Raw genomic sequence first — 288358 nt, 5'->3', positions numbered from 1 at the left:
CTTTGGATGAAAAGAGGCATAGGAGTGCCAGGAGAAAGTGTAACTCCTCCGGTGTGACTGGTGGATGGATACATGAACTAGGAGGGGGTCAAGAAGAAGGGAGCTGGTGGAGCAGGAGAATCTTCGTGCACCACAGGTCAAGATGGTGGAGGACAAAGGCTTGTTCTGCCCGCCCAGTGGTCAACGGAGCAGCTGGTGGACTTCTTAAATGAGAAGTTCAGCCAGCAGAGAAGAGAGGACCTGGAGGACCTGGCTAAGGTGGTAGAGCCGCTCAAACCAGGGATTGACTGAGTAGAGCAGAGGCTTGAGTCCCAGGGCCAGGCGATCCAGAACGTGGAGGAGGCAGCATGGGTGCACGAGGAACGGCTCCCCTCATAGGTGACTGAGGTGGGGGCGATGCGGGAGACCTAAAAGAGGCTCAAGGGGAAGGTGGAGGATCTGGAGAACCGCTCCAGAAGGCAAAACCTACGGATTGTAGGAATGCCAAAAGTCATCGAAGGAGCAGAGGCCGGCAGATATGTGGCCAAAATGCTGGAAAGGCTGATGGGGAGGGAGCCTTTGATCGGCCTCTGGAGGTCCACCGAGTGCACAGGGTGCTGATGGGGAGGCCACAGGCAGGCGAGCTGCCAAGGCCGATGGTGGTGCAGCTGCACCACTTCTTGGACAAAGAGAAGATTCTTCGGTGGGTGAGGCAGACGAGGACGTGCACCTGGAAAGGGAATGATATGCTGGTGTACTAGGACCTGGGTGCAAAACTGGGGAAGAGGAGGGCCGGGTTTAATCAGGATGTGGGCCTGTTGGTGGATCAGGAGGCTTGCGAGTGGGTGAGGACTGTCATACGGGGATACGTGGAGCTGAACGACACATGGGAGATCATGGCCGGGATTCTCCGAAATCCCGGCCAAGTGTTGAAGCTGGTGTCAAAACCAGCACATGCGACGCCGGCGTCAAGGGGCCTTAAGGCCCAGTCATTCTCCCGGTCCTCGGGGGCTAGAATGGTGCCGGAGTGCTGTGCGCTGCTCCGGCGCCGAAAGCCGCCCCGCCACAGCCAACGCGGGTCCACGCCTGCGCACCACGGCCATCTCCGCGCCGGCCCGCGGGCAACATGGCGGAGCCCTACAGGGGCCCGGCGCGGCGGAACATAGGCTCCCCCCGGAATTAGCGCGCAACTGCCGATCAGTTGCCCCCGATCGCTGGCCTGGCCACCGTGGGGGCCTCCCCTCGGAGTCGGCTCACCCTGCCCGCCCCCACCAGGACAGCCAGAATGCCGAGGTCCCACCGGGTAGGACCATAAGCAAACGACGCCGGCAGGACGTGGCGGAACTCGGCGGGCGCACGGCCAGTCAAGAGCGCAGAATCGCCACGGGGGCCGCTTTCAGTAGCCCCCGACCGGCGACCCGGTGCCGGAGCGGCCTGGTGGGATTCGTGCGCCCCCCCCCCCGGCAATTCTCCGACCCAGTGAGGGCTCAGAGAACCCCGGCCCATGGCTGTGGGAGGCGCTCACGGAGGTGGTTCGGGTGGGGAGTTTATTTGTATTCGGGCACACAGGGAAAAGGCAGAACGGCAGAGATGACAAGGCTGGTGGAAGGGATTCTGAGGGTGGACAGGGGGTATTTGGAGGCCTGGAGGCAGGGTTGTTGAGGGAGAGGCTCCAGTTGGAGTTCGGGCTGGTGCTACGGGGAAGACAGTTACAGAGGATCAAGGGGCCAATATACGAGTATTGGGAGATGGCAAGTCGGATGCTGGCCCACCAACTTAGGAAACAGGAGGCGGTGAAGGAGATTGGTAGAGTGATGGACGGGACGAGAATGGTGGTGCTGGACCCGGTTGGGGTGAATGGGGTGTTTGAGTAATTTTATAGGCGGTTATATGAGTTGGAGCATTTGGTTGGGGGAGGGAGAGGGAATGCAACAGTTCCTGGATGGGTTGGAGTTTCCCAGGGTGAATGAGGAGTTGGTGCAAGGTTTGGGGGCCCCTTTAAGGTGGAAGGCGGTGATAGAGAGCATGGGGGCGATGCAGGCATGGGAGGCCCCGGGCCCGGATAGGTTCCCGGTACAGTTGTTGGTGAGGGCGTATATTGAGGCTAGGGAGAGGGGGGAACTCCCCCCTACACTATCGCAGGCATCCAACTCGCTGATACTGAAGAAAGATAAGGATCCGGGGCAGTGTGGATCGTACCAGAATGTGGGTGCTAAGATGTTGGCGAAGGCATTGGCTTCGCAAATTGAGGACTGTGCCGCGGGGTTGAAAGGCGAGGACCATACGGGGTTTATGAAAGGGAGACAGGTGTCGGCAAATGTGAGGAGGCTGCTTAACCTGATTATGATGCCCCCAGAGGGGCAAGAAGTGGAAGTGGCAGTGGCGATGGACGCAGAGAAGACTTTCAACCGGGTGGAGTGGGAATATCTGTGGGAGGTGTTGGGATGGTTTGGAGTTTGGGCAGGGGGTTGTGGACTTGTCCGGTTGCTGTATAGGTCACCGGTTCAAGTGTGCAGATGAACCAGGTGAGCCATGGATATTCCGAATTGCACCATGAGACAAGGCAGGGGTGCCCGCTCTCCCCGTTGTTTTTTGCCTTGGCTATAGAGCCATTAGCTATGGCACTTAGAGCATTGAGAGATTGGAAAGGGATTGTGCGGGGTTGGGGGGGGAGGGGAGGGGCGGTGGGCGAGCACAGGGTTTCGCTGTACGCGGACGACCTGTGGTTATATATTTGGGACCAACTGGGTGGCATAGGCAGCATTATGTGGATGTTGGAGGACTTTGGTCAGTTCTCCGCGTGCAAGCTGAACATGGGAAAGAGCGAGGCGTTGCCGATTGAGCCAGAGGCCAGGCGAGGAGGTTGGGGAAGTTGCCGTTTAAACCTCCAAGTTACAAAGGAGAGTGCAACTTTTTCAAGGCATCCAGAAACTACCTGGGTGATATCATTGATAAAAATGGCTTGCATAAAGGAGCCAAAAAAAGATGATTGAAATCTTAGAAGCACCACATCCTCAAAATGTGTCACAACTGAGGTCATTTCTGAGATTAATAAATAATTATGGTAAGCAATGCAATTGAAGCCTTTGCACACTTTGTTATGTACCAAACAGGTATGGCACTGGACATTTACCACAGTGTATTTAAAGAGGTAAAAGAAGCCTTAAATAAGTCAAAGCTATTGGTTCACCACAATCCCAAGCTGAGGTTGCAACATGTTGCAATGAGTCCACCTATGGTGTTCGGGCAGCTGTCTCACACACAATGCGTTCTGGAGAAGAATGGATGATAGCATTTGCTTCACAAACTCTTACTGCCGCAGAAATGAATTACATTCAGCTTGGCAAGGAAGCTTTGAGCATCGTATTCGGAGTAAGAAGATTTCACCACTTGTTAAGGGCAGACAGCTCAATGCTAACGTCCGGAGGCTTTTAAATGTAATTATGATGCCCTCAGAAGGAGAGTAAGCGGAGGTGGTGGTAGCGACGGATGCGGAGAAGGCTTTTGATCGGGTGGAGTGGGATTATCTGTGGGAGACGCTGGGAAGATTTGGGTTTGGTGAGGGCTTTATTGACTGGGTGCAATTGCTTTACCAGGCACCTGTAGCGAGCGTGTGCACGAACTAGCTGAGGTCAGGGTATTTTAAGTTACACCGAGGGACGAGGCAGGGGTGCCCCCTCTCCCCGTTGCTGTTCGCCGTGGCTATAGAGCCATTGGCCATGGCGCTGAGAGCATCAAGGAATTGGCATGGGCTGGTTCGGTAGGGGGTGGGGGGGTGGGGGGGGAGCATCGTGTTTTGCTTTACGCGGACGATGTGCTCTTGTACATTTCGGACCCGGTGGAGGGGATGGGGGAGGTTATGCAGATCTTGGGGGAATTTGGCAGGTTTTCGGGGTGTAAATTGAACATGGGAAAAAGCGAATTGTTCGTGATCCAGGCAAGGGGGCAGGAGAGGAGATTGAAGGAGCTGCCGCTCAGGATGGTAGAGAGGAGCTTTCGCTACCTGGGAATACAGGTGGCTCGGAAATGGGAGGCATTACACAGGCTCTACCTAACCCGGCTGGTAGAGCAAATGGAGGGGGACTTTAAAAGATGGGATATGCTCCTGCTATCGTTGGCGGGGAGGGTACAGGCCGTATAAATAACGGTTCTTCCCAGATTTCTGTTTGTCTTTCAGTGCCTCCCCATCTTCATCCCTAAGGCCTTTTTCAAGCAGGTAAACAAGATTATTTTGGGCTTTGTATGGGCGAATAAAACCCCGCGGGTGAAGAAAATGTTGTTGGAGCGCAGTCGGGGGGAGGGTGGGTTGCCACTGCCGAACTTCTGCAGCTACTACTGGGTGGCAAATATAGCGACGATTAGGAGGTGGGTAATGGGGGGAGGGGTCGGCATGGGAGTGGATGGAGGCAGCGTCATGCAAAGGCACCAGTTTGGGAGCACTGGTAATGGCACCACTGCCGTTCTCGCCGGCCCGTTGCTCCACTAGTCCGGTGGTGGTGGCGGCACTGCAGATCTGGGGGCAATGGAGGATGTATAAGAAGGTGGAGGGTGCGTCAGTCTGGACCCAGATTTGCAATAACCACAGGTTTGCGCCGGGCAGGGTAGATGGCGGGTTCCAGAGCTGGCAGAGGGCAGGAATTAGAAGAATGGGAGATCTATTCATAGACGGGAGTTTTCCCAGTCTGAAGGCGCTGGAGGACAAGTTCAAGCTGCCGCCGGGGAATGGTTTCAGATATTTACAAGTCCGGGACTTTTTGAGGAAACAGGTGTTGGCTTTCCCGCTGATCCCGCCATGGGGGATACAGGATAGAGTAGTGTCCGGTACCTGGGTGGGGGAGGGGAAAGTGTTTGATATCTATCAGGAGTTTTTGGAGGTGGAGGAAACCCCTGTGGAGGAACTGAAGGGCAAGTGGGAGGAGGAGCTAGGTGGGGGGTTGGAGGCGGGTCTGTGGGTGGATGCCCTAAGCAGGGTTAATTCCTCCTCATCATGTGCCAGGCTAAGTTTAATACAGTTTAAAGTGGTACACCGGGCACACATGACGACGGCGAGGATGAGCAAGTTTTTCGGGGTAGAAGATAGATGTGCGAGGTGTGCGGGAAGCCCAGCAAACCATGTCCACATGTTTTGGGCATGACCGGAGCTTAGAGGGTTTTGGCAGTGGTTTGCCAAGGCAATGTCCAAGGTGCCAGGTACGCAGGTGGTGCCAAGTCCAGAGATAGCGATCTTTGGCGTGTCAGAAGACCCGGGAGTTCAGGGAGTGAAAGAGGCCGACGTTTTGACCTTTGCCTCCCTGGTAGCCCGGCAATGGATCCTTTTAATGTGGAGGGACTCGAAGCTCCCGAGCGTGGAGACTTGGGTCAGTGACATGGCTGGGTTTCTCAGGCTGGAGAAAATAAAGTTTGCCTTGAGGGGGTCAATGCTGGGATTCTCCCGGAGGTGGCAGCCGTTTGTCGATTTTCTCGGGGAGAATTAAAATGTCAGCAGAAGCAGTATTCCAAAGGGTGGGGGGAGGCGGGTAGGTGCAATATGGTTGAGGGATGTACAGAAGGGGTTGGGTGGGAAATGTCTTTTTCTTACCATGTTGATGTTTATGTTATTATTGTGTTTGTTGTTGTTATCATAGATTATCATAGATTATCATAGATTATCATAGATTACCATAGATTATCATAGATTATCATAGAATTTACAGTGCAGAAGGAGGCCATTCGGCCTATCGAGTCTGCACCGGCTCTTGGAAAGAGCACCCTACCCAAGGTTAACACCGCCACCCTATCCCCATAACCCAGTAACCCCTCCCAACACTAAGGGCAATTTATCATGGCCCATCCACCTAAAAATTTTGCAAATACTTCAATAATAATATTTCTTTTTTTTAAAAAACATTTCACCCTATCTCAATGGACACCATTTTTCTCTCTTGACAGATCATCGACCCTTGACGAGAATCTTTGGGCTATATAAAGTCATCCCATCTTTAGCAACTCGTAGGTTACAGAGATGGTCATTGATTTTATCGGTACACACTTATGATATTCAATATCGTAAATTGGAGCATCACTCGAATGCTGATGTTCTGTCAACATTGCAATTACAAATCAAGAAAGAACCGGAGGAACATTTTGGCAACGTCCTAATTGTTCTCACACGTGAATAATGTGTCTGTGACTTCATATCGAGTACAGAGATGCACAAGAATCAATCCAGTGATGGGGAAGGTTATGGGCATGATACTAAAAAGAATGATGACAGATGTACATCGTAAAAATCCAGACTTCAAGCCCAACACCACAAGAAGAGTTGAGTTGCCAGTCCAGAGTGGAGTTTTACTATGAGCAATCTGAGTGATTATTCCTCCATGCTTGCATAATAAAATTATTTTCCAATGACATGAGGGACATCCTGGTGTGGTGAGGGTGAAAGAACTGGCATACAATTATTTTGGTGGCCAAGATGAGATGCTCAATTCAAAGAGAAAGTGAGGCAATGTCAGTCCTGTGCAAAACTAAGAAACTCTCCACAATTGGAACCCTTACATCCAGGATAATGGGCGACGCAGCTATGGCAGAGAATAAAATAATAGAATTCCAACAGTGCAGAAGGAGGCTATTTAGTAGGATGAAAGGGCATCCTACCTAGGCTCACTCCCTTGTCCTATCCCCGTAACCCTATAACCCCATCTAAACTGTGCATATTTTTACACTAAGGGAAATTTAGCTTGGCCAGTCCTGTACATCTTTGCACTTTGGGAGGAAACCGGAGTACCTGGAGGATACCCACGCAGACATGGGGAGAACATGAAAACTCTACACAGTCGCCCAAGGCCAGAGTTGTACCTGGGCCACTGGCACTATGAGGCAGCAGTGCTAAGCGCTTTAGCGCCATGCTGTCTAATATACACAGATTACACTGGTCCAGTTGAGGGATGCATGTTCCTAGTGATTGTAGATGCACACTCTAAATGGCCAGAAGTAGCAATTATGAAATCCACGATGACAGAACAAACTATTGGAAAGTTGGATAAAAGATTTGGTAGACCAGAGCAGGTTGTGAGTGACAATGGAACTCAATTCACTTCTAAGGAGTTTGGAGAATACTTGAAAGGAAATGGTATACATTGCATAAAGCCAGCTCCATACCATCCATCAACAAAGGGATTGGACAAGTGATTCATAATCACTTACACACTCAATCAAGGCATCAAAGGATTATGGTCCATTGTCAAGACAAATCTATAAATTTCTGATGTCATATTGGAACACTGCACACTAACGACACAGAGTTCACCAGCAATGCTGCTGTTCAGAAAGAAGCTGAGAACAAAGTTTGACCTTTTAATATCACCTGATACTTTAGAGATTGTCAAACGAATACAACAAGCACAGATTTCTAGGAGGGAATAAAACTCTAAAAAGAGATAATTCATTCAAGGAGAATGAGTACTAGCAAGAAGCTACACTATCGGTGAGAAATGGGTATCTGCAGTTATCCTAGCAAAAACAGCTCCAGTATCATACACTGCACAGACAGATGATGAGAGAGTTTGGCAGCATCATACTAACCAATTACTAGCTTCATGAAGCGAAATTGCTGAAACTTCCGAAGAAATGTTTCCATTGGGAAATCTAAGAGTGATACTTCTGAACAGAGGCCAAACACGGAGACACATTAGATTCTGTTTCTGAGGAATTTTCAACATCAAATGAGACAGACACCGAAGTTATTTCACGAGACGTACTACCTACAGAAGAAAAAGACACTTCAAAGGTCTCGAGCAGCTAGATTCCAGAATGTCGAGCACAACCCAAAAGAAATAGACATCCACCTGAGAGACAGTCTTATTAAATTGTACATATGTGAAAAAAGAATGGTGCAAAGTAATGTCTCTAATGTATAATTGGCTCTGCTGTTAAAACGCTAAGAAAAATTAAAGAAGATGGATGGGTGTTATGTATTTAAGTAATACATCCCTGCTGGTGGAATGTCACGTGATCTGCAGTGCTGTCAGCAGTGTATTTGCACAGGCTTAAGTTCTCCATCTTAGTATTGGATGAACAACATCTCTGGAATAAACCATGTATCGTATTTAGAAGAAACCCAAGTGTGTGGCAGCTCCTTATTTTTTCTCTTCCTGGTACATTGAGAATATAACACAATGGGGATAGAACAGGTGAATGGGATTGACTGGCTTGCTTTACAGAGAGCCAGCATGGACTTAATGGGGCAAATGGCCTCCTTCTGTGCTATAAATGATGTTCTGTGATCCCATGTGCATGTGTGTGAGTGCGTGCATGCACTTAAGGAGCAACTATTCCCCTGAAACCAGTATGAGTTTTTCTACTCCCAGCAGGTTTACGCAATGCCTTTTAGGTTGAGAGTCTGTGTAAAATGATGGCATTATCTGGCTGTGGATTTGCATTATTTTCTTATCTTCTAAACTTGCTTTGGTGTGTACACCATTACTGCAGTGACAGATGCCCTGCGTAAACAATATCAATGTCACAGTTTTAGTTAGCGCCAAAAAGGCTTGAATTATCTTTTATTTTGAGGAAATATTTTGTGGCTCCATCTTTGACATTAATAACGAACTAGAACAGTTATTAATAAAATAACTCCAGGTTTTGTTTGCTACATGCTTACTTTGCGATACTGATTTTTCAGTTAACTCTTGGGATGTGGACATGGCTGGCAAAGCTGGCATTTATCGTCCAATGGTCGGAGGGCTTGCTCGGCCGTTTAGACTTAACCACATTGGTGTGGGGCTGGCAGTACCCTCTCCTAAATGAATAAACCGTTGCTTTTTTTCCATCAACAATCCAGTAGTTCTGGCTCCATACCACACCTCCTGTGATATTGTCCTCACTGACCATCTGTAAATGACAAAATGCTGGAGTTTAATTTACTCAACGTCTTTAGAACAAAGTAAAAGTCAGACATGAGGAAATGCCCATCAAATCTCATCACTTCAATGTAATTAGAAACTTACCATCTATACATTAAAACCAGCATGCAGTGTCAACATTGCTTATGAACTTTGAAACATAAACCTCTTATGTTGTGATTGAACGTGATGCTTGGAAACGGTGCTCGAATAGTCTTTTTCCAGTCACTCAGCTCTGTGACACTCTTCACTCACTGTAGCTCTAATTCCATGTTAAAAATTGTTGGAGTTCATCTTCAATTCCACACTTTGAGCACTGGGTGTCTCTGCAGCAAGCTGTTCTAATACATGTCTGATCACTACTGTATTAAGTTGAGCAAAAGGAACAGGTACTTGCCGTTCATGTAACTTCTGGTGTAGTCCTTGCTTGCTCAGTTAGTCAGCCTTTAGGTTATGAAAGAAAGAAGATTCTCCCCCAACCTAAATGGTTGGTTCTACTCCCACTCCAAAACCAACCGGAGTGAGTCTTGGGACACACCTGGAATCTGCTATTTGTCAAATAAATTGGACACTAAGGAATTCCTACAATGCACAGCCAATGTACCCAGTGAATAATCCATGGTCTCCCGGTTGTCTTTGTCCAATTGAACTTTATTCCATACAAAACATCGCTAGGAGAAAACCCAAGATTCAGATGGCAATTTACAGGAGCTTGAAAAATGTGGGAAAATCCAGTCTACAGATATATTTCCTTAATAAGACATGATTAATATTTAATTTGAAAGTTTATATTTTCTGCACATTGCAATGAATTACACATATTTGATAGCGTGGAAAATATTTGATCGCAATAAACTGCTGGCTGGAGTCTAGTCAACTCTGTGATGGCTCTGGGAACCAGCTGGGAACTCAAGGTTCAGACTTATCACAAGCAGATTTCCAGTGGAATACATGCTGGAATTAATTTTAATCACTGAAAATGGTATTGTAAATGTATTTTACATTATTGTTCTTGTTAAATTACAACCTTCCTGCAGTAAATGCCCAGTTTAATTGAGAACCCTCAGGAATGATATGACTTGTTCCCGTGCCCTTTCTTTTAGCAGCAGTAATGGGATTAGTGACTGCGTGTGGCTGAGGCCTCAGGATCTGGTCAACTGACCGAGGGTGGAGGGCTGGGATTTTCCAGACCCCGGGAATACCAGGATTGAGGGACTATCGTGCCTCCTTGCAATTCGCAGCAATAAGGTAGATCCTGGGACTTGCTGGTTGTTCCAGGTTCTGCAAGAGTGAGTGTGTTGCTGCGACTTGGCAACAATGGAAGTGATCCTGGGGTCTGTGAGCATGAAGAAGCAAATTCCAACATTTGAGATTTGTAGGAGGGCCCAAGATCTGGGAGAAGGGAAGGAATATCCTTGGAATGGAAGTATTGGAGATGATACCAGAGTGGGAGAATACCATGAAAAGGGATCCTAAGTTTTCTAGTGACAGGGCAGGAAGGATATTAAGGGAGTCTCATGGTTTGAGAGCACTGGGAGAAGAATCCTGGATTCTGGGTGGACTGGACAGGGAACCTGGCATCTGAGAGTAAACGGTCTGGCAATGATGAAGGCAGCCTGCCACTGGTGGGGAGCCCAGATTTCCCTTAGGAAATAGCAAAATTAATTGATTGGTCATTTATCTCATTAACTGTTTTGGGGATCTGTTTTCTACAAGTTAGCTCCTGCATTAAGGAACAAAGGCCTCTCAGCCCCTCGAGATCATAGTTGATCAATATCGCAACTGCATTTAACTCCATTTTTTAAAAAAATGTATTCTCCTCCTTTTTCACATTTTCTCCCACATTTACATCCATCAACAATAAACAATAATCAGCAAGATATGTCGGCACAACATCGTGGGCCGAAGGGCCTGTTCTGTGCTGTATTTTTCTATCTTCTATGTTCTATGTCAGTCCCCATAATAACACCGATCCCATCCGCCCGCCAACCCCCAAACCTCAACCCGCATGTTTACATAAACAAATGACAAAAAGGAATCAGGGATTACCCGTAGTCACCCTTAATCTTACACAGCTCCCCCCCCCCCCCCCCCCCCCGCCCCCCCCCCCCCCCCCCCCCCCCACCCCCACCACAGGTCTCCAGCTCCTCCGGTCCACTGCCTCTTGTAAAACATCTCCTCCCAACCTCGGTTCCTTCCCCCCAACTTTCCACCCCGGCTAGACCACTCGGACCCTGTTCTGCCAGGCTCCGATGGCCGCAGCCCCTCCCCCCACCTCACTCCTGTTCACTGGCCGGCACAAACCGGCCAGCGTGGAGGCCCCCGCCTGGGTCCCTTTCCCACTTGCCCGGCCCTAGGAAAGCCCAAAGATCCCCTTTTAGCACACAAACCCCGCCTATCCACCTACACCCCAAAGAACTCTCATTTCAAGTGAAAGTCCCGTCCCTTCCCTTGTCCAAATATATACCACATTGGCTCCTTTAATCTCTACACCCGCGCGCAGTGATACAAAAAAGAAGAAAATACAGTCATGAGGTTACATCGGCACATGGCCATTCCTCAATTTGTCAGTTCTGCCACAGTCCTTCTGCTTTCGCCAACTCCTCCGCTGCTTCCGCCGTTCCAAAATAAAAGTCCCTGAGCTTGTAAGTCACCCTCAGCTTCGCTGGATATACAATGCCGCACCACACCTTGCTAATGTACAGTGCCCTCTTCACCCGGTTGAAGGCAGCCCGCCTCCTTGCCAGCTCCACCGTAAAGTCCTGGTATACACGTATACCAGCTCCAGCCCTCTGCACCACCCGCTTCTGCTTGGCCCAGCTCAGGACCTTCTCCTTCACACTGTACCTACGGAAGCACAGAGTCACTGCCCTTGGCGGCTCACTCGCCTTTGGTACAGGCCTCCACGACCGATGAGCCCGATCCAGTTCATATCGGGAGGGATCCTCCCCCTCCCCCAATAGTTTTGCCAGCATCGCGGCAAAATACTCAGTCGGCTTCGGTCCTTCAACTCCTTCGGGCAGCCCCACAATCCTCAAATTCTGTCGCCTGGATCTGTTTTCCAGGTCTTCCATTTTTCCTCACAGATCCTTGTTAGTATCCATCACCTTTCGCATCTCTTTCCCCATCGAGGCAAGTTGATCACCGTGCTGCAATATCGTCTCCTCCACTTCCTTCAGCGCCTCCCCTTGCTCCCGCACCTCCGCCACTGCGCTCGCCACCTCCGTCCTCACCGGGGGAACCGCCTCCTCCACAAGCACACTCAAAACTTCCCTCATCTCCTTCCTCACCGTCTCCATGCATTTCGCAATCTGCGCCAACCGCTTTTCAAATTCCGCAGCCATCACCTTAGTTATTTCTTCAGCCGTAAGCAGTGCAGCCTTCCCTGGTGCTCCAGCCTCCATTTTTCCTGGTGACCCCGCGGTGACCTTTCCACTCCCCGACGGACCTTCAGCAGTTTTTTTTCCGGCCGTTTTCTTGCTCACTCTCGACATTTTTCTTTGTTCTTTTTTTCCCCCTGTGTCTTCACTGTGCCTCCTCCGTGCCTTCTCCCTTCTTCTGCCGCCTCCGTGGACCCTGGGACGGGGCTTAAAGCCCCGAAAATGGCGTTGCCGAACGGGAGCCCTCCATTGTGCGGCCGCCTCCCGCCCGCCGTCACCAGAAGTCCATTTAACTACATTTGGTCGACATCCCTCAATATAGCCTTACTAATGAAAATCTATTGGTCAATTGATCCAGCATCAGCAGAGCAGGTTTTAAGGTGGGTGAGGGAGTGGCAAGGAAAAGGTCTCCTGACCATACTGATCAATCTCATCAATCTTTTCTACATTGCTTTCTGCACTTGAACGGCACTCTCATTTCTTGGCAACTAGGAATACAAATAATGGGAGAGAAAGTTATCTGCATGCCACCCTACACTTGTCTTTGCCCCATTTCCCAAATAGCTTTGTTTATTAAATATCTATCAATCTCAGTTTTTAAAATCTATCAATCTCAGATCCAGCATCAATTGTTATTTGCAGAAGAGTGCTCCAAACTTCAATCGCCCTTTGCCTGACGCATTCCTCTTCTGAGCTCTGGTCCTAACCTTTAGACTATTTCCGAGTTCCAGACTGCCCAGCCTGGGGAAATAACTTCTCTCCATGTGCCCTATGTTTCCCTTAACATCTTAAATTTCCACCAAATCACCTCTTAAACTTCTAAATTGCAGGGAATAAAACCCAGTTTGTGTCATCTCTCCTCCTAATTTAACCCTTGGAGTTCAGTTATCATTCTGGTAAATCAATATTGCATTCCCTCCAAATGCATCATACTTACTGTGTGGTGCTCAGAAATACTCTCAGTGCTCCAGGTGTGGTCGAGGTGTGGAACTTCTACCTTTGTGTATTTGTGCATAGGGTTCCACCATTTCAAAAGTACCCGCTCTATGTTTTTTATGTTTGATGTACCATCAATGACGACAGACGAGAGTCGGAAGAGTAAACTGTGGCTTTAATCAGCTAAAAGATACCTGCTGGCAACCGGTCCCAGAATGAGGGGAGGACTGGAGGTTAGCTACTTATTTACTTGAGCCCGAGGGGCGAAGCCAGCAGGGACAAACCCAGACATGTAACAAACAGTAAGAACAGTAAGTACAATAAGTAAGAACAGTATGTACAATACAATACAGTGGTTCACCACATTCACCCCCTGTTAAAAAAAAGAGTCCGGCAGGGGTGAAGTGGACGGGTTGAATTAGAGATCGAGTCTGTCGGGGGCTCTGACCTTCCACTGTGATCGCCTCAGTCCCGGCTGTGGTGAGGACACTGGTGTCGGATGAAGTGTTGAGGCCTGTATATCCAGGAGCGTATGGTCTTCCGGATAATTGGCAACAGAGGGAGACGGTGTAGAGTCGTGAGTAGCAGCGGAGGGAGACAGTGTAGAGTCGGGGGTAGTGGTGATGGTCGCTGGGGAACCTGCGGGTGCAAAGTCGCGTAGGGAGACTGTGTCCTCCCGCCCATCATGGTGTGCCACGTAGGCATATTGGGGGTTAGCATGGAGGAGAAGGACCCGTTCGACCAGGGGATCCGACTTGTGACTCCTCGCATGCTTCCGGAGGAGGACGGGCCCTGGAACCATCAGCCAGGATGTGAGCGAGACCCCCTGAGGTGGACTTCCTGGGGAAGACAAACATTCTCTCGCGAGGTGTCGCATTGGTGGCGGTACACAGGGGCGGCCGGATGGAGTGGAGCACATCGGGAAGGACCTCCTGCCAGCGGGAGACAGGGAGATTTCTAGACCGTAGGGCAAGAAGGACGGCCTTCCAGACCGTCGCGTTCTCCCTCTCCACCTGTCTGTTTCCCCGGGGGTTGTAGCTGGTTGTCGTGCTTGAGGCGATGCCCTTGCTAAGCAGGAACTGACGCCGCTCATCACTCATGAAGGAGGGACCCCGATCACTATGGATGTAGGTGGGGAAACCGAACAAGGTGAAGAGGCCGTGCAGGGCCTTGATGACTGTGGCAGAGGTCATGTCAGGGCACGGGATGGCGAAAGGGAAACATGAGTACTCATCAATGATGTTGAGAAAGTGCACATTACGGTCAGTGGAGGGGAGGGGCCCTTTGAAATTGATGCTGAGGCACTCAAAGGGGCGGGAGGCCTTTACCAGGTGTGGTCTATCCGGCCGATAGAAGTGCGGTTTGCACTCCGCGCAGACCTGGCAGTCCCTGGTCATGGTCCTGACCTCCTCGATGGAGTAAGGCAGGTTGCGGGCCTTGACAAAATGAAAAAAACGGGTGACCCCCGGGTGACAAAGGTCATTGTGGAGGGCTCGAAGTCGGTCTACTTGTGCGCTGGCATATGTACCGCGGGATAGGGCATCTGGGGGCCCATTGAGCTTCCCAGGTCGATACAAGATATCATAATTATAGGTGGAGAGTTCGACCCTCCACCTTAGGATCTTGTCATTCTTGATCTTGCCCCGCTGCGTATTGTTAAAAATGAAGGCAACCGACCGTTGGTCAGTGAGGAGAGTGAATCGCCTGCCGGCCAGGCAACGCCTCCAATGTTGCACAGCTTCCACAATGGCCTGGGTTTCCTTTTCAATGGAGGAGTGTCGAATTTCAGAGGCATGGAGGGTACGGGAGAAGAAAGCCACGGGCCTGCCCGCCTGGTTGAGGGTAGCGGCCAGAGCAAAGTCAGACGGATCGCTCTCCACCTGGAACGGGATGGACTCGTCTACTGCGTGCATCGTGGCTTTGGCAACATCTGTTTCGATGTGGTTGAAGGCCTGGCAGGCCTCAGCAGTCAGGGGAAAAATGGTGGATTTAATGAGTGGGCGGGCCTTGTCCGCATAATTGAGGACCCACTGGGCATAACAGGAAAAGAACCCCAGGCATCTCTTCAGGGCCTTGGGGCAGTGGGTGAGTGGAAGTTCCAGGAAGCATGTGGTCGGGATCGGGCTCTAGGACTCTGTTTTCCACAACGTAGCCAAGGATGGCTAGGTGGGTTGTGCGGGAAATGCATTTCTCCTTATTGTATGTCAGGTTAAGGAGCTTGGCGGTGTGGAGGAAATGTTGGAGGTTAGCGTCATGGTCCTGCTGGTCATGGCCGCAGATGGTGACATTATCCAGAGACGGGAACGTAGCCCGCAGCCCGTACTGGTCAACCATTCGGTCCATCTCCCGTTGGAAGACCGAGACCCCATTGGTGACGCCAAAGGGGACCCTGAGGAAGTGGTAGAGGCGGCCATCTGCCTCGAAGGCAATGTATTGGCGGTCGTCCGGGCGGATAGGGAGCTGGTGGTACGCGGACTTCAAGTCAATAGTGGAGAAGACTCGGTACTGCGCAATCTGATTGACCATGTCAGATAGGCGGGGGAGAGGGTACGCATCGAGCTGCATATACCGGTTGATGGTCTGACTGTAGTCGATGACCATCCGGTGCTTCTCCCCAGTTTTGACGACCAGCACTTGGATGCTCCAGGGGCTAGTACTGGCCTCTCTGATCCCTTCCCGCAGGAGTCGCTGGACCTCCGACCTGATAAAGGCCTTGTCCCGAGCACTGTATCATCTGCTCCTAGTGGCGACGGGCTTACAGTCCGGGGTGAGGTTAGCAAAGAGCGGGGGTGCGGCGACCTTCAGGGTCGAGAGGCTACAGATGGTGAGAGGGGGCAGTGGTCCATCGAACTCCAAGGAAAGACTTTTGAGATGGCATTGGAAATCTAGACCTCGTAGTAGGGCAGCGTAGAGTTGGGGGAGGATGTAGAGCTTGAAATTTTTGTACTTGACGCCTCGTACTGTAAGGGTTGCTACACAGTACCCACTCCCCCACTGCCCCAGGGAATGTGATCCGGAAGCCAGGGAGATTTTCTGGGTCGTGGGTTAAATTGGGAGGGAGCAGCGCCGTGCCATATCTGGGTGAATGAAACTCTTCGTGCTCCCGGAGTCGAAGAGGCAGGTCGCCTCGTGGCCGTTGATCCCGTTGGACGGCCATCATGGATTTAGTGAGGTGATGAGGTTGAGATTGGTCGAGGGTGATGGAGGCGAGCTTCGGAAGGTGGGTGGGCTGATCGAGGGTAGTGGAGGCCAGTGTATGATCTGGTGAGCAGGGGTTCCGTGAGGCGGAGGGGTGATTCCAAGATGCCGGCCCCCAGGGGTCGCATGTGGCGGGTGGCGTCGAATATGGCGGCCAGGATGGCGGCCCCCACGGGTCGCACGTGGTGGATGACGTGGAAGATGGGGGCGGTCCCCGCAGGCTACACGCAGCACTGCTGGGTTTAGAAACAGGTTGGACCTGGCAGAATTTAGAGAAGTGGCCCTTCATTCCGTACCCATTGCAGATCGCGCTCCTCACAGGGCAGCGTTGTGTGGGGTGCTTGCCCTGGCCACAGAAGTAACATTTCGAGCCTCCGGAGTTGGCGGGTCGCTGCGCGGCACAGGCTTGCGGTGCCCCTGGGTCGGGTGATGGCGGCGCCCGCGACGTCCACGAGGGTGCGGCATGGTCGGTGGTGTAGGCATCCATGTTATGGAAGGCCACTTCCAACGAGACCGAGAGTTGTCCTGTGTCTTGGAGGTCGAGTGTACCCCCTTCTAGTAGGCGCTGGCGGATGTAATTAGATTTTATGCCTGCGACATAGGCATCCCGGATCAGTAATTTGGTGTACTTGACAGCCGATACCGCCTTACAACTGCAGTTCCGGCCGAGTACCCGCAAGGTGGGCAGAAATTCAGCTTGCAATTCTCCGGGGCACAGTCGCCTCGTGCCAAGGAGATGCCTAGCGTACACCTCGTTGACTTCCTTAACATACTGCCCCTTCAACAGCATTATCGCATCCTCGTACGAGGCAGCATCTCTGATTAGAAGGAAAACTTGTTGGGCTTACCCGGGAGTTGAGGACTTGCCGCTTGTGGGTCTCAGCGACGGTGGCGGCGGAGGAATAAATGTAAAATTCGAAGGAGCTTAGCCAGAGTTCAAACATGGCAGTGGCGTCGGCTGCTTGGGGGTCCAGCTCCAGGCGATCAGGCTTGAGCGATGGATCTATCTTAAAATTTTAGCTGATTAAATTGATGTACTATCAATGACGACAGACGAGAGTCGGAAGAGTAAACTGTGGCTTTAATCAGCTAAAAGATACCTGCTGGCGGGACTTCCGGGTGCGACGATGACCAGCTAAGTTGCACGTTTCGGCAGCTCCCGGTGGAACGGACTTTTGGGCTCTTAATAAGAGCCCCAACGGCAATTTTAATGGCTAAAAGCACTGTGCGGTAAACCAGAAGGGAATCCCCCCTGGACACGGATGGAAAAAGGAGAGGAAAGTGGCCGGATTGCGGTGGATCCTTTAGAGCAGCGGCAAGGAAGGCAAGCAGAAACCAAGATGGCGTCGGAAGGTGGCAGTTTAATATGGGGCCCTGAACAACACGAGTTCTTGAAGCACTGCGTGGAAGAACTTAAAAAGGAGATGAAGAAGGAGCTGTTGGCCCCGATATTACAGGCGATTGAAGGGCTAAAGGATGAGCAAAAGACCCAGGAGCAGGAGCTTCGGGTCGTGAAGGCAAAGGCTGCCGAGAACGAGGACGATATACAGGGCCTGGTGGTGAAGACGGAGATGCACGAGGCACACCATAAAAGGTGTGTGGAAAGGCTGGAGGTGCTGGAGAATAATGCGAGGAGGAAGAATTTAAGGATTCTTGGTCTTCCCGAGGGTGCAGAGGGGGCGGACGTCGGGGCATATGTGAGCACGATGCTGCACTCGTTAATGGGATCGGAGGCCCCGACGGGTCCGTTGGAGGTGGAGGGAGCCTATCGAGTTATGGCGCGAAGACCGAGGGCTGGAGAAATTCCCCGAGCCATAGTGGTGAGATTTCTCCGATATAAGGACAGAGAGATGGTCCTCAGATGGGCAAAGAAAACTCGGAGCAGTAGGTGGGAGAACGCGGTGATCCGCGTATATCAGGATGGGAGTGCGGAGGTGAAGGAGGGCGAGCTTTAATCGGGCCAAGGCGGTGCTTCATAAAAGGAAGGTCAAGTTTGGAATGCTGCAGCCGGCAAGACTGTGGGTCACACATCAAGGGAAACACCACTACATTGAAACGGCGGATGAGGCATGGACATTTATTGTCGAAGGGAAATTGGAATAAGTGGGTTATATAAAAAAAGAACGTTTGAGACAAAGTGGTGGGGCGAATATGGGGGGCGAAGGGGGGGGAAAAAGGGGGGAGAGGAGAGATGATTTTTAAGTTGTTAATCCTGCGACCCGGTAACTTTTCTCTCTTCCCCTTGTTGTGGGGGAGGGAGGGAGGGAGGTGGAGGAGCTGGGGGCGTCGGCCATTGGGGGCGGGGCCAAAAGGGAAGCGCGGGCTTTGTTCCCGCGCTATGATAATTATGGCGGGAACAGGGAAGCAGGAAGGAGGGGGCGTCGCACAGTGCGAGCCGAGGTCACGGGGGAAGCCGAGGTCGGCCAGATTTTGCTGACTTCTGGGAGCAACATGGGGGGTGCAATTACGCGAGTGGGGGATCTAGCGGGGGGGGGGGGTGGGGGGGGTTAACTGGGTTGCTGCTGCTGGGGAGAAGGGGGAGCTGGTATGGGGTGGGGTGGGCAGGGCGCCACCTGGGGGGGACACAGCTACGTGGGAACCGGGTGAGGAGCTGGTTAAAAAAAGGGGATGGCTAGTCGACAAGGGGGGGTGGGTAAAGAGCCCCCCAACCCGGCTGATCACGTGGAATGTGAGAGGGCTGAACGGGCCGATAAAGAGGGCACGGGTACTCGCACACCTAAAGAAACTTAAGGCAGATGTGGTTATGCTACAGGAGACGCATTTGAAACTGATAGACCAGGTCAGACTACGCAAAGGATGGGTGGGGCAGGTGTTTCATTCGGGGCTAGATGCGAAAAACAGGGGGGTGGCTATACTAGTGGGGAAGCGGGCAATGTTTGAGGCAAAGACCATAGTGGCGGATAGTGGGGGCAGATACGTGATGGTGAGTGGCAAATTACAGGGGGAGGCGGTGGTCTTAGTGAACGTATATGCCCCGAACTGGGATGATGCCAACTTTATGAGGCGCATGCTAGGACGTATCCCGGACCTGGTAATGGGTGGAGATTTTAACACGGTGCTGGAACCAGGGCTGGACAGATCGAGGTCCAGGACCGGAAGGAGGCCGGCAGCAGCTAGGGTGCTTAAGGACTTTATGGAGCAGATGGTAGATTGGGGCAGCACGGTAGCCTTGTGGATAGCACAATTGCTTCACAGCTCCAGGGTCCCAGGTTCGATTCTGGCTTGGGTCACTGTCTGTGCGGAGTCTGCACATCCTCCCCGTGTCTGCGTGGGTTTTCTCCGGGTGCTCTGGTTTCCTCCCACAGTCCAAAGATGTGCGGGTTAGGTGGATTGGCCATGATAAATTGCCCTTAGTGTCCAAAATTGCCCGTGGGGTTACTGGGTTATGGGGATAGGGTGGCGGTGTTGACCTTGGGTAGGGTGCTCTTTCCAAGAACCGGTGCAGACTCGATGGGCTGAATGGCCTCCTTCTGCTCTGTAAATTCTATGATAAAGGGAGGAGTAGACCCCTGGAGATTTAGTAGACCTAGGAGTAAGGAGTTTTCGTTTTTTTCCTATGTCCACAAAGTTTATTCACGGATAGACTTTTTTGTTTTGGGAAGGGCGCTGATCCCGAAGGTGACGGGGACGGAATATACGGCTATAGCTATTTCGGATCACGCTCCACATTGGGTGGACTTGGAGATAGGGGAGGAAAAAGAACAGCGTCCACCCTGGAGAATGGACATGGGACTATTGGCGGACGAGGGGGTGTGCTTAAGGGTGAGGGGGTGTATTGAAAGGTACTTGGAACTCAATGATAATGGGGAGGTCCAGATGGGAGTGGTCTGGGAGGTGCTGAAGGCAGTGGTTAGAGGGGAGCTGATATCAATCAGGGCACATAAAGGAAAGCAGGAGGGTAGGGAACGGGAGCGGTTGCTGAAAGAACTTCTGAGGGTGGACAGGCACTATGCGGAGGCACCGGAGGAGGGACTATACAGGGGAAGGCAAAGGTTACATGTAGAATTTGATTTGCTGACTACGGGTAATGCAGAGGCACAGTGGAGGAAGGCACAGGGTGTACAGTACGAATATGGGGAGAAGGCGAGCAGGTTGCTGGCCCACCAACTGAGGAAAAGGGGAGCAGCGAGGGAGATAGGGGGAGTGAGAGATGAGGAGGGAGAGATGGAGCGGGGAGCGGAGAGAGTGAATGGAGTGTTCAAGGCATTCTATGAAAGATTATATGAAGCTCAGCCCCCGGATGGGAAGGAGAGAATGATGTGTTTTCTGGACCAGCTGGAATTTCCTAAGGTGGAGGAGCAGGAGAGGGTGGGACTGGGAGCACAGATTGAAACGGAGGAAGTAGTGAAAGGAATTAGGAGCATGCAGGCGGGGAAGGCCCCGGGACCAGACGGATTCCCAGTTGAATTTTATAGGAAATATGTGGACTTGCTGGCCCTGCTACTGATGAGAACCTTTAATGAGGCGAGGGAAAGGGGGCAGCTGCCCCCGACTATGTCAGAGGCAATGATATCGCTCCTCCTAAAGAAGGAAAAAAGACCTGCTGCAATACGGGTCCTATAGGCCTATTTCCCTCCTGAACGTGGACGCTAAGATTCTGGCCAAAGTAATGGCAATGAGGATAGAGGATTGTGTCCCGGGGGTGGTCCATGAGGACCAAACTGGGTTTGTGAAGGGGAGACAGCTGAATACGAATATACGGAGGCTGCTAGAGGTAATGATGATGCCCCCACCAGAGGGGGTAGCGGAGATAGTGGTGGCGATGGATGCCGAGAAAGCATTTGATAGAGTGGAGTGGGATTATTTGTGGGAGGTGCTGAGGAGATTCGGCTTTGGAGATGGGTATATTAGATGGGCACAGCTGCTGTATAGGGCCCCGATGGCGAGCGTAGTCACGAATGGACGGGGGTCTGAATATTTTCGGCTCCATAGAGGGACGAGGCAGGGATGTCCTCTGTCCCCATTATTGTTTGCACTGGCGATTGAGCCCCTAGCAATAGCATTGAGGGGTTCCAGGAAGTGGAGGGGAGTACTCAGGGGAGGAGAAGAACACCGGGTATCTCTGTATGCGGACGATTTGTTGTTATATGTGGCGGATCCGGCGGAGGGGATGCCAGAGATAATGCGGATACTTGGGGAGTTTGGAGTTTTTTCAGGGTATAAATTGAACATGGGGAAAAGTGAGTTGTTTGTGGTGCATCCAGGGGAGCAGAGCAGAGAAATAGAGGACTTACCGTTGAGGAAGGTAACAAGGGACTTTCGGTACTTGGGGATCCAGATAGCCAAGAATTGGGGTACATTGCATAGGTTAAATTTAACGCGGTTGGTGGAGCAGATGGAGGAGGACTTTAAGAGATGGGACATGGTGTCCCTGTCAATGGCAGGGAGGGTGCAGGCGGTTAAAATGGTGGTCCTCCCGAGATTCCTTTTTGTGTTTCAGTGCCTCCCAGTGGTGGTCACGAAGGCTTATTTTAAAAGAATTGAGAAGAGTATTATGAGTTTTGTGTGGGCCGGGAAGACCCCGAGAGTGAGGAGGGGATTTTTGCAGCGTAGTAGGGATAGGGGGGGGGCTGGCACTACCGAGCCTAAGTGAGTACTACTGGGCCGCCAATGTTTCAATGGTGTGTAAGTGGATGGGAGAAGAGGAGGGAGCGGCGTGGAAGAGATTGGAGAGGGCATCCTGCAGGGGGACTAGCCTACAGGCTATGGTGATGGCGCCGTTGCCGTTCTCACCGAGGAAATACACCACAAGCCCGGTGGTGGTGGCTACACTGAAAATTTGGGGGCAGTGGAGACGGCATAGGGGAAAGACGGGAGCCTCGGTGTGGTCCCCGATAAGAAATAACCATAGGTTTGTTCCGGGGAGAATAGATGGGGGATTTGGAGCATGGCAAAGAGTAGGGGTAACACAATTGAGAGATCTGTTTGTAGATGGGACGTTTGCGAGTCTGGGAGCGCTGACGGAAAAATATGGGTTGCCCCAAGGGAATGCATTTCGGTATATGCAACTGAGGGCTTTTGCGAGGCAACAGGTGAGGGAATTCCCGCAGCTCCCGATGCAGGAGGTGCAGGATAGAGTGATCTCAGAGACATGGGTGGGGGACGGTAAGGTGTCCGACATATATAGGGAAATGAGGGACGAGGGGGAGATCATGGTAGATGAGCTGAAAGGGAAATGGGAAGAAGAGCTGGGGGAGGAGGTTGAGGAGGGGCTGTGGGCTGATGCCCTAAGTAGGGTAAACTCATCGTCCTCGTGTGCCAGGCTAAGCCTGATACAATTTAAGGTGTTACACAGGGCGCATATGACTGGAGCACGGCTCAGTAAATTTTTTGGAGTAGAGGATAGGTGTGCGAGATGCTCGAGAAGCCCAGCGAATCATACCCACATGTTCTGGTCATGCCCGGCACTACAGGGGTTTTGGGTGGGGGTGGCAAAGGTGCTTTCGAAGGTGGTGGGGGTCCAGGTCGAACCAAGCTGGGGGCTGGCTATATTTGGGGTTGCAGAAGAGCCGGGAGTGCAGGAGGCGAAAGAGGCTGATGTTTTGGCCTTTGCGTCCCTAGTAGCCCGGCGCAGGATATTGTTAATGTGGAAGGAAGCCAAGCCCCCGGGTGTGGAGACCTGGATAAATTACATGGCAGGGTTCATAAAGTTGGAACGGATTAAGTTCGTTCTAAGGGGGTCGGCCCAAGGGTTCACCAGGCGGTGGCAACCGTTCGTCGAATACCTCACAGAAAGATAGAGGGAATGGAAAAGAAGAAGACAGCAGCAGCAACCCGGGGGGGGGGGGGGGGGGGGGGGGGGGGGGGGGGGGGAGCGGGAGGGAGGGGGGGGGAGGAATCAGAAGGACTCCCAGGGATGTTATTGTATATGCATAGGTATTTGGTATATGTAATTGTATATTGGATTGTTGGATTGTATTTTTGGAGAGTATTTATCGTGGACAAGGCAGTTGCCATTTCGTTTTGTTTTTGATTTTGTTCAAATATATTTAATATTTGTTCAAAACTGGCCATTGTTATTTATATTGTTTTATTGATGTATAAAGGAAACACTATGTACTGTTATGTTTGGCCAAAAAATCTTGAATAAAATATATCTTTAAAAAAAAGATACCTGCTGGCAGCCGGTCCCAGAATGAGGGCAGGGCTGCAGGTTAGCTACCTTTATACTTGAGCCCGAGGGGTGGAGCCAGCAGGGACAAACCCAGACATGTAACAAACAGTAAGAACAGTAAGTACAATAAGTAAGAACAGTATGTACAATGTAATACAGTGGTTCACCACAATGTCCTCACATTCGTGTTCATTGACATCTATTTGCCAAAGTTTTGTCCATTCACTTAACCAATCAATAACTTTTATCATTTGAATTTTGCTTTACAGATGTGTTACCAAAGCTTTTTGCCTTGTAGTCATAAGGACAAATGCAAGAATGGTAAATTTCAAACAATTATGACGATTTATGCTGGAACGACACGGTGGTGCAGTGGTTAGCACTGCTGCTTCACAGCGCCGAGGACCCGGGTTCAATCCTGGCCCCAGGTCACTGTCCGTGTGGGAGTTTGCACATTCTCCCCGTGTCTGCGTGGGTCTCACCCCCACAACCCAAAGATGTGCAGGGTAGGTTGATTGGCCACGTTAAATTGCCCCTTCATAGAAAAATAAAATAAACACAATTTACGCTACAGAAGAAAAGGTTGCTAATTGGCTGGCAAGTCGACTCTCATTGGCTGAGGCATTGTCATGGTGAAAGTAACAGGGAGGGCGAAATTCTCCGGTATCGGCGCGATGTCCGCCGACCGGCGCCAAAAACGGCGCAAATCAGTCCGGCATCGCGCCGCCCCAAAGGTGCGGAATCCTCCGCATCTTGAGGGGCCGAGCCCTCACCTTGAGGGGCTAGGCCCGCGCTGGACTGATTTTCGCCCCACCAGCTGGCGGAAAAGGCCTTTGGTGCCCCGCCAGCTGGCGCGGAAATGACATTGCCGGGCGGCGCATGCACGGGAGCGTTAGCAGCCGCTCATGGCATCCCCGCGCATGCGCTGTGGAAGGAGTCTCTTCCGCTTCCGCCATGGTGGAGACCGTGGCGAAGGCGGAAGGAAAAGAGTGCCCCCACGGCACAGGCCCGTCCGCGGATCGGTGGGCCCCGATCGCGGGCCAGGCCACCGTGGGGGCCCCCCCCGTGGCCACATCGCCCCGCGCCCCCCCCCCCAGGACCCCGGAGCCCGCCCGCGCCACCTTGTCCCGCCGGTAAGAGAGGTGGTTTAATCCACGCCGGCGGGACAGGCATTCTAGCAGCGGGACTTCGGCCCATCCGGGCCGGAGAATCGCAGGGGGGGGGGCCCGCCAACCAGTGCGGCGCGATTCCCGCCCCCGCCGAATCTCCGGTGCCGGAGAATTCAGCAACCGGCGGGGGCGGGATTCACGCCAGCCCCCGGTGATGGGTCGGAGAATCTCACCCCTGAAGTGGGAAATCCAGATTGAAGGCACAAAATTGGCGATGCATTTCTGTAGGAATCTAATAATAAAATCACCCTGAATACTGTGTGTGATCTGGTTAATTTGGAGCCATTCCAATGAAGCAATGTTGGGTATATTACTCACCTAAATCTCTTATCTTCATATTCTTCCAGCTTCAAAAAGGCATCTCTTTGACTAAGCTTTCAGACAACTCTTTTAATCTTTTCCTTCCACCTCTCCTTACATCACTTGTGAAGCATTTTTTCAATACTCAAGAAGCTACATAAATACAAGTTGGTGTCATTTAGCTTTGCTGATTTTCTGAATTGACATACATATTCATGGATATACGAGGGAAACTGACACTGTTGCAAGTGTGCCTCATTAAGTAGTCACCTTCAGGATAAGAGGGAAGAAAATAGTTGGAAAAAAACAACAGTAACTAGACAGAGCAATGTCTCATGTAATCATGAAAGTCTTTAACTTCAAGCCATGTTACAATGCTAAAACTCTTTGTGAAACATATTAAATATTTTGGCAATGCTGCAGTATTTTTAGACAAATTCCTTTCATGTGACTTCCAATTCTACTCTTGCTATTTAGTTTAAATCGAAGGGTGGGGTATTGTTTTTTCATGTCAATTTTTTAAGGAATGCCCTAACTGGTGATGCATGGGATATGCTGTGATACTGACTGTCTGATACCAATCTTAAGTGTAACTAAAATGAAAACATTGAAAGCACATTACTATAGTGTGCAGTGCAGCAAATACAGCATCTGCTCCAGTCCATTCTCAAATTTGGGTTTAAATTAGAATAGCCAGGAACTGTGGCTCAGCATTGGGATTTAGGAGTCTGTGTACAGAAACCATTAAAACCAGTGAAAAGGAAATGATAAGATTAAAACAATTTTGGCCTTTACTTCGAGAGGACAGGAATGCAAAGAGATGCAAGTTATGTTCCGGATAGAACTTTGCTTAGATCCTACCTGGAGCATCGCATTCAATTCTTAGCACTGCCCCTCGGGAAGGAAGTTGGCCTTGGAGAGTGTTAAATGCAAATTCATCAGAATGTTACCAGGATTAGGGGCTAAATTATGAAAACAGGTGGCATGCAGTAGTTTTGTAGCTAGGATATGTAGCCCTTCTGCTCAACCAGTCCATAGGGTATTTATACTCCTTCTGAGCCTCCATGTAAATCTATCAGTGTGATCATCTATTCCCATCTCCCTTGTATGCTTGTCGAACTTCCCCTGAAATGTTGCATGGTCAATATTAATTTGGGTGGTCTCATTGAGACACAGAACATGATCAAATAAACTATTGGAGTAGATAAAGAGTAACCATATCCTCTCCGATGATATCCAAAACATCCAGGTATACCAAAAGCGAGGCTGTCCAAGAGGGATGTCAGAAAACATTTCTTAAACAAAGGCTAGTGGAAATCTGGATCATTCTTCCCCCAAAAACTGGTTGAGGGCATGTCAGTTGAAAATTTGTAAACACAGATTGATAGGTTTTTGTTAGTTTAGGGTATTAAGTAGGGAGTACAGAACCAAGGCAGGTTGAGAGTAAAGATACATATCAGTCACGATCTAACTGAACAGGTTCGACTGGCTGAATGACATATTCCTTTTCCATTTGGCTTTCACAACAGGCTCTTCTGTCAGCTTTAGAGATCGAGTCCAGTCACTATGTTATGTAGATAAATATGGAAGTCATCGTGCAAGGACCCACAATCAGTAATGAAAAGAATGGTCATATAATGATAATGATTCTTGAGCCTCTGTTGGAGGAAGAACATAAGCCAGAAAACCTCTGAATAAGATGAAATATCAAATTCAAATTAATTCAAAAATAGCTTTTTGTCTGAAACAAAAACAGACATGGAAAGAAGCTATACTTTTTATAATATGCTTTTTTCTACCAGCCTCTCCTGAAGCTAGAGACTAATGAAGTACACATCAGAAAGTAGCAGTAACTTTCTAATTTGGTTGTTCGTATGTATGTTAGTGCACAATACATGTAGTAACAGTGCACAGAGTGTGTTAGCTGATTTGGACCATGAAAATCATTGCAATCAGAGGTGGATTGACAATGAAACACACCATGCATAGACACAGGGCCCTGACCAATGGGGAGGAGGTTCCCCTGCTTGCCAGTGCACTGGGCATCCAATCAGAGCCTGATTAATCTGCATTTGCTGATAAGCTCAATGTTTGTATATGTTGAGCCTACCAGCATGCAATGCAGAGCAAAAATCAGACTCTTGGGAGTCTTAAAGAGCAGCAACAGCGAGGCACCAAAAGCCACCACGAGGTGAGGTCCGCCGCCAAGCGAAGCAACAGGTGAAGCAGTAGGTGACATGACCAGAGCTGAGGGCAGTCCAGCAACAGTGGGGTATGAGGGGCCGAAATGCGAGGTCAGATGCAGAGCAGGCAAGGCACGTAGGTTTGCGATTCGTCCCAGGGCAACCAGCAACAACGAGGCGCGATGCCCCAAATGAAGTCTAAGTCTAAGTATGGGTGAAGAATCTGATGAGTTAGATTTGCCGATTTCCGAAGATACCGGGCTGGATTCTCCAGTCACCGACACCGAAATCGCGTTCGGCGATCAGCCGGAGAATCAAAGTTCCCGACCAAATCGAGGGCGGTGCCACCTTCGCAATGCTCTGCCCCCTCCAAAACGGCGCACTCAGAGAGTACGCCATGCGACGTATCGACGGCCTCAGGACGTTGCCTGAGGCCCGCCCCCGATGCTCCGCCCCCGATTGGCCGAGTTCCCGATGGCGTGGGTCGCTCATGATCTCATCCGTCGGGAACTCGGCGTGGCTGCGGACTCAGTTCAGCGCCACCATAGTCAGGGGATGGGAGAGCGATCCATGGGCAGGGGGGACATTGCCAGGGGGTGGGAGCCCAGGGCGCGCGAGCCGGCCAAAGGGGGAGCACTATTTTGCAGGCCGGGTCCGCGAGCAGCCAGTGCCATGTTGCACGGCGCGGCCGCTGCAGGCCACCGCCGTAAGCACGCACAGCCATAGACCCAGGAATTCTCCGGGCTGTATCGGCAGCTAGAGACGGGTGCTCTACGCTGCCTTGATGCTCACCCCCAGCCAAACGGAGGATCGGTGGTCCTTTGTACGCCATTTTTTCTGTCGTAAAACGCCACCGTTCCCACACCGGCGTGGGGACATAGCCTCAAAATCAGAGAATCCAGCCCACCACACCTTCTGAAAAAGTTGAACAAGAAGTGGACTCTGAAATAACAATGGAACTACAAGATATTGCTGATTCTTTTGTTGAAGTGAGGGAAGAAACCTACTCTGAAGACATTGCCCGATGACCAAAATCTGCGTATGATAGAATATTTCCTTCTAAATGAACAGGAAAACAGGTAAAATGGAAGATTTGATAAAAAAGAGTTTTGAGGTTGGAGGCTGAAAGCAGGTTAGATGTCTTCATAAGTCCCATTTTCTGAGGGTAAAGAGAAATGGGATGACAGAGTGATGTCACCGGCTGATTTTTCCAACTCATTGCTCACCCGCAATTTCCATGTGTCTTCACATCAAAACTCACATCACAATATTGGCCTTCTTTACCGTCATTCTGACAAAAGGTAAGCCTGGATTTCAATTCAGTAATTATTCATGCAGGCGTATTTTTACAAACTAAAAAGCAGCGATCAATTTATGTATTTTTGTGGCTTCCGCCTTTGTGTGGTGTGGGCAAGGGTGGGTGTGGCCGGGAGGGGCCCAGAAATGAAGGTGAGAGTGGGGCTCCAAAAACTGTAAGTCTGCCTCCGATTACAACTGGCACCAATCTTATCAGATCTGTGCTCAAGTCAGTTATATAGGGAGCTTACACTGCACAGACTATGATGTTTATTCTGTGTACAAGCCAACCATGCTTTTCCGATATCTAATATGTTCGTACGTCTGCCAAGAGAGAAGCACTCGATATTGCTTGGGAGTAGAAATCTTGCCTCTTGTACCATCTGTCTCGTTCAGGAGGCATCAAGTCAATAGCTTGAGGGATAACGTGGATAACTATTACTCTCACCAATGGTCTGGCTGGCTCAGCTAACTCAGCACAGCCAATGCATCAGACATTCCCAATTCTTTAGCAGATTCTTACATGGTGCAGTCGAAAGAATCTACACTTTTACTAAATCATCCAAATCTTGTTTCTGAGAAATCACCTCAATGTTGGGTATATTATAGATAGGTCAAGTTGAAATGTCCTTGCTGCCCTGTTCTTTAGCCACATCAGGCGTCTCTGCAAACACTGCTGAAGTGGTGTGCATTAAATGTGTTGTAACAATACCAATTTCCCTGGACGATATTAGAAAGTCACAATCCAATGCTGAACATCACACATTTTAAAGTAAATGCTTAACAGTTTCATCTCAAGATAACAGTTCATTTTGAAAAGTTTATTGGTAAAAATTTGTTATATTAGAATTTCTATTTACATCTAATAATCACAATATACAGTCCGATGTATTTAATTATTTTCTATTATTGCATTTCTTTTCCTGTGCCAAATTCTTCGAAACACGTTAAGGTCACAATTGTTTTACACACAATGGCACATTAGTGTACAAATCACATCATTATTCCACCACAGGTTATTTTCATCAGAATTGATGCCTCTCACTGATAAAAGTCACTTTTTGTAATAATTCAACTCCTGACGTCCACTTGATATGGGTGATACATTGTATAAGTTTCTTTCTTAGCTTGGTCTAAAAAAAAACATTTAGCTATAAATTCCATATTTTGACATTACAAATTGGAGATTAGCTTTCCTGTGCTGTTTTTATCATGTAGGTTTCAAATTGCTGTTATTAGTCATTTTATTGTCTAAAATTCATCAACTATTTGTCCTCTGTGGTGATATGCATCACTGTAAATACACAAGGGGTTAATGTAGATACACTGGGACTAAATAAACACTAGAGGGAGCACCAGAGACATCATGACACACAGACATTCAACCAATAGGCCAGTAAGATAGGACATGACCAATGGGCAGTCAAGACACCCAGAGGTGACACTACCACAAGGGGGCAACCCATATAAAAGGACAGGGCACACATACTCTTTCTCTTTCCATAGGCGACACTCAGAGAGACAGGGGCAGATCAGGAAGCATCAGACCCAGTGCATGGATTAGAGCAGACTGGTTAGTTAGATTGAGTTACTATAGCAAGATCAGCAGGAGAGTCGAACTCAAGTAGGAGAATTGCTAACTGTTCAATAAATGTGTTAAACCTATCTCCATGTCTGAACCTTCCCTTGTCAGAGTATACATCAAGGAAGCAGCTTATGCTACATGAAGAAGCATAACGCAACATCCTCTTAACCTGGTAAGAGATTGATCATTTTTCATGAATAGGAATTAAAGTGAGCAAAACACTGGGTTGTGAAAGGACCCAAGGTTCAGTGATGTGGGAAGTGGCTCCTTGTTGACTTGAACTCACATGTTTCCACATTACTCCTGTAGTTACACATTATACGTATCTCTGGATCACCACTATGGCAAAGATCTACTTGATATTTACAATATGTACAAACTAGGAATCATAGATCAATGACTTCCTGCTGCACTATAACAATTCTGTCATTGTGATTTGAGGTATTTACATGAACTGCACTTTTGGCCCAATTCAAAACTGAAGTTGCTTCATTGCCAAAAGTAAAGTTACATTGGTCAGACTCAACAGCAGCCGTTGGACCTAGAGTGATTATTTGGGGGCTATTTTGTACCCCACAGAAGGAGAGCAGGAGCAGTGCATGTACTGTCAGACACCTGGGAATTCAGACACTAAAATTAAATTGTAAAGAGAACACAATCCAATTTAAAATGGAAGAACTCGTCTTTTTAATGCTGTGCTTTGTATCATAAAGCGAGCTTCTCAGCAGCCCACACATTTTTTGCATACCAAGCAACACTGAATAATGGAATTTAAAGCACAGGATTTTGGCCAGTCACTTATATCACGGTATTGTTGTCAGCAGGAAACATTCCTTCTAATCCTATTTCCTTCCCTTTCCCCCTTGACAAAATATCCAATTACCTCCGCTGTTTGCTTTATGCCCACTAGTCTTTCGCAGAACAATGCAGCTAACATTCCTGGTAATGTCATGTGCCTTTTAGCCTGTCAGTAGATTCCTTTTTATACATACCTTGATTAAAAACACAAAGAAAAGTATGACGACAAGTATTTACTTGTCATGATATGCAAACATGCAGCTAATGAACACATAGAATAGGACATGACCAATGAGCAGTCAGGACACTCAGGGGTGGTATCTCACTATAAAAGGGATGAGGCACTCACACCCTGCCTCTTTCCACAGACCAACAACTACAGAGTGAGACAGGGTGTATCCTCAGCACCACACCCCAGCACGTGGCTTAGAACAAGGCTGGTTCAGTTAGACTGAGTTACTACATTTAGATTAGCAGAGAGTCAAACTCATTGAAACACATCAAACTCACTTCAAACTCTGGAGCATCTTTTACTCAAAACTGCATCAAGTGGCAGCTTGTGTTATTCCAAATTACATAACACAACATTACTCTTTTTCAATATTACTCCTGGTCTGTCCTTGAAGTTTGAATTGCGAGGTAAATTGTGTCAACTGTGTGCTGAAATTTTCTTTTGGAAAAAAACAGAGGTACAATAGTGTTTCCAGAAAACACATTAGCTTAGAAGGCATACAAAACATCAAAAGATGAATCTGGTTACTGCATTTTTAAAAATTGTTTTGATTTACCACCCACCTTTGCACATTGGCTTCCACATGATGGACTTTAAGATGTTACATGCACTATAATTCTCGTAATTTTATATTGACTGCAAAGTTGAAGAAGCACAATGTTCAGTTCTTCCTCCTCTGTCCAAAATAAACTTTGTAGTAAATGTGCCTGCATGCTGAATTGCATGAAGTCCACAGGCAAGGTCAAATCATTTTTCAAATACATCACTGTTTTATTCTCAACACTTGTAAAGCTGATCTTCTCCAAATCTTTCCTAAGTAATCAAACATCAGTCAAAACAAATCCCCACAAAATTAAAGCTTTTATACTTGATTCCTACCTGTGTTAATGCAGTGAATGGAAACTGTTGAATTGCCCTTTTAATATCCAAGTTGCTGTAGCCGTGGTAACTCTCATAACCTTAGAAACAAAGTCGTGGCTGTTGTCTGAACAAAGAATATACTTTTTTTTAAAAGGAACTCAGCTTGTGAAAAATTAGAAATTAAGCATCATTGTTTAGTTATTTCATAAATACAGAAATCTCACATTAAAGAAAAATTGAAAATGCATAAGTTTGCTAGAAAACATTCAGATGAGGAAACTTCATTTACAAGAAAATCTCTGTTGCCTGGCATGATACAGGAATGAAAGGTGCCAGTCAATCATAAATGCTGGTTAACTGAAATGTAAGGCGAGTTCCACATTTTCATCCAATGTGAAAGCATCAAGATGATCACACAGGTATTGAGGTTGCACGAGAGGTTGTGAGAGTACATGAATAGAGTGAGCAGTTTTGTGGGGAGATGGAGCTGCAGAGCAATGGAAGGCCGAGACCAGAGTGAAGACAAGCTGCTGATACCTCGTCCCAGCGAATTTGATATCTTCAATCAAAAAAAGTCCCGACCCTGAATTCTGGTTAATAGAACATTGTCGTCGAGGGCCAGAAAACAGAAATTTTACTGTACCGTTATTGAGGAATATAGTTACATTCTCCACCTTCCTTCTAAAGAGAGAGACCATGTTCTTCTGTGTTTTCGCCTTAACCAAATTCACCCAGTAGGAAAGTGCTTTTAATTATCATTCTTCAAAGTAACAAAGCCAATACTCAGAGTGGTCAGGGCAAGCTCTGAATCCATCTCATTACTGGCTCCAAAAACCAATTCAAATTCAAATTGAATCCAACTCACAGTCTCCACAAGAGAGACATACAAGATCCAAACTGATAAGAAAAGGCACTGCACCTCATCTTGGGTTTGATCTGATGCTTGACCTTATAACATTTCATAGATGACTTCTACAAATTGCCAGATATAAACAAATCTTTCCAAACAACAATGATAACTGTCGATAATAGTTTCACATTTAATTTACATTAAATTCAAATATTAAATGCTGCAGAATTGTTTGTGGATAATCTTTTTAAAGTCAATAGATAAATTTCAATCAATCACATTTTCAGTGGCAAAATACTGAATGCTATAAAATTATCAAATTCAATTAAAATAATTTTATAAGGCAATTTATTTTTTTAAAAAGCTTTGTTTCATTTAATATTCAATAATCAAGTCATTTATATTTGCCGGAATCACGTTAAACTTTTTTCCAAATAATAAACTGAGATAAAAGCTGGCCACTGTTTTGGCTGTTTGAAGGAACATTCCTCCAATTAACAAGGAAAATGGCAATGAAAAGTCCACATAATAACTTAAAATAAAAATTCGGACAATTTTCAAAATGTATGAAATTACATTATAGTTGTGTGATATCTAACATTGGTTTTGTGAAGTCATTAGTGCTAATTTGTTATTATTTGTTCTTCTGTGCCATGACAATTCTGTGATTCTGTAACAGCAAGGGAGTTAAATAGCATGCTAATATACTAACTTATGTATATAATTGTTTGGTACAGAACTTGTGTACTGCTGGGAAAGAGACAGCTTTTGTCAAAACCATTTGTCTTTCTCTTATCACGATAGTTCACAAGAATACCAATATCAGAGAATGCAAATATATACTGAACAAGAAGATAAACTTATCTAAATCAATTGTGAATTGCAGGAATTAGTATTACCATAAAATTCTTAATCCCAATTCCCTTGGTTTATCATGGTATCACAATTTAAGTCTTAAGTTTGCACAAGAATCATTTTACAAACATTGCCTTTGTTACCTATTTGCAGTTACATTATGTTTTAGTACCTCTATCATATTACGTGTGTTTATCTGTTCAGTACTGTAGTTATGGTATTATAAAAGTGCACATTAGCTTCCACATGTGGGAGCATAAGATTTTCTGCACTAAAATTTACATCAGTGAATACTGACGACAAAGTTAGGAAAAGACTCGATGTGCAGTTCTGCCTCTTCTGCCCAAAAGAAATTTGATAATAAATGTACCTGTATTCCTAGTTGGGTAGTTGTAAGTTTGTAACAATAGTATTGTATATTTTCTGAACCATAAACTACAACTTAAAGGTATTTGTCGCAATTGTAATCAAACAACTGAAAATAACTTGGAGGAAGCATTGAGGTTGACAAGGGCACAGAACGTACTCTAGGTGAGGGTTGCCAATGCCCATCACCAAGAGTAGCTCGGTAGCACCACTACTGACCGAGATGGCCAAGTCCTAAAGGACATAGCTGCTCGACTGAGTCTACAACAGGTGGTGAGGGAACCAACAAGAGGGAAAAACAAGCTTGACCTTATCCTCACTGATCTGCCTGCCACAGATGCATTGATAGGAGTGACCACCATGCAGTCCTTGTGGAGAAAAAGTCTCGACTTCACATCGAGGATCCCCTCCATTGTGTTGTGTGGCACTACCACCGTACCAAATGGGATAGATTTCAGACAGATCTAGCAACTCAAGACTGGGCAACCATGAGGCGTTGTGTGCCATCAGCAGCAGCAGAATTGTACTCGGACGCAATCTGTAACCTCATGGCCTGGCATATCCCCCACTCTACCATTACCACCAAGCCAGGGATCAACCTTCGTTCAATGAAGAATGCAGAAGAGCATGGCAGGCATAACTAAAAATGAGGAATCAATCTGGTGAAGCTACAAATCAGGGCTACTTGCATGCCAAACAGCACAAGCAGCATGCGAGAGAGATAAGCGATCCCACAACCAATGGATGAGATATAACATCCTGCCACATCCAACCGTGAACAATTAAACAACTCACTGGAGGATGAGGCTCCACAGAAATCCCCATCCTCAATGATGGGGGAATCCAGCACATCAGGGCAAAAGAGAAGACTGAAGCATGTAAAACAATCTTCAGCCAGAAGTGCCAAGTGATCCATCTCAGCCTCCTCCAGAGATCGCCAGCACCACAGACTGCAGTCTTCAGCCAATTTGATTCACTCCACCTGACATCCAGGAATGGTTGAAGGCACTGGATACAGAAAAGGCTACGGGCCCTGACAATATTCCAGCAATTGTACCGAAGATTTGTGCTCCAGAACTTGCCATGCCCCTAGCCAAGCTATACCAGTACAAATGCAACACTGGCATCTATTTGGAAATGTCCAGGTATGTCCTGTACAGAAGGAACAAGATGAATCCAACCCAACCATTTACCATCCCATCGATCTACTCTTAAAGTGATGGAAGGGGTGATCAACAGTGGTATCAAGCGGAACTTTGTTGGTAGTTTCAAAATCACGCGTTTTAGCGTGACGATCATTTTGTAGTTTGAATTAATGTTCTTCAGCATTTTTTGGCTGAAATTGATGGAAGCCATTTTAATAAAAACTAAAGCAGTATTATTGGAAATCACACAGATTAGTTAAGTAGACAGCCTTAATTGAGAGTCAATTAAAGAAAAAGTAATTCATTAATAAATATGTTAGAAAGGTTGAAAATGTAATTTGGAACATGATTATAACTTATAATTATTAACATATTAACATGAGATAACATGAATTTTTTTTTAAATCAAGGAGTAACTTAGCGTGGCCAATCCACATACCCTGCACAGCTTTGGGTTGTGGGGGTGAGACTCATGCAAACACGGGGAGAATGTGCAAACTCCACACGGACAGTGATCCAGAGCCGGGATCGAACCAGGGTCCTCGGTGCTGTGAGGCAGCAGTGCTAACACCACTGCACCAGCGTGCCGCCCAGGGTAACATGAATGTTAACATTGAATAGGAGGACTGAAAAGGTCCTAATCTAAGGGACCTCAACTCAAAATGACAGACAGCTATTATTGGGCAAGACCCAGCCTGCCTCAAGTTAAGAGATATAGTTGAGGAACAGTATAGTTTTAAAGCTGAAGAGAAAGATGTGGTTGCGATGTTTGCTCGAGGCAGAGGCACAAAAGAAGGTGGGGAAAGAGTGATGTTTATGGAGTGGTGTCGAGAGCTGTTTTCGATGTTCTTTGGAGTTGTCATTCACGACCTGTTCGGAGAAGGGTGGTGAGAAGTCTGTTCTACTGTTAAAGTTAAGCTTTCTCCCCCTTACTGTTAATTGCTAGTAATTGCTGTTAATTGATACTTTGTTTTTTTATCTTTGACTTGTTAGCTTTTTGTTAATAAACTTTCTAAATTCATCATTTAGTGTTCTTTCTTGCCTTATGGTTTAGACTCTAGGAGCCTTATATGATTTACGATTAGTGAGGGTTATTGCAAACAAATTAACTCCACAAATTTTAAGTTTGAAAAAAACACTTAGAACTTGCTTAGCAATAACCTGCTTACTGATGTTCAGTTTGGGTTTTGGCAGGACCACTCAGCCTCTGTCTCCTTACAGCCTTTGGCTCTAATATGGACAGGAGTTGAGCTCCAGAGACTGCTCTTGACATCAAGGCAGCATTCGACTGTGTGTGGTATCAAGGAGCCCTAGCTAAACTGGAGTCAATGGGAATCGGGGGAGAACGCTATGCTGGTTGGAGTTATGCATGGCACAAAGGAAGACAGTTACGTTTGTTGGAGGTCCATCATCTCAGTCCCAAGCACATCACTGCAGGGGTCCCTCAGGCTAGTGTCCTAGGTGGACTTCTGGTGGCGGCTATGGAGGAGTAAGTCGCACATTTGGAGCTCCCGCTCTGGTCGGACTTTTGAACCTTTCCCCCGGACTTTTTTCCGGTTTTAAACGGAAAATTTGTAGGTTGAGACAGCTGGGCATGTTTCCACGCATTGGTTTATGGACAAAAGAATCAGAAGTGCACGAAAGGGCAGAAACAAGAAGCCAGTCGCGAACGGTGTTGAAGCTGCAGCGGGACACAGTATGGCCGAGGGATGGACCCCCAGGGTGGCAGCGCAGCGACCAATGGACCCAGTGATGCAGGCCATTCAAGATGGTTTCGCCAGACAGAAGCGCCAGACCAAAGAATCAATTGATCGCCTAGAGAGCAGACTGGACGTCCAGGGCCGGGCGATTCAGGAGGTGGAGAAGGTGTTGCTGAAACAAGAGGACACCAAACAGCAGTGGAGCTGGAGGTGGGGATGTTTCGGGAACAGCAGAAAAGGCTTCTGGAGAAGGATGAGGACCTTGAGAACCGGTCCCGCTGGTAGAACCTAAGAATTGTCAGGCACCCAGAGAGAGCTGAGGGAGCAGATGCTAGAGCATACGTGGTGGGAATGTTCGAAAGGTTGCTGGGGGAGGGGTTATTACCCCGACCGCTTAAGGTGGACAGGGCGTACCGGGCACTTGCCAGGAAGCCGCGGGCGGGGGACTCTCCGAGGGCGATGGTGGTGAGATTCCACAGGTTCCTGGACAAGAAATGTATTCTTCGGTGGGCCAAGCGCACACGGAGTTGCAAGTGGACAACAGCATCCTGCGGGTGTACCAGGACCGCGAGAAAGAGGGCAGGCTCCAACTAAGTCAAGACGATTTTCTTTAAGAAGCAGGTGAAGTTTGGTCTGCTGTACCCGGCGTGTCTGTGGGTTACGCATGAAGGCCAACATCATTATTTTGGTCGACCGATGAGGTACTGGACTTTGCAAAAAGAAAAGGGCTGGTGCGAGTTTGAGAACTTTTGGACTCAGTGACAACATGTTGGCCGATATTGGGCCCTTTTTCCTTTTCTGTTTTTCTCTGGGGGGTTTTGTTTGTTTTTCTTTTCTCCCCCTTGGTTTTTTGGTGGGGTTTCTTTTATTTTTTCTGTTGTTAAATTGACTATGCCTTCTCGTATTATTTTGTGTCAGTCTTTTTGGAGCTCTGTTTAGGGGAAAAGGAAACGGGGGGGGGGGGGGGGAAGTCAATTTTCTGTTTCGTTTCTGGTTCTTTTTCGGAGTAGAGGTTGGCAATGTTTCTTTTGTGTTTTATCTTGTGCGTTTTTACTGATGTGCACTTTGGTGGGATGGAGAAATGCCTGTCTGGGTTTCGGTGGGTGGTGCTGTTGTTTTTTGTGTTTTCTTGCTGCAGGGTGTTTGTTTGGGGAATATTGGATGAGGGAATTTGTTTACAGGAGCGAGGGGAGGGGAGCAAGGGAACAATGGGTAGGAGACTTCTTGGCGTCAGAGGCGGGGGTCACCAAGCTAGCTGGGTGAGCTAGCTTACGGAAGCACAGTGGGGGTGGGGGGGGGGTGCGGGGTGTACATGCTTAGTTTATTTGCTGGGTTGGAATTTAGAGTAGTGTTGTTGGGAGGGGAGGGGGGGTTGGGTTCTGTGGACGTGGGAGGGACTTCGATGGAAGGTCATTGAGGGGGTTGAGGCGGCCCCGGGGCGGGCCGGAGGAGGTGCGGCACATGGGCTGGAGGCGGGCCCAAGAAAGGGGATGACTGACCGACGGGGAGGGTGGGGGGCACTTTGCCCCCCAACTAGGCTGGTCACCTGGAATGTACAGGAGCTAAATGGACCGGTAAAGAGGGCACGTGTGTTTGCGCACCTGAGGAGACTGAAGGCAGACGTGGTGATGCTGCAGGACACACATCTTAAAGTAGTGGATCAGGTCAGGTTGAGGAAAGGTTGGGTTAGTCAGGTTTTCCACTCGGGGCTGGATTCGAAGACAAGTGGGGCTGCGATTCTGATTAACAAGCGGGTGGCATTTGAGGTGGGGAGGATTGTCTCGGAGGTGGGAGGTGGTTAGTGGGAAACTGCAGGGTATGAAGGTAGTGCTGGTCAATGTATACGCACCAAATCCACGATGGGGACTTATAAAAAGGGTGCTATGGAAGATTCTGGACCTGGATTCGCACAAGCTGATTATGGGAGGGGATTTTAATATGGTTATTGATCCAGGCCTGGACCGGTCAGCCAAGGGCCAAGGAATTTTCTTTCTTCTCCCACGTACACAAGGTGTATTCCCGGATAGATTTCTTTGTTGTGGGCAGGGCCCTGTTGGCGGGGGTGGTGGACACAGGGTATTCGGCGATTACGATCTCGGACCAGGCTCCGCACTGGGTGGACCTGCAGGTGAGTATGGATAGTAAGCAGCGCCCGCAATGGAGTTTGGATGTGGGGCTGTTGGCGGACGAAGCAGTGTGCGAGAGGTTGAGGAAGTGCATGCTGAACTACCTGCAGGTAAATGATACGGGGGGAGGTCTCGGCATCGGTGGTCTGGGAAGCGCTGAAGGCAGTGGTGAGAGGAGAGCTGATCTCGATCCGGGCTCACAGGGACAGGACGGATAGGGCAGAAACGGACCGACTGGTAAAAGAGATTCTGCGAGTGGATAGGAGGCATGCGGAGGCTCCAGAGGCAGGGCTTTTAAGGGAACGCCGGAGGCTGCAGGCGGAATTCGGTTTGTTAACCACAGGGAGCGCAGTGGAACAGCTGAAAGGTGAAGGGGGCGATTTACGAGCACGGGGAGAAGGCCAGCAGGATGCTTGCACAGCAGCTTAGAAAGAGGGAGGCAGTTAGGGAAATAGGGAACGTTGCTAATGGGGATGGGAACTTAGTTTGGGACTCGGCGGGGGTGAGCAAGACCTTTCGGGACTTTTATAGTAGGTTGTACAGGTTGGACCCCCCTTCGGGGCCGGAGGGTATGAGGCACTTTTTGGACGGGCTGACTTTCCCGAAGGTGGATGGGGAGCTGGTAGGAGGGCTGGGGGCCCCGATCGGGCTGGAGGAGATAGTGGAGGGTTTGAAGCCATGCGGTCGGGTAAGGCCCCGGGACCGGACGGATACCCAGTCAAGTTCTATAAAAAGTTCTCCGGAATATTGGGGCCGGTGCTGATGAAGGTCTTTAATGAGGCTAAGGAAAGAGGGACTCTGCCCCAGATGATGTCACAGACCATGATCTCGCTCATTCTGAAAAGGGACAAGAACCCGGAGCTGTGTGGTTCTTATAGGCCGATATCCTTGCTGAATGTGGATGCCAAGCTTTCTGGCCAAAATTCTGGCCTCTAGGATTGAGGACTGTGTACTGCACGTTATAGGGGAGGACCAGACAGGGTTTGTTAAGGGTAGGCAGCTGGTGGCCAATGTAAGAAGGTTGCTAAACGTGATCATGATGCCCCCGGAAGGTAGGGAAGTTGAAGTGGTGGTTGCGATGGATGCGGAAAAAGCCTTCGACCGGGTCGAGTGGGATTACTTACGGGAGGTGCTGGAGTAGTTCGGGTTTGGAAGGGGCTTTGTTGACTGGGTTAGGCTGCTGTACCGGTCTCCGGTGCCTAGTGTATGGACAAACAGAACGACTTCGGACTATTTCAGGCTACTCCGGGGGACGAGACAGGGATGTGCCCTCTCCCCACTGCTGTTTCCGCTGGTGATAGAGCCACTGGCAATTGCTCTGAGGGCCTCAAGGGGTTGGAAGTGGTTGGTCGGGGGGGGGGGGGGGGGGGGGGAGAATGAAGCACAGAGTCTTACTGTTGTATGTCTCAGAAATTATGGGACTCTTAGGGGAATTCGGCCGGTTTTCGGGGGACAAGATTAATATGGCGAAGAGCGAGTTGTTCATGGTTCAGGCGAGAGGTCAGGAGAAGCGACTGGAGGAACTGCCATTTAGAGTTTTAGATACTTGGGTATCCAGGTGGCGAGGGATTGGAACAGGCTACACAAATTGAACTTGGCCCGGCTGGTGGACCAGATGAAGGAGGATTTCCAGAGATGGGATGCACTCCCGTTGTCTCTAGCGGGTAGGGTGCAGTCGGTAGAAATGACAGTCCTCCCAAGATTCCTATTTGTTTTCCAGTGCCTCCCCACCTTCATCCCGTGGTCCTTTTTTAAGCGGATCAATAAGATCATCGTGGGCTTTGTGTGGGGGGGCAAGCCCCTGCAGGTGAAGAGGTCAATGCACGAGTGGAATCAGGGGGATGGAAGGCTGGCGTTACCGAATTTCAGCAATTATTAATATAGCGATGGTGAGGTGGCTGGTGGGGTGTGAGCCGGCGTGGGTGCGCATGGAGGCGGCTTCTTGTAAGGGCACAAGTTTAGGGGCATTAGTAACGGCGCCCCTGTCATCCCCGCTGGCGCGGTACTACACCAGTCCAGTGGTGGTGGCGGCCCTGAGAGTCTGGGGGCAGTGGAGGAAACATGTGGGAGCAGAGGGGGCATCGGTGTGGTCCCCAATCTGCGATAACCATCAGTTTGCCCCGGGGAGGATGGACGGGTTGTTCCGAATTGGGCGGAGAGCGGGGATTGAGAGGATGGGGGACTTGTTCTTGGAAGGAAGCTTCCCGAGTGTGAGGGCGCTGGAGGAGAAGTTTGCATTGGTGGGGGGAATGAAGTTCGATATTTACAGGTACGCGACTTTTTGCGGAAGCAGGTACCAACTTTCCCACTCCTGTCGCAAAGGGGGGATTCAGGATAGGGTGGTCTCTAGAGGCTGAGTAGGAGAGGGGAGCGTCTTGGACATATATAGAGAGCTTATGGGTTCGGAGGAGACCCAGACCGAAGAGCTGAAGCGTAAGTGGGAGGAGGAGCTGGGGGTAGAGATAGAGGAGGGCCTCTGGGCGGACGCGCTGGGTAGGGTCAATACTACCGCAACATGTGCCAGGCTCAGCCTGATCCAATTTAAGGTCGTTCACCGGCCTCACATGACAGTGGCCCGGATGAGCAGATTCTTTGGGGTGGAGGACAGGTGTGCGAAGTGCGCGGGGGGGCCAGTGAATCATGTCCCTATGCTCTGGGCATGCCCAAAACTGAGGGGATTTTGGCAGGGGTTTGCTGATGCCATGTCCACGGTATTAAATATGAGGGTGGCAATGAGTCCAGAGGTGGCGACTTTTGGGGTGTCGCAGGATCCAGGAATCCAGGAGGAGAAAGTGGTTGATGTTCTGGCCTTTGCTTCCCTGGTAGCCCAGAGGCATATATTGCTGGTATGGAGGGACTCAAAGCCCCCGAAATCAGAGACCTGGCTTTCAGACATGGCAGGCTTCCTCTGCCTGGAGAAAATTAAGTTCGCCCGGAGGTGGCAACCATTCATCGACTTCCTCGCAGAGAACTAATCATAGCAGAAGGGGGGGGGGGGTTAGGTTAGCGTAGGTTAGGGGGGGTAAGTAATGACAAAACCTGTGGGAGAGGGAGGTGGAATTTGCACTATGTTTATATTTTTCTTGTTATGTATATTGTTGATTTTGTTGCTGTCAAAATGCCAAAGAAATCGCTCAATGAAACGTTTATTAAAAAAAAAGGCTAGTGTCCTAGGCCCAAACATCTTCAGCTGTTTCATCTGCATGGGTTTCCTCCGGGTGCTCCGGTTTCCTCCCACAGTCCAAAGATGTGTGGGTTAGGTGGATTGGCTATGCTAAATTGCTCTTAAGTGTCCAAAAAGATTAAGTCGGGGTTACTGGGAAAATGTAGATATATGCGCTTGAGTAGGGTGCTCTTTTTAAGGGCCAGTGAGGACTCGATGGGCAGAGTGGCCTCCTTCTGCACTGTAAATTCTATGATTCTAAGATCTATGACTTTGCTTCCATCAGATTAAAAGTGGGAATGTTTGCTGATGATTACACAATGTTCAGCATCATTCAGATACTGAAGCAGCCCTAGTCCAAATGCAGCAAGACCTGGACAATATCCAGGCTTGAGCTGGCAAGTCACAAGAAACATTTGTGCCACATAAGTCTCAGACAATGACCATCTCCGACAAGAGAAAATCTAACCATCGTCCCTTGATATTCAATAGCATTACCAATGCTGAATAACATCCTTGGGGTTACCATTGACCAGAATCTGAACTAGTCTAGCCATATACATACGTGGCTACAAGAGGTCAGAGGCTAGGATTCCTGTAATGGGTGACGCACCTCCTGATTCCCCAAAGCCCGTCCATAAATAATGGATAAACTCTCCTTGCTCAAATGTGCGAAGTTCCAACACTCAAAGCGTGACACCATCCAGGTCAAAGCAGCCCGCTTGATTTACATCCTATCCACATTCACTCCCTCCATCACTGTGACACAGTGGCAGCAGCGTGTACCACCTAAAAGATGCACTGCACGATCTCACCAAAGTACCTTAGACAGCAGCTCCCAATCACATGACTGCTATCATCTAGAAGAGCAAGCGCAGCAGACACATGGGAATACCACCACCTGCAAATTCCCCTCCAAGCCATTGCCACTTCTTCAGTGTCATTGGGTCAAACTCCTGGAATTATTTTCCCAATAGCATTGTGGGTGTACCTACACCACATGAATTGCAGCAGTTCCAGGAGGCATCTCCCCACCACCTTCTCAAGGGCAATTAGGAATACGCAATAAATGCTGGCCTAGCCAGCAATGCCCATACCTCATGCGCAATGCATACTCCGGTCCGTGGTGTGGTGTAGGAATTATTGAACGCAGGTCCTGAAAAACCTTTGTTCCTCTGATGATTTACTACAGAAATACACTGCATCTTGTTGCAGCAAACAATTCAAAATTCCTATCTTTCATCCTGCTCTTAGTTATGTCATCACAACTCCTCTTCCTGTTTACACTGGTGTTATTAGCTACTTTACCCTGACAAAATCATAGTCCCGCTGCTTATGAAACTCTATTCTGAACAAGAGACTGCCCACTGGAGACAAGAGGTATTTGGGAAAATTGGCAAAAGGAATGTGTTTTCCTCACTAATGCAACATCCACTTTCCACATCTCCATCAAATCCTCATTCCTGTAAACAAAGGGACCAAGGTAGTTGTAATTTAAATGTTAAGAGCTATGAGGCCACACTTTCCAAATAGTTACAGTACAAGCAAGTGCTTTGTAGAAGTTAATTAAAATTGGGAGAGAAATTGAAATGGCACGAGGATAGTGCAGAGCATACATGAAAACAGATTATTTAGTCTTAGGTGGTAAAAGCTACTGGATCCAGACCACAAAAGGCTAACATAAGCAAAAATGTAAAAGACAAATGCCATTCCTTTTATACCCAAATCTTTCAGAATAAGCATTCATCTCATTTTTGCTTTAACTCACTCATTTTTCTTTACCAGTAAAGTTGCCTGAACTATTTTTCGTCACCATTAAATGTAACAGACCTACTTTTAGATAGTCTCAGGAGACGTGACAGTAAAACCCAATCACGTCCTTATTTGAAAGTCTACGTATAAGCAATTTTACCAGGAGTCACTGGATAATGATCATGATTAGAACTTCTTGGTTGTAAAAGCGTTAGTCAGATTCCAAATAAGATAACTCTGCCATCCTCATCATCAAATGACGAAAACAGAGAACCTGACATGGAGGCAATGTAATAAAGCACAGGCATGCTGAACAAGGTTAATTGTGGGAATCAACAAGGATCAGCTCCTAATAGATTTCAATTTCAAGGATGTAGTGGAGGGTTGGTGAGCACTAATGTCTCCAAGGCAAAATTAAGCAACATCTCACAACATTTTGGCGGAGGATTGGGAATATGCTGCCATATTTCAGTAATCAGGCCTGGAAACCAGGGGTCATAGGTACCAACAGGTAAAAGGCAGGTTCAGGAATTGCCAAGTGCTTCACAGAAGGTGAACAATTTCTGTATTGGTACTTTGAGGAGGGTTAAGAAGAGGGTCAAAATCTAACTAAATCGATCTTGATCATTCTTCACAGCACCAACAGTTGGAAAAGCTCCTTCAAGCTAGTGCATGTTTCAGCAAGTAATAATTACTATGCCTAAACATTTGTAGATGAGGATCAATGCATGTAGAGCTTTGCTGCTGTTATTCACTGTACTTTTGGACTAATAGCTCGAATTATTGTGGCTGGCGTATCTGATATGAATATGCAATTCTACCATAAATACTATCCGTCTTTGCTATAGTGCTGGTGCTTTGCACGGGACCAAGAAGACGGGTCCTATTTCTTCAAAACTAGAGGTGTGGAATTTGGGCAAATCAATTTGTCGGATTGTTTTGGGTTGCCTTTAATTTAACAGTTTGATGGGCCTTTTGCAAAAGTAGGCTACAGGAATGCATAAAAAGGCCAATATGGGCTTTGTCGAACATTTCAATAATGGAATTTCTCAGCAAAGAACTAAAGAGCTCCCAAAGAGCCCCTTACTTCGCAGCATGAAAACAGAAGAGGTAGGTATGCACCCTGAAAACATGAGTTTTTGTTCCTTCATTGGAAAGACAACAGAGGTAGCAAGAGCCTCATGTCAATGCGATCCAAAAATCAACAATGGGTCAGGTTTACTGGAAAATTCGTGCGGCCAGTTTTGTTTCAACTCTACATGTTTTGCACTTCACTGATTCAAATTTGTTCTATAAAAATTGATGTACACTCCTTTACGTTTACATAGGCTCTAGCCATAGAAAGTAACTAACTGAGCAATGCAAGGTTAACAATATAAATATATTTCCTATGCATAAACAAGAAGTGTACAAACACAAGTGAATATCAATTACATTTCATATAAAGTATGAGCAAAAATATTTTACACTAGAAGTCAACTAAACTTCAGTTTCATTAATTTTATTTTAAAAATCATTATTGTACAAGGCAATCAACACTTAGGACATACCAAATATGAAATTATTTTTTTTATTTGGTTGATACATACATTCAGGTTCAAAGTGCCTCGGATTAACATGGGAAGCTAAATTTATATTGTTCTTTACTGGATTCTAAACTTTCTAGATTTTATATAAACTGGCACACACTGATCTAGTCATTGCAAAACTGCTGCCAGTTTTGTGAAAGGAAGATTTGATCTGTGGTTGTGTGGTTAGTTGTAAGATTATCTAAAATATCTTTTAACAAGGTAATCTATCCCAAAGGAACATGATAACCCTTTAGATGGCATTGATTTTCATTTCATTTCTAAAGAATTACACTGTAATTCTTAATGTTAAATGGAAACTCTCGGAAGCAATTGTGCACTCATATGAGGAACTACCATTATAAAGCTGTGCTAAGTGTCTCATTAGTGCATACAGCTTTTCTGGCTGGAACCAGACTAATGGAAAGGTAGCCATCCAGAATATTACCCAGCTCAAATAAGGATACTTTGCCTTGAGGTTATTTCTTAAAACTGTCAGGGAGTGGGAGAAATTTCTGGGTCTCTGGCCATTTTCTTTTATTTCTTTAAATTAAACAATGTAGTATCACTTGACCAATGAGAAGCTGAACAGAACACACAAACCTATTACAATTAATTGTATACGCAGTAAACCCGGGGCGGCACGGTGGGGCAGTGGTTAGCACTGCTGCCTCACGCCGCTGAGGATCTGGGTTCGATCCTGGCCCCGGGTCACTGCCCATGTGGAATTTGCACATGCTCCCAGTGTTTGCGTTGGTCTCACTCCCACAACCCAAAGATGTGCAGGGTGGGTGGATTGGCCAAGCTAAATTGTCCCCTAATTGGGTGAAAAAAAATTGGGTACTCTTTAAAAAAAACTTTTTATAGTAAACTCAAGCATTTGACAGACAATTTATAAGTCCACATTTGCTCATTTCATGGTATCCGAAATTGTTCCCGGCTGATCGATGAATTGGAAAAGATTGTAAACTACAACTGTGCAATTAAACTTAATTTACAAGTTCCGTAATTTCTGTGTAGCACAGAAAATGAGGAAATGCGTTGAAGTTCAGAGAATATAAACCATTGCAGAATCTGGAGCATTGCATTAAAAAAAAGCAACGCTTGAACCAAATGCAATTACTGAAAGTAGAGGTAACCTATACTCAAGAATTGCTGAGGATATACAAATTTAAAGTTTATTTAATTTCATTCAATATTATAGAAAAGTAGAGAATTACATTCACAAGGGAGGAATCTACAAGTTGCAGTTAGTGAACAAGATAGATCAACCAAGTGCAATGATTGAACTACTTCATGGACACAGCGATCCCAGAGAAAAAGCAGATGGGAAAATGAATCAATGCATGGGCGAATGGCCCACATAAAACAGTAGATTTGTATGCAACAGTGCGGTCAGAGTCCTGGGAGTATCTTATAGGCCTTTAATACATAGATGATCTGAGCTGTGTGACGATGCACAAGAAGCCTATATCAGAAGGAATCAATGGTGGAAAGGAAAACCCAAAGTATAACATTCGTTAATAGTTGAAAAAAATAAGGAAAATAACCAGTTCAGCTTTACAGCACAGGAAATTTAAATACTAGAACATAGAAAATACAGCACAGAACAGGCCCTTCGGCCCACGATGTTGTGCCGAACCTTTGTCCTAGATTAACCATAGATTATCATTGAATTTACAGTGCAGAAGGAGGCCATTCGGCCCCCCGAGTCTGCACCGGCTCTTGGAAAGAGCACCCTACCCAAACTCAACACCTCCACCCAACACCAAGGGCAATTTTGGACACGAAGGGCAATTTATCATGGCCAATCCATCTACCCTGCACATCTTTGGACTGTGGGAGGAAACCGGAGCACACGGAGAAAACCCATGCAGACACGGGGAGGACGTGCAGACTCCGCACAGACAGTGACCCAAGCCGGAATTGAACCTGGGACCCTGGAGCTGTGAAGCAATTGTGCTATCCACAATGCTACCGTGCTGCCCTTAAGAACAAATAAATCTACACTATACTATAGGCAAGTTCAAGTTAGAATTGATTAGAGCAGTATGGATCAAGTATCTGCAAGCAGGCATCAAGTCAAATGTAGGTCATTCACCGTAGAGGATGAATATAAAAGTGAGATAGCAAGAAACAAAGTTGCTTTTGGACAGTATATCACAAACTAAGGATGCCCCAAATCCATTCACAAGCAATTATTTACCTTTTAAATAGTAACTATTAATATAATTAGCTCGAAGTATTGACTAAAAGGGGAGATAAACAAGACACCTTAATTGAACCTTGGATAAAGCAGTGCTGATGCCAAAGAGGACACTGTTTATAGTCATGTCTAATAGGACTGAGACATGTGCAGATGGAATCAGAATACATGAATAATTAGCGGATTAATTAAAAAACACCCAAAACGTGTATTTGCTTAAGCCCATTGAATGTAGTAAAATGCCCCAAAGGGGATCACCAAGGCTAATCAAAATTTAGATGGCGAGAAGTGAGTTTTAGGATGGCATTCAAGGAGAAATGAGATGGAGGAGTGGGGATGGAGTTTTTAAGACTCAGTAGCTGAAACAGGGCAACCAATCATTCAAGAGATAGGCCTGGAATTAAAAATTAACCATTGTACAGCACAGTGGTTAGCACAGCTGCCTCACGGCACCGAGGTTCGAGCGCTCTGGGTCACTGTGTGGAGTTTGCACATTCTCCGTGTTTGCATGGGTTTCGCACCCACAATGCAAAGATGTGCAGTGTAGGTGGATTGAACACGCTAAAATGCCCCTTAATTGGAAAAAATTAATTGGGTACTCTAAATTTTTTTTTTAAAATGAACCATTGCGGGACATGAATGTAATGTTAGTCAATGAGGTCAAGGGTAATGGACAAGCAGGTCTAGGATCTGGGAAATGATGAATCAAAAGGTTAGGATGACCCAACATTAACGGAGGATGCAGGTTGAGAGGTCAGCCAGAAAGCCTTGGAATAGTGAAAGGTGGAGACAAGGCATGGATTTGGGTTTCTGATGCAGACGGGCTAAAGCGGAGGCAGGTGGTATTAGATTGCAATCATTAACCCAAAACAATAAATAGTCATGATGTGGAGATGCCGGTGTTGGACTGGGGTGAGCACAGTAAGAAGTCTTACACCAAGTCCAACAGGTTGTTGTGGTCCATGTCGGTACCAACAACATAGGCAAGTCTAGGAAAGAGGACCTGTTTAGAGATTATAAAGAGCTAGGATTTAAATTAAAAAACAGGTCCTCAAGGGTCATAATCTCCGGATTACTGCCTGAGGCAAGAATAAGGGACGTTAACACGTGGCTGAAAGAGTGGTGTGGGAAAGAGGAGTTCCTTTTCATGGGACACTGGCATCAGTTTTGGGACAGGGGGGACCTATACCGTTGGGATGGTCTCCACCTGAACCGAGCTGGGACCAGTGTTCTGGCGAAAAGAGTAAATAGGGTGGTCAATAGGACTTTAAACTAAAGATTGGGGGGGGGGGGGGGGGGGGGGGGGGGTGGTGGTGGTGGTGGAAAGGGAAAGTCAGGGAACCAAGAGGTGAAGTAATCAGTGGGAAGCGTAGCTGCTTAGGAATACAAAAAAACACGAAAAGACAAAACTCAGGAGAGGTTACGATAGTCCCCATCCCACAAAATATGACACAGTGTATGGAAAGGCTCAGTAAACCAAGGTCCACCACACTAAGAAAACAAAAAGGGACGGTCAATAGAGAATTAAAGGTGCTATATTTAAATGCGCGCAGTGTACGGAACAAGGTAGATGAGCTTGTGGCCCAGATTGTGACTGGCAGGTATGATGTGGTAGGCATCACAGAGACATGGTTGCAGGGGGTTCAGGACTGGCATTTAAACATCCAGGGGTTCACAACCTATCAAAAAGACAGAGAGGTGGGCAGAGGGGGCGGGGTTGCCTTGTTAATTAGGAATGAAATTAAATCAATAGCACTAAACGACATAGGGTCAGATGATGTGGAGTCTGTGTGGGTAGAGTTGAGGAACCACAAAGGCAAAAAAACCATAATGGGAGTTATGTACAGGCCTCCTAACAGTGGTCAGGACCGGGGGCACAAAATGCACCATGAAATAGAAAGTGCATGTCAGAAAGGCAAGGTCACAGTGATCATGGGGGACTTCAATATGCAGGTGGACTGGGTAAATAATGCTGCCAGTGGACCCAAGGAAAGGGAATTCATTGAATGTTTACAGGAGGGCTATTTGGAACAGCTTGTGATGGAGCCCACGAGGGAACAGGCCATACTGGACTTAGTGTTATGTAATGAGCCAGGCTTGATTAAAGATCTTAAAGTAAGGGAGCACTTAGGAGGCAGTGATCATAATATGGTAGAATTCAATCTCCAATTTGAAAGAAAGAAGGTAGAATCAGATGTAAAGGTATTACAGTTAAAAAAATGTAACTACAGGGGCATGAGGGAGGAACTGACGAAAATCAACTGGGAGCAGAACCTAGTGGGAAAGACAGTAGAACAGCAATGGCAGGAGTTTCTGGGAGTAATTGAGGACACAGTACAGAGGTTCATCCCAAAGAAAAGAAAGGTTATCAGAGGGGGGATTAGGCAGCCATGGCTGACAAAGGAAGTTAGGGAATGCATCAAAGCAAAAGAGAAAGCCTATAATGTGGCAAAGAGTAGTGGGAAGTCAGAAGATTGGGAAGGCTACAAAAACAAACAGAGGATAACAAAGAGAGAAATAAGGAAAGAGAGGATCAAATATGAAGGTAGGCTAGCCAGTAACATTAGGAATGATAGTAAAAGTTTCTTTAAATACATTAAAAACAAACGGGAGGCAAAAGTTGACATTGGGCCGCTCCAAAATGACGCTGGTAATCTAGTGATGGGAGACAAGGAAATAGCTGAGGAACTAAATAAGTACTTTGCGTCAGTCTTCACAGTAGAAGACATGAGTAATATCCCAACAATTCCGGCGAGTCAGGGGGCAGAGTTGAATATGGTAGCCATCACAAAGGAGAAAGTGCTAGAGAAACTAAGAGGTCTAAAAATTGATAAATCTCCGGGCCCAGATGGGCTACATCCTAGAGTTCTAAAGGAGATAGCTGAAGAAATAGTGGAGGCATTAGTTATGATCTTTCAAAAGTCACTGGAGTCAGGGAAAGTCCCAGAGGATTGGAAAATCGCTGTTGTAACCCCCCCGTTCAAGAAGGGAACAAGGAAAAAGATGGAAAATTATAGGCCAATTAGCCTAACCTCGGTTGTTGGCAAGATTCTAGAATCCATTGTTAAGGATGAGATTTCTAAATTCTTGGAAGTGCAGGGTCGGATTAGGACAAGTCAGCATGGATTTAGTAAGGGGAGGTCGTGCCTGACAAACCTGTTAGAGTTCTTTGAAGAGATAACAAATAGGTTAGACCAAGGAGAGCCAATGGATGTTATCTATCTTGACTTCCAAAAGGCCTTTGATAAGGTGCCTCACGGGAGACTGCTGAGTAAAATAAGGGCCCATGGTATTCGAGGCAAGGTACTAACATGGATTGATGATTGGCTGTCAGGCAGAAGGCAGAGAGTTGGGATAAAACGTTCTTTTTCGAAATGGCAACCGGTGACGAGTGGTGTCCCGCAGGGTTCAGTGTTGGGGCCACAGCTGTTCTCTTTATATATTAACGATCTAGATGACGGGACTGGGGGCATTCTGGCTAAGTTTGCCGATGATACAAAGATAGGTGGAGGGGCAGGTAGTATGGAGGAGGTGGGGAGGCTCCAGAAAGATTTAGACAGTTTAGGAGAGTGGTCCAAGAAATGGCTGATGAAATTCAACGGGGGCAAGTGCGAGGTCTTGCACTTTGGAAAAAAGAATAGAGGCATGGACTATTTTCTAAACGGTGACAAAATTCATAATGCTGAAGTGCAAAGCGACTTGGGAGTCCTAGTCCAGGATTCTCTAAAGGTAAACTTGCAGATTGAGTCCGTAATTAAGAAAGCAAATGCAATGTTGTCATTCATCTCAAGAGGCTTGGAATATAAAAGCAGGGATGTACTTCTGAAGCTTTATAAAGCATTAGTTAGGCCCCGTTTAGAATACTGTGAGCAATTGGGCCCCACACCTCAGGAAGGACATACTGGCACTGGAGCGGGTCCAGCGGAGATTCACACGGATGATCCCAGGAATGGTAGGCCTAACATACGATGAACGTCTGAGGATCCTGGGATTATATTCATTGGAGTTTAGGAGGTTGAGGGGAGATCTAATAGAAACTTACAAGATAATGAATAGCTTAGATAGGTGGATGTAGAGAAGTTGTTTCCATTAGCAGGGGAGACTAGGACCCGGGGGCACAGCCCTAGAATAAAAGGGCGTCACTTTAGAACAGAGATGAGGAGAAATTTCTTCAGCCAGAGTGTGGTGGGTCTGTGGAATTCATTGCCAGAGGGCGGTGGAGGCCGGGACGTTGAGTGTCTTTAAGACAGAAGTTGTTAAATTCTTGATTTCTCGAGGAATTAAGGGCTATGGAGAGAGAGAGAGCGGGTAAATGGAGTTGAAATCAGCCATGATTGAATGGTGGAGTGGACTCGATGGGCCGAATGGCCTTACTTCCGCTCCTATGTCTTATGGTCTTATAGGTTTGTTTCAAATCACTAGCTTTCGGAGCACTGCACCTTCCTCAGGTGAATAAATAGTCAGACTACCTAGTTTGTGGCTATGCCTAAAGAAAATGACCTTTAACTGGAGAAAATTGCAATTCATCAAAGGATTAATATTGAAAAAGGCAGTCCAAAAACACAAGAGGCATAGGTGTATCTGAAGAAACTGAGCTCGGCTTCACCAACATACAGATAAAAGCTTACATATTCTGTTGTCTGTGGTTGGTGTTCACAACATTCACCATGCTATAAGTGGAGCAGGCCAAGGACAGATTTGTGGGACACATACACACGTAACTGTAGTGACAGAAAGAGAAGCCATTGCTGGGCATATTCCGACTACAGATGGGAACATGTAGAACTATCAAAACAGTATCACCGAGATAGACAATGGAAGCTAGTATTACTGGAGATTAGAGTGGCTGATCACATCAAAGTTTGCAGAGTTGATGCGGATGAGGTGGGATAATGACCTGACGAGGGAAGTCATTTGAGACTGATTGAGGACATTGCTGGGTCATGACGGATGGAAATGAGATTAGGGATTAATTAGAAATACGAACATGGATTTAGGAAGATGTGATCAAGGACTCTTGGAGGTGATAAAAGTTGAGGGCAGTCAGAAATTTGCATGGACAGTGGAGTCAAAGATGGCTGGTGGGCAAGGAGGAAATCAGAAACAGCTGAATGGACAGTTCTAATCTTGGCGATGAGGACGGCCAACCATGAGGTCCTTGCACTTTCTGTTGGAAGTTAGCAGGATGATGATTGGGATAGCTCAGTGAGTTAACCATGTTTTGCAAGTGACCGTGGAGTAGTTATCAATTTTAGGAGAGAAGGTAGCCCGATTGTGCGGAAGTTGGGCCAGCCATACCTGGCAATGGGTGGCTAAATCAGATGTCTTCCACACTAGCTCACATCTGCATCCTTTGGGTTTGATGGACCGAAGATGGGCTATAGGCGGAGGATCAAATGCAATGACAAATAAAGGTTTTACTGGGTTAAGGAGTCTCCAAAGGATGGTTATGCAATGGACACCTGCAAAAAAATATAGATTTAAAACTGAAGTCATGGTTTGGGGGAGCAGATTTTTTTTTTTAAGCGTGGACAGATTCAGAAGGACTGAAGTTAAGAGGTTAGAAGGAAGTGGATGCTGTTACAAGTGGTCAAAGTAGGCTTCAACTGAGAATAGGAGAAGCGCAAAGATTAAGGACAACAGCTGTGAATTCAGGAGGGCAAAGGGAGATGAGCTGAAGACTGAAATCCCCACGGTCGAAGAGTTACTCAGTGCAAGTTGAATGAACAAAGATGTCTCAGAAAGAAACCAAAATTAAGAATTTTACACCAATTTTGCTCTATACAGATGATCTGCCCTGTAAGTCTCAAAGCCACAGGAAGGACTGAAAGCAATCATGCGAATCCTAAGAGAATTCAGAACTTTTTCAAGTCACAAACTTAACCTGGGCAAAAGCGAGGCATTCCCAGTGAACCCAAACAGGGGAGGGGCTGAGCTGGAGGGACTCCCATTCAAAATGGGCCAAAACAGATTGCGATACCTGGGGGTCCAAATAGCCAGAGACTGGACACCAATCCATAAGTGGAGCATGACCAGACTGGTGGAGGAAGTCAAAAAGGACCTATGGAGGTAGGACGCACTCCCACTCTCCCTGGCAGGGAGAGTGCAGACGATCAAGATGAATGTACTGCCGAGGTTCCTCTTGCTGTTTAGGTCCATACCGATCTTCATCCCCAATGCCTTTCTCCAGGATCTAGATAGCTTAATGATGGTGTTTGTGTGTCTGTGTGGGGGGAGGGGGGCAAGAATCCAAGAGTCCCCAAATCAGCACTGCAAAGGAGGAAAATTAAGGGAAGCCTGGCACTGCCAAACCTGCAATATTACCACTGGGCAGCAACAGCGGAGAGTGAGGGGATTGGTGCAAGAACCCAACTCGGAGTGGTTGCAGATGGAGGAGGCCTCCTGCAATAGGTCAACCGTCCGGGCCCTGGCAACGGCACCACTCCCACCCTACTCGGCGAAATACACATCGAGCCGAGTGGTAGAAGCCACACTGAAAACGTGGGTCCAACTAAGACAGCACTTCGGGCTGACCAAGATGTCCTCATATGCGGGAACTACAGATTCCCGCTAGCCATACTACACGCAATGTTTTAAAAGTGAAGAAAGGACGGGGGACGCTGACAGTCAGGGACTTCTACGTAGGACTAGAGACGCTGACCAGCTAACGGAGGAATGGAAACGACCGACAGGACAGTAAATGAGACACTTACAAATAAAACACATCCTCCGCAGAGACAGGAGGATACCCCTGGGCCTCGGAGACCACACTATTAGAGGAAATAACCATGATAACCATGGACAGTTAAGGAAAAGTGACTCGGTGGGAAAAATAACTGGACAGAGCCCGAAAACCACTGGACGAGGCCAGATGGAAACGGGGGGACGAACTGGGGACAGAAGTGGGGTGGGGATTCTGGAACGAAGCACTGAGCAGGGACAGCTCTACCTCCTTCTGCACAAGGCTCAGCCTCACGCAGTTCAAAGTGGTGTACAGAGCACACCTGACCAGAACCCGAATGAGCAGGTTCTTCCCGGAGGTGGAGGACAAATGTGAGCAGTGCCTAAGGGGCCCGGCCAACCACACCCACATGTTCTGGGCATGCCCCAAGCTTGCTGGGTTCTGGACAGCCTTCTCCGAGGCAATATCCAAGGTTGTGGGGATGAGGGTGAAGCCATGCCTAAATGCGGCAATCTTCGGGGGTATCCGACCAGCCAGAGCTACACATAGGGAAGAGGGCCGAATCCCTAGCTCTCACTTCCCTAATCGCACGCTGCAGAATCCTGCAGTACCACCCACAGCTGCAGACTGGCTGGCAGACCTTTCGGAATTTCTCCACCTGGAGAAGATAAAATACACCATCCGAGGGTCGGAGAAAGGCTTCCTTACTGCATGGGAGCAATTTGTCGGCCTGTTCCAAAACCCGTTTGAGGCCAACAGCAGCCAGTAGAGGGGGAACTGGAAGGGGTGGAAAGGGTAAAAACAGAAGACAAGGAGGAACGCCAGGGGCGCACAACCCAGTGCGGGGGAAGGGAGAGTCTGAGATGGACAAAGAGAGACAACACACTGGGGGAGGGGGTCTACAAAAAGAACATGGCTGAAGCCGACGAAGGGAGAAAAGTAAGTGTGTGTGTGGGGCAAGGAGAAGGAGAAGGAGACCCCCCCCCCCAATCAACCAGGGAGGACAGCGGGGGGAGGAGGGGACAGGCCAAACTAGACGGCAACAATTTGTAAATAAAGTAACGCAAGACAAAAGCCTTTTTTTCTTTTACACTGTACAATAAATAAAAACGGATGTCAATGTACATAATGTTGAAAATGCCAATAAAAAGATTTTTTTTAAAAGAAAGAATTTTACAGCAATTTAAAAAGCAAAACAAATAGTTTCTTTAATCAAAGCTTTGTCTGTTGTATAGGTAAATTGAAACAGCCACCTTAATGGCACAAGAGTGACTGCAGATTATCAAGTGGCTTTGCAACTAAAGCCAAGGATCACAATTCCTTTCCCTTGGCTATCACCAGAGCAAAACACCATTTATCCAGTGGCATCTTTTCAATTAATTGGCAAGATCAAACTGAGTCAATTGTTCTATTACCAGACTTAAATCCAAATGGCGACTTGTTCAGTGTTACAATACTGAAAGGTTAAAACTTGTCACTTGCATCAACAGCACAAGGAAAGATCCTGAAACCAATGGATGAACTTGGTGCTCTTGCAGACTCAATTACAGGTTCCATCTCAATTGTCAGTTACAAGGAGAAGATATGCCTATTTTTTCTGTTGCTTGCCTTGTACTCTACATACAGTTGGAAAGGTAAAGATTTATCTCACAATGGAAAATATCTTGTTACCATTAGCAAAAGTAGAATTAAACACTACAAGTTTTTACATTGCAATATGTTCTTTATTTTCCAGTTCTGGACGTGAAAAGAGGCATTAATTTTTAATTAAATACTTAATAAAGCAAAAAGTATTTACACATTAATTTTAAACTGTAATCAATGAAGGATTCATTCTTGTTGATAATTACAAGCACCTTATGAACTCAGGAATTCTATAAATACAGGAGACACTGCTGCACTTTATCAAAGACAGCAGAAATAACATGGCATTACATTAGCAATATTGCGGAACATTTATTTACAGAACCGTCCTAAAACTGTTCTACATTAAGTAGAATCATTTAGGAACTGTACTGTTTTACGTTTTGTCTAATTAAACTGTTAAACTCTTACTGATTTTTAAAATCCACTACAGGCTTGTTCAAGGCTTTTTATACAACTCATAGGCATAAGAACAGAGGAGACCAGGGGCTGGGGGCCCCTCCCCTCAAAAGAAAAATCTAGCATAGGGAAGCCAAGTTGATATACCTTGGGATCCCTAAATTTGTTTGCATCGTTGGTGATTTAACACCAAGGTATCCACCATTCATTTTTAAAAATCAAAAATCCCCACACTTTCCTATGCCCATGACAACCACCTAATTTTAAGGACCATCTCAATAGCCCTAATTTTTTTTCTAAATAGTTATATTTGTTAGACATGAACTGTTGATGTTAAAAAATAGGTAAAACCTTGAAGTACCAAGGGTTTATTGAATAGACGTTCTCAGAACCAAGCACTTGATTGTGCAAAAACTCAAAGGACAGTTCTCATCTGCCTAATGCGATTTGCCATGTGACTGACTTCTGCCAATCATGATTTCTAATTGCTTTCTGATTCTTCTTCAGCTTCTCTTAACCAAGTGAAGAAAGCGGTGACAGATTTCAAAGCTACTCCTTTTCCTTGTTGCTCAGCTGGATCTTTACTGGACTCCCATTCGTAAAAGGCTTCTTCTGATATAACATCCTCATCATACAAAACATCGAAAAATGTCCTTAGTAAGTCTGCAAAGAATAGAAAATAAATGTCCATCTTTTAGTTTTAACAGTACACCATTTCTAAATTGTACCAGTAGTAAAGAGCACATACATCCAGTATCCAAAGAAACTGCAGAAAAATTGCTGTATATTCAACTTGCCTGATATTCAGGCAGATCTTCGTGCAGGCCTTTACAGTGTGAAATGCCAATGCATGATGGTACACGTGCACCAAATATACTGCCTACTGAGTTAAAATTAGGAAAAGGAAAGAAAACATACCCGTTTTTTCCTGGAAAAGAAGGGCACGCAGACCCAAAGTCTAACGTTCCATGAAAGACCAAGAATCAAACTGGGATGGAATTTATGACTGCAGAAAAGCATTCTACAAACAGAACCTATAATTCCGTGAATGCTCAATCATATTTGTGAAGTTTGAAAAGGAAATGTTTCAAACATCTGGAACTTTTGGTCCACATTAACATCTTTCACTGAATGTTCTATCCTTCAAAGTGATCCTTCAAACATTTGTTCAAAGAGATTATAGAATCCCTCCAGTGCTGAAGCAGGCCCTTGAGTCTGCACCGACCCTCTGAAAGAGCACCCATAAGACATAGGAACAGAATTGGATCACAAAACTCCAATTGGGGTCTGAACAGAGCTGTATACAGCCCCAGAAGTGCATCCCTGTATTTTATTCTAGCCCTCTCAACATGAATGCTAACATTGCATTTGTTTCCTAATTGCCGACTGAGCCTGCACGTTCACCTTAAGAGAATCTTAAGAGACTCCAAATTCCTTTGTGCTTATTTCCCAAGCCTTTTCCCATTTAGAAAATTGTCTATGCCTCCATTCTTGCTACCAAAATGCATAATCTCACACTTTCACATTGTATTTCATCTGCCACTTTTGTTCACTCTCCTAGCCTGTCCAGATCCTTCTGCAGCCCCCCGCTTCCTCAAAACTACCTGTCCCACTGCATATCCCATTCTCCTGCCCTATCCCTGTATCCCGCCACTGTGGCTAGCACTGCTGCCTCAACTCCAGGGTCCCGGGTTCAATTACAACCTCGGATAACTGTCGGTGTGGAGTTTGCACTTTCTCTCCGTGGGTTTCCTCCGGGTGCTCCGGTTTCCTCCTACAGTCCAAAGATGTACATGTTAGGTGGATTGGCCACGCTAAATTTCCCCTTAGGGTCAAAACGGTTAGGTGGGGTTACTGGGTTAGGTGGAGGTGTGGGCTTAAGTAGGATGCTGCTTGAAAGGGTCAGTGCAGACTCGATGGGCCGGGAATGGCCTCCTTCTGTACTGTAGCGATTCTATGAACCTGCGTATTGATCATGGCCAATCCATCTCCTGCACATCTTCGGACTATGGGAGGAAACTAGAGCAAACTAGAGCACCCGGAGGAAACCCATGCAGACAGAAGGAGAATGTGAAAATGTCACACAGTCACCCGTCACCAAAGGCCAGAATCAAACCAGGGTCCCTGGCGCCGTGAGGCAGCAGTGAAGTACAGCTGCCAATTTTATGCTAGAAAACTTGGTGGAGGGTGGGGGTTGCAGTGCCAGGAAGCAGATCAAAGCTCTATCAACATCTAGCAGCCAGTTAAGACATTTGATCAATCAGAATGGAGTTATGCCAAGTCATAGTAGCAAAAATATCTCATCTTACACTGACCAAACAAAACCCAAGCTTGAAAGCATGTGGATGGCATTACAATGCAAATGTCCATGTAAAAATGCATTATATACCAAGCTAGAAATCTCAAACGTGTTTTCATGAGTTTTCAAAAGTAATCAGGTGTTTACTATGGAGGTGGAAGGAAACCCAAAAGAGTCTAACATCACTACAGAGTAAGACACCCATAAAACTGTATTGTTTGAAGTTCTGTTTTTTAGGTCTATCCTCAGATGGCACAGGGGGGGGGGGGGGGGGGGGGGGGTGGAGAAGAGAGAGAGAGAGAGAGAGAGAGAGAGGGGAGAGATATCAAGTGTCGCAAAGCAAAAAAAACACTTACTTGGTGGCTGCGCTAACTTGGCCATTAAGGCCTGAACGGCATAGAGTGCTTGTAGTTCACGCTGGGGATCAGAATTCAGGTACTTTGTTAGGACTTTTACTCTGTTTTGGACGACTTCTGAATCCACACGCACAGGGTTTTCAACTAAAAGAGGCAAGGAGAGGAAAGCAAGGAAAGAGAAAGAGTTAAAACACTGGCAAGTGGATATTTCTCCCAAAACAGATTTTTAAAAAAAAAAATGTACTTACATACAACAGCAGAATGGCATATAGATTTCATTAATGCTCTAATGAACAGTGGTGAAATCATTTGCTTTTCATCAAGGTTGGCCTGTAGCAGAAAAAATTCAAAGTAAAAAATTTGATTAGGCAATTTCAATTGTAAATTCTACATAGGCCATTATTTTGTATAACTATGCATACTGTATTGATGAAACCCCATACAATTGGTATTTACAATACCACTTTATACATGAAAATTCATCCACCCATCAGTTTTTTTCAATCCAGGTCTCACCACAGTATCAGTCATGGCTCACTTGATAACACACCCATCTGAGTCAGAAGGTTGTTGGTTAAGGTCTCGCTCCAGGGCATGAGCCAGCACTCCAGAGCAGCACTCGGAGTGTTGCAATGTCCACGGTACAATCTTTCAGGTGAGACGTTAAACCAAGGCTCAAGTTGCCCCCTCAGGTGAACGCAAGATATCCCAGGGAACTATTTTGAAGGAGAGATGGGGAGTTTATCCCCAATGTCCGAACTAATATTTACCCCTCAATCAACATCACTAAATACAGATTAACTGATCATTATCACATTTCTGTTTGCACAAACTTGCTATGGACATATTAGTTGCCATGTCTTTCACTTTACTACAGTGGCTTTATTTCAAAAGTACTTAATTGGATTTAAAATGCTTTGGGACGTTCTATGGTCATGAAAGCAGCCATATAAATGCAAGTCTTTTCTTTCCACACAGATCTTTCTTGCTCCTCAATTAATCTTTTAAAAAGCTAACTATAACGATGTAACAAACTTACTTCAATCCAGTCAAATATTCTTTGGTTGTCAGCTTTCTCTTTAATCAGTTTATCAAACTGATCACACAGATCATCAAAAGATATTTCAGTTTTGCTTGACGTTTCTTCTGGACCAGATTCGTTTCCCACAGTAAACTCCACTTTCTAATAAAGCAGTAAATAGTATTAAAAAAAATTTGTTCTAATTTCTCATAGTTACCTACAGATATACCAATTATGGTAAGTGAAGAGTCAGAGAGATCAAAGGGTACATTGTGTCACTGAAGGATTATCATAGAATTTACAGTGCAGGAGGCCATTCGGCCCATCGAGTCTGCATCAGCTCTTGGAAAGAGCACACTGCCCAAGGTCAACACCTCCACCCTATCCCCATAACCCAGTAACCCCACCCAACAATAAGGGCAATTTTGGACACTAAGGGCAATTTATCATGGCCAATCCACCTAACCTGCACATCTTTGGACTGTGGGAGGAAACCGGAGCACCCGAAGGAAACCCACGCAGACACGGGGAGAACGTGCAGACTCCACACAGACAGTGACCCAAGCCGGAATCGAACCTGGGACCCTGGAGCTGTGAAGCAATTGTGCTATCCACAATGCTACCGTGCTGCCCGTGATGTCCAAGGACAGATTGTAAATGACTCACTGGATTGGTCAGAAATATAAATTGGTACTCTGAATCAAGTCTTTACTCCTGAAGATGACGCTCAGCTATTAGAATTTAATAATTTTGATAAAACTTCTATTATAAATTAACATTTTGTTTATGGAAAGAATTGAACTTAAAAATATACTGTAGCTGAGCCAGATGATAACCACCCAGGGTCCTGAGGGAGATGGGACATATGTGCATAAGCTCTACCTTTATTTTAAACGGCTCATTTCGGAATTGGTCCGCATGATTCGGAAGGAGGTAAATGGCATCCAATCCTTTAAAAACAATACCAAGGTGGACCCAGATAGCTGTAGGCCTACAAGTTTGGCTATCAGCAACAAGAACGATGATTGAAGAAATTATTGGGGATATAAAAGGATGACTTAAAAATAGATGGGAATTAACTAGCAAGAATAATAAAAACAAGATATTATGAGCTTCTACACATACATAAAGCAGTTAAATATTGGTCCCGTAAGGTGAATGAGGATGGGGAATTAATAATGTGAAATAATGACATAACAGAGACTTGAATAAATAATTTGTATATTCATGGTAAGGGATGTAGGAATTTTAAGCGAGTGGCCAAAAATTTGGCAGTTACCCACTTTGGGAGGAAGAACAGGAAAGCTAGCTATTATTTAAATGAATAGATGCTACAAAACACTGCAGGTCAGAGGAATTTGGGTATCCTGGCATATGAGACGCAATGTTTGCATGCAGGTAGGTAGGTGCAGCATGTGGGAAGGCAAATGGAATGTTGGTCTGTACTGCATGGGGATGGAGTATAAAAGTAGGGAAGCCTTGCTACAACTGCAGAACCATTGGTGAGATCACACCTGTAGAACTGTACTATATACAGTTTCTGTCTCAAATATATGAGGGAGGATATGCTTGCTTTGGAGGCAGTAAAGAAAGGTCCATTAAGTTGATTCAGGAGATGAAAGGGTCGTCTTCTCGGGAAAGGTTGAGCAGGCCGGGCCTTTTTGTTTAGGAGGAAGGAAGAAGGTTGACAGGGTAGATAGAACGAGGATGTTTCCTCTCTTGGGGGAATCGAAAACCAGTGGAAATTAGTTTTAGCATAAAAGACTGCACATTTAAGACAGGGGAGGGGCAGAACGGTGGCGCAGTGGGTTAGCACTGCTGCCTAGGTCCCAGGTTCGATCACTCTGGGCCATTGTCAGTGTTGAGTTTGCACATTCTCCCAGTGTTTGCGTGGGTTTCGTCCCCACAACCCAAAGATGTGCAAGCTACGTTTATTGGCCACGTAAATTGCCTCTTAATTGAAAAAAATGAATTGGGTACTCTAAATTTAAAAAAAGACAGATGAGGAGCAATTGCTTCTTGGATCCAGAATCTTTTTGAATTCTCTAGCCCAGAGAAACATGGAGGCTGATTTATTGAATATATTGAACATGGACAAATTTTGAACTAAAATGGGCAGTCAAGAGTTACATCGAACAAGCAACAAATTGGAGCCGAGACCAAAGTCAGATCAGCCATGAATGGCATAGCAGGCTTAAAGGGCACCATGGCCTATTCCTGCTCATATTTTTTATGTTCTTTTGATTGCTTAGATGAACAGAGCCATAATAGGGACACTCACAAGGAACTTACTTTGACAAAAGTAAAGTTTACATCCTCGCTCTTCTCCACCTCTGCAGCCTTGTGACACAGTCGACCACACTATTATCCTCCAATGCCATGCAACTGTCCTCTGATTCCATTCTTAGCTGCCTAATCGTAACTAGAGTATCACTTTCAATGGCTTCTCTTCTTGCTATTACACCGTTACCTCCATTTCCTCCGAGGATCTATCACTGGTCTCCTCCTGTTGCCAAACAACATCTGACCTCAGCAACATCATCCAAAATCAGAGCGTTAGTTTTCATATCTATACTGACGACACCCAGCTCTACTCCACCACCACCTCTCTGACCCCTCCACTGTTAATGAATTATCAGACTGTATACCCCGACATCCAGTACTGGATGAGCAGAAATTCCATGAATTAAATACTGGGAAGACTTAAACTATTGTTTCAGTTCCTGCATCAAATTCTACTCCCTGGCTATGGACTCTATCATTCCTCATTGCAACAGTGAGATTAAGCCAGTCTGATTGCAATCTTGGTATCATATTTGACCTGGAGACCAGCTTCCAACTTACTGTTTCTTCACCAAGACCATCTATCCTTACCTTCATAACACTGCCCGACTTTGTCCATCTCCATTCATTTGCTGCTGAAAACCTTGTTCATGCTTTCATTACCTCTAGGTTTGATAATTCCAACCCACTTTTGACTGGTATCACATTTTCAATTGTCCGTACTTGGTCATCCAAAACTTTGTTGCCTGTGTCTTAACTCGTATCAAGTCCCATGCACCCATTGCCCTGGTTGGCTGACCTACAATAGCTCCTGGTGAAGCAACATTTTTCAAATCCCTCCATATCTCTATAATCTCCTTCAGCAAACAATCCTCATGATAACTGCACTCCTCCAATTTGAGTATGCCCGATTTTTAATGATTCCACCATTGTTGAGTGTGCCTTCAGTTACATAGGGCCTAAGCTCCAAAATGTCATCCATATATCTCTCTATCCAACTTTCCTCTCTTGAAGACTCAAATCTTAGACCAAGCTTTTAGTCATCTGACCTAATATCTCAAATGTCTGGATGTCAATGCTCATGAAATGCACCTTGGGACCATGATTACATTAGAAGTGTCATATAAAGAAAGTAATCATTACTAAGGTGTGAGGGTTAGAGATGTCGATGATGTGCACCTGCACGAAGGGAGATGTTGATGTGTTGGAAGATTGGGCTCATGGCTGCAAACAAAGAGCACTTTCAGTAAGTGCAATGTTATGCATGTAGGGAGGGTGATTGCTAAACATCCATCAATTCTTTGTCATACCTCACTTGGAATACTGTACCTAGATTTAGTCCCTTCACAGTGGGTCACACTGAATATTTGGAAAGGGTGCAGAGGAGGACTACTAGACTAATCACGTATAATTCATCAGTTATCAAGACAGGTTAAAAGAGTTGGGATCCTACACTTTAGAGAAGCATAAACTTACTTACGAATCTTATAATTGAGGTTTATAAAATGAAGGGAATAGATTCTGTTTGACCTGATATTTCCTCCCATTAAATAGGTTAGGGAAGATCAGAAGTCACAATTGTAAACTGCATTGTTCAAGGTAAATTGTGTTCAACTTGAGTGTTTTGATGAGGTAACTGAGTGGCTGAATTGGTATGCGTGGGATTCTCGAATTCCAAAGGCATGTGATAAAATGCAACCGAAAAGGCTTATTAACAATGGCGAATCCCATGGAATAACAGAGACAGTGGCAGCATGGATATTAAGCTCGGTGAGTGAAGAGCAATGATGAATGGTTATTTTTCAGACTGAAGGAAAGTAAACTGCGAGGTTCCCTGTGGTTCGGTATTAAGCCCACTGTCGATCCCTCGATGTATGTTAATTACCTAGATTGGTACACAAGGCCCAATTTCAAAATGTTCAGAAGACAAAGTCTTGTGAATCATGAGGATAATGATAGTATTGAGGCAATATGGACAGAAAGGGTGGATATGTGGTAAATGAAATTCAATGCAGAGAAATATGAAGTGATACATTTTGGTGCAAGGAATGAGGCAATATAAAATGTAGGATATCATTATAAATGGGATGCAGAAATATAGAAACGGGGGGGGGGGGGGGTAGATTTGCAAACTTTTATTTTTATAAATTTGAGTACCAAATTATTTTTCGTATTTTTTTTCCAATTAAGGGCAATTTAGCATGGCCAATCTACCTAACCTGCACATTTTTTTGAGTTGCGAGGGTGAAACCCACGCAGACACGGGGAGTATGTGCAAACTCCACACGGACAATGACCCAGGGCAGGGATTCGAACCCGGGTCCTCAGCGCCGCAGTCCCAGCGCTAACCACTGTGCCACGCGCCGCCCTTTAAGATTCGCAAACTTTGAGGGAGAAACACAAAATGAAGAGTTGGATATGGAATTGGAATGGGGACTACAGAGTGAAATTATGCACAGGGTCAATATTACATCTTCATATGCTAGGATAAGCTTAATACAATTCTACGTAGGGCTCATATGACATAGGAAAGAATAAGCAGATTCTTCAGAGCAGTAGAAAATAAATGTGAGAGGTGTAAGCAGCTAACCATGTCCACATGTTCTGGTCATGTCCACGATAAGTGGGGTTTTGTCCTCGGTATTTAAAACATTATCAAAAATTGTAGAGGTGGAAATATTACCACGACCTCGAGCCAACTTTTGGAGTTTGGGAACTATCAGGACTAGGGAAAAGAGCCGATGTGGCCTTTGCTGAGGTGGTTCTCCTTAAAGTAAGGGTTGAGAGAATATTTGACAAAGATGTTCAAAATCTTGAGTGGTACAATAGACGAGAGAAACCACACACATGATAGAAGAGTCAGAAACCAGAAGACATTGATTTAAAGCGATTAGCAAAGGAATAAACAGTGACATGAAGAAAACCCTTTTTAAAAATGCAGCAATGTTAAGGGTCTGGAATTTATTGTCTTGAGTGTGTGGTAAAGGTAGATTCAATCATGCTTTCTAAAGGAAATGAGATAAGCATTTGAAGCAAAACGACTAGCTCAGTTGGTCTTGTGGAGTGCTGGTATGGACACAAAAGACAGAATATCCTCCTTGTATGCTTCAAATGTTCTATGATTTTATAGTGAAACTCTTGACACAGTCTGCTTCCACATCTGGTGAACATGGATGCACTGAATTCTTTCAAGTGCGAACTGGAACCATTTCTGGTTCGGGCAGATATCACCTCATACAACAATTGGATACTTCAGCGAATTCCAAACCACAGTAAGATCCTAAACTCATTTTGATTGCCTAGAATGGCTGGAGGGAAATGCCCAGATTTTTATCCATCCCAAAATAAGCCTGGATATTTATCTAGTTTTTGTCACTCACACAAGAGCATGTTTTTAGGTGGATTGGCAAGTTTATATATTGTAAAACACAAGGTATCATAATTGCATGCAGCATGTTGGTGGATCAGTGCAGCTTTACATTTGTTTATCAGGTTTGTAATAGGGAGACAATATTTGAAATCAGCTTGCACTTAATAAAAATCCAAATTTCAAAACTCCGCAACAAAAGGTTGAGAAATTGAAACGGAAAGAGAAAATAAAATAGAGATGTACAAAAACCTCCAAGTACAGAAATGAGAAGTGATTAGAGAAAGTAAATGTGGGCGCATTAGAGGCACAAATGGATAAAATTATAATGAGGAGTAAGGAAACTGAACAGAATTATTTAATAAAATACTTGAAAGAATAATGGAGAAAATGTGGGTCTAACTGGTAACACCTGAACCTAAAGATCTACACATTTGGGTTTTAAGGAAAGAGTGAATACATTGCTTTCATCTTCCAGAATTTCTTATTCTGAAACAGATCCCAAGGATTATGAAGCAGCAAATATAATCCCATTATTTAAAAAATCATACTACTAAGCTGTGTCAACATGATCTTTCCAAGTAAAATTTTGTTTGGAAAAAAAATATTACTAAGCTAAATCAACATGATCTTCCCAAGTAAAATTGCGTTAGAAAAATCTGTTAAGTGAGAAAGTAGCAAGGAGGCCACAAAAAGAAACGACAAAGGTTTATGGACAGGTTGATGAGGGATGGAATATAATGTTGTAAAGTGTGAAGTTACCCACTGTGAAATAGAAAACGAAAAAGTATTTTTTGAATGGAGAGAGAGATGGGGAAATGTTTGCATTCAGTTGGACTTGGTGCCCTGGTCAATGAATCGGAGTTACCATGCAAGCAATTAGGAAAGAAAATGGTATAACAGCTTTTGCTACATCGGGATTAGAGTGTAAGAAAGAGTAAAGAAGTCGGAGTATAATTTAAAAAAAAAAAAATAATTATGAAGGTCTTCATAAAATATCAATAACAAAATGAAAAAGAACCCAACAGGGTTAAGTACAAAACATAGTCTAGAAAAGCAACCCGCCATACCCCCCTGTACATGAATAACAAATTAACATTAACACCCCGACTTAACACAAGTTATATACACACCCTCAGACCTTCAGTGTAAATAACAAAAACAAAAATAAAGTAACCCCCGCCGCCCCCCCCCCCCCCCCCCCCCCCCGAGTTGCTGCTGCCATTGACCAATGTCTACCGTTCTGCCAGGAAGTCTAAGAATGGTTGCCACCGCCTAAAGAACGCGCAAACTCGCTTAACCGGACCATTCAGTCCCCTTACATTCCAGGTTATCAGCCGGATCAGGGGCTACCCGCCCCCCTCCCCGCCGAATAGCCATGACCCCTCCTCAGCCAGCCACACGCCCGCACCCCACACCCGGCCCGTTCCCCACAGCGGCATACCCTCGTCTCGACCTCCCCCACTCGCTCCAGCTCCCCTTTGACCATAGCAGCAGCAACTCGACGCCGCCCCCCCCCCCCCCCCTCGGGCTGGGACCCATCCTAGCTGATTTACTCCCCCCATTGCACTTCCGCAAGTCAGCTGACTCTTGCTGACAGGCCGGCCACTCCCGCCTCTCCTTCGACTCCTCCCATTGTGTGACACACCCTTCTCTCCTGTTCCCCATCCATAGGCTCTCTCCCTCCCCCTCCCCTTCCCTGTTCCCCATCCACAGGCTCTCCCCCTCCCCCTTCCATTCTAAGCACGGGAAACAACCCTCGCTTCCCCGCCCCGGCCCCGCCCCCTCCTGTCTTCAGCAAGGGAAAAAGCCCGCGCTTTCCACCTACCCGGCCCCGCCACCTCTGACGCAGCTCCTTTTACAGGCCCAGTCCCCTCACCCCAGACTCGGGGCCCCCCCCTCCCCCGCGGGGCCCCATCTCACCGCCGTCCACCACCCCTGTTCCGTTTACCAACCCCCCTCCAAGAGCCCCCCCCCCCGACCAACCCAACCAAAACAGTGCCCAGCCCGCCCCAACCACCCTCACCGACCCGAAAGAGAAAAACACAGAGAAAAAGAAACCAGGAGCAATGCAGAGCAAAAAAAAAAACCCATATCAACCGCAGTCCCCAATTGCCCAGCCCGACCCCCAATATGTGTCCAATGTCTCGGCCTGAACAAAGGCCCACGCTTCCTCCGGAGACTCAAAATAATGGTGCCGGTCCTTGTAGGTGACCCACAGTCGCGCCGGCTGCAACATGCCAAACTTCACCCCCTTCCTGTGCAGTACCGCCTTCGCTCGATTGTACCCGGCCCTCCTCTTCGCCACCTCCGCACTCCAGTCCTGGTATATTCGAACCTCTGCGTTCTCCCACCTGCTGCTCCTCTCCTTCTTGGCCCACCTGAGCACACACTCCCGATCGACAAACCGATGGAACCTCACCAGCACCGCCCGCGGAGGCTCGTTAGCCTTGGACCTCCTCGCCAGCACTCCATGGGCCCCTTCCAGCTCCAGGGGACCCTGGAAGGACCCCGCTCCCATCAGCGAGTTCAACATGGTGACCACATAGGCCCCCACACGTCCGGCCCCTCCAGGAGGCCCAGAATCCGCAGATTCTTCCGCTTCGACCGATTCTCCATCTCCTCGAACCGCTCCTGCCATTTCGTGTGGAGCGCCTCCACCTTTACCGCCAGGCCTAAGATCTCGTCCTCGTTGTCGAGGGAGATAGTTTGTCGAGCCTCGCGGATCGCCACCCCCTGGGCCGTCTGTGTCTCCAGCAGCTTATCAAAAGAAACCTTCATCGGCTCTAGCAGGTCCGCTTTAATCTCTCTGAAGCAGCGCTGGATACCCTCCTGCTGCTCCTCCGCCCACTGCATCCACGCTGCCTGGTCAATGCCCGCTGCCATTTTGTTCTTCTTCCCTTGCACCTTCTTCAGGTCCGCCACCACCTTTTTAGTTGCCCCGCTCCTAGTAGAAGCCATATACTATCTGGGAGCTGTTATAATCTCCTTCCCACACCAGGAAACGTCAAAAAAGTGACGTTGGGGGCTCTGAAAAGAGCCCAAAAGTCTGTTTTTGCGGGAGCCGCCGAATGTGCGACATAGCTCTGCATAGCCGCAACCGGAAGTCCGAAGTCGGAGTATAATTCTACATGACATTAGTGAGGCCAAACATGGAGTAGTGTGTGTAGTTTTGGTGTCCTTACATGAGGAAGGACATTTTTATTCTGAAGGGAGTGCAAAGTTTATTAGATTGGTTCCAGGGACAAAGGAACTATTATAACCTGCCTGGATCCTATGGATGGGGGGGGGGGGGGGGGGGGAAGAGAGAGAGAGAGAGAGAGAGAGAGAGAGAGAGAGAGAAAGACAATTGGCTACCCATGAGGTATTTCGGGAATACGAGCTCCCCCAGTTTGGGAGGAGGGGGTAATCATTAGCAGTGCAGCTGTATCAATAGAGCTGGCTAGTGTAGTACCGGCTAGAGAGGGAACCAGAAGTAGGGGGTGGCACGGTAGCACAGTGGTTATTCACTGTAATTCAGAGAGGTGCAGATGTTCAGTCAATCATCGATTACATTCACAGACATTGATAGATTTTTGGTTAGTGAAGGAATTAAAAGATATGGGGCTAGTGCAGGAAGGTGGACTTGCTGAAAGTGGAATAGGCCCGAACAGCCAAAAGGCCTACTCCTGCACTCCTCTTCCACCTTTGGCAAAAAATAATTGCCTTAGCACCAATAATTGCAGAGGTTTGGTCAATTATGAAGTACAAACCTTAAGCCCTATCAATCTACAAATACCAGATTATATGCTCCAAGATATGCCAGTTAAGTCTGAACTGATGAGCTCTTTGCATGACTGGGTGCACTCAAGTACCACATCAAAAAAAAGTCCCAAAATTGATTAAAAGGTAGAAAATTAGAGTGGGATATCATTGAAGTCAGATTTCCCAAATTGGCAACTAATTCAGAATAGCACTGCATATCTATGTAAAGGGCTGCCATTCAAGGCAGCAATGGACCTACAGTCAACAATATGCCTCTCAAATTGCTTTATATGCCAAGTGTACTTCTAGGCCCTGGTCTTACAAATAACAGATACAAACAGTAAGTAAATACCTTCTCAGTGACAAATTGGTTAATGTCTTTTTCCTCAGGAAGGAATTCCTTCCAGCTCAGACCTCCCTCTCTCCATAAAGAACCTGCCTTCCTACGGCTCTGCAAGATTGATGACAAAAATGATTCAGCGTGCAGCATTTATAAACTTGAAGATAGAAATATCAACTCACATCAAGTAATCACAAACTTACCATTCCTTTGCAAAGTAAACTCAGAAGATCAGAAAGCAGAAGGCCAGCTTTTCCAATGGTGATAAGTGGCTTAGCCACCTCTCTGCCAGAACAATTAAAAAACATTAATTTCACAAAATAAAAACGCAAAGCCCTGTGAGTATTTTACTTCCAGGTCAGCCAAACTTTTCCTAAGTGACCCAATGAAGAATCTGGCAGACGGTGAATGGCACATTGGTCGATTCAGAATCAAAGCATGCTCAAATTAAATCAGGCCAAATTAAAGCACTTATCAGCCAGGTTAAACGGTTTTGTATAATCAAAAAGATCATCTTCAATTTCCCCCCCCCCCAACAGAAGCCATGAATCAGAGCTCCAAGGAGGCTTTGACAGGTATACACTTGTAGTGTCGTCCCTAGCAAAGAACCTCGCATAACCAAAGTCAGCTTTACAATATAGAAAGTCACCTCTTCACATTAAGCCCTGCATTTACATGCTCGATTTTGAATGGATCCAGCAGATAGTAAGTAATACAGCCTTTCATTCTTATGGACAGTTTTCAATCATCTCCAAAAATGTTTTTTTTTTTTTTTAAATTATGCACTAACTACTTTGTGCAGAACAAGATCCCATAGACAACAGTGAGGAGAACAGTCAACTCTGGTGGTTTTTGGCAAATTGTGATCAATGCAGAATTGTTGCTACAGATTGGCTCCCTGAACTCCCAAGAGTCCATGAAGAGCCCCCAGGGGATCTGCGAAGCTGGTGGCCGCTACGTAACCGGTTCGAATGCACAAAATTAAAAAAATTAGAGAAATCAAATGGACCAATCAGAGCAAGGTCTCTTGGAGCACTGGATGCTGATAGGATGACTAGTCAGTTTATCATCATCGTGTTCTGAGACACCATGGGCGAGATTCTCCGACCACCCGCCGGGTCGGAGAATCGCCGGGGGCTGGCGTGAATCCCGCCCCCGCCGGTTGCCGAATTCTCCACCACCGGATATTCGGCAGGGGCGGGAATCGCGGCGCGCCGGTTGGCAGGCCCCCCCGGCGATTCTCCGGCCCAGATGGGCCGAAGTCCCGCCGCTAAAATGCCTGTCCCGCAGGCATAGATTAAAGCACCTTACCGGCGGGACAAGGCGGCGCAGGCGGGCTCCGGGGTCCTGGGGGGGGGGGGCGATCTGACCCCAGGGGGTGCCCCCACGGTGGCCTGGCCCACGATCGGGGCCCACCGATCCGCGGGCGGGCCTGTGCCGTGGGGGCACTCTTTCCCTTCCGCCTTCACCACGGTCTCCACCATGGCGGAGGCCGAAGAGACTCTTTCCACTGCGCATGCGCGGGAATGCAGTCAGCAGCCGCTGACGCTCCCGCGCATGCGCCGCCCGGAGATGTCATTTCCACGCCAGCTGGCGGGGCACCAAAGGCCTTTTCCGCTAGCTGGCGGGGCGGAAATTCGTCCGGCGTCGGCCTAGCCCCTCAAGCTTGGGGCTCGGCCCCCAAAGATTCGGAGCATTCCGCACCTTTGTGGCGGGACGATGCCCGACTGATTTGCGCCGTTTTGGGCGCCAGTCAGCGGACATCACGCTGTTTCCGGAGAATTTCGCCCCTTGCTCTTATTTTCCCATTTGATCGATTCCATCTCACTGTTGCTGGGCCAGGCCTCGGGAAAGTACACGGTTGTATGTGAGAGAATGCAGGGTGAGCACGTGTGAGTGCGAGAGGCATGTGAGAGAGAGAGAGAGAGAGCCTGAATGTGAGACAGATGTGTGCGAATGTGAATCAGGGACTTGCGTGTGGGTGAGTTTGAAAAACTTTCCAGCATAATTTCTCCCATTCAAAATGACTTACATATTTTTAATCAGATAACTTTTTAATTATCAGATTAATATATGCATTGATATTGCTGGAACAGACTCATTTACATTTAATTACTGCGTTTGCACCTATTTTGCAGCAAATAAATAGAGATTGACATTATGAGAATGCTTGGGGTTCCCCTGATCGCGTTGGGAGGTCACTAGGGGTTCCATGGCTCAAATAGTATGGGAAACCCTGGCCTACACAAAATCCTGTTCTAATGAAATGAAATGAAATGAAAATCACTTATTGTCACAAGTAGGCTTCAAATGAAGTTACTGTGAAAAGCCCCTAGTCGCCACAGTCCAACGCCTGTTCAGGGAGGCTGGTACAGGAATTGAACCCGTGCTGCTGACCTGCCTTGGTCTGCTTTCAAAGCCAGCTATTTAGCCCTGGGCTAAACCAGCCCCATAAGGTAGTGGAACAGGATTTTGACATGGATATTCCATCTGAACATGGACCTTGTTTTTAAACTCTCATCTGAAGGGCGACAACTTTAACAACTTCAGCACTGCACTGGATATCAGTTCAGACTCAAGCAAGGGGTTTCAACCCACAACCTTTTAACCCAGGGGCAAGAACTTTCCTCTGTAAAATTGACACAGTTAATGGTTTGTAGAAATTGATCACCCAGCACTCCTAACACATTCATTCCATTTTCAACACGAAACTGAACACAATCTGAACAGATATTCTATAACAGCAGGAGCTGCTCAACTAAACTTGTAACCACAGTCAGAAATTGATCATCTTAATCTAGTGGTAACATTCTCATCAGAATCGGATCATAAGTTAAAGCTCCTATGCCAAGGTACAATCTATCTTGAACATTCCAATTCAATGCTGCTTTACTGCAGGTGCCATTTTCCAGACGTGATGTTAAACTACCCATTTGGAAAGCTGTGTAAGATCCCATGATAGCAATAAGGGAGTTCAGTATCACAACTAATATTTATCTCACAACCACCATCACCTAAACAGATTAATCCCATCATTCAATTCATTGCTGCTGAAAGATCTTGCTGGGTGCACATTTACAGACATGTTTGCCCACACTTCAAAATTCATTGGCTGTAAAATGCACTTGATCATCAGAGGATTTGAAAGAATATTTATGATACAAATGAATTCCATCAATATCTCACAATTTAACTGATATTTACATTTATATTTACAATGTTTGTATTTATGGCATTAGTTTTTATTTTTGACTAATTACTGACATTTCAACAAAAAGTGTCATTGCTACCTGAAAAGGTCTCCCATTGGTATGCCTCCATCGTGTAGCATATGAACAATTAGTTCAGCAAGATATTGCCATATATGTGGGATATCAATTTCCATATCTTCAGCTATTTCAAGGATTTCATGTAGCCTGTGGTACACAATTTTTAAAAATACATAAGTTATTAATGTGGAACAATGAACTTCCACCGTCTTCCCAAAATAATTAGTATTTTAGAAACTATTTATGGTCACTATAAGAAAACCAAAGAACAGAAAAGGCATTTGTAAAAGGCAACAGGAAGAAACAAATATTGCAATATCTGAAGTAAAAGCTTTATATTTCTAAAAAAAAAAAAGAACATTTATACCAGTTAACAGAAAAGCACCAACATTTTAGGTAAACATCTTGTAGCACAAATATATATCATGTAAAGATTGTGATACTGAATTTTGTAGCTCTAATACTTCAGCATTATTAATTTTAAATACCTCAAGTTAATTTAAATTCCATTCCAGATATCAGTCAAATAGTAAAGTCAAAAGATGCAAATGTGGAATAACGCAACTGAAAGATCTGTTTGTGGATGGGAAGTTCGCGAGTCTGGGAGCGCTGACCGAGAAATATGGGTTGCCCCAAGGGAATGCATTCAGGTATATGCAACTGAGGGCTTTTGCAAGGCAACAGGTGAGGGAATTCCTGCAGCTCCCGACACAAGAGGTGCAGGACAGAGTGATCTCAAAGACATGGGTGGGGGATGGTAAGGTGTCAGATATATATAGGGAAATGAGGGACGAAGGGGAGACTATGGTAGATGAACTAAAAGGGAAATGGGAAGAAGAGCTGGGGGAGGAGATCGAGGAGGGGCTGTGGGCAGATGCCCTAAGTAGGGTAAACTCGTCGTCCTCGTGTGCCAGGCTAAGCCTGAATCAGTTTAAGGTATTACACAGGGCGCATATGACTGGAGCACGGCTCAGTAAATTTTTTGGGGTGGAGGATAGGTGTGCGAGGTGCTCGAGAAGCCCAGCGAATCATACCCATATGTTTTGGTCATGCCCGGCACTACAGGGGTTTTAGATGGGGGTGACAAAGGTGCTTTCAAAAGTAGTGGGGGTCCGGGTCGAACCAAGCTGGGGGTTGGCTATATTTGGGGTTGCACAAGAGCCGGGAGTGCAGGAGGCGAGAGAGGCCGATGTTTTGGCCTTTGCATCCCTAGTAGCCCGGCGCAGGATATTGTTAATGTGGAAAGAAGCCAAGCCCCCGGGGGTGGAGACCTGGATAAATGACATGGCAGGGTTTATAAAGCTAGAGCGGATTAAGTTCGTTCTAAGGGGGTCGGCTCAAGGGTTCACCAGGCGGTGGCAACCGTTCGTCGAATACCTCGCAGAAAGATAGATGGAATGGAAAAAAGAAGGCAGCAGCAGCAGCCCAGGATCGGGGGGAGGAGGAACCAGAAGGACTCTCAGGGTTGTTAATATATACTGCATAATATGTATAGGTCGTTGCTACAGATAATTATATATTGGACTGTTAAATTATATTTTGAGAGTGTTACTTGTGATAAGGCAGTTGCCAATTAGGGTTAGTTTTCATTTTTGTTATTTATTATTTATTCATTTTTTTTTTGTTTGTTTATAAAATAGGTCATTGTTATTTGTGTTGTTACAATGTTGTGTAAAGGATGCACAATGTACTGTGTTGGTTGACCAAAAATTTTCAATAAAATATTTATTAAAAAAAAAAGATGCAAATGTAATCTAATGGATATTCATTTAACAGTTATGAAAATGTATCAAGTATATATATATATATATATATATATATATATATATATATATATATATAGTTAGTTGATACACTGTAGACTGGTTAAAAACTGTACATTTTCGTGTTACAAATCTAAATGTTCCATATTTTAATAATTAGTTTCTAGCAAAAACTTTAAAGGGCCCAATACTTACCCTTTGCAATACTGTTCCTTTGATAGAGTACCGGCTTTTACAAGCTGATACAACAACATGCCCATATGTTCTCTTGCTATTGCACTTCTCTCCAAAGTTGACTCGATACCACTTCGAACAAAGATGTGCAGTGTCTTCGGTGATTCAAGCTCCTGCACACACTGCAATGCTTCCTAATGAGGATTAAGCAAGCTATTAAGTTTCTTTCAGAAATTATATAGTTTTTGAAAAATGTCAAAATGCCAAATTTATCTGTACAAACATTCTCCTGTGGTCAGAGAATATTGCGTTTTCATCACACACAATAATTAACATGCTTACTTTGTGCTTACCTTCATATCATTGATATGCAAATATTCCTCAATGATTGCCTTCGATTTCTTTTCAAATTCTTCCTCAGAGGGCAGGTTTATCAGGTGCCACAGGTGCAGAGACGGGTTCAAGCTTAACTGATAAATGAGTTGGATTAAATTTTAAAAACATATTGCAGCTTTCCCTCAGTTCAGATTACAATGCTTATATTTCAGAGTACAATACAGATGCTGATCAACAGCATATCTATCACAGTGTTCTCCCCTTTTGCCCCCTAATCAGTGTTTATTTACTGACTTGAACTAAATAAAACACACAACAGCATTGAAATATAAGCTGTTGCCATTAAACCATAAAAGTCCAACAGGCATGTTGGACTTTGAGGGACTGTGGTGAGGTGCTGCGGAGGGCAAACGCATCACTTTTGTGTGCAAGGTTGGAGCTGATGCAGTTGAAGGTTGTGTATTGGGTGCACCTCACAAAATCAAGGATGAGCCGGCTGTTCGAGGGGGTGAAGGATGTCTGTGAAGGGTATGGGAGGGGCTTCTAGGTCCTCCCGAAGCTAGAAAGGTTTTGGAGGACGGTGTTGAGCACAATCTTGGGGGTCTTGCATGTAGATGTGGAGCCCGGTCCATTAGAAGCCATATTCGGGGTGTCGGCCCAGCCCAAGTTGCAGATAGGAGCAGGGGCAGATGCCTTGGCCTCGCTGAGCGACCAAAGGAGGGTCTTGTTGGGTGAAGGTCAGCCTCTCCACCCTGTGCCTCGACATGGTTGGGGGGACCTGATGGGAGTTTTTGATCCTGGAGATGGTGACTTTTGAACTGAGGGGGGTCGAAGGAGGGGTCCTACAATTATTGGGGTTTGTTCATCATGCACTTTCAGGAATTGGTTACCACTGGTTGTTTGGAGGGTGTATTTCCTGGTTTTGGGCAGGATTGTTTTGTATGATTGTCGTTGTTTTCTTTCTTTTGTATGGTGAAAATTGGTTGAATAAAAATATTTTAAAAGGGATATTTCTTGTCAGGTCGAATTCATATTCTTCCCCAGTGTTGAGTTTCCCCAGAAGTATTTTTCCCCCAAAGCCTTGTTGCCATTGGGGAGACTTCATACTGTATAATGATCCACGGTCGATGAAATGGCTCATTCTTATTAAAAAAAAATCTTTTCAAAATTCTCGAATGATAAAATTCCCCAGTAAGACTGTAATAAAAGGATCTTGGCCCATAAGGGATGACAGCATTAAAGGAAAGCTATAAGGAATCCTATTTTTAGCATTGAGGCAACGTTTGCACATCTTGGTGCTCGAATAAGGGATACTCTGCACAGCTAATTTATAAAGGTATGCAACGCAACCTTAAACAGGCCACTTAATCGAATTCTGGAACATTTTTTCATTGAATGGCATAATGGAAAATATATCAGATTAGCCATTTCAGTGTAACCGCCTAAGGCGGAGGACCTGGGTCACTATCCGTGTGGAGTTTGCACATTCTCCGTGTCTGTGTGGGTTTCACCCCCACAACTCAAAGATGTGCAGGTTAGGTGGACTGGCCACACTAAATTGCCCCTTAATTGGAAAAAAATCACAATTGCACACTCAAAAATTCTTTTAAAAAAAATTTCAGTGTAACCATTTTATCCGATGTACTGAAAATGTTCTTCCCATCTAACAATAAATAACTTCTGAGACTATCTGAAGTCCTGTGAACAGAACCAAGCTTCCAGGAGAATCTGCACTGTTAACCCAACAATCCCCATCCAATGAACAAAGTGGCAGATAATGGAGCACAATCTCCAGATGAAAATGCAAACATTTTTTTAATAGAATAACCTCCGGTCCAAATACTACATTATCTTCATGCCAATATTAAGTTGGATCCACACACGAAGCCAGCAACTCACTATGGCTGAAAAGAAGGCCACAAAAGAAGTTTGAAGAGCATGCCCAAAAGTTAAATGAACATTATGTTCCTAGTATGAACCATAATATATTTGGATACAACTTCCGTATAAATCAGGCGGAACAGCGAACCTACTGGGCCAGATATGATTCATGAAAAACCATGAAAACACAACGGTTTATTTTAATTTCAAAATCAGGGAGCGGTAATCATGTCTGGATAGAATTGACAAGAATTCCATGAGTAGGGCAAAAATGGCTAAGAACTAAGGGATCAGAAAATGTGTGGAATCAACAATGTACACTGATCAAACAAAGGTGTCAGCTTTGATCCCTAGTCATGTGTACTAGTGATGGGTCGCAACAATCTTGCCAGATAAATCTCAAAACAAAATCAGTACAAAATCATGGATAGGTCTACATGACTAAACATCTGTACATGTTGGGGGAAAAAATTATAGACCGGTTTTATAGAATAATATTCCAATGAGTGGTCATAATTCAGCTTTAAATGGTTAGGAATTGCACATTAATTTTTGTTATGAGCTCCAACGATGGTATCAGGCAACTTACCAGACTCTTTACTCCGATCTCGCATATGTCCACGATCTCTTTCTTCTGTCATGCTTGCTACACGCCTGACTGGTTCTTGAGAGCTTCGTCGTTCCCGCTCCCTACTTCGGTCATCTACTTTTTTGCTGTAGCTTCTCTTAGTAATTGGAGGCCTGTTACGATCACTTCTCTCTGGTTTCTCAATAAGATCACTTTTGTCACTCTTTTCACTCCGGTCACTTCTTTCACTCCTCTCATTTCTGTCGGAACGGTCGCTCCTTTCAAATCGGTCTCCTCGATCACGCTCACCCTTTTCACTTCTATCACGACTTGAACTACTCCTGCTGCCACCCACCCAGCCAAAATAAATATCACGATTAGAGAATTGCATTAAGTCAGATTCCATACCTCAGCACTTCCACATGGCTTTTATTTCTGCTAGATTTGCAAGTAAAATTAGATTATGTTTCAAAGGTTATTTACCCAGATATAGCATGGGTTCTACTTAACCAGACATTAACCATAGAACTCAGCAGCAGCTAATATTTTTTACAATAAAACACTGAATTTTACAAGAGCAGAGTTCTAATTTTACAGCAATAGGAATATCAGATATGCAACATCCAGTTGCATTCTTTATATTTGCCATACGATCTACTCAAGTATCACAAAATGCTTACTTCCATTTCTAAAGTACAGTTTTCAGTAATGTAAAGCGCTTAATCCTCAATTTTTAAAGGCACATTTTATGCAGTTTTAAAAAGTGCACATGTATTCCTTACTTGCAGACCACATGCATACAAACTAGTCGCGGGCCACTTGGTACTCAAGCCTGCTCTGCTATTCAATTGTAACCCAACCCCATATTCCTCCCTACCCCATATAACCTTCCACCCTCATGCTTACCACAAATCTATCAAACTCTGCCTTAAAAATATTCAAAGGCTCTGCTTCCATCACCTTTGGAGGAAGAGAGTTCCAAAAACTCCCGATCCTCCAAGAGAAAAACATTCTCCTTATCTCGGTCTTAAATGGGTGGCCCCTTATTTTTAAACAGTAACTCAAAGTTCTCAGTTCTCCCACAAGAAGAAACATCCGCTACACATACACCCTGTCAAGACCAAGACCCCTCAGGATCTTACAGTTTAAATCAAGTCACCTCCTACTCTTCTAAACTGCAGCGGATAAAAGCATGCCCAACCTTTCCTCATAGCAACCGACACTCATCAGATATTAGTCCAGTGAAGTTTCTCCAAACTGCTTCCAATGCATCATCTATATCTTTCCTTCAGTAAGGAGGCCGATACTGTACACAGTATTCTAGATGTGGTCTCGCCAGAGTCCTGTACAACTGAAGCATAACCTCCCTACTCTTACATTCAATTTCTCTCGCATTAAACAAAACATTCTATTAGAACATAGAACAGTACAGCACAGAACAGGCCCTTCGGCCCTCGATGTTGCGAGGAGCATTGTCCGAAACCAAGATCAAGCTACCCCACTCCCTGTCATTCTGGTGTGCTCCATGTGCCTATCCAATAACCGCTTGAAAGTTCCTAAAGTGTCCGACTCCACTATCACAGCAGGCAGTCCATTCCACACCCTAACCTCTCTCTGAGTAAAGAACCTACCTCGGACATCCCTCCTATATCTCCCACCCTGAATCTTATAGTTATGCCCCCTTGTAACAGCTACATCCACCCGAGGAAATAGTCTCTGAACGTCCGCTCTATCTATCCCCCTCATTATTTTATAAACCTCTATTAAGTCGTCTCTCATCCTCCTCCGCTCCAAAGAGAAAAGCCCTAGCTCCCTCAACCTTTCCTCATAAGACCTATCCTGCAAACCAGGCAGGATCCTGGTAAATCTCCTTTGCACCCTTTCCAATGCTTCCACATCCTTCCTGTAATGAGGTGGCCAGAAATGCACACAATGCTCCAAATGTGGTCTCAACAGGGTCATGTATAGTTGCAGCATAACCCCGCAGCTCTTAAACTCAAGCCCCCTGTTAATAAACGCTAACACACTATAAGCCTTCTTCATGGCTCTATCCACTTGAGTGGCAGCCTTCAGAGATCTGTGGACATGAACCCCAAGATCTCTCTGTTCCTCCACATTCCTGGGAACCCTGCCGTTGATCTGTAATCCACATTCAAATGTTTTCGACCAAAATGAATCACCTCGCACTTATCAGGGTTAAACTCCTTCTGCCATTTTTCAGCCCAGCTCTGCATCCTATCAATGTCTCTTGGCAGCCTACAACAGCCCTCCACCTCATCCACTACTACACCAATCTTGGTGTCATCAGCAAATTTACTGACCCATCCTTCAGCCCCCTCCTCCAAGTCATTGATAAAAATCACAAATAGCAGAGGACCCAGTACTGATCCCTGTGGTACACCGCTGGTAACTGGTCTTGTCTGAAACATTTCCATCCACCACCACCCTCTGTCTTCTATGTGATAGCCAGTTACTTATCCAATTGGCCCAATTTCCCTCTATCCCACACCTCCTTACTTGCTTCATGAGCCGACCATGGGGAACCTTATCAAACGCCTTACTAAAATCCATGTATACGACATCAACTGCTCTACCTTCATCGACACACTTCGTTACCTCCTCCAAGAATTCAATCAAATTTGTGAGGCAAGGCCTACCCTTCACAAATCCGTTTTGACTATCCCGGATTAAGCTGCATCTTTCCAAATGGTCATAAATCCCATCCTTCAGGACATTTTCCATTATCTTACCGACCACCGAAGTAAGACTAACTGGCCTATAATTACCAGGGTCATTCCTATTCCCTTTCTTGAATAGAGGAACAACATTCGCCACTCTCCAGTCCTCTGGCACTATCCCCGTGGACAGCGAGGACCCAAAGATCAAAGCCAAAGGCTCTGCAATCTCATCCCTTGCCTCCCAAAGAATCCTTGGATATATCTCATCTGGCCCAGGGGACTTGTCGACCCTCAGGGTTTTCAAAATTGCTAATACATCCTTCTTCAGAACATCAACCTCCTCCAGCCTACCTGCCTGAATCACACTCTCATCCTCAAAAACATGGCCCCTCTCCTTTTGTGAACACTGAAGAAAAGTATTCATTCAACGCCTCTATTTCTTCTGACCCCATGCACAAGTTCACACTACTGTCCTCGACCGGCCCTACCCTCACCCTGGTCATTCTTTTATTGCTCACTTAAGAGTTAAAAGCTGTGGGGTTTTCCTTGATCCGACCCGCCAAGGACTTCTCAAGCCCCCTCCTAGCTCTCCTAAGCCCTTTTTTCAGCTCATTCCTTGCTACCTTGTAACCCTCAAGCGACCCTACTGAACCTTTTTTTCTCATCCTTACATACTCTTCCTTTTTCCTCTTGACAAGACATTAAATCTCTTTTGTGAACCATGGTTCCCTCACACGGCCATTTCCCCCCTGCCTGACAGGGACATGCCTATTAAGGACACGCAGTATTTGTTCCTTGAACAAGCTCCACTTTTCATTTGTGCCTTTCCCTGACAGTTTCTGTTCCCATCTTATGCTCCCTAATTCTTGCCTAATCGCATCATAATTACTCCTCCCCAATTATAAACCTTGCCCTGCCGTATGGCCCTAACCCTCTCTATTGCAATAGTGAAAGACACCAAATTGTGGTCACTATCTCCAAAGTGCCCTCCCACAAACAAATCTAACACTTGGCCCGGTTCATTACCCAGTACCAAATCCAATGTGGCCCCCCCCTCTTGTCGGTTTATCCACATATTGTGTCAGGAAACCCTCTTGCACACTCTGTACAAAAACTGCCCCATCCGAACTGTTCGACCTATAGAGGTTCCAATCAATATTTGGAAAGTTAAAGTCACCCATGACAACGACCCCACGACCTCCACACCTATCCATAATCTGTTTTGCAATTTCTTCCTCCACATCTCTATTACTATTTGGGAGCCTATAGAAAACTCCTAACAATGTGACTGCTCCTTTCCTATTTCTAACTTCGGTCCATATTACCTCAGTAGGCAGATCCCCTTCAAACTGCCTTTCGGCAGCCGTTAAACTATCCTTGATTAACAATGCTACTCCTCCACCTCTTTTACCACCTTCCCTACTCTTACTGAAACATCTATACCCCGGAACTTCCAGCAACCATTCCTGTCCCTGTTCTAACCATGTCTCCGTAATGGCCACAAAATCGTAGTCCCAAGTACCATCCATGCTCCAAGTTCACCTATCTTATTCCGGATGCTCCTTGCATTGAAGTAGACACACTTCAACCCACCTTTCTGTCTGCCGGTACACTCCTGCAACCTTGATACCCTCCTCAGTACCTCACTACTCTCAACACTGGCTTCTGGACTACAGCTCATTTTCCCAGCCCCCTGACAAATTAGTTTAAACCCCCCCAAAGACGGGGAGCAAATTTTCCTCCCAGGATACTGGTGCCCCTCTGGTTCAGGTGCAAACCATCCTGTCTGTACAGGTCCCACCTTCCCCAGAATGTGCTCCAATTATCCACATACCTGAAACCCTCCCTCCAACACCATCCCTGCAGCCCCGTGTTTATCTGCACCCTCTCCCTGTTCCTCACCTCACTAGCACGTGGCACCGGCAACAAACCAGAGATGATAACATGGTTTGCCCTGGCTCTCAGCTTCCACCCTAGCTCCCTAAATTCCTATTTTAAATCCCCGCCCCTTCTCTTACCTATGTCGTTGGTACCGATGTGTACCATGACTTGTGACTGCTCCCCCTCCCCTTTAAGGATTCTGAAAACACGGTCCAAGACGTCACGGACCCTGGCACACGGGAGGCAACATACCATCCGTGAGTCTCTTTCGCTGCCACAGAACCGTCTATCTGTCCCTCTAACTATCGAGTCCCCAATAACTATTGCTCTCCTGCTTTCCCTCCTTCCCTTCTAAGCCACAGGGACGGACTCAGTACTGGAGATCAGTTTATCGTGGCTTACCCCTGGTTAGGTCGTCCCCCTCAACAGTATCCAAAACGGTATTAGCTTTCCTAATTACTTACCGTACCTGCATCCTAGTGATTCATGCACTAAGACACTTAGGAAAGAGCCGTCTGAATTTAGGTGCACTGCCTCTCACCATTTAGATAACATTCTTTTTTATTTTTTCCTGCCAAAATGGACAATTTCATTTTTGTCCACATTATACTAATTTGCCAGACCATTACCCACTCATTCAAACCATCTGTCCTCTTGTAACCTCATGTCCAATCCTTATGGACATCCTTACATTTTACCTATTGCAGATGTTAAGCTAACTGGCCTGTAGTTTCCTGCTTTCGGTCACCCTCCCGCTTTTGAATAAATACTTGCCAAGTAATTTCAGGCATACAATATTGCTGTTTCCAAATTAAGCAATTTCAACAAGGTAGCACACATTTTAGAATTAAATTTCATTTCTAATCTGGAATTGAAGCAACATTCTAAATTTTAATGTCCCCGATTTAAAAGCTAAGTATCAATTTCATCAACTTACCTGGGTACAACCCTCCTTGTGTCAAAATTATCTGTAGATGAAGACTGTTGGAGAGCTGAAAATCTATTCACTGTGGCTATGGTTGGCCTTCCTGAATCCACACCCAAGTAACAAACAGGAAATAATTATTTATGCCTGCAGTCATCAGTATTAAGAAATTAATACATAGTTTATTTGCACAGTAACACTGCAATGAAGTTACTGTGAATATCCTCTAGTTGCCACACTATGGCACTTTTTCGGGCCGCTAGAGGATTTTCACAGTAACTTCATTGCAGTGTTAAGTTGTAGGTAATTGAATTGTTCAAGAGAGAATCAGTAGATCTTTAGTTGCTCACGGGATCCTGGGATTTGCATCAAAGGCAGGTAAAGAGGAGACACAAATCAAGCGATAAACAATTTAAAAGTTGAACTGACTTAAGAAATGCACTGCCGACTTCCGGGTGCGGCGATGACCAGCTAAGTCGCACGTTTCGGCAGCTCCCGGTGGAACGGACTTTTGGGCTCTTGATAGGAGCCCCAACGGCAATTTTAACGGCTAAAAACACTGTGCGGTAAACCAGAAGGGAACCCCCCCTGGACACGGATGGAAAAAGGAGAGGAAAGTGGACGGATTGCGGTGGATCCTTTAGAGCAGCGGCAAGGAAGGCAAGCACAAACCAAGATGGCGTCGGAAGGTGGCAGTTTAATATGGGGCCCTGAACAACACGAGTTCTTGAAGCGCTGCGTGGAAGAACTTAAAAAGGAGATGAAGAAGGAGCTGTTGGCCCCGATATTACAGGCGATTGAAGGGCTAAAGGATGAGCAAAAGACCCAGGAGCAGGAGCTTCGGGTCGTGAAGGCAAAGGCTGCCGAGAACGAGGACGATATACAAGGCCTGGTGGTGAAGATGGAGATGCACGAGGCACACCATAAAAGGTGTGGGGAAAGGCTGGAGGTGCTGGAGAATAATGCGAGGAGGAAGAATTTAAGGATTCTTGGTCTTCCCGAGGGTGCAGAGGGGGCGGACGTCGGGGCATATGTGAGCACGATGCTGCACTCGTTAATGGGATTGGAGGCCCCGACGGGTCCGTTGGAGGTGGAGGGAGCCTATCGAGTTATGGCGCGAAGACCGAGGGCTGGAGAAATTCCCCGAGCCATAGTGGTGAGATTTCTCCAATATAAGGACAGAGAGATGGTCCTCAGATGGGCAAAGAAAACTCGGAGCAGTAGGTGGGAGAACGTGGTGATCCGCGTATATCAAGATTGGAGTGCGGAGGTGGCGAGAAGGAGGGCGAGCTTTAATCGGGCCAAGGCGGTGCTTCATAAAAGGAAGGTCAAGTTTGGAATGCTGCAGCCGGCAAGACTGTGGGTCACACATCAAGGGAAACACCACTACTTTGAAACGGCAGATGAGGCATGGTCATTTATTGTCGAAGAGAAATTGGAATAAGTGGGTTATAAAAAAGAACGTTTGAGACAAAGTGGTGGGGCAAATATGGGGGGCGAAGAGGGGGGAAAAGGGGGGAGAGATGATTTTTAAGTTGTTAATCCTGCGACCCTGTAACTTTTCTCTCTTCCCCATGTTATGGGGGAGGGAGGGAGGGAGGTGGAGGTGCTGGGTGCATCGGCCATTGGGGGCAGGGCCAAAAGGGAAGCGCGGGCTTTGTTCCCGTGCTATGATAATTATGGCGGGAACAGGGAAGCAGGAAGGAGGGGGCGTCGCACAGTGCGAACCGAGGTCACGGGGGGGAAGCCGAGGTCGGCCAGAGTTTGCTGACTTCTGGGAGCAACATGGGGGGGTGCAATTACGCTAGTGAGGGATCTAGCGGGGGGGGGGGGGGGGGATGGAGGGGTTAACTGGGTTGCTGCTGCTGGGGAGAAGGGGGAGCTGGTATGGGGTGGGGACACAGCTACGTGGGAACCGGGTGAGGAGCTGGATTAAAAAAGGGGATGGCTAGTCGACAAGGGGGGGGGGGTAAAGAGCCCCCCAACCCGGCTGACCACGTGGAATGTGAGAGGGCTGAACGGGCCGATAAAGAGGGCACGGGTACTCGCACACCTAAAAAAACTTAAGGCAGATGTGGTTATGCTGCAGGAGACGCATTTGAAACTGATAGACCAGGTCAGACTACGCAAAGGATGGGTGGGGCAGGTGTTTCATTCGGGGCTAGCTGCAAAAAACAGGGGGGGGGCCATACTAGTGGGGAAGCGGGTAATGTTTGAGGCAAAGACCATAGTGGCGGATAGTGGGGGCAGATACGTGATGGTGAGTGGCAAATTACAAGGAGAGGCGGTGGTCTTAGTGAACGTATATGCCCCGAACTGGGATGATGCCAACTTTATGAGGCGCATGCTAGGACGTATCCCAGACCTAGAGGCGGGGAGGTTGGTAATGGGTGGAGATTTTAACACGGTGCTGGAACCAGGGCTGGACAGATAGAGGTCCAGGACCGGAATGAGGCCGGCAGCAGCTAGGGTGCTTAAGGACTTTATGGAGCAGATGGGATGAGTAGACCCCTGGAGATTTAGTAGACCTAGGAGCAAGGAGTTTTCATTTTTCTCCTATGTCCACAAAGTTTATTCACGGATAGACTTTTTTGTTTTGGGAAGGGCGCTGATCCCGAAGGTGACGGGGACGGAATATACGGCTATAGCTATTTCGGATCACGCTCCACATTGGGTGGACTTGGAGATAGGGGAGGAAAAAGAACAGCGTCCACCCTGGAGAATGGACATGGGACTATTGGCGGACGAGGGTGCGTGCTTAAGGGTGAGGGGGTGTATTGAAAGATACTTGGAACTCAATGATAATGGGGAGGTCCAGGTGGGAGTGGTCTGGGAGGCGCTGAAGGCAGTTGTTAGAGGGGAGCTGATATCAATCAGGGCACATAAAGGAAAGCAGGAGGGTAGGGAACGGGAGCGGTTGCTGAAAGAACTTCTGAGGGTGGACAGGCAATATGCGGAGGCACCGGAGGAGGGACTGTACAGGGAAAGGCAAAGGCTACATGTAGAATTTGATTTGCTGACTACGGGTAATGCGGAGGCACAGTGGAGGAAGGCACAGGGTGTACAGTACGAATATGGGGAGAAGGCGAGCAGGTTGCTGGCCCACCAACTGAAGAAAAGGGGAGCAGCGAGGGAGATAGGTGGAGTGAGAGATGAGGAGGGAGAGATGGAGCGGGGAGCGGAGAGGGTGAATGGAGTGTTCAAGGCATTCTATGAAAGATTATATGAAGCTCAGCCCCCGGATGGGAAGGAGAGAATGATGTGTTTTCTGGACCAGCTGGAATTTCCTAAGGTGGAGGAGCAGGAGAGGGTGGGACTGGGAGCACAGATTGAAATGGAGGAAGTAGTGAAAGGAATTCGGAGCATGCAGGCGGGGAAGGCCCCAGGACCAGACGGATTCCCAGTTGAATTTTATAGGAAATATGTGGACTTGCTGGCCCCGCTACTGATGAGAACCTTTAATGAGGCGAGGGAAAGGGGGCAGCTGCCCCCGACTATGTCAGAGGCAACGATATCGCTCCTCCTAAAGAAGGAAAAAGACCCGCTGCAATGCGGGTGCTATAGGCCTATTTCCCTCCTGAACGTGGACGCTAAGATTCTGGCCAAAGTAATGGCAATGAGAATAGAGGATTGTGTCCCGGGGGTGGTCCATGAGGACCAAACTGGGTTTGTGAAGGGGAGACAGCTGAATACGAATATACGGAGGCTGCTAGGGGTAATGATGATGCCCCCACCAGAGGGGGAAGCGGAGATAGTGGTGGCGATGGATGCAGAGAAAGCATTTGATAGAGTGGAGTGGGATTATTTGTGGGAGGTGCTGAGGAGATTTGGCTTTGGAGATGGGTATATAAGATGGGTACAGCTGCTGTATAGGGCCCTGGTGGTGAGCGTGGTCACGAATGGACGGGGGTCTGAATATTTTCGGCCATAGAGGGACGAGGCAGGGATGTCCTCTGTCCCCATTATTGTTTGCACTGGCGATTGAGCCCCTGGCAATAGCATTGAGGGGTTCCAGGAAGTGGAGGGGAGTACTCAGGGGAGGAGAAGAACACCGGGTATCTCTGTATGCGGACGATTTGTTGTTATATGTGGCGGACCCGGCGGAGGGGATGCCAGAGATAATGCGGATACTTGGGGAGTTTGGAGTTTTTTCAGGGTATAAATTGAACATGGGGAAAAGTGAGTTGTTTGTGGTGCATCCAGGGGAGCAGAGCAGGGGAATAGAGGACATACCGTTGAGGAAGGTAACAAGGGACTTTCGGTACTTGGGGATCCAGATAGCCAAGAATTGGGGTACATTGCATAGGCTAAATTTAACGCGGTTGGTGGAACAGATGGAGGAGGACTTTAAGAGATGGGACATGATGTCCCAGTCACTGGCAGGGAGGGTGCAGGCGGTTAAAATGGTGGTCCTCCCGAGATTCCTTTTCGTGTTTCAGTGCCTCCCGGTGGTGGTCACGAAGGCTTTTTTCAAAAGAATTGAGAAGAGTATTATGAGTTTTGTGTGGGCCGGGAAGACCCCGAGAGTGAGGAGGGGATTTTTGCAGCGTAGTAGGGACAGGGGGGGGCTGGCACTACCGAGCCTAAGTGAGCACTACTGGGCCGCCAATGTTTCAATGGTGTGTAAGTGGATGAGAGAAGAGGAGGGAGAGGCGTGGAAGAGATTGGAGAGGGCATCCTGCAGGGGGACTAGCCTACAAGCTATGGTGACGGCACCGTTGCCGTTCTCACCGAAGAAATACACCACAAGCCCGGTGGTGGTGGCTACTCTGAAAATTTGGGGGCAGTGGAGACGGCACAGGGGAAAGACGGGAGCCTCGGTGCGGTCCCCGATAAGAAATAACCATAGGTTTGTTCCAGGGAGAATGGATGGGGGATTTGGAGCATGGCAAAGAGCAGGGGTAACACAATTGAGAGATCTGTTCGTAGACGGGACGTTTGCGAGTCTGGGAGCGCTGACGGAAAAATATGGGTTGCCCCAAGGGAATGCATTTCGGTATATGCAACTGAGGGCTTTTGCGGGGCAGCAGGTGAGGGAATTCCCGCAGCTCCCGACGCAGGAGGTGCAGGACAGAATGATCTCAGAGACATGGGTGGGGGACGGTAAGGTGTCAGACATATATAGGGAAATGAGGGACGAGGGGGAGATCATGGTAGATGAGCTGAAAGGGAAATGGGAAGAAGAGCTGGGGGAGGAGATTGAGGAGGGGCTTTGGGCTGATGCCCTAAGTAGGGTAAACTCATCGTCCTCGTGTGCCAGGCTAAGCCTGATACAATTTAAGGTGTTACACAGGGCGCATATGACTGGAGCACGGCTCAGTAAATTTTTTGGAGTAGAGGATAGCTGTGCGAGATGCTCGAGAAGCCCAGCGAATCACACCCACATGTTCTGGTCATGCCCGGCACTACAGGGGTTTTGAGTGGGGGTGGCAAAGGTGCTTTCGAAGGTGGTGGGGGTCCAGGTCGAACCAAGCTGGGGGCTGGCTATATTTGGGGTTGCAGAAGAGCCGGGAGTGCAGGAGGCGAAAGAGGCTGATGTTTTGGCCTTTGCGTCCCTAGTAGCCCGGCGTAGGATATCGTTAATGTGGAAGAAAGCCAAGCCCCCGGGTGTGGAGACCTGGATAAATGACATGGCAGGGTTTATAAAGTTGGAACGGATTAAGTTCGTTCTAAGGGGGTCGGCTCAAGGGTTCACCAGGCGGTGGCAACCGTTCGTCGAATACCTCACAGGAAGATAGAGGGAATGGAAAAGAAGAAGACAGCAGCAGCAACCCCGGGGGGGGGGGGGGGGGAGGGGGGGGGGGGGGGGATGAATCAGAAGGACTCTCAGGGACGTTATTGTATATGTATAGGTAGTTGGTATATGTAATTGTATATTGGATTGTTGGATTGTATTTTTGGAGAGTATTTATCTTGGACAAGGCAGTTGCCATTTAGTTTTATGTTTGATTTTGTTCATATATTATTTATTTACTTGTTTAAAACTGGCCATTGTTATTTATATTGTTTTATTGCTGTGTAAAGGAAACGCTATGTGCTGTTATGTTTGGCCAAAAAATCTTAAATAAAATATATTAAAAAAAAAAGAAATGCACTGCCCCCGAAAACATTACACCACTTTGCGAGGAGTCATGATACTTCTTGTGCAGCATTCGATCTAATATGATATACAATCAATGATATATAGAAGCTGGTAATATGTCGCCAAATTTAAAAAGTGAACAAAGCACAATTTATGAAAAACAGTTAAGCAGGAAGTACTGTGACAGGTTCCTCAATATGCTCCCTTATCTTGTAAAGTTGTAGTAAATATTGGGGCATTTTAGCTATACCCATTTGTCCTCAAATCAACACAAAGCACATTCCTGTAAAGAGACCCTGGATTGGGACGGACCACATATCAAACCAGGGACATTCTCGGCCCAGCCTCAAACCTGACAAATAAAGAGGTGCCAACCAAGAAAACCCCTTGCAAAATTTCATACTTATGATGTGAGGAAGTAGCTAGCAAAGGACAAATTGAAGAGATTAGAGTACAGTAAAACAAACCAAAATTAAAATCAAATTGGAAAAAGAGGGTGCCAGGCAAGAAACATTCAGATTTTACTTTTGTTGATTTTCATTTCAATCGTTTCCTTTTGTGGGTTCTTATTATTATTAATCACGGTCGGCACAGTGGCAGTGATTAGCACTGCTGCCTCAAAGCACCAGAGGCAGGGACTCGGGTTCAATTCCGACTTTGGGTGACAGTGTGGAGTTTGTACGTTCTCCCTGTGTCTGCGTGAGTTTACTCTGGATGGTCCAGTTTGGATGCAATTGTATAGGGTATTGGCAAGACCACATCGGAGTATTGTGTCCAGTTTTGGTCTCCTTATTTGAGGAGGATGTGGGGGCATTGGAGGCAGCTCAGAGGAGGTTTCACCAGATTGATTCCGGGGATGAAAGGGTTGATGTAAGAGAGATTAACTGTTTGGGCTTGTACACCCCCTGGAGTTAGAAGGATGAGGGGGTCGGTTCGTGGTATTTTCTCATCCCCATTCTCCTGCCTTCTCCCCATAACCCCTGATCCCCTTATTAATCATGAACCTATCTATCTCGGTCTTAAAGACACTCAGCGATTTGGCCTCAACAGCCTTCTGCGGCAAAGAGTTCCACAGATTCACCTGCCTCTGGCTGAAGAAATTCCTCATTTCTGTTTTAAAGGATCGTCCCTTTATTCTGAGATGGTGTCCTCTGGTTCTAGTTTTTCCTCCAAGTGGAAACAGCCTTTTCACATCCAGTCTATCCAGGCCTCGCAGTCTCTTGTAAGTTTCAATAAGATTCCCTCTCATCCTTCTAAACTCCAACGAGTACAGACCAGAGTTCTCAAACGTTCCTCATACGAAAAGTTCTTCATTCCAGGGATCATTCTTGTGAACCTCCTCTGGACCCTTCCCAAGGTCAGCACACCCACCCTTAATACTGGGCCCAAAACTGCTCACAATACTCCAAATGAGGTCTGACCAGAGCCTACTACAGCCTCAGAAGTACATCCCTGGTCTTGTACTCTAGCCCTCTTGACATAATGCCAACATTGCATTTGCCTTCTTAACTGCCGACATGGATCATAGATATAGGTTGAGAGGCTATAGATTTAGAACTAAGCTGAGGAGGAACTATTTCTCGCAGAGGGTGGTGAATTTGTGGAACTCGCTGCCTCAGTGCGGTGGAATCGGGAGTCATTAAATGGATTCAAGAAGGAGTTAATCTATTTCTGATAAAAAGCAGGTTAAAGGGATAAGGGGGAACAAGTGGGGAGATGGATTTTAGACCGGGAAGAAATCAGCCATGACGGAGCAGGCTCGAAAGGCTGTATTGCCTACTTCTGCTCCTAATTCATATGTTCCTCCCACAGTCGAAAGATGTGCAGGCTAGGTTAAATGGCCTTGCTAAATTGTCTCTTGGTGTCTAAAGGTTGGGTGGGGTCACATGAATAGGACGGGTTAGGTAGGGTGGTCTTCCGATGGATCGGTGTTGACTTGATGGGCCGCACTGTAGAATTTCTATGTAACATTGGTAACAACTCTATTCTTGATAGTTAGGGTGGACAGTGAGAGCCTTCTCCCGCGGATGGAAATGGCTGGCACGAGGGGACATAGCTTTAAACTGAGGGGTAATAGATATAGGACAGAGGTCAGAGGTAGGTTCTTTACGCAAAGAGTAGTGAGGCCGTGGAATGCCCTACCTGCTACAGTAGTGAACTCGCCAACATTGAGGGCATTTAAAAGTTTATTGGATAAACATATGGATGATAATGGCATAGTGTAGGTTAGATGGCTTTTGTTTCGGTGCAACATCGTGGGCCGAAGGGCCTGTACTGCGCTGTATTGTTCTATGTTCTATGTTCAACAAGTTTACTTACTGGAGTAGGTTTCCTTGCTGGAACATTAGTGTGCTTTTAACAACGCGAGTTCCCATAATGAACCTGGCAATAATCTTACCATCATCAAAATAATCAGTTGAATCTATTACTATGTTGGTCAAGCACAACTTGTTATAATATTATAATCTGAGAGATAATACCTGTGTCATTAGGTTTACTTCCAGATCCACCACTGCTTCCTTTAACCCAGCCACCAAGTCGACCTGCTGGTGCCAGCACTTGATTGTTGTAATCCATGGCCCCTGCCTATTTAAAGAAATTAGGAAGAAAAGAAATTCAAGTTACTGAATAGGTATTACTTATATTTAATATAGTATTGTGAAGTTAAATATCAACGGGAGAACAATCCCATACCTTGGTAATCTTGCTTAGCCGACTCGTATCAATAGGTCTGCTACTTCTGACAATTGGCACCGTATTCCAACCTGCTTCGTCAATCCCTTGACTTCCTCGGCCACCTATGGTCATCAGCAGTTTTAAAATTCCAAAATGTTTGATAAATAAAAATCACAAACAATCGAGGAGAGAGTCATATCTAATCACATCTGATGCCCAGTTGGAGACAGCCCCTCCACCGTCAGTTGAGAGTTTACCGAGATCAGCAATGTACAACGATGCTGCCACTAGAAGTGGTCGGGAATGTCAAAATTTTAATACCAACTAATTTGAAGATCTGTGAATGTTAAACAGTGTATCCAATAGCAAAGATTGCTGATTAATTTAACTATCCAAACTGTGAGGATCCATTATTATAAAATATTCTGGAAAGAAATCGCCAAATTGATATGTATTCCATAAACTAAAAAAATGAGTGGGGGTGAGGGTTCAGTTGCTTAGAAAATTAGGAAGTCAAAGTCAACGGTAGGAGTGTAGGTTAGTGATAATGTCAACAGAAAACAACAGTTACTGCTGCATCTAGAAGATCCCAGGTCCTGGAGAAACAAACATCCACACCCAAAATAGTCTGCACTCACAAATGCATAAAAAGCACCTCCAAATGCGATTTCCACTACAATTATATACAGATTATATGAACATTATATAATATATGAACATTATATAGTGCACCAATGGCTCATACAAGAGCCCAGAGGGGCTAGGACTCAAAGAATAGAAGGTTTAAAAGAGCAAATCCAGAGTTGTAAACAACTGTAAATAGTTAAAGCTTAATGTTCTTCATTTGGATGCACAAAGAATTTGCAACAAGATAGAGGAGTTGATAGCAGTTTGCAATATAGGTGTATGATGTATTAGCTATTACAAAATTTGATTGCAGGGTGACTAGGACTGGGTGCTCAGCAATCCAGGGTATTCAATGTACCAAAAGAACAGGTCAAAGGGGAAAGGAGGTGCAGTAGTGTTGTTCGTCAAGCAAGGCTTCAGAGCAGTGCTGAATCTTAATATAAAGGCAGGAGAGTGATGAAGAATCAGTTTGGGTTGAAATCATGAATGGCTGAGAAAGAAAGACACGGGTGGGAATAGGCTATAGACCCCCAAAATACAACCTCTCAAGAGGTCAGAGCATAAATGGGAAAATATCAAGGGCATGTTTGCAGGAAACTGCAATTATCATGGGAGACTTTAATCAACTTAAATAAGGGCAATTATAATGGTATGAGGGAGGTGTTGTGTAAAATGAGTTGGGTAAACAAGCCAAGATATAGGTCGTAGGTGAACAGTGGCAGATATTCAAAGAGCTGATCCATAAGGCTCAGCGGGAGTATATCCCAATCAAAAAGATGAATTCCACAAGAAAAAGGCAAAATCCATGGTTACAAAGGAGGTCATGGATAATGTTAAATTGAAAAGCAAGATATACAAAGTGGCAAGGGATAGCGGTGGACCAGAGGATTGGAAGTCTTTAGGATCCAGCAGCAAAAGACTAAAAAGCTTATAAGAAGGGGAAAAATGAATTGCGAGAAAACACCAATATAAAAACACCAAGAGCTTCTATGGATATATAAATTGGAAACGTGCGGCTAAGGTAAATGTGGGACCTCTACTAAACAAGGCTGGTAAATTAACAACAGCAAACAAAGTAATGGCAGACTGTTAATTTTTTTGCATCAGTCTTCACCGTGGAAGACATTGCAAATATCCCTAAGGTATCAGATGGGCCAATTTCAAATAACCTGGCAGAACTTCTAGAAATCCCAATCAAAAGGGATACAGAGTACTATAAAAACTCAAGAGACTAAAGGCGGACAGGACCCAATGAACTGCACGCTTGGGTTTTAATGGAAGTGGCCACAGTGGACTCATTGGCTGAAATGTTTTGTACCTCTCTAAATTCCAGGAGGATACTGGAAGATTGTAAAACAGCCAATGTGACTCCCTGGTTCAAAAAGGGAGAAAGGCAGAAGGCAGCGAACTATAAGCCAGTTAGTTAAACATCTATTATTGACAAGATGCTGGAGTCAATAATCAAAGAGGAAATAGCTAATCATTTTGGAAAGCTGGATATAAGCAAACCTAGTCAACGTGGTTTTATGAAAGGTAAATCATGTTTGCCAAATTTGCTCAAACTCTTTTGAGGATGTAACAGAGAGAGTAGAAAGAGGGGAACCTGTAGATGTATGTAGTGTATTTAGATTTCCAAAAGGCATTTTACAAAGTGCTAAGAGACTGGTGCATAAAGTAAAAGTGTGTTAGCATGAAAACTGGCTATCACATAAAAACAGAGTTGGGATAAATGGGTCCTTTTCAGAGTGGAAATGTGTAACTAGTGGATCAGCCGAGGCACACAATTGTTCACTATTTACATTAATGACCTGGAGGAAGAAATTGAATTGTAGGTTTCCAAATTTGCTGATGAAACGAAAATAGGTGGAAGGGCATGTTGTGATGAGGATATTGTGATTCTGCAACGGGATGTAGATAGATTGGATGACTGGACGAAAACCTGGCAAATGGAGTTTAATGTGGAGACTGTGAGGTCAGGCACTTTGATGGGAGAAATCAAAAGACAAATTATCTAAATGGAGAGAGATTGCAGGTATGTGAAGTACAGAGGGATCTGCGTGTTCTGGTGCATGAATCACAAAAAGCTAGCAGGCAGGTCGAACAAGTAATTAAAGCGGCAAAAGGCATTTTGGCCTTTATTGCAAAGGGTTTGGAGTTTAAAAATAGGGAGGTTTTTTTTGCAATTGCACAGGGCGTTTGTTGGTGAGACCTCACCTGGAATACTACATACAGTTGTGGTCCCCTTAGCAAACAAAGGATATGGTAACTTTGGAGTCAGTGCAAAGAGTCACCAGGCTAATTCCTGGGACGAGAGGGCTGTTCTATCAAGAGAGATAGCCTGGATCTGTATTCCTTGGAGTTCAGAACATATAAAATCCTGAGGGGGCTTAACAGGGTAGTGGGGAGATGTTTTCACAAGTGGGACAATCTTCATTAGAAGTATTTAAAGTGGAGGTAGATAAATACCAAGGAATAGAGGGCTTTGAGGAAATGGCACAGAAAAAGAGCTGAGGCCAGCATAGATCAGCCATTATCATACTGAATGGTGGGGCAGGATTGAAGGGCCTGGTGGCCTACTGCTACTTCCATTTCTTATGCCCATTGGTAACAATAAACTTAAGTTTATAAAAAGCCAATGAGATTTGACTAATTATTACAGTAAACTTAAAATTTTCCCGATGAAAGCATGAATGTTTGAATTTTTCCTAAACTGAAGAAACAAATTCCCAGCTCCAGAAGAATATGAAGATAGATTACAAAATCACCTCATTATTAACTCACCAGTGCTACTGCTACCTGCAGGACCTCGCCTTTTGTCCTGTTTGGTTAGAAGCTGTTGCTGTACCCTTAAATGCTGTTGATGTTCTTCTATCTGAGCTTCTCGGTGAATCTGCTCTAATGTCTTGGGTCCCTGGTCACCTCTTCGAGGCACCCAGTTATTCTGGAGATCAACACATTTGAAAATCTGAAATAATAGTGATCTTTTTATCCCCAAATATAAAATGTCATTGTTCCCCTCAGCTGAAATATCACATCAGACAAGAGAGATTGGAAAAACGCATGTCAACTTTAAAACAAAATGTGTCAGGAATGTTACTATAGCAGATTTTGTAGCTTGTTCACGATTTTTAAATATATATATATTTATTCTCCTTTTTCACATTTTCTCCCAAATTAACACCCAACAATAAACAATCAGCAATGAATGCAATGCCAAGCCCCATTTCAAAAACAACGATCCCATCCTCCCACCAAACATTAGCCCGCATGTTAACATAAACGAATGACAAAAAGGAATCAGGAATCACCCAAAGTCACATTAACACATACAGTGTCTCTCCCCCCCCCCCCCCCCCCAATTGTTCGATGTAATGCAATTCTCAAAACTGCATAATGTATAATGCCCATGAATTGTAGAACCCCTCCATTCTTCCCCTCAGTTCAAATTTAACCTGCTCGAGTCAAGAATTCCAGCAGGCCCCCCCCCCCCCTCCCCCTCCAACCACACCAGGGCACAGGGTAGAGAGGTTGATCTCCACCCCAACAGGATCCGCCTTCAGGCGATCAATGAGGCGAAGTCTACATCTGCCTCGGCGCCCCCAATATGGCCTCCCAAGGGCACGGGCCAAGTTTCACGTGCACCACCTTAGAGATTACCCTACAAACCTCCTTCCAGTAATCCTCCAGCTTTGGACAGAACCGAAAGATATGAACGTGATTTGCAGCTCCCCGCCCCCCCCCCCCCCTCCCCTCTCCTGCAAACATTCACACACACCTTCTACCCCCTAAAGCCGGATCATCCTCGCCTCTGTACGGTGCGCTCTATATACCACCTTCAGCTGTATTAGCCCCAACCTCGCACATGAGGTGGAGGCGTTCACCCTCCGGAGTACCCCACACCAAAGCCCCTCCCGCCATACCCTCTCCCAACTATTCCTCCCAATTTGCCTTGATCCCTCCCAGCGGTGCCTTCGCCTCTGCCAAAATAGCTCCATAAGCCGCTGAATCTAATTCCTTCTCCAGTCCCCCTGTCGTCAGCACCTCCTCCAGCAATGTGGAAGCCGGCTCTACTGGGAAGCTCTATCTCCTTTCTGGCAAAGTCTCAAACCTGCATGTATCTAAATATTTCCCGTGCTCCGGCCAATACTTCACTCCCAGCTCCTTCAATCCTGCAAACCAACCCCCAAGAAACAAATCTTTAAGTGTTCTAATTCCTTTCTCCTCCCATCTTTGAAAATTACCATTCACACTTCCCTGGCTCAAATGGTTCACCCAAATCGGCATTTCCCTTGACCCTGCCCCCAACCCAAAATGCTGGCGAAACTGCCTCCAAATTCTCAACAAAGTTATTACTACCGGACTCCCTGAGTTTCTCTCTGGGGACGTCGGGAGACTTGGCTCCTCACTCTGCAACTGGATCGACTTTCTAACCAACAGACCACAATCAGTAAGAATAAACACCAACTCCTCCTCCACAATAGTACTCAACAGCGACAACAATCTATCCCTCAATGCCAGGAAAACTAAAGAGCTGGTCATTGACTTCAGAAAGCAAAATACAGCACAAGTCCCTGTCAGTATCAACGGGGCCGAGGTGGAGATGGTTAACAGCTTCAAATTCTTAGGGGTGGCCATCACCAAAAATCTGTCCTGGTCCACCCACGTCGACTCTACCACTAAGAAAGCACAATAGCACCTATACTTCCTCAGGAAACTAAGGAAATTTGGCATGTCCACATTAACTCTACCAACTTTTACAGATGCATCATAGAAAGCATCCTATCTGGCTGCATCACAGCCTGGTATGGCAACAGCTCGGTCCAAGACTACAAGAAACTTCTGAGAGTCGTGAACACCGCCCAGTGCATCACACGAACCTGCCTCCCAGCCATTGACTCCATCAACATCTCCCGCTGCCTTGGAAAAGCGGGCAGCATAATCAAAGACCCCTCCCACCCGGCTTACTCACTCTTCCAACTTCTTCCATCGGGCAGGAGATACAGAAGTCCGAAAACACGCACAAAGACTCAAAAACAGCTTCTTCCCCACTGTTGCCAGACTCCTAAACGATCCTCTTATGAACTGACCTCATTAACACTACACCCCTGTATGCGTCACACGATGTCGGTGTTATCCAGTTATTGGGCCATCTTCTAGATGACTTGTTTAAATATTGCTTCAGAGTAATTTATTTTCATGTATAATTGGGGTTGGTGGAAGAGGGAGAAAAATGCTTTGCACAATTTCTAATGGAATCATAAACCTATTTATACATCTTTGATTTTGCCACAGCTAAAAAAACAGGAATCCTTCCCTCAAAATTAATTTAGTCAAATCGTAAGAGCTTTCTTTAAAAAAGTTGATTTCTTTCATTTCCATTTGAAAGGACAATATATCTAAACTTTATATGCCCTTAGTGTTGGGTGGGGTTGCTGGGTTATGGGGATAGGGTGGAGGTGTTGACCTTGGGTAGGGTGCTCTTTCCAGGAGCAGGTGCAGACTCGATGGGCTCCTTCGGCACTGCAAATTCTATGTTTCTATGATGCAGACGGGCTAAAGCATAGGCAGGTGGTATTAGATTGTAACCATTAACCCAAAACAATAAATAGTCATGATGTGGAGATGCCGGTGTTGGACTGGGGTGAGCACAGTAAGAAGTCTTACACCAAGTCCAACAGGTTTGTTTCAAATCACTAGCTTTCGGAGCACTGCACCTTCCTCAGGTGAATAAATAGTCAGACTACCTAGTTTGTGGCTATGCCTAAAGAAAATGACCTTTAACTGGAGAAAATTGCAATTCATCAAAGGATTAATATTGAAAAAGGCAGTCCAACAACACAGAGGCATAGGTGTATCTGAAGAAACTGAGCTCGGATTCACCAACATAGATAAAAGCTTACATATTCTGTTGTCTGTGGTTGGTGTTCACAACATTCACCATGCTATAAGTGGAGCAGGCCAAGGACAGATTTGTGGGACACACACACGTAACTGTACAGTGACAGAAAGAGAAGCCATTGCTGGGCATATTCCGACTACAATCAGATGGGAACATGTAGAACTATCAAAACAGTATCACCGAGATAGACAATGGAAGCTAGTATTACTGGAGATTAGGGTGGCCGATCACATCAAAGTTTGCAGAGTTGATGCGGATGAGGTGGGATAATGACCTGACGAGGGAAGTCATTTGAGACTGATTGAGGACATTGCTGGGTCATGACGGACGGAAATCCGATTAGGGATTAATTAGAAACACGAACATGGATTTAGGAAGATGTGATCAAGGACTCCTGGAGGTGATAAAAGTTTTGAGGGCAGTCAGAAATTTGCATGGACAGTGGAGTCAAAGATGGCTGGTGGGCAAGGAGGAAATCAGAAACAGCTGAATGGACAGTTCTAATCTTGGCGATGAAGATGGCCGACCATGAGGTCCTTGCACTTTCTGTTGAAAGTTAGCAGGATGATGATTGGGATAGCTCAGTGAGTTAACCATGTTTTGCAAGTGACCGTGGAGTAGTTATCAATTTTAGGAGAGAAGGTAGCCCGATTGTGCGGAAGTTGGGCCAGCCATACCTGGCAATGGGTGGCTAAATCAGATGTCTTCCACACTAGCTCACATCTGCATCCTTTGGGTTTGATGGACCGAAGATGGGCTATAGGCGGAGGATCAAATGCAATGACAAATAAAGGTTTTACTGGGTTAAGGAGTCCCCAAAGGATGGTTATGCAATGGACACCTGCAAAAACATATAGATTTAAAACTGAAGTCATGGTTTGGGGGAGCAGATTTTTTTTTTTTTTTTTATTGTGGACAGATTCAGAAGGACTGAAGTTAAGAGGTTAGGAGGAAGTGGATGCTGTTACAAGTGGTCAAAGTAGGCTTCAACTGAGAATAGGAGAAGCGCAAAGATTAAGGACAACAGCTGTGAATTCAGGAGGGCAAAGGGAGATGAGCTGAAGACTGAAATCCCCACGGTCGAAGAGTTACTCAGTGCAAGTTGAAGGAACAAAGATGTCTCAGAAAGAAACCAAAATTAAGAATTTTACACCAATAGATGATCTGCCCTGTACGTCTCAAAGCCACAGGAAGGACTGAAAGCAATCATGCGAATCCTAAGAGAATTCAGAACTTTCTCAGGTTACAAACTCAACCTGGGCAAAAGCGAGGCATTCCCAGTGAACCCAAACAGGGGAGGGGCTGAGCTGGAGGGACACGCATTCAAAATGGGCCAAAACAGAGTGCGATACCTGGGGGTCCAAATAGCCAGAGACTGGACACCAATCCATAAGTGGAGCATGACCAGACTGGTGGAGGAAGTAAAAAAGGACCGATGGGAGGTAGGACGCACTCCCACTCTCCCTGGCAGGGAGAGTGCAGACGATCAAGATGAATGTACTGCCGAGGTTCCTCTTCCTGTTTAGGTCCATACCGATCTTCATCCCCAATACCTTTTCCCAGGATCTAGATAGCTTAATCATGGTGTTTGTGTGTCTGTGTGTGGGGAGGGGGGCAAGAATCCAAGAGTCCCCAAATCAGCACTGCAAAGGAAGAAGATTGAGGGAAGCCTGGCACTGCCAAACCTGCATTACCACTGGGCAGCAAAAGTGGAGAGTGAGGGGATTGGTGCAAGAACCCAACTCAGAGTGGGTGCAGATGGAGGAGGCCTCCTGCAATAGAACCCTCCGGGGTCCTGGCCACGGCAGCACTCCCATCCTACACGGCGAAATACACATCGGGCCCAGTGGTAGCAGCCACACTGAAAACGTGGGTCCAACTAAGACAGCACTTCGGGCTGACCAAGATGTCCTCATATGCGGGAACTACAGATTCCCGCTAGCCATACTAGACGCAATGTTTAAAAAATGAAGACAGGACGGGGGACGCTGACAGTCAGGGACTTCAACGTAGGACTAGAGACGCTGAACAAAGTAACGGAGGAATGGAAACGACCGACAGGACAGGAAATGAGACACTTACAAATAAAACACATCCTCCGCAGAGACAGGAGGATGCCCCTGGGCCTCGGAGACCACACTATTAGAGGAAATAACCATGATAACCATGGACAGTTAAGGAAAAGTGACTCGGTGGGAACATTTACTGGACAGAGCCCGAACACCACTGGACGAGGCCAGATGGAAATGGGGGGACGAACTGGGGACAGAAGTGGGGTGGGGACTCTGGAGCGAAGCACTGAGCAGAGCCAGCTCTACCTCCTCCTGCACAAAGCTCAGCCTCACGCAGTTCAAAGTGGTGTACAGAGCACACCTGACCAGAACCCGAATGAGCAGGTTCTTCCCAGAGGTGGAAGACAAATGTGAATGATGCCAGAGGGGCCCGGCCAACCACACCCACATGCTCTGGGCATGCCCCAAACTTGCCGGGTTCTGGACAGCCTTCTCCGAGGCAATGTCCAAGGTTGTGGGGATAAGGGTGAAGCCATGCCTAAATGCGGCAATCTTGGGGGTATCCGACCAGCCAGAGCTACACATAGGGAAGAGGGCCGAATCCCTAGCTCTCACTTCCCTAATCGCACGCTGCAGAATCCTGCAGTACCACCCACAGCTGCAGACTGGCTGGCAGACCTTTCGGAATTTCTCCACCTGGAGAAGATAAAATACACCATCCGAGGGTCGGAGAAAGGCTTCCTTACTGCATGGGAGCAATTTGTCGGCCTGTTCCAAAACCCGTTTGAGGCCAACAGCAGCCAGTAGAGGGGGAACTGGAAGGGTTGGAAAGGGTAAAAACAGAAGACAAGGAGGAACGCCAGGGGCGCACAACCCAGTGCGGGGGAAGGGAGAGTCTGAGATGGACAAAGAGAGACAACACACTGGGGGAGGGGGTCTACAAAAAGAACATGGCTGAAGCCGACGAAGGGAGAAAAGTAAGTGTGTGTGTGGGGCAAGGAGAAGGAGAAGGAGACCCCCCGCCCCCTCTCCCCCCCAATCAACCAGGGAGGACAGCGGGGGGAGGAGGGGACAGGCCAAACTAGACGGCAACAATTTGTAAATAAAGTAACGCAAGACAAAAGCCTTTTTTTCTTTTACACTGTACAATAAATAAAAACGGATGTCAATGTACATAATGTTGAAAATGCCAATAAAAAGATTTTTTTTAAAAGAAAGAATTTTACAGCAATTTAAAAAGCAAAACAAATAGTTTCTTTAATCAAAGCTTTGTCTGTTGTATAGGTAAATTGAAACAGCCACCTTAATGGCACAAGAGTGACTGCAGATTATCAAGTGGCTTTGCAACTAAAGCCAAGGATCACAATTCCTTTCCCTTGGCTATCACCAGAGCAAAACACCATTTATCCAGTGGCATCTTTTCAATTAATTGGCAAGATCAAACTGAGTCAATTGTTCTATTACCAGACTTAAATCCAAATGGCGACTTGTTCAGTGTTACAATACTGAAAGGTTAAAACTTGTCACTTGCATCAACAGCACAAGGAAAGATCCTGAAACCAATGGATGAACTTGGTGCTCTTGCAGACTCAATTACAGGTTCCATCTCAATTGTCAGTTACAAGGAGAAGATATGCCTATTTTTTCTGTTGCTTGCCTTGTACTCTACATACAGTTGGAAAGGTAAAGATTTATCTCACAATGGAAAATATCTTGTTACCATTAGCAAAAGTAGAATTAAACACTACAAGTTTTTACATTGCAATATGTTCTTTATTTTCCAGTTCTGGACGTGAAAAGAGGCATTAATTTTTAATTAAATACTTAATAAAGCAAAAAGTATTTACACATTAATTTTAAACTGTAATCAATGAAGGATTCATTCTTGTTGATAATTACAAGCACCTTATGAACTCAGGAATTCTATAAATACAGGAGACACTGCTGCACTTTATCAAAGACAGCAGAAATAACATGGCATTACATTAGCAATATTGCGGAACATTTATTTACAGAACCGTCCTAAAACTGTTCTACATTAAGTAGAATCATTTAGGAACTGTACTGTTTTACGTTTTGTCTAATTAAACTGTTAAACTCTTACTGATTTTTAAAATCCACTACAGGCTTGTTCAAGGCTTTTTATACAACTCATAGGCATAAGAACAGAGGAGACCAGGGGCTGGGGGCCCCTCCCCTCAAAAGAAAAATCTAGCATAGGGAAGCCAAGTTGATATACCTTGGGATCCCTAAATTTGTTTGCATCGTTGGTGATTTAACACCAAGGTATCCACCATTCATTTTTAAAAATCAAAAATCCCCACACTTTCCTATGCCCATGACAACCACCTAATTTTAAGGACCATCTCAATAGCCCTAATTTTTTTTCTAAATAGTTATATTTGTTAGACATGAACTGTTGATGTTAAAAAATAGGTAAAACCTTGAAGTACCAAGGGTTTATTGAATAGACGTTCTCAGAACCAAGCACTTGATTGTGCAAAAACTCAAAGGACAGTTCTCATCTGCCTAATGCGATTTGCCATGTGACTGACTTCTGCCAATCATGATTTCTAATTGCCTTCTGATTCTTCTTCAGCTTCTCTTAACCAAGTGAAGAAAGCGGTGACAGATTTCAAAGCTACTCCTTTTCCTTGTTGCTCAGCTGGATCTTTACTGGACTCCCATTCGTAAAAGGCTTCTTCTGATATAACATCCTCATCATACAAAACATCGAAAAATGTCCTTAGTAAGTCTGCAAAGAATAGAAAATAAATGTCCATCTTTTAGTTTTAACAGTACACCATTTCTAAATTGTACCAGTAGTAAAGAGCACATACATCCAGTATCCAAAGAAACTGCAGAAAAATTGCTGTATATTCAACTTGCCTGATATTCAGGCAGATCTTCGTGCAGGCCTTTACAGTGTGAAATGCCAATGCATGATGGTACACGTGCACCAAATATACTGCCTACTTAGTTAAAATTAGGAAAAGGAAAGAAAACATACCCGTTTTTTCCTGGAAAAGAAGGGCACGCAGACCCAAAGTCTAACGTTCCATGAAAGACCAAGAATCAAACTGGGATGGAATTTATGACTGCAGAAAAGCATTCTACAAACAGAACCTATAATTCCATGAATGCTCAATCATATTTGTGAAGTTTGAAAAGGAAATGTTTCAAACATCTGGAACTTTTGGTCCACATTAACATCTTTCACTGAATGTTCTATCCTTCAAAGTGATCCTTCAAACATTTGTTCAAAGAGATTATAGAATCCCTCCAGTGCTGAAGCAGGCCCTTGAGTCTGCACCGACCCTCTGAAAGAGCACCCATAAGACATAGGAACAGAATTGGATCATTCAGCCCATCGGGTCTGCTCCGCCATTCAATCATGGCTACGTTTCTCATCCCCAATCTCCTGCCGTCTCCCCATAATCGCTGATCTTCTTATTAATCAAGAACCTATTTATCTTGGTCTTCAAGACATTCAGTGATTTGGCCTCCACAGCCTTCTGTGGCAAAGAGTTTCACAGATTCATCACCCTCAGGCTGAAGAAATTCCTCCTCATCTCTGCTTTAAAGGATTATCTCTTCAGTCCGAGGCTTTGGGTTCCAGTTTTTCTTATAAGTGGAAACATCCTCTCCACATCCACCCCATTCAGGCCTTGCAGTATCCTGCAAGGTTCAATAAGATCCCCCCTCATCTTTCTAAACTCCAATGAGTACAGACCTAGAGTTCTCAACGACATCACTCCTCATGACAAGCTCGTCATTGCAGGGATCAATTTTGTGAACCTCCTCTGGACCCTTTCCAAGGCCAGCATATCCTTACTTAGATACAGGGCCAAAATTGCTCACAAAACTCCAATTGGGGTCTGAACAGAGCTGTATACAGCCCCAGAAGTACATCCCTGTATTTTATTCTAGCCCTCTCAACATGAATGCTAACATTGCATTTGTTTCCTAATTGCCGACTGAGCCTGCACGTTCACCTTAAGAGAATCTTAAGAGACTCCAAATCCCTTTGTGCTTATTTCCCAAGCCTTTTCCCATTTAGAAAATTGTCTATGCCTCCATTCTTGCTACCAAAATGCATAATCTCACACTTTCACATTGTATTTCATCTGCCACTTTTGTTCACTCTCCTAGCCTGTCCAGATCCTTCTGCAGCCCCCCGCTTCCTCAAAACTACCTGTCCCACTGCATATCCCATTCTCCTGCCCTATCCCTGTATCCCGCCACTGTGGCTAGCACTGCTGCCTCAACTCCAGGGTCCCGGGTTCAATTACAACCTCGGATAACTGTCGGTGTGGAGTTTGCACTTTCTCTCCGTGGGTTTCCTCCGGGTGCTCCGGTTTCCTCCTACAGTCCAAAGATGTACATGTTAGGTGGATTGGCCACGCTAAATTTCCCCTTAGGGTCAAAACGGTTAGGTGGGGTTACTGGGTTAGGTGGAGGTGTGGGCTTAAGTAGGATGCTGCTTGAAAGGGTCAGTGCAGACTCGATGGGCCGGGAATGGCCTCCTTCTGTACTGTAGCGATTCTATGAACCTGCGTATTGATCATGGCCAATCCATCTCCTGCACATCTTCGGACTATGGGAGGAAACTAGAGCACCCGGAGGAAACCCATGCAGACAGAAGGAGAATGTGAAAATGTCACACAGTCACCCGTCACCAAAGGCCAGAATCAAACCAGGGTCCCTGGCGCCGTGAGGCAGCAGTGAAGTACAGCTGCCAATTTTATGCTAGAAAACTTGGTGGAGGGTGGGGGTTGCAGTGCCAGGAAGCAGATCAAAGCTCTATCAACATCTAGCAGCCAGTTAAGACATTTGATCAATCAGAATGGAGTTATGCCAAGTCATAGTAGCAAAAATATCTCATCTTACACTGACCAAACAAAACCCAAGCTTGAAAGCATGTGGATGGCATTACAATGCAAATGTCCATGTAAAAATGCATTACATACCAAGCTAGAAATCTCAAACGTGTTTTCATGAGTTTTCAAAAGTAATCAGCTGTTTACTATGGAGGTGGAAGGAAACCCAAAAGAGTCTAACATCACTACGGAGTAAGACACCCATAAAACTGTATTGTTTGAAGTTCTGTTTTTTAGGTCTATCCTCAGATGGCACTGGGGGGGGGAGAGAGAGAGAGAGAGAGAGAGAGAGAGAGAGAGAGAGAGAGAGAGAGAGAGAGAGAGAGAGAGAGAGAGAGAGAGAGAGAGAGAGAGAGAGAGAGAGAGAGGGGAGAGGAGAGAGAGACTGCAGGTCAATCAAGTGTCGCAAAGCAAAAAAAACACACTTACTTGGTGGCTGCTCTAACTTGGCCATTAAGGCCTGAAGGGCATAGAGTGCTTGTAGTTCACGCTGGGGATCAGAATTCAGGTACTTTGTTAGGACTTTTACTCTGTTTTGGACGACTTCTGAATCCACACGAACAGGGTTTTCAACTAAAAGAGGCAAGGAGAGGAAAGCAAGGAAAGAGAAAGAGTTAAAACACTGGCAAGTGGATATTTCTCCCAAAACAGATTTAAAAAAAAAAAAAAAAATGTACTTACATACAACAGCAGAATGGCATATAGATTTCATTAATGCTCTAATGAACAGTGGTGAAATCATCTGCTTTTCATCAAGGTTGGCCTGTAGCAGAAAAAATTCAAAGTAAAAAATTTGATTAGGCAATTTCAATTGTAAACTCTACATTGGCCATTATTTTGTATAACTATGCATACTGTATTGATGAAACCCCATACAATTGGTATTTACAATACCACTTTATACATGAAAATTCATCCACCCATCAGTTTTTTTCAATCCAGGTCTCACCACAGTATCAGTCATGGCTCACTTGATAACACACCCATCTGAGTCAGAAGGTTGTTGGTTAAGGTCTCGCTCCAGGGCATGAGCCAGCACTCCAGAGCAGCACTCAGAGTGTTGCAATGTCCACGGTACAATCTTTCAGGTGAGACGTTAAACCAAGGCTCAAGTTGCCCCCTCAGGTGAACGCAAGATATCCCAGGGAACTATTTTGAAGGAGAGATGGGGAGTTTATCCCCAATGTCCGAACTAATATTTACCCCTCAATCAACATCACTAAATACAGATTAACTGATCATTATCACATTTCGGTTTGTGCAAACTTGCTATGGACATATTAGTTGCCATGTCTTTCACTTTACTACAGTGGCTTTATTTCAAAAGTACTTAATTGGATTTAAAATGCTTTGGGACGTTCTATGGTCATGAAAGCAGCCATATAAATGCAAGTCTTTTCTTTCCACACAGATCTTTCTTGCTCCTCAATTAATCTTTTAAAAAGCTAACTATAACGATGTAACAAACTTACTTCAATCCAGTCAAATATTCTTTGGTTGTCAGCTTTCTCTTTAATCAGTTTATCAAACTGATCACACAGATCATCAAAAGATATTTCAGTTTTGCTTGACGTTTCTTCTGGACCAGATTCGTTTCCCACAGTAAACTCCACTTTCTAATAAAGCAGTAAATAGTATTAAAAAAAATTTGTTCTAATTTCTCAGTTACCTACAGATATACCAATTATGGTAAGTGAAGAGTCAGAGAGATCAAAGGGTACATTGTGTCACTGAAGGATTATCATAGAATTTACAGTGCAGGAGGCCATTCGGCCCATCGAGTCTGCACCAGCTCTTGGAAAGAGCACACTGCCCAAGGTCAGTCAACACCTCCACCCTATCCCCACAACCCAGTAACCCCACCCAACACTAAAGGCAATTTTGGACACTAAGGGCAATTTATCATGGCCAATCCACCTAACCTGCACATCTTTGAACTGTGGGAGGAAACCGGAGCACCCGAAGGAAACCCACGCAGACACGGGGAGAATGTGCAGACTCCGCACAGACAGTGACCCAAGCCGGAATCGAACCTGGGACCCTGGAGCTGTGAAGCAATTGTGCTATCCACAAGGCTACCGTACTGCCCGTGATGTCCAAGGACAGATTGTAAATGACTCACTGGATTGGTCAGAAATATAAATTGGTACTCTGAATCAAGTCTTTACTCCTGAAGATGACGCTCAGCTATTAGAATTTAATAATTTTGATAAAACTTCTATTATAAATTAACATTTTGTTTATGGAAAGAATTGAACTTAAAAATATACTGTAGCTGAGCCAGATGATAACCACCCAGGGTCCTGAGGGAGATGGGACATATGTGCATAAGCTCTACCTTTATTTTAAACGGCTCATTTCGGAATTGGTCCGCATGATTCGGAAGGAGGTAAATGGCATCCAATCCTTTAAAAACAATACCAAGGTGGACCCAGATAGCTGTAGGCCTACAAGTTTGGCTATCAGCAACAAGAACGAAGATTGAAGAAATTATTGGGGATATAAAAGGATGACTTAAAAATAGATGGGAATTAACTAGCAAGAATAATAAAAACAAGATATTATGAGCTTCTACACATACATAAAGCAGCTAAATATTGGTCCCGCAAGGTGAATGAGGATGGGGAATTAATAATGTGAAATAATGACATAACAGAGACTTGAATAAATAATTTGTATATTCATGGTAAGGGATGTAGGAATTTTAAGCGAGTGGCCAAAAATTTGGCAGTTACCCACTTTGGTAGGGAGAACAGGAAAGCTAGCTATTATTTAAATGAATAGATGCTACAGAACACTGCAGGTCAGAGGAATTTGGGTATCCTGGCATATGAGACGCAATGTTTGCATGCAGGTAGGTAGGTGCAGCATGTGGGAAGGCAAATGGAATGTTGGTCTGTACTGCATGGGGATGGAGTATAAAAGTAGGGAAGCCTTGCTACAACTGCAGAACCATTGGTGAGATCACACCTGTAGAACTGTACTATATACAGTTTCTGTCTCAAATATATGAGGGAGGATATGCTTGCTTTGGAGGCAGTAAAGAAAGGTCCATTAAGTTGATTCAGGAGATGAAAGGGTCGTCTTCTCGGGAAAGGTTGAGCAGGCCGGGCCTTTTTGTTTAGGAGGAAGGAAGAAGGTTGACAGGGTAGATAGAACGAGGATGTTTCCTCTCTTGGGGGAATCGAAAACCAGTGGAAATTAGTTTTAGCATAAAAGGCTGCACATTTAAGACAGGGGAGGGGCAGCACGGTGGCGCAGTGGGTTAGCACTGCTGCCTAGGTCCCAGGTTCGATCACTCTGGGCCATTGTCAGTGTTGAGTTTGCACATTCTCCCAGTGTTTGCGTGGGTTTCGTCCCCACAACCCAAAGATGTGCAGGCTACGTTTATTGGCCACGTAAATTGCCTCTTAATTGAAAAAAATGAATTGGGTACTCTAAATTTAAAAAAAGACAGATGAGGAGCAATTGCTTCTTGGATCCAGAATCTTTTTGAATTCTCTAGCCCAGAGAAACATGGAGGCTGATTTATTGAATATATTGAACATGGACAAATTTTGAACTAAAATGGGCAGTCAAGAGTTACATCGAACAAGCGACAAATTGGAGCTGAGACCAAAGTCAGATCAGCCATGAATGTCATAGCAGGCTTAAAGGGCACCATGGCCTATTCCTGCTCATATTTTTTATGTTCTTTTGATTGCTTAGATGAACAGAGACATAATAGGGACACTCACAAGGAACTTACTTTGACAAAAGTAAAGTTTACATCCTCGCTCTTCTCCACCTCTGCAGCCTTGTGACACAGTCGACCACACTATTATCCTCCAATGCCATGCAACTGTCCTCTGATTCCATTCTTAGCTGCCTAATCGTAACTAGAGTATCACTTGCAATGGCTTCTCTTCTTGCTATTACACCGTTACCTCCATTTCCTCCGAGGATCTATCACTGGTCTCCTCCTGTTGCCCATCAACATCTGACCTCAGCAACATCATCCAAAATCAGAGCGTTAGTTTTCATATCTATACTGACGACACCCAGCTCTACTCCACCAAAACCTCTCTGACCCCTCCACAGTTAATGAATTATCAGACTGTATACCCCGACATCCAGTACTGGATGAGCAGAAATTCCATGAATTAAATACTGGGAAGACTTAAACTATTGTTTCAGTTCCTGCATCAAATTCTACTCCCTGGCTATGGACTCTATCATTCCTCATTGCAACAGTGAGATTAAGCCAGTCTGATTGCAATCTTGGTATCATATTTGACCTGGAGACCAGCTTCCAACTTACTGTTTCTTCACCAAGACCATCTATCCTTACCTTCATAACACTGCCCGACTTTGTCCATCTCCATTCATTTGCTGCTGAAAACCTTGTTCATGCTTTCATTACCTCTAGGTTTGATAATTCCAACCCACTTTTGACTGGTATCACATTTTCAATTGTCCGTACTTGGTCATCCAAAACTTTGTTGCCTGTGTCTTAACTCGTATCAAGTCCCATGCACCCATTGCCCTGGTTGGCTGACCTACAATAGCTCCTGGTGAAGCAACATTTTTCAAATCCCTCCATATCTCTATAATCTCCTTCAGCAAACAATCCTCATGATAACTGCACTCCTCCAATTTGAGTATGCCCGATTTTTAATGATTCCACCATTGTTGAGTGTGCCTTCAGTTACATAGGGCCTAAGCTCCAAAATGTCATCCATATATCTCTCTATCCAACTTTCCTCTCTTGAAGACTCAAATCTTAGACCAAGCTTTTAGTCATCTGACCTAATATCTCAAATGTCTAGATGTCAATGCTCATGAAATGCACCTTGGGACCATGATTACATTAGAAGTGTCATATAAAGAAAGTAATCATTACTAAGGTGTGAGGGTTAGAGATGTCGATGATGTGCACCTGCACGAAGGGAGATGTTGATGTGTTGGAAGATTGGGCTCATGGCTGCAAACAAAGAGCACTTTCAGTAAGTGCAATGTTATGCATGTAGGGAGGGTGATTGCTAAACATCCATCAATTCTTTGTCATACCTCACTTGGAATACTGTACCTAGATTTAGTCCCTTCACAGTGGGTCACAGTGAATATTTGGAAAGGGTGCAGAGGAGGACTACTAGACTAATCACATATAGTTCATCAGTTATCAAGACAGGTTAAAAGAGTTGGGATCCTACACTTTAGAGAAGCATAAACTTACTTACGAATCTTATAATTGAGGTTTATAAAATGAAGGGAATAGATTCTGTTTGACCTGATATTTCCTCCCATTAAGTAAGTTAGGGAAGATCAGAAGTCACAATTGTAAACTGCATTGTTCAAGGTAAATTGTGTTCAACTTGAGTGTTTTGATGAGGTAACTGAGTGGCTGAATTGGTATGCGTGGGATTCTCGAATTCCAAAGGCATGTGATAAAATGCAACCGAAAAGGCTAATTAACAATGGCGAATCCCATGGAATAACAGAGACAGTGGCAGTATGGATATGAAGCTCGGTGAGTGAAGAGCAATGATGAATGGTTATTTTTCAGACTGAAGGAAAGTAAACTGCGAGGTTCCCTGTGGTTCGGTATTAAGCCCACTGTCGATCCCTCGATGTATGTTAATTACCTAGATTGGTACACAAGGCCCAATTTCAAAATTTTCAGCAAAGTCTTGTGAATCATGAGGATAATGATAGTATTCAGGCAATATGGACAGAAAGGGTGGATATGTGGTAAATGAAATTCAATGCAGAGAAATATGAAGTGATACATTTTGGTGCAAGGAATGAGGCAATATAAAATGTAGGATATCATTATAAATGGGATGCAGAAATATAGAAACGGGGGGGGGGGGGGGGGGTGGGGGGGTGGGGGGGGGGGGGGGGGGGTAGATTTGCAAACTTTTATTTTTATAAATTTGAGTACCAAATTATTTTTCGTATTTTTTTTCCAATTAAGGGCAATTTAGCATGGCCAATCTACCTAACCTGCACATTTTTTTGAGTTACGAGGGTGAAACCCACGCAGACACGGGGAGTATGTGCAAACTCCACACGGACAATGACCCAGGGCAGGGATTCGAACCCGGGTCCTCAGCGCCGCAGTCCCAGCGCTAACTACTGTGCCACGCGCCGCCCTTTTAGATTCGCAAACTTTGAGGGAGAAACACAAAATGAAGAGTTGGATATGGAATTGGAATGGGGACTACAGAGTGAAATTATGCACAGGGTCAATATTACATCTTCATATGCTAGGATAAGCTTAATACAATTCTACGTAGGGCTCATATGACATAGGAAAGAATAAGCAGATTCTTCAGAGCAGTAGAAAATAAATGTGAGAGGTGTAAGCAGCTAACCACGTCCACATGTTCTGGTCATGTCCACGATAAGTGGGGTTTTGTCCTCGGTATTTAAAACATTATCAAAAATTGTAGAGGTGGAAATATTACCACGACCTCGAGCCAACTTTTGGAGTTTGGGAACTATCAGGACTAGGGAAAAGAGCCGATGTGGCCTTTGCTGAGGTGGTTCTCCTTAAAGTAAGGGTTGAGAGAATATTTGACAAAGATGTTCAAAATCTTGAGTGGTACAATAGACGAGAGAAACCACACACATGACAGAAGAGTCAGAAACCAGAAGACATTGATTTAAAGCGATTAGCAAAGGAATAAACAGTGACATGAAGAAAACCCTTTTTAAAAATGCAGCAATGTTAAGGGTCTGGAATTTATTGTCTTGAGTGTGTGGTAAAGGTAGATTCAATCATGCTTTCTAAAGGAAATGAGATAAGCATTTGAAGCAAAACGACTAGCTCAGTTGGTCTTGTGGAGTGCTGGTATGGACACAAAAGACAGAATATCCTCCTTGTATGCTTCAAATGTTCTATGATTTTATAGTGAAACTCTTGACACAGTCTGCTTCCACATCTGGTGAACATGGATGCACTGAATTCTTTCAAGTGCGAACTGGAACCATTTCTGGTTCGGGCAGATATCACCTCATACAACAATTGGATACTTCAGCGAATTCCAAACCACAGTAAGATCCTAAACTCATTTTGATTGCCTAGAATGGCTGGAGGGAAATGCCCAGATTTTTATCCATCCCAAAATAAGCCTGGATATTTATCTAGTTTTTGTCACTCACACAAGAGCATGTTTTTAGGTGGATTGGCAAGTTTATATATTGTAAAACACAAGGTATCATAATTGCATGCAGCATGTTGGTGGATCAGTGCAGCTTTACCTTTGTTTATCAGGTTTGTAATAGGGAGATAATATTTGAACTTAATAAACTTGCACTTAATAAAAATCCAAATTTCAAAACTCCGCAACAAAAGGTTGAGAAATTGAAACGGAAAGAGAAAATAAAATAGAGATGTACAAAAACCTCCAAGTACAGAAATGAGAAGTGATTAGAGAAAGTAAATGTGGGCACATTAGAGGCACAAATGGATAAAATTATAATGAGGAGTAAGGAAACTGAACAGAAATATTGAATAAAATACTTGAAAGAATAATGGAGAAAATGTGGGTCCAACTGGTGACAACACCTGAACCTAAAGATCTACACATTTGGGTTTTAAGGAAAGAGTGAATACATTGCTTTCATCTTCCAGAATGTCTTATTCTGTAACAGATCCCAAGGATTATGAAGCAGCAAATATAATCCCATTATTTAAAAAATCATACTACTAAGCTGTGTCAACATGATCTTTCCAAGTAAAATTTTGTTTGGAAAAAAAATATTACTAAGCTAAATCAACATGATCTTCCCAAGTAAAATTGCGTTAGAAAAATCTATTAAGTGAGAAAGTAGCAAGGAGGCCACAAAAAGAAACGACAAAGGTTTATGGACAGGTTGATGAGGGATGGAATATAATGTTGTAAAGTGTGAAGTTACCCACTGTGAAATAGAAAACGAAAAAGTATTTTTTGAATGGAGAGAGAGATGGGAAATGTTTGCATTCAGTTGGACTTGGGTGCCCTGGTCAATGAATCGGAGTTACCATGCAAGCAATTAGGAAAGAAAATGGTATAACAGCTTTTGCTACATCGGGATTAGAGTGTAAGAAAGAGTAAAGAAGTCGGAGTATAATTTTAAAAAAAAAAGAATAATTATGAAGGTTTTCATAAATATAAATAACAAAATGAAAAAATAACCCAACAGGGTTAAGTACAAAACATAGTCTAGAAAAGCAACCCGCCATACCCCCCCTGTACATGAATAACAAATAAACATTAACACCCCCGACTTAACACAAGTTATATACACCCCCTCAGACCCTTCAGTGTAAATAACAAAAACAAAAATAAAGTAACCCCCCCCCCCCCCCCCCCCCAGTTGCTGCTGCCATTGACCAATGTCTACCGTTCTGCCAGGAAGTCTAAGAATGGTTGCCACCGCCTAAAGAACGCGCGAACACGCGGGCTCGCTTAACCGGACCATTCAGTCCCCTTACATTCCAGGTTATCAGCCGGATCAGGGGGCTACCCGCCCCCCTCCCCCACCGACTAGCCATGACCCCTCCTCAGCCAGCCACGCGCCCGCACCCGGCCCGTTCCCCACAGTGGCATACCCTCGTCTCGACCTCCCCCACTCGCTCCAGCTCCCCTTTGACCATAGCAGCAGCAACTCGACGCCCCCCCCCCCCTCGGGCTGGGACCCATCCTAGCTGATTTACTCCCCCCATTGCACTTCCGCAAGTCAGCTGACTTTTGCTGACAGGCCGGCCACTCCCGCCACTCCTTCGACTCCTCCCATTGTGTGACACACCCTTCTCTCCTGTTCCCCATCCATAGGCTCTCTCCCTCCCCCTCCCCCTTCCCTGTTCCCCATCCACAGGCTCTCCCCCTCCCCCTTCCATTCTAAGCGCGGGAAACAACCCTCGCTTCCCCGCCCCGGCCCCGCCCCCTCCTGTCTTCAGCAAGGGAAAAAGCCCGCGCTTTCCACCTACCCGGCCCCGCCACCTCTGACGCAGCTCCTTTTACAGGCCCAGTCCCCTCACCCCCGACTCGGGCCTCCCCCTCCCCCGCGGGGCCCCATCTCACCGCCGTCCACCACCCCTGTTCCGTTTACCTACCCCCCTCCAAGAGGCCCCCCCCCCCCCCCCCCGACCAACCCAACCAAAACAGTGCCCAACCCGCCCCAACCACCCTCACCGACCCGAAAGAGAAAAACACAGAGAAAAAGAAACCAGGAGCAATGCAGAGCAAAAAAAAAAAACCCATATCAACCGCAGTCCCCAATTGCTAAGCCCGACCCTCAATATGTGTCCAATGTCTCGGCCTGAACAAAGGCCCACGCTTCCTCCGGAGACTCAAAATAATGGTGCCGGTCCTTGTAGGTGACCCACAGTCGCGCCGGCTGCAACATGCCAAACTTCACCCCCTTCCTGTGCAGTACCCGCCTTCGCTCGATTGTACCCGGCCCTCCTCTTCGCCACCTCCGCACTCCAGTCCTGGTATATTCGAACCTCTGCGTTCTCCCACCTGCTGCTCCTCTCCTTCTTGGCCCACCTGAGCACACACTCCCGATCGACAAACCGATGGAACCTCACCAGCACCGCCCGCGGAGGCTCGTTAGCCTTGGGCCTCCTCGCCAGCACTCCATGGGCCCCTTCCAGCTCCAGGGGACCCTGGAAGGACCCCGCTCCCATCAGCGAGTTCAACATGGTGACCACATAGGCCCCCACACGTCCGGCCCCTCCAGGAGGCCCAGAATCCGCAGATTCTTCCGCTTCGACCGATTCTCCATCTCCTCGAACCGCTCCTGCCATTTCGTGTGGAGCGCCTCCACCTTTACCGCCAGGCCTAAGATCTCGTCCTCGTTGTCGAGGGAGATAGTTTGTCGAGCCTCGCGGATCGCCACCCCCTGGGCCGTCTGTGTCTCCAGCAGCTTATCAAAAGAAACCTTCATCGGCTCTAGCAGGTCCACTTTAATCTCTCTGAAGCAGCGCTGGATACCCTCCTGCTGCTCCTCCGCCCACTGCATCCACGCTGCCTGGTCACTGCCCGCTGCCATTTTGTTCTTCTTCCCTTGCCACTTCTTCAGGTCCGCCACCACCTTTTTAGTAGAAGCCATATACTATCTGGGAGCTGTTATAATCTCCTTCCCACACCAGGAAACGTCAAAAAAAGTGATGTTGGGGGGCTCTGAAAAGAGCCCCAAAGTCCGTTTTTGCGGGAGCCGCCGAATGTGCGACATAGCTCCGCATAGCCGCAACCGGAAGTCCGAAGTCGGAGTATAATTCTACATGACATTAGTGAGGCCAAACATGGAGTAGTGTGTGCAGTTTTGGTGTCCTTACATGAGGAAGGACATTTTTATTCGAAAGGGAGTGCAAAGTTTATTAGATTGGTTCCTGGGACAAAGGAACTATTATAACCTGCCTGGATCCTATGGATGGGGGGGGGGGGGGGGGGGGGGGGGGGGGGGGGGGGGAAGAGGAAGAGGGAGAGGGAGAGAGAGAGAGAGAGAGAGAGAGAGAGAGAGAGAGAGAGAGAGAGAGAGAGAGAGAGAGAGAGAGAGAGAGAGAGAGAGAGAGAGAGAGCGAGAGAAAGACAATTGGTTACCCATGGAGGTATTTCGGGAATACGAGCTCCCCCAGTTTGGGAGGAGGGGGGTAATCATTAGCAGTGCAGCTGTATCAATAGAGCTGGCTAGTGTAGTACCGGCTAGAGAGGGAACCAGAAGTAGGGGGTGGCACGGTAGCACAGTGGTTATTCACTGTAATTCAGAGAGGTGCAGATGTTCAGTCAATCATCGATTACATTCACAGACATTGATAGATTTTTGGTTAGTGAAGGAATTAAAAGATATGGGGCTAGTGCAGGAAGGTGGACTTGCTGAAAGTGGAATAGGCCCGAACAGCCAAAAGGCCTACTCCTGCACTCCTCTTCCACCTTTGGCAAAAAATAATTGCCTTAGCACCAATAATTGCAGAGGTTTGGTCAATTATGAAGTACAAAACTTAAGCCCCATCAATCTACAAATACCAGATTATATGCTCCAATATATGCCAGTTAAGTCTGAACTGATGAGCTCTTTGCATGACTGGGTGCACTCAAGTACCACATCAAAAAAAAGTCCCAAAATTGATTAAAAGGTAGAAAATTAGAGTGGGATATCATTGAAGTCAGATTTCCCAAATTGGCAACTAATTCAGAATAGCACTGCATATCTATGTAAAGGGCTGCCATTCAAGGCAGCAATGGACCTACAGTCAACAATATGCCTCTCAAATTGCTTTATATGCCAAGTGTACTTCTAGGCCCTGGTCTTACAAATAACAGATACAAACAGTAAGTAAATACCTTCTCAGTGACAAATTGGTTAATGTCTTTTTCCTCAGGAAGGAATTCCTTCCAGCTCAGACCTCCCTCTCTCCATAAAGAACCTGCCTTCCTACGGCTCTGCAAGATTGATGACAAAAATGATTCAGCGTGCAGCATTTATAAACTTGAAGATAGAAATATCAACTCACATCAAGTAATCACAAACTTACCATTCCTTTGCAAAGTAAACTCAGAAGATCAGAAAGCAGAAGGCCAGCTTTTCCAATGGTGATAAGTGGCTTAGCCACCTCTCTGCCAGAACAATTAAAAAACATTAATTTCACAAAATAAAAACGCAAAGCCCTGTGAGTATTTTACTTCCAGGTCAGCCAAGCTTTTCCTAAGTGACCCAATGAAGAATCTGGCAGACGGTGAATGGCACATTGGTCGATTCAGAATCAAAGCATGCTCAAATTAAATCAGGCCAAATTAAAGCACTTATCAGCCAGGTTAAACGGTTTTGTATAATCAAAAAGATAATCTTCAATTCCCCCCCCCCCCCCCAACTGAAGCCATGAATCAGAGCTCCAAGGAGGCTTTGACAGGTATACACTTGTAGTGTCGTCCCTAGCAAAGAACCTCGCATAACCAAAGTCAGCTTTACAATAGAGAAAGTCACCTCTTCACATTAAGCCCTGCATTTACATGCTCTATTTTGAATGGATCCAGCAGATAGTAAGTAATACAGGCTTTCATTCTTATGGACAGTTTTCAATCATCTCCAAAAATGTTTGTTTTTTTAAAATTATACACTAACTACTTTGTGCAGAACAAGATCCCATAGACAACAGTGAGGTGAACAGTCAACTCTGGTGGTTTTTGGCAAATTGTGATCAATGCAGAATTGTTGCTACAGATTGGCTCCCTGAACTCCCAAGAGTCCATGAAGGGCCCCCAGGGGATCTGCGAAGCTGGTGGCCGCTACGTAACCGGTTCGAATGCACAAAATTTTAAAAATTAGAGAAATCAAATGGACCAATCAGAGCAAGGTCTCTTGGAGCACTGGATGCTGATAGGATGACTAGTCAGTTTATCATCGTGTTCTGAGACACCATGGGCGAGATTCTCCGACCACCCGCCGGGTCGGAGAATCGCCGGGGGCTGGCGTGAATCCCGCCCCCGCCGGTTGCAGAATTCTCCACCACCGGATATTCGGCAGGGGCGGGAATCGCGGCGCGCCGGTTGGCGGGCCCCCCCGGCGATTCTCCGGCCCAGATGGGCCGAAGTCACGCCGCTAAAATGCCTGTCCCGCAGGCATAGATTAAAGCACCTTACCGGCGGGACAAGGCGGCGCAGGCGGGCTCCGGGGTCCTGGGGGGGGGGGGGGGGAGATCTGGCCCCGGGGGGGTGCCCCCACGGTGGCCTGGCCCGCGATCGGGGCTCACCGATCCGCGGGCGGGCCGGTGCCGTGGGGGCACTCTTTCCCTTCCGCCTTCACCACGGTCTCCACCATGGCGGAGGCGGAAGAGACTCTTTCCACTGCGCATGCGCGGGAATGCAGTCAGCAGCCGCTGACGCTCCCACGCATGCGCCGCCCGGAGATGTCATTTCCACGCCAGCTGGCGGGGCACCAAAGGCCTTTTCCGCCAGCTGGCGGGGCGGAAATTCGTCCGCCGTCGGCCTAGCCCCTCAAGCTTGGGGCTCGGCCCCCAAAGATTCGGAGCATTCCGCACCTTTGTGGCGGGGCGATGCCCGACTGATTTGCGCCGTTTTGGGCGCCAGTCAGCGGACATCACGCTGTTTCCGGAGAATTTCGCCCCTTGCTCTTATTTTCCCATTTGATCGATTCCATCTCACTGTTGCTGGGCCAGGCCTCGGGAAAGTACACGGTTGTACGTGAGAGAATGCAGGGTGAGCACGTGTGAGTGCGAGAGGCATGTGAGAGAGAGAGAGAGAGAGCCTGAATGTGAGACAGATGTGTGCGAATGTGAATCAGGGACTTGCGTGTGGGTGAGTTTGAAAAACTTTCCAGCATAATTTCTCCCATTCAAAATGACAGAAGGCAAGACTTACATATTTTTAATCAGATAACGTTTTAATTATCAGATTAATATATTGCTGGAAAAGACTCATTTACATTTAATTACTGCGTTTGCACCTATTTTGCAGCAAATAAATGGAGATTGACATTATGAGAATGCTTGGGGTTCCCCTGATCGCCTTGGGAGGTCACTAGGGGTTCCATGGCTCAAATAGTATGGGAAACCCTGGCCTACACAAAATCCTGTTCTAATGAAATGAAATGAAATGAAAATCACTTATTGTCACAAGTAGGCTTCAAATGAAGTTACTGTGAAAAGCCCCTAGTCGCCACAGTCCAACGCCTGTTCAGGGAGGCTGGTACAGGAATTGAACCCGTGCTGCTGACCTGCCTTGGTCTGCTTTCAAAGCCAGCTATTTAGCCCTGGGCTAAACCAGCCCCATAAGGTAGTGGAACAGGATTTTGACATGGATATTCCATCTGAACATGGACCTTGTTTTTAAACTCTCATCTGAAGGGCGACAACTTTAACAACTTCAGCACTGCACTGGATATCAGTTCAGACTCAAGCAAGGGGTTTCAACCCACAACCTTTTAACCCAGGGGCAAGAACTTTCCCCTGTAAAATTGACACAGTTAATGGTTTGTAGAAATTGATCACCCAGCACTCCTAACACATTCATTCCATTTTCAACACGAAACTGAACACAATCTGAACAGATATTCTATAACAGCAGGAGCTGCTCAACTAAACTTGTAACCACAGTCAGAAATTGATCATCTTAATCTAGTGGTAACATTCTCATCAGAATCGGATCATAAGTTAAAGCTCCTATGCCAAGGTACAATCTATCTTGAACATTCCAATTCAATGCTGCTTTACTGCAGGTGCCATTTTCCAGACGTGATGTTAAACTACCCATTTGGAAAGCTGTGTAAGATCCCATGATAGCAATAAGGGAGTTCAGTATCACAACTAATATTTATCTCACAACCACCATCACCTAAACAGATTAATCCCATCATTCAATTCATTGCTGCTGAAAGATCTTGCTGGGTGCACATTTACAGACATGTTTGCCCACACTTCAAAATTCATTGGCTGTAAAATGCACTTGATCATCAGAGGATTTGAAAGAATATTTATGATACAAATGAATTCCATCAATATCTCACAATTTAACTGATATTTACATTTATATTTACAATGTTTGTATTTATGACATTAGTTTTTATTTTTGACTAATTACTGACATTTCAACAAAAAGTGTCATTGCTACCTGAAAAGGTCTCCCATTGGTATGCCTCCATCGTGTAGCATATGAACAATTAGTTCAGCAAGATATTGCCATATATGTGGGATATCAATTTCCATATCTTCAGCTATTTCAAGGATTTCATGTAGCCTGTGGTACACAATTTTTAAAAATACATAAGTTATTAATGTGGAACAATGAACTTCCACCGTCTTCCCAAAATAATTAGTATTTTAGAAACTATTTATGGTCACTATAAGAAAACCAAAGAACAGAAAAGGCATTTGTAAAAGGCAACAGGAAGAAACAAATATTGCAATATCTGAAGTAAAAGCTTTATATTTCTAAAAAAAAAAAGAACATTTATACCAGTTAACAGAAAAGCACCAACATTTTAGGTAAACATCTTGTAGCACAAATATATATCATGTAAAGATTGTGATACTGAATTTTGTAGCTCTAATACTTCAGCATTATTAATTTTAAATACCTCAAGTTAATTTAAATTCCATTCCAGATATCAGTCAAATAGTAAAGTCAAAAGATGCAAATGTAATCTAATGGATATTCATTTAACAGTTATGAAAATGTATCAACTATATATATATATATATATATATATATATATATATATATAGTTAGTTGATACACTGAAGACTGGTTAAAAACTGTACATTTTCGTGTTACAAATCTAAATGTTCCATATTTTAATAATTAGTTTCTAGCAAAAACTTTAAAGGGCCCAATACTTACCCTTTGCAATACTGTTCCTTTGATAGAGTACCGGCTTTTACAAGCTGATACAACAACATGCCCATATGTTCTCTTGCTATTGCACTTCTCTCCAAAGTTGACTCGATACCACTTCGAACAAAGATGTGCAGTGTCTTCGGTGATTCAAGCTCCTGCACACACTGCAATGCTTCCTAATGAGAATTAAGCAAGCTATCAAGTTTCTTTCAGAAATTATATAGTTTTTGAAAAATGTCAAAATGCCAAATTTATCTGTACAAACATTCTCCTGTGGTCAGAGAATATTGCGTTTTCATCACACACAATAATTAACATGCTTACTTTGTGCTTACCTTCATATCATTGATATGCAAATATTCCTCAATGATTGCCTTCGATTTCTTTTCAAATTCTTCCTCAGAGAGGGCAGGTTTATCAGGTGCCACAGGTGCAGAGACCGGTTCAAGCTTAACTGATAAATGAGTTGGATTAAGTTTTAAAAACATATTGCAGCTTTCCCTCAGTTCAGATTACAATGCTTATATTTCAGAGTACAATACAGATGCTGATCAATAGCATATCTATCAGTGTTCTCCCCTTTTGCCCCTTAATCAGTGTTTATTTACTGACTTGAACTAAATAAAACACACAACAGCATTGAAATATAAGCTGTTGCCATTAAACCATAAAAGTCCAACTAGGGACTGTGGTGAGGTGCTGCGGAGGGCAAACGCATCACTTTTGTGTGCAAGGTTGGAGCTGATGCAGTTGAAGGTTGTGTATTGGGTGCACCTCACAAAATCAAGGATGAGCCGGCTGTTCAAGGGGGTGAAGGATGTCTGTGAAGGGTATGGGAGGGGCTCCGTGAACCATGTTTTGGTCCTCCCGAAGCTGGAAAGGTTTTGGAGGACGGTGTTGAGCACAATCTTGGGGGTCTTGCATGTAGATGTGGAGCCCGGTCCATTAGACGCCATATTCAGGGTGTTGGCCAAGCCCAAGTTGCAGATAGGAGCAGGGGCAGATACCTTGGCCTCGCTGAGCGACCAAAGGAGGGTCTTGTTGGGTGAAGGTCAGCCTCTCCACCCTGTGCCTCGACATGGTTGGGGGGACCTGATGGGAGTTTTTGATCCTGGAGATGGTGACTTTTGAACTGAGGGGGGTCGAAGGAGGGGTCCTACAATTATTGGGGTTTGTTCATCATGCACTTTCGGGAATTGGTTACCACTGGTTGTTTGGAGGGTGTATTTCCTGGTTTTGGGCAGGATTGTTTTGTATGATTGTCGTTGTTTTCTTTCTTTTGTATGGTGAAAATTGGTTGAATAAAAATATTTTAAAAGGGATATTTCTTGTCAGGTCAAATTCATATTCTTCCCCAGTGTTGAGTTTCCCCAGAAGTATTTTCCCCCCAAAGCCTTGTTGCCATTGGGGCGACTTCATACTGTATAATGACCCACGGTCGATGAAATGGCTCATTCTTATTAAAAAAAAATCTTTTCAAAATTCTCTAACGATAAAATTCCCCAGTAAGACTGTAATAAAAGGATTTGGCCCATAAGGGATGACAGCATTAAAGGAAAGCTTTAAGGAATCCTATTTTTAGCATTGAGGCAACGTTTGCACATCTTGGTGCTCGAATAAGGGATACTCTGCACAGCTAATTTATAAAGGTATGCAACGCAACCTTAAACAGGCCACTTAATCGAATTCTGGAACATTTTTTCATTGAATGGCATAATGGAAAATATATCAGATTAGCCATTTCAGTGTAACCGCCTAAGGCGGAAGACCTGGGTCACTATCCGTGTGGAGTTTGCACATTCTCCGTGTCTGTGTGGGTTTCACCCCCACAACTCAAAGATGTGCAGGTTAGGTGGACTGGCCACACTAAATTGCCCCTTAATTGGAAAAAAATCACAATTGCACACTCAAATTCTTTTTTTCAAAAATTCAGTGTAACCATTTTATCCGATGTATTGAAAATGTTCTTCCCATCTAACAATAAATAACTTCTGAGACTATCTGAAGTCCTGTGAACAGAACCAAGCTTCCAGGAGAATCTGCACTGTTAACCCAACAATCCCCATCCAATGAACAAAGTGGCAGATAATGGAGCACAATCTCCAGATGAAAATGCAAACATTTTTTAATAGAATAACCTCCGGTCCAAATACTACATTATCTACATGCCAAAATTAAGTTGGGTCCACACACAAAGCCTTTTCTAATTATTTAGGGCAGCACGGTAGCATTGTGGATAGCACAATTGCTTCACAGCTCCAGGGTCCCAGGTTCGATGCCGGCTTGGATCACTGTCTGTGCGGAGTCTGCACATCCTCCCAGTGTGTGCGTGGGTTTCCTCCGGGTGCTCCGGTTTCCTCCCACAGTCCAAAGATGTGCAGGTTAGGTGGATTGGCCATGCTAAATTGCCCTTAGTGTCCAAAATTGCCTATAGTGTTGGGTGGGGTTGCTGGGTTATGGGGATAGGGTGGAGGTGTGGACCTTAGGTAGGTTGCTCTTTCCAAGAGCCGGTGCAGACTCGATGGGCCGAATGGCCTCCTTCTGCACTGTAAATTCTATGAAAGCCAGCAACTCACTATGGCTGAAAAGAAGGCCACAAAAGAAGTTTGAAGAGCATGCCCAAAAGTTAAATGAACATTATGTTCCTAGTATGAACCATAATATATTTGGATACAACTTCCGTATAAATCAGGCGGAACAGCGAACCTACTGGGCCAGATATGATTCATGAAAAACCATGAAAACACAACGGTTTATTTTAATTTCAAAATCAGGGAGCGGTAATCATGACTGGATAGAATTGACAAGAATTCCATGAGTAGGGCAAAAATGGCTAAGAACTAAGGGATCAGAAAATGTGTGGAATCAACAATGTACACTGATCAAACAAAGGTGTCAGCTTTGATCCCTAGTCATGTGTACTAGTGATGGGTCGCAACAATCTTGCCAGATAAATCTCAAAACAAAATCAGTACAAAATCATGGATAGGTCTACATGACTAAACATCTGTACATGTTGGGGGAAAAAATTATAGACCGGTTTTATAGAATAATATTCCAGTGAGTGGTCATAATTCAGCTTTAAATGGTTAGGAATTGCACATTAATTTTTGTTATGAGCTCCAACGATGGTATCAGGCAACTTACCAGACTCTTTACTCCGATCTCGCATATGTCCACGATCTCTTTCTTCTGTCATGCTTGCTACACGCCTGACTGGTTCTTGAGAGCTTCGTCGTTCCCGCTCCCTACTTCGGTCATCTACTTCTTTGCTGTAGCTTCTCTTAGTAATTGGAGGCCTGTTACGATCACTTCTCTCTGGTTTCTCAATACGATCACTTTTGTCACTCTTTTCACTCCGGTCACTTCTTTCACTCCTCTCATTTCTGTCGGAACGGTCGCTCCTTTCAAATCGGTCTCCTCGATCACGCTCACCCTTTTCACTTCTATCACGACTTGAACTACTCCTGCTGCCACCCACCCAGCCAAAAGAAATATCACGATTAGAGAATTGCATTAAGGCAGATTCCATACCACAGCACTTCCACATGGCTTTTATTTCTGCTAGATTTGCAAGTAAAATTAGATTATGTTTCAAAGGTTATTTACCCAGATATAGCATGGGTTCTACTTAACCAGGCATTAACCATAGAACTCAGCAGCAGCTAATATTTTTTACAATAAAACACTGAATTTTACAAGAGCAGAGTTCTAATTTTACAGCAATAGGAATATCAGATATGCAACATCCAGTTGCATTCTTTATATTTGCCATACGATCTACTCAAGTATCACAAAATGCTTACTTCCATTTCTAAAGTACAGTTTTCAGTAATGTAAAGCGCTTAATCCTCAATTTTTAAAGGCACATTTTATGCAGTTTTAAAAAGTGCACATGTATTCCTTACTTGCAGACCACATGCATACAAACTAGTCGCGGGCCACTTGGTACTCAAGCCTGCTCTGCTATTCAATTGTAACCCAACCCCATATTCCTCCCTACCCCATATAACCTTCCACCCTCATGCTTACCACAAATCTATCAAACTCTGCCTTAAAAATATTCAAAGGCTCTGCTTCCATCACCTTTGGAGGAAGAGAGTTCCAAAAACTCCCGATCCTCCAAGAGAAAAACATTCTCCTTATCTCGGTCTTAAATGGGTGGCCCCTTATTTTTAAACAGTAACTCAAAGTTCTCAGTTCTCCCACAAGAAGAAACATCCGCTACACATACACCCTGTCAAGACCAAGACCCCTCAGGATCTTACAGTTTAAATCAAGTCACCTCCTACTCTTCTAAACTGCAGCGGGGAAGTAAGCATTTTGTGATACTTGAGTAGATCGTATGGCAAATATAAAGAATGCAACTGGATGTTGCATATCTGATATTCCTATTGCTGTAAAATTAGAACTCTGCTCTTGTAAAATTCAGTGTTTTATTGTAAAAAATATTAGCTGCTGCTGAGTTCTATGGTTAATGCCTGGTTAAGTAGAACCTTTCCTCATAGCAACCGACACTCATCAGATATTAGTCCAGTGAAGTTTCTCCAAAATGCTTCCAATGCATCATCTATATCTTTCCTTCAGTAAGGAGGCCGATACTGTACACAGTATTCTAGATGTGGTCTCGCCAGAGTCCTGTACAACTGAAGCATAACCTCCCTACTCTTGCATTCAATTTCTCTCGCATTAAACAAAACATTCTATTAGAACATAGAACAGTACAGCACAGAACAGGCCCTTCAGCCCTCGATGTTGTGAGGAGCATTGTCCGAAACCAAGATCAAGCTACCCCACTCCCTGTCATTCTGGTGTGCTCCATGTGCCTATCCAATAACCGCTTGAAAGTTCCTAAAGTGTCCGAATCCACTATTCAGGCAGTCCATTCCACACCCTAACCTCTCTCTGAGTAAAGAACCTACCTCGGACATCCCTCCTATATCTCCCACCCTGAATCTTATAGTTATGCCCCCTTGTAACAGCTACATCCACCCGAGGAAATAGTCTCTGAACGTCCACTCTATCTATCCCCCTCATTATTTTATAAACCTCTATTAAGTCGTCTCTCATCCTCCTTCGCTCCAAAGAGAAAAGCCCTAGCTCCCTCAACCTTTCCTCATAAGACCTATCCTGCAAACCAGGCAGCATCCTGGCAAATCTCCTTTGCATCCTTTCCAATGCTTCCACATCCTTCCTGTAATGAGGTGGCCAGAACTGCACACAATACTCCAAATGTGGTCTCACCAGGGTCATGTATAGTTGCAGCATAACCCCGCGGCTCTTAAACTCAAGCCCCCTGTTAATAAACGCTAACACACTATAAGCCTTCTTCATGGCTCTATCCACTTGAGTGGCAGCCTTCAGAGATCTGTGGACATGAACCCCAAGATCTCTCTGTTCCTCCACATTCCTGGGAACCCTGCCGTTGATCTGTAATCCACATTCAAATGTTTTCGACCAAAATGAATCACCTCGCACATATCAGGGTTAAACTCCTTCTGCCATTTTTCAGCCCAGCTCTGCATCCTATCAATGTCTCTTTGCAGCCTACAAAAGCCCTCCACCTCATCCACTACTACACCAATCTTGGTGTCATCAGCAAATTTACTGACCCATCCTTCAGCTCCCTCCTCCAAGTCATTGATAAAAATCACAAATAGCAGAGGACCCAGTACTGATCCCTGTGGTACACCGCTGGTAACTGGTCTTGTCTGAAACATTTCCATCCACCACCACCCTCTGTCTTCTATGTGATAGCCAGTTACTTATCCAATTGGCCCAATTTCCCTCTATCCCACACCTCCTTACTTGCTTCATGAGCCGACCATGGGGAACCTTATCAAACGCCTTACTAAAATCCATGTATATAACATCAACTGCTATAGAGGTTCCAATCAATATTTGGAAAGTTAAAGTCACCCATGACAACGACCCCGAGACCTCCACACCTATCCATAATCTGTTTTGCAATTTCTTCCTCCACATCTCTATTACTATTTGGGGGCCGATAGAAAACTCCTAACAATGTGACTGCTCCTTTCCTATTTCTAACTTCGGCCCATATTACCTCAGTAGGCAGATCCCCTTCAAACTGCCTTTCTGCAGCCATTAAACTATCCTTGATTAACAATGCTACTCCTCCACCTCTTTTACCACCTTCCCTACTCTTACTGAAACATCTATACCCCGGAACTTCCAACAACCATTCCTGTCCCTGTTCTAACCATGTCTCCGTAATGGCCACAAAATCGTAGTCCCAAGTACCATCCACGCTCCAAGTTCACCTACCTTATTCCGGATGCTCCTTGCATTGAAGTAGACACACCTCAACCCACCTTTCTGTCTGCCGGTACACTCCTGCAACCTTGATACCCTCCTCAGTACCTCACTACTCTCAACACTGGCTTCTGGACTACAGCTCATTTTCCCAGCCCCCTGACAAATTAGTTTAAACCCCCCCGAAGAGTGGGAGCAAATTTTCCTCCCAGGATACTGGTGCCCCTCTGGTTCAGGTGCAAACCATCCTGTCTGTACAGGTCCCACCTTCCCCAGAATGTGCTCCAATTATCCACATACCTGAAACCCTCCTTCCTACACCATCCCTGCAGCCACGTGTTTATCTGCACCCTCTCACTGTTCCTCACCTCACTAGCACGTGGCACCGGCAACAAACCAGAGATGATACCATGGTTTGTCCTGGCTCTCAGCTTCCACCCTAGCTCCCTGAATTCCTATTTTAAATCCCCGCCCCTTCTCTTACCTATGTCGTTGGTACCGATGTGTACCATGACTTGTGACTGCTCCCCTTTAAGGATTCTGAAAACACGGTCCAAGACGTCATGAACCCTGGCACCCAGGAGGCAACATACCATCCGTGAGTCCCTTTCGCTGCCACAGAACCGTCTATCTGTCCCTCTACCTATAGAGTCCCCAATAATTGTTGTTCTCCTGCTCTCCCCTCCTTCCCTTCTAAGCCACAGGGACAGACTCAGTACTGGAGATCCGTTTATCGTGGCTTACACCTGGTAGGTCGTCCCCCTCAACAGTATCCAAAACGGTATTAGCTTTCCTAATTACTTACCGTACCTGCATCCTAGTGATTCATGCACTAAGACATTTAGGAAAGAGCCGTCTGAATTTAGGTGCACTGCCTCTCACCATTTAGATAACATTCTTTTTTATTTTTCCTGCCAAAATGGACAATTTCATTTTTGTCCACATTATACTAATTTGCCAGACCATTACCCACTCATTCAAACAATCTGTCCCCTTGTAACCTCATGTCCAATCCTTATGGACATCCTTACATTTTACCTATTGCAGATGCAAAGCTAACTGGCCTGTAGTTTCCTGTTTTCGGTCACCCTCCCCCTTTTGAATAAATACTTGCCAAGAAGTGATCCAATTAATTTCAGGCATGCAATGTTGATGTTTCCAAATTAAGCAATTTCAACAAGGTAGCACACATTTCAGAATTAAATTTAATTTCTAATCTGGAATTGAAGCATCATTCTAAATTTTAATGTCCCCGATTTAAAAGCCAAGTAACCAGTAAGCATCAATTTCATCAATTTACCTGGGTACAACCCTCCTTGCATCAAAATTATCTGTAGATGAAGACTGTTGGAGAGCTGAAAATCTATTCACTGTGGCTGTGGTTGGCCTTCCTGAATCCACACCTAAGTAATAAACAGGAAATAATTATTTATGCCTGCAGTCATCAGTATTAAGAAATTAATACATCGTTTATTTGCACAGTAACACTGCAATGAAGTTACTGTGAAAATCCTCTAGTTGCCACACTATGGCACTTTTTCGGGCCGCTAGAGGATTTTCACAGTAACCTCATTGCAGTGTTAAGTTGTAGGTAATTGAATTGTTCAAGAGAGAATCAGTAGATCTTTAGTTGCTCACGGGATCCTGGGATTTGCATCAAAGGCAAATCAAGCGATAAACAATTTAAAAGTTGAACTGACTTAAGAAATGCATTGCCCCTGAAAACATTACACTACTTTGCAAGGAGTCATGATACTTCTTGTGCAGCATTCGATCTAATATGATATACAATCAATGATATATAGAAGCTGGTAATATGTCGCCAAATTTAAAAAGTGAACAAAGCACAATTTATGAAAAACAGTTAAGCAGGAAGTACTGTGACAGGTTCCTCAATATGCTCCCTTATCTTGTAAAGTTGTAGTAAATATTGGGGCATTTTAGCTATACCCATTTGTCCTCAAATCAACACAAAGCACATTCCTGTAAAGAGACCCTGGATTGGGACGGACCACATATCAAACCAGGGACATTCTCGGCCCAGCCTCAAACCTGACAAATATAGAGGTGCCAACCAAGAAAACCCCTTGCAAAATTTCATACTTATGATGTGAGGAAGTAGCTAGCAAAGGACAAATTGAAGAGATTAGAGTACAGTAAAACAAACCAAAATTAAAATCAAATTGGAAAAAGAGGGTGCCAGGCAAGAAACATTCAGATTTTACTTTTGTTGATTTTCATTTCAATCGTTTCCTTTTGTGGGTTCTTATTATTATTAATCACGGTCGGCACAGTGGCAGTGATTAGCACTGCTGCCTCAAAGCACCAGAGGCAGGGACTCGGGTTCAATTCCGACTTTGGGTGACAGTGTGGAGTTTGTACGTTCTCCCTGTGTCTGCGTGAGTTTATTCTGGATGGTCCAGTTTGGATGCAATTGTATAGGGTATTGGCAAGACCACATCGGAGTATTGTGTCCAGTTTTGGTCTCCTTGTTTGAGGAGGATGTGGGGGCATTGGAGGCAGCTCAGAGGAGGTTTCACCAGATTGATTCCGGGGATTAAAGGGTTGATGTAAGAGGAGAGATTAACTGTTTGGGCTTGTACGCCCCCTGGAGTTAGAAGGATGAGGGGGTCGGATCGTGGTATACAAAATACTAAAAGGGGGGTGGCACGGGGGGCTCAGTGGTTAGCACTGCTGCCTACGGCACTGAGGACCCGGGTTCGCTCCCGGCCCCGGGGTTGTATGGAGTTTGCATTCTCCCCTGGTCTGCGCGAGTTCCACCCCACTACCCAAAGATGTGCAGGTTAGGTGGATTGGCCACGCTAAATTGCTCCTTAATTGGGAAAAAGTTATTGGGTACTCCATTTTTTAAAAAAATGTTTTATTAAATAAAATACTAAACGGGATTGATAATGTAAACGTAGACCAAATGTTCCCCCTTGTGGGCAATCTAGAACCAGAGGTCCATAAGACCATAAGACATAGGAGCAGATTTAGGCCACTCGGCCCATCGCGTCTGCTCCACCATTCAATCATGGCTGATATTTTCTCATCCCCATTCTCCTGCCTTCTCCCCATAACCCCTGATCCCCTTATTAATCAAGAACCTATCTATCTCGGTCTTAAAGACACTCAGCGATTTGGCCTCAACAGCCTTCTGCGGCAAAGAGTTCCACAGATTCACCTGCCTCTGGCTGAAGAAATTCCTCCTCATCTCTGTTTTAAAGGATCGTCCCTTTATTCTGAGATGGTGTCCTCTGGTTCTCGTTTTCCTCCAAGTGGAAACATCCTTTTCACATCCACTCTATCCAGGCCTCGCAGTCTCTTGTAAGTTTCAATAAGATTCCCTCTCATCCTTCTAAACTCCAACGAGTACAGACCAGAGTCCTCAAACGTTCCTCATACAAAAAGTTCTTCATTCCAGGGATCATTCTTGTGAACCTCCTCTGGACCCTTCCCAAGGTCAGCACACCCACCCTTAATACGGGGCCCAAAACTGCTCACAATACTCCAAATGAGGTCTGACAAGGGCATTCTCCGGCCTCAGAAGTACATCCCTGGTCTTGTATTCTAGCCCTCTTGACATAATGCTAACATTGCATTTGCCTTCTTAACTGCCGACATGGATCATAGATATAGGTTGAGAGGCTATCGATTTAGAACTAAGCTGAGGAGGAACTATTTCTCGCAGAGGGTGGTGAATTTGTGGAACTCGCTGTCTCAGTGCGGTGGAATCGGGAGTCATTAAATGGTTTCAAGAAGGAGATAGATCTATTTCTGATAAAAAGCAGGTTAAAGGGATAAGGGGGAACAAGTGGGGAGATGGATTTTAGACCGGGAAGAAATCAGCCATGACGGAGCAGGCTCGAAAGGCTGCATTGCCTACTTCTGCTCCTAATTCTTATGTTCCTCCCACAGTCCAAAGATATGCAGGCTAGGTTAAATGGCCTTGCTAAATTGTCTCTTGGGTGGGGTCACATGAATAGGACGGGTTAGGTAGGGTGGTCTTCCGATGGATCGGTGTTGACTTGATGGGCCACACTGTAGAATTTCTATGTAATATTGGTAACAACTCTATTCTTGATAGTCAACAAGTTTACTTACTGGAGTAGGTTTCCTTGCTGGAACATTAGTGTGCTTTTAACAACGCGAGTTCCCATAATGAACCTGGCAATAATCTTACCATCATCAAAATAATCAGTTGAATCTATTACTATGTTGGTCAAGCACAACTTGTTATAATATTATAATCTGAGAGATAATACCTGTGTCATTAGGTTTACTTCCAGATCCACCACTGCTTCCTTTAACCCAGCCACCAAGTCGACCTGCTGGTGCCAGCACTTGATTGTTGTAATCCATGGCCCCTGCCTATTTAAAGAAATGAGGAAGAAAATAAATTCAAGTTACTGAATAGGTATTACTTATATTTAATATAGTAATGAGAAGTTAAATATCAACGGGAGAACAATCCCATACCTTGGTAATCTTGCTTAGCCGACTCGTATCAATAGGTCTGCTACTTTTGGCAATTGGCACCGTATTCCAACCTGCTTCGTCAATCCCTTGACTTCCTCGGCCACCTATGGTCATCAGCAGTTTTAAAATTCCAAAATGTTTGATAAATAAAAATCACAAACAATCGAGGAGAGAGTCATATCTAATCACATCTGATGCCCAGTTGGAGACAGCCCCTCCACCGTCAGTTGAGAGTTTACCGAGATCAGCAATGTACAACGATGCTGCCACTAGAAGTGGTCGGGAATGTCAAAATTTTAATACCAACTAATTTGAAGATCTGTGAATGTTAAACAGTGTATCCAATAGCAAAGATTGCTGATTAATTTAACTATCCAAACTGTGAGGATCCATTATTAGAAAATATTCTGGAAAGAAATTGCCAAATTGATATGTATTCCATAAACTAAAAAAATGAGTGGGGGTGAGGGTTCAGTTGCTTAGAAAATTAGGAAGTCAAAGTCAACGGTAGGAGTGTAGGTTAGTGATAATGTCAACAGAAAACAACAGTTACTGCTGCATCTACAAGATCCCAGGTCCTGGAGAAACAAACATCCACACCCAAAATAGTCTGCACTCACAAATGCATAAAAAGCACCTCCAAATGCGATTTCCACTACAATTATATACAGATTATATGAACATTATATTGTACCAATGGCTCATACAAGAGCCCCAAGAGGGGCTAGGACTCAAAGAATGGAAGGTTTAAAAGAGCAAATCCAGAGTTGTAAACAACTGTAAATAGTTAAAGCTTAATGTTCTTTATTTGGATGCACAAAGAATTTGCAACAAGATAGAGGAGTTGATAGCAGTTTGCAATATAGGTGTATGATGTATTAGCTATTACAAAATTTGATTACAGGGTGACTAGGACCAGGTGCTCAACAATCCAGGGTATTCAATGTACTAAAAGAACAGGTCAAAGGGGAAAGGAGGTGCAGTAGTGTTGTTCGTCAAGCAAGGCTTCAGAGCAGTGCTGAATCTTAATATAAAGGCAGGAGAGTGATGCAGAATCAGTTTGGGTTGAAATCATGAATGGCTGAGAAAGAAAGACACGGGTGGGAATAGACTATAGACCCCCAAAATACAACCTCTCAAGAGGTCAGAGCATAAATGGGAAAATATCAAGGGTATGTTTGCAGGAAACTGCAATTATCATGGGGGACTTTAATCAACTTAAATAAGGGCAATTATAATGGTATGAGGGAGGTGTTGTGTAAAATGAGTTGGGTTATATCCCAAGATATAGGTCGTAGATGAACAGTGGCAGGTATTCAAAGAGTTGATCCATAAGGCTCAGCGGGAGTATATCCCAATCAAAAAGATGAATTCCACAAGAAAAAGGCAAAATCCATGTTTAACAAAGGAGGTCATGGATAATGTTAAATTGAAAAGCAAGATATACAAAGTGGCAAGGGATAGCGGTAGACCAGAGGATTGGAAGTCTTTAGGATCCAGCAGCAAAAGACTAAAAAGCTTATAAGAAGGGGAAAAATGAATTGCGAGAAAACACCAATATAAAAACACCAAGAGCTTCTATGGATATATAAATTGGAAACGTGCGGCTAAGGTAAATGTGGGACCTCTACTAAACAAGGCTGGTAAATTAATAACAGCAAACAAAGTAATGGCGGACTGTTAAATTTTTTGCATCAGTCTTCACCGTGGAAGACATTGCAAATATCCCCAAGGTATCAGATGGGCCAATTTCAAATAACATGGCAGAACTTCCAAAAATCCCAATCACAAGGGATACAGAGTATTATAGAAACTCAAGAGACTAAAGGCGGACAGGGCCCAATGAACTGTACGCTTGGGTTTTAATGGAAGTGGCTACAGTGGACTCATTAGCTGAAATGTTTCGTACCTCTCTAAATTCCAGGAGGATACTGGAAGATTGTAAAACAGCCAATGTGACTCCCTGGTTCAAAAAGGGAGAAAGGCAGAAGGCAGCGAACTATAAGCCAGTTAGTTTAACATCTATTATTGGCAAGATGCTGGAGTCAATAATCAAAGAGGAAATAGCTAATCATTTAGGAAAGCTGGATATAAGCAAACCTAGTCAACGTGGTTTTATGAAAGGTAAATCATGTTTGCCAAATTTGCTCAAACTCTTTTGAGGATGTAACAGAGAGAGTAGAAAGAGGGGAACCTGTAGATGTATGTAGTGTATTTAGATTTCCAAAAGGCATTTTACAAAGTGCTAAGAGACTGGTGCATAAAGTAAAAGTGTGTTAGCATGAAAACTGGCTATCACATAAAAACAGAGTTGGGATAAATGGGTCCATTTCAGAGTGGAAATGTGTAACTAGTGGATCAGCCCGAGGCACACAATTGTTCACTATTTACATTAATGACCTGGAGGAAGAAATAGAATGCAAGGTTCCCAAATTTGATGATGAAACGAAAATAGGTGGAAGGGCATGTTGTGATGAGGATATTGTGATTCTGCAACGGGATGTAGATTGATTGGATGACTGGACGAAAACCTGGCAAATGGAGTTTAATGTGGAGAGTGTGAGGTCAGGCACTTTGGTGGGAGAAATCAAAAGACAAATTATCTAAATGGAGAGAGATTGCAGGTATGTGAAGTACAGAGGGATCTGCGTGTCCTGGTGCATGAATCACAAACAGCTAGCAGGCAGGTCGAACAAGTAATTAAGGCGGCAAACGGCATTTTGGCCTTTATTGCAAAGGGTTTGGAGTTTAAAAACAGGGAGGTTTTTTTGCAATTGTACAGGGTGTTTGTTGGTGAGGCCTCACCTGGAATACTACATACAGTTGTGGTCCCCTTAGCAAACAAAGGATATGGTAACATTGGAGTCAGTGCAAAGAGTCACCAGGCTAATTCCTGGGACGAGAGGGCTGTTCTATCAAGAGAGATAGCCTGGATCTGTATTCCTTGGAGTTCAGAACATATAAAATCCTGAGGGGGCTTAACAGGGTAGTGGGGAGATGTTTTCACAAGTGGGACAATCTTCATTAGAAGTATTTAAAGTGGAGGTAGATAAATACCAAGGAACAGAGGGCTTTGAGGAAATGGCACAGAAAAAGAGCTGAGGCCAGCATAGATCAGCCATTATCATACTGAATGGTGGGGCAGGATTGAAGGGCCTGGTGGCCTACTGCTACTTCCATTTCTTATGCCCATTGGTAACAATAAACTTAAGTTTATAAAAAGCCAATGAGATTTGACTAATTATTACAGTAAACTTAAAATTTTCCCGAGAAAGCGTGAATGTTTGAATTTTTCCTAAACTGAAGAAAAAAATTCCCAGCTCCAGAAGAATATGAAGATAGATTACAAAATCACCTCATTATTAACTCACCAGTGCTACTGCTACCTGCAGGACCTCGCCTTTTGTCCTGTTTGGTTAGAAGCTGTTGCTGTACCCTTAAATGCTGTTGATGTTCTTCTATCTGAGCTTCTCGGTGAATCTGCTCTAATGTCTTGGGTCCCTGGTCACCTCTTCGAGGCACCCAGTTATTCTGGAAATCAACACATTATTTGAAAATCTGAAATAATCATCGTGATCTATTTATCCCCAAAATAAAATGTCATTGTTCCCCTCAGCTGAAATATCACATCAGACAAGAGAGATTGGAAAAATGCAAGTCAACTTTAAAACAAAATTTGTCAGGTATGTTACTATAGCAGATTTTGTAGCTTGTTCATGATTTTGAATTATATATATTTTTATTCTCCTTTTTCACATTTTCTCCCAAATTAACACCCAACAATAAACAATCAGCAACGAATGCAATGCCAAGCCCCATTTCAAAAACAACGATCCCATCCTCCCTCCAAACATTAGCCCGCATCTTCACATAAACGAATGACAAAAAGGAATCAGGAATCACCCAAAGTCACATTAACACATACAGTGTCTCTCCCCCCCCCCCGCCCCCCCCCCAATTGTTCGATGTAATGCAATTCTCAAAACTGCATAATGTATAATGCCCATGAATTGTAGAACCCCTCCATTCTTCCCCTCAGTTCAAATTTAACCTGCTCAAGAGTCAAGAATTCCAGCAGGTCCCCCCCCCCCCCCCCCCCCCTCCTCCAACCACACCAGGGCACAGGGTTGAGAGGTTGATCTCCACCCCAACAGGATCCGCCTTCGGGCGATCAATGAGGCGTAGTCTACATCTGCCTCGGCGCCCATTTCCAGCCCTGGCTTGTCCGACACCCCGAATATGGCCTCCCAAGGGCACGGGCCAAGTTTCACATGCACCACCTTAGAGATTACCCTAAAAACCTCCTTCCAGTAATCCTCCAGCTTTGGACAGGACCAAAACATATGAACGTGATTTGCAGCCCCCCCCCCCGCGCAAACTTTCACACACACCTTCTACCCCCTAAAGCCGGATCATCCTCGCCTCTGTAAGGTGCGCTCTATATACCACCTTCAACTGTATTAGCCCCAACCTCGCACATGAGGTGGAGGCGTTCACCCTCCGGAGTACCTCACACCAAAGCCCCTCCGCCATACCCTCTCCCAACTATTCCTCCCACTTTGCCTTGATCCCTCCCAGCGGTGCCTTCGCCTCTGCCAAAATAGCTCCATAAACCGCTGACACGAATTCCTTCTCCAGTCCCCCTGTCGTGAGCACCTCCTCCAGCAATGTGGAAGCCGGCTCAACTGGGAAGCTCTGCATCTCCTTTCTGGCAAAGTCTCAAACCTGCATGTATCTAAATATTTCCCGTGCTCCGGCCAATACTTCACTCCCAGCTCCTTCAATCCTGCAAACCAACCCCCAAGAAACAAATCTTTAAGTGTTCTAATTCCTTTCTCCTCCCATCTTTGAAAATTACCATTCACACTTCCCTGGCTCAAATGGTTCACCCAAATCGGCATTTCCCTTGACCCTGCCCCCAACCCAAAATGCTGGCGAAACTGCCTCCAAATTCTCAACAAAGTTATTACTACCGGACTCCCTGCGTATCTCTCTGGGGCCGTCGGGAGACTTGGCTCCTCACTCTGCAACTGGATCGACTTTCTAACCAACAGACCACAATCAGTAAGAATAAACACCAACTCCTCCTCCACAATAGTACTCAACAGCGACAACAATCTATCCCTCAATGCCAGGAAAACTAAAGAGCTGGTCATTGACTTCAGAAAGCAAAATACAGCACATGTCCCTGTCAGTATCAACGGGGCCGAGGTGGAGATGGTTAACAGCTTCAAATTCTTAGGGGTGCCCATCACCAAAAATCTGTCCTGGTCCACCCACGTCGACTCTACCACTAAGAAAGCACAATAGCACCTATACTTCCTCAGGAAACTAAGGAAATTTGGCATGTCCACATTAAATCTACCAACTTTTACAGATGCATCATAGAAAGCATCCTATCTGGCTGCATCACAGCCTGGTATGGCAACAGCTCGGTCCAAGACCGCAAGAAACATCTGAGAGTCGTGAACACAGCCCAGTCCATCACACGAACCTGCCTCCCATCCATTGACTCCATCTACATCTCCCGCTGCCTGGGGAAAGCGGGCAGCATAATCAAAGACCCCTCCCACCCGGCTTACTCACTCTTCCAACTTCTTCCATCGGGCAGGAGATACAGAAGTCCGAGAACACGCACAAGCAGACTCAAAAACAGCTTCTTCCCCACTGTTACCAGACTCCTAAACGATCCTCTTATGAACTGACCTCATTAACACTACACCCCTGTATGCGTCACACGATGCCGGTGTTATCCAGTTACATTGCATACCCTGTGTTGCCCTATTATGTATTTTCTTTTATTTCCTTTTCTTTTCATGTACTTAATGATTCGTTGAGCAGCTCGCAGAAAAATACTTTTCACTGTACCTTGGTACACGCGACAGTAAACAAATCCAATCCAAACAAAATCAGACTTTGTGTACTTTTAAAAAATAATTCAACATTTACACAGATACAAGTCAAGTACCATCTGGAGTCAATTGAACTCACTTGTCGAAGATCTATCACATCCTGCACCATAAAGCGAATCCGAGATGATGTTTTCTTTTCTTTAATAATTTTTCCCATCTGGTGAAAATACTGATCCATCCTAGGCTAAAGGCAAGATACAAGGAGTGAAAGTTACATATTAAAAGAGAAATCAAGTATACCAACACCTGGTTATTATTGTATAGAGTACTTTCGGGAGTTTAAAAAAAAAACTTACTTTGGCTTTTTCAAAATCCAAGTCTTTGCCTATTGTAGTTAATAACCTACATAGGCACTCAAGTGATTCTTGATCATGGTTCTTTAGCAGCTTGACTATACAGTCGTGCATAATTGGCTCGGTTAACATTTTCAGTTTGAAGAGTTCGCCAATGAATTTGATATTGCCTAGTGATCGCCGTCTAGCTTTGTCCCTCGCGTCCTTTAGCTCTTCTTGGAGACGGGTTTTCTCCTCAGACTGGAATGAACAGAATCAAGCAGTATTAATGCAAACTCATAACTCTGCGCCATTTAAGTTCAGTAATGGAGACATTTCAACATGACAAACTTTTGCACCATGAGATATTGAATAAATCTTATTGCCTACGGAATCGTACCCAGTGAGAGCCAGTAATTTGGGTGGGTGAAAGAAGCAAAAGAGGCAGACCTGTTGGATTCCACAGACGATAGTTCAATATTTTTATCAGCACAAAGAATAATTTCAAAAGCATTCTTTTTTAATAAAAGGAAAAGACTTGCTGTTATTAATATTTTACATCAGGACGAAAATGTGGAATCAATAATTTTGCTTGTCTGGTTTTTCATAAATGCTGGAACAGAAAATTACATCCATGCTTGCGTTATCAAAAATAGAAGATTTAAAAAGGATTGGCCTCGAAAGAAACCAACAATTGTGTACGTAATGGTATCATAAAATTAATTGGTACATATTAGTTTAATTGAAATAGTACATGATGCAGAAAGATGGGTAGCAGATGTTGAAATATGAACCGATGGTACCAAAATTACAAAGTTCATTTGAACTAAATTTCGAAAAGACTACATTGGAGTTAAACAATTTTAAATATAAAATAGCATAAGCTGAAGTTACATAAACACAAGGTAATAATTGTTTATGCAAAATAGTGTTATGCAATATACACTGAATAATTTAACTCAAATTCTTTTAGTGGGATTGGAAGAACATACTTTTATGTACTTTTTAAAAATGTGTTCTTGGGTATGTGGGCGTCGCTGGCTGGGCCAGCATTTGTTGCCCATCCCTAATTGCCCTTGGACTGAGTGGCTTGCAAGGCCATTTCCTTGGTGGGCAGTTAAGAGTCAACCGCATCACTGAGAGAGTCTGGAGTCACATGTAAGTCAGACCGGGCAAGGGCAGCAGATTTCCTTCCCTGAAGGACATTAGTCAACGAGATGGGTTTCTACAACAATCAGCAATAGTTTCATGGTCATCATTAGGCTTATAATTCCAGATATTTATTGAGTTCAAATGTCACCATCGGTCATAGTGGGATTCAAACCCGGGACCCCAGAGCATTACCCTGGGTCTCTGGATTACTAATCCAGTGACAATACCACTAATGTCACCGCCTTTCCTGTGTAAAGCTAAAGGAGCACAACTTTTTGAGATATCTTCACTTATAAATAGAAACGACAAACAGCTATAACTTTTGAAGCAGGACCAGGCTATATTCAAGCAGAGTTTAAAAACATAGAAACAGGTCATTTGTCCCATCTGGCCTGATTTCCTGCTCCACCCAAATTCCTTCCAATCCTACTTCACATTCTAATCCCAAATTCCCTCCCATCCTACTTCATTCTAATCCCATTACCCCAAATCCTTCTCTTGACCCTTCAATTGTATTTGTCCAGCTTCCCTTTAAAAAATTATGTTAAGTCACTCCTGAATTCCCTCTTGGATATCAGTGACTAACTCATCTTGGATGAGCTTTAGACTCATTAACAAGTGCCTAAACTACCAGTCACCTCGATAATTTTAATGAGCTCTATTTTGGGTCACCCTTCAGTCTTTTTAGATGAAAAAGAAATGATCCAATCCATTCAGTCTTTCCTGATAGCGGTGGTATTATTGTAAATTCTGTTCGACCCAGAAGGTGCTGAATAAGTTTGCAGGATGCCGCTGGATAGGCTGGGACTGCTCTTCTCAACAGATAACGGTGAAGGAGAGATTTGACAGAGATGCTTATACGGAGACCATTATAAATGAAGAAACTATCTCCAGTGGTTGATGCGACACTAACAAGGAGGACCAGTAAGATGACAAACAAAAGAAAAAATCAGAGGGAGCATGATTCTTTAGCAGCTTGACTATTTGTCAATAGGTGAATCAGTCCATAGCTTAAAGCATACTGTCATAGTGCTGAAAGATGGAACACAATCATTGCCTGGGGCAGGTTAGGATATTCATGCAAATTGAAGGCAAGCTGTTGCAAAAAAGTAATGATGGCCCACTCCCAGGATGATAGGCAATGATCAGTAAATAACAAAAAATAGGCTTTTCGCAACTACCCGATATCTCAAATGCTTTATAGCCAAAGTACTTTTTTTTTTAAAAAAAAAAAGTGCACTCACTGCACGCAAGGTAGGAAACATGGCGCCAATGTGCTCACATCAAACTCCCACAAATATGATGCCATCACCAAACAAATCTCCCCTCACCACCTCTCAGCATTTCGAAGGAACAGTCTGCTCCATGACGCCCTGGTGCACTCCTCGATCGCCCCAATGCCTTATCCCTTCTCATGGCACCTTCCCATGCAATCACAGGGACACCTACTCCTTCCTTTACCTCCTGCCTCCTCACTTTCCAAGGCCCCAAACACACTTTCCAGGTGAAGCAATATTTCAGTCTACTGCATTTGCTGTTCCCAGTGCAGTCTCCTCTCCATTGAAGGACTAAACGCAGACTGCATAATCGCTTTGCAGAACACCTCAGTCCACAAACATGACCCTGATCAGCCTGTTGCTTGCCATTTCAATCTTGCACACGTCTGTCCTTGGCTTGTCACAATGTTTCTAATGCAATCAGGAGGAACAGCAACTCATCTTCAATTAGGCACTTTACAGCCTTCTTTAGACCACAAGTCCTTGTCCACCATTTTGACTTTTTCCATTCTCTTCCCTCGCCCCACCCCCAAGTACCAGTCAAAAACTGGTTCTTATGTTCGGCAGCACGGTAGCACAGTGGGTAGCACTGTTGCTTCACAGCATCAGGATCCCAGGTTTGATTTCTGGCTTGGGTCACTGTGTGTGGAGTCTGCACGTTCTCCCCGTGTTTGCGTGGGTTTTCTCCGGGTGCTCCGGTTTCCTCCCACAAGTCCCGAAAGATGTGCTGTTAGGTAATTTAGACATTCTGAATTCTCCCTCAGTATACCCGACCAGGCACTCGGAATGTGGCGACTAGGGGATTTACACAGCAACTTCATTGCAGTGTTAATGTAAGCCCACTTGTGACAATAAAGATCATTATTATTATTTTGGTTTCAGGAAACACTGAGCCTTGTTATACCATTAACACATTTTGCTATCTGACCTTTATACCACTAATTCCTTTAACACCATCATTACCATTCCCTTTGCCTCGTGTCCCTGACATTTTTGTCAATTTATCTCCTGACCCCCCATACTTGCTATTTGCTGCACCCCTTCCCTGCCAACAGCATTAAGGTTTTCACATTTCTACCTCTCTTCAGCTTTGAAGAGTCATACGGACTCAAATAGCTTTCTCGCCACAGATGTGGTCAGACCTGCTGGGGTTTTCCAGCATTTTCCTTTTCTCCCACAAACAGCAACGTGATAATAATCAGATCATCTGTTCTTGTAATGTTGATAGAGGGAAAAATATTGGTCAGGACATGCCCATAATCTGTGTTTTAGAGCCATGTGATCTTTTACATCCACCCAAGCAAGTAGATTCGACCTTGGTTTAATATCTCATCCGAAAGACAATAGTACAGTGCACTGTCAACCTTAATTTTTAAGCTCAATCCCTGGAGAATGTACAAACCTATACTTCCTACACTTTTGTTTTTAGCTTGCAGTGCTTTATGGATGAATGCTCATCTGCCACAAATCGTTAAGATTCTTCAAGAATAGCAAAAATGAAGTGAAAGCCAAAGGAAGCATAGCAGTGAATAAAATGCTGAAGAATAATGGGTGTAAATTCATAAAACAGAAAGACGATGGGAATTGTCACCCATCTATTATCACTGGTTAACAAGCAGTCATGGAACTTGTTGACCATTTCAATGAATTTGGGTGCACACCCGAACCTGATAATTTTTCACATTCTCAACTGATTGAGTCAGCTCAAGAGACATTTTTCTAGTTGTTAGGACTATTAGGAACATATGGTTGTGCATTTACCCTTTCTGAACATCTACAACTGAAGCAATCTTCTGGCTACTGGGTGTACCATCCTGACTACTGGATAGATCGAATATCTCTCTCCTGAGTCAAGGATGACTTGCTTTCACACCAAAAATGAGCTCTCAGGTGACTGAGGAGTCAAGATGATCAACCGTCAGTCTCTGTCACAACTTCTCTGTAGAGCATGAGCTTGGTGCCAGGTCTAAGCTCCTGGTCTTTGCAGCCCCGCTCTCGTAAATATTCCCCAAAGCGACCTTCAATGCAGAATCGTCGAGCAGAAACTGGTAGCGATGTTCCGCACGCATGAGGACGGCCTCAACCGGGATCTCGGGTTCATGTCACATTACCTGTAACCCCTACCATACAGCCCGGTTTGCAGAATCCTATTAACTGTCCTGGCTTGAGACAATTCACACCTCAATTACTTGTGATTACCCCGCACTCCATTCATTATTTGTACCTGTAAAGACTCGTTTGTGCCCATAAAGACTTGTTTGTACCCGTAAAGACTTAATTATCTTGTAATAGTGGCTCTGCCTATATATGTTGTGTTTGTGAACCAGTCTCCACTTCACCTGATGAAGGAACAACGATTCGAAAGCTTGTGATTTCAAATAAACCTGCTGGACTTTAACCTGGTGTTAACCTGCTGGACTTTAACCCCAGTCCAGTGCCGGCATCTCCACCTCATGGCTCCTCGCTGAGGTCTCACTCTTTATAGGTTGAAGAGTTCATGAGACATTGACTAAGTTGTCGCTATCAGCTTTGTAATCGCAGGACGCCCATTAGGAATTTAAAATATGTGCTATAAAAACACAGAAAATAGGAGCAGGAGGAAGCCATTCAGTCCTTATGATTATGGCAGGGTCAACACAGTGGTGTAGTGGTTAGCTCTGCTGCCTCACGGCGCCGAGGTCCCAGGTTCAATCACAGCTCTGGGTCATTTTCTGTAGAGTCTGCGTGGGTGTCGTCCCCACAACCCAAAGATGTGCAGGGTAGATGGATTGGGCACGCTAAATTGCCCCTTAAAAAAAAAAAAATTGGAAAAAATTAATTGGATAAAAATTTTTTTTTTTTTTTTTTTTTTTTTTTTTAAATGATTATGGCTGATCATCCAACTCAATAGCCTGATCCCACCTTCTCCTCATATCCTTTCATAACCTTCACCCCAAGTGCTGTATCCAACTGCTTCTTGAAAACACGTTGTTTTGGCCTAAACTGCTGTCTGTGGTAGAAAATTCCACAGGCTGACCACTCTCTGGGTGATGGAATATCTCATCTCAGTTCTAAAGGGTCTACCCCATATCCTCAGACTGTGACCCCTGGTTCTAGACACACCCATCATCAGGAACATCCTTCCTGCATCTCCCCTGTCCAGTCCTGCTAGAATTTTGTATAATTCTATGAGATCCCACTTCATTCTTCTGAACTCCAATCTTAACCAACTCAGACTCTCCACATAAGTCAGCCCTGCCAATCAGTCTGGTAAACCATCTCTGCACTCCCTCGATATAACAACAGCAGCGAGGCATCCCTGTTCCTGTACTCGAATCCTCTCGCTATGAACACCAACATACCATTTGCCTTCTTTATTGCCCGCTGCACCTGCATGCTTTGATTAATGTGGATTAAAACTTTATATTAACTTTAGTGTGATTATGCAGAGAGATAAGTAAGAATCAAAAGTGAAGACAAAAGATGGGCTTCTGCAAGTTGAAAAGGATCTGGCGGAGATCAATTGGAAACAAAGTCTTGCAGGTAAAGAGGGGGAATTTAAAAGAGTTCAGGTCGACCAAACATATTCCTGAGGAGCAGAGGAAGGCACCCAAAGCTAGAGCTTCCTGATTAAAGGTATCAAGATTAAAATTATACTGCTAAAATGTCACGTGTATAATACATACGCAGAAAATGCAGAGAACAGGACATAAAACAGACAGACAATGCATGAGAAAATATTAGTAATCAATGGAAGCACCAAAGTACAAGGAAACAAAGGAAGGGTTGCGCTGATTAGGGATCAAATAGGAAATCTTGCAGATGCAGAAGGCTAGGTTGGCGTATTAGATCAGTACTTTGCACCGGTCTACAGTGAGGAGCATGCTGTTAATGTCACCGTCGAGGGAAGAGAAATTGGATAAGAGAACTGAGGAAGCATTAAATCGTTGGGCTGCATCAGAGGTTGTTGAGGGAAGCACGAGTGGAAATAGCAGAGCCTCTGGCCACAATATTCCAATCCTCCTGGGATATGGGCTGGCGCTAGAAGATTGGAGGGTTGCAAACATTGCACCTCGATTCAAAAGAGAGAAAGCAAAATAAACCCGTTACCTACCAGCCAATCAGCATAACTTTGCATGTAGGGAAACCGTTAAAGATTTTTCAGGTTTCACAGAAAACGAGCGTTAACAGCCAGCACAACTGTTAAAGAAACATATTGCCTGACAAATTTTGATTTTTCTTTTAAGAAATTAGGACCATTCCTCTTTTTGACATACAAGACAATTACAGCATGCAGATGACAAAAATCAAATGTAGTAAATCAGTGAGAAGGACATGGGTAGACAAAACTTTATGAAAAGAATAAAGTGAAGCATTTTGTAAGGAAGACTGAGGGGAGGCAATAAGAAATAAACAACACTTATTAAGGAACCGAACAGAGACACCTGCCGTTTTATATAGCAATGCAAAAGCAAGGAGGAGGACCCAGGTTCGATCCCGGCCCCGGGTCAATGTCCGTATGGAACTTGCACATTCCCCCAGTGCCTGCGTAGGCCTCACCCTCCCAACCCAAAGGATGTGCAGGGTAGGTGGATTGGCGACGCTAAAATTTCCCCTTAATCGGAAAAATAGAAAATCTACTTTGAATTTATTGGAAGGGTTCAGCCGTTCTCATCCTTCGGTTTCTCCATCCCAAATGACCACTGTGGCTTTGTGGTTGTTGCCTTCTTCAGCTTCAGGTGGATTTTGCCCAACACAGAGCAGCTCAATAAGTCCGGATATCTTGTAGGGGATGTCCTCCATTTGCTGCCCACACACAAATGCTCAATCTCATTCAGAGTGTTACCATCTAGAGACCACCACGTCTGTTTGCACATGTCCTTGAAGATGGTATTCCTAAATCCGAGCTCGATTGCTGTTGCAGAGGGTGGTAGACTTTCACTGTGTTCTGTTGAATATGTTTGCTGACCAATCGTACTGTTCACTCCTTGTCGGTTGCCATCGAACCTAGCACATATGTCTTCGCTCAGTAGCTTGATATCATCATAGCTGGGTGCCTCAAGCGACATGTTCTGTGATTGGTATTAGAAATCATCTTTCTCCTCCCTCCTCAAGTGTCTTGTCGCTGTTGATGTGTTTAAACTCGCAGGATGGTGACTTTGGAACGCCTTGTGTGGCACCTGGCAGTGATGATTTGCTGGCTTTCATCTAACGCACACTTGTGCTGAGCAAGTGTTGAGGGCAACTCTATTTTCTACTGCTTGCCCAGAGTACGGGATCGTAATTCCCGCACTGCTGATTCATCCTTCAGCTGTCCACCATATATCAAGTCAATAGGTTCCCATCTCTTGCATAACCTGGGAAATCCTTCCACACCGGAAGAGCGCTTGGACATTCCAAAACAGGAAGAGTAAACCCCCAACCTAGTTCCATGTTCGGGTTTGATGACAACACTGCACCTCAGCAGGTGAACATTAACCCGAGAGAAATTGCCACATCAGAGGCACAAAGAGCTGTCAAGAGCCTAAAGAACATCACGTGGGATCAAACTATTGAAGCGTGGCTAGAACGTCCTCACAACGGAGCTTGTGAACCAGTTCAATGAGATCTAAACTGCCCTAGATGACTGGAGAAGACAGCAAGCTGCCAAAGAGAGAACTCAGCGAGTAAAACAACAGGAGGGGCATAATGCTGCTGGCAGAACTTGGCATGGTCTTCAGCACGCTGCTCCTCAGCAGATTGAAAGCACAAGTCAATGGTACCCTTTATGAAGAATGAGCAGGTTTTGGGGTGACAGATCATGCAACGAATAGAGCTTTAACACTCAGGAACATCAATGCAGAGTCTAGAGTATCTGAAGGCACTTACCAACTTGATTGATTTCAAGAAGGATTGAGACAGTATCAATCAGCAGTCACTCTAGTACATCACAGGACAGAACAGCATCTGCAGCGATCTATTAAAAACCTTATATACCCTGTTGCATTAAGACAGGCTCAAACACCATGGACTCCTTCAATATCATCACAGGCCTACTGCAAGGCTCCGCCCTCTCCTCATTCCTTTGCCTCTCAGTTACTGATTTCATCATGAGGGCGGCAATGGTGGATGCAAACTTTGACTACCACCATTTGTCAAACCTGGATTTCGCAGAGGACATCACATTACTGGCTGAAGACTTGCACGCATTCCAAGACACAACCAACCGTCTTGAGTGGCAATGCCAAGGTTGGTCTCGGCATCAGCTGTGAGAAGACCAAGATAATCACAACTGGAGTGTAACAAGGCTCGTTCATCAGCATCGGCCGGCAGAAGACAGTGTCAACCACTTTCCCTACCTGGGAAGCAACATCTCCAGGGAGGGTGATGTAGAGATTTACATTCCCACAACATTCAGTAAAGCAGCATCGATTTTCCAGTGTGGGCAATCCAACACCATTAACAGTTACAACACTGCGACTCTATATTACCTTAGTAGTATGAAATGCAATCTGTGCCAATCTGACATGCAACGAGAAAGTTGGACATCTTTCACGAGCACTGCCCATGTAAGATCCTGGATCCTTCCGTTGGTGCACCCTCCATTCCATTTAGCAGCATCTCGGTGAACGCGCGGAGAAGATTGTTCCTCGGGACGATATAGAGGGAGTTTTACTCTAAATCTCACATCGAGAAAAACATCACCAACAAGAAAGTGCTACATGGGACTGGTCAGAGCCACCTTCGGGGCATCGTAGCAGACACAGATGTTCTTTGCAGGACATATCCTTAGCCTCCCGGATGTACATAGCACTGGAGTGGCAGTAGAGTGGATGCCACCAAGCAGAAGACTAAGGCAACCTGGTGAAACACATTTAAGGAGAACCTCCAAGAAACCATTACCACCTGGGCTGGAGCAAAAGAGATTGCAACAGACTGGACTGGAGTCTTACTGCCCATAGTTCCTCAGATCCCAAGCAGGACTGTCTAAAAAGGACAAACTACTTCCACGAGTGGAGGAGGGGTTCATAACCAAAGGACGAATTTAAGATAATTGCCGAAAGAGCCAGAGGCATGATCATTTGCAGCTTATGATCTCCAAGGGTGAAGGAACTAGCTGGAAAAGTGGTTTTCAAGAGGGAATTGGACAAATGCTGCAAAAGAAAAAAAGTACAGTGCACTGGAAAAAGAGCAGGGGAAAGAGGCTATCTGGATAGCTCTTTCAAAGAGCTGACACTGACACATTGCTGCACTGCAAGATTGTACATGCTGCTGGAGTCCTCATGCTTGCATCTGTGCGATCCAAGGTAGGAAAAGTTTGTCAACACCAGTCTGCTATACCATTAGAAACAGAAGTTATGAATTTACAGTAACATTTCTAGATTTAAATACATTTTAAAAACTGAAATCTAAAGAATTACACAAGTGTTAAGTGCAAGAATGAAAATGTGATGCTGAATATTTCACTGCCCCTTAAACGAATTACCGACTTCATGCAGACTCACAACATTACAACTCTGGGAGAGATTAACTCATGAGGCAGTTAAAGCGTGAAGCTTCAATAAATAAAAGAATTACACAGTAATTACTTATTATCTCCAAGTTTGAAGTGACAAACCATTGTCTGTGCCATTTGGAGCAAACATATACTTAATTATATTATTTATTTGACAAACATTTAATAAGAATGTATATTATCCTAATAAATAATATTAAACTTTACTTGGCACAACAATTTTCACCTACTTTTCCATATTGCAGGCACTTTGAAAACAGATTTCAAAATCAATTATACACCCCCCCCTAATTTAAATGCCATTCACATTTTGCTGTACATATGCTGTACTGGGCAGGTTCACGCACATTTTGCTGGTCCGATGACTCATGATCAAAGTTTTTTTTAAGTCTACTGTTACCAGACAATGGTGTTGTTGGTAGGGCCAGAATTTATTGTCCATTCCCTACTGCCCTCAAACAGTTGGTGGTAACAACAGAGTAGCTTGCTAGACCATTATAAAGGACAGTCAAAAGTCAATCAAGTTGCTGTGGCTCTGAAATCACATTCAGTCTGGGCTATAAGGATGGTAGGTTTCCTTCCCAAATAGCATTAGTGGACCAGTTAGCTTTTTAAAACTATCTGATTCCATCATGGTCACTAGCCTTTTATACATCTCTATTCTACCCGAAAAGGCGAAACTTATCTTAGATCATTTAAGAATGAATTATTACCATAACAGCAGCATCAATTTCCTTCTGTTTTTTGTCGATTACAGCATCATCATCTTTGTCTTTTTCAAACTCCTTCTGACATCGGTTTAATAGCAACTTTCGAAAATTTACAGTTGCTCCAGGTTTATCTGGTATTGGAACTTTGAGCTGTTGAAAGTACAGAAACAATAAATTGAGGGACATGATCCAAGTACAGTACATATCATCACATATGCATGGTTTATAACTCCAAATTTAGCTTAGACTGCTTCTGATAAGTGTGCACAGTCTATATAAATGCAGACTGTGAAGTGAAAGCATATTAAAGTGTAATCTTCAGTAATAAATGCCATATTTAAGCAAGTATTCTATACAGTTCTACTGCCTAATATATATAGATCAATAAATTGGGAGTTTATAATCCTAAAGCAGCCTTCTGCATTTCAACACATGCTTATCAGGCAGCTCAAACTGATTATTGAACTTTAATGTTCAACTCAATATTTCAAATCCTTTGATGTACCATAAACGATCTATGGCCTGAACATGTTTGAATATCCGAGATTTCACAGCTAAGAAACTCATGAAGTACGCCTTAATGTTTTTCAATTGCTGTACACATTCTAGCTAGCTGGTATGTTAATTCTGTGTTAAAAATTACCACATAATAGAGTGCAGAAGGAGGCCATTCAGCCCATCGAGTCTGCACCAACCCTCTGAAAGAGCACCCTACCTAGGCCACTCCCCTGTAACCCCACCTAACCTGCACATCTGGAATTATTCTAAAGTAGAAGCAGAGTCAAAGGGCACTTACTGTTGTAAGACAGCGGCACATGTTGGCATAGGCAACAGAGAAGTTTGGTTCAGAGATAGCTTTTTCGAAGACCAGGTCAATTACTCCCTTTAATCGTTCTTCATTGTCAATCGTCAATTCTGCCACCTGTTTCATCAACTGCTGGAACATCTGGGGTGTCAGTTTGTTCAAAATACTGCGTACCTTTCGGAACAGCTCCTAAGTAATGAAACATGAAGGTGCATGAATGTTTTGATATGGGCATAAAGATATGAACAATCACACAAACAGGAATATCAAGTGTTACCAGCAGTTTCTGTATTAATAAATTATTCAGCTTACAAGGATGATGCTGTATTTGTGAAGCAGCATCAATTTTTTCCACTGTCTGATTACCATAGTTTGCTTGACTTAAGGGGGGATTGGGGGGGGGGGGGGGGTTTAAAGAGGTGATGGAATGTAAACAGTGTCATAGCGGTCTATTTTTTCTCCCTCCACCAATTGGTGGTCAAAGAAAAGCTTTTTAAGAATGGGAGGATAAAAACTCCCTGATAATGTGCAGTGGGCATTAAGACCATAAGACATAGGAGCGGAAGTAAGGCCATTCAGCCCATCGAGTCCACTCCGCCATTCAATCATGGCTGATTAACTTCAATTAACTCCATTAACTTAAATTGGAGCTGATGCAATGAATCGGCTGGACCAGCTCCAGCTAAGCATTCAGCAATACCAAGCCTTATAACAGTGCTTTATCCTAACCAGGCAGTTTTAATCAATTCCACAGGCAGCTAAAAGAAACACTGGTGAAACTTAGGCCCCCAAAGAGACAAAAATTTTTTTTTTTTTTTTAATTTAGAGTACCCAATTCATTTTTTCCAATTAAGGGGTAATTTAGCATGGCCAATCCACCTAGCCTACACATCTTTGGGTTGTGGGGGTGAAACCCACGCAAAAAAAGAGACAAATCTAACATATGAAAAAGTGATTTAATGTAGTTCCTTGAAGAAGTGTATTTTTCAGAAAAAATGCTGCTCAGGCATTTTCTCTCTTTCAGTCCATAACCCAGGACAGATGCAAATTAGGTATGGTTTTAATTTACATGCCACATCACACTTACAAAATATGAGAATCCTCATATCAAACTTACAAAGCCAAACTGCACTTGAAAATTTATAGTTCTGGAAGTCACAATTCAATTTAAAAGCATTTAACCTGTTACCTCAAGGTTATATTTGTAAAACTGCATTGTCCCAAGGCCTACAGAGAGGACCCAGCATGAAAACTATCTATCCATGCAATTTATTGTTGAAGTGCACCATCAACTCAGCCACTGGGTTGATAACTGACCTGGCAATAGCCTGCTGCCAAATTATTGCTTGCACCCACCTTCACAAACCAATTTATTATATGTGGATACTTAATGTTTAAAATAAAGAGGATAATTACATTTCCTTTTTTCCCCCTCGAATTTAGAGAATCCAATTATTATTTTTTTCCAATTAAGGGGCAATTTAACATGGCAAATCCACCTAACCTGCACATTTATTTTTGGGTTGTTTGGGGATCATTTCATTTCTACAACATGCATTTACATAACAAGCAGAAAAGCATCTCAAAATATTACATCTGGAAAACATGGCCAGTATTAAATTAAAGCACAAAGTTAAGCAACGTTCATTCATTTTTAATATTTATTTGATTACTTCCAGTTTTGTACATTGCACACATTAACACAATGCTATTTGCATTTGCTTGTAATCTGTTCTGTACAATGCCTGGACAAAATACCGTAAGAACTCATTTCCAGGATAAATCACAAGCTTAGTTAGAACAGCTATTGGCCAACAGGAGCTACCATGTACAAGTGGTCCAAACGTTGAATGCTTCAAAGTATGCAACTGTAATTAATGGGTGTTACCAAACTGAGCAAAATTCAGTGGGCTGAATTAGTTACTTCTATGAGTTTTCTCTAATATTTCTGATTACTAACTTGGATCTTGCTCCAAACATTTGATCATAAGCCTCTTTGTGTGTTTTATTTAAATTTTTATGTCCCTTCTCTTCCAGGGACCATGAACTTTGGGTGTTCTACTTTTTGCTTCAAAAGGAATATGTCTAATTTTTTTATATGAACTATCATTTCCTTGAATTACCCAATATGGTTTTACCCTGTAAACACCTTTTCCTATCTACTTGTGCCAGGTCCCTCCTGAAGTTACACAAGTCAGCTTTCCTAGAGATAATTTTAGGTTCGATATTGTCTGTTTTCTTTCCATAATTTCTTTACACTCTGATTATTATGTGTGGTCACCGTTAGCTAGATGATCTCCTACTGGAGTTTGCCCTTCTTTACGTTCCAGATCCCACACTTCTTTGTTTGACCGAAATCATTTTGATAAGTTTCCCATTGCATACATCAAATTCTTCCTCTGCACCCTTACTACTATTCTCTTACTCTATCCTAATTGTACATTTGGTTTAGAAAATGGTTTAAATTTTGGATGACAGATTTCACCCTTTGTGCAGCACAAAATAACAACAGGTTATGCTCCCACTGTGCCATCCTGATCTAAATGACTCAATTCGAGATTGGCCAAAGCTTGGCCTTTAAGCAGTGTTTTTGTTTAGAAACTATTTCTGCCTCTGCGATATTAACAAAATTGGAATTGTTCACAGCTGGAAGGGATTAATGCAGTGTATCCACTGCAGCAAGCAATAATTAATAGAGGACCCAAGCCTATGGAGAAATATCAAGACATACCATATTAGCATTTTCATCATGTCTCAATGCCACGTTGTGTATAGAACTTGCTTTAAAACTGCAACATTTATAAATGACTTTTCCAATCCTCTATAGAAACATAATCCAATGATACAAAATTCGTCCAAAGTTACCTGCGTTTTTATCAGGTCTGATTCATCGTCCTCAGTTGGTTTCTTTACGGAAGGTTTCCAAGCATGTTCTGCTTTCTTAAGTTGTATGTCATCATTGAGAGAGACAGTTGCAATAATTTTACGTGGCTCTTTCCTCTGGCCTTGCTGTGATCTTCTCGTACCCACACCTGAAGGCTTGAAAACATTTAATCATGCATGCAATTAGAATCCATAGAATCCCATAGACTTCCTACAGTGCAGAAGGAGGCCATTTGGCCCATCGAGTCTGCAGCAACCCTACCAAGAGCACCCTACCGAGGCCCACTTCCTTTCTCAGTAACCCCATCTAACATGCACATCTTTGGACACTAACAGGGCAATTTAACATGACCAATCTACCTAACCTGCGCATATTTGGAATGTGGGAGGCAACCCACGCAGACATGGGGAGGAAGTGCAAAGTCACCACTGCGTCGCCGTGCCTCCCGTAATTGGTCTTGATCTTTCTGGAAAACACAGGGATGTTTACTCTGGTACCATATACACCGTTCAAATCACATGCAGTAAATCGAGGATGCTAAATTGAAGGCAAAATTCTATTATTTAAACTTTATCAACAACTGGTTATAAATTTTTTATTCTCTTGTTCAGCTCACCATTTAAAACTAGTGACAATGCTCATCATGGGAGTTTCAGAACGCCTGGGATTATGAATAGCTTCATCTCACCGAGTGCAGATTGCCTGATCACCATTCAGCCCAAAAGAGGACAGGGCACAGACGATCAATAAACAAGTCGAGCTTGCATTTATTTTTGGAAATGCAATAGAATGAAGAGGAGATAATTGAGAGAAGAGAGCAGATTTCCATTGTACCAATTATTGGAGGACTGTAAAGATACTGCTGCATGTGTATGATTGTATTAGCTTTTGAAATGGAAAACCTGACCATGTCGCCCAGCTTGTTCATGGGCAAAAAAGCAAATCAGGAGATAATCAGCACAAGAATTCACATGGTTAGAATTAAAAAGCCTAGCCTGAGGGCAGCACGGTGGCACAGTGGTTAGCATTGCTGCCTCACAGCGCCGAGGTACCAGGTTCGCTTCCGGCTCTGGGTCACTGTCCGTGTGGAGTCTGCACATTCTCTCCTTGTTTGCATGGGTTTCGCCCCCACAACCCAAAGATGTGCAGGGTAGGTGAATTGGCCATGGTAAATTACCCCTTAATTGGAAAAAATGAATTGGGTACAGTAAATTTATTTTAAAAAGCTGAGACTGTCCTGTCTTCGGAATAATTAAAGCTATATAAAGTAAAGGTGTTCAACAGCATGAGGGATCTAGACAGAGCAGATAGGAAGAAACGGTTCATGATGCCAGAAAGAAGGGCCAAATGTAACTAGGTAAACTTATTTACGCAGCGAATGCACTGCCGGAGCGTGCGTGGAGGCAGATTCAATCATGGCTTTCCAAAGCATATTGAATAATTATCTGAAGAGAAAGAATCTGCAGGGTTGCGGAGAAAAGACCGTGGGACTAACTGAGCTGCTCTTGCACAGCCAAAGTGGGTGACAGTTTGTGCAGACCCCTTCTATGATTAGATCCTTCATTCTATTTTGCCACATCTACTTGTAGCAATTTCAGTTTTTAATAATCTCCACTAAGGTTTATCAGCTTTATGCATCAAGTAATAAATAATACATTTTAAGATGGGGAAGAAAAAGGTAAATTTACGATACCATCAGTGAGCAGCCAATATTTTACCATGAAGTACCAAAGAAACTTGCCCACAAAAGTTAACCTACTCACTTTCAACATTAAAGTGCATAAATTTGGCTTCCAAAGTGCTCAAAAATATAGAGTGAAAGCCTTTAGTTACTAAAGACAACGAAAGCAGAGGACCAATAAACTGAGGCAGAACTAGATTTTCTCCATTAACAAAATGTATCACCACTGCTCAAGAAATGCCAATGAGCCTTGACGGCAGGTGGTAAGAATGTGTGTGTGTTTCCATGTCAGCCCTACTGCAGAACTTCACTAAGCATAGTCATGGACCAAGTCAATGGAAGTCCATGGTTGCCATCACCGTTTTAGGGCAGGTACCAGAACAAGATGATGGTATGGCTTCACAAGGCACCACCTTGAAATATCAACTATTCTTTTTACTATCACTTGATTATAGTCTCCAAAGTTCAACTTACTGGGCCTCTCCCAATCGGTTGTCGTCCAGGAAAGGTAGCATAGGAAGGAGTGAAGTCTGGGCCACAGTTCATCCCAGTCAGCCTGCTTGGATCAAGAGGGCGAAGTGGAGTCTTGTTTGCCTATAAAATTAAATACACTTCAAAACCAAAGCAATACAGAACACAAGTGTTTTCTTTTCCAAATGTTGCTATTTATCTGTTAATGCAAAGGTTTTTTAATTTATTATTGAGATGTATGAACATCACTATTGCCCATCCCCAACAGCCCTTCGGAAGGTGGTATACCACCTTAACCATCGCACGTGTAGTAGCTTCATAGGAGTAGCTCACAAAGTCACTTCACAAACCAGTTAAGATTTAATCACAATCCTGTCGGTCTGGAATCTTATGTGGGCCAGGCTGGTTAAGGGCAGCCAGATTTTCTTCCCCAAGACATTGGTGAACCAATCCAGCATTTTCATGGTCACCACTGCTCCATTAGCCAGATCGTTTTTTTTAAAATTCCACGTTTATTTAATAAATAGAAGTCAAATTCTCCAACCGCCGTGGTGGGTTTTGAACTTAAACTTCCAGATCTTCCAGACTTGCAATAATCTCTGGATTATTGGTCCAGTTACATTACCACTATGTCATCATACCCTGTACCCACAAGATAAAGCCAGAATGTCAATTTGAATGAGAGCAAGCAGTATTTGCACAGTCTAGTCTCTTTTAACCCCAACCGAAAAGACAATAATTCTGACTATGCAAGGCCACAGAAGATGGACTGGAATAAAATTAGACTATATCTAATATTCAGATTTATTTTTCTGCCTGCACACCTACTTTAACAATCTGGATTCCTCCACTCTTTAAATAGTTTACCACTTGCATTGTACGTCCTTTCAAATGTCATCCTTCCCTGACCAAAGATATTATTTTTCTGAATCTTTTGTTTATCTACATATTTCACCAGACCCCCAGTATCTTGCAATCAGCTGCATTCTTAAATGTATTGTACTCCTAACTATAGCCAAACTTCAATTTTAAACTGCACAAACTCAAGCCATTTGTATAAATGGAAAACAAGATCCCAATACAGTTCCCTCGGTCTAAACACTACTCACACCGTCTTGGATAAAATTCCATCACACCCATCTCTGCTTTCTGACCCCACCATCTTCCAAGCATGCAGCTACACCCCATAATAATGAGTCTATAAATTTTACAAGTGTCTCTACAAGCATGAAGAGAGAACAAATGTTTTGTATTGTTAGTTTGTTTCCTCGGCTACACTGAAATCCATTATTTCACAAGTTTTTTTTTCTGAACAAGTGTTACTCCTTAGCAGATATAAATCGATGTCATTTCATTTGCACTGGCCAATGTCTGGGTTCAAGAAGTCATGCATAAAATGGGACAACCTGGAGAATGGAGCTGTTACATGCTTTCATTCGGCATTATTACGCTTTAGGACAGGATAAAACCGATAATAGTTTTCCAAACTAGTCTGGAGACATAGGTTAACGCCCCACAATTAATTTATTCTTTATTTGGTAGTGAAGCTCAAGCTCCTTTCTGTCTAATTGTTCAATCTCCTTGCTTAACAGGTGGATAGCTATTTAGCAAATCAGGTAGCAGAAGATTCACAACTGATTTATTGTTATACTATAATTTATTACGAATACCATTTTCCACTCTCCCCTGCTGGATCCTCTCCCTGTCCAGAAGCAAACGCCTGCTGGGGAAAAACCAATTTCTAAAAAGTACAGGTCACACCTGCTCGCAATGCACTCTGAAGCTAGTCTTGGCTTACTCTTAAAAGGACCTGCATTTCTAACATGGTCATCCTCTGACCTGGAGTGGTTTCGAACCATATCAGAATAGCTATAAATTTGTTACTTTTTTTTGCATCTTGCTTCCTTATCAAAGGGATGGGGAACATAGTCAACCTACTTATTTCTGCATGGGAACGAAAAGAAAATACAGTTTATCTGGTATATCAATTAGAATGCCTCAGCAGCTTGGTTTATTGCCCAAATATAAAATATAGTTAAAGGAATGGTTGTGCCGATATCAGGGCAAATCAGGAAATGTGGAGGCAGAACGCATGACAGATATTGGTTACTTAATACTTCTAAAAAAGGATACATTTATATTGCAGAAGGAGTGGGAGATTAGAGGTATTTGATAGGATAACAAGAGACAGGGGAGATGCTAAATAGATTGGCACTCAAAAGTTTACAAGTCACCTGATCCAAATGGGATGCACCCTAGATTGTGGAGGGAAGCAAAGATGGAAATAGCAGAAGCTCGGACCACAAACTTTTCAATCCTCCACGGATAAGACGAGTGGTGTCAACAAAAGACTGGAAGATTGCAGATATTATACCCCTGTTCAAAAAAGGAGGGAAATAAACCTGATACCTACAGGCTAATCTATCAGTGGCAGGAAAACAATCCAGAACAGAGTAAAAGGGCAAAATTAATTTTCACTTGGAAAAATATGGATTGACAAGCCAGCATGAAATTGTTCCAGACAAATAGTGTCTGCAAACTGAGGGCAGCTCATTGAAGGAACAGAGGGTTGATAAATGGATAAAGTGCAAGAGATGCCATCAAAAGGTTTCTGAAATTGGAGAATAGAGCTGAACAAATATTTTCTTGTGGGTGATACCATTACAGATTGGATCTTAAGAGGTGGGATACACTGCACTTAACATTGGCAAAAGGATTCAAGTGGTGAAAGTGAATATTCTGCCGAAGTTGTAGTTTATCTTTCAGGCTCTCCCGATCTTTATACCAAAGGCATTTTTTCAGAAAGTGGACACGATCACCTCGGACTTTGTATGGGTGGGGAAGGTGCCGAGGGTGGGGAGGACCCTGCTACAGAGGCAGAGGCAGCAGGGGGTTTGGCCTTGCCGAACTTGCTTCATTATTATTGGGCAGCGAACGTGGACAAGGTGCAGCACTGGTGGGAAGGAGAAGAGGTAGGAGTGGGCTAGGATAAAGGAAGAATCTGATATGGGGTCTAGTTTGAGGGCTATGGTGATGGCAGCTTTGCCAATGGCTCAGAGTAGGTATTCAGGGAGCCCGGCGGTACAATCCACAGTGAAGATATTGAATCAGTTGAGGAGGCATTTTAGGGTGGAAGGGATGTCGGTGGTAACTCCGTTGTGCGAGAATCATGGGTTTCAGCAGGGGTGGGTGGATAGTGTATACAAGAGGTGGAGAGAAGTGGGGTTGGTCAAGGTGAAGGATCTGTATTTGGAGGAAGGGTTCACCAGTCTGGAGGAGCTAAGGGAGAGGGTAGAGCTGCCGAAGGGGAGTGCAATCAGGTATGGGCAGGTTAGGGACTTTGCGTGAAAGGTCTGGAGGGGGGTTCCCTAGGTTGCCAGGATACACCCTGCTGAGTGACTGCTGCTTCCGGATGTGGAAGATGAGGAAGAATTGGAGATATATATATATATATACACACAGGTGGCTGGGGGAGCGGGGAGGCGGCGGGTGGTGAAGATAAAGGAGAAATGGGAAGTGGAGTTGGGAGATCAATTGGAGAGTGTGGAGTGAGGTACTGTGTCGGGTAAACAGGACCTCCTCTTGTGCAAGGATGAGCCTGATACAGTTTAAGGTGGTGCAGGGTGCATAATGACTTAGGCGAGAATGAGTGGTTTCTTTCAGGTGGTAGCAGATGAGTGTGAGCGGTGTGGGCGGGGGCCAGCGAATCACACACGTGTTTTGGGGTTGCGAAAAATTGGGAAGATTTTGGGCGGGCGTGTTCACGGTCTTAGCCAAGAATTGGACGAGGAGGTGGACCCGGACCTTTCGGTGGCGATATTTGGGGTTTCAGAGAAGCTGGAGCTCATGGAGAGGAGGAAGACCACAACATCGGGTGAAAATGGGTCAAAATCTGCATAGTTGATTGCTGGGAAGTATGTTTCCCAGGGTGTTTATTTGCTGTAACCTGTTTTGATTCAGGTTTGTAATAAAAAATACATTTTATTAAAAAAAAACAGATGTTGTGAAATCGTGTGAAGGTGTAAGCTTCAGAAAGGCAAAAAAAAACACTGGCAAAATAGTAAATAGGGGCATTGAGCATAAAAAGGAAAACCGGAGAAAGATGAGCTAGGCAGTTGAAGTAATGTTTGCAATTCTACGCAACACACTTGTCGAAGGGATGTCAAGGCTTTGAAGGTCCCAAAGGTTTACTAGGTTAATACAAATGATGAAAGACATCAGTTGTCCGCACATTCTCCCCATGTCTACGTGGGCTTCCTCTGGTTTTGTCCCGAAAAAAGTGCTTGTTAGGTGAATTGAACATCTGAATTCACCCTCAGTATACCCAAACAGGCGATGGGAGTGTGGCGACTAGGGGATTTTGACAGCAACGTCACTGCATTGTTAATGTAAGCCTAATGCGACACTAGTAAAGATTATATTATATATTAAGTGGAGAGCTGGATGTGTCATCGAAATGGCACAAGCACAACAGCTGAATGGTGCCTTTGATGCTGTAAGAATTTAGGACTGCATAGTATTTATAGCAACTGGCTATTCAGCCCAACAGGCAGGTTCATGCTGGTGCCTAGCTCCAGATAAGTCTCTTCTCCTATTTAACTGCATCAGCATATCCTTCTTTTCCTTTTAACCTCGTGTCGATCTAGCTTTCCCGCAAATAAATCTACATTAATTGCCAACTGTTCCTTGTGGTACGAGTTCCACAAAAAGAAGTTTCTTTTAAATTTCCTATCGGATTTATTGGTGAGTTCTATAGTTATGGCGCATGGCAATACCACCTCTATGTCTACTCTATCAATGCTTTCATAATCTGAATGACTTCTTTTAGTTCACCCATCAGTCTTCTCTTTCCCCATTGGCCTTAGAACAGAGGGATTTGAGTGGCTGGAAATAGATAAACAGATGTCATCAAGAGTGCTGTCCCATTTATAATTGCTGTCTCAACTTATCGAACTTTTTAAAATTCATTTTCTCAGGAAATAGGGCTTTGATGTGTGCAAGAGCTTAAACTCTAGAAATTAAACATAATATTTGTAAACACAAAATGAAATATCTGGAGGGAACTACAATTATAAAGACAACATGTAGCACCACCATTTTAAAAGGCCAGTATTCCAAGACAATAGATTCCGGTGGTTTTAAGTTAACTTGGACTTGTATTAATGTTCCAATGTCATCCATAACCATAAGTTTTGTAAGAAATATATTATGCAGCAGCATGATCATTTAATCAGACAAGAATATCATTTCAAAGTAATCTTATGGGCATGTAAAATGCATAAATCTGACTTTCCCTACTATGTTTGAACACATGGCATTAATATTTGGAAGACGTGGTATTTTGATATAACCATTGGTCACCAGTTCACTTCAGGTGCACTAAAACCTTCCTTTCACACACTTCTCATCTTCAAAATTTTGAAACACTTTTATTCTAATCCTGATAGTACGCAAGTAATCCCAACCGGTTTTAACCAATTTTATGACACTCTTGTTGGACATAGTTCTTACCTACTCTGCACTTTCCTTCTGGATTAAAAGACATAACCCAGGTATCACTCTACCACAAGACTAAAAAAAGCACCCAAAATTTATTTTGACCAATATCGTACAAACAGAAAAATAAAATGAAAATACTGCAGATGCTGGAGATCTGAAATAACAAAGTGCTGGAAAAACTGTGGTCTGGCATTTATCTGTGAAACGATAAACAGTTAATGTTTTGATTTCAATAGGATTTCTTCTGCTGAGTTTTCCCAACACTTTTTAATTTATATTATGGTATGCACAAATTCCGGGTTGCGTGAGGAACATATTCCACGCTTCCATAAATGCTGATACCTGGTGAAAATACTTGCATAAGTTATGCATTACGGGGAAGATTTTACATGTATTACTAATCAGGGTAGATCTAAAAAATACAGTCATTGCCTATGCCCCAGCCAACAAAATAAAACTCAATAAACCTGTTTCCACAGAGCTTTAACAGATTAATGTTTTTTTGGATTAGAACAAATGCAAATAAAAATTCAAAAGCTCCGAAGTAAAGCATAATTGCATGCCACAATGGATATATAGCAATGACCATCAAGAATGATGCTTTAATGGGAATTACAACTGAAATGGCTTTATATAATTAGTGTACTTATTACTCACCAGACAAGAGGTTTCTGTACACATAAATGGAAGATAGATTTAGAACTCATTGTGATTTTTCTCCTGTTAATTCATTAACCCAAAAGATTTACACAAGTTGCATTGTTCTGGAGCAAGAGAACAAATGGGAACATCTAGGCCCAGAGCGTCTTTAAATTATAAAAGTTTACTCAAGCAACATAAGTGAATCAAAAGCAATGGAACTGTTTTTTAAAAATGAATTACTTATTGCTCCCTAAAGCAAAATGCAGCAGATACTGGAAATTGTAAATAAAAACAACAAATGTTAAAAATACTCAAATCAGACCGCATCTGCGGGGAGAAAAACAAGAGTCAACATTTCAGGTTGATGGCCTGTTGTCAGAACTCAGTCCTGAAACATCAACTTTCTTGATATCTCCAGAGATGTTGCCCAATCTGTCGGGTACTTCCAGCATTTTCAAGTTTCCATTCCTTTTAGGTTATTTCAAAATACCTGCTGCTAAAACTACCATTTCAATCAAGACATGCACTGCGTACCTTATCCAACACAACATCACTAATCGCTGGTAGACCTTCAGGTTTCTGCATGCTAGCAAAGATGAACTGGAACCCCAAGAGAAATTCACGGTCATATTTCTTCTTGTCCTCAAGATTAAGTGGTTTCCAATTTTCTAATAGGTGCAAATAACATTAAAAATTAAATTGTGTACATTTCCGCTTTATACTACTATATGATTATTGAGTATTTGAATTAATAATAGTGTGATGGAACCAGTAGTTTCAAAGCTTGTATTTTTTGAGACAGATCCCAACTGAAAAAGAGAACAGAGAACGGAAATCCCAGTTTCTAAGGAAACTAACACTGAAACCAGGATTGGAAAATGTCTGGGGAGACAGAAGCTGGTAACAGAACCTTATGAAAATGATGCAGAAACGTCAGAGCCCAAATAATGATTATGATCCGAGTGATGTAGTACAGGAAGGCTGAAGAAGACAGAGGCGAGGCCTAGAAGCGGACAGCAGGCAAATATACAGCTGCTGCAGCTGTTACTTGAAGGTAACATTGTTGAAGCTTTGCCATTCAGACTGTTGTTGGCAGAGTTGAAGCTATCCAGACCGTTGCAAGCAGAGTTGATGTGGTTCTGTAGACATGTCATTTTAGATGAATAACATGCCCTTGGGTTTGCTGTCCGCTGAGGATCAGGCTAGATCCTAGACGAGGAGCTGAAATTTCTCATGAGGAAAACAGAGTTTTGAAGGACTTTGTGACGGAGATTGATGCACTTTATGCTGCCACGCCAATTCATAAGATCTATCTAGCTGTAGCTTAGTTGTATGGATAGTCCATCATAGACTGTAATGTCTGTTAAATCATGTTTAATTTGTACTGATTCTGGATTTGAATATAGGTGGTTACCCAAGGTGCAGCACGGTGGCAGTGGTTAGCATTGCTGCCTCACGGCGCCGAGGTCCTAGGTTTGATCTCGGCAGCCAGTGGTCTGTATGGTGTTTGCACATTCTCCCAGTGTTTGCATGGGTTTCGCCCCCACAGCCCAAACATGTGCAGGGTAGGTTGATTGGCCACTCTAAATTGCCCCTGAATTGGAAAAAATGAATTGGGTACACTAAATTAAAATAAAAAAAATAGGCGGTTACCCAATGTAATACTTATTGTTTGTATTGTTTGAGACTTGAAAACTGTGGAATGTTGTGGCTTCATTTTTACTGTTTTTATTATTTGGATTTCTGATATTTCTTTTTTAAAATGTTACTGATCTCGACCAAGATCTTAGCAATATTCATCACCTTCCTTAAAGACTGTACAAACTTTACACTCTTAAGCTTCTCTCTCCTCACATATTCCACTGTCCTTCCACAAAACAATAAAGTATTCCCCATCTGCAGGTGAATAAATTAGAAATTGAATTCCTTTTGCTTAAAATATTCAGTGCAACAAACCGAGGGGAAAAAAAACAAAGATAGACGTACAACAAACAGCACTATCAGAAATATTTGCAATATTTTTAGCTAATGTTGTGCTAAACATCTAGATCTACGGCAGTTTATCCCCACCTAGTGGCAAATGACCAAATAATAAGCATAAAAGACAAGTTACTGCTCGAGCAATTACAACATTTATAGCTTGCTGTGTACAGTAGTTTGATGTATTGGATACAATCAGAATGAGATGATGATGATGCATACACAGCATGGGTCAGGAAAGTGATAAAGACCTGGTTAATTACACTGTTCAATTAAAAAAGCCCAATTGTCTCTGTGCTTCCAGAATTTAATAACCAAAAGGTGATTTGACAACTGCTGAAAAAGGTTTGACTGGTTTTGTAGTCACTTACATGCATTAACAGAAATCTTCTCCTCCAAGAGCAGGTTACATGCTCCTAATTTGGGCTTTGCAAATGTTTTAGTTATGGAATTTTTCAATTATATTTCCATCTCACCTTCTTTGTATTGATATTTTTGATCTAATAATTTAATTCCATCTGGCTTGATGTTCTCTACATCTTGTTTATCCTCCTTTTCTTCCCATGTTTCCTCTGGCTCATCACGGACGGATGGAATTACTTCATTCACTTCGACAGATGCAGCAGCAGGCTGAGCATCAGTCTCGGGTGCAGGTTCTTTTACCTGAGACTGTAGAAAAACAATTTGCTTTAAGTGTACAATTCCTAATTGATTGTTTAGCTCATTTTGAATTGCTGTTGGCAGCATTTAAATGAGACTTCTAAATACCTATGATGTGGAGATGCTGGCATAGTAAGAAGTCGTACAACACCAGGTTAAAGTCCAACAGGTTTGTTTGGAATCACAAGCTTTCGGAGCGCAGTCACTCACCTGATGAAGGAGCTGCGCTCTGAAAGCTAGTGATTCCAAACAAACCTGTTGGGTTTTAACCTGGTGTTTAAGACGTCTTATTGTTCTAAATATCTGGGAGCACATGTTTGGGTCACATTATTAATGGTTCATAAAAGTGGCCAAACACACAAGTTTTGACAGGTGGCGTGACACTTTCCACAATCATATCCTGGGCTGTTACTTGCATTAGTTGATACTAGATGTCTTTTAAGGATTTATAAAACACATCCACTTCAATGACAAATTCTCGGGGTCTGTGAAATTAAGGTGGCCAAAAGAAGGTTGCTTCCCAAAATACGAAGTCAAAACTATGCAAACTAAAAGTACAAAAATATCTTCCATACTACAAACCAGAAAATTTATTGAGAAGTAATTTGAAACTATTTTACTGGGAACTGAAAATTAAAATAATTGTTCCAGAAAGAGGCTTAATAATTCACCTTCGCCACTAAAACCCAACTATTTTTTGTAGGTTTTTTAAAAAATAGATAAAATCACACCCAATGGGAAAATATAGTTTTTATTAAATAGCTTGATATCAACACATGTTTTTGAATTGCTGATTCAAAGCCAAAAGAAGCCTTCTTTCCAACTGTAATCTCGCACTGATGTGCAAGGGGAGCAATAGAATCAAGATTCAATATGGTCAGTATTCCACTGCCTGAAAGGCTATGAAACACAAATTAGAACACAAGTATGAAACCTCGAGGGTCACATCGTATCAAAGGGAAGCAAGGTGCAAATAGTCCTTGATACGGAGGGAGACCTCATTTATTGATTTGTTAATCTTTTAAAATCATTTATCTTAGCATTTACTTGGAATTTCAATGCAGCATGCAAACCTACTCCACACATCAAAAGTCATTACAGCACAGGAGACGGCCCATCAAATACATGCTGGCTCTCAGTAGAGTAATCCAGTCAGTCCCATTCCTCCGCTCTACGTCCGTAGCCCAGCAAGTTTATTCCCCATTGAAAATTATTGATTACCTCTACTTCCACCATCCTCACTGGCAGAACATTCCAGGCCATTATTATCTGCTGCATGAAAACATCGTTCACACCCCTGCATCTTGTCCAAAGCCACAAATGTGTCGCCTAGTCTTTCTCAATCAGCAAATTGGAACAGCTTTTATTTGTCTACTTTTATCTATACAGCAGCTTTAACATGGTTTAGTGTTAATGGCATTCTTCCAGTCTTCATTATAACTTTTGATGACAAAATATAGGTACTACCAACTGGCCTTGCCAGCAGATATCTTCCCTAATCACCTATAGGAAGTAGTAATTCTACATTGTACTCAACCACTTCATAAAGCAAAACAAGTACCTCTTTAAAAGCATCTAGTAGGTCGCCAACTGCTTCTTTCTTATTCAAGTCCTTCAATTTCCTCTTCTTCTTTGGCACAGATACAGCTGCTGCTATAAGGAGAGATTTTAGTGAGCTGGCAACATTCAGAATTATTCTATTCCAGTATTGGATCAATCCTACAGATAGGTAAAGGTGAAGTCCAATGATGCATTGCATGACCATTGTCTTAATCATCTGTAAACAGCAAGCTAACACAATTAAGTTTCTGTTCGTGACGTTGCCAAGACAGAGCTAATTTTTGATTATGTTAAACTTACAACTTAGCTACTCATAGAATTTACAGTGCAGGAGGCTGCCCAATGAGTCTGCACCGGCCCTTGGAAAGAGCACCCCACTTAAGCCCACAGCTCCACCCTATCCCCATAACCCAGTAACCCCACCTTTCCTTTTGGACACAAAGGGCAATTATCATGGCCAAGATACCTAACCTGCACATCTTTGGACTGTGGGAGGAAACCGGAGCACCTGGAGAAAACCCACGCAGACACGGGGAGAATGTGCAGACTCTGCACAGACAGTAACCCAAGCCAGGAATCGAACCTGGGACCCTGGCGCTGTGAAGCAACCGTGCTAACCACTGTGCTACCGTGCTGCCACATTGGCGTAAAAGGAGAAAAATAAAGATATATACAATATAAAAATCGATAGCAGTCAGATAGTCTAAATCCAATACACACAATATTGACATATTGGAAGGCTTCAGCCAATATTTAGCACTACAATTTGTGTTTTGCACAATTTTAATTACTCTTGTAAAGCCTGGTCCATCTTAGAATACCACTCAGTCCATCTGCTTTACAATTTCGAGCAATCAAAATCAAGCACTCCAGATATTTCAATCTGAATAAAACTTTGTTCCATGCATATTACATATATGTGGTCGCTGGGTGTGGTGGAATAAAACATCTGGAATTTGGAATTAAATGGCTAACAATGACCAGGAGACCATTGTCAATTTATTATAAAAACCCACCTGGTTCACTATGTCCCTGAAGGAAGGAAAGCTGCACTGCTTACCTGGTCAGGCCTACATGCGACTCCAGACCCACAGCAATATGGTTGACTTTAAAAAAAAAAAAAAATTGAGTACCCAATTCATTTTTTCCCAATTAAGGAGCAATTTAGCGTGGCCAATCCACCTACCCTGCACCTTGGGTTGTGGAGACGAAGCCCACGCAAACACGGAGAATGTGCAAACCTCACAAGGACAGTGATCCAGAGCTGGGATGGAACCTGGGACCTCGGCGCATGAGACAGCAGCACTAACCACTGCGCCATGCTGTCCTATGGTTGACTCTTAAACATCACTCCATTGTATGAAACCACTAAAAAAGGTATAAAAGGAATGAACCCAGACGGACTACTCAACATTGATCTAGACATCAGAAAAGCAATGGCAAACCCAGCCCTGTCTGCTCAACAAAGTCTTTCTATTTTGAAAAAACAATTTAGAGTACCCAATTATATTTTTCCAATTAAGGGGCAATTTAGCGTGGCCAATCCACTTACCCTGCACATCTTTGGGTTGTGGGGGTGAAACCCATGCAGACATGGGGAGAATGTGCAAACTCCACATGGACAGTGATCCAGGGCCAGAGTTTGAATCTGGGTCCTCAGCGCCATAGGCAGCAGTGCTAACCACTTTGCCACCGTGCCACTCCTCAGCAAAGTTTTCCGAAATAACATCTGGAGACTTGTGCCTAAATTGGGAGGGCTGTCTCACAGACTAATCAAGCAACAGCCTGACAGTCATAATCATAGAATCATACTTTACAGATAATGCCCCAGACACCATCATCACCATCCCTGGGTGACTCAAGTCCCACTGGTAGGACAGACTCAGCAGAGGCAATGGGACAGTGGCATACAGTCGCCCTGGAGTCATCAACATCTACTCTGGACCCCATGAAGTCTCATGGCATCAGGTCAAACAAGGCAAGAAAACTACCTGCTGATTACCACAAATTAAAAGCTAATGAATCAGTACATGTTGAGCTTTGAACCCACCCAACTTTGAAGAACACACATGTATCTATGCAATCAAATCATTGGTATTTATGGGAAAAAAGTTGAGTCCCCAACATATAATCCTTAAGAATACGTGACCAATTAGAGGACATTCCCTTTATCTGTACTGGTCTCCTGCGCCCGACTAATTACCAACCCTCATCAGAGGTTAGCCAATTCCATGTGCTTTGACAATTTCTTGTGCGGAACCTAATCCAATCTTTCCCAGATATCCATATACATTTAGACATTATGGATAGGAGTGTGTTGAAGACTTATTGAAACAAAATTAAACTAGACTATCGAGTTATGCCCTACCCACCACAAATCCATGCTGACACCCTGATACTGCTCCTAGTAACAGCAGCTTCTACAAAACTGATGTTAACTGAGCTCTGTAATTTCCCTTACAATTCCCTTCCCCCACCAAATTCACAATCTTAGCAATTTTTCAAAAGAGCTTTGGAAAATGATAAAGGATCTGCAAGTTCCCTGGGACCTATATAAAAAAATCCAATAAATAAAACATCAAAGATGCAAGCTTCCCCTGTTTCACTTAGGTGAAATAGGAGATCCTGGAGATTTACTTATCTTCCTTACCTTTTTTCATTTACTACAAACTAAAAATCAATAAATTCCTCGGACTTACTTTTGTGTTCACCTGTACACATTTTTTTCTCATTAACCTTTTTGTAACTCATTACTTTCCTTAAATCCTCCTGATTTATTCCAGTCTGCTGGATTTCCTCTTTCCTTTGCATTTGTATAAGACAGTTTAAGCCTGACACCGGCTCATCTCATTCTTTGTCTTTTTGCTTATTCGGTGCATTTCTATAATACCAATTTCTTCCCTTTGCTTGCAAGTTTAGCCATAAATGGCTCAATCCCATTAGTTACACGTTAATAAAGCTCTCAGTTCAGCTGACCAATTAAGGAAAATAATTAACATGGTATTAGAATACAAGTAGGAAACTAATTTTCCATAGCAATGTTCTGAGCCCAAAAGCAACATCAATAATTTACCTAAGCTGCCAATATCATAAATTCAACACAATACAGCAAAGAACAAAGAAAAGTACAGCACAGGAACAGGCCCTTCAGCCCTCCAAGCCCGTGCCGACCATGCTGCCCGGCTAAACTAAAATCTTCTACACTTCCTGGGTCCGTATCCCTCTATTCCCATCCTATTCATGTATTTGTCAAGATGCCCCTTAAATGTCACTATCGTCCCTGCTTCCACCTCCTCCGGCAGCGAGTTCCAGGCACCCACAACCCTGTGTAAAAGCAGTTACAAAGTAGTTTAAAATTACATAATTGTTCCAACCAATTTTTAAAATAAGCTGCAAAATGTATCTGTTGAATTAGAGGACAAAAGCCACAGTAGTTCATCAGCTACAATATTGAAACCTGGACACTGAAATAAGCTTTATTAACTAACATCTTTCATGAATACCTTGCATAGGATTGTCATTTGTCTGGTTTAAAGCTGCTGCGGTTGATGAGGCATCCTGTGATTGGATTTCTAAATTGTCCTCCTCCTCCTTCTCAGAAGGTACTAAGACTACAGCACTTGCTTCAGGCTTTGTTGCTGCAGGTTCAGAAATTGGACTGATGTCAGATTCCTGCTGAGCTTCTGAAACTTGGGAATCCTGCCCTGTTGGAAGTTCCAGACCATTAGTCATCTTCAGCTCTTCGGGTTGTGCAATGGGAGAATCAATTTCAGCTTTGTGGGGGGGACGTGGAGCCTCAAGCGGAGCTTCGAGGGGAAGTCGTGAAGCTTCGAGGGGAGCTTCTAGGGGAGGTTGTGGAGCTTCGAGGAGAGGTCGTGGAGCTTTGAGAGGAGCTTCTAGGGGAGGTTGTGGAGCTTCAAGCGGAGCTTCTAGGGGAGATTGTGGAGCTTCAAGCGGAGCTTCTAGGGGAGGTCGTGGAGCTTCGAGCGGAGCTTCTAGGGGAGGTCGTGGAGCTTCGAGCGGAGCTTCTAGGGGAGGTCGTGGAGCTTCGAGCGGAGCTTCTAGGGGAGGTCGTGGAGCTTCGAGCGGAGCTTCTAGGGGAGGTCGTGGAGCTTCGAGCGGAGTTTCTAGGGGAGGTCGTGGAGATTCGAGCGGAGCTTTGAGGAGAGGTCGTGCTGCTTCGAGTGGAGCTTCAAGCGGAACTTCTAGGGGAGGTCGTGGAGCTTCAAGCGGAGCTTCTTGGGGAGGTCGTCGAGCTTCAAGCGGAGCTTCGAGGAGAGGTCGTGGAGCTTCGAGCGGAGCTTCTAGGGGAGGTATTGGAGTTTCGAGCGGAGTTTCTAGGGGAGGTCGTGGAGCTTCGAGCGGAGCTTCGAGGAGAGGTCGTGCAGCTTCGAGTGGAGCTTCTAGGGGAGGTCGTGGAGGTTCTACGGGAGGCCGTGGATCTTCGAGCTTAACTTCGAGGGCAGGCCGTGGAGCTCCGAGCGGCGGCAATGCAGCTTCAAGGGGAGGTTGTGGAGCTGCGAGGGGAGCTTCGAGGGGAGGTTCTGGAGCTGCAAGGGGAGCCTCAAGAGGAGGTCGCGGAGCTTCTAGGGGAATTTCATGGGGAATTTCAAGGGGAAGTTGCGGAGCATTGAGGGGAGGTTGCAGTGCTACGAGTGGAGGTCGTGGTGCTTTGAAAAGAGGCCGTGGTGCTTCATGCAGCGGCTGCAGCGCTTCGAATTCTTGACCAGGGTCATCTACTTGTCCTGCCATAGCACCATTACTTTCCACTGCCAAATCTTTTGAACTAGATTCCTTGGCAATCGCCTCTTCTTTTTGCAGTTCTTGGAACTTCTCAGTTTCAGTTTCCTGCATTTCTTTAGCTGCTGGTGGCAAAGAAGTAGGTTCTGTCAAAGGGTTCATTTCATTATCAGTATGATCAGATGGTAAACAATCTGTCACGGTCACATCACAAGAGACTACAGTGGTTGTAGTGTCATCTGGCTCAGTGACCAGAGTTTCCAGCACTTCCTCAGAGTCTGTTAATTTAGTGTTCATTTCAGACTTGCTTTCCACTTTGTCAGGTGTAATAGATTTCTCAGGTTTGTTCAAGTCATCTAGTAGTTTTGTTGCCACTGCAGGAGACTTTGGCTTATCTAATAAAACCAAAAAGAATACTTATTAGCAGAATTAAAACAGCTTCACCATTATGCAACTGAAAACAGTTGCATGTACAAGATGGATATAAGCCTGCAATCACAGGTTAGAGCCTAGAGGCGGAAACTGCTGGGAAGATGGTGGCTAGTGGTAATGTCATTGAACTGGTAATCTAGAGGTCTATGGACACAAGTTCAAATCTCACATTAGCTGGTGGAATTTAAGTTCAAATTAAAATAACATGGAAAATAAAGCTATTCTCAGGAATTGTAACCATGAAACAACAATTGTCATAACAATCCATCTTGCTCGCTAATGTCATTTCAGGGAAAACAATCTGCCATGTTTAGATGGTCTAGCGTACATGTGACTCGATACCCCAACAATACGGCTGGCCCTTAAATGACCTCTGAAGTAGTCTAGCAAGCAATTAAGTGCAAGGGCAATTAGGGATGAGCAACAAATGTTGGCTTTGCCAGCAACCCCCATATCCCTTAAAACAAAAACAGCTGAGGTAGCTGACGAATCCATATTAAACTGGGGACATCTGCAACTCCCATTTAAGCCACTTTTTAAGCGTCTGCAGTTAGCTTGCCTGTGTTGAAAAGTATCATGGTTTGGCATTGTTGAAGCCAGGACTGCCTTCCAATGAATGAGTTGGCAGCAGAGTCCTTGTGCTGAAGTTTAAACCGAGTTTACTTCAGAAAGTCACTGAAAACATAGCCAACAGGTGCCATGTAAAGTCAGTGACTGAAAAATGTGTGACAGTCAACAAGTGTAAAAGAATGAAAACTGCTCATTTCTGTAGCTCTCGACCCCAAACGCAGCTCAATAGAGTGAGCTCATATCCTAAATAATAATGTTCAAAATTGTACAAGGACTTGCTGAATTAAAAACGGTAAACTTGTCCCTGTGCATCAGTGATACAGAAGCCAGTAAATCCGAGACAAAATTAGCTCAGAATAGTGATTCTTTTTTGTTGCCTATCCGTCATGACTAACCCCAACCTTTAATCCACAGGTGGTATATTGAGTGTGATGGGAGATCATGACTGACCAGGGTACGATTTCTTGGAAGAGATGGTGTCATCAGGTGTCCCCAAACACAAAACGATAGCAGTACCCATATGTGTACAGATCAATTATAAATAAGTTAGGAATTTAGTTAGTTGTAATTACTGCTATAAGCCAAATATAAATTACAAAAATGATTGCAGGAACAAATATTCGCAACCAAAATTACAGCATTAACATTTTATCCATATCAAAAATATACACCATCTCATTTGATTAGATGAGTGAAAGCACATATTTGCCACAATCTAATGATCTACTGCTTGACTCACCTGGTCGGATGACGACTGGCACTGGATGAGGATTTTCCCCATTAGTCTGTACGGCACTACCTCCGTCTAAGCTTCCAGCAGACTGTTGAATGGAAAGGACAGCTAATTGGTACAGGACAAATCCAGTTTTGATTTCCAATGCCCAATTTATACATACAGCCATAGTTATTTTGTCTGGTGTTGTCCAAACCTTTAGTATGTTGTGTGAAAAGAAGCAATCCTAAACTCTTGATTTAGGATTGTCAAAATTTTGCAGGATGGTGCAATACTAGCAGTGCTGTACAAAAGAAATTGCTGAATAGCCACAGGTGTAGCTTTAGGTGACAATTTAAACTAATTTTAGTAGTAAATTCCTTCCATTCACATATGTACCTCATTTGCATATAGTTACTTCACGGCTCCCACCATTCATGGAAATAAAGTAGCTGCAACATCTGAAAGTACACACTGCTTTTCATTTTGTCTTATTTGACCCATTAACATGGTCCGTGCCTTGTGTTTTTATGTGTATTTAAACACCCGACTGTCCTCCATTGTTGTCTTATCTATCATAGAATCCCTACAGAGTAGAAGGAGGCCATTTGGCTCATCAAGTCTGCACTCGCCCTCTAAAGAGGGTACACCTGCCCTATTCCTGTAACCCCACCCAACCGTTGGACATTAAGGGGCAATTTAGCAATGGCCAATCCATCTAGCCTGCGTATCTTTGGACTGTGGGGGAAACCAGAGCATCTGGAGGAAATCCATGCAGTCAGGGAACAACATACAGACAGTCACCCAAGAGGACAGAATTGTGCCTGGGTCCCTGCTGCTGTCAGGCAGCAGTGCTAACTACTGTGCCCCCCTGCGGCTACTAATCACAAATACAAGCCAGATTCCTTAACTTGCCACATGCAGCTAATGTATTGGATGACACAGATCTACCAGCTAAGCAACATTTCAACTTTTTCTTTTTGCTGATAATCTTGGATTCTGACCATTTGGCACATTAAATAGATGCTATGGAATTCAAATCAGAACACTGTTTAATTGAATTTCTAAACATCAAGTTCAGAGATTAATTGCAGAGCATTTAAAAATAAAGTTGAAGCAACTCATGGCACTAACTTGAATCTAGCATGTGCATATGACTAATCCAAGCTGCACCCCCTTATCAGTAAAAGTCACTAACCCCACATTATCAAGTTCCAAATGGTTTGATCCTATCTACATTTTGAAGTCACCACCACTGTCAGTTTTTTAAAAAAAAGGTTTTCTTGGTGGCGGTGTGCACGCAATAGCAGGGATATTCATGCAGCACAACTGAAGGCGGTCAAATACGATGATATAATTTTTGAGTTAGGCAGATTAATAAATACCACATACAACTGCTTGCTTGATTTTTTTTTAAAAACACTTCAGCAAGAACCATTCTAAAGTCATACTTATCAAAGGACTCAATGATGTATCATATGTGCACTGCTTCTCAATGAAAGAAAAACAATAATAATTTAATAATCTTTATTGTCACAAGTAGGTTTACATTAACACTGCAATGAAGTTACTGAGAAAATCCCCTAGTCGCCACATTCCGGCGCCTGTTCGGGTACATTGAGAAAGAATTCAGAATGTCCAATTCACCTAACAGCACGTCTTTCGGGACTTGTGGGAGGAAACTGGAGCACCCAGAGGAAACCCATGCAGACACGGGAAGAACGTGAAGACTCTGCACAGACAGCGACCTAAGCCAGGAATCGAACCTGGGACTCTGGAGCTGTGAAGCAACAGTACTACCCACCGTGCTGCCAAGATGCCTACGTTTCACAAAATTCAAGGCATTGTTAATAAAAATCAAAATGCCATACACAAAAATTAGCTGGTGATTCTCCATCAAGTCTGCCCTTTGCTGTTCATAAAACGTAGCTCACTTTTATATGTTGCTATATTCTCCACAATCTCGCCATTTCGATGTGAAATTGCTGTTTCTTTGTTAGTTTTAAAATTTTCAAGACGTAGCAGATGGGTAGAGGCATCTCCCCATTTGATAGTTTTTAAAAAACGATCAAGAAGCGCCTAGGCACCCATTCTTCAGACTAAGTTCATAACTAAATCCAACTGTCTAAAGACATGTGTACAAAGCAAAAAATCATTAGCTCATGGTATTGTGAGAATACATAGTGGTGTCAACGGGTCACATTGCAGACATCTCTCATTTCTATTATTGATTAAAGGTCGATAATGCAAAAGGTGGAGGAAAATTCCCTAGAGAATCATTTCACTTAAATAATCTGCAACATTCCACAAGCATTTCTAACACTACTCAAGGGCAACTCCTAAAACTTTCAAAACTTTGCAAAAACTGGTGAGAAAATTAATCCTCCTAAATATTTTTGAGCTGGAATTTCAGCTGGACAGCTGAGGACAGATAGTATAATGTAGAATGTGACAGCTGCTTTGCATTCAAATGGCAGCCATGAATTTGCATGGTAGGCATTCTTTAAACTCTTTGAAAAGAGTTACAATTTTTTTTTAAATTTAAAGTACCCAATTATTTTTCTCCCAATTCAGGGGCAATTTAGCATGGCCAATCCACCTAACCTGCACATCTTTGGGTTGTGGGGGTGAAACCCTTGCAGACACGGGGAGAATGTGCAAACTCCACAAAGACAGTGACCCAGGAATGGGATCGAACCCAGGTCCTCAGCGCCATAGGCAGCAGTGCTAACCACTGTGTCACCGTGCCGCCCATATAGCTGCAATGTTTAAAGTGCAGACTCCCTCATAGCTGACCTATAGCCATTTAGAAGTTTATATTATTTCACATCTTTAATGATATTGTTGCATTTGCCAGTCCGAACAGATTCAACTTAGTAAAAGAAACTTCATCGCGATGGAGTAAATAACCTTCAAAAGCTCTAGGTCTTCTCAGTTGATGGTAGAAAACATTTAACTATCGATAGTGATTAGTGATAGTGGTTAGTTTGCATGGGAAACCAGTAATCTTCTCTTTTGTAAAGTTTCTGATTTACTGATTCTGGCCTTGGAATTTTGCAGCAATTTGAAGAAATCATTTTAACTCGAGAAAGTGGGGTGAAATTGAAGGAAATAACTAGGTCTCAAACTACATGCATGTGGGACATTAACTGGAGGAGGAATTAACGCACTATGCTATACTTATTCAAAGTTCATACTTGTGCTGCAATTATTGCATAGAAGTTCCTCCCACCCCGATTCTTGTAACTATCAGAATAAAGAGGATTTTTCTCATAGCTAAGGATCTCACAAGTAAAAAAACTCGAAACACAAAGATTCTATGAAACCATGTTCAGATTCTACAATAAGACGTACCCACAATTTTTCATCATCTCAGATAGAAAATATGTTTTCCAGATCAACCTTATAATGATCAGATTAAAAGTATTTACATATAGATCCGAATTAGAGAAACTTCAAGACCTGTAAATGGATTACAACGTAAGAAATTTGATACATTATATAGTAATTTTTTTTCCATTCAGCCTTTAAATGGTCAGTTACAATAAGTCCTTCATTATTTAGCAATCAAGATCACAGAATCAAGAAATGTTCTGCCATGCAATTGTCATGGTGTAGTAGCAAATAAAGAATTCAAAACAGTCGATGAAAGGCATGATCAGAAATAGACCCATGTACTTTTTGGGGGTGATAGAAGAGAAAGAATATAGGTACAGATTCCTATTGCCATATTATCTACTCAAAAGGCAGATCAATTGATAGTATAGATGCCAACCTTCCTGAGAAGCAAATGAAGCAGCTATGTCATGTTGACTCGAGTCCATACAAGCAAAGCTTAATCTGTAAACAGTCTCAAGTGTATAATATGTTGCAGTGAAAATGAAATGAAAATCGCTTATTGTCACAAGTAGGTTCCAAATGAAGTTACTGTGAAAAGCCCCTAGTCACCACATGCCGGCGCCTGTTCGGGGAGGCTGGTACGGGAATTGAACCTGCACTGCTGGCCTTGTTCTGCTTTACAAGCCAGCTGTTTTAGCCCACTGTGCTATGTGACAAAGAGCAATTTGCTCTACTGATGGAAGTTGAAAAGTTAAAAGCTAAAGTTTGGCCTGTCCATTCCTTGACAAAAGGAGGGCAATTCAGGTCCATGTGAAAGTGTTTTGGTTGGAGACCTCGAACAATGTCACAGCCATTAAAATGACTCACTAAATAAAGGGAGGCTTGCAATATACATTCATCAGGAATCAATCCCAGAGTAGGTAATAAATTCCAAAGTATTGGAGAACAAAATTTAATGAACATCAGAACCTGAAAATACTGTAGTTGGCACTTCCCAAAGTTAATTAGCCACTGTGTCTCATCGGAGCTGTCAAACCCATAATGAGGCAGGTTTGAGGCTCATTTGTTAAGCACCTTAGGAACAGGTATGGAATCGGAGAGTTCCCATATTCTGGTTGGGTCATTTAGCACTGACCAGTCTGTTGACAATGATTCAATATGAAGGTTTCAAATATGTTGAAATATCAGTCTGGTGGTTCCAAGGCAAAGTGCTGGACAATAAAGTCTGTAATCAAGACTATGGTCAGACTTTTTTTGATATTTCCTTGACATACAATCATGATTCTTCTGATGTTAACTGAGCTATGGCACCAAAGTGTAATTCCAGCATGTATACACTTCAAAGGCACTTCATTAGCTACAAAGCTTTTTGGGACGTGATAGGCACTATATGCATACAAGTCTTCATCATCTATATGACATTAAAGTGAATGGCCCCCCAAGGATGCCATTTGAGTAGATTTGAACAATAAGAATCTAGGGCAGATGTTAAAACACCTGATAGCCAGTTGAACAATGAAATCTTAGTTTAGATTTAGTCAGAGTGAAACACTATCACCTAGTGTTTCTTTTGTGCTCAATTAATGTCCCTCAACCTTCATACAGTTAACCACAATTGATACAGAATTAACATATGACACTTGGCATTGTCAGGATATCAAGATTTGAAGCTAGCAACGGTCAATTCAAAAGATTCCCCCACTACCCTCAGCAAGTACAGAATAGCATCTGCATCAAATCCTGTAGAAAAGTAAGACCTGCACATGGCTACAGTTACCATTCTAACCAGAGGAACTGAAAGAGCATAGAAGGTCAATTTTCATTAAATGATTTTTAGAAAATTGCATTGTAGAAAGTAAGCATTAATTAGCATATCTTGATGTTGTAGATGGTGAAACACAAGTTGGAAGTAGCAAAATAAAGCACTAATTCACAGGGAGTGCTTGCCTTTTGTACAATGTGAAAGAGTAAATGAAAAGTTGTCAGCTCAGTTCTCAAACCTCAAGAAACATCAACTCCTACTTTTTTGCTTATGGTTTATCCTTGTGGTTAGTGGCAGATACAAAATAGCATTCGAAAAATCAAAGTAACGGGCCTGAATGTGCAAATTTCCAACTGTGCAGACGATGTCCCAAAACCAAGAGCAGTTACAGAAAGCCAAGCATTTTGTGAAGACGCAACCAGAATTGAACGTGAAAATAGTTGTCACATAATCCACAGAGGTGATGTGATTTCTCAGATATATTTCAAAAACGGAAATATATACCTTTGATTCAAAGTGAGAGATTTTCTCATATTAAAGTCAATAAAAGCATAATCGTACATGCAATACATAACGATGTAAATCAATTAGGTTTGCAGTATGCTTTTAATGCTTTGGATATCTAGACTAAAAAGCAAATAAGGTCAGAACAGTAGAATACAAACATTTCCAGTTTCTGCAATTCAGGCAGCAAGAAGCAAGAGCCAGCATACTACTTGCCTGTGGCGGCGTTGGTGTGGAGCCGGATCTTCCTCCAGACATAATCTCTTCAGTGATGTCTTTTCCACCTTGGTTTGGATCCCTTATCCGGATCTAACAAGTAAAATATCCACAAAATAGATAGGTCAAACAAGCAACTTTCTTCCTTCAATATAGTTTTCTTCATTGTTTGAGTAAGGTTCATCTGCACACAAGGACATCATCAATGCAGGAATCAAGAATCTGTTAGTTTGAGAGCTTTACGTCACTGCTTGATCTCCCAAATGTATTGGCCCTCCATCAAAGCTGCCAGTGCCCGTGTGAGAGCAAAGAACAAGGGATAGAACCAAAGAGAAGAGGCAGCTTAACCATCTCCAAGAATGTACTGAAACAGACGGAAGTAGTGAGGGGTTTTTCATAAGTAGTGTAAATTTAAAAACATGAAAACCATACCATAAGTACGTATTTATTTATTTATTTCTACCCATCCAACCAAAAAATGGATCACAATCCAGGTACAGTACCAAAAAAAAGGTAATTAGGGAGTTCAGAAAACAGATTGCAAGCTTGTGCTTAGATGCTGCCACCGCCACCCCCCCCTCCCCCCCCCCCCGCACACACATTGAGCAATGAAGGCTGCTTTATATTGTTACCTTTTAATTCTACAATTTTATTTTTTACATTGGTGAAATGTATCGTTACAATTCATCCATCTTCAACAATTATTTCATAATATACACTTTGTTAAGTATGTCCAGGAAGGTTTTTTGGAACAATATGGATAGTCCGACTAGAGAGGAGGCTATATTGGACCTAGTACTAGGGAATGAGCCCGGCCAGGTCAAAGTTGCAGTGGGGGAAATCTGTGGCGAACAGGGACCACAATTCCGTAAGCTTTTGGATACTCATGGAAAAGGACGAGTGTTGTCCAAGGGTTAAGGTGCTAAATTGGGGGACGGCTAACTACGACCAGATTAGGCACAATTTGGAGGCTTTTGCTTGGCAGAGGCTGTTTGATGGTAAATCCACATTTTGCACGTGGGAGTCTTTTAAGGAGCTGTTGATGAGAGTGCAGAACAGGCATGTGCCGATGAGAAGGAAAGACAGGAAAGGCAGGATTCAGGAACCATGGATGACTACGGAAATTGAGAGTTTAGTCAAAAAGAAAAAGGATGTGTACATGAGGTCTAGGCAACTTAAAACAGAGAAGGCACTTGAAAAATACAGGGAAAATAGAAAAGAGCTCAAAAAGGGAGTTAAGGAGGGCAAAATGGGTCACAAAATATCCTTGGCAGACAGGACTAAAGAGAATCCCAAGGCATTTTATACAAATATTAGGAACAAGAGGGTAGCTAGAGAAAGAGTTGTCACCTCAAAGACAAAGGAGAGAGATTATGCGGAGAACCAAAGAAAGATCCTTTTGCATCGTTATTAACAAAGGAGAGGGACACGTTGATTGGTGGTGTCTCAGAAAGGTGCAAACACTTCAGAACAAGTCATTATTACAAGGGAGGAAGTGTTGTGTGTTAAAAAGCATTAAGGTAGACAAATCCCCAGGGCCAGATGGCCCCCATCCCAGGTTACTTAGGGAGATAAAGAGATGGAATCGCTGGGCCTCTCAGAGAAATCTTTGTTTCCTCATTGGCCACAGGTGAGGTCCCAGAGAATTGGAGGATAGCCAATGTTGTCCCGTTATTTAAGAAGAGTAGCAAGGATAATCCGGGTAATTTTGGCCAGTGAGCTTGAGGTCAGTGATAGTGAAAGTGTTGGAAAAGAATCTCAGAAATAGGATCAATGTACATTTGGAAGTGAATGGTCTTAGCAAGGGAAGTCATGTCTCACTAATTTAATTGAGTTTTTTGAAGAGGTGACAAAAATGATTGATGAGGGAAGGGCTGTGGATGATGTCTCCATGGACTTTAGTAAAGCCTCATGGCAGGCTAGTGCAAAAGATTGAATCACACGGAGTCAGGGCGAACTAGCTAGATGGATTCGGAACTGGCTTGGCCGTAGAAGACAGAGGGTAGCAGTGGAAGGACATTTTTCTGAATGGAGGTCTGTAATTAGTGGATTTCCGCAAGGATCAGTGCTGGGACCTCTGCTGGTCCGATTAGCAAGTTTGTGGATGATACTAAGATTGCTGGAGTTGCAGATACAAAAAAGCACAGGAACAGACCCTTCGGCCCTCCAAGCATGCACGACCACGGTACCTGCCTAAACTAAAACCATCTGCACTTACGGAATCCGTATCCTTCCATTCCCACCCTATTCATATATTTAGTGATGAAGATTGTCAGAGAATACAACAGGATATAGATCGGCTGCAAAATTGGGCGGAGGAATGGCAGATGGAATTTAACCCGGACAAATGAGAGGTGATGCATTTGGTAGATCCAATTCAGGTGAGCTATAAAATAAATGGCAGAACCACTCACAGATCTGGGCGTGCAGGTCCACAGATCCATAAAAGGGGCAGCACAGGTGGAAATGGTGGGAAAGAAAGCAGCCTCCCTGAACAGGTGCCGGAATGAGGCGACTAGGGGCTTTTCACAGTAACTTCATTTGAAGCCTATTTGTGACAATAAGCGATTTTCATTTCATTTCATATGGCACGCTTGCCTTCATTGGACGGGGCATCAAATATAAAAGTTCGCAAATTATGTTAGTTATGTAGAACGTTGGTTAGGCCACATTTAGAATACTGTGTCCAATTCTGGTCACCGCACTACCAGGATGTGGAGGCTTAGGCAAGAGTACAGAAAAGGTTTATTAGAATGTTGCCTGGTATGGAGGGTATTAGCCATGAGGAGAGATTGAATAAACTGGGATTGTTCACCCGAGAAAGAAGGAAGCTGAGGGCCGACCTGATAGAAGTTTATAAAATTGAGGGGATAGATAGGGTGAACAATTGGGGCTTTTTCCCAGGGCGGAAATGACAATTACAAGGGGGCACAAGTTCAAGGTGAAGGGGGAAATGTTCAGTGGAGATGTGCGGGGGAGATTTTTGTTAAAGAGGGTGGCGGTGGTCTGGAATGCACTGCCAAGTGAGGTGGTTGAGGCAGATACTTTAGCGACCGTTAAGATTTATCTAGATAAACACTTGAACAGACTAGGTATAGAAGGATACAGGCAGTTGGTCTAAATAGGACACGTGATCGGCACAGCCTTGGAGGGCCAAAGGACCTGTTCCTGTGCTACACTGCTCTTTGAGACAGACCATGCTAATCCTCCTGCCTGTAGACCCTTGGTTATAGTGTAATGTGCTTGAGCTCATCGATGCTGTGCAATTGATGTTCAATCTATTGAATGTATATTTGTCTTGATTCTTTTAATTTCCAGGTACATATTATCTTCAGCTGACCTCAAAACCCTGTAATTTATTATAGATACATATAAAGCGAGTCAACGTTTGTCTCTGACTGGCAGAAAATATATAAGGGGTGCTAAATCAGGTTATTCTCCCACATTCCAGCTTCTTTGACAAGGGAGATTTTTCACTTTTTAAACTGTTTTGGAACATTTGCTATGTGAAAAACATTCCAGTCCATCTACCATCCAGAAAGTCACATGATAAAGTGATAGTGGTTGTTCCTGCCTAATCATAGCTATCAATTTGCCTACGAGGCAAGGAAACCTGTAGTTGAAAGCTTTAGAAACCACAGGTCCAAGTTACCTGTCCCTCTCAATGCTAAAATTGCCATGTCACATCTCATCACCCAGATTCTGGCTCAAAATATATATATATTTTAAAGAATCTATATTTTCTGCTTCCAGTGTCCAGAGTCCATCCATCCCATAGTACAACTTCTACACCATCATCCGCAAACAATATCATCCGCAATGCAGCTATGCAACTTCCAGGGGAGAAAAGAAACCGAGAAACTGAAGTCTAGATAAGGCTCAAAGATTCTAGTAACTGCCAAATAAGAACGCAAGGAATAGGAGGAGTAGGCTATTCAGCCCTTTCGCCATTCAATGAGATTATGGCCAATCATCTACTTCCAAGACTTCATCTACTTCATGCACTAACACCATATCCCTTACTGTTTTTAAATATTTAGGAATCTATCAAGCGGAGTATTGAATGTACTCAACCACTCAGCCTCCAGAGCCTTCCAAGACAGAATTCCAGAGATTCACTGCCCTCAAGTGAAGAAATTCCTCATCGCAGTCCTAAATGACCTGCCCTTTATTCTGAGACCGTGTCCCCTGGTTCTCGACCCACACCCAACCAAGGGGAAACACCCTTCCTGCACCTACCCCATAAGAATTTTGTATGTTTGAATGAGATCACCTCTCTTTCTTCTAACTCCAGAGAATAAAGGCCCAGCATATTTAATTGTTCCTCATAGGACAATACATCAATGCCAGGAATTAAAAGCAAATTACTGCAGATGCTGGAATCTGAAACCAAACAGAAAATGCTGGAAAATCTCAGCAGGTCTGGCAGCATCTGTAGGGAGAGAAAAAAGATTGGGGGGGGGGGGGGGGGGGGGGAATGGGATTCTACAGCCCTCCGGTCTCAACATGGAATTCAACAACTTCAGATGATTAGCTCTACCCCACCTCGACCCCTTAGTTATATACATATTCTGCACCCACTCCTGTCTTATCCCCCTTACATCTGTCATTCTCTCATGTGGCAGTATATGTATTTCCCACTTTCTAAGCCTTTTAGCTTTAACAAAGGGTCATCTGGACTCAAAACGTTAGCTCTTCTCTCCCTACAGATGCTGCCAGACCTGCTGAGATTTTCCAGCATTTTCTGTTTGGTACTAGGAATTAGTTTGGTGAACCTTCGTTGCACTCCCTCTATGGCAAGTGTACCTTTCCTTAGGTAAGGAGACCAAAACTGTACACAATACTCCAGGTGCGATCTCACCTACACACACACACACACACCCCCACCTCTCATGTTTTCTTGTTCATTTTTCCCCTCAAAGTTTTCATATTGCCTGCTTACTTGCCTTATTTTACTAAAGAGTGCAAACATAAACTTTAATATTGGCTGTGAAACAGGAGATACGAACAAAATTTGGTGTACGTCTTTGGTGAAGTTGCTTACATTGCTGCGAATATACTTCTTTATTGACCTAAATGACTGCAAACCACACTAGTACTTTAACCTGAAGTAGCTCAATGATTGGTTCAGAATATTTCTAACAAGCACAAAAACATTCTATCCAGCTTGTGTAACAAACGACAAGGGACCTTAACGACAATTTTCATGCTGGAGAATATTGGAAACCTTTTAGATCACTCCTAGCAAGAAAACAAAACTATAAAAGAGTGAAGATTCAAAAAGTGCCCCAGGAGGTTGAATATAAAAGATATAATTCAGATTTACAATACACACGAGGATGAAAGAGAGGGAGAAATATCAGTATTGATTAAAGAAAATGTATAGTGTCATGCGGCTAAGTTGTCCTGGAGGGTCGAGGACCGAATCTATTTGAGTAGAGAAATAGAGGTATAATTACATAACTAAGTTAATTCTATAGTCCACCACCTGGTGGCAAAGATTTAGTTGAACAAACTCAAAGTGAAATTAGAGGTACAAGAAGTAGTCGAGAATGGGAGACTTTATAATAATATAGACTGGGATAGTAAATATAGACTGGGATACTAATCACATAAAGCGCAGAGAGGAAAAGTTATTTCTGAAGTGCAGTCAGCAGAATAACTGATGAGTATATTTCCAACAAGGGGGGATTGCACGCAGTAGGGGAACATTTAAGAAACAATTGCAAAAGTTTAGATTATATATGGAAAAGGACAAAGCTACCTACAGTCTTAAAAACTTAATTGGATGGTTAGTTTCAATAGGTTGAGAATAGTCCTACTTTGGATAAACTAGAATTAAAGATTAGCAGGCAGAACTATATAGAGCTGCCTTTAAAGAACAGGTAACTGGGTGCAGTCAAGGTAAACTCCCACGAGAAGGTCAGAGTTTCCTGGATGATGGCAGAGATGGAAAGCAAGATGAAACAGAAAAAAGGTGCACAAGGGTTCTGATGAAAGGTTCATCGGCCTGAAACACCAACTCTTATATTTCTCTCTCTCCAGTTGCAGTTTCACCTGCTGAGCATTTCCAGCAATTTCTCCTATTTCAGATTTCCAGGGCCAACAAAATTCAACTTTTCGATGCATTGAACAGATGTCAGGTTGTTTATACAAATGACAACCAGGCTCAAAAAGATGATTCAGGGGAGAACTGAAAAAGGAAATAAAAGGGGCAAAGTGAGAATATGAAAAAGGACTGGCAGTTAACCTGAAAGGAATTCAAATGTCTGCCAAAGGCATATTATTAGTAAAATATGGAACGGTGTCTCAGTGGTTAGCACTGCTACCTCACGGCACTGAGGGCCTGGGGTTTCAATCCCGACCCTGGGTCACTGTCCATGTGGAGTTTGCAATTTCGCCCCGTGTTTGTGTGGGTCTCACCCCACAACCCAAAGATTGGCCACGCTAAACTACCCCTTAATTGGAAATAATAATTGGGTACTCTTAAATTAATTTTTTTTAAAGTAAAATGGGAGTAATGGGGAGGGGACAAAAGGGGATATTGTGCACGAAGCACAGCATGGCTGAGTACTAGTGAGTACTCTGGGTGAAGATCCAAAATCAATGAAAGGGGAGATAATTGAGATACACGATGAGCTAAACATTAATAGAGCAGGAGTATTAGAAACGTTGGCTGTAATAAAACGTTTGTGTGTCACCAAGGCCGGTGGGATGCATCAGAGGAAAGACAGAGAATCAAGGGTGAAAACTGTAGGTGAGGATTTCAAAATTAGCCAGAAGCTTCCAATCCTCTTTAGATACAGGGTGGTGCCAAGAGACTGGAAAATTGTAAACGTTACACCACTGTTCAAAAAAGGGTAATAAAGATAAACCCAGCAAGTAGAAGCTGGTCAGTATTATTCAGCCAACAGATTCTTAGCTATTTTTGAGATATTTCACTTCCCTCACTCATCAACTTCCTCACCCTCTTTGACATACAGGAAAAGTTGAAGTTGTAAGCCCGGACAGCATCCCAGCGGTAGTGCTGAAGACCTGTACTCCAGAACTAGCCGTGTCCCGAGCTAGGCTGTTCTAGTACAGCTGCAACAATAATGTCTATCCAATACTCTGAAAAATTGTTCAGCAATCCACAATCAGATCAGCCACAATCTTATCAAAGGGCAGGAGGCTCGAAAGGCCAAATGGCCTACTCCTGCTGTTCATATGTAAGTAAATAGGTTACTGCCACTAATAGACAAAATGTTAATACTTAAGCGCAAATTCAGATTCATACCGAAACAATAAAAGGCAGAAATGGTTTCTGCTTCTCGCAACATTAAATAACTCATCTGGAGTATTAAAAGCTTTCCCAATTGTAAGCAGAATTAGAGGAATCAAAATCATGGTTTCAAGTCCCACTGCGGGAATTGAGAATGGTGTACGCTGATACACTGTATTGCTATTACGATCCCGCTGGATGTTATACCTGGACAGGAAGATGCCAGAATGGAACCCTGGCTCAAAAGACGAACATTTTTTTTTTTTTTTTTTTTTATAAATTGCGGAGGTCCGCTAACTAATTCTAAGAGAAAAACATTTTTAACATGAAAAGACTGGATGATACAATAGGCCTTTACTCCTCTCATCTATTTTAAGATTCACACGAATTGCAAAATGCATCTTAAACGACAACGGTACCGTTAACACAAAGTCCCTTTTAAGCACACAGATTGGCTGTGGTCAAATACACACACTCCGCTCTGAACCCAAATTAAATGCCTGTGGGTTTCTTCTCAGAATCCCCTAGTTGACGATCACAAGTTTCCAAACTTCACTCCCAAAATCACGCTTTAAAATCTTCTCATAATAATGCTTTCCCTTAACGGTTTTCATTTCAAAATCCAGTCCAGGTTTTGCAAATGGCACCTTTAACCCAAGCTTCCACTCCACCTTTAATAGCAAATCTGGTCCAGGATTTTACACCAGCTCTTTTAGGTTTCCTTTCTCTTAACTGGTTTTGCACAACTCAGAAATCCAGTCTCCGATTTCCATGGTAACTTAACTTGTGTTCCACAGACTGCAGTAAGATCTCACAACACTTCAAATATCTTTCTGGTACCTTTTGCCTTCTTCTCAGCTCGGTCGGTCTTTACCAATAGTTCTTAGTTCTAGTACCTTTAACCTCAGACTTCTTGTGATACTTCCCTTAAATTTCTAGTTTTGTTAATGAGCTGCTCTTCAGATCTCTGCACTTGTTTTCTTAACCATTACTCCGTGGGAAGGCTTTTCTCGAGCAAATCCTAGGGAAGTTCCTATGCCAACTGGTTCTTGCAGAGCTGTGAGAGCTGACATTCCTCTTCATCTCCAACTACCCACAAATTGAATACTCTAACTGCCCAAAAATTAGCTAAACTAAAAGACGCTTCTCTACCTTACAAGGTCCCAGTTGCCGAGCAGTCACTGCTCATTTATTTAGCCTTCATGCCATAGCCTTCTCTCAGCACAAAAGAATCATAGTTGAAACCAACCCCCACGTTATTCAAACACTTGTCCAGCATGAATCTAACTACAGGTTTTACTCTTCCGGGCACAGAAACATTGGACCCACTTCAAACTAAAGCTTATTTTGAATATTTATCAATACAAATTCCTTATAATTACCTTTGTTTCCCTGACACTGCACTGACTTAAAGGAGTGAGTACTGCACGAGCAGAGGTGTCATCTTTCAGATGAGATGTTGAGTTGAAATCCCGTTTTGTCTACATAAGTAGATGGACAACATTTCATGGCACTAGTTGACAGGCAGCAGAGCCCAACAAAATTCAGAACCAGAAAACACATTAGCCCAAAATCTGCTGAGCAATGTTTTGCATGCCACTGTTGGTGCAAGAAAGAAAAAGTAATTTGTAGCAGCGAAGAGAAATACGGAGAGCTATAAATCGTCAAAAATTGTTCGACATTTTGTTCCTTCTTCCCTGTTAATCTTGCAAAGGGCTCACCGTCAATCCAACCATGATTTAAAGAATTGCTGTATTTGTGCTATTCAACTAAACCCGTTGCAGATTTTTTAAATGATATAGTTCTTGTTCTTGCAATGTTGCTGCATAATGTCTCCAGCCCAGAAATAATTGACAGTTTCATCCCTGCAGATAGTAAATTGCTCCTGGATATTTTTTCATCGAAGTAATTTCCTACTTTTCTTTGACTTTCCTTTTCCTCCATTGCTTCAATCTTTCTCTGTGACTAATACACCCCATTTTCTTCTCTGGTGTTCCTTTTTTTCCCTCAATCTCCAAATTGGTTAGAGATAAACTATTGGTTCCAATGTTCAGAGGTCCCAGACATCCCAGTGACCTTACCACACTATTAAGTTGTACTGAAGAAATTGAGGTGAGAAGAATAAAAGGGTGAAGAATTATCATATCAAAGATCAAATAAAATTAATTAACACTTTTGCTAACAATATTGCTGTCTCAAATGTTTGCTTGAAGGGCTTTTCTGGACGAAAGAAATTAAGTGCCTTTAAGTAGTAAAACACAGGAAGTCAAAACAAAATTGGTATTGTACATTGTTTTATAGGACCAAATATTGGAGTAATCACACAACCCCAGTATCCAACGTCTTTGCGTATAACAGTAGTTCATTTAGAAATGTACCAAAAGAGGCTAATTTTCATTACAAACATTACGCTTTTGAGAATAATTCAACACCAGTGCATCAGATTTAGTTATCTAATAACAGCCTACCGAAAGAATGGTAATTTAGCAGCAGACCTACCTGCTTACGTTCTCTTTTTGGAGGCATTTGTGGCTGTGTTGGATTTATCATAACAGTGGCAGGTGCCACTGGTGCAGAATACTGTTGCACTCCTTGTGTTGCTGGATAATAGGTTCCTGAAGAGACAAAGTTTCAACAATTTTAAGGGCACATTGTCTGCCAGTTACAAGGTTAACCTCAGATGGTTGCTTTTAAAAACTGCTACTTCATCACACATAACTGTTTTTAAAACGTTACACAAATAACCAAATGAAAGCAAGACAAGTTATTCTCGCTACTCCTCTGACCAAGTTTATGTTATATTTGTATTACCGCAATTAGGTCAGTTTTCCAAATGTCTCAACTTTGTAAAACATACACTTTCCCAAATTCTTACTCTCACCTCCTCCAAAATCAAATAGAATCCAATCTCATTAGTCTTCCTTTCTTTGAACACACATTACTGGAAGGCAATTTTAAATTAAAAAAAAAAATTTTTTAAGGCATATCTTCATACCCACCGGAAATAGTTGCGGGGCAAAAAAAGTCCTGGCGTTGGACTCAAACAAGTTGCCCTAATTCACTCACTATTAATTACGTGTACAAGGAAATACTTCAGGAATTATTAGACAACCAGTTTTCAGTTGGCAACATATTTTGAATATTATCCACAGGAGATAAGAAATTGGTACATAGGAAACTTGACGCTTCAAACTTTTTTAAAAATGTTGCATTTCGGACAAGTTTCCTCCATATTAGATCTTGTATTTTGATGCTAAATTTCTCTACCTGTATTAATAATGTGCTAATATAGGCACGATTACCTGGTCTCATCCAATTGATTGCGTCCATCGCCCACAATTACTGGGCAACTTCCAGCACCTCATCTAAAATGGCAATTAATCACTTGCACATGACCATCAATGGCACATTATTAAATAAGCCATCTCTCCCTGTTTACTAATTCCACGATGGCCTAATTTTGATCTTTATATCAAAAAAAACATGTTGCATATGAATAAAATAGAATGAATCAACCTCCAAATGGTGAGCATTTTTAAACAGGAGCACAAATACTTGACGATTTTGCAACAGAATTTAGTTCCTAGTGCTTGTGAATAAGCCAACTCAGTTTTTTTTTTTTTTTTTTTTAAATGGATGCACCTAGTAAATTAGATAAAGGTGAACTAGCAGGTGTGGTGTATTTTGGTAAAGTCCCACATAAAAGACAGGAAACAGAGTAAGAATAAATGGGTCTTTTTCGAGTGGCAGGCGATCACACAACACACAGGATGGTTATAGATTGGGATATTGGGTATCCTGGTACGCCAGTTACTGAAAGCAAGCATGCAGTTAGGAAGGCAAATGGAATGGTAGCCTTCATTGCAAGAGTAAATCCAGCAGCAAGAATGTCTGACTGCAGCTGTACAGGGCCTTGGTGAAACCACACCTGGAACATTGTGAAGTTTTAAACTCCTTACCAAAGAAATTATATAATTGCCATAAAGAGAAGGCAGCAACGGTTCACCAGAATGATTTGATTGCCATACAAGGAGAGATTGGGGTCAACCGAACCTGGGCAGCACGGTAGCATTGTGGATAGCACAATTGCTTCACAGCTCCAAGGTCCCAGGTTCGATTCCGGCTTGGGTCACTGTCTTTGCGGAGTCTGCACATTCTCCCCGTGTGTGCGTGGGTTTCCTCCGGGTGCCCGGTTTCCTCCCACAGTCCAAAGATGTGCAGGTTAGGTGGATTGGCCATGATAAATTGCCCTTAGTGTCCAAAATTGCCCTTAGTGTTGGGCGGGGTTACTGTGTTATGGGGATAGGGTGGAGGTGTGGACTTTGGGTGGGGTGCTCTTTCCAAGAGCCGGTGCAGACTCGATGGGCCGAATGGCCTCCTTCTGCACTGTAAATTCTATGAACCTGTAATCACTAGAATTTAGAAGAATGAGGGGGATCTAATTGAAACATATAAAATTCTGATGGGGCTGGAGAGACTGGATGTAAGCATACTGGCTTTGGGGGGGTGGGGGATGGGAAGGTCTAGAACAAAGGGTCAAAGTCTCAGGACATGGGATGGACCATTCAGGACTGAAATAAGGGGAACTTCTTCACTCAAAAGGCTAGTGAACAGAAGCGGTGGAAACAAGTCACTGAATATATTTAAGATGAAAGTAGATAGCTTTCTAGACTCTAATGGCATCTCACGGTATGGAAAGAGCACGGAGGTAGTGGCAGAAACAGCAGCCTTTATCATACTAAATGACAGAGCAGGCTCAAAGTGCTAAATGGCCTACTCCTGCTCCTATTTGCTATGTAACCCCACTTCTTAATATGAAATGCAATTATCCCAGCCGTGATGACAACCTCATTCAACCCCTTCTATATCTGTGGAAATGTACAAGGATTTAGAAGTCAAATAATCTCATATAAAGCTTAAAAACCTAGTGCTGTATACATGTATACACATGACAGTCATAAATACCAAGATAAGGCTACCTATGCATGAATAAGATATTAAGAGTCCAATGCAAATGCCTGCTCCATCTCAATAGTTCAGGCAAATGTCAAATTTAACAGTTTTTATATCAGAAACTCATGTCAAGTTATTCATAAAAAGTGTGGCACTGGGACTTCCGGTTGCGGCGATGCGGAGCTAAGCCACACATTTCGGCAGCTCCTGCTATAACGGACTTTTGGGCTCTCCAGAGGAGCCCCAACGGAAATTTTCTGATTTAATCCCGTGTGGGAAGGTGAAGTAAGGTCCCCCCTTGCGTTGTATGGCAGAAATTAGCGGTGGAGCGTCGGAGAAAGAGGCTCTTGAGCAGCGGAAAAAACGAGGGGGGAAAAACAAGATGGCGGAGATCGAGCAGCATGTGGGCCGGACCAGCAGGAGTTCCTTAAGCGCTGTGTGGAGGAGCTTAAAAAGGAGGTGCTGGCGCCAATGTTGTTGGCGATTGAGGGGCTGAAGGAGACCCAGAAGGCCCAGGCGGTGGAGCTTCGTGAGGTGAGGGATAAAACGAATGAGAACGAGGACGAGATCCTGGGCCTGGCGGTAAAAATGGAGGCGCACGAGGCGGTGCACAGGAGGTGGGCCGAGAGACTTGAGTCCTGGAGAACAGGTCAAGGAGGAAGAATCTCCGGATTCTGGGTCTCCCCGAAGGAGTGGAGGGAGCTGATGCCGGGGCGTATGGGAGTACGATGCTCCAGTCGCTGATGGGTTCAGAGGCCTCTGAGCCCCCTGGAGCTGGAAGGGGCTCACCGGGTCCTGGTGAGTAGACCCAAGGCGGATGAGCCGCCAAGGGCGATAGTGGCAAGGTTCCATCATTTCGCGGACAAAGAAAGTGTTCTGAGATGGGCCAAGAAGGTGCGGAGCAGTAGATGGGAGAATGCGGTGATCCAAGTCTACCAGGATTGGAGCGCGGAGGTGGCAAGGAGGAGAGCTGGCTTCAACCGGGCCAAGGCGGTGCTGCACAAAAAAAAAGTCAGGTTCGGCATGCTGCAGCCTGAGCGACTTGGGTCACTTATCAGGACCGACACCATTATTTTGAAACACCAGAAGAGGCTTGGACCTTTATCCAAAGGGAAAAATTGGACTCGAACTGAGGGGCTGCGGTTGTGGGGGGGGTGGGATGTTGGTTGTAAATTTTGAAACACCAGAAGAGGCTTGGACCTTTATCCAAAGGGGAAAATTGGACTCGAACTGAGGGGCTGCGGTTGTGTGTGTGTTTGGGGGGGGGGGGGGGGAGAGAGAAGAGAGGAGATGTTGGTTGTATACGGGGCATCGTATTCACATACGCCCCGGCCACAGCTTCCTCCACTCCTTCGGGGAGACCCAGAATCCGGAGATTCTTCCTCCTCGACCTGTTCTCCAGGACCTCTAGTCTCTCGGGGTTGTAGATATGGGTAAATAATATTTCATGGGTGGGATGATGGATGGGGATGTGGGTAGAGTTCTGGTTAAAATTCTTTTTTCTTCTTCTGTAGACGAGATGGTGGGGAATGTGGGCGTCGATGCTGGAGGGAGGCGAGACTCGGGGATGGGGGAACCGGGACAATGGCCGCAACAGGAGCTGCTCCACAGGGGGCGGGGCTGGCTCAGAAAAGCATGGGCTTTTTCCCATGTGGGGGGGGGGGGGGGGGGGGGCAGAGAGACTCCCACACAGGGAGATCAATGGAAAGGCGGGGGAAGCCGGGGTCAGCAGAAGTCAGCTGACTCACGGAAGTAATGGGGGGGGGGGAGCAAAAGTGCTTGATGCGGACCTAGCGGGGGGGAGGCGGGACATTAGGGTTGCTGCTGCACTGTCCGAGGGTCAACTGAACGAGAAGAGATGGAAGAGATGGTCGGGGCGGGAGTTCCCCGTCTGGGGGACTGGAAGTTGCGGGAACGGGAGGGAGGGGGGAGGGAGGGGGGAGGGAGGGGGGAGGGAGGGGGGAGGGGGGAGGGAGGGGGTAGGGGGGAGGGAGGGAGGGGGGGGTAGCGCCCCCCCCCCCAATTATAAAGATACCGATAGATAGTTTTTTGAAGAATAAAGGGATTAAGGGTTATGGTGTTCGGGCCGGAAAGTGGAGCCGAGTCCACAAAAAGATCAGCCATGATCTCATTAAACGGTGGAGCGGGCCCGAGGGGCCAGATGGCCTACTCCTGTTCTTATGTTCTTAATCTAGCTGATCACGTGGAATGTGAGAGGCCTAAACGGGCCGGTTAAGAGGGCCCGAGTGTTCGCGCACCTGAAGGGACTGAAGGCAGACGTGGCCATGCTGCAGGAGACACATCTGAAGGTGGCAGATCAGGTCAGGTTAAGGAAGGGATGGGTAGGACAGATGTTCCATTCGGGGCTGGATGCAAAGAATAGAGGGGTGGCAATATTGGTGGGGAAGCGGGTGTCGTTTGAGGCCAAGAACATAGTAGCGGACAATGGAGGCCGATACATGGTGGTGAGCAGTAGGTTGCAGGGGACGGAGGTGGTACTGGGGAATGTATATGCCCCGAACTGGGACGATGCTGGCTTCATGAAACGGATGTTGGGGCGTAATTTGGCCAGATAATTTTCTTTTTTCTCCCACGTATATAAGGCCTACTCCCGGATAGATTTTTTTGTTCTGGGCAGGGGCATTGATCCCGAAAGTGGAGGGAACGGAGTATTCGGCCATAGCCATTTCAGACCATGCCCCGCATTGGGTGGAGCTAGAGCTGGGGGAGGAGAGGGACCAACGCCCGTTGTGGCGGTTGGATGCGGGACTGCTGGCAGACGAGGAAGTGTGTGGGAGGGTGCAGGGGTGCATCAAAAGGTATCTGGAGGCCAACGACAACAGTAAGGTGCAGGTGGGAGTAGTATGGGAGGCGCTGAAGGCGGTGGTCAGGGGAGAGTTAATCTCCATCAGGGCTCATAGGGTGAAGAGAGAGGGCAGGGAAAGGGAGAGGTTAGTGGGGGAGATTTTAAGGGTGGACAGGAGATATGCAGAGGCTCCTGATGAGGGATTGGATTGGATTTGTTTATTGTCACGTGTACCGAGGTAGTGAAAAGTGTTTTTCTGCGAGCAGCTCAACAGATCATTAAGTACATGAGAAGAAAAGGGAATAAAAGAAAATACATAATAGGGCAACACAACATATACAATGTAACTACAAAAGCACTGGCATCAGATGAAGCATACAGGGTGTAGTGTTAATTAAATCAGTCCATAAGAGGGTCATTTAGGAGTCTGGTTGGGGAAGAAGCTGTTTTTGAGTCTGTTCGTGCGTGTTCTCAGACTTCTGTATCTCCTGCCCGATGGAAGAAGTTGGAAGAATGAGCAAGCCGGGTGGGAGGGATCTTTGATTATACTGCCCGCTTTCCCCAGGCGAGGACTACTCAGGGAGAGACGAAGTCTCCAGACGGAGTTCAACCCGTTGACCACAGGGAAGGCAGAGGCACAGTGGAGGAAGGCACAGGGGCGATATATGAATATGGGGAGAAGGAGAGTCGGATGCTGGCACATCAGCTCCGTAAGAGGATGGCAGCGAGGGAAATAGGTGGAGTCAAGGATGGAAGGGGAGCTACGGTGCGGAGTGAGGTGAAAGTGAATGAGGCATTCAAGGCCTTTTACGAGGAGCTGCATAGGTCCCAGCCCCCAGGGGGAAAAGAGGGGATGCGACCATTCTTGGACCAACTGAGGTTCCCGAGGGTGGGGGAGCAGGAGGTGGCTGGTTTGGGGGCGCCAATTGGGGTGGAGGAGCTGGTTAAAGGACTGGGGAGCATGCAGGCATGGAAGGCCCCGGGGTCGGATGGGTTCCCGGTGGAGTTTTATAGGAAGTTTGTAGACCTATTAGCCCCGTTGCTGGTAAGGACCTTCAATGAAGCAAGGGAGGGGGGGACCCTGCCCCCAACAATGTCGGAGGCGACGATCTCTTTGATCTTGAAGCGGGATAAGGACCCACTGCAATGTGGGTCGTATAGACCGATCTCGCTCCTTAACGTGGATGCTAAGTTGCTGGCAAAAATGTTGGCTACGAGGATTGTGGACTGTGTCCCAGGGGTAATTCACGAGGACCAGACGGGATTCGTAAAGGGTAGGCAGCTAAATACCAATGTGCGAAGACTCCTAAATGTGATAATGATGCCATCGGTGGAGGGAGAGGCGGAGATAGTGGCAGCCATGGGCGCAGAGAAGGACTTTGACCGAGTAGAGTGGGAGTATCTCTGGGAAGTGTTGAGGAGGTGTGGGTTCGGGGGAGGGTTTATTAGTTGGGTCAAGCTCCTGTATAGAGCCCCGGTGGCGAGTGTGGTCACGAACCGGCGGAGGTCGGAGAATTTCCGGCTGTATCGAGGGACGAAGCAGGGGTACCCCCTGTCCCCTCTGCTGTTTGCATTGGCAATTGAACCTTTGGCCATGGCGTTAAGGGAGTCAGGGAAATAGAGGGGGATGGTCCGAGGGGGGGAGGAACATCGAGTGTCACTGTACGCCGATGACCTGTTGCTGTATGTGGCGGATCCAGTGGAGGGGATGGTTGAGGTCATGCAGATCCTAAGGGAGTTTGGAGATTTTTCAGGCTACAAGCTCAACATGGGAAAGAGTGAGCTCTTTGTGGTGCATCCAGGGGATCAGGGAAGAGGGATAGACGACCTACCATTGAGGAGGGCGGAAAGGAGCTTTCGATACTTGGGGACTCAGGTAGCTAGGAGCTGGGGGGCACTGCATAAACTTAATGTGACGCAGCTGGTGGAACAGATGGAGGAGGATTTTAAAAGGTGGAACATGTTGCCACTCTCGCTGGCGGACGGGTACAGTCGATTAAAATGGTGGTCCTCCCAAGGTTTCTTTGTGTTCCAGTGCCTTCCAATCGTGATCACCAAGGCCTTTTTTTTTTTTTTTTTTTTTTTAAAGAGGGTAGGCAGGAGCATTATGAGTTTTGTGTGGGTGAGCAAGACCCCGAGGGTAAGGAGGGGGTTCCTGGAGCGTAGCAGGGATAGAGGAGGGTTGGCGTTGCCGAATTTGGGTGGCTACTACTGGGCAGCCAACGTGGCGATGATCCGTAAGTGGGTGATGGAGGGAGAGGGGGTGGCGTGGAAGAGGTTGGAGATGGCGTCCTGCAAAGGAACAAGCCTGGGGGCGCTGGTGACGGCACCGCTGCCGCTCTCGCCGACAAGGTGCACCACGAGCCTGGTGGTGGCGGCAACGCTAAAGATCTGGGGACAGTGGAGACGACATAGGGGAGCGATGGGAGCCTCGGTGTGGTCCCCGATCAGGGATAACCATCAGTTTGTCCCAGGAAGGATGGACGGGGGTTTCAGAGCTGGCATCGGGCAGGGATTAGAAGAATGGGGGACCTGTTCATCGATGGGACGTTTGCGAGCTTAGGGGCGCTGGAGGAGAAATTTGGACTACCCCCGGGAAATGCCTTCAGGTACGTGCAAGTGAGGGCGTTTGTGAGGCGGCAGGTGAGGGAATTCCCGCTGCTCCCGGCACAGGGATTCAAGACAGGGTGATTTCAGGCATATGGGTCGGGGAGGGCAAGGTGTCGACGATATACCAGGAGATGAAAGAAGAGGGGGAGGCTTTGGTAGAGGAACTGAAAGGTAAATGGGAAGAGGAGCTGGGGGAGGAGATTGAGGAGGGTCTGTGGGCTGATGCCCCAAGTTGGGTTAATTCCTCTTCCTCGTGTGCCAGGCTTAGCCTGATACAATTTAAGGTGGTTCATAGAGCGCATATGACGGGGGCGAGGCTGAGTAGGTTCTTTGGGGTGGAGGACAGATGTGGGAGGTGCTCAGGAAGTCCGACGAACCATGTCCATATGTTTTGGTCATGCCCGGCACTGGAGGGGAGTTGCGGGAATAGTATCTAAGGTGGTGAAAGTCCGGGTCAAGCCAAGCTGGGGGCTAGCACTATTTGGAGTGCTGGGGGGGGGGGGCATTTGAGCAAGATAACACATGAACGATCCGGAAAACTGACATGTACGGGAAGAATCCAATGTTCAGTTCTGTATCATATTGACTTGTCATGTTCATGTCTTGCGATGCAAGCATTCTTTCGTTTTTGTTACCTGGGGGGGGGGGGTTTGTATGGTTGAAGATTTTGTTTAAAAACTCTTTAAAAATATATATATAATTATTAAGTGTGGCACTTGGCTAGGTGGTTAGCACTGGGACTACAGCACTGAGGACCCGGGTTCGAATCCCGGCCCTGGGTCACTGTCCGTGTGGAGTTTGCACATTCTCCCAGTGTCTGCGTGGGTTTCACCCCCACAACCCAAAGATGTGCAGATTAGGTGGATTGGCCACGATAAATTGCCCTTTGATTGGAAAGAAAAAACAATTGGGGACTCTAAATTTATTTTTTAAATGTTAGTCATAAAATTGAAACAAAATTACAAACTTGTGCCTGAATTAGGTTTAGCAGATATTTGAAGTCATAAATAAAATGGTTTTGATTTGTCACATGTATTGGTATACAGTGAAAAGTATTGTTTCTTGCATGCTGTACAAACAATGCATACCGTACATAGGGAAGGAAGGAGAGACTGCAGAATATAATGTTACAGTTATAGCAAGGTGTAGAGAAAAGATCAACTTAATACGAAGTAGGTCCATTCAAAAGTCTGATGGCAGTAGGGAAGAAGCTATTCTTGAGTGGGTTGGTACATGACCCCAAATTTTGGTATCTTTTTCCTGACGGAAGAAGGTGGAAGAGAGTATGTCTGGGGTGCATGGGGTCCTTTCCAAGGCAGCGGGAATTGTAGACAGAGTCGATGGATGGGAGGCTGGTTTGCATGATGGATTGGGCTACTTTCACGACCTTTTGTAACTTCCTGCAGTCTTGGGCAGAGCAGGATCCATACCAGGCTGTGATACAACCAGAAATAATGTGTTTTATGGTGCATCTGTCGAAGTTGGTGAGAGTGGTAGGTGACATGCCAAATTTCCTTAGTCTTCTGAGAAAGTAGAGTCGTTGGTGGGCTTTCTTAACTGTAGTGTCGGCATGGGGGTCCAGGACAGATTGTTGGTGATCTGGACACCTAAAAACTTGAAGCTCTCGACCCTTTCTACTTCGTTCCCATTGATGGAGACAGGGGCATGTTCTCCACTACGCTTCCTGAAGTCAATGACAATCTCCTTCGTTTTGTTGATATTGAGGGAGAGATTATAGTCGTTGCACCAGTTCACCAGATTCTCTATCTCATTCCTTACTCTGTCTTGTCATTGCTTGAAATCCGACCCACTATGGTGGTGTCATCAGCAAATTTGAAAATCGAGTTGGAGGGGAATTTGGCCACACAGTCATAGGTGTAAAAGGAGTATAGTAGGGGGCTGAGGACACAGCCTTGTGGGGCACCGGTGTTGAGGATAATCGTGGAGGTGTTGTTGCCTATCCTTACTGATTGTGGCCTGTGGGTTAGAAAGTTCAGGATCCAGTCGCAGAGGGAGGAGCTGAGGCCAAGGCCACGGAGTTTGGAGATGAGTTTCATAGGAATGACATTTGCATGTTTTAAGTTTGGAAACCAATGTCGGAAGCACAAACTTGGAATGCCTGTACTCATTTTGTCCATTAAACAGTACAAAATGTGAAGCCAAAAGCACATGTCAAATTTTATAGCAAACACAGTCACAGAACCTGAACTAGCCATAGCAAAGCAATTGCAGATACAGTAAAAATAAATTTAAACAAGAAATCATTAGTGGGAGTGCGAAGCACAAACAAATTAAAAGCATGAAAGTAGTTTATACCTCATAAAACCTACACAAGCTGAAACCTCATTACAAATCAGCCATATTAATGTAGAATTTATTACTGGCACTTGCAATCCACCTTAATACAAAACATTAAAAAGCAAATATTTCAGAAACGAACAGGATCCTTCTGCTTGTAAAAACAATACCTTGTAAAACGTGCACTCAAATACAAGGATACCGCCCGAGCAAAAAGAGCGCTGTATGATTGTTTTTTTAAACATAAAATCAACATTTCATTAACCTACCTTGCATAAAATGTACAGCTCAATTATTTTCCCTTTCACTTAACTTTTGTTTTTAATACTGTCTAGCAGTTGTTGAAACATGTTGAGGTCTTGTACTCAGATGACTGCAATGTTTTTTTTAAATAAATTTAGAGTACCGAATTCATTTTTTCCAACTAAGGGGCAATTTAGCGTGTTCAATCCACCTACCTTGCACATCTTTGGGTTGTGGGGGTGAAACCCGCGCAAACACGGGGAGAATGTGCAAACTCCACACGGACAGTGAGATGACTGCAATGTTGATTCCAAAGAGCACAGGCTATATACAGATACATCAACAAGCATGAACAGTCAAGAAATAAAAACAAGTTCAACAGAAGACCCATTTCAGACCAACTACTTTTGCATTAACACTCGCTGAAAAAGTATTCACCGCTCAAATTAACTCACGCAGGTGCACTTAAGATTCATTAGTTATCATCAATATGGAAAGTATTTGTTTAGAGTAGAGTCTAAATCACTTCAAAAACACCGTAAAAATTTAACTACAAAGTCCAACAGTGCATTAATCACGCAAAGACGACATACAAGGCAAGGGGAATAAAGTCAGTAGGTTGTGCACAATATTAATGTAAAAACTAACTGCACTTCTGCTCAATAGGATTTTAAAAGCAATTGTTTGCTGATCCTGTAATCTGACAAATGCTCCAAATGAGAACGGTAAAAAGCTGATTGGCAAGAACTCATTTCATACAATAAAACTCCATGAAATTTCAAGTCACAAGGATAAATTACTCCATTTAAGGCAATTCAAAAAGCAAATGCTTTGGTTTTTTTAAAATGGCGTTACAATTTATCATCTGAAAAACCCGAAATTTCAGCTATTTTAGAACATGGAACAGATTGCAGAAGAGGAGGCCATTTGGCCCATCTAGTCTGCACCGACTCACTTAAGCCCTCACTTCCACCCAATCCCTGTAACACAATAAACCCTCCTAACCTTTTTTGTCACTAAGGGCAATTTATCATGGCCAATCCACCTAATCTGCATGTCTTTGGACTGTGGGGGGAAAACCAGAGCACCTGGAGGAAACCCACACAGACACGGGGAGAAAGTGCAGACTCCGCACAGACAGTGACCCAGCAGGGAATTGAACCTGGGACCCTGGTGCTATCCACTTGTGCCACCGTGGTGCCCACAAATTTTACAGAACAAAGACATAAAAGAGGCAACATTATGTTACATGATTGCATCTGAATTTCCATTTACAAAAATCCTGATTTCAATCATTTTGACACAGGTTTTCAGAATAGTTGCTCACAATCGCTCCTGGCGTTTTATTTTTGCTAGAATTCCAAATAACAATTGTTTTGCCTGCAAAAACCATCAAGAATACACCTGGAAATGACCTATGTTATCTTGTTTTTCTCATTCCGAGAGGGGAAGAGAAATCCTAGTTGAACCTTCCTTGCAGGAGTATTTTGCATCCCGAAACAAAAAGCAGTAAACTCACCGCACACAATCAAACGGGTCAGCAGCTCAGCACATGAAAAGATCACATTCTAACAGCAAGCAGCACACATTCCAGCATGGCATGTCTACTTCTACCTAGCAGAGGCTGAACAACACAGATACCTCCCCTATCCATGACCCCACCACTGAACATCGAGTTTCCACAAAATGTCACTGACAGAGGTTCTAAGACTGTCACTGACCTCAGTTCCTCCCCTCCACAACCTTGAATTTCACAGTACCTCAACCTTGGCATTGTGAAGCACTTTAACCTGCTTATGAAAATCCACAAACAGGACTGCCCTGGTAGTCACATCACTTCAGCCTGTTCCTGCCCCCACTGACCAGATATTGCTTCCCATCAAAACTGTATTTTTTCTTCCTTCATCCAGTCTTTTCCAATCTAAATCGATGATTCTTCCAATGCCTTCCGTCAATTTCCTCGTCTTAACCCCTCCCTTTCCACAATGGACATTCAATCTCTGTACAACCCAAACCTTCAACTGAATTGTCTGAGAGCGTTCTGCTTCTTCCTTGAACGGAGGCCCAACCATTTTCTGCTTTGACCCGAAACTGAAAAATTCTGCATCCAATTTCCATCCTTCTCTCACCATCACCTTTGAGCCACCTCAAACTCTTTCCTTCCTCGATTTCTCTGGCCCCATCCATTGGGATTGGCTAGTTACCAAGTCACTGAGGTCCACAACTCTCGCAGATACCGAGACTTCATCACACTCGGCAGCCACTTATTCCATTTCCCCAATTTCTCACTCTCCATCTCCTATGGGTAGCAAGGTAGCACAGTGGTTAGCACTGTTGCTTCACAGCGCCAGGGTCCCAGGTTCGATTTCCGGCTTGGGTCACTTGTCTGTGCGAGTCTGCACGGGTTTCCTCCAGCTGCTCCGGTTTCCTCCCACAAGTCCCGAAAGACATGCTGTTAGGAAATTTGGATGTTCTGAATTCTCCCTCATTGTACCCGAACAGGCGCCAGAGTGTGGCGACTAGTGGATTTTTACAGTAACTTCATTGCAGTGTAATGTAAGCCTACTTGTGACAATAATAATAAAGATTATATTAATAAAGATCATCTGTTCAGAAAATGCTACCTTTCATACTAGCACTTCCAATGGGTCTTTTTTCCCTAACCGATGATTCCCCACCCACTGCAGAGGTCACGTGTCAACCATGTCCACTCATTTTCATTCAATTCTTTTCTCAACGCTTCTCCTCCCTCTCAGATCCACAGCAGGGTTCCGCTTGACATCATCATCCTTGGTTACCAGATCACCCTCTGCCATTCTACCACCACTGTACAAATATGACCCTCCCTTCCAACATTCCAAAGGATCGTTGGTATCATGACCGGTACAGGCTTGGAGGGCCAAAGGGTCTGATCCTGTGCTGCATTGTTCTTTGTTCTATCGTTCCCATCATGAAAGCATGGTCCAATCCTCCGGCGTTCCCTTTCCTCGGGCACCATCCCGGCAACATCTTTCCTTTTGCCTCCTGCCATCTCACCGATGGAAGGTTCAAATACTCCTTCCAACTGAAATGGTGATTTATTTGTACTTTCAATTTAATATTCTGCATTCACTGCTCAATAACATATTTTCCACATTGGTGAGGCCAATTACAAACTAATTGACTAATATGCAAATACATCTGTGCAGCCCACAAACGTGATCCCAAACTTTCATGGACTTGGCACCGTTCTCCCATTCTGTCCTTGACCCTTGAGTAAGACACATCCAGAGTGGGAATTTGAAACTTGGTAATTTGGTGCAGAGTGAGAGAAGGTGCTTTTTCCCTACTGTTTTGTTCTCTCTCTTACTTCGGGCCTAGTTTCGGGAGCCGTTCGGAGGAGGAGGAGCCGTCTCTGAGACTATAAAAAAACCTACTTTAACCCGGGGATCGCGGCCTAGTTTCGGGAGCCGTTCAGAGGAGGAGGAGCAGTCTCTGTGAGAGTACAAAAATCTAACGGTAACTTCCTGTTTTCCACTTTTTTTTCTCAAAATGACGTCAGAGGGAAGCTGTAATCTGATTGGTTGATAGCAAATCAGCCCCAAATTTAAAAAAAAACACAGCTAAACTCGTAAACTTAAATTAAACTAATTAATTAATTAGAGATGGCTGGTCAGGTGTTGCGCTTGAGCTGCTTGATGTGGGAGCTGGCAGATCCCATTGCGAGCTGCAGCGACCACATCTGCAGTAAGTGTTGGCTGCTCGAAGAGCTCCGGCTCAGAGTTGATGAGCTGGAGTCTGAGCTTCAAACACTGAGGCACATCCGGGAGGGGGAGACTTACCTGGACACTGTTTCAGGAGGCAGTCACACCTGTCAGAGTAAGTAGTTAAATCCCGCCAGTGGCCAGGGACAGCAGGGTGTGACTGCAAGTCAGGCAGGCAAAGGGAACCAGCAGTCAGGAACTCAGGAGCCTCAGCCCTTGACCCGGTCCAACAGGTACGAGGCACTTGCTCCCTGTGTGGATGGCGAACAGGGCTACAGGAAGGATGAGCCAGCTGACCGAGGCACCATGGTTCAGCAGGCCATTCAAGGGGAGGGAGTAAATAGGCAAGTTGTAGTTGTAGGGGATTCTATTATCAGGGGGATAGATAGTATCCTTTGTGAGCAGGATAAAGAGTCCCACATGGTATGTTGCCTGCCCGGTGCCATGGTGCGGGACATCTCTGACCAGCTTGAAAGGATACTGGAGAAGGAGGGGGAGGATCCAGTTGTTGTGGTCCATGTCGGTACCAACAACATAGGCAAGTCTAGGAAAGAGGACCGGTTTAGAGATTATAAAGAGCTAGTATTCAAATTTAAAAAACAGGTCCTCAAGGGTCATAATCTCCGGATTACTGCCCGACCCACGTGCAAATTGGCATAGGGAGGCAAGAATAAGGGAAGTTAACACGTGGCTGAAAGAGTGGTGTGGGAAAGAGGGGTTCCTTTTCATGGGACACTGGCATCAGTTTTGGGACAGGGGGGACCTATACAGTTGGGATGGTCACCACTGAACCGAGCTGGGACCAGTGTTCTGGCGAAAATAGTAAATAGGGTGGTCAATAGGACTTTAAACTAGAGATTTGGGGGGGGGGGGGGGGGAGTCAGGGAACCAAGAGGTGAAGTAATCAGTGGGAAGCATAGCTGCTTAGGAATACAAAAAAGCACGAAAAGACAGAACTCAGGAGAGGTTACGATAGTCCCCATCTCAAAAAACATGACAGTGTATGGAAAGGCTCAGTAAACCAAGGTCCACCACACTAAGAAAACAAAAAGGGACGGTCAATAGAGAATTGAAGGTGCTATATTTAAATGCGTACAGTGTACGGAACAAGGTAGATGAGCTTGTGGCCCAGATGGTGACTGGCAGGTATGATGTGGTAGGCATCACAGAGATGTGGTTGCAGGGGGTTCCGGACTGGCATTTAAACATCCAGGGATTCACAACCTATCGAAAAGACAGAGAGGTGGGCAGAGGGGGCGGGGTTGCCTTGTTAATTAGGAATGAATTTAAATCAATAGCAATAAACGACATAGGGTCAGATGATGTGGAGTCTGTGTGGGTAGAGTTGAGGAACCACAAAGGCAAAAAAAACATATTGGGAGTTATGTACAGGCCTCCTAACAGTGGTCAGGACCAGGGGCACAAAATGCACCACGAAATAGAAAGGGCATGTCAGAAAGGCAAGGTCACAGTGATCATGGGAGACTTCAATATGCAGGTGGACTGGGTAAATAATGTTGCCAGTGGACCCAAAGAAAGGGAATTCATTGAATGTTTACAGGAGGGCCTTTTCGAACAGCTCGTGATGGAGCCCACGAGGGAACAGGCCATTCTGGACTTAGTGTTATGTAATGAGCCAGACTTGATAAAAGATCCTAAAGTAAGGGAACCCTTAGGAGGCAGTGATCATAATATGGTAGAATTCAGTCTGCAATTTGAAAGAAAGAAGGTAGAATCAGATGTAAAGGGGTTACAGTTAAATAAAGGTAACTACAGGGGCATGAGGGAGGAACTGACGAAAATCGACTGGGAGCAGAGCCTAGTGGGAAAGACAGAACAGCAATGGCAGGAGTTTCTGGGAGTAATTGAGGACACAGTACAGAGGTTCATCCCAAAGAAAAGAAAGGTTATCAGAGGGGGGGGATTAGGCAGCCATAGCTAACAAAGGAAGTCAGGGAATGCATCAAAGCAAAAGAGAAAGCCTATAATGTGGCAAAGAGTAGTGGGAAGTCAGAAGGGAAGGCTACAAAAACAAACAGCGGATAACAAAGAGAGAAATAAGGAAAGAGAGGATCAAATATGAAGGTAGGCTAGCCAATAACATTAGGAATGATAGTAAAAGTTTCTTTAAATACATTATAAACAAACGGGAGGCAAAAGTTGACATTGGGCCGCTCCAAAATGACGCTGGTAATCTAGTGATGGGAGACATGGAAATAGCTGAGGAACTAAATAAGTACTTTGCGTCAGTCTTCACAGTAGAAGACAGGAGTAATATCCCAACAATTCCGGCGAGTCAGGGGGCAGAGTTGAATATGGTAGCCATCACAAAGGAGAAAGTGCTAGAGAAACTAAGAGGTCTAAAAATTGATAAATCTCCGGGCCCAGATGGACTACATCCTAGAGTTCTAAAGGAGATAGCTGAAGAAATAGTGGAGGCGTTAGTTATGATCTTTCAAAAGTCACTGGAGTCAGGGAAAGTCCCAGAGGATTGGAAAATCGCTGTTGTAACCCCCCTGTTCAAGAAGGGAACAAGAAAAAAGATAGAAAATTATAGGCCAATTAGCCTAACCTCGGTTTTTGGCAAGATTCTAGAATCCATCGTGAAGGATGAGATTTCTAAATTCTTGGAAGTGCAGGGTCGGATTAGGACAAGTCAGCATGGATTTAGTAAGGGGAGGTCATGCCTGACAAACCTGTTAGAGTTCTTTGAAGAGATAACAAATAGGTTAGATCAAGGAGAGCCAATGGATGTTATCTATCTTGACTTCCAAAAGGCCTTTGATAAGGTGCCTCACGGGAGACTGCGGAGTAAAATAAGGGCCCATGGTATTCGAGGCAAGATACAAACATGGATTGACGATTGGCTGTCAGGCAGAAAGTTGGGATAAAAGGTTCTTTTCCGGAATGGCAACCGGTGACGAGTGGTGTCCCGCGGGGTTCAGTGTTGGGGCCACAGCTTTCTCTTTATATATTAACGATCTAGATGACGGGACTGGGGGCATTCTGGCTAGGTTTGCCGATGATACAAAGATACGTGGAGGGCAGGTAGTATTGAGGAGGTGGGGAGGCTGCAGAAAGATTTAGACAGGTTAGGAGAGTGGTCCAAGAAATGGCTGCTGAAATTCAACGGGGGCAAGTGTGAGGTCTTGCACTTTGGAAAAAAGAATAGAGGCATGGACTATTTTCTAAACGGTGACAAAATTCATAATGCTGAAGTGCAAAGCGACTTGGGAGTCCTAGTCCAGGATTCTCTAAAGGTGAACTTGCAGGTTGAGTCCGTAATTAAGAAAGCAAATGCAATGTTGTCATTTATCTCAAGAGACTTGGAATATAAAAGCAGGGATGTACTTCTGAAGCTTTATAAAGCATTAGTCAGGCCCCATTTAGAATACTGTGAGCAATTTTGGGCCCCACACCTCAGGAAGGACATACTGGCACTGGAGTGGGCCCAGCGGAGATTCACACGGATGATCCCAGGAATGGTCGGCCTAACATACGATGAACATCTGAGGATCCTGGGATTATATTTATTGGAGTTTAGGAGGTGGAGGGGAGATCTAATAGAAACTTACAAGATAATGAATGGCTTAGATAGGGTGGACGGAGGGAAGTTGTATCCATTAGCAGGGGAGACTAGGACCGGGTGGCACAGCCCTAGAATAAAAGGGCGTCACTTTAGAACAGAGATGAGGACAAATTTCTTCAGCCAGAGAGTGGTGGGTCTGTGGAATTCATTGCCAGAGGGCGGTGGAGGCCGGGACGTTGAATGTCTTTAAGACAGAAGTTGATTAATTCTTGATTTCTCGAGGAATTAAGGGCTATGGAGAGAGAGAGAGAGCGGGTAAATGGAGTTGAAGTCAGCCATGATTGAATGGTGAGTGGACTCGATGGGCCGAATGGCCTTACTTCCACTCCTATGTCTTATGGTCTTGACCCAAATATGTTCCAGTAAAGCTGAATACAAGCTCAAGCATAGCACCTCATCTTAAGATGGAGTCCATGGAGTTCAACAATTTTACATTGTAATCTCTGCCCCATTTTGCTTTGTGTTTTTTTTGCTGGTTTGGTTTTAATCTCACTGCTCTCATTTCCCATACGTTTTACAAGCAGTTATCCTGCCATCCATAGTTGCTCTAGCCACAACCTTTGTTTCTTCACTTCTCACTTTCGCTTGCACCAGGAAATCTTTTATCTATTCTTACCTACCCCTCTAACCCTGTTAAAGTCTCTCCCTCCCCCCGCCCCCGCAATTCTCAATTGCCGAAAACCTATTACATTTTTTAACTTTTCTCAGTTTTGTTGAAAAGTCGCAGACCTGCAACTGGAGCTCTTTTTTCATCTTCCAGCATTTGTGTATTTCAAACATTCTTATTTTCTTTCTCTCCTATCCCTTAAAAGATTCACTTGGGCTACTGTACAGACAGGCAGCTTTCTGGCATTCATCATTCAATTTGATATTCCTGCTAACTGAACCTCCATAGCAAATGAAAGGCTTTTTGAATTTTGACACTCACAACCCATCTTGTCCACTTTCCCCATAGATTTATGAGGGGTAGGTCTTGCCTCACAAGTCTTATTGAGTTCTTTGAGGAGGTGACCAAGCACGTGGATGAAGGTAAAGCAGTGGATGGAGTGTACATGGATTTTAGTAAGGCATTTGAGAAGGTTCCCCATGGTAGGCTTATGCAGAAAGTAAGGAGGCATGGGATAGTGGGAAATTTGGCCAGTTGGATAACGAACTGGCTAACCGATAGAAGTCAGAGAGTGGTGGTGGATGGCAAATATTCAGCCCGGAGCCCAGTTGCCAGTGGCGTATCGCAGGGATCAGTTCTGGGTCCTCTGCTGTTTGTGATTTTCATTAATGACTTGGATGAGGGAGTTGAAGGGTGGGTCAGTAAATTTGCAGACGATATGAAGATTGGTGGAGTTGTGGATAGTGAGGAGGGCTGGTGTCGGCTGCAAAGAGACATAGATAGGAAGCAGAGCTGGGCTAAGTGGCAGATGGAGTTTAACCCTGAAAAGTGAGAGGTTGTCAATTTGGAAGGACAAATATGAATGCGGAATACAGGGTTAACGGTAGGGTTCTTGGCAATGTGGAGGAGCAGCGAGATCTTGGGGTCTATGTTCATGGATCTTTGAAAGTTGCCATTCAAGTGGATAGAACTGTGAAGAAGGCCTATGGTGTGCTAGCGTTCATTAGCAGAGGATTGAACTTAAGAGCCGTAAGGTGATGATGCAGCTGTACAAAACCTTGGTACGGCCACAGTTGGAGTAGTGTGCGGGGTTCTGGTCGCCTCATTTTAGGAAGGATGTGGAAGCTTTGGAAATGGTGCAAAGGAGATTTACCAGGATGTTGCCTGGAATGGAGAGTAGGTCTTCCGAGGAAAGGTTGAGGGTGCTAGGCCTTTTCTCATTAGAATGGAACAGGATGAGGGGCAACTTGATAGAGGTTTATAAGATGATCAGGGGAATAGATAAGAGTAGACAGTCAGAGACTTTTCCTCCAGGTAAAACAAACCATTACAAGGGGACATAAATTTAAGGTGAATGGTGGAAGATATAGGGGGGGGGGGGGGGGGGGATGTCAGAGGTAGGGTCTTTACCTAGAGAGTAGTGGGAGCATGGAATGCACTGCCTGTGGACGCAGTTGATTTGGAAACATTAGGGACCTTCAAGCGGCTATTGGATAGGTACATGGATTACGGTAGAATGATGGGGTGGAGATTAATTTGTTCTTAATCTAGGACAAAAGTTCGGCACAACATCGTGGGCTGTTCTGTGCTGTATTTTTCGATGTTCTAACACCTTTCTGAAAGTTTGGTAGGTAGATAGATAGCAACCAGAAGCAAGGGTCTTGATCTACACTTTCTTCCCGCTCCAAGGCACAGAACCAAAGATGCACCCTTGCTGTTGCCATGTTATCACATGACTCGGATCAGATGTCATACTGTTTGTCAATCAGCTCAGCCTATACACACACCTTAATGAGTTATTAAGTTAGATGTACCAATATCCAAGAAAATCAGCTTTCTTCTCAGGCATAGTCTGCACCACGAAAAGCTTCTGTTCGACAAATAAAGGGAAGTAAGATCTGGTAAATCAAACTCCTACTTTCTATTTAAAGAACGAGCTGCAGAAAACAAACATTTCCACCTTAATTTGTTATTTTCACTCATGACATTTAGGCAGTTATCCATCTATTTTGCAGTGCATCAACTAGAACCTGCTTACTGGAGGCCAGTACAAAGCATTTAAATTGCAAAGTCCAAAAATTCTTCCGGCGTTCACCCCATGGAATGCTGTTCTGAAACAATTAAGAACTGTAAATTAGCTTTAAACAAATTGCTTTTCAGTTCAAAGTCCAATAACCTCAATGGTCAATTATTTCCAGGACTCTCTCAAACAAAAAGGTAGCAACTATATAATTGTTTTATCGTGAGAAAACAATACCTTGCTGGCCAAAACAACTTGCAGAGCCCCGGGATTTCCATAATTTGCAAGCTGCCCGCAAATTTGTTCCAAAAATCTGTGCTTGGCCAACTGATTCAATAACCAAGCACAGTTTGAAGAATATAAACCATTACGTTCAACTGTCACAAGGTGTTATATTACCAGAAATGACAATAAGCACCCAAAAGCACATTTTGTTTATCGTAGATTATATAACCACATCTGTGGGTTACCACTGCTGGAACCACCTTTCTCATTAACATGCATTTTTGCTTCCCCAATTCTTTCAAAACAGTTATTCTTACATTGCATTATACAAGTAGTTAATTTTCCTCCTTTTACTATGCGGTGCCCCCATTCCTTGTGTCACGAGAATGTTGCTTTAAGAAATGTTTCTCTAATCATATTACTGCAGTGTGGGTGGAGCGAGGCTGTCTGTCAGCTTTTTACTTTCATTTTAGGCTGTTTGCTGCAGGGTGTTTTATAGTTTCGTTTTCAGTGTGGGAGCTGAAGCCAGACAGAGCAGCTGTACTGTTGATCTCTCTGCCATGAAAAGACTATCTCTTGATCATTTGGTGAATTCAGAATTATAAATGTTTTCAGTAGTGACTTTAACCTGATGTGCTTCTGTTAAAAGGTGTTTTTTTGTAAGTCTTCTGGATGTTAAAAGGACAGCGTAAGCATTACTTAGTGTTGTATTCTTTGGGGGTTGTATTTGAATTAATGATTGCTAAGATGTTCACTATGTTTTAAAAAGGTTAACTTGAGTTCATAGAATAAACATTGTTTTGTTTTTAAAAATACTTTTCCATTTCTGCTGTACCACACCTGTAGAGTGGGCCATGTGCTCCCCATACCACAATCTATTAAAAGTTGTGGGTCAGGTGAACTCCATGATACACTTTGGGGTTCTCTAAACCCTGGCCCATAACACTTTTAAGAGTTTCCAAAGCAACCAAAAGGGCTTATCCCTCAAATCAAGCGGTTTTTAATATGTCATGAACAAATAGTTCTGTATCACCTTGCAATGTTGTACAGATGAACAAAAAAGTAATGTTTTAATTAAAATTTTAAAATAGGTGTATGGCATTAGAATACTTGCGCATTCTTGAAAATAAGCTAATAATATCTGGTTATGGGACATGGGTGGAATGAGGACTTTTATCTATGGGAATACGCCCAGACCAATGTTTATTTGCTACAATCAAAAACTAAAAATATGTATAAACTCCACAATACCAGTTAAACTAGCATGCGGTGAAGGCCCTTAACCAAAGATTTCACCTGGCATTCCTTCCATTTGCCGGTTTCTGCTCGTCATTTACATTCTGAACTAATTCAAGAACCCCAAAGCATTTGGGCAGACAAAATTCAAAGAAATTTAGCAAGACCAAAATGGAGCATGCAGCCCATTTCAACATCAATCACAATGAATTGATCACATGCACCCAGTTTATTAAACAGCGGTTCTCATTAACTAAGGCCAGCATCAACAAAAATAACGTTAAAATATTGGGCGAGATTCTCTGGCCTCCCCACAGCATGTTTCTCAGTGATGAGAGGCAGCCAACCGTTGGCGGTATCTTCTGGTCAACGGGATTTCCCATTGAATCCACCCCATGTCGCCGGGAAACATGCAGTGGTGGTGCATCATTGGCAGGACCGGAACATTCCGCTTGTGTAAACAGCCGGAAGATCTTGCCCATTGGCTTTAATTACAAGACGTAATATAAAAATAAGGTTTTAAATTAAACAAAATTTGTTGCAACTAAAAACAAGCAATTTAAAGTATACAATACCGAATTACTATATTTGGGAAGGTAACTTTTTGATTTGCCGATCCAAATTGAAATACCCAACTTATACAGCATTTCCAAGAGAATGGTAGGTATGCAGAGCATAGCTAGCCAGAACAAATCATTAATAAATTCACTTACAGTATTGTAAACAGCTAATTCCTTCCTTAACCATTCATTATCTAGACTAGTCCATAAAGGGATACATTTATTATTTGCTGCAAAAGGTTCTTAGCTGATGTACAAGTACTGTACTTAATGTAAACTTAGAATTGCGCGAAAGCAAAAGTCCAGCATCGATATCTAATCAGAGAATGTTGGAAATACGCAGGCCAGGCAGCATCTGTTGAAAAAGAAACAAAACTAACATTTCAAGACCTGAAATGTTGATCCTTTCTCTCGCCACAGATGCTGCCAAGATTTGCTGAGTATTTCCAGTTGATTACATCACTCGTCTCATTTTCACTTGAAACTAAAAAATTTGGAATCCCAGTGTCCGCCATGCCAATAATGCTAGTAAAAAATTTAAGCTTATATTGCTATGTTAGCTTTTTATTAAAGTAAGTCATGTCACTACTAACTTGTATATTCAATGATACTTAAATGGCACAATATGGAAATTAGTTATTCATAAATAAATTAGTGGGGCAACTAACACCGAGGCCAGAAAGATATCAAACTGGTTTGAAAAAGCCTTGGAATTTAACTTCATCCACTTGAGTATTTAACTTCTGCTCAGTACATCATCCTGATAATAAAGGAGGAACTCACCATGTTATGAAATTGAACACAAATCTATGCTCTGTCATTCCATGGCGCAGTACACCAGTACATCACTTTTCACTACCCAACCTATAGATTTTTGCTTTTACATAAATTTTCTATTTAATACAATTGTAGGCATTAGTCAAAACAGCAATCCTAATTTTCATGTCCTGTCTGATACATCTTTACCTTTGCAAAACAGTTACACCATTATGACAAACCACATGACACTGTTATCTGGCATTGAACCATGTATTAAGCATAGCATCTGAAAACAACTTTTCTTCACTTACTAGAAGCAAGGCAAAAATGCCAATAAGCTCATTTGTGCATCAAGATTGCACTCCCCCTCAATAGAGACCTGGCAAGACTTATTTATTGCAGATGTACAAGTTGCTGATCTCTCACATAATATATTGTCCTAACTCTGGGCCGAGATCACAAAATGAACTCTAACAAAAGTATCCTCTCTCTGATGTGGAGTTCTAGTAATCTAAATCCAGCACTGGGTTACAGTACAAAAGTTTCAATTCAAAAAGGTGTAAAGAGCCCACAGTAATGCAGTAGAATCAGAGGATAGGGCCAAGGAATATCAGTGGGTCATTTGCAGACTGGTTCCTTATCCAGTACTTGATGTTTAATGCGCAGAAAGTGACAATATCACACTACTGAAGAACTAATTGGAGTACAGTGACGCAAAATGGAATTTAGGTTTTCCTGGTGAAACACATAACTTGGTCCCAGCGCTGAATTCACATTGGATACTGACTCAACTAATGCAAATCGAAGCACTTTTTTGCTTTGGCGAGCATACAAAATAAATTTACGATAATGGTTCTAGGGATGGGGGTGTTCCATGGACAGTCTGGATAAACTGGGGTTTTCCCCTTGAAGCAGAGCAGATTGATAGCGAGTTGAAGAGTAAACATAGAAACGGTTTCCAACGGCTGAAGAATTAATAATGAGGTCACAGTTTATGGGAATTAGTAAAAGAAACTGATTTTTTTTTAATGCAACCGATGGTTACGGTTTGTACTGCACTTCCCAATAGGATGGTGGATGCATTCAATAGACCTGAAAAAGGGAATTAGATAAATACTCGAAGGAGAAAGAACTTGCATGCACATGGAGAAAGAGAGGACTGGGACTAAGTGGATTTCTCTTTGAAAGAGTAAATGGGATGAATTACCTCCACAATTCACCAAAACTTGCCTCAATCAGAAATTCTGACTACACTAGAAGTCTGTGGTCCCCAGAGATTAATATGCTAGTTTGAGCTGAATTAATGGCCGTTTTAGGAGAAGAATTCATATTCATTAGGAACAGAATTGACTGGCTGTGACTAGGTCCTCAGCAATGGGGTTGACTCTTAAATGCTATCACAGCTCAAGGATGAGCAACAAATGCTGGCCCAGCTGCGGTGCCCACGTCCCATAAAAGAATTTCAAAATTACACTGCATCACTTGGTCTCCAAAATAGCAATTTGTAACTGACATGCGAAGTCACCATATTTACTCCCAATCTCTTATTTCAAACAATGACAACAAAATCCACTGAGCAGCGCACCTGGACAATTACTTTAATTCCCAATTGAGTGTTGCAATCTTACCATAAGGGTAATCCCCAGGATTCGGGTTTGAATAAAATCCAGTTCCAGGTGGAACAGGATACTGCTGAGTTGGTTGTACAAATGAAGAACGAAACTGAGAAAGAAAAACAAATTTCACATTAACTTTCAGCTATAAAAGCAAGCTTATTCCACAAGATCAGCTTCAACAACTGCCAATGACAAAGTTTGCAACAGAATATATTTGATTCCATTACAGAATGACTTGTACAGGAGGAAACTATACTATGCTGAGCAAATCTCAAATTTAAAATGACTAGAAGGTGTGGAAAAAGATCCGAAAAGCCAGTGAATAATGTACCATGTTCATACTAGCTAACTCACTGACATTTCATTGAAGTTCATGAATCAGCTGATGTGATATTTTATATGAATTGGCAGCATGGCTGGAATAGCCGTTTCCCATCATTTGTAAATATTACCTAACATAGTCTGTGGAGGGTACTGAGGATCAGTATTGTGATGTCATTCTACATTTACTCAAATTATCTTAACATAGGCAGGAAGAGAACATCTTGCTGTTAAGTCAGAGCAAACTGTGATGAAGAACGCAGCAGACTATACAACGGTCAAGAGAAACAATGATAATGACTATAAATGCCATATCCTTAAATGGGAAAGAATTCAAATTGTAAGCACACAATATACTAGATGCATTGCAGGCAGAGAAGGCATAAAAAGTGTGAATGTTGTTGTACATTGAGGAATACAGCATGTCTCCATTTTGAAGTTCCCCTGGTTTAAGTTGTTCCACTTTAACAGGCATTAGTAAATGGGACCCGAATCAGGTTTCGTGGTGAGAGGTTCCTTTTAAAGTCATTTCATGCTGGATCTGACATAAGGCTTCATGATCAGCACAATTTGGATTGGCCCCTCCCACGCCCTGACCTTCCAGCTCATGGGGCTCTGCCCCTTGCGCTTGCTGCTGATCCTCCAGTTCACTATCTCTGCCACTCCCTAACTCTCCCTCTTACTGCTGACCCTACAGTTTATGGCAAATCTCCTGCAACCTGAAGCCTCATCTCCACAGCACTCACTCACAGGTGAGGGCTGCAGAGAGGAAAGCAGAGAGAGAGAGAGAAAGGGTCCGCAGCAAGAGGGAAAATCAAGGAGTAGCAGAGGCCACAAATCAGAAGATCAGAAACAAGAACATCACGGATGCAAGCCAGAGAGAGGGGCAATCAGGGACTGGGAGGTGTGAAGAGCAGGAGGTTCACTGAGCAGTGAAGGAGAGACAGCAAGCAGAGGTTATGTAGAAAGTTAGCATATTTCTTTTCTATTTTTAGATTATTTTAAAACTTACAATTCAACGATGAAAGGGATATGCTGCTGTAATGTTTTTTTCTGACAAAGTCCTAAAGAACTTAACTGCAGCCTGTACATTGACTTAAAAATAAAATCACTGCATTCATTGGAGCAGATAGGTTTATGGAGTTAGAAAATTGTAGAACTGTAGAACGGAAGTGTTCAAACTTAAGAATTAGTTAAAGAATAAAGTGATAACAATGTTCATTATTGGTAAATCACAAACGAACTGACAGTGCAATACAGGATTGGTACGTGCAATACAGGATTGGTACAAGCAAAGCGATAGTTAGCAAGAATCATTTATAATGATTCACTAGGAAATGAATTGCTTTATCCCAAAGTAATTAAATTGGAGGAAAATTAAACACTGGAGGAAAATACTGAAAAAGCATTAAGAACAATCACAGTAGATCACACTGCAGTTTTGGACAGCCTATTACTCCGACTAGTTTGGATTGCTCCAGTTAATGGAAACGAACATCCAGACAATGGATTAATTGGCCTCCAACTGTACTTTTACCTCCAAAAAGGTTACTGCCAAAGTTTATAAATGAATGCAGTTCTTGCTCCAACATAATAAATACATGGAAGGTCGTATTAACAGAGGATTCAAAAATGTCATATGTTGCAAGTTTGGATTTTCAACACTATACTAAGAGCTTGGCAGTTTAAAAATGTTTCAGAAAATAATTAGCAAATGAAAGTAAATAAGAAAATTAACAAAGCTCATATACAAAAGGTTCTTGCCTGGCTTGGAACATAGTACTGTCCTGATGACTGATATGTGGGTATCTGTTGTGTCATCATCATAATAGTCTGTGAGCCAGGTGGGTAGACATGGGTAGCAGAGGCCACGGGTCGAGTTGTTGCACTACTCTGAACCCTGGAAGCACTATTCTGTTGCTGGGCTCTGTTTGGGTAGTATTGCTACAGAGAAGAAAAGAAAACCACAATATAATCATAAGCTACAAAGTACATCATGCAGTATGCACATCAGACCCAACGTCAGAAATGTTCAACATTAAATCAATTATTTTAGCCATCTGCCATTTTTCTTTTTGCAATCCTATAAATCTGCCACTCGGCAAAATTATTTGAACAAAATTTACACATTTTACAATAATTTTAACTGTAAGGATAAGCTAAATGTAGGTCTGGAAATGCTAAGATGTCAAAGAATATTCATGTCAGTCACAGGTCAGTGAAATAGAAAACAGTTCTGACAAACTTCATGGAATCAACTGCATTTAGTGTAGTGTAAAGGGCCATGAGTTTCCACGTTGGTTCAAATTGGTGACTCGGGTCAAAACGGTACTAGTTTTCAATGCTCAAGTTCCACTTAACGTCATTTGCACATGACTGAATGTAAAATTTATCACAAATCAGTGCAATCAGGGAGTATGTGAACTTTTTAAATTTGCATTAACAATATTCCAATACATTCAAGAGGGATAACCTGGTGCATTGTTAAATACAGCTGAAAATGTGCTTAGCCTAGCCCACCCCCAAAAAACAATAAGCACTTATAATCAGTGTAGTCCACCAGCTGAGAGTAATATTTTTAAAACTATACAGAAGCATCCACTGGTGGACAGTGGTCAGTTTTAGTAAATGTAAAACAAAATCTAAAACATTTTAAATGGTAATTGCTTCCTTTGTTAAAAAAGAATGATTTCAAGATCTTCCTTGAAGACCCACAGGCACAAGCATCAGAAATTCACAATGGTTCAAGAGAATATCCAATCCTCATTTGATTGAAGTGATTGGAGGTGTCTGGGATAGGATCCAGCTTGCTGGTGGTTTTGCTAGTGTGCAAGCCCACACCTTGGTGGTGCTGTTTGCATCGGGATTGTGGCTGCCATTGCAAATTATGTTTTAGATGATTATCACAGCTCTGTGATGCAGATCTTTGGTGCTCACTTTGATTAACTGCAAGTACCCTTGGGAAAATGGTGGAAGCGTAGAAGAGATTCCTGGTATTAGATAGAGCCATTTCCCTGGTAGGAGCATGCCTTCAGTTCATAGAAATGCTGCTGTGTGGTGTTTCAGAGAGTGGAGGCCAGGCAAGGAACATTCGACGGCCCAGTCACTTACGAGATGCCAATGTAGGTGAGCTCCCAATTGAATTTGAAAATTAACTGCCACGTTTTAGCAATCTTTAGATGTGGAGCGCATGTTGGCATGGCATGAGAAGGTGCACAGTTGGATGGAATTTTGAGAATCGGAGGGTTGTTTGATAATCCTGTCGTTGCTTTGGCCTTTCCAAGTGATATAGATGTTATTATCCTGGACTTTTCTTCCTTGTGATTATGCTGTTGATATCTTGTGGTCTTTTCCCCTAGCAAGGGTAAGCAGGGTGTGAGCATGAGGGCAAGGGTCATCGGTTGTTTTAGCAAAAACCGATTTGAGTCACGTTATATGTAGTTGCAGTTTTGCTCCTTTTTTTTTTATAAAATAAAATGTGCGGTAATCTTTGCAGTTATGAGGAGAGTGTGCATTTTAGACACCCCTTATTCTTGGGACATCCCTTCTTAGTTATTAGGAATGTGCTGACAGGATGGGTCTTTTCTTTTGATGCGTTTGAATATCCTTGGTTGACAGGACTCCTTTGTGCATGAGGACCTGATGCTGAGCAGAGACCTGTACTGTGGTTGGAATCCTGTGCACATCTTCACAAATTAGGTGGCGGCTGTGCACTGGAGGAATATGGACCTTTAGCTGGGTTCTAGTCCTCTTTTATCCTGTGACCTTCTGCTCCTGCTATTTCTCCATCTTTTTTTTTTAACGTTTCAATTTTTTAAAAAACCGTTTCAATTAGGTTGTTGGGAAGCACTGACCATATTCAGAATCTATAGCTGCTTGTCCTCTGCATAAATGTGAAATGATGATCCTTCTGTTCTGTGCCCGAGTTTGGGGTTAAGTTGCGTTCTGTGATATGTATAATCCCTTTGGAACAGGGTTCTCACTTATTTTCTTTGTATTTTTCCCTTGTTATGGTGGATATAAAGAATTCATGATTGGTTCCTGCAGGGATACACTGGTCCGTTGTCCATGTGGATGAGGTTGCGGTGTGTCATTGATACCTCTGGTGCTGGAGAGCAGGTGACGTGCACCAAAACATGATGTGAAGATGTAATCCTGAACTCATGGCTGTTGCAAGCAATCGCCAGGAGGGAAGGTGTGCACCATTTTACCATGTTTTCATGGTCTTATCCTTTTCTCCCTGGTGGTGTGTATGGGGGTGTCAGGTTGAATCTAATTATTGTATTGAACCAGCTATATTGCTATTCTCCGGTTCCCCCTCTAAATCCATGCATGTTGAGACTTTATTTTCTTGCTGAGCTACATCATTCCTGTAGTTTTGTTGCACTATTTGTTAAATGTAAAACTTCAATACATATACTTGAAAAAAATAAATTCACAATGGTGATGCGAGTGTAAGCAAGGCCAGTTTTTTTTGGGCAGGGCCAGCTTTTAGCGCAACCTTTTGAACTTAACACAAAAAGACCACCGAAACGCAATTTGCTTTTGGAATTCTTTGCTATTTTGCATTGGTTTGGTCAAGCAAACTGCATGTTGATACACCTGTATAACCTAGTGGAAATTTCTGTCCAATAAAGCTAAATGGCCACATGATCAGATGTTTGTTTAAATTTTTTTTTTTTTCAATTCCAATTTAACATGGCCAATCCATCTACCCTGCACATCTTTGGGTTGTGGGGGTGAGATCTACACAGACACGGGGAGTGTGCAAGCTCCATACGGACAGTGACCCAGGGCCGGGATAGAACCTGGGTCCTTGGCACCGTGAGACAGCAGTACTAACCGCTGCACCACCATGCCACCGATGAGGAGATTAAAGTAATATCTTCAGCCTGCAAAACTGCCACTGTACTAGAATGGAAATTATACACCGCAAAATTTAGAATGCACAGAATGAAAGCCTAGCAAATCTTGATTCATGTAGGTACAACTGCCGCCCATCCCTCCCAATTAAAAATGTACTACAACCCAAATTATTGAAGGATACCATTAACTACAATCAAAACAGTCTTTAAAGTCAAATTTTACATGAGACGCTGATGATGAGTTCATTACATCACTTTCGCCAAAACATCACTGTAATGATCCTATTCTGGATCAGATTTGGTATTTTTGATTTCCCTTCACAACAAATCCAGATGGTTGAACTACAGAGGTATGACCCCCACCTTATAACTGAAATTCAGATGTTACCTCTTCATAAGACATCTCCTGATCACATGGGATCTGAACATGTCCCAAACTAATAAGTTGCATTCTTTGAGTAGGCCACCAGGCTGCCTATTCTACACATGATCAACCAATAACTTCACTCCATTTCATCGGTCCATAGACATGCACAATAGCCCCCACAGGGAACTTGATTTTCAGTATGGTTTCAAGTTGAAAATTACCTTAGGCTTTAATTTTGTTGCATCAGCCTTGCAGGCTAGTACTGCCATGGATCTTTGTTGTCTCGTCTTGTGGTTTTCATTAGAACAAATTTTGAATCTTTACATTCTACAGTTCAGTCGCTGCACATATCAAAATAATGGGGATTTGTGTTTGTTTTTGCTGCTCTGAGGAATTGCTGTATACTGGTCATTTTGGCAAAGATCGTAGGTTGTCTCCGAGGAATCTTGGTTTTCTGATGCAACAATGTTGTTCCATAAAGCAGCTACACCAATTAGCTGTTGCTCTGAAACCTCTGTTGGACTCGGTTTGATTTGGCCAACTTGAGTGTTTACATATTGCATTCTGGTGACGATGTAATAATCAACACTTTTAAAGGACACATTCCAAATACATATTTCTCAAGCTCAGGCCAGTGGCTGGTGCCCATTTTCATGATGCATTTAGTCTTGGAAGCCTTCTTCAGGGTGTTATTCCACCTCCCAGTCTCGCACCAGTCTTTCACTGACATTGAATTTCCTTACTGAAGCACCGTTATTTGATGAGTTAGAAAATGTTACAGCATTGTGTGAAACCAGCATCATACTGTGAGTGTCTTAAACTCCCATGTATGTGTCTTCTCGACAGCAAGTCCCATATAGCCAACTTTATCCCGTGCACGACTTATGTGCCAACTTACAAGTGAAACATGCAGTCCTGAGGTGAAAAACCTGGGCCCATTCCTTTTTGTTTGTATAAATTTAGAGTACCCAATTATTTTTTTTTCCCAATTAAGGGGCAATTTAGCATAGCCAAACCACCCAACATGCACATCTTTGGGTTGTGGGGGTGAAACCCACGCAGACACGGGGAGAATGTGCCAACTCCACACGGACAGTGACCCAGGGCCGGGATTCGAACCGGGTCCTCAGCGCCGCAGTCCCAGTGCTAACCACTGCGCCACGTGCCGCCCATTCCTGGGCCCACTCCTAATGAGAGCATAGCATTTCTTAGCAGAAAGGGTGGGGTTGACTTATACATCAAGTATAGGTCGGATTTTTGGCACTGAAAAAGAGAGGTCATCTTGTATGCCAAGTTAACTTATATGGCACAATCTCCGGTACATGCAAGAATGCCAGCATCAATCAAGAATGAAGCAACACAGGGCAGCACGGTGGCGCAGTGGCAGCACTGCAGTCTCATGGCGCTGAGGTCCCAGGTTCGATCCCGGCTCTGGGTCACTGTCCGTGTGGGGTTTGCACATTCTCCCTGTGTTTGCATGGGTTTCACAAAGATGTACAGGGTAGGTGGATTGAACACGCTAAATTGCCCCTTAATTGGAAAAAATGAATTGGGTACTCAACTTATTTAAAAAAAAAAAAGAATGAAACACCGCCAAAAGGATAACTAGTTAGACAAGATTTTATTTTGACAAATTTAAAGTACCCAATTCTTTTCATCACCCCCCCCCCCCCCCCCCCCCCCTCTCCCCACCCAAATTAAGGAGCAATTTAGAGTAGCCGATTCACCGCCACTGCACATCTTTGAGTTTTGGGTGTGAGACCCATGCAAGCACAGGGAGAATCTGCAAATTCCTCACAGACAGTGACCCGGGGCCAGGATCGAATCCATGTCGTAAAAGGGATTGATAAAGTAAATGTAGACCAAATGTTCCCCCTTGTGGAGCAATCCAGAACAAGAGGTCACAGATATAGGTTGAGAGATGGTAGATTTAAAAGAGATGAGGAGGCACTACTTCTCGCAGAGGATGGCGAATTTGTGGAACTCCCTGGCCCAGTGCGGTGGAGTCCAAATCATTAAATGGTTTCAAGAGGGAGATAGATATATTTCTGATTTAAAATTGGATTAAGGGATATGGGAAGCAGGTAGAGGTGGCTTTGAGACCAGGAAGAGATCAACCATGATCCGATTGAATGGCGGAGCAGGCTCAAAGGGCTGAATTGCCTACTTCTGTTCCTAATTCCTATGTCCTCAGCGCTGTGAGGCAGCAGTGCTAACCACTGTGCCACCCAACTAGTTCACACGATGCATGCACTCAATTATTGTAAATAAAACTGCAAAGCAATGTCCAAACTGATTTATTTTCAACAACTTCCTACTGCCTTGCTGGCTTTAGCGAGAAACATTTGGTAAAATACAGAAGCCTTAAAGAACATAGAACATAGAAAATACAGCACAGAACAGGCCCTTCGGCCCACGATGTTGTGCCGAACCTTTGTCCTAGATTAATCATAGATTATCATTGAATTTACAGTGCAGAAGGAGGCCATTCGGCCCTTTGAGTCTGCACCGGCTCTTGGAAAGAGCACCCTACCCAAACTCAACACCTCCACCCAACACCAAGGGCAATTTGGACATTAAGGGCAATTTATCATTGGCCAATTCACCTAACCCGCACATCTTTGGACTGTGGGAGGAAACCGGAGCACCCGGAGGAAACCCACGCAGACACGTGGAGAACGTGCAGACTCCGCACAGACAATGACCCAATCCGGAATCGAACCTGGGACCATGGAGCTGTGAAGCAATTGTGCTATGCACAATGCTACCGTGCTGCCCTTAAGAACAAATAAATATACACTATATCATTTTACCGTAATCCATGTACCTATCCAATAGCTGCTTGAAGGTCCCTAATGTTACCGACTCAACTACTTCCACAGGCAGTGCATTCCATGCCCCCACTACTCTCTGGGTAAAGAACCTACCTCTGATATCCCTCCTATATCTTCCACCTTTCACCTTAAATTTATGTCCCCTTGTAATGGTGTGTTCCACCCGGGGAAAAAGTCTCTGACTGTCTACTCTATCTATTCCCCTGATCATCTTATAAACCTCTATCAAGTCGCCCCTCATCCTTCTCCGCTCTAATGAGAAAAGGCCTAGCACCCTCAACCTTTCCTCGTAAGACCTACTCTCCATTCCAGGCAACATCCTGGTAAATCTTCTTTGCACCTTTTCCAGAGCTTCCACATCCTTCCTAAAATGAGGCGACCAGAACTGTACACAGTACTCCAAATGTGGCCTTACCAAAGTTTTGTACAGCTGCATCATCACCTCACGGCTCTTAAATTCAATCCCTCTGTTAATGAACGCGAGCACACCATAGGCCTTCTTCACAGCTCTATCCACTTGAGTGGCAACTTTCAAAGATGTATGAACATAGACCCCAAGATCTCTCTGCTCCTCCACATTGCCAAGAACTCTACCGTTAACCCTGTATTCCGCATTCATATTTGTCCTTCCAAAATGGACAACCTCACACTTCAGGGTTAAACTCCATCTGCCACTTCTCAGCCCAGTTCTGCATCCTATCTATGTCTCTTTGCAGCCGACAACAGCCCTCCTTACTATCCACAACTCCACCAATCTTTGTATCGTCTGCAAATTTACTGACCCACCCTTCAACTCCCTCATCCAAGTCATTAATGAAAATCACAAACAGCAGAGGACCCAGAACTGATCCCTGCAAGTTAAAGAGACTTATAAAAAATCTTCTCCACTAGGTTATATGTGCTATTAAACTATTAACAAGCCTCAATTTTCCATGCAGGAACTCAAAATAATTGAGTGACATCACTGACGAATACAAATATACAAGCAACTTAGAGACAGCCTTCCAGGTAACAGCAAATCTCTTCAATTGCAGTTATTACAGAACCTGGATGTTTCTCAAGTATGCGAAGTAGGCAGTTTATTATAATTTCCAAATGAAACCATATCCCAAAGAATGAACACCAGGGGCAGGTGTTGAAAAAAAAAATCAATGTGCATTTTAAAACATTGGGAGCAGGGTAAAAGCTCTAAAACATTTTACTATTTCTGTAGTAAGAGATTTGGTATTGGATGAAGAAATATTTTCATTAATCAAAAGTTTAGATGTAGTATGAGTACTACAAGGTTCCAAGCAATAATTCTTTTTCTGTCCCAAGACTGGACACTTTCAAAACCTTGATCAACCATTCCCTCATACTGCAACTGAAACGTTTCTTAAAAAATTACTTTTGGCTTCCAGAGATGCCAACCAGCACATCAACAGTATGAGAGGACCATCATAAACCTGACAGTGGGTGTTGATAAACTTTTGGGTAAAAGCGGAAGCATTTTTAGAATTCATCAGCATAATGCAAAGTTATTACTTCACTAGAATTAACATGCAGCATGATATGAACTTTCAGTGTAAGTTTGCTTCAAGTTACCATATTCATATTGCCAGGTTAGCATGCATCAGTTAATATTTGTTCCACAGCTGCTAGGTATCAAAATATTCCTAAGACTGCATTCCCTACGAGACTTGTTCATCACAAATATGCTAAGACTCAATGCCACAAATAGAACATGGAATACTCAAATCTTCCGAAATAGTGGAATGCTTAAATTTATTTCGAACAAAATTTGTTACGAGATTTCAGGGTACAGGGGGAACTTCACTATTTACAGTGCAGGAGGCCATTCGGCCCATCAAGACTACACTGCCCCTTGGAAAAAGTACCCCACACAAGCCCACGCCCCCACCCTAACCCAGCAACCCCACCTAACCTTTTTGGACACCAAGGCCAACCCACCTAACCGCACATCTTTGGACTGTGGGAGGAAACCGGAACACCCGGCGGAAACCCACGCAGACACGGGGAGAACGTGCAGACTCCGCACTGGCAGTGACCCAAGCCGGGAATCGAACCTGGGACCCTGGAGCTGTGTTACCCACTATGCTTGTGAGCTGCCCTACGTTCCCAAGGTGGATACCGTGCTGCCCTATGTTCCCATGTTGATACGGTGGATTCAAAGCTGGCTGAGCTGAAGGAAACAGACAGTGATGACAGACGGCTGCTTTAGTGACTGGATGCCAGTGGAGTACCACAGGGATCTGTGCTGGGTCCCCTATTATTCGTCAATTATATAAATGATTGGATGACTATGCGGGGGGTAGGATCAGTAAGTTTGCGGATGACACAAAGACAGGCCAGGTGGTTAACTGTGAGACTGAGAGTTTTGAGTTGCAGGAATACATAGACGGGATGGTCAAATGGGCAGGAAAAAGTGACAGATGGAATTTAATCCTGAAAAGTGTGAGGTGTTACACTTTGGAAGGAAATATTCAATGAATGGCACCACACTGGGAAGCCCTGAGGAACAAAAGAGACCGTGGCATGTTTATAAATATATCTCTGAAGGCAGAAGGGCAGGTTAATAGGGTGGTGAAAAGGGCATATGGTACACTTTCCTTTATCAATCGTGGCATAGATTACAAAAGCAAGGATGTTGGAGTTATATAAAACATTGATGAGGCCACAGCTGGAGTAGCGTGTGCAGTTTGGGTCGCCACATTATAGGAAGGATGTGATTGCACTGGAGTTGGTGCAGAGGCGTTTCACCAGGATGTTGCCTGGGATGGAACATTTATGATATGAAGAGAGATGGATAGGCTTGGGTTATTTTCGACGGCGCAGAGAAGACCGAGGGGCAACCTGTGTACAAGATTATGAGGGGCATGGACAGGGAAAAGTTGTTCCCCTTAGTTGAAGGGTCGGTTACAAGGACACAGGTTCAAGGTGAGGGGCGGGAGGTTCAGGGTATTTGAGGAAAAACAATTTTAGCCAAATGATGGTAATGATCTGGAACGCACTGCATGGGACAATGGTGGAGGCACGTTGCCTCACATCCTTTAAAATGTTGAGCACTTGGCACATTCGAGGCTATGGGCCACGTGCTGGCAAATGGGATTAGGATTGACAGTATAGGTGCCTTTCAGGCGGTGGCGCAGACTCGATGGGCCAAAGTGCCTTTTCTGCACTGTATTTTTCTGCGATTCAGAGCGGTTCGTGCAAACATAAAAGTACACATATTCCAGGAAGTTCCAGTCACCTTCTAATTATGCCTCCTTGCCCCAGTGTCCAAAAATAATTAGCACAAAGAGAAATCTCATCATTATCTCACTGAAAAATTATGATTAAAACAAAAAGTACCTGGCATGCTTACAATGCTTAAAACAAAGCAAGCTGCCTTTATTCAATTTTCTCAATTGTAACTCGTAATGCAGCACTGCATAAATACTGCCCACCGCACTGCAGAATATACTCTGTAAAATACGTTTTCATTTGTTCACATCAATATTCTCTTAAGCCAATTTGACAGAATGGTTAAATGTGTCCAAAAAGCAATAAAACGTCAAGACATTGAAAATTCAATATTCCAGACTTTGCTAAATGAATTCATATAATCTTGAAATTGCCATTTTTTCCTCAATAAATATTTTTCTCCAGAAACGCAATGACAAAATGTATAACTTTTCTCACTACAAATAACCAAGGTAAGTTTATTGTTTCAGACCCTCTAAATAAGGATACAGGACTATACTTGACGACAAGGTGAGCCATGACAACATTTATATCTTATCCCTCCTTCTACCCCACTAAATATTCAATCTGAAATCCACAACGTTTTATAATTCTTCAATTCTTTAAAATAATGAACTTTACAATAGGTGGCATCCAAAAAGGCATTTTCTCTACCAATTTTCATTTCAATATCCATAGTCATTTGTAGTTACTAGCCTCTCCAAAGTGATATTTATACAGCATCTCTTAATGCCAACCAGTCCTGCTCACAATGTTGATATAAACTCTTTTTCATTCTGGGTTGCTTCAGATTTTCAATATGCTGCAAGTTCTTGGGCTTCAGTCACCATGAGATATATTTTCCATAGAGATACCATGCAAAAGCTAACAGGGACACATTATATCCGACTGCACAAGCATAAGGCACTTCATAGAGGCTGGACAAACAAGTGGAAAAATTGATGCCAACTGCAGTAAACAGCTTTGTTCACTTTGGTCTGGGATTTGAACCAATTTTTTTCGTTTCATTCCACAACTGTCCACTTGTCTTGAGTTGGAAGCACACTTGCCTCCAAATCTTACGGTAGTGGATTCAAGCTGCATTCCAAATATTCAGCACATAATCTACACCAATATACTAGCAGATCATCACTGAGTGAGTGATGCAGAATAGGTGCCATGCTTTTGTTGAGCAATTTAGTGGTTTAAATGACAATAAAATGTTTTGGCAGAATTCTGGTCTATTTTCCTCCATCAACCAACAACAGATCAACTGATCATCCAATCGACTGCTCTTAGTGGCATTCAAGGTGTGCAGAAATGCTTCTGTATTTGGCTACATAACGATCACTGAAGTAGAAAACAATTTGTCATGAAGCACCTTCGGATGAGAGTGATGCAGCAAGGTGCAACATAAATCCAAGTTCGTATTTGCAAAGTGGCAGAGAAATGAAGCATCAGTCAATAGGAATGCACTCTACTGCTCCAGCACTTTGTCATTTAAATAGTAATTCTCCAAACATTAATCCAGACTCTCTTGACTTTTAAATCCCAAATAGCTCAGAAGGATAGCTTGAGAAAAAGCAGATTTTAAATCAGCAAGAGCCAGGACAGAACTTAGGAGGAAGAGGTGCCGATTACATTTTGCACTGCTGGAGGATCAGAGTGCATTTCTACACTCAGCTACTCCAGTGCTGCTATATTTAAATGACTTTCCCTCCTGACTCCCTACTTCAGTCTAAGCACCAACTGCTGATTTCAAATTTGTAGACTGCCCGACAAGATCGATGAAAAGCAATCAGCAGCAGGAGCCAGGACTCACGTTGAGAGGGTGAGTTGCCATTTAAGTATCATCTCACTGGAGGGCTGAACAACAGCTGTCAGCAATGTGCTCATATGGTGGTGCAGCTGCTGGATCCATCTTTCTAGAAATTGCTCTGCGAGGAAGAAATCTGAATGAGGGCATCACCCAAGTATGACTTTTATTCCTAAAGTCCTGTCAACAACCACCTCCCCTTTCAATTTTCAGCAGGAATATAATGGTCCCATCTTAAATGTAAGTATATAAAATAAGCAAAAAGAGAGGGAAGTGAAATCCAGACATGCACTGAAAGCCATATTTTAAATCTTGGTACATGTAAATTTACATGGAATTGCATGAGTGGTATGCAATTACATAAGTTCTGTTAATTGGTTAGTACCTGCTGATGTAAAGCTCGAGGACCTGCAGCAAACTAGGGAAGTAAGAAATAAAAGTCAAATTTAAGATTAGTCAAGTAGTCTCGATATACAGAAAAACAATCACAAGCTTCTCAGATTTGCCTTGTTAAACCTGAATATTTCAGGACTAATGATTTTGCAAGATAGTGGGAAAGAGAAACTATAAATTTTAAAAATCAGATTTCCAGCTTTCTCACATCCAGTTAACAGTGCTCACATGGAAATACCAACACCGTTGTACATGCTTCCATTAAGTAATTTAACACAGAAGAATAGATTTATATTTGTGCTGAATTATTAGATGTCTTTCCATATAACCAGGAGGTCAGCAGTTAAAAATATAGCTTTATGAACCTAACACTGAAATAACATTAACCAAATTATTCCTTCCCTTCAAGTCAATGACCATATTCAGATATTCTAAAACAAGACCATCATATGTTCTTTGCGCTCAGTCAACTACTAAATATCGTTGTATAATTTACAGGCAGTGAGATAAAAAAAGGTTGTTTTTCCCTTCAGAATTTAATACTCAAGTAGGTGTGACAAAAATAGGGGCTCTATTATCCAACATTTGTTTTGAATAGGGACCCAATGCTACTTCACTGCTAACCTAGTAACACAACGCTTTGGACTGGTTTTTCTCTCTGGCTAGATGCCATGTGGTCACTTATCAATCACTTATTTATACAACAGCTCCTCCTGCCCCCCCTAAATCAGAACTACAGACGCTTCCCTTTTCATTTAACTTTCTTCGGAATCACTTTTATTTGATGAAACTAACCAGATCCAATAACTCAGCTAATGAATGCATCCACCTAGAACACTCTCTAGATTCAACAGATAATAATCTCAGCATTAGCCCTAAAATAGTCTTGGCAGCCCCAGCAATGGAAGTTGTGTAAAAAAAATAAAAATCAGCCATGCTTCATACTCGAGGGTTGTTTTCTGGCAGTTCCCAATAGGGCAGAGTACGGGGATGGGGGGGGGGGGGGGGGAACAAACAACAGATGGCAGGCAGAGATCAACATCTTGCGTTAGAAGGCTGGACCAGTTATTTGCAACTGTAACTTAAGCATATCAACACTTGGGCAGAGTGGCAGAATTAAAGAATGGCCATTTGAATGAAATATTGCAAGGGCTGGAACCCATGAATTTAAATCTCAACATTGGTTAATTCCTTCAGAGGTGTGTGTGTGTGGGGTGGGGTGGGAGAAGAGATAGAAAAATAAGCTGGTAAAGAGGTTACGGTAATTATTGCACACTAGCTAACTTTTACATTAGTGAAAACTTACCCAAAATGTTTAGCTATATTGGAAACCCAAGTTGCCCAAATAGAATATTAATTATACTAATTCGAGAAATAAAGCATGTATTTCAGCATAGGCTTCAGCATTAGATTGATCTCACTTTAAAAATATCATTTGTTAAACAGCTAAGAAACCGCACCAATCACTTAGTATGCCCCAGGAGAATGGAGTTTGGACAATTTCAATTAAGCCATAGTGTAAAACAATCACAATAAATACAGAGTGACAATTTAATAGGCTTATTGCTATTTTTGAGTATTCAAAGCAGTTATTGCAACACATGCTTTAAAACATACTGCTGCCGAAAAGAGTAAATCAACAAATAACCTTTTAACGACCATATGCTGATAATTGATGCTTAAAAATGGCTTCAATGCCAAAACGTTTGACTACCATTTCCCTTTTAATCAATACGGAGGCTTCAAAATCTAAACTGGCAAGAAGAGGATAGGCAATCTAGCCCAATGATGAAATCATCAACTTGGCTTACAACAAACTATTCAAACATACTTGGCATGCACCTCTTCATCAGTTCTCTGCTGGACAAGCATGGAGAATTTAGAAAGACGGGATACAGAAATGTCTCGCCCTAGTAATTTCAGCCACTTGGCTGCCAATGCAGACTGCAGCATTAGGCAAGTCACAGAAAACACTACAAATTGTTCTCAATTCAACATGAAGAATGGTTGCAAATTTAAAAGCAATTAAGTATGAAGTGGGATGAGGGTCTATTCAAAACAATGGAGCTAAAATTAAATCAAATTTCTGAAGATTTCCCGTAATCCAGGAAAAAATAATTCTGTGCTGACTCTATATAGTAAGTTGGCTGAAATTGGTCAATTTTCAGAAATATGGCAACGATTCAGGAATACATGTTCTAACAGTTACAGAATATGTTCACAGTCAGTTTTACTGGTGATTTTTCCAATCAGAAACCTATCTTACCTGCCGTGGTTGTGGTTGAGTGTTCATTTGTGGAGTTTGCTGTGGTGCAAAAACTACTGGAGCAGTTGTCTGGCCAGAAGGATAGGCAGTCTAAAAGCAGTGACAAATCAGGTTAATGTTTGGGGGCACTGACAGTCAAGTAACATAACCTGTATTAGCAATTTTTTAAAAAGCAACTTTTATTCACCTGAGAAATTCCAGAAGGGGTGGGATGTGGGGCAGCTGGAGGTCCTCCAATAGGCTGGGGCCCTTTATTCATTTCATGTGGCACGGCATGTGGAGCCCCTACTCGTTGTGAAATCTACAGTCAAAGACAAGTCAAAGCTGTGGTACTGATCAACATATCTGGGTTTACAATTAAGAATACAAGAGAGTAAAGAATCTGATTAGGCCTAGCATCAGTTCAAGCCACAAAAGTGGTTTACTTTCTTTAAAACAGGCAAAGGGTCAAAATCCTGCCAGTTCAATAGATACTGACCAACAATTGTTCAAAATAAATATTCATCTTGAACAGTTCGATTTCAATTTTGTTTCCTATTTTATGCAACTTCTAGTTCAAGTTATCTAAAGCAAAAAGACGCAGACGTTTCAAAAATGCTAAATCAGGTCACAGTAAGGAAGCAAATGTACAATACTGGCCTTCTTACAGTGACCCCATTTTGAGCTTTGGTGATAATGAAGTTAAAGGGCCAATGGATAAAGCCACCATCAAAAATAAAGCAGGGTAAAGAGAGCATGTGTGGACAGGATAGTATATTCCACTGCAGAAGAGCTAAAAATTCCAGGTTTACGCAACACCCAGATTTGAACAAAACCGAATATGCCCAGCATGATTAATTTATTTCATTGTTTTCTTAGCTCTATTTCCCCCTTCAAACAGAAACAAATGATTAGTCTGAGGGGTTCACATAATTAGGAAAGTAACGATTATAAAAGTCAGCAATTATTCTACATTAATGCAAGACTTGAGAATTTGTCACAATTTTTCTATTTCAATAAAGTAAAATCATATCGGTCACTCAAGATCCTAACTCGGGGTTCAATTAAAATTACAATTTTCTTGCTGGGGCGGGGAAAAAACATGGAGAAAATATGAGAATAACTGTTCATACGCTGAGTTATAATATCCAAACATTCTTCCAAACCTCTACTCAACACAAGAATGATTTGGAAATTAAATTGAAAATTTTTAATTAACATTTTTTTATCAGTAAAATTCAAAGTGGGACACTACTGTAATTGAATGCACATTATATCATTACCCAGAACCTTAACCTTATTCCATTCATAATGGAAGTGAATGCAGTGTTCAGTGTGGAACTTACCCACACAGACCAAAAGTTCCCATCCCTGATCTGTACTCAGTTAGCTGACGTCAACTGAGGTGGCAGTTGAAGTGCTACAATTGGCCTCAGCACTCCTGGACTAGGGAAGTCGAGAGAAAAAAAGAAATCAGCTCAGCTAAATACTCCCATTCTTGATTGCTATCCAGTGACCACTGCTAGAAAATACACGTTTGGAGGACAAACTCAGCTTTGATACACCCAGCTGTAATGTTCTAATTATCAAGTAGTATCCTTGCTCATACAGTTCAACTATAGACACAAGAAAATACCATGTGGATTTCAGGCTAGGAAAGATACAGACTCAGTTGTGACATGCCACAGAGTGAAACAGCCTGCTGGAATCATACATGAAGAATACCATAAGGATAGGACACTAGAGAGTAGCCAACACCTATGGAATCAAATGTCACATACAGGCAACTGCATGGCCAATGAACTATTAAGTGTTGAAAAAGTTAAAATGGCAACATACAGGTTTATGAAGTGGGTAGGGAGTACACTCAAAGATGGAAAAATGCAGCCAGAATACAGTAGTTTTTAAACGTGGTTTCCAGGAGGGGTCAGATTTTGTTGTGCAATGCTAATGAAGGGATAGATTCCTATGCTATTGTAGCAGGTTTGCACAAATTGTAGGTTTTAAAAATTTGTTCACCGGATTTGGCCATCGCTGGCCAGGCTAACATTTACTGCCCATCCATAATTGGCCTCAAGGTAGTGATGGTGAGCCACCTTCTTGGACCGCTGGAGTACCATGTGGTGTAGGACAGCCACAGTGCTATTAGGAAGGAAGTTCCAGGAGCCCCAATAACAATGAAGGAACAGCAATATAGCTCCAAGTCCAGATTGATGTGTGTTTTGGAGGATACGCAGATGTCTGCTGTTCATCATCTACATGGCAAGTGGTTGTAGATTTGGAAGGTGCTGTCAAAGGAGCCTTGGTGAGTAGCCGCGTTGCGTTTTGTAGATGGTACATACTACTGGCACTGTGTGTGGTGATGGAGGGAGTGAATGCTTAAAGGTGGTGGATGAGGTGCTATTCAAGTAGGTTACTTTTTCCTGGATGGTGTTAAGCTTCTTGTGCTATTGGAGCTGCACTCATCCAGGCAAGTGGAGAATATTCCAGGCAAGTGGAGAATATTCCATCACACTCCTGGTGGTGGACAGGCTTTGTGGTGTCGAGAGCTGAATTACTCGTCCTGAATTCCCACCCTCTAACCTGCTCGTGGCCACAGTATGTGCGCACCTGGTCTAGTTTAGTTTTTGGTCAATGGTAACCCCCAGGATGTTGATAGTGGCAAAGTCAGCAATGGTAATGCCATCGAATGTCATGGAGACGTGGTTAGATTCTCTCTTGTTGGAGATGGCCATTGCCTACAATTGCTTTAGTCATACACAAATATTATTTTGGTAGCAGCAGTCTAAGTTTTGTACAATTACACAAGCCTACATGGCAGCCTCTTCAATAATACAGGGTTCGTCACAAACCTCAAGTTTAGTATTGCTGTGATCTTTCTCCTCTTTTGTCACTGCAACCCCTCCAAACCTACACATTCTATTCCTTTCCCTCAGGCTTATTCTAGATCATAAACGATTACAATGCAATAGAGTGTGCGATTCAGCTATGTTCATTATGTTTCAAGTCAACAACAGGTCTCTTTTCTAGCATAATACTTCTGGTGACTATTCTCCAAGATAAAACATATGCTCTACCAAACATGTCTGACAAAGACTGAACATCTTCATAGAATTAAATCAATAAGCGTGGAGTAATGTTTTTTTTATAAAAGGAAACAACTTTAAACGCATCCCATAATCAGAGTGTTTAAAATACATGAAAAGCAAAACAAACCACCACATTAAACAGAATGATTGTGCAACGACTAAGCACATTTTCATATCAAATGAAAATACTCAGGACAAAAATTTGGGTTGAATAAGGAAAAATAGATTTGGACTGAACAGTTTAAGTGGTTACTGCAGTCTTCAAAAGATAATGCTGAAAATAAGTTCATGTGCATCATTAGCACTCCGCTGCATACAACTATGGGAAGAAAAAAATAAGTTCTCAGAGCTGGACAATAAAAGCCTAACAGTGTGCTGGCAATAACAATTCCAAGTTTAACCCCAATTTTGAAATTCATCTTCTGTGGGAATATAATTATTGCATTAATTGCAACATTAGAAGGCATGGTTACACATAAATATAAGAGCGCTTTTGAAAAACTATTGCAGTTGTGACGATCAAACAACATACAATACAGGGGCAGCATGGTGGCGCAGTGGTTAGCACTGCTGCCTCATGGTGCCAAGGTCCCAGGGTCGATCCCGGCTCTGGGTCATTGTCCGTGTGGAGTTTGCACATTCTCCCAGTGTATGCGTGGGTTTCGCCCCCACGACCCCAAAGATGTGGTTAGGTGGATTGGCCACGCTAAATGGCCCCCTTAATTGGAAAAAATGAATGAAACAATTTTAAAAAACATGCAATACTACGATATAAATCAGCAAAGCTTCATTTAACTGTCACTTCGCGTTTTACCTCTTCAGGGTGCATTATTCCCTCCAACTGCCAACTACAAATGTTGCCATCTGCAGTCAGGCTCAGCAAAAGCAACAGAGCCATGGCTCTAGGCAAGTTTCAGTTCTCCCTTCCAAGAGGGAAATACTAACTCACCATCACCGGATGGTACCCACAAGTAACATCTCAGGGACAAAAATCAGCAAGAGAATGAGATTCAAACTCATCACTACACTATGAACAGTTGCCATATTTGAAACTAGAAGGGGCAGCACGGAGGCGCAGTGGGTTAGCCCTGCTGCCTTACAGCACAGAGGTCCCAGGTTTGACCCCAGTTCTGGGTCACTATCCGTGTGGAGCTTGCACATTCTCCCCGTGCTTGCGTGGGTTTCGCCCCCACAACCCAAAGATGTGCAGGCTAGATGGACTGGCCACGCTAAATTGCCCCTTAATTGGAAATAATTGGGTACTCTAATTTTTTTTAAATATTTGAAACTAGAAGTCAAATATTTTGCTTTATTAGGAATATAAACCATTAGAACTGTACAGTTGAAAAGATACAGAACCACTGGAAGTATGTTGCCATCAATACTTTTTAAAATGCAGTTCTTCCAAGTTACCAATCAAAAAGCCATAATAAAAGTGTACATACTGTGGTGAAAGGTCCTACAACAGGAGGCTGTGTAAAGAGTCACTCAGTGTTGATCCTCTGGCAAATCTGTGAAGCCAATGGTAAAAAAAAAATCTCATTTCAAGACATTAGTGCAGCATAAAAAAATGCATTCCATATAATTATGGATTATCAATGTTGAATGCTTCATAGTCTTATATACTGGTTCATTAACACTAAAATGTCACAGATCAAATCCATACTTTTCATGAGAAATAGAAATGTTCTCAATAGAACAATACTGAAGTACTGCTTCAACAAAACACACATCCACTCAAGTTAAACACCTGGACTGGAATTTTCTGTTTCTTTTGCACCCAGAGACACATCAATCTGGACATGAATCAAACATAATTTAAATGTAATATTCGCACCTTGAAGTTAGAAGACTGTGGGTTCACTCCAGTGACTCGTGTACAAAATTTTGTGCAATACTGAGGGAATTCTGCATTATTAGAGGTGTTGTCTTCAAATGATACACTAAACTGCTGCCCAGTTTGCTTGCTCCAATTTGTTTCCAACTTAAAACTGAAACCCAGTTATTTATTAAATAAAAACAGAAAATGCTGGACAATATCAGCAGGTCTGACAGATTAACATAGATTAACATAGAATTTACAGTGCAGAAGGAGGCCATTCGGCCCATCGAGTCTGCACCGGCTCTTGGAAAGAGCACCCTACCCAAGGTCAACACCTCCACCCTATCCCCATAACCCAGTAACCCCACCCAACACTAAGGGCAATTTTGGACACTAAGGGCAATTTATCATGGCCAATCCACCTAACCTGCACATCCTTGGACTGTGGGAGGAAACCGGAGCACCCGGAGGAAACCCACGCACACACGGGGAGGATGTGCGGACTCCGCAGTGACCCAAGCCGGAATCGAACTTGGGATCCTGGAGCTGTGAAGCAATTGTGCTATCCACAATGCTACCGTGCTGCCCGTGGAGAGAAAATGCGATCTGTGGAGAGAAAACGGAGAGTCTAGATAAAAAATGTGAGCTCTGCTCTCTCCAGAGGCAGTCAGTCCTGCTGAGGCTGTCCAGCATGTTCCATTTTTGTTTTAGATACCCGCATCCGCAGTAATTTGCTTTTATCAAAACAACTTGGCACAGTACTCCACAGCAAAGTCACTGCAAATTGAACAATTAGCTAGCAAAGGAGTTTGGGGAAGAGTGCCAAGTCAACGTAAATAATTTCCAGCCAATATTTGATAGGTACTACTGTAAAAAGTTTATTGTTCTGTGGCAAAATTTGCAAGAGATGCCCACTTTTCAGGCCCTTTAAAAATCAGATTACCATCCATTTTCCCCGACAGAGGAAACTTAAGAGCAAAATATGTAGCAACTGATCATACTTTTATTGCTAATTTGAATACAGATTTCATCAAGGTACCTTTAGAAATTTAGTTGTATGGAAAACAAAATCCCCACGAACAAATGGCACAAGAGGTTCGTCCAAACAGTGCCACATCTCAGTCAAGCAGTCTACCCAAATTTCTCATCACTTACAATTTCTCATCCCTGTTCAACTAATTGTAAGATTTTTGAGTTCTTAAGATGGTTCAGAAACATCAACTCCATTCCCCGCTCCACAGATGTTCAAAAAACTGCCAAGTACTTCCAGTATTTTGTTTTTATTTTAAATTTTGAGCATCTGCAGTATTTTGCTTTTAGGTTATGGGAAAGTTGTATTTTTTTTTTAATATGTTTATTTAAATTTTTCCAACAATTTTTAACAAACGTAACAAAAAGAACACAAACACCACAATCAAAAATAATAAACTACTTATACATTGGGTTTCTCCCGCATACATTAACCCCCCATATAACATTCCAAAGTGCCCTTGGGGGAACCCCCCCCCTCCCCCCACCCGCCCAAATACCCCCCCCAAAAGAGATTGCTGCTGCTGACCTCCTCCTAGCACTCCACGAGATAGTCTAGGAACGGTTGCCACCACCTGAAGAACCCCTGCAGAGACCCTCGTAAGGCAAACTTTATCCTCTCCAGCTTAATGAACCCTGCCATGTCATTTATCCAGGCTTCCACACTGGGGGGCTTCGCGTCCTTCCATAGTAGCAAGATCCTCCGCCGGGCTACCAGGGACGCAAAGGCCAGGATACAGGCCTCTTTCGCCTCCTGCACTCACGGCTCGTCCATTACCCCAAATAGTGCCAACCCCCAACTCGGCTTGACCTGGACTTTCACCACCTTGGGACATAGTCCTCGCGAAACCCCTCCAGAACCCATCCAGTGCCGGGCACAACCAGAACAGGTGGACATGATTCGCCGGGCTTCCCCAACACCTCCCACTTCTGTCCTCCATCCCAAAGAACCTACTCAACCTCACCCCTGTCATATGCGCTCTGTGAGTAACCTTAAATTGTATCAGGCTGAGCCTGGCGCAAGAGGAAGAGGAGTTAACCCTGCTCAGGGCATCAGCCCACAGACCATCATCAATCTCCTCCCCAAGCTCCTCCTCCCACTTGCCCTTTAACTCCTCCACCGAGGCCTCCTCCTCTTGCTTCAGCCCCTGGTAAATCGCCGAAACCGTGCCTTCTCTGACCCATTCACCCGGTCCTGAATCCTCTGTGCCGGGAGCAGCAGGAATTCCCTCACCTGCCGCCTCACAAATGCCCTCACTTTCATATACCTGAACGCATTTCCCGGGGGTAACCCAAACTTCTCCTCCAGCGCCCCTAGGCTCGCAAACGTCCCATCTATAAACAGGTCCCCCATTCTTCTGATCCCTGCCCGATGCCAGCTCCGAAACCCCCCATCCATCCTTCCTGGGACGAACCGATGGTTCTCCCGTATCGGGGACCAAACAGAGGCTCCCAACTCGCCCCTATGCCGTCTCCACTGCCCCCAGATCTTCAACGTTGCCGCCACCACCGGACTCGTGGTGTACCTTGTCAGCGAGAGCGGCAGCAGTGCCGTCACCAGCGCCCTCAGGCTCGTGCCCCTGCAGGATGCCATCTCCAAACTCTTCCATGCCACCCCCTCTCCCTCTATTACCCACTTACGGATCATCGCCACGTTGGCTGCCCAATAGTAGCCGCACAGATTTGGCAGCGCCAGCCCTCCCCTGTCCCTGCTATGCTCCAGAAACACCCTCTTTACCCTCGGGGTCTTATTTGCCCACACGAAACCCATGATGCTCCTACCTACCCGTTTAAAAAAGGCCTTGGTAATCATAATGAGAAGGCACTGGAACACAAAGAGAAACCTCGGGAGGACCATCATTTTAACCGACTGTACCCTGCCCGCTAGCGAGAGTGGCAGCACAGCCCATCTTTTGAAATCCTCCTCCATCTGCTCCACCAACCGCGTCAAATTAAGCTTGTGCAGGGCCCCCCAGCTCCCAGGATCCCCAAGTACCGAAAGTTCCTTTCCGCCCTCTTCAATGGTAGGTCGTCTATCCCCCTTCGCTGGTCCCCTGGATGCACCACAAAGAGCTCACTTTTCCCTACGTTGAGCTTATAGCCCGAGAAGTCCCCAAACTCGCTTTAGATCCGCATGACCTCCACCATCCCCTCCACTGGATCTGCCACACACAGCAACAGGTCATCCGCATACAGCGACACCCGATGTTCCTCTCCCCCTCGGACCAACCCCCTCCATTTCCTGGACTTCCTTAGTGCCATGGCCAAAGGCTCAATTGCCAATACAAACAACAAGGGGGACAGGGGGCACCCCTGCCTCGGTACAGCCGAAAGTACTCCGACCTCCGCCGATTCGTAGCCACACTCGCCACCAGGGCTCTATGTAGGAGCCTGACCCAACTAATAAACCCCTCCCCGAACCCAAACCTCCGCAACACTTCCCAAAGATCGAAGGCCTTCTCCGCGTCCATAGCTGCCACTACTTCCGCCTCTCCCTCCACCGATGTCATCATTATCACGTTGAGGAGCCTCCGCACATTAGTGTTTAGCTGCCTGCCCTTTACAAATCCCGTCTGGTCTTCATGAATCACCCCAGGGACACAGTCCTCAATTCTCGTAGCTAGCACTTTTGCCAGCAACTTAGCGTTCACATTGAGAAGCGAGATCGGTCTATACGACCCACATTGCAGTGGGTCCTTCTCCCGCTTCAGAAATCAGCGAGATCAGCGCCCCGGACATTGACGGTGACAGGGTCCCCCTCTCCCTTGACTCATTGAAAGTCCTCACCAACAACGGGCCTAGCAGGTCCACATATTTCCTATAAAACTCGAACGGGAACCCATCTGGCCCCAGGGCCTTCCCCGCCTGCATGTTCCCCAATCCTTTAACCAGCTTCTCCAACCCAATTGGCACCCCTAAACCAGCCACCTCCTGCTCCTCCACCCACGGGAACCTCAGTTGATCCAAAATCTTCGCATCCCCTCTTCCCACGCTGGGGGCTCAGATCTGTACAGCTCCTCATAGAAGTCCTTAAATACCTCATTTACTCTCACCGCACTCCGCACCGTATTCCCCCTGCTATCCTTAACTCCACCTATCTCTCTCGCTGCCACCCTCTTACGGAGCTGGTGTGCCACCATCCGGCTCGCCTTCTCCCCATACTCATACGTCACCCCGTGCTTTTCTCCACTGTGCCTCTGCTTTCCCTATGGTCAACAGGTCAAACTCCGTCTGGAGGCTTCGCCGCTCCCTAAGTAGTCCCTCCTCGGGGGCCTCTGCATATCTCCAGTCCACCCTTAAGATCTCCTCCACCAACCTCTCCCTCTCCTCTCTCTTCTCTCTTCTCCCTGTGGGCCCTAATGGAGATTAACTCTCCCCTGACCACCGCCTTCAACGCCTCCCAGACTACCCCCACCTGCACCTCTCCGTTGTCGCTGACCTCCAAGTATCTCTCAATGTACCCCCGCACACCTCCTCATCCGCCAATAATCCCCCCCCCATTATCAAGCTTCCTGCCTCCAGGTCCGGAATCCGACCCAGCATGTGCTTCATAAATCCAGCATCGTACCAGTTCGGGGCGTATACATTTACCAGTACCACCCACACCCCCTGCAACCTACCGCTCACCATCACGTATCGACCTCCATTATCCATTACAATATTCTTGGCCTCAAACGACACCCACTTCCCCACCAGTATTGCAACCCCTCTGTTCTTCGCATCCAGCCCCGAATGGAATACCTGTCCTACCCATCCCTTTCTCAACCTGACCTGGTCTGCCACCTTCAAATGCGTCTCCTGAAGCATGACCACGTCTGCCTTCAGTCCCTTTAAGTGCGCGAACACTCGGGCCCTCTTAACCAGCCCATTCAGGCCCCTCACATTCCAAGTTATCAGCCAGATTGGGGGGGGCTTCTCCCCCCCCCCCCCCGCCGACTAGCCATCTCCTTTTCTAGGCCAGTCACGTGCCGCGCCTCCCAGTCCCCCAGACGGCAGACTCCCGCCTCGACCACCTCTCCTATTTCCAGTTCCCCATTGGCCAATGCAGCAGCAACCCTATACACCCCCCCCCCCCCCCCCCCCCCCCGCTAGATCCATATCTAGCTATTTTGCTCCTCCCATAACACTCCCTAAGTCCTGCTGACCCCGGCCTCTCCCGCCTTCCCATCGACCCCCCCAGTGTGGGAATCCCCCTCCCCCTCCTCCCTAACAGTCAGTGTGCCGATCTTGGAATGTGATCCACAATCGCTCTGGCTGCAGCACACCGAACTTCACCCCTTGGCCCGATTAAAGCCAGCTCTCTTCTTGGCCACCTGTGCACTCCAGTCCTGGTAGATTCGGATCTCCGTGTTCTCCCACCTGCTGCTCCGCTCTTTCTTGGCCCATCTCAAGACACACTCTCTATCCATAAAGCGGTGAAACCTCACCACTACAGCCCTTGGCGGCTCGTTGGCCTTGGGTCTCCTTGCCAGGACCCGATGAGCCCCATCTAGCTCCAGGGGGCTCAGGAAGGCTCCCGCGCCCATCAGCAAATTGAGCATCGTGCTCACATATGCCCCGGTATCGGGCCCCTCCACTCCTTAGGGGAGACCCAGAATCCGAAGATTCTTCCTCCTCGACCTATTCTACAGGTCTTCAAATCTTTCCGCCCACCTCTTGTGCAGTGCCTCGTGTGCCTCCACCTTCACCGCCAGGCCCAAGATCTCATCCTCTGTCTCCGAGGCTTTCTGCCGCACCTCCCGGATCGCCGCCCCCTGGGCCCTCTGGGTCTCCACTAGCTTCTCAATTGCCGCCTTCATTGGCGCCAGCATTTCGGTCTTCAGCTCCTCAAAGCAGCGTTTAAGAAACCCCTGCTGCTCCTGTGATCACTGCGCCCATGCTGCTTGGTCTCCACCTGCCGCCATCTTGTTTTTCCTCCCTCACTTTTCGCTGCTCCAAGATCCCTTTTTTCACCTCTCCACTCCTGGTCCAATCCATATACTTCGGGGGGACCTCGCTGTCACCTTCCCACACTGGAAGCCGTCGAACAAGTGCCGTTGGGGCCCCTCTAGAGAGCCCTAAAGTCCGTTCCCGGTGGGAGCTGCCGAACGTGCGACCTATTCAGGCATGGCCGCAACTAGAAGTCTATGGGAAAGTTTTATACAGTACAGCCATGAGAGCAGTCTTGAGGTCTATATGTATTTGATGCTACACAGTTTAAGTCCACAGAATGGAAGGCAAAAGTCTTGTAAGTGTTCAATGTAAAGCTAGTTGTTTTAACCACATTTCTGGAAGTCATTCATAGGGCACAAAGCTCATTTGCCAGCCTATTTAAAGCTGCTGTTCATCAGAAATTATGAACATTAAGACTTTCTTTACAGCACATATTTAATGTACAACTTTATCCATGCTCATAATATTCACCTTTCTGCTATTCACACACACTCTCTCTTTGCCAATAGATCAACCTTCACAAAAGTATCTAGCACGTTGGAAAGCGGGCAGCATAATCAAAGACCCCTCCCACCCAGTTTACTCACTCTTCCAACTTCTTCCATGGGGCAGGAGATACAAAAGTCAGAGAACACGCACGAACGGAATTAAAAACAGCTTCTTCCCTGCAGTTACCAGACTCCTAAACGACCCTCTTGCGGACTGACTTGATTAACACCACCCCTGTATGCTTCATCCAATGCCAGTGTTTATGTAGTTGCATTGTGTACCTTGTGTTGCCCTCATCTACTTAATGCTCTGTTGAGCTGTTCGCAGAAAATTACTTTTCACTGTACCTCGGTACAAGTGACAGTAAACCAACCCAATCCAAGTTCCCATCTGGGACTGCATTACTGCAAATCCTAATTCTGCCCAGTTATAGCAAAACTCAATGGACTCCCACAAGGGACAAACATCTGAAGATCATTTACAGTACCCCAAATTTCCAAGTTGAGAATAGGTAATTCAACATAGGACAAGAACCAAATCCAAGATCATACTTTGTGTCTCATTATATCTGCATTGTTTATAGTTGTAAATATTAGTTTCCTTCTTGATAAGCACGAAAACACCACAGGAATTCAATGCATTGGTGGAAGTATGCCAGTTTGCAAAATAAGAGTCTAAAGACTTCAAAACCACGTCAGCCAAACGGCATAGGGTTTCAAATAATCAGCAACTGTATAAACATGTTGCCTGCTTGAAGTAGTTGACTGGCCGAACTCCAGTCACAATGTCCTGAGATCAGGAAAGGGAAAGGTCATCACAACTCTAATGGTCAGAAATTTTACTTCATGGTGTAAACACACAGCTCATGCCTGTTACTTGTAAATGTTATGCCAGATTGCAAACTAAATACTGTAGCTCCTCCATAGGAGCATGGGCAAAGCTCTCAAGATGCTTCTCACTCCCAGCCCCCCGCCCCCCCTCCCAAACACAGCAGCTGGGAATCCCTGCCACCAAGATCCAGGTGAAATTTATAATGGAAACAGACAGCACGAACACAAAAGCAAATTGCAGATGCTGAAAACCCCCCCAAAAAAAAGTAAACCGAAAATACTCTACAGGTCCAGCAGGATTTGAGGAGAGGATCAGGGTGAATATTTCAGGCCAGTGAAAAATCAACTCGGTTTCTCTCCACAGATGCTGAGTATTTAGGTTTGTGTTTATTTGTGCTGCAACACTAGGAGGAGCACTTCCTGCACATACTTAATTGCAGTTTATCAGCTGGCAACATTAAAACACACAAGTTGACTTGACACAGACTAACAAAGTTCAAGTTACTAATTTTTAGGTCTGTGCAATCATAAGTTATGTTTAATCCACCCATCATTGAGCAAATGCATCCTCTGTAAAACACACTTCAATAAAAGATATAAAAAGAGGAGATTTCAGTAGAGATTCTCAACTTCCATTGTGAAGAATTGATTATAATACTTAGTTTAAGGTAATTTTTCAGCAAAAAATAAATAAATACTAAAATGTTTAAAGAAAAGATGCATTGCCCAATGTGAGATTCAAAATGATGACCTTGGGATTAAGAGCACATTAATTATTAGCTGAGCTACCCAGGTTACGCAAAGCCGAAATACCCTGGATCTAGCCTAAGGAGGGAGCTCTCAAATAAATTTTCACCAAGATGGAACATAGATAGGAATCTGGGATGAACTGTTGCTGGCAAATGATCCTCAATCTCAAGGGCAACACGGTGGTGCAGTGGATAGCACTGCTGCCTCACGGCGCTGAGGTTCCAGGTTCAATCCCGGCTCTGGGTCACTGTCAGTGTGGAATTTGCACATTCGCCCCCACAACCCAAAGACGCGCAGGCTAGGTGGATTGGCCATGCTAAATTACCCCATATTTAGAAAAAAATTAATTGGGTAATCTAAATTTATAAAAAGAGAGTTGCACTGTAACACTATTGTCTAATTCTATCATAATGTCATTTGGTGATATGCACACATGAATTTTAACATTGGGATCCCTTGGGAGAGACAGAAACTGAAGGTTCCACAGTTGGTAGATCCAAAATCCTGCTGCCGACCAGAAAAGACATCAGGCGCATTTGTGCACACGTTGGCAGTCAGAGTGGGCAATGTGACTGACTCAACTGTCACTCGGTTAAAGGCCAATTAGATGTGGGCAACAAATATGGCCTTAATTGCAAATTGCACATCACATGCATGAAAAAAAAGTGCACATGTGCAACTGGAGTGGTGCAATGACAACAATCTATCCCTCAGTACCAGCAAAACTAAAGAGCTGGTCATTGACGTCAAGAAGCAAAGTACTGTAGACACCCCTGCCTGCATCAACGGCACTGAGGTGGAGATGGTGAACAGCTTCAAATTCCTCGGGGTGCACATCGCCAAAAGTCTGTCCTCGTCCACCCACGTTGACGCTACCACCAAGAAAGTACAACAGCGCCTATATTTCCTCAGGAAACTAAAGAAATTCGGCATGTCCACACGGACTCTTACCAACTTTTTAAAATAAATTTAGAGTACCAAAACCGCAACTTTACCATCTAGAAGGGCAAGATCAGCAGAAGCATCAAACATCATCTCCCAAGTCGCAAGCAACCCAAACATGGAAATATACCACCGTTCCTTCAAAATAAGCCTAAAGTACATGGACTGCAGCAGTGATGCCCAGATTGCATTCATTACTGTAAAAATGTACTAAATTCCAGCACAACCCACTAAATTAAATATCAAAAATAATCCAAGTCAATGGCATTCTCACTTTTCCAGCCCATTCATCACTGACATGTAATTAGCTGTTATACATCACATGCTGCGTCAATGCAGCATGAATTAGCATTAGCTGCTTTCTTAGCTTCCTTTCATTTTAGATTACATTACTCCCTTAAAATGGCACGGCCAATGTCATTACCATAATGCTCGAGAACAGGTGGCACAGTGGCTAGCACTGCAGTCTCACAGCACCAGGGACCTGGGTTCGATGACTATGTGGAGTTTCCACATTCACCCGGTGTCAGCATGGGTTCCTGCCCACAGTCCAAAGATGTGCAGCATCAAGATAGGGAAATATTGGGAACTTGGGTTCAGAAATTAGGTCCAAAATGTAGCAGGCAATTTAGGGGTTGAACAGACTGCAAGCAGCAGAATCAGCGGGAACCGACCACTGCCTAAGTTACCATGTCCCATTCATACTTAACAAGATGCCCTGATTCAGCCAGGGTGAAGATCCATCGTCATTCAGGATAACCTTGTTTGACAAGCTATCATCCCACCCCAGAGATTGATGACTTTGCCTCACCCACTCCCCCCAAAACGCATATTGATGGCATAGCTTTATTCGTGTGTAAAGGGGAGTGGGCAAGCAAGCAGTGCAAATTACAGTTGATAAGTTCCAGTCTGGACATCCCAGAGGGGGATCTTTGTTTGAAGGACTGGGCCAAGCTTATTGAAAGGACAGATTTGGAACAGGTAGGGGAAGAAGGATGTGAGCAGCCATCGAATAGGCAATGAAAAAAGCAACAGAGAGGTTTTTTCCTCTGGCCCTGATGGAATGCATCCCAGAGTGCTAAAAGAGATGGCTAGGGAAATTGCAAATGCAATAGTGATAATTTACCAAAATTCACTAGTTTCTGGGGTGGTCCCGACAGATTGGAAATTAGCAAACGTGGCACCACTGTTTAAAAAAAGGAGGTAGGCAGAAAGCAGGTAATTATAGGCCAGTGAGCTTAACTTCGGTAGTAGGGAAGATGCTGGAATCTATCATCAAGGAAGAAATAGCAAGGCATCTGGATGGAAATTGTCCCATTGGGCAGACGCAGCATGGGTTCATAAAGGGCAGGTCGTGCCTGACTAATTTAGTGGAATTTTTTGAGGACATTAACAGTGCGGTAGATAACGGGGAGCCAATGGATGTGGTATATCTGGATTTCCAGAAAGCCTTTGATAAGGTGCCACACAAAAGGTTGCTGCATAAGATAAAGATGCATGACATTAAGGGGAAAGTAGTAGCATGGACAGAGGATTGGTTAATTAATAGAAAGCAAAGAGTGGGGATTAATGGGCGTTTCTCTGGTTGGCAATCAGTAGCTAGTGGTGTTCCTCAGGGATCAGTGTTGGGCCCACAATTGTTCACAATTTACACAGATGATTTGGAGTTGGGGACCAAGGGCAATGTGTCCAAGTTTGCAGATGACACTAAGATAAGTGGTAAAGCAAAAAGTGCAGAGGACACTGGATGTCTGCAGAGGGATTTGGATAGGTTAAGTGAATGGGCTAGGGTCTGGCAGATGGAATACAATGTTGACAAATGTGAGGTTATCCATTTTTGGTAGGAATAACAGCAAAAGGGATTATTATTTAAATGATAAAATATTAAAACATGCTGCTGTGCAAAGAGCCCTGGGTGTGCTAGTGCATGAGTCGCAAAAAGTTGGTTTACAGGTGCAACAGGTGATTAAGGCGGCAAATGGAATTTTGTCCTTCATTGATGGAGGGATGGAGTTTAAAACTAGGGAGGTTATGCTGCAATTGTATAAGGTGTTAGTGAGGCCACACCTGGAGTATTGTGTTCAGTTTTGGTCTCCTTACTTGAGAAAGGAAGGTGTGCAGAGGAGATTCACTAGGTTAATCCCGGAGCTGAAGGAGTTGGATTTCAAGGAGGTCGAGTAGACTGGGACTGTACTCGTTGGAATTTAGAAGGATGAGGGGGGGGGGGGATCTTATAGAAACATATAAAATGATGAAGGGAATAGATAGGATAGATGTGGGCAGGTTGTTGCCACTGGTGGGTGAAAGCAGAACTAAGGGGCATAGCCTCAAAATAAGGGGAAGTAGATTTAGGACTGGGCTTAGGAGGAACTGCTTCACCCAAAGGGTTGTGAATCTATGGAATTCCTTGCCCAGTGAAGCAGTAGAGGCTCCTTCATTAATTGTTTTTAAGATAAAGATAGATAGTTTTTTGAAGAATAAAGGGATTAAGGGTTATGGTGTTCGGGCCAGAAAGTGGAGCGGAGTCCACAAAAGATCACCCATGATCTCACTGAATGGCGGAGCAGGCTCGAGGGGCTCAGATGGTCTACTCCTGCTCCTAATTCTTATGTTTTGGAAAAGGGTTCTGAACAAATATCCTCAACAAAAGATTGCTTCCTAAATGCAAGTGTTGCCTTTACCTGCATGCGTAAGTGGAATGAGTTCTGTATTTTCATAAAAAGTGTTGTTTGATGGGTGCTTGTGTTAAGATTAAGAAACTACCTATAATCTGTCTGTGTTGAATTGAAGTAAAAGTTTAAATTTTTTTTAAAATAAAGTTTTTTTTATAATGATCAAGCCCTATTTCTAACATCACTCTCGGACTGAATCGATCTTTCTGCGGTTTTAAAACTTAAGTTACTCATCTGGTTCAATCTTTCAGCCATTGTTGAGGGCTGACCAGGTGCCCGTAACAGATCAGGTAGATTGGCCATGCTAAATTGCCCCCTAGTGTCCAATGATTAGGTTGGGTTACAGAGATAGGACAGGGAAGTGTGCTTTCTGAGTCGGTGCAGACTCGATGGGCCAAATGGCCTCCTTCTGTACTGTAGAAATTCTATGAACATTCAGGTAGCACATTGTCTACCCACCTTCTGAAGCAGCACAACAAAATGCTCAAAATTGATTTACACTCAAAGAAATATAAGAATTGTTAGATGATCTTTGGCACAAATAAATAAGAAGTCTTACAACACCAGGTTAAAGTCCAACAGGTTTGTTTCTATGTCACGCATCCTGAAGGCCGCCTTGGAGAACGCATACCCGGAGATCAGAGGGTGAATGCCCTTGACTGCTGAAGTGTTCCCCGACTGGAAGGGAACATGCCTGCCTGGTGATTGTCGCACGATGTCCGTTCATTCGTTGTCGCAGCGTCTGCATGGTCTCGCCAATGTACCACGCTTCAGGACATCCTTTCCTGCAGCGTATGAGGTAGACAATGTGTTGTCAGGCTTCAGCCTTCAACGTCATTGATGAAGATGAACATCTTGCCAAGGTCATCCCCACCCCCACTACTTGCCTTCAAACAACCGCGCAACCTCAAACAAACCATTGTTTGCAGCAAACTACCCAGCCTTCAGAACAGTGACCACAACACCACACAACCCTGCCATGGCAATCTCTGCAAGATGTGCCAGATCATCGACATGGATACCACCATTACACGCGTGAACACCACCCACCAGGTACGCGGTACATACTCGTGCGACTTGGCCAACGTTGTCTACCTGATACGCTGCAGGAAAGGATGTCCCAAAGCGTGGTACATTGGCGAGACCATGCAGACGCTGCGACAACGAATGAACGGACATCGCGCGACAATCACCAGGCAGGAATGTTCCCTTCCAGTCGGGGAACACTTCAGCAGTCAAGGGCATTCAGCCTCTGATCTCCGGGTAAGCATTCTCCAAGGCGGCCTTCAGGACGTGCGACAACGCAGAATTGCCGGGCAGAAGCTTATAGCCAAGTTCCGCATACATGAGTGCGGCCTCAACCGGGACCTGGGATTCATGTCGCATTACATTCATCCCACACCATCTGGCCTGCGAAATCCTACCAACTGTCCTGTCTTGACACAATTCACACCTCTTTAACCTGGGGTTACCCCATCTCTGGATCTGTAAAGAGTTAATCACCTGCTAATGCTCGCATTCCAAGCATTGCCTGGCATCTTTGAATCTGTCTATATATATATATATATATATATATATATATATATATATATATATATATGTGTGTGTGTTTCTGGAACATACCTCTTCATTCACCTGTGGAAGGAGCAGCGCTCCGAAAGCTAGTAACATTGAAACAAACCTGTTGGACTTTAACCTGGTGTTGTAAGACTTCTTACTGTGCTCACCCCAGTCCAACGCCGGCATCTCCACATCACAAATAAATAAAACATTGCTTTTACAAAATTGCATGGTCACGTTGTCCAATGACAACCTCAGCCAATTTCCACAATGCAGAGTCTCACAAATAAGAGACAGGATTTTATTTTTGGTGTTGATTGAAAGGAATGTTGGACAGGACTCCCTATGCATCTTCAAATAGTATAATAGTTCATTTATAACGGGCTTTAGTTCAATATTTCTTCAACAGTACAGACTCCCTCTGTACTGCACTGAAGCATGAACCTAAAAATACATACTTATCCAGTGACTCTTTTAACTTGGAACCTAGAAACCAACTCAAGGAGCTAAAAGTGCAACAAAATTAATAATTGTGAAATAAATCAACCGTTGCATATTAAGTCAGTTTTCCAATGCTCTCCTACAATGCTGCGTGCAAAGGAAAACAAAGGTAGCAAGTAATAACAATCATAAACCTCTGCATTTTATCCAGGACAATACCTTTTCCAATCACGAGTCCATACAAAATTTCCCCAGGCATCTAAAAAGTTCCGCAAAATGGTTACTAGTTCTCAAAAGAACACAATTGACTGCGAAATGGGAAGTAAGACACTTGGGATAATGCTTTAATAGTGTCACTTCAGAGGCCAACTAGCAGGTTGACTTGTACAGCTTATTTTCCTTTTAATTTTAACCATTTTTTAACAAAATCATTGGCGTTAGCATAAAATTCCATTTCAAACAAAACACCAACCTAGTTTACAGAGACATAATCATTGCTGCATGCTAAAGGCCAGCATTAGAAGGCCATTTCACATTTGAAACTGGATTCAACCCCAAGTTTAAATTTAGTGAGATGCAATTCGGAGCATTGAAATGTTTCACAACGCTCATTCCTTTCGGCGTCAGCACTCATCTTGAAATCAGAAGGTGGTGGATTCAAGTCCCACACCACTCAAGCATATTAAAAAATATTCAAGGCTGGCACTCCCTCGAGTTTGCAGAAAGGTGCGGTCTTTCAGACGGGAGATTAAACTGGCACCCTGCCTCCCTATTCCTAATTCTTGCACAGTATCATTCAACTATAAAATTAAAAATTGGAAAAAGGAAAGCATTTATTTAGTGCCTTTCAAAAGCACCGGATGTTGCAAATGCTCTACAGTCAATTAAGTACTTTTAAAGTTGCATTGTAGGAAACACAGCAAGTTCCCTCAACAGCAATGACAAATGTTTTCAACTGCAAATTAAGAACATGGTTACAGAGCACAAATATTATCACAACTTGCTCCGGTGCATCTCCTAGTGTAACTTAATGGTGGCATCACCTAGGAACAGGCAGCACTCTCTACACCAACTGCAACTAATGCCTGGGCAAATAACAAATACAAAAGACTTCTACACTGGCAGAACGGTGTTGGCTCCTGTGCAAACCAAAGTTAAAAATCAGATCATTGAGTCACTTGCCAAGTACCAATAGTAACGTAAATCTTCGGAGGTCAAAAGGAGAGGATAACTGGTCTAGGCTAAGCACAGGGTGACAAACAGTGTCACCAGTAGAGGCAGGTAATGGATCACTGATTAAATAGAACAGCACCTCAGACAACTGACTAAAGGGCAACGAGAACCAACTCTCAAATCAGTCAAAGGGCAGTGACAAGGGGACCATACAACAACAGGAGTTGCAGCAGTGAGCACAAACTGCTTGGGCACATAATTCTTTCAGGTAGAGATGAAGGAAAGAGTTGTCATACTGCTGAGTATGACTGGCAGTGACTAGTGCCCGATGTAGAAAGTTGGGTGGCTGCCTCACAGCACCAGGAACCCAGGTTAAATTCCAGCCTTGGGTCATTGTCCGTGTGGAGTTTGTACATTTCCCCCTATGTCTGCGTGGGTTTCCTCCGGGTGCTCCGGCTTCCTCCCACAGTCCAACCATGTGCAAGCCATGCTATATTATCCCTTACTGCCCAAAAAAAGGTTAGGTCGGGTTACTGGGATATGTGATACGCGGTGGGTGCTCTTTCAGAGGGCAGGGCAGACTCAATGGGCCAAATAGCATCCTTCTGCACTATAGGAATTCTATGATAATGCAGATAAATTCCACTTCATCGTACCGGAGAGGCCTATTAAAATCTGACTTACAATCACTTCTGCCTACAATGCTGGGATGGGCGAATGCGAGATGAACATGGAAGGAACACACCACACTGTAAATTTCTAACATAGTTCCACCTACAGCTCAACTGGCATGACAAGCGGTGCACTGGATTTGTCCATGGGTTAAAGTCGCCATTGTCTCAGATGACAAGAGACTGCTTTCCCCTTTTGAGGTGGAAGAGTTGACTGATGGCGATTTACCCCGAGGATCGCCACACCTCACCCTGAGGATCGCCACATCTCAGGTAAGGGACAAGGTTCAGAAGGCGGTTCTAGCCAAATGAGCTAAACCGGCCCCCAGGGTTTGTCCATAGAGGCACAGTCATTACATTTTTCTTTAAAATGAAATGCACACAACATGCATCAAATTTAATGCATACAAATAAAGACAATAATTAACTACATAAAAGGTGATCATTTTTGTCAAAAATACTTACATCTGATAATTCAATAATGGATCAGCTGCAATGCTGGAAATACGTGTTCCCTATAAAGCAGCAACCCCGCTCTAAATTGTTCCTACAAGTCAGCAGTCTTTCCATTAGAAGTCATGAGGAATTGATCCGTAGCTGAGTAAATGTTCCTATTAAACAAACATTACTATTAACAGGGTGCAGTTAACTGGCATGTACTAGCTTTATGTGACCACACATTTCACATTAGCATCTGGCTAAAATACAGTACATCAGGAAATGCATTTAAAAGCTGCAATCTCATTTCTTGAAGCCACAAAGCTAAGCCAGCACACTAGGCATAAGGCACTAAGAGCATTTGCTAAAATTGGAAAAAGGAGTTAGAATCATTATTTTTGCCAGGTTCTGCCAAATAAACAAGTTAGAATTAAATTTGCACTATTGCCAATTTAAAGTCACCGTTTTGAATCCAAGCACGTGGTAAACTGTAGCTGTGTGCTCGAGTCCAACTGCAATCTGACCCAGATTCCTAAACAGCACATGGTAGTTACATGTAACTGGCACTGGATGCAAACTCATGATAGGACCTTTACTTTAAAACAATGCACTTTTAGCAACAGTATTCATTAATCCCTAATGGCAGTCAATTTAAAAATTCAAGACTCTAGCACTGTAGCAACTTTATGTATTGTCAAAATAATATACAGAAGTCCAACACTTTGTAGTTAATACCATACAAAAATGTACTTGAAAGCCGATATAACAATTGCAGGTTAATTGTTTTGAATAATATGTCTGATCAAGTGAATTAGTTGAGAATTGCATATGAGGGAGCAAAATTAGTTGTACAGTTATTAATCATTTCACATTTGCAGGAGGTGTCAGTGTTCTGAAAAATAATTCAGACTTAATACACATGCTTAATCCATTAAGAAGGTCCAGCATGCTCTATATCAAAAGAAGTTGAACAGAGGTAATATAGCGTCTGTGCTGCAATATAAAACCACAAATGTATTTTTGTTGCAACACCAGTATAGCTTGTTACATATAACATTACCCATAATGTTTTATGGGTAACGTTGTTTTATGGGTAACGTTAAGATAAATTAGATTATTAAAGGTTTTAAAAGCTAAAATTTTAAATTTTAAAAAATTAAAAAGAATTATTTAAAAAATAAAGATTATCTTTTAAACGAGGCATTGTGGTTAGCACTGTTGCTTCACAGCGCCAGGGACCCAGGTTCAATTCCCTGTCGGTGCGGAGTCTGCACATTCTCCCCATGTCAGAGTGGGTTTCCTCCGGGCGCTCTGGTTTCCTCACACAAGTACGGAAAGACATGCTTGTTAGGTGAATTGGACATTCTGAATTCTCCCTCTGTGTACCCGAACAGGCGCCGGAGTGTGGCGACTAGGGGATTGTCACAGTAACTTCATACAGTATTAATGTCAGCCTACTTGTGACACTAATAAAGATCACAGTGCATTTTTTCAGATTAGTTTTACTTACAATTATGAAGAGCTTCAGGTGAATAACTAATCAGTAGATATCCATAGGGCATTTCTACAACAGCTGCTACAAAGAAAACTAGAGCTCGGAGGAAGCTAGGTAAACCACATGGGAATCTCACAAGCAACAGAAATTGAGTATTTTCTTTTCCCATTTACTAGAGTCCTGAAACCACATGCATACAATTTGAAACAACTTGCAACAAAAAACCCATAAACTTGATGCCAAAGGACTAAGAGGCAATGCTCGTATACAAATACAATCAGCCATTAGTACATAAAACAAGTGCTACAAGCTGTGACCAAATAAATTTAAAGGCGCAGCTGTCAAATAATCAATAGTAAACACAACAGATTTGCATGTCAACTGTTGATTCAACATCCTTAGAGGTGGTAGAGGAGGAGTGTACAAACATGTAAAAATAGACAGGAAAATATATTGTGGTCCAGCCTTGCCCATATAGCTGTGATGTCTTATGCATCATGTTAAAGAGCCTCCTTACCACCCAGGTACCATGTAGTCACTTGGGAGACAAAAAAAAAAATCCAAAGATGTTGGAAAATTCCTCTCCAATCACTCTAGGCAATCTGAGCTGGTCCAGCAGAAAATGTTGCAGCTGATCCACCACTTAAAAAACAAAAATAATGCACTGAAATAATACATTGCATCTTTTGAATCAACTGAATATTTAAATACACCGCTCTCCAACTCAATGTCTCTACATTATATTCATAGAATTTACAGTGCAGAAGGAGGCCATTCGGCCCATCGAGTCTGCACCGGCTCTTGGGAAGAGCACCCTACCCAAGGTCAACACCTCCACCACATCCCCATAACCCAGTAACCCCACCCAACACCAAGGGCAATTTTGTACACTATGGGCAATATATCATGGCCAATCCACCTAACCTGCACATCTTTGGACTGTGGGAGGAAACCGGAGCACCCGGAGGAAACCCACGCACACACGGGGAGGATGTGCAGACTCCGCACAGACAGTGACCCAAGCCGGAATCGAACCTGGGACCCTGGAGCTGTGAAGCAATTGTGCTATCCACAATGCTACCGTGCTGCCCACATTAAGCAACCATTTTGTCAGGTGGTCACTTGTTGGTAGGTCGAGGTGAGGTGGTTGGGGGGGAGGGGGGCAGTGTTAAAGTCTATTAGGGGCCCCTGACACTGAAAGTTTGAGCCTTTGTGGCCCTGAATCAGTGGTTATGAGCTGGTCTATCTTCCTACCCCATTTTCAACCGCAGTACTGCTAAGCAATATGACATGGGCTTGATTAACAAAAGGAACTCACTTCCGAAAAGCTATCAGCAGAACAGGTGATCTGTTGGCAGAACTCATTTTTTTGCTGTATAATTGGACAGTAGCAGACCGAGGTTCACATTCCCAACAACACTTTTCCCTCAGTTAGGACTGACGAAAAAAGCCAGCAGTGGGAGCTATATAGGAAATCTAGCACATTGAAATTTCACACATGCACATTGACAACTATGTGAACTAGTGCTTGAGAGGTCAGGTATGGTTCCGAGCCAAGACATAACCATTCTACTGTACTACTGTAAAATGCATAATACCGATCCATCTGCAAAATTCCTCAGATTGGAACAAGACTAAATATACTGTACCAGACAACTGGTTGCATAAATTACACCATATTTTCAATAATTAACTCAAACACAGTAGTTTGTCAAGGGTTATGCAATCCAGAACATGCACCGTATAACTAACAGACGTCACCAAAGCTTAATACATTCACGCACTGTCTGAGGCACAATGACGCAATCCAGAAAATCTCCCATCTGTTTTGCTGAGTCAGTTGATCTTAGTCAGGGCATAAAACGGAGATAAAATGAATTTTGAGAGAGGACGTAGAAAAAAAAAAAAAGAGTCTCCGCCTCCTGTCACTATCCCAAAGTTCAAATGCACGGTTTGGGGGTCAGGAGAATATCAAGTTCAGTTCGAAGTGTGAACGTTGACAGTAACAAACACTAAATTAACCAAGCTGTTAGAGGGCTGCCCCTCTCCCCTTCTATTGAAACTTCGCATCTTGAGAATTTTTGCTAATTAAATTATGTTTGCTGGTGGTTATATATTTTCACTGCATCACATTTTGTCAATGTGGCAGATCTAGCAGTTTGGTGTCATCAGGTGGTGACCAATTTTAAGCAGATGGCACATGTGAACTGAGGAGGATAGTGTTAAACTTCATGGGGGCATAGTTTGTGGAATGAACAGAAAAATGGCAATTGAATTTTAATACCAAGAAGTTAATGCAATTCATTTCGGTGGAAAGGAGAGGCTGTACAAAATAAATGGTGCAATTCTAAAGGAGGTGCACGAGTGCATATGTGCACAGATAGTTGAAGAAGAAATCACTTATTGTCACAAGTAGGCTTCAAATGAAGTTAGTGAAAAGCCCCTAGTCGCCACATTCCGGCGCCCGTTCGGGGAGGCTGGTACGGGAATTGAACCGTGCTGCTGGCCTGCTTTCAAAGCCAGTGATTTAGCCCTGTGCTAAACCAGCCCCTAATGTGGAAGGGAGAAAGTGGTTAATAAAGCATACAGGATCCTGGGCCTAATGGGCAAGTATAAAAGCTAGTTATGATAACCCTGTATATACACTCGTTGGATCACATTTGGAGTAGTGTCCAATTTGGGCATCACACATTAGGAAGGATGCAATGACATTAGGGAGGATACAGGAAGATCTGAGAATGGCTCCAAGCAGTTACACAGATTGAAGAAGCTGGGCTGGAGAAGCTGGGCTGTTCACTTTGGAAGAGAGAAAAATAAGAGCAGATTTGATAAGGTGTTCAAATACAAGGAGTAACAGAGTAAATGGGAAGTAATTGCTTCACTGGCAGAAGGAGCAAGAACCAGAGGGCACTGACTTAAGGCAACTGGCAAAAGAAACAACAGGAGCCAAGACCACCTGTTATGCAGCAGGTAGTTCAAATCTGTAATGCGCTGCTTGAGTGTATGATAGAGGTAGATTCAAAGCCTTCAAAAGAGAATTGGATAATTATTAGGGAGTGAAACTATTTGCAGGTTTGTGGGGAAAAGTTGGGCAAGTCAGATTAGGTGAATTGTTCTTGCAGAAAGCCAGCATGGACACAATGGGTCAAATGACCTCCTTCTGTGTTGTGACCATTCTATGATTGAGGTTTTTAAATCATTCTTTCACAGCATGTGGGCATCACTGGCTAGACCAGCATTTATTGCCCTCGAGGTGGCAGTAAGCTAGCTTCTTGAATTACTGATGTCCACATAGTGTAGGTATACCCACAGTGCTGTTAGGTGGGGAGTTTTATCAGTAAAGTTAGCATGCACTTATTGGGCAACATTCAACTAGCGCCACTAGGTGGAGCACTGCACCTGGAAGAAAACATGCAGGCTCAATCCCATCCTACGGTAATGCAAATCTGGTTGGCAAATCAGCAACTTGCAGCAGCTATATGGTACACAACTCAGATCATCCCACATCTCAGCTGAAACGTTTTACAGAGGAAAACAGATTGACAAAGGAAAACAGGGCTCTCTACCAAACAATAAAATGTATTTGTTATATTGTACCCTACTATTCTTCCACAGTAATTTTCCCCGCATCAATTTTGTGGCCAGTTCATGTGAAATCAAATTATATTTTCCTTTGAGCAATGATGAAATTCCATAATTAGCACATTCACATGGCTGACACACAAATTAACAGAGTTTAGCCTATTTTCAAGTTTGATTAAACCATGTAAATACCAAGCTATTTACATCATAAGTGTGTGGGATACTCAAAATTCGAATTGCTAAAATGGAAGCAATATAATCTCAAAGTATGCTGTCTCAGCTGTAATATTGTGTACAATTGTGAACGATATTTCAGGAAGGATGTCAAGGTCTTGGAGAAAGCAGAGAAGGCTAGCCAGGATGATATTTGAGATGAAAAACTTCAGTTAATTGTAGATTGAAGCGGCTAGGAATGGTGCCTGAAGGCAGAAGGGTAAATGAAGATCTAATAGAGGTATTCAAAATTATACAGGGTTCCCAACTTGGTCAGTTTCCTCTGGCAAGTGGGTCACTAACTAGAGGTCACAGATTTACAATAACCCAAGAGAATTAGGCAAAGGTTTTCCTCAGGGTTAGGTTAGGATAGCTTACATTTACATAGCTCCTTTAACATAATAAAATGTGCCAAGGCACTTCACAGGGGCATTATAAAATATGACTGAGCCACAAGGGAGATACTAGGGCAGATGACCCAAAGCTTGCTTTTTAAGGAGTAAAGGAAAGAGAGGCAGAGGTTTAGGAAGGGAATTCCAAAGCTCAGAACATAGGCAACTGAAGACAGCGGTGAAAGCAATTAAAATTGTGGATGAATTCAGATATCTCAGATGGTTGTGGGGCTGTGGGAAATTACTGAGATAGGGAGAAACCATGGAGGGATTTGAAAACAAGGATGACAATATTAAAATCAAGATTCGGCTTGACTGGGAGCCGATGTAGGTCAACGAGCACAGGACTTGATGCGAGTTAGGACAAGTGCAGAAATTTAAATGGCCTTAACTTTCGATGGTAGAATGTGGGAGATCAGCCAGAATTTTGTTGGAAGAGTCAATTTTAGCAGAAACAAAGGCCAATTTGAAGGTTTCAGCAGCAGATGAGCTGAGGCAGGGAGTTGAGTGACGTTACAGAGGTGGAAATAGGCACTTAGTGATGGCACAGATGTGTGGTTAGAAGCTCATCTTGCGGTCAAATATCATTTGAAAATTATGAACAGTTGGAATTAGCCTAATACAGTTGTCAGGATGAAGGACAAAATTAATGGATAGTGAACAAATTTGGGGACCGAAAAGGCTTCAGTCTTCCCAATACTTCATTGGAGAGTTCTGCTCATAATAATAATAATCTTTATTATTGGCACAAGTAGGCTTACATTAACACAAAGAACAAAGAAATGTACAGCACAGGAACAGGCCCTTCGGCCCTCCAAGCCCATGCCGACCATACTGCCCGACTAAACTACAATCTTCTACACTTCCTGGGTCCGTATCCTTCTATTCCCATCCTATTCATATATTTGTCAAGATGCCCCTTAAATGTCCCTATCGTCCCTGCTTCCACTACCTCCTCCGGTAGCGAGTTCCAGGTACCCACTACCCTCTGCGTAAAAAACTTGCCTCGTACATCTACTCTAAACCTTGCCCCTCTCACCTTAAACCTATGCCCCCTAGTAATTGACCCCTCTACCCTGGGGAAAAGCCTCCGACTATCCACTCTGTCTATGCCCCTCATAAATGAAATTGCAATGAAATTACTGTGAAAATCGCCTAGACGCCACATTCCGGTGCCTGTTCGGGTAGAATTCAGAATATCCAAATTACCTAACAGCACGTCTTTCGGGACTTGTGGGAGGAAACCGGAGCACCCGGAGGAAACCCACGCAGACACAGGGAGAACGCACAGTGACCCAAGCCAGTAATCGAACCTGGGACCCTGGCATTGTGAAGTAGCAGTTCTAACCACTGTGCTGTAGGACAAGTAATTAATAATTTAGCAACAGTCAAGAGAGATGGTCGTACGGTAAAGCTGGGTGCCGTCAGCATCCCATAGAATCCCTACAATACAAAAGGAGGCCATTCAGTCCATTGAGTCTGCAGCAACCCTCCAAAAGAGCACCCTACCTAAGCCCACTCCCCCACCCTATCCCTGCAATCTTGTATCCTAACCTACACATCTTTGGACACAAAGGGGCAATTTAGCTTGGCCAATCCACCTAACCTGCACATCTTTGGATTGTGAGGGGAAATCGGAACACCTGGAGGAAACCCACGCAGACACAGGGAGAACGTGCAAACGCCACAGGTAGTTGCCCATCGTCGGAATTGAACCCGGGTCCCTGGTGCTGTGAAGTAACAGTGCTAACCACTGTGCCGCCCCACACACATGTGAAAATGAATCATGTGCCTCTGTAAGGTATCGCATTGGCACACTATGTGCCATAGGGGCCTAGCCTAGGATAGATTCTTGGGGGGGGGGGGGGCAGATTAAGAGTGCAGGAGAAGAGATGCCATTGCAAGTGGCACACTCACTGTGGTTAAACAAGACAAGAATGGAACCGGACAAGTGCAATTCTCCACACCCATCAGCTGAATGACATGGAAAGGCACTGGAAAAGGATGCAATGGTCAACTGTGTTGACCACAAGTCGAGATGGATGAGACTGACTTTGATAAAAGGCTGTTTCAGTACCGTGGCAAGAGCTGAAACCTAGTTGCAGAAATTCAAACATTGGGATCTGGAAGAGAGGCACTGATTTGGGAGGCAATTACCTGAAACGGCGGTGGAAGCAGATTCCATGGAAACGTCCAGAAGGAAACGGGACATGGTACTTGAAAGAAGACTAATTTTCAGGGTTATGGGACCAAATTGGACAGTTCTTGCAAACAGCTGAAACAAGTTCAACAGACTGAAAGGCTTCCTTCTGTCAGCTTCAGAGATTCTATACCAAGTATAAAAGCGATTGAGAGCTCGATATGATGGTAACTTTTCACTCAATCATATTAAAAGTTACAAAGACTAGCATTCAAAACAAAAACACATGCCAAAATTTAAGACTATATCTCCCAAATACATAAAAGTAGCAATTCTTTGCACAGTCACAATGCAAGATTGCAAATCACATTAAAATTCATTTTTGGAAGCCAATTCAACCTAATACCAATCGAGTTTAGTTCAAACATACCAAAAGAAATGGTATTTTGCTTCAAACTCTATTCATATTGTGGAGATGCCGGCGTTGGACTGGGGTGAGCACAGTACGAAGTCTTACAACACCAGGTTAAAGTCCAACAGGTTTGTTTCGATGTCACTAGCTTTCGGAGCGCAGCTCCTTCCTCAGGTGAATGCAGAGGTATGTTCCTCTTTCTGGTATGTTTCTGGAACATACCTCTTCATTCACCTGAGGAAGGAGCTGCGCTCCGAAAGCTAGTGACATCGAAACAAACCTGTTGGACTTTAACCTGGTGTTGTAAGACTTCGTACTCTATTCATATTGATTCTGAATACAAAAAAGTACTTTACACGAAGGTTATGCAAACTACATCGTCCAATATTGCAGTTCATTCTACTATAATAGGATAAACTTGACAAATGCAGAGACCATAATTTCTGCTAAAGTTCAACTCAAAAAATTTAAGCCACAGCCAATACACTTGAAACAGAATGAATACACCATCCAACAACTACATCTTGCCAAACCACTTGATAACTGCGGCTGAATCACATAACCTTTCCTCAGCAAATTACTACAGGGCCTTTTACTAGATTATGTTACTGAGTAGCAATGCAAGTCAAACTTATTCCTAGAACTTAAACATGGATGCATAATGAGTTTATACTACTAGCCACGTAAAGGCAAAGGACTTTTTAAAAATGTTAAGATGTCACATCTACATGTAAAGCTTATGGGCAATCATGGAGACTTCGATCAAAATGCACTGTAAAGCCATTCAACTAATCAAGTTCTTTGCAAGATGGCTTACTCTCGTCCCACCCCTCCAAAACAGATGTAGTACATGACATTGCTAACAACTGTACATTCGATACAACGGTTTTGATACTGCTCAAATATCTGTGTATCAATTTAGTCATTTATCCACATTTTTATACAAAAATCTGGTCTAAGTTTATTGGCATGATGCAGGGGACCAGTGTACATTAATTATTTCACTGGAAAACATTTGATTCTGAATTTTTCTGAATCACAGATTATAGGCAAGTCTGTCCCTAAAATGCAAGATCACATGAAATGCAAACAACTGCATTTCAAGATAAACTCAATTTCATAGTCAATCTTACAAACCAGCTAACCACCAAAGTTGGTTATTGGATTCTATTTAGTTATTTCCAATCTTCCCTGTACAGCAGAAATTGTCATCCAAAATCATTCAGATTACACAAATACATATAACTGATCAAGAGAAAAGACGCCTGTTGTAATACATAGAAAATAAAGGCCTTCAAGCCTGCTCCATCATTCATTATGATTATGGCTGATCATCAAGGTTCTGGGTGGAATGCTGACCATTACCTCTGGCCTGAGATTGAATCCAGCTTGACTTGATAGGTTGCTCGCACCGTTACACCTCAAACTCAGGAAAGTGAATTTAATCCTGTTGGGGATGAACCAAACAGGCTCACTGTCCTGAATTTGTAACAAAATTAACATTCACTTCAAGTGGGCAGCACGGTAGCATTGTGGATAGCACAATTGCTTCACAGCTCCAGGGTCCCAGGTTCGATTCCAGCTTGGGTCACTGTCTGTGGGGAGTCTGCACATCCTCCCCGTGTGTGCGTGGGTTTCCTCCGGGTGCTCCGGTTTCCTCCCACAGTCCAAAGATGTGCAGGTTAGGTGGATTGGCCATGATAAATTGCCCTTAGTGTCCAAAATTGCCCTTAGTGTTGGGTGGGGTTACTGGGTTAGGGGGATAGGGTGGAGGTGTTAACCTTGGGTAGGGTGCTCTTTCCAAGAGCCGGTGCAGACTCGATGGGCCGAATGGCCTCCTTCTGCACTGTAAATTCTATGATAATCTATGATAAGAAACTATAGAAATGTCACATTTCTGCAACAGTGGAGGACTAATTTGAGGCAGAGGTTGAGGTGCGTCTAACCTTTGCAAACCTGATCTGGGAGTGATTTCTGTTGAGGGGTGGTAAGAGTTCAGTTTTCCAGTTTGGTACTCAGCTCCTTTGTGAACATGGGTGGATTGGCCATGATAAATTGCCCTTAGTGTCCAAAATTGCCCTTAGTGTTGGGTGGGGTTAATGGGTTATGGGGGATAGGGTGGAGGTGTTGACCTTGGGTAGGGTGCTCTTTCCAAGAGCCGGTGCAGACTATGGGCCGAATGGCCTCCTTCTGCACTGTAAATTCTATCTATCTATCTATGAATAAGTTCAATACCCTGATCCCTTCTTGAAAGTACACAACGTTTTGGCCTAATAATTTAATGTCTATAGATATGATCAGTTTTGATGTCATTTCTCTACCGATCACAGAACATTCTCTCATGCATACGGTACCAGACGATTATTAGACCTTGCAGCCTGTCTGTTACTGCAGTGCAGAGAGAAACCCACAAATTGTAATGAACACCAAAACCACACCCACTGCCAGGGAGCAGCACTGAGCGTCCATGTGGGCTGTGCCGATAAATTAACAAGCCTATGTACATGCAGCGACATTTGCCGCATGCTTTCAATTCATGTAATTTTGTAACATATGCGAGATGTTTTAGACCTCCACATATTCGCACCGTCAGTTTTTACGGACAAAATATCAACACTGAATCAAAATATATCCCAGCATTATTTTCAAACTTTAAACATTAAATGAGTACATGCTCAATCCGATGGCATCTTAATTACTAAATTCTGCCCGATAACTTACTGGAATTATGTTGTTAGGGTTTTTTTTGCATTGAACATAATTTGCACTACTTCAGCGTCAGGGTTAAAGAAAAATTAGAACAGGCGTGCCAAGTGTTTCATAGTTTTGAACGAAACTTTGCATTAACTTTGCAAAATAGGATGCCATAAAACTGTACATTAGCGATGTCATGCTAGCAGTAAACTGACATGCCTCATTAAATGCACATAGATTGGTTTCCTTGTTCTACGCTTTGAAATTAAGTTACATCTCAGATGAATATGACACCCCCCCCCCCCAATCAACTCCCTTTCCTGCCTGTACCCGAAAAAGCCACCTGGACCTCAAAAGTGAAGGCGAAAATAAATCGAAGATTTGAAAACAGGAATCGAACGAGAACTTTCCAAAGCTTGGCAGGCGTGTCCTTACACAATATTGTTTTTTTTAGAAAAGTCTATCCATAAATTTGCCCTTGCCCTTTCTGAGTAACACATCATTAGCCACTGTTCAAGGTTGCTACTACTTGCTGAAACGCACTTTCCAAAAATGGTTAAAACTTTATTGCACTTCCGCTCGCCCAAAAAAAACCCGATCCCTGACATTTTTTTTAAAAAAAACAAAAGTCGGTCACATGGTGATCTTTCCCCAGTGCTGTGCGAATATCTATATATAGTTAAAGATTATGGGAGAGTTTTCAGCAGCTGAGTGTGTGGTGTTTGTGCAGTGGGAGCCGGCTCTGTGCGGGGAGGTGACAGTGACTCACTCACTTGCGCCACATGCCTCTCAGACCCAACCACCAGCCGCACATGGTTCCTCTTCTACCGGCTTTTTCCCCTCCTCCAGCACAAACGTGTCAGTTTAGGCTCAGGCTGCAAACGCAGCAACTCCCGTCAGCCGCCACCCCACACATACGAGGGAGGGGAAATATTAATATTTCCCAATATAGTTCGGCAAAGCCCGGGCTCACTCTACCCCCTCCCTTCTTTCCCTGAGCCCGGGGCGGGGGTTACATTCCACCCTGAACAGCTCCCATATGGTCAGGGGCCCGGAGTACAACCGCACCACCGAGAGGCACGAGTTTAAGAGCCGGCTCTTGATTCAATCTATCCGTAATCACCCCACACACACAAAACTTCAACGTGAGACTGGAGACTTTGGAGGAGAAGCTGAGAACGAGTGAGGGTCGGGGGGGGGGGGGGGGGGGGGAGGAGAACGAGTGAGGGTCGGGGGGGGGGGAGGAGGAGAACGAGTGAGGGTCGGGGGGGGGGGGGGAGGAGAACGAGTGAGGGTCGGGGGGGGGGGGAGGAGAACGAGTGAGGGTCGGGGGGGGGGGGGGGAGGAGAACGAGTGAGGGTCGGGGGGGGGGGGGGAGGAGAACGAGTGAGGGTCGGGGGGGGGGGAGGAGAACGAGTGAGGGTGGGGGGGGGGGAGGAGAACGAGTGAGGGTGGGGGGGGGGAGGAGAACGAGTGAGGGTGGGGGGGGGGAGGAGAACGAGTGAGGGTGGGGGGGGGGGAGGAGAACGAGTGAGGGTGGGGGGGGGGAGGAGAACGAGTGAGGGTGGGGGGGGGGAGGAGAACGAGTGAGGGTGGGGGGGGGGAGGAGAACGAGTGAGGGTGGGGGGGGGGGAGGAGAACGAGTGAGGGTGGGGGGGGGGAGGAGAACGAGTGAGGGTGGGGGGGGGGGGAGGAGAACGAGTGAGGGTGGGGGGGGGGGGGGGGAGGAGAACGAGTGAGGGTGGGGGGGGGGGGGGGAGGAGAACGAGTGAGGGTGGGGGGGGGGAGGAGAACGAGTGAGGGTGGGGGGGGGGAGGAGAACGAGTGAGGGTGGGGGGGGGGGAGGAGAACGAGTGAGGGTGGGGGGGGGGAGGAGAACGAGTGAGGGTGGGGGGGGGGAGGAGAACGAGTGAGGGTGGGGGGGGGGGAGGAGAACGAGTGAGGGTGGGGGGGGGGAGGAGAACGAGTGAGGGTGGGGGGGGGGAGGAGAACGAGTGAGGGTGGGGGGGGGAGGAGAACGAGTGAGGGTGGGGGGGGGGGGGAGGAGAACGAGTGAGGGTGGGGGGGGGGGGGAGGAGAACGAGTGAGGGTGGGGGGGGGGGAGGAGAACGAGTGAGGGTGGGGGGGGGGGAGGAGAACGAGTGAGGGTGGGGGGGGGAGGAGAACGAGTGAGGGTGGGGGGGGGGGAGGAGAACGAGTGAGGGTGGGGGGGGGGAGGAGAACGAGTGAGGGTGGGGGGGGGGGAGGAGAACGAGTGAGGGTGGGGGGGGGGAGGAGAACGAGTGAGGGTGGGGGGGGGAGGAGAACGAGTGAGGGTGGGGGGGGGAGGAGAACGAGTGAGGGTGGGGGGGGGAGGAGAACGAGTGAGGGTGGGGGGGGGAGGAGAACGAGTGAGGGTGGGGGGGGGAGGAGAACGAGTGAGGGTGGGGGGGGGAGGAGAACGAGTGAGGGTGGGGGGGGGGAGGAGAACGAGTGAGGGTGGGGGGGGGAGGAGAACGAGTGAGGGTGGGGGGGGGAGGAGAACGAGTGAGGGTGGGGGGGGAGGAGAACGAGTGAGGGTGGGGGGGGGGAGGAGAACGAGTGAGGGTGGGGGGGGGAGGAGAACGAGTGAGGGTGGGGGGAGAGGAGAACGAGTGAGGGTCGGGGGGGGGGGGGAAGGAGAACGAGTGAGGGTCGGGGGGGGGGGGGAGAGGAGAACGAGTGAGGGTCGGGGGGGGGGGAGAGGAGAACGAGTGAGGGTCGGGGGGGGGGGGGAGAGGAGAACGAGTGAGGGTCGGGGGGGGGGTGTGAGGGTCGGGGGGGGGGGAGAGGAGAACGAGTGAGGGTCGGGGGGGGGGGGGAGAGGAGAACGAGTGAGGGTCGGGGGGGGGGTGTGAGGGTCGGGGGGGGGGGGAGTGAGGGTCGGGGGGGGGGGGAGTGAGGGTCGGGGGGGGGGGGAGTGAGGGTCGGGGGGGGGGGGAGTGAGGGTCGGGGGGGGGGGGAGTGAGGGTCGGGGGGGGGGGGGAGTGAGGGTCGGGGGGGGGGGGAGTGAGGGTCGGGGGGGGGGGGGAGTGAGGGTCGGGGGGGGGGGGGAGTGAGGGTCGGGGGGGGGGGGGAGTGAGGGTCGGGGGGGGGGGGGAGTGAGGGTCGGGGGGGGGGGGGGGAGTGAGGGTCGGGGGGGGGGGGGGAGTGAGGGTCGGGGGGGGGGGGGGGAGTGAGGGTCGGGGGGGGGGGGGGAGTGAGGGTCGGGGGGGGGGGGGAGTGAGGGTCGGGGGGGGGGGGAGTGAGGGTCGGGGGGGGGGGGGAGTGAGGGTCGGGGGGGGGGGGGAGTGAGGGTCGGGGGGGGGGGGGGAGTGAGGGTCGGGGGGGGGGGGAGTGAGGGTCGGGGGGGGGGGGGAGTGAGGGTCGGGGGGGGGGGGGGGAGTGAGGGTCGGGGGGGGGGGGGAGTGAGGGTCGGGGGGGGGGGGGGGAGTGAGGGTCGGGGGGGGGGGGGGAGTGAGGGTCGGGGGGGGGGGGGAGTGAGGGTCGGGGGGGGGGGGGGAGTGAGGGTCGGGGGGGGGGGGGAGTGAGGGTCGGGGGGGGGGGGGAGTGAGGGTCGGGGGGGGGGGGGAGTGAGGGTCGGGGGGGGGGGGGAGTGAGGGTCGGGGGGGGGGGGGAGTGAGGGTCGGGGGGGGGGGGGAGTGAGGGTCGGGGGGGGGGGAGTGAGGGTCGGGGGGGGGGGAGTGAGGGTCGGGGGGGGGGGGAGTGAGGGTCGGGGGGGGGGGGGGGGAGTGAGGGTCGGGGGGGGGGGGGAGTGAGGGTCGGGGGGGGGGGGGGGAGTGAGGGTCGGGGGGGGGGGAGTGAGGGTCGGGGGGGGGGGGAGTGAGGGTCGGGGGGGGGGGGGAGTGAGGGTCGGGGGGGGGGGGGGAGTGAGGGTCGGGGGGGGGGGGGAGTGAGGGTCGGGGGGGGGGGGGGAGTGAGGGTCGGGGGGGGGGGGGGGGGAGTGAGGGTCGGGGGGGGGGGGGGGGGAGTGAGGGTCGGGGGGGGGGGGGGGGGGAGTGAGGGTCGGGGGGGGGGGGGGGGGGAGTGAGGGTCGGGGGGGGGGGGGGGGGGGAGTGAGGGTCGGGGGGGGGGGGGGGGAGTGAGGGTCGGGGGGGGGTGAGGGTCGGGGGGGGGGTGAGGGTCGGGGGGGGGGGGGTGAGGGTCGGGGGGGGGGGGGAGTGAGGGTCGGGGGGGGGGGGGGAGTGAGGGTCGGGGGGGGGGGGGAGTGAGGGTCGGGGGGGGGGGGGAGTGAGGGTCGGGGGGGGGGGGGAGTGAGGGTCGGGGGGGGGGGGGGGAGTGAGGGTCGGGGGGGGGGGGGGAGTGAGGGTCGGGGGGGGGGGGGGGAAGTGAGGGTCGGGGGGGGGGGGGGGGGGGAGTGAGGGTCGGGGGGGGGGGGGGGGGAGTGAGGGTCGGGGGGGGGGGGGGGGGAGTGAGGGTCGGGGGGGGGGGGGGGGGGAGTGAGGGTCGGGGGGGGGGGGGGAGTGAGGGTCGGGGGGGGGGGGAGGGAGTGAGGGTCGGGGGGGGGGGAGGGAGTGAGGGTCGGGGGGGGGGGGAGTGAGGGTCGGGGGGGGGGAGTGAGGGTCGGGGGGGGGGGGAGTGAGGGTCGGGGGGGGGGGGGGGGAGTGAGGGTCGGGGGGGGGGGGGGGGAGTGAGGGTCGGGGGGGGGGGAGTGAGGGTCGGGGGGGGGGGAGTGAGGGTCGGGGGGGGGGGGAGTGAGGGTCGGGGGGGGGGGAGTGAGGGTCGGGGGGGGGGGGGGGAGTGAGGGTCGGGGGGGGGGGGGGGAGTGAGGGTCGGGGGGGGGGGGGAGTGAGGGTCGGGGGGGGGGGGAGTGAGGGGGGGGGGGGGGAGTGAGGGGGGGGGGGGGGGAGTGAGGGGGGGGGGAGTGAGGGGGGGGGGGGAGTGAGGGTCGGGGGGGGGGAGTGAGGGTCGGGGGGGGGAGTGAGGGTCGGGGGGGGGGGGGAGTGAGGGTCGGGGGGGGGGGGGAGTGAGGGTCGGGGGGGGGGGGGGAGTGAGGGTCGGGGGGGGGGGGAGTGAGGGTGGGGGGGGGGGGGGAGTGAGGGTCGGGGGGGGGGGGAGGAGAACGAGTGAGGGTCGGGGGGGGGGAGGAGAACGAGTGAGGGTCGGGGGGAGGAGAACGAGTGAGGGTCGGGGGGAGGAGAACGAGTGAGGGTCGGGGGGGAGGAGAACGAGTGAGGGTCGGGGGGGGGGGAGGAGAACGAGTGAGGGTCGGGGGGGGGGGAGGAGAACGAGTGAGGGTCGGGGGGGGGGGGGGGAGGAGAACGAGTGAGGGTCGGGGGGGGGGGAGGAGAACGAGTGAGGGTCGGGGGGGGGAGGAGAACGAGTGAGGGTCGGGGGGGGGGGAGGAGAACGAGTGAGGGTCGGGGGGGGGGGGAGGAGAACGAGTGAGGGTCGGGGGGGGGGAGGAGAACGAGTGAGGGTCGGGGGGGGGGGGGAGGAGAACGAGTGAGGGTCGGGGGGGGGGGAGGAGAACGAGTGAGGGTCGGGGGGGGGGAGGAGAACGAGTGAGGGTCGGGGGGGGGGGAGGAGAACGAGTGAGGGTCGGGGGGGGGGGGGGAGGAGAACGAGTGAGGGTCGGGGGGGGGGGGGAGGAGAACGAGTGAGGGTCGGGGGGGGAGGAGAACGAGTGAGGGTCGGGGGGGGGGGAGGAGAACGAGTGAGGGTCGGGGGGGGGGGGGGAGGAGAACGAGTGAGGGTCGGGGGGGGGGCGGGAGAACGAGTGAGGGTCGGGGGGAGTGTGAGGGCCCTCGGGAGGCCTGTTCTCAGCCTTAGCTCTCCCTCAGCCCCAGTACACGGTGTGTAACTGGGGCCCTCGAATGCCTTGTCCCGGCTCCCCGTGGGGGGGGTGGGGGGGGGGGAACGGCAAGGCTCCGGCCTTCCCCGGGTGGCTCCGGCCTTCCCCGGGTGGCGCCGGCTGGAAGCGAGTCGATCTTCCCAGGAATCCGGGAGGGGGGGATACCGAGGCCCCTATCTTCCCCCACCCCAATTCAGTCAGAGAGAGAGAGAGAGCCGGGCTGTTGTCCTGGCTCCTTCCTCTAGCCCAGGCTCCCACTCTCCTCGGCCGCCAAAGCCCCTCAGCAAGAAACACGTCAGGCCGCCCTTACCCGGGGAAGGTCTGGGCTCCTCTTCAAGGTGTGTAAATGTTTTTTTTTGTTCCTTCCTTCCTCCCTTCTTCTGTCCTGCGAATCAGAAAAATAAGAGAGTCAGGCCAGAGCTCAGAGGGCAGGGCAGCCGGCGGGCCGGTCAGCGGCGGGTGTTGGCAGCCTCCATGCCGAGGATGGAGACGGATAATGAAAGGCGGCCCAGTAATGGCGTACCTTCGTCCTCAGTCCGCACAGCCGGACGATCGGCTACTTTCGGAGATTTCCGCCTCTGGGGTTCCGGAAAGGACACGTGACACCGCCAGGGCAGCAGCAACCTTTAATATTTGTTAGAACCGCAAACAACCTCTTTGCACGTCATTCAAAAGCTTCCGAATTGCGGCCGAATTTTTACTTTATTTTTAAATATATATATATAAACACCGCAAGTTCAACGCAATGATTTTGCTTCGAGCAATTGGCAAGCTTTCTTTCAAGGAACACCCCCAAGTACTTCACGTCCAATGCAACCACTGCTATGCGCAGACACACACACACACGAGGTCCCACCAAAGAGCATTGAATTAAGATCAGTTCCTCCGCTTTTCGCACATGGGTTAAGCCTACGCGGAGAGCTCCCCAGATAACCCAGCGGAGAGACGCTGCTCAACTCCTGGTGGAAGGTTTGTGCCTACAAACTCGAGTGAAAGTGTGAATTGCCAAACGAGCTAAGCCAACATAAACAAATACACATTTCTGAAAGATCTAAAAATGAATGCCTTAACACAAAATACAATATACATATATTTCATTTTCAAAGTCTCTTGGAGCATGCAATAATTGAGCTGAGGGGGTGGGAAGGCAAAATCAGCAGGAGACGTGCAACACAAATTGTTTCCCCTCCTCCATGAATAGGAAATAACTCCAACTTGCCCTTTCCCTTAATGATAAGAGATGAGACTGAGAACATGTCATGTGAGGATTTATAGATGCAAAAGTCCACTTACTACTGTTGTATAAAACAGTGCATTTGAGTAAAGATGCATGCACCCCATACTTTAGGATCATATATCTTTCAAAATGCATCTTAAAATATTTTCTTTCATAGTTCCATCTTGCAGACAACTCAGCAACCTTTGTAGCAAAATCTGCATGATACAATATAGCCACTATGAGCCATTCAATAGTATCATACAATCAAAGAGACAAGTTATAAAGACATCATAATATTTATATTCAGTCTCTCAGTCATGGGGTCATAGTCAATGCATTATATCAGGTATACTGAGTAGCTTGTCTTTATTCAGTGTACACCAGTCAGTTCCTGCAGAGAGCAAGTTCCACATGCCAAGAAAAGACTTGTTTGTGTCAGGAATTGTTCTCAGAAATTCACCCTTGCACTGTAATTGATTGATCCCAGAATTGATACATCAGGTTATATTGCTTCTAAATGACACAGCTCCCTCAGGAGAAACCTACAGAGCATAATAAAGTTCTAAAAACTACAACATATGTACGGATTAGTCAGCAGCTAGATATCTCACTCTTTTCCATCACAGTCTGAACATTGGAACTGAAAAAGTCTCTCTCATAAGAGGAATGGCTTGTTCTTAACAAGAATTTAGTCTCATTAAGCAAATTGGGAGTATTTACATATTTACATTATTTACAAGTTTCCTTATCCAAAGTGAAAATATGTTTAATTATGTCACAATTTACCGATCTGATGTCAGCAGCTTTCCCGTGACATCATAAAGCAACTTAACTGCCTTCACAGTTTAAATTTTATAAAGTTAACACTTAAAAATAGTTGTTATTTAGGTAAAATGTACTGACTTGTGTTTAAAGAAGACGTAATGTAAAGTACAAAATACAGTTTGATGTAGTGTGAATGCATCCAACTTCCAACATCCTGAGCACTGATGTCATTCTCAGCCAAGAAATATAAAACGATCACATGACACATCCATCTATGTCATGATAAATATCTTCACGAGTGAGGTATATGAGATAATAGTCATGAGTGGGCTATGATCAGCCTTGTTCGTGAGGGTGCATATACCACATTGCTGCCCCTAAACTGCGTTCTATTTTAGAATAATTGTGGGATATTTCAAACTGAAAAGATGAATTTTGATTTGTTTAGTATGTCAGGAAAAGCACCTCAAGCAGCATTGTGATGTAACACATCATTCTGATGTCACAATAAGATTTATGCTTTCACAGTGGCCCGGATGAGTAGGTTCTTTGGGGTGGAGGAAGGTGTGTAAAATGTGCGGGAGGACCAGCGAAACATGTCCACATGTTCTGGCCGTTTCCAAGACTTAGGGGATATTGGCAGGGGTTTGCGGATGTCATGTCCAGAGTATTGAAAACAAGGGTGGCGATGAGTTCAGAGGTGGCGATTTTCGGAGTGTCGGAAGACCTGGGAATCCAGGAAGAGAAAGAGGCAGATGTGCTGGCCTTTGCTTCCCGGGTAGCCCAGAGATGGATACTGCTGGCTTGGAGGGACTTCAAAGCCCCTGAGGTCGGAGGCCTGGCTAACTGACATGGCGAGCTTTCTCAGCCGAGAGAAGATTAAGTTCGCCTTGAGAGGGTCACTGTTAGGGTTCGCCCGGAGGTGGCGACCATTCATCGACTTCTTCGCGGAGAATTAATCATGGGGGGGGGGTTAGGGTAATGTAGAATAGGGGGTCAATTAGGCGGGCTTTGGTGGGATGGGAGTCGGTGATTGCACTATATTTATTCTTTGTATATTGTTTTTATACTGTTGCTGTTTGTAATGCCAAAAATACCTCATTAAAATTGTTTATTAAAAAAAAAAGATTTATGCTTTCGCTTAAGTGTTAGTTGAGGCTCGCGTGGTATTACTTCCACCTGATTCAGAAGGTGGTGGCTTCAGATCACACTCCAGGGACCTCAGCACAAGGTCCAGCAGGATATTTCAGTGCAGCATTGAGAGACTGTTGAAGATGCCACCTTCCAGCTGAGATGCGAAATCAAAACCTTGTCTACCCTCCCAGGTGGATGGACAGGATCCCTTGGCATTATTCAAAGAAATACCAGGGGAGTTTTAGCCGAGTCCCAGAAATATTCATCCCTCACCAAACATCAATTTAAAAAAACAGATTATCTGGTCATTATTTTGCTGTTTGTGGGACCTTGATATTTATCAAATGCTATATTTGTCTGTCACATTACAATGTTGATGGTACTTCAAAAGTACTTCATTGGTTACAAAGCACTTGGAGGTGTCACGAAGGTGTAAGTCTTTCTTACAGGAGCTATGTCAGAGGGTCACAATATATGATAAATATCTCCACAAATTTAGCTGATTTATGAAATGGTGATCATGCTCCTGTCAAGCGTCTTGAGATGTTTTACTCCCAAGTGCAACTTTTTGTTTCTGACTGGCAGTTGCACATGAGTTAAGATCTGCTTCATAATTATCCAGAAGTAATGTCATATAAGACAATTAGCCATGGTATATTTTAGTTTTGATATTTTGGGTATGCTTCAACTGAAATAAATTAAGTTTAATAAATTAAAATTGTAATAACAATGGGCTATTTTTAAAAATCCAAACCAATTCAAACTATGTTATGATGTTACTTTTCCATTGTAATAGAGCACCATAGGGAAAATAGGTTTATTTTGCTTTACAGTTCTGTAAACAGGTATTGGGCAGCACGTGAACACAGTGGGTAGCACTGTTGCTTCACAGCACCAGGGTCCCAGGTTCGATTCCCGGCTTGGGTCACAGTCTGTGCGGTGTCTGCAGGTTCTCCCCTTGTCTGCGTGGGTTTCCTCTGGGTACTCCAGTTTCCTTCCACAAGTCTCGAAAGACGTGCTGTTAGATAATTTGGGCATTCTAAATTCTCCCTTCGTGTATCCGAACAGGTGCCGGAATGTGGAGACTAGGGGCTTTTCATAGTAACTTCATTGCCGTGTTAATGCAAGCCTACTTGTGACAATAAAGATTATTATTATTCTTTCAATATTCCTTTCCCTACTCCTCAAAAGGCTAAGCAAATATAGTTAACGAGTGTCTAAAAATTGCAGAACAAGAAGGTCAAAAATGCAATGGCCACTCTGTGCTGAGTTAGATCATCTCAGCTGGCGGCAGTGGCAGAGGGTGTTACAATTGGCTGCAGTGTCCCCAGCATCAGGTCCCTGTTCCTTTTCACTATCCAATGACAAACCCTGAAAATGCACATATGTAGATGGTGCTAAGGCAGGACTGTGCTCAATTGTGATGCCATTCACAATCAAAAGACCTGCTGACAATTTTGTCAACACCAGTGGTTTTGAAATGCTTTGATGTCAGGGGACCTTTACAATTACTGACACTCCCAAGTACTGCCTTTCCTAATTTCCAAATTAACAGTAGCTATTAACAGCGACCATCCAAAAAAACACTGTCAGCATCATAAATAGCATTCTAGCAAATCAACTAATATAGAAAAATATAGAGTACAAAATTCTAAACACTTTGTACATATGGCAGTAGTATGATGATGCTCAACAAAAAGATATTGGATGATTCCTTAGACCATTTGGGATCTCCTCATGTCTTCAGTTTGAAATTCTCAAATATAAGTATCAACGTTGGCTCATAGAATCATAGAAATTTAAAAGCATGGAAGGAGGCTAATTGACCCTTGCTACCCATGGTGTTGGCTGACAAGTTGCCATCCAACCTAATTACAGTTTCCAGCTCCTGGTCCATAGCCTTTGAGGTTACGGCACTTCAAATGCATAACCAAGCACTTTATAATTTATTTTAAAAAAAAATTTAGAGTACCCAATTAATTTTTTCCAATTAAGGGGCAATTTAGTGCAGCTAATCCACCTACCTGCACATCTTTGGGTTGTGGGGGTGAAATCCACGCAGACACGGGGAGAATGTGCAAACTCCACACGGACAGTGACCCGGGGCCGGGATCGAACCCGGGTCCTCAGCGCCGCTAACCACTGCGCCACTGTGCCGTCCTTAGTATTTTATAAATGTTAATGAGGGTTTCTGCCTCTATCATCATTCCAGACAGTGGGCTCCAGATTCCCCACCATCCCTGGGTAAAATGTTTTCCCTCGAATCATCTCTAAACCTTCTCCCTCATACCCTAAATCTATGTCACCTGATTTTAGACACCTCAACCAAGCAGAGTAGGGCATTCCTATCCACTCTATCTAAAGCCCCATAATTTTCTACACTTAAGTTGCTTAAGTCTCCAATCAGCCTTCTTTGTTCCAAAAAAAACAACCCGAGTCAATCTAATTTTGGCTCATAATTAAAATTCTACTGTCCAGGCAACGTCTTTGTAAATCTTGTCTGTACCCTCTCTAGTGCAATCCCATTGGGCAAGATTCTATGTCCTCCCCGCGGCATGTTTCTCGGAGGTGGGAGAAGACCTGACGTTGAGCAGCGGTGGGATCTTCTGGTCCCGCTGCTGTCAATGGGATTTTCCAGCGAACTCACCCCACGCTGCCAGGAATCCCACAGTGGGGGTGCGCCGTCAGAGGGACCAGAAGATCCATTCGGGGTGAACAGCCAGAATATCTCACCCATCTTTTCAATAGTGTGGTGACCAGAACTGCACCTAGTACTCCAGTTGTGACCTAACCAATGTTTTATACAATTCTAGCATAACCTCCCTGCTCTAGTATTCCAAGTCACAGCTAATAAAGGCACCATTCCTATACCTAAGGATTAGAAGATTACATGGCCATAGCTTCTGCAATTTCCACCCTTAATTCCCTCAGTAACCAAGGAACCATGCCACTTGGACCAGGTGGCTTTTCTACTTTGAGCATTGCTAACCTTTTAAGTACTTTCTCTTTTTCTAACTTTATCTTTTTTTCATCTACACCCTCCTCCCTTACTTTGACATTGATAACATCCTCTTCTTTCATGAAGACAGATGCAAAAAACTCATTTAGTACCTCAGCCATGACCCCTGACACCATAAGAAGATTTCCTTTTTGTTCCATAATCGGCCCAACCCTTCCTTTGAATTATGTTCTTACTACTGATATTTTTTATAAGGGTCTTTTATGTTACCAGTAATCTATCTTCATGGCCTTCTGTGGCACCGCATATGTCTACGCTAACAAGGCTTCACTCTAGACGACACTTAAAATACCCACATCAAACTCACACCTTAATTTGGCCACAACACACTAAAAACATTTATATTTCGCCCTTCAAGGATACCTTAACATGGAGGCAACCTTCTTCCCTCTGCAGCCTCAGCAACAAACACCTCTATCAGTGGCACTGACGAGCTGCTGGCCCTAAGTGAGCCAGAAACTGAGTGACAGGACACTGTCCTTAATTAGACAACGTCCTGGCGGAAACCTCTTAATTGGCCAGAGCCAATAAACGAGTGGTCCCACCGTTTGCCTGTGGAGGTTCAGGACCCGCATTCTGTCTGGCAGTAGGACCCATGGCACGCCGGTAAAACTCGTTCCACATCCCTTGATTGCTCTACATAAAACAATCCCCATGTCTCTCAGTCTTGAGAGGCCCAATTGTCCTATAATTCACAGTCTATTGGAGGAGAGAATTCCAGATTTCTGCTGCGCTACATTATTGAATTGGTAACATTAAATTAGGCAGAGGATTAAGGAACCTCTGATGACAAGGATGCAGAAGGCTCAGAAATAGTTATCCCTTCACTAGAAAGGCAGTCATAACTTGTGAAAATTCACAGAGTTATTACCTGGAGCAAATAATCTTTTTGCACTGGTTAACAAGATAGAAACAGCACATATTGAGAAAATTGCAAATAATATGAAGCTACACTGTGTAGTTATTAACAAAAAAATGATGTCCAATTAGAATTGGTTGTAACACTTAATTTTCCTGATGCAACAAATTGTCAAAGCCTATGAATAGTGAACACTCTGAGAAAATGTTCTTTTCTGTCATTCTCAAGGGGGTTCATTGTCAAATAATTCAACTAATTTATTGGCAGTAAAGAGCTTTGGGATATCTTAATGATGTGAAAGGCACTGTATAAAATGTAACTTCCTTTTTTAGACATCCAATTATATGAAAAACTAATGTTTTTTTGTGATTGCTTGCTGGTTAACACTACCTGAACCTTCACTTGATTAAGAAACTAACACAGTTATCTAATTGTGTCAGCAAATAGGAAATTAAAACAAGTTTCACATTTCTTCAATAAACTTAAACGTAAGGAATAAAACCGCAATGATTAAGTGCATTTTTTAATTCATCCTCAACTTACATCAGTGACCTTGAGGCCACAAAAATATTTCCAACTTTTAGAAGTACAATCATTTCTAAAGCTGTCGAATTAGTGATTTAACATTATATACCTTTACTGCATTTTAGAAAATATGAAAATCTGCAGACAATGGATATTAGAATCAAGGTTGAGATTTCTTTGCTACAAAATTGCTTTTGTGAGCATAGAAACAAAACATAATAGTGTTCTTAAAGTACCTTGACAATAACGTTTAGTGAAAAATAAAATCGAACTACAGTAGTCTCAGAGTCCTTATTGCTAAGACTTGCATTTATATAGCGCCTTATTATTCTCCCAGGAATGTCTCAAAACACTTTACATAAAATTAATTACCTTTGAAATACAGTTACTGTTGTTAGCTAGGAAATCACTGCAGCCATTTTGCACACAGTGAGATTCTATAAAAAGCAATGAAATGAATGACTGGTTAATCTATTTTTAGTTTTATTAGTTAATGGAGACACGTTGAACAGAAAAACTTGCTGCTATTCTTCAAACCCTGCCATAGGATCTTTAACATCTTTCTGTATCACTAGAGCAGGCAGTCAGGATTTGTTTCGACAGCCTTTCCTGCATAAGTGATGGTAAACAGTGTGTTGACTCGTTTTCATAATTGTACTCACATCGACCTTTACACTCAGTACTTTGAATTTGTATGTCTTGTTGATTTTTGGAAAATTCCTTGCCCAATGGACTGTGTGCATGAGTTGACCAGATGGTGCCATTCAAAGAGCAGAAAGAAGGCAGAAAGGAGATTTATGATAATCTAAAAAGAATGATGGCTTCTCACACACAAGCCACTGGATGTTAATGTAATGAAGCTGATGCTGCTGAAAGTGAAAAATATATGGGTTCTTAAATGAAGAGAGTTGCCTATGGTCCTTTTTCAACTGTGGCTACTTACTTACTTCTTTGTGGCTGAAGGGAAACACTCCACTAAAACTAGCCCGGCAGGAGATTGTTGAATGGGTTTTGGGATGTGCTTCTTCCACCACAAAGAAAACTGCTGAAGTCATTCTACAGCAGTGTTCTCCATCCCATACAAGGGGCAGAACTCTCTGCTCCCAACAGAAGCGTGGTGGGCGAGGGCACAAAGTCAGTTTCTTGCCAGTGGGAATTGGAATTTTGTCCTCCCGACTTTCATGGTTGAACTATGTCAGAAATGTCAGGAATGGGAGAAGTTAACAAGATTAACAGTGAATTTGAGACGAAAATAAAGTAACAACACCAGCACTAGCCTCGAGGAATAATGAGATGCAATTTGCCTTGTAACAAGATTAATATTGAGGTGTGAACGGCCATATCAGAAACATTGGGCAGGATTTTGCAGCGTGGCTCGCTCCACCGGCAGCAGGATTCTCCAGTCCCACAGCCGGCCAATGGGGTTTCCCATTGTGGCCACCCCGCGCTATCGGGAAACCCGCGGGCGTGGGTGGGCTGCTGGTGAAGCGAAGGATCCCGCCGACGGAGAATCCCGCAGATTGTTTACCAGAGATTGGTGAGGTTATATGTGGTAGCATGGCCCCGTTACCCGTTCACGGACCATGTGTCTGGCTCAGGGCCAATTGCGTGCGAGCACACGGACCCCAGTCAATTGGGAGTTTGTGCGGTGCGCCAGGAGCAGGTACCCAGGCAGTGTGGACCAGGGAGCTGAAGTGTAAATGTGTATAGTGTTCTGTGCCTGTTTCTTAACTGCTTGTGCCTTTCATCAATAAACCCCTTTGTGTATTACTGGAAGCCTCCAGCAACCGCAGCCAATAGTCATCGTGAAATGTGGCGGGAAGGAGAGCGCGGATGGGAATGTAGAGAAGGTCCAGAAAGAGTTGAAATCATTTAAACCGTGATTGGAAATGAGTTTCATTGGGAAAATAGACCCATTTGACCAAGGGGTTGAATCATGGAACCAGTACATCGAACGACTCCTGTTCCTTTTTACCGTGAACAAGGTCACAGGTGAGGACAAGCAGAAGGTAATACTTCTGACAATTTGCAGACTCCAAAGCTTTAATTTGATTAGGAACCTCACATCCCCAGAGGTACCCGACTCAAAAATCTTTGTCCAGACAGTGAATTTGGTTAAAGAATATTACAATCCTTGATATATGTTTAACTCTGCAGCGTGCGACCATGAAGAGACTGTCCCAGTACTCATAGCCAGGCTTCACATCTTGCTGAGCACTGTGAGTTTGGGACCATGCTTAGTGACATGTTGCGTGACCGGTTGGTTTGTGCGATCCATGACCTTAATAGCCAAAGGAAGCTTCTGGCAGAGACCACTATTACATTGGAAAAAGCGACCAAGATAGTTCAGGCGACACAGTGCGCCAAAAAAAGTGCTGAGCTCCAAAGCGTGGCTGAAGGGGAAGTTAACCATGTACAGGGCAGCATGGCAGCGAGGTCTGTGGCAGAATCAGCATGCACAGCTCAGAGTCAGACACGGCCCTTGGTATAGGAAGGAATCGGGGCTTCAAACTGAATCCGAGATGGACTGCTTTTGTTGCAGGGAAGACCAGGAGACTTGCCATGTTCTGGAGTTCATGTGCTTCCGTTGCAACCAACGTTGGCCAAGCACGTTGCTGCATGAGGCAAGGTGCACCAATACAAAAACAAAACAGCAGCAGCTGTCCACAGCGCCACTCAACGTAGTGGAGAAGAGCTCTGAAGAAGAGTATGCAATGCATCGGTTGAATGCAGTCCAATTGAATAACGTGGCTCTGATTGAAATTGTCGTAAGGGTAAATGGCAAACCCCTTAAAATGGAAATCAACACCAGGGTTGCAGTGACTGTAGTGGATGAGTAGACCTTCAAATATCTGTGGGAAAGAACACAGTTTTTAAACATTGAAGAGTACTACAGCCTAGTTTCAACATACATTGAAGATTTTGAAGATCCTCAGAACAGCCGAGACCCCAATGGCCTACAGAGGGCAGGAGGCCAATTTGCCTTTGGTTGTTGTGGAAGGACACGGACCCAGTCTGTTGAGAAGACACTGGTTACAGAAGATTAGGCTCAACAGGCTGGAAATCGTCACAACATCTGACAGCGTCCTCCAAGATGTATTGAGGAGGTATGAAGACAGGGCAGCACGGTGGCGCAGTGGTTAGCGCTGCTGCCTCACGGCAGAGAGCCCCAGGTTCGATCCTGGCCCTAGTTCACTGTCCATGTGGAGTTTACACATTCTCCCCGTGTTTGCATGGGTTTCACTCCCACAACCCAAAGATGTGCAGGATAGGTGGATTGGCCACGCTAAATTTCCCTTACTTGGAAAAAAATGTATTGAGGTACTCAAAATTTTTTTTAAAAGGAGGTATGAAGACATCTTCCACAAATAATTGGGCTGTATTAAGGGCATTAAAGCCAAAATATATGTCAATCTGTATTCAACACCCAAGTTCTTAAGAGCCAAACCAGTGCCACACGCATTGCATCAGAAGGTTGAAGCAGAGCTAAAGATTGGAATGGCTGGGTTCAGGTTTCAGAGTGGGGCATGCCGATAGTCCCTCTCCTTAAACCTGATTGGCCAATAAGAATTTGTGGGGGCTATATACTGACAATAAGACAAGCTGCCCAAGTTGATCGGTTTCGGAACACCCCGAATTGAAGATCTCTACACCAAGCTGGCGAGGGGCCTCACCTATTCAAAATTGGACCTCAGTCACACCTACTGCTGCCTCATGGCACCGAGGACCCGGGTTTGATCCCGGACCCAAGTCACTGTCCGTGTGGTATTTCCACATTGTCCCCTATCTACGCAGGCCTCGCCCCCATAACCCACGCGCTGAGATCAGGAGAAGGTGGTGCTTCTCGCATGCGCACCGATGAGCCCGTATTTTTGGCTGGTTTAGCACAGGGTTAAATAACTGGCTTTTAAAGCACACCATGGTAGGCCAGCAGCGTGGGTTCAATTCCCGTACCAGCCTCCCCGAACAGGCGCCGGAATGTGGCGACTAGAAGCTTTTCACAGCATATTTAATTTGAAGCCTACTTGTGACAATAAGCGATTTTCATTTTCATTTCATTTTTTTATATGGAAACGGCCGTCATTTTCAAAGCCGCTCGCAGCCAGCATTGTTAAAAGCCGGCTGCTGTTGCGCGCGAATTCGCGCGATCGGGAGCACCGCGACCGATGGCTCCACGACCCTCCCGACACCTGCCCGTTACCCACCCGCGGGTCGCAACCCCCACTTTGAAAATGCCTGCATTACAGGGCCTGTTTTTAAAAAAATATTTTTATTCAGGACATTTTCCATTTAACAATACGTGAAACACTCATTCATCTTTATACAATATTTGTAATAAACAAGCAACCCAACAACCCACCCCGTATGCTCCTCTTTTGCGCAACACTCCCTAACCCCCACAATCTAGCAACCCCCTTCTATTTGCTGACGACGACCAATTCTTGAAGGAGATAAACTGGCTCCACTTCAAGTAGAAACCCTCCTCCGATCCACTTTTGGCTTATTTCATTTTCTCCAGCTGGAAAAACTCTGATAGATCCCCCAGCCAAGTCATCGCCCTAGGCGACTCCAGTGTCCGCTGCCCTAGCAGAATCATCCTCTGGGCTATCAGGGAGGCAAAGGCCATTACATCAACCCTTTTCTCCTCCTGCAGCTCAGTTCATCCAATACCCCAAATATTGCCCCCCATGGGCATGGGTCCACCTTTACCCCAAAATCTTTGACATAGTCTCGAAGAAAGATTCCCAGAATGTCTTTAATTTAGGGCAGGACCAAAATATGTGTGAGTGGTTCACCGGCCCTTGAACAATGCTCACATCTGTCCTCCACCTCTGGAACAAAACCCACTCAGATGTGTTTTAGTCATGTGCACTCTGTGCACCACTTTAAACTGGATTAGGATCATCCTCGCAAACAAGGAGATAGAGTTTACCTTGTGTATGGTCTTACTCCATACCCCCTCCACCCCAAATGCACAGTCCAACTCTTCCTCCGTTTTTCTCTTTATCTCCTCCAGCAAGCCCTCTCCTTCTCCATCAATTACCCATAATATCAGACATCTTCCGTTCCCCTATCTCATCCAAAGATACTACCTTAGCCATCAGTGATGGGGTGGCAACCTTCCACCCCATAGCTCCACAAAGAGACCTTCACCGTCAGCAACACACCCCTTCCCCCTTCTCAACCCCACCCCCTGCACCCCTTCCCAACTCTAACCCCTCCCCTCAGAATTCACACCTACCACCACGCCCCTCAGCAACCCCTCCCCACCCCAAGCACAGTAAACCCAGCCAACCTTGATTTGATATCCCAACCAACAAAGAAAACAACCCCCCCCCCCCCCCCCCAATCTCCAGCAGTGGCTTTCTCCCCCACTTCACGTCCGTTAACCATCATCCCTGCTAGCAGGGTGACCCCCACCTGGGCAGAAATGCAAGTTATATTTTCAAAAATTCCACACACAGCCCCCCTAATCAACCTGATTTTAATCTTGTACACCAAACCAATCATCTCAACACCCACTCCCTTGTCCCCCCCACAATCCCAACCATTCCAAACAGTTGCTTTAAAACATCAAAAGCCCATATCCCAATCCCGGTAATAGATACTACAGAACTATCCAAAATATAACAGGAAAATCCAATGTAAACAACATGAAACACTCATCCAAAAATTCCCCACAGAGGTCAAATCACCCAAAACATTCAAATATACCCCAGTCCGTGTTCCTTAATAAAGTTGCTTGCCCCCTCCGGTGTTTCAAAATAATGGGGCGCAATTCTCCGGTATCGGCGCGATGTCCGCCGACCGGCGCCCAAAACGGCGCAAATCAGTCGGGCATCGCGCCGCCCCAAAGGTGCGGAATCCTCCGCATCTTGGGGGGCCGAGCCCCAACCTTAAGGGGCTAGGCCCGCACCGGACTAATTTCCGCCCCGCCAGCTGGCGGAAAAGGCCTTTGGTGCCCCGCCAGCTGACGCGGAAATGACATCTCCGGGCGGCGCATGCGCGGGAGCGTTAGCGGCCGCTCACGGCATCCCCGCGCATGCGCTGTGGAGGGAGTCTCTTCCGCCTCCGCCATGGTGAAGACCGTGGCAAAGGCGGAAGGAAAAGAGTGCCCCCAAGGCACAGGCCCGCCCGCGGATCGGTGGGCCCCGATCGCGGGCCAGGCCACCGTGGGGGCACCCCCTGGAGCCAGATCGCCCCGCGCCCCCCCAGGACCCCGGAGTCGGCCCGCGCCACCTTGTCCCGCCAGTAAGGTAGGTGGTTTAATCTACGCCGGCAGGACAGGCATTCTAGCAGCGGTACTTCGGCCCATCCAGGCGGGAGAATCGCGGGGGGGGGGCGCCAACCGGCGCGGCGCGATTCTCGCCCCCGCCGAATCTCCGGTGCCGGAGAATTCGGCAACTGGCGGGGGCGGGATTCACGCCAGCCCCCGGCGATTTTCGGAGAATCTCGACCCTGGTCTCTGACCCCATGCATGACCGACAGGCGGGCCGGGTACACAACACCAAACTTCATCCTTGTTCTTAAAAAGAGCCGACTTGGCCTTATTAAACCCGACCCTCCTTTTTGCCAGTTCCGCTCCCAAGTCTTGGTAATTCTAATGAGTGGCCTTCCCAACTGCACTCTCGTGTTTCACTCGCCCACCTCAGGATCTTTTATTTGTCTAAGTACCTGTGGAGTTGGATTATGATCACCCACATCAGCTCCGCAGCTCTGGGTTTCTTCCTCAAAGATCCCCTTCCCCCACTAGCTGCGCAAACATCTTTGCCACTGCTCTGTGGCCTTCGCTCCTTTTATGCCCTTGGGCAGCCCGACAATCCTCAGTTTTTGTCATCTAGAGAGATTGTCCGAGTCATCGATCTTGGCTTTCATCATTTTTTGCCCCTCCGCCATCATCATCACCTCTGCCTCCAAGGAGGCAATCCGATCCTCATGAACTGAGACCATCTCCTCCACCTTCTGGATCGACAAATTCTGCACCTCCAAATGCTTTTCCACCCTTTCCACAGCTGCTGAATTGGTTCAGTCACTTTTTCCAGATTGTCCGTGACCGCCTGCCTTTGCTTTCTAAATTCAGTCGTCAGGGATTCCACCCAACTTCTCAGTCGTTCACAGAGCGGGCAGGATCGTCACAGGTCCCTCCACCATGTGTTCCCTTCCTGCGCCACACATGTCCTCTCAATCTGAAGAGAGCCCTTTGCTCGACACACTCCTCGTTTGATAACTGTTAGACATCCCACACCAGAGGAGAATTACTAATTCTTCCACTATATCACTTTTTCACTTGCATAGCATCCGTTAAACAGGTAGAAAGGGGAAAAATCAAGTCCTCAGGCAAGTCAACTTATATGCGATCTCTTACTTCATGGCTATCACCAGAAATCTCCATTACTAGGCCTGTTAAGGAAAGACAACCCCATGCCGCCCTTAGCCTGGGTGAGGGTGCAGAGTTGGGCCCTGCTGTTGGCGGTCTACAGCTATGCTTCCCAGGACTGGCTTGGTAGGAAAATTGTTGTTGCAGATGCATTAAGTCACCAGCCCCTACCCAACAGCGTTCCTCCACCATCGATACCCCAGGAGATTATTCAAGCCCAAAACCTCGCAGATGCCATGCCAGTGTCTGCGGGGCACATTCACAGCAGGACCCAAAGAGACCCTATTCTTACAAATGTTAAACAAAAGATACAGACTGTTTGGCATTACGAGAAGTCTGAACAGCTGAGCTGCTCATGTGCTGTCGGTTGAGAACCCGATTGGACCTTGTATTTCCATATTTGGCGGGGAGGGTGGAGGAAGGTCAGACCTCCCAGAAGAGTCACTGGTCAGAGTAGAAGAGGTAACAGGTCGTTCTGGGTGGGAGAGACATGCTTTTGGACTAGGATTTCGCTGCTGGTTCACCTACGATAGAAGAACAGGTTGTGGCCCAGTTAGGCTGGTGTCTTAGCTGGTTGATGTTCACGGGAATACCATCAAAAAGCATGTCGATGACCTGCGAGGTCGAGGAGTGGTGACCCCCGACATGGAGTCGACAAGTCTAGAGAGCATCGTGAATACTCCTGTAATTCGGTCCGGGCAGTGTGGACCAGGGAGCTTAAGTGTAAAGGCCTGTTGTATAGTGTTCTGTAAGTATTATCTAACTGCCTTTGTCTTTCATCAATAAACCGCTTTGTTTATTACTGGAAGCCATCATTGTATGTCTTGAGCTACCACACTATACAAACAGTAACTTCTAAAGGCATGGAACTTGTGCGAGGTAGACAGCATAATCCACAGAGGGTAATATCAAAGAGATTGAACAGTATATCTGCTAGCATCATCACTAGGGAAGCAGGCTAGTTCTCCATTCCACAGCCAGAGAGGCCAGTCTTATCTGAGAACCAAGCCTTGGAAGCCTGTTCCAGCTAACATTTGGAGCCACAATAGATTGCAGATATTCTTCTCTAAAAGGCACTGTTTTGTGCCTTCCCGGAACCAGGAAGAAACGGTTTCCAAGATTTGGTCGCCTAAGAAGTAATGTGAGGTAACTATTAACTGGATTTGACCTACAGAGTTATTAACATTGGATGTTGCTTAGGAAAAGGACTGCCTCAGTGAGATTAGGGAACATGAGTAAATTTGGGGAACAAGAGGTAACTTCAGGTATAAAAGGTGCATTTAGTTATTCGTATACAAACATGTAATTGCATGTATTAGTCTTTTGGGGACTTCCGGTGATGGCATGTAGGTGACAGTTGCACATTGGGTGGCTCCTGCTCGAGGCTCGGTTTCATGGAATTTAATGCCCGGTCCCAGGGGCAGTCTTTGGATGAGCTGATGCAGGAAGACATAAGGAAGGAGGGGAATGTCGAAGAATCAGAAAAAAGCCGTTGGGAAGATTGGATTGGATTTGTTTATTGTCACGTGTACCGAGGTACGGTGAAAGGTATTTTTCTGCAAGCAACCCACACAGATCATTAACTACATGAAAAGAAAATATAATAAAAAGAAAATACATAATTGGGCAACAAGGTACACAATGTAAATACATGGACATCGGGTGAAGCATACAGGGTTGTAGTATTAATCAGGTCAGTCTAGGAGTCTGGTAACAGCGGGGAAGAAGCTGCTTTTGAATCTATTCGTGCGTGTTCTCAGACTTTTGTATCTCCTGCCCGATGGAAGAATTTGGAAGAGTGAGTAAGCCGGGTGGGAGGGGTCTTTGATTTTGCTGCCCAATTTCCCCAGGCAGCGGGAGGTGTAGATGGAGTCAATGGATGGGAGGCAGGTTCGTGTGATGGACTGGGCTGTGTTCACGGCTCTCTGAAGGTTCTTGCAGTCTTGGGCCGAGCAGTTGCCATACCAGGCTGTGATGCAGCCAGATAGGATGCTTTCTATGGTGCATCTGTAAAAGTTGGTAAGCGTTAATGTGGACATGACAAATTTCCTGAGGAAGTATAGGCGCTGTTGTGCTTTCTTGGTGGTAGCGTCGACGTGGGTGGGCCAGAGCAGATTTTTGGTGATGTGCACCCCTAGGAATTTGAGATTGTTGGTGATGTACAACCGTAGGAAGGGTGTGAGTGAACGTCAGCCCGACTGTAGGAAAGATGGCTGAGGCTGGGTCACTGGATGGGGCCCCGCCCGCCCTACACAATAGAGAAGATGACCGAGGTGATGGCTGGAGAGTTGGAAAAGCAGTTTGCCAAGGAACATGGAGGTGATGCGTAAAGAGATGATAGCAACGATGAAGGAGCTGGTCGAGGAGGTGATAGCCCCAGTTTAGGTTCGATATCGGCCGAGGTACGGGAGCAAGGAGAAAAGTTGAAGGAGGTGGAGGAGGCCCTGTCACAGCACAGTGACCAGTTCACCTCAATGCATGAGGAGCTGCGGAGGGTGCTGGAGGCCAATAAAGGACTGAGAGCGAAGGTGGAGGACCTGGGGAAAAGTTCGAGGCGGCAGAATTTAAGGATTGTGGGCTTGCCCAAGGGGGTGCAGGGCCCGAGGCCGACTGAGTTCTTCAGGAATATGTTGGCGGAGTTCATGGGGGAAGGGGGGAACTCTCCTGGTGTGAACCGGACAAGGCTCATCAGTCACTCAGGCCCAAGCCGAAGCCAAAGGCGGTTAGAATTTGTTTTCATAAATACCACGTTAAAGAGTTGGGCGAAAGACTTCCGGGTTGCGGCGATGCGAAGCTAAGCCGCGCGATTCGGCAGCTCCCGCGAAAATGGACTTTTGGGCCCGCTAACGGAGCCCCAACGGCATTTTTTTTAAAAAAACAACCCGTGGGGAAGGAAGGAGAAAGTCCCCTACAGACCTGCATGGATCGGACCTGCAGCGAAACGTCGAAAAAAGCGGCCCTGGAGCAGCGGGAGAAGAAAGAAGAAAAAGAAGGAAAAAACAAAATGGCGGCGCCCACGGACAGAGAGGAGATGAAAGAGTTCATCAAGTGCTGCTTCGAGGAGCTGCGTAAGGAGATGGTGGCGCCTATACTGGCAATGTTTGAAAGACTTGGAGCAACCCAGAAAGCCCAAGAGGTGAAGATCCAGGATATCCAGGAAAAAGTGAGTGAGAACGACGACGAGCTCGTGGACCTGGCGGAGAGAGTGGAGCGGCACGAGGCGCTGCACAAGACGTGGGCGGGAAGATTCGAAGACCTGGAGAACAGATCAAGGAGAAACAACTTGAGGATCCTGGGTCTCCCAGAAGGAGTGGAGGGAGCCGATGCCGCGGCATATGCGGGCACAATGATCGGGACGCTGATGGGTGCGGAGGCCCCCCCCCGGGATTGCTGGAGCTGGACGGGGCGCACCGAGTGCTGGCGAGGAAGCCCAAGGCAAAAGAGCCGCCAAGGGCGATGGTGGTGAGATTTCACCGGTTTACGGACAGAGAGAGGGTCCTGAAATGGGCCAAGAAGGAACGGAGCAGCAAGTGGGACAATGCGGAGATCAGAATATACCCGGACTGGAGCGCGGAAGTCGCTAAGCGGAGAGCGGGTTTCAACCGGGCCAAAGCGGTGCTCCATCGGAAAGGAGTGAAATTTGGAATGTTGCAGCCAGCGCGACTGTGGGTTACACATAATGGCCAACACCACTACTTCAAAACGCCCGAAGAGGCGTGGACCTTTATACTAGCTGAAAAATTGGACTCTAATTGAGGGTTTGTGTGGGAGGGGGGTGTTTGAGGGTTGAAGTATGATGGTTGTTGTACATAGGGGGTCAACCACGCGCAGGAAATGCTATATGGGCTGGGGGAGAGGGACAAGGCCACGACAGGAGCTGCGCCATGGGGGGCGGGGCAGGCTTTGGAAAGCGCGGTGTTGTCTTTCCCGCGCGCGGCAAAAAAGGCGGGAAGGGGAACAAAGGGATGTACATTGATTGTGAGATTCCCACACAGGGGGGTTAAAGGGATGGCGGGGGAAGCCGGGGTCAGCAGGTGTCAGCTGACATACGGGAGGGATATGGGGGGAGCAAAAAAGACGGGGATCTAGCGGGGGGGGGGGGGGAGAGGAGGGATGGGGGGAAGGGGGGGGAAAGGGTTGCTGCTGCACTGGCTGAAAGAGAACAGGACACAGAAGAGGTGGCTGGGACGGGGGGTCCCCCGGCTGGGGGACTGGAGAGTGAGGGAGACGCGGACAAGGGACTGGCCCAGAAAAGGAGATGGCTAGTCGGCCGGGGGGGGGGGGGGGTGAGTCCCTCCAATCCGGCTGATAACGTGGAACGTGAGGGGCCTGAATGGGCCGGTGAAGCGGGCTCGAGTGTTCGTGCACTTGAAGGGACTGAAGGCAGACGTGGCAATGCTCCAAGAGACACACCTGAAGGTGGCGGACCAGGTCAGGTTAAGAAAGGGATGGGTAGGACAGATATTTCACTCGGGATTGGACGCAAAAAAATAGAGGGGTGGCAATTCTGGTGGGAAAGCATGTGTCATTTGAGGCCAAGACTCGTAGCGGATAATGGAGGGAGATATGTGATGGTGAGTGGTAGGTTGCAAGGGACGTGGGTGGTGTTGGTAGATGTATACGCCCCGAATTGGGATGATGCGGGATTTATGAAGCGCATGTTGGGGCGCATTCCGGACCTGGAGGTAGGAGGACTGATAATGGGAGGGGACTTCAATACGGTGCTGGACCCAGCACTGGACCGCTCCAGATCAAGGACGGGAAGGAGGCCGGCGGCGGCCAAGGTACTTCGGGGGTTTATGGATCAGATGGGGGGAGTGGACCCATGGAGGTTTGCAAGACCGCAGGCCAGGGAATTTTCTTTTTTCTCCCACGTGCATAAGGCTTACTCCCGGATAGATTTCATTGTTCTGCGCAGGGCGCTCATCCCGAGAGTGGAGGGGACAGAGTATTCGGCCATAGCCGTTTCGGACCATGCCCCGCACTGGGTGGAATTGGAGCTGGGAGAGGAGAGGGACCAACGCCCGCTGTGGCGGCTGGATGTGGGACTGCTGGCCGATGAGGTGGTGTGTGGGAAGGTGAGGGGGGTATAGAAAGGTACTTGGAGGCCAACGACAACGGGAAGGTGCGAGTGGGGGTGGTATGGGAGGCGTTGAAGGCGGTGATCAGGGGAGAGCTGATCTCCATCAAGGCTCATAGGGAGAAGAAAGAGGGAATGGAAAGGGAGAGGTTAGTGGGGGAGATCTTGCGAGTGGACAGGAGATACGCAGAGGCCCCGGAAGAAAGATTACTTGGGGAAAGGCGACGGCTCCAGACGGAGTTTGACCTGCTGACCAAGTGGAGGAAGGTGCAAGGGCCGACTTACGAGTACGGGGAAAAGGCTAGTCGGATGCTGGCGCACCAGCTCCGTAAGAGGGCGGCAGCGAGGGAAATAGGGGGAATCAAAGATGGAAGGGGAGCCACGGTTCGAAGTGCAACGAAAATAAATGAGGTATTCAAGGACTTCTATGAAGAGCTGTACAGATCCCAGCCCCCAGGGGGGGAAGGGGGGATGAGGCGATTCCTGGACCAGCTGGGGTTCCCGAGGGTGGAGGAGCAGGAGGCGGTTGGTTTGGGGGCACCAATTGGGTTGGAGGAGTTGAGTAAGGGTTTGGGGAGCATGCAGGCGGGGAAGGCCCCGGGGCCGGACGGGTTCCCGGTGGAATTCTATAGAAAATATGTGGACCTGCTGGCCCCGCTACTAGTGAGGACCTTCAACGAGGCAAGAGAGGAGGGAACCCTGCCCCAGACATTGTCGGAGGCGACAATCTCCTTGATTCTAAAGCGAGACAAGGATCCACTGCAATGTGGATCGTACAGGCCGATTTCGCTCCTCAATGTGGATGCTAAGCTATTGGCGAAGGTACTGGCCACTAGGATTGAGGACTGTGTCCCGGGGGTGATTCACGAGGACCAAACGGGATTTGTAAAGGGCAGGCAGTTAAATACCAATGTGCGGCGGCTCTTAAACGTGATAACGATGACATCGGAGGAGGGAGAGGCGGAGATAGTGGCAGCTATGGACGCGGAAAAAGCCTTTCACCGAGTAGAGTGGGCGTACCTCTGGGAGGTATTGCGCAGGTTTGGGTTCGGGGGAGGGTTTATTAGATGGGTTAAGCTCCTTTACAGAGCCCTGGTGGCGTGCGTAGTGACGAACCGGCGGAGGTCGGAGTACTTTCGGCTGTACCGAGGGACGAGGCAGGGGTGCCCCCTGTCCCCCCTGTTGTTTGCATTGGCGATCGAACCCTTGGCCATATCACTTAGGGAGTCTCAGAAATGGAGGGGGATAGTTCGCGGGGGAGAGGAGCATCGGGTATCGCTATATGCGGATGACCTGCTGCTATACGTGGCGGACCCAATGGAGGGGATGGTGGAGGTCATGCAGACTCTGAAGGAGTTTGGAGAGTTCTCGGGCTACAAGTTTAATGTAGAGAAGAGTGAGCTTTTTGTATTACAGGCAGGGGACCAAGAAAGAGGGATAGGGGACCTACCGCTGAGGAGGGCGGAGAGGAGTTTTCGGTACCTGGGGATCCAGATAGCCAGAAGTTGGGGGGCCCTACATAAACTGAATTTGACTATGGTGGTGGAGCAAATGGAGGAGGATTTTAAAAGATGGGACATGCTCCCGCTCTCGTTGGCAGATAGGGTGCAGTCGGTCAAAATGGTGGTGATCCTTCCGAGGTTTTTGTTCGTGTTTCAGTGCCTCCCCATCGTGATCACCAAGGGCTTTTTCAAGAGAGTAGGTAGGAGTATTATGGGGTATGTGTGGGCAAATAAGACCCCGAGGGTTAGGCGAGGGTTCTTGGAATGCAACAGGGACCTAGAGAGTTACTACTGGGCAGCAAACGTGGCGATGATCCGCAAGTGGGTCATGGAAGGAGAGGGGGCGGTATGGAAGAGGATGGAGATGGCGTCCTGTAAAGGAACGAGCCTGGGGGCGTTGGTAACGGCACCGCTGCCGCTCTCGCCGACAAAATACACCACAAGCCCGGTGGTGGTGGCAACACTAAGGATCTGGGGCCAGTGGAGAAGACACAGGGGTGCAATGGGAGCATCGGTGTGGTCCCCGATCAGGGGTAACCACCGGTTTGTCCCGGGGAAGATGGACGGGGGGTTCCAAGGCTGGCATCGGGCGGGGATAAGAAGAATGGGAGACCTGTTCATTGACGGGACATTTGCGAGCCTAGGGGCACTGGAGGAGAAATTTGAGTTACCCCCGGGAAATGCATTTAGATATATGCAGGTGAGGGCTTTTGTGAGGCGACAGGTGAGGGAATTTCCGTTGCTCCCGGCACAAGAAGTTCCAGATAGGGTGATCTTGGGGGCATGGATCGGGGAGGGCAAGGTGTCGGATGAAAGAAGAGGGGGAAGCGCTAGTACACGAATTGAAAGGTAAATGGGAGGAAGAGCTGGGGGAGGAGATTGAGGAAGGGCTATGGGCGGATGGCCTGGGCATGGTTAATACCTCCTCCTCGTGTGCCAGGCTCAGTCTGATACAATTTAAGGTGGTTCACAGAGCGCATTTGACGAGGGCGAGGCTGAGTAGGTTCTTTGGGGTAGAGGATAGATGTGAAAGATGTTCAGGGAGCCCGGCGAACCATGTCCATATGTTTTGGTCATGCCCGGCATTGGAGGGGTTCTGGAGAGGAGTGGCGGGAGTAATATCCCAGGTGGTGAAAGTCCGGGTCAAGCCAAGCTGGGGGCTAGCAATATTTGGAGTAGTGGATGAGCCGGGAGTGCAGGAGGCGAAAGAGGCCGGAATTCTGGCCTTTGCGTCCCTAGTAGCCCGGCGAAGGGTCTTGCTATTGTGGAAGGAGGCGAAGCCCCCTAGCCTGGAGGCCTGGATTAACGACATGGAGGGGTTCATAAAATTGGAGAGAATTAAGTTTGCTTTGAGAGGGTCTGCACAGGGGTTTTACAGGCGGTGGCAACTGTTCCTAGAATATCTCGCGGAGCGTTAGAAGAAGGTCGATCAGTAGCAGCAGCAACCCGGGGGGGAGGGGGGGGGGTGGAACAAGAGATTGTTTGAGGGGATGGACGAGCGGGAGATAGCATGGAGGGTGGGGGGAAACGGTACGTGCGGCCAAGAGCCAGTGTATAAAGCTATGTAAATATACCATCTTGCCATGTATATATCTTGCTCAGGGAGATTTTGCGTTATTTTGTTACGGGGGGGGTGGGGGTTACTGTTTGTAAGGGGAAAAATTGTGTTGTTAAAAAACCTTAATAAAAAAATATTTTTTTAAAAAGAGTTGGGCGAAACAAAGGAGTATGATGAGGTAGGAAAGAGATGGTATTCATTTATACCAAGTCTTAACCGTGGAGCTGGCAAGAAGGCGGACGGCCTTTGGTTGGTTGAAGGCGGCACTACAGTAATGGCATGAGTTTCGGTGTGGTCTACCCGGCGAAGGACTTGTACTTTGAGACAGTGGAGGCGGCGGAGGTGTTTGTGAAGGCTGTAGGACTGGCA

General features: G+C 45.0%; 2 protein-coding genes across 12 annotated transcripts; both read right to left on the bottom strand.

Moving 5' to 3' along the window:
- Positions 1-56049: 56049 nt before the first annotated feature.
- On the bottom strand, positions 56050-100142 carry LOC140389030 (eukaryotic translation initiation factor 4 gamma 1). The gene is made up of 16 exons (XM_072473196.1): positions 100113-100142; positions 95442-95625; positions 92052-92155; positions 91838-91943; positions 83288-83378; positions 77931-78135; positions 77813-77857; positions 75360-75476; positions 75028-75200; positions 73091-73216; positions 70004-70085; positions 69813-69911; positions 60085-60228; positions 59294-59375; positions 59046-59189; positions 56050-57053 (listed from the first exon to the last, which is right to left on the bottom strand). Exons 1-16 carry the CDS (start codon positions 100140-100142, stop codon positions 56872-56874), a joined length of 1914 nt encoding a protein of 637 aa, XP_072329297.1. The 3' UTR covers positions 56050-56871.
- A 2180-nt stretch (positions 100143-102322) lies between these two features.
- Positions 102323-265740, bottom strand: LOC140389755 (eukaryotic translation initiation factor 4 gamma 1-like). Of its 11 annotated transcripts, none has more exons than XM_072474244.1 (37): positions 265474-265740; positions 265261-265335; positions 248238-248383; positions 231907-231972; positions 228719-228818; positions 227581-227694; positions 227394-227483; positions 225120-225152; positions 213395-213574; positions 211322-211415; positions 186544-186659; positions 176784-176876; positions 170990-171071; positions 168012-169643; positions 164510-164601; positions 162765-162957; positions 160843-160976; positions 154171-154290; positions 151997-152170; positions 149123-149320; positions 148330-148476; positions 137738-137974; positions 137521-137625; positions 134901-135060; positions 131530-131633; positions 131316-131421; positions 128351-128453; positions 123922-124241; positions 121110-121228; positions 120778-120950; positions 120049-120174; positions 116958-117039; positions 116767-116865; positions 106924-107067; positions 106133-106214; positions 105881-106024; positions 102323-103326 (listed from the first exon to the last, which is right to left on the bottom strand). In XM_072474244.1, the coding sequence occupies exons 6-37, from the start codon at positions 227650-227652 to the stop codon at positions 103145-103147; spliced, it is 5736 nt and encodes a 1911-aa protein (XP_072330345.1). In that variant the 5' UTR covers positions 227653-227694; positions 228719-228818; positions 231907-231972; positions 248238-248383; positions 265261-265335; positions 265474-265740; the 3' UTR covers positions 102323-103144. The 11 variants fall into 11 exon arrangements, with proteins under 11 accessions (XP_072330345.1, XP_072330344.1, XP_072330339.1 ...); XM_072474243.1 differs by having other exon boundaries at positions 123922-124244; positions 164510-164598; positions 265474-265739; XM_072474238.1 differs by having other exon boundaries at positions 123922-124244; positions 265474-265738.
- Positions 265741-288358: the final 22618 nt, after the last annotated feature.

This window comes from Scyliorhinus torazame, chromosome 14 (assembly GCF_047496885.1).
Source record: "Scyliorhinus torazame isolate Kashiwa2021f chromosome 14, sScyTor2.1, whole genome shotgun sequence".
In the NCBI taxonomy this organism is placed as follows: domain Eukaryota; kingdom Metazoa; phylum Chordata; class Chondrichthyes; order Carcharhiniformes; family Scyliorhinidae; genus Scyliorhinus; species Scyliorhinus torazame.
Note: the sequence above shows the minus strand (reverse complement) of the source record. Positions and strands in the feature narration are given on the sequence as shown.

What these genes read in the sequence shown, in the direction of transcription:
- LOC140389030 (XM_072473196.1), bottom strand. Translation starts at nt 100,142, where the DNA reads ATGATTAAGCTATCTAGATCCTGGGAAAAG. An exon ending in AGAGAAGCTACAGCAAAAAA is followed by an intron (nt 77,858 to 77,930) that starts GTAGATGACCGA and finishes CAAGCATGACAG; the next exon opens with AAGAAAGAGATCGTGGACAT. An exon ending in GTTTACTTTGCAAAGGAATG is followed by an intron (nt 69,912 to 70,003) that starts GTAAGTTTGTGA and finishes TCAATCTTGCAG; the next exon opens with AGCCGTAGGAAGGCAGGTTC.
- LOC140389755 (XM_072474238.1), bottom strand. Translation starts at nt 227,652, where the DNA reads ATGAATAAAGGGCCCCAGCCTATTGGAGGACCTCCAGCTGCCCCACAT. An exon ending in CCCCTTCTGGAATTTCTCAG is followed by an intron (nt 227,484 to 227,580) that starts GTGAATAAAAGT and finishes CACTGCTTTTAG; the next exon opens with ACTGCCTATCCTTCTGGCCA. An exon ending in AACCGATTGGGAGAGGCCCA is followed by an intron (nt 152,171 to 154,170) that starts GTAAGTTGAACT and finishes AATGTTTTCAAG; the next exon opens with CCTTCAGGTGTGGGTACGAG.